We start from the raw sequence: 240,232 nt of genomic DNA on the forward strand, positions 1-240,232 counted from the left end.
TTTGTGACTGAACAAAGAACAGCTTTGTGCTGTGTATAAAATCCTTGAAGGGTAAAAGTCCTGTGAACTACAGTGCTGCTTTCCAATTCAAATAGCAGACGCTAGGAAGCTGAAACAAAGGGAGTTTAAGACATATATACAAATTTAACATTTCACTGGCCAAGGCCTGGGGCTTTGTGTGAGGATAAAGAGGTTTACACTGTTTACGTACAGAAACTTTCAAGGTTTTAGAACTACAAAAAGATACTTGAAGATTTGTTTCCTCAAATGTTCTTGTCTTTACAGCCAACGGGTCAGATAGGCCTCTCAGTGTGCATACAATGGAGTGTGTAGCATGACTTAAATTCAATACACTAGCACATAAAGGACAATTTAGTAGTGAAGACCAGCAATAGGCTATCTATTAACAAAATGTAGTCCATTTAGGCTATTATTAATAATTACGTTATGTGCATATGTGTGCAATTTAGCCTTCATCACATTATCTAAGCAATGACTCTGCCCTGTTGGCCCTGTCATACACAGAGCAGGAACAATGCAAGAAGCCACTTACTATTATATATATATATATATATATATATATATATATATATATATATATATATATATATGAAAATGTAGCTGGTGAAATTAGACCAGAGTAAATGCACGGATTTTTAGACTCAATGTATTTATAGTAGTCATTATCTAGAGTCATTATTCTGATGCATTAGCAGCACAAGTTACAGCGTACATGGAGTGATGACAGAAGGAAATGTGCTGGTGAGGACAGATTATTTCTGCTCAAACAGCATATTAGAGCGCCCTCTGCTGGTCTCTTACGTGTGCTTTCTGTGAGTGGACACAAAGGCAAATAAAGTCAAAAATCGAGAAAGAGGTTGGGTGAAACATCAGACAGGGGAGGATGGACCGACAGACTCCCACGGGCAACACTCCCCAGGGGTGGGGGGTCTTTACTGATTGATACATCAAGGTGGCATTTGATGTGAAACTGTAAACAAGGTCAAAACGATGTCAGTCTGTCTGTGACCAGCAAGGTGGCAGAGAGGCCGACAGTGATTTAACACTCAAGTCAGGTTTAGCCATGGAGCACACAGGTGCATTCAGAAGCTTCATCCAAGTCCTAGTCATTTCCAAGAGTTTAAATCGAGGCAACTAGACTCATATTTGGGGAGTGGCGAAACGTCTTCAAAAAACAATCCTTGAGTCCAGTTGCCTCGATTTAAACTCTTGGAAACAGTGCATGTATTTTTTTTCTGTATAGAAACAATAAACCATCTACTCTTCAATAAGAATTTAATCAAACAAACTGATTGTAATAACAATATTTTACAAGATTATGTGTCTACACAGGACTAATGTTCCTGATATGTTGTTGTTTATCAGGCAAAACTATGTTTAGATACAGATTTTGTCCACATGACTGCAGGTCAGTGAAGTTGAAGGATAGTCAGTTCTCATAAACATGATTGGAGGTGTTGATACACAAAATGGAACATGTGTGGGTCATATCTGACAAACTGTTATCTGCACAGTAGACATTCATGCTAATGTTTGTATACCCAACCATGGTAAGCCTATTCATGTGCTACCATTTATGTTTTAGGCAGCTAAACTGACAACAGGATGGTGTTGACATTGAGACATATTGATCCTCAGGTCACAGCAGTGGTTGCCCCCGAGGCTGAAATGGTAAATTAAGGGGAGGGGAGAGCAAAAGGAAAGTGAGTGAAACAAACAATTGTCTCTCAGAATGTTGCCTGGGGTGAGACGCTTAACGCTGGATGCTGACTGGTCTGGCTGCTTCTCTATTGATTTCAGATTGGGATAGGCAGCAGGCCAGCCAAGGCCTCTGGTACTGACTGTCTGGCAAGGGATTGATTCTTTAATTAATGTAAAATTATCCTCAGTATAATGTAGAGAGCACCAGAGAGACACATATTTACACAGCTGGATTATAAATCTGGGGATTACATGTAGCACAATGAAAGCATTTCTTCGACTGAGTGGAGTTTACTGTGAAAATCTGATGGATAAAACGCACACACACACACACACACACACACACACACACACACACACACACACACACACACACACACACACACACACACACACTCAACAGGGGCCATACATTTTGATGCCTGATATAGTGCACTCTCTATTGCCTATTTCTGGCCTCTAGATGGAGACAGAACACCATGACATTTCAGAAACATCTTACCAGCAGTTTTGTGATTTAAGGATTCAGATTCAAATGAAGGTGTAATATATTACAGGTAGCATATTCCATCTCGGACTGACCAACAGCTGTACACATAGGATGGGAATTCTTGTGTTGTTGTATATATATATATATATATATATATATATATATATACAGGGCTGTCCAGGGTGTACCCCGCCTCTCACCCATAGATAGATAGCTAGGATAGGCTCCAGCCCTCCCATGACCCTGCACTGCAGGACAAAGCAGGTTCAGATAATGGATGGATGGATATATAGGGCTGTAATTTTTTGTACCCGGCCTGTAAACATGTTTATTTCTGCTGTAAAAGTTTGCCAGCTTAACCTGGCAGTCTATGGGGATTGACTTGCTTTTGGAGTCAGCCCCTCATGCGGATGAACATTGGTTGGTTTCCTTTAAATTTTTGCTTAGACCCCTAAGAGACTCTAGCAGTATCCCTAGAAAGTAGAAGGCCTAGGTGAGAAGAAACAGTTTTTACTGTAATACTGAAACTAAATATATTTGAACATATTTGCAATATCAACAAAACATGGAGGGCAATATACAAGCCGACAGAAAAAAAGAATCATCCAGTACTGGGGAGTTGTCAGGTTAGGAACCTGTTAATTTCCAGTGCAGCTCAGTCACACATTCATACATGCAACCTCAGAGAATGTCCAGTGTGCTGTGCATTTGTGTTCTACTCAATGCATCTTTACCCTAGAATGAAATAATCAGACAAAGATAAATATTAATCAAAACCATTTTTATTTGACAAAGAGTTTTTGGATTTTAGCTGACACAGTCATAAAGTATCTATTACAGTACAATAAAAGTAAACCTGTGAAGGACCTTCCCTGCATAAATTAATGCAAAATATGTGATAACAACTGTTTGGTCTAAAAGTACCACATGTTGTTACCATTTATTTCACACAAATGTATGCATGAGAAAATACCACACACAGCTCCTTTTAATCCCAACTTCTTATCCCGTGAAGATATTGCACGTCAGTATTCCCCTTGCCCTTACAGGCCTGAATCTGTCTGTGTGTCCAGTGCTTTAAAGTTTGCATGATTGCACTCTCATACTGTCCTCTGGCCAGCGGTATGAGTCAACAACAAACTCATCATAGTCAGTGCTAAAGCAAAGGGAGTGCACATATGCTTCTTTGTCGGATGGCTCTGGGTGAAATGTGGCCATGTTGTGCATGTAGGCGTACTCCATGATCTGTAACACACACACATTTTTTTTGACATTTAAGCCTTCAGACAACAGGATCCAGACATGATGCGATCCGTCTGTATGCCATGTGTTCTCACCTTTACTGCCAGTTTTAAAGAGACGTCCCTGATAGAGCTAAGAGGAGGATACAGTCTCCCTTCTGCCAGGTCCTTCTCTGTCACCAGGTTAGCAAGAGCCTGTCCAGCAGGGAACAATCATTAAATATCATGATTCTGTGTAACCTGAGTCACATTACTCCCAGCAGAAAGTGGATTTAACTGTATGTGTCAGTGTGTCACCTCTGCTGCCGTAAGGAAGATTTCCTCACTAATATGTCGCAAGGCACAAGCAGTGACGGCCAGACCCACACCGGGGAAGATGTAGGCGTTGTTTCCCTGGCCAGGGAAGAATGTCCTCCCGTCCGGCAGGGTGACAGGATCAAACGGACTGCCACTAGCAAAGATGCCACGACCCTGCAGCACAGAGGGTTTTTTTTTTTTAATGAAGCATATGACTACTGAAATCACTTCACAGACACAGACAGGGAACATCTTCAGCACCTCTGTGAATGTGTAGCACTGCTCAGCAGTACATTCAGCTTTGCTGGTCGGGTTGCTGAGGGCAAAGATGATGGGGCGTTTATTAAAAGAGGCCATATCCTTGATGATCCGCTCAGTGAAGGCTCCAGGAACTGCAGCCACACCTGACAGAGAAGGTCATTAATTAATTAATTTCTCAATATGTTCCCAAATTCTAAACAAAGTGTGCACCACCAAAAAGCTGGTTTTACCAATGATTGCTGTAGGTTTCAGTTCCCGCACTACATCCTCTAAATTCTTCATTTGCGGGTGCTCATGAGCAAACCTCTCCTTCTCTGAAGTCAGATGATCACGACCCTAAGGGTTTAGAGCGATGGCAGTGAAAACATCAGACACTGCTTTGATTGATAAACAATTATATTACATAGGTGCACATGTATATACAACACCTTGACAATGAGACCCTTGGAATCAACCATCCAGATTTTTTTCAAGCTCTCTTCCTTAGTAAGGCCCTCGCTCTCCATGGCCATGGCGATAAGCTCAGCAATCCCCATTGCTGCCTGAGGGGATAGAAAAGAGAGGTATGGTGTGACTACCCACAATATGCCAAGTGTCAGTATAGGAAAAGGTAGGTCTTAAAATACGCAAAGAGGAAATGTCATACTCCAAAAGTGACTTAATGAACACCAAAACACACCGTTGATCAGGTTACTAGTGTTCAATATTTCTTTACATACATTCTAAGTTAAGGAACGCAGCACGTACCTCTCCTGCCCCTTGAAAAACAATGGTATGGTCACACATTTTACTTTTGGTGATCCGCAGGGCTGCCAGGAGTCCAGCTACTGCCACTGCAGCGGTACCTGAGGGTGATGGAGCCACGGAAGCATTTAAATTTACTCATACTTCAACACTAGTGGTTTAAAACATGAGTGTAAATATTGTAAATTGAAGAGTAAATGAAGAAAGAAGGAGGTCAGGCTATATCCTGTGTTCACGGTCTGGCTGTGTCTGGCTGTCAGCTGTGACTGTCACCGCTCTGCTCTACAGAGACATGGGACAGTGTGTGTGTGTGTGGTCACCTTGGATATCGTCGTTGAATGTGCAGTACATGTTGCGGTACTTGCTCAGCAGACGGAAAGCATTAACATTTGCGAAGTCCTCAAATTGAATCAAACAGTTCATCCCATACCTGTAAACAGGAAAGCTGGATTTTAATCCCACCAGTCAAACCACACACACACACACACACACACACAACAAAGAAAAAACAACAGGTTTTTAAAGCACAGCTTACTTAAAATAGAAACATGTTAAAAAATAACAGATCTTTTTGTGTGGCATTTGACAATTCAGCACCTGTCTCTCCTGTTTTACAACACTAAAACTCACAAAGGGATTCAGTGAGGCAACAAAAATTCTCAAACATCTGAAAAAAAAAGAACACAGAGCCCACCCAGCTCCCCAGCAGTGTCCGAGTTTACAAGATCCTACTTCCAATACAGCAACACAAAAGTCCTCACAAGTATACGCTGCTTTAAAAACTTCAACAACAATCAAGCGAGAGAGAGAGAGAGGCGGGGCAGGGAGGCCAAGACATTTTATGTGTAAAAATATATTTAAACAATGAGACTGAGACAGCTCACATGTCTGAGGTCAGAAGCATTAGTCAGTAATGTAATTTGTCACTAGAGCCTGCAGGGACCCACACCTGTGAGTGGTTTTGGGTTTTGTAAAGGGCACAGGTTACAATAAAATAAAAGATAAGAAAATAAAAGCAGCATGTGTCAAAAAGTTCAAAAGATAAACATTATTATTTCCTGTTTTCTAGCCGGACAATGGGAGGAATGGATGAGGTCATCTGAAACCTGTATTAATAACACCAGAGGTCAGTTTTCACTGACAGGCAAAGCAAGCGTTTCATAAAACCCCACCTTGTACCTCATAAGGAAATTGGTTCTTGTTTGTAGTGTTATGGTACAACTCAGTAAAGCTGTTTCCCACTTGTTACAGTGGCTGCTAAACTGATTTTCAGCAAGGAGGAGGGCGAAACGGAGCGGAAGCGAGGCGGTGGAAGAATGCAGGATGAGAAGCAGCAGTCAGCTGTGATAAAACTTAAAGGTGGGTAAGAGTTCAGTCTCCACCTCTGCTCGATGCCATACACGGATACCTAGAACAGAGACTGACAGCATGGCTGACTTACTGCCAAAGCCACAGTAGTGTTAAGGAGAGAAATGTGTTTTCTATCAAGCAGCGAGCAGAAGTGAAGCACTGAGAGAGCTTGTGCAAAGAGGAGGAATAATGAGCCTGAGAAGGGAGCTATAAACATTTCATTGCGTTTGGGCTTCGGGAGACAGAGACAGGCGAGGACAGATCTGGCTTCGCCCATTCGCCAGCGCAGCACCCTCTGGTACAGTGTGGTGCTACTTTCTAGGGAGAGGTCACACAAGTTCACAAAGCTGGTGTTCAAGGAAGCTTTCATCACAAATGGAAGAATAAAAGTCATCAGACAGTCGAGAAACATCCTTTGAGACACATTTAACATTCAATTAATAAACAATGTGTGTGTGTGTGTGTGTGTGTGTGTGTGTTTGCCTTCCTTTGGAAACCTTTTTTTGTCTCCTCTTTCTATTATGCTTGGAAGTCTGTTGTCTCCCCTTGACGACCATCTGAAAAAAATGATGCACCTCTATGCAGGCAGGGTTTGCTTTTGTGTTTACAGAGGGCAGTAACCCAAGCAAGCCCAGGGCACACCCAGAGATGTACAACACACCTATTTCTGAGTGGGCTGTTAAAACGGCCCTGATCTCACAGCTGCAACGGAGGAAGAAACAGAGAGTGCAGCAATATGCATGTGTTTGGTGTAGCTATCATGGGTCTAGCTACTTGGGTTGTGTAGAATTAGAATTAAATAACTGTCTTTAGTTATGTATAATTATCAATTACATACAGGCTATTATTGACCCTCACTCATGCCCTTTTCTTTAACAACAGCAGTGGTGGGGAAACAACCAGACCCACAAAGTGTCTGCACTCTCTATTCAATATACATCTACAAAATACAGCAGATTTATTTTGCATTTTGCATACAATCTCAGCTCAATGAAAACTGTTCACTCTCAAGAGTGACTCAAGAGTCATCTTCAAATCACCCATTTGAAGGTTACATATTAGCGCTAGCTGTATTTATAAGCCAGTCACTATATAAAGGATTAAAGCAGGTGGTTTGATTGATTTCACTTCCAAAACCAGAAACCAACCAGACGGACAACAGCCTAACCATTCCTGTCATGGGGCTGTTAAAGCTATTTGAGCAACTTGAACAACACAGAGCTCCTTTGTGCTTGAAACTTTTATTATTTTGCTGAGATTTATGATTTGCCACAATAATACTGCCGGCAGAAGAACAGACTCTAACCCTTATTGTGTTCTGCCGCCATTCTTGCATGATATTTTGGCCCTTAATTCTAATCTGGTCCATTAGTTTGGAAGTAGATCCCAGTGACATTATTGGTAATGTTTGGTAGTTAATAACAAGGTGTGGCACATGAGACGACAGACACGTTCCTCTGTGGGGAATTATTTGGTGTTATGTCTGTATGGCTGCGGACTTAATGAGTAACCCAGCTCCTCCAGGAAACACAATCTGGATTAATTTGAGACCTGATGAAACCTGAATCTCCAGTCTAGAGGAAGTAGGTGGATGTCATATACACTTCCTGTGCAGAGGAGAAGGTATGAAGTGATTCTTTTTGTTGGAGTGCATTCAAGAGAGCTACGGAGAAGCAGCGAGGACCTCAACAAAGAAGGTCATAGACAAGGGGGCTCTGTCCAAACACAGCTGTCGAACCTGTGTGCATATATGTGTGTTTGTAAAGGCGCACACACAGGCCGCCTCTTACCTCCGTCCCTACGGGGCTTTGTGGCCGAGGCCTTAATAAATCCCCAGCCCTCTTGCACTCTCCAGAGAGCCAGGATCTCTCAGCACACATTATTTCTCAAATCCCAAAGAAAGAAGCCCATTGGTCTTTTCCCATGTTTTCCTTATTATCACAGAGCCAAGACTTTAAAATGGGTGCAGGTCCACTACTGTAGTCCTAGCATGCTGCTCAGGTTGACCCTAGAACCTGTTGAATCATACACTGTCCAATAACTTCTGACATAAAAAGTTCTGACTTCAGATTACAAACTGTTCCTCAGTCAAGACTCTATATCTACTAGCACACTGCAGGTCCAGAGAACTCTGGCTGCAAAAATGGACTTGAGTGACTTTAATTTAGCATGTGTACTCCAAGTAATAATATGACTGATAAGGATAATGTTTTCTAAATGTAAACAACTCTTACATGGCACTCCAGGGCTGAAAAATAAAGCCATCAGAGAAACAGTTTGTGGCACTTGAGGCTGGCTCCCAAAACAGAGTCAATCTCCAAAGACCTGCATGTTAAAAAGCTTCACTTGTGCTCCATCTCCTAGCTGGATTTTGGAGTAAAGTATGCCATCAACATTACTCCTCCCTTTTAGGCTCAACGGTAAACTGTACCCCTAGTCTGGGCTCCTAAGGTACCACTGAACCACACAGGCCCTTCTGCCTGACTAAGCCCAATCCTAGAAGAGTAAATGGCCTGGGAGAAAAAATTGAGGAAGTTGCTCTTTCTCCTACCTGATGCATATAATTAAAAATGTGACATAATTTTGCATGAGCATGTACAGACTTAGCTGTGCCTTAAAGATTTTACATTATGTGTTCATACAGTGGGACTTTGCACACCAGCAAAAAGGCATTTGGGATTAAGGGTGACGATCTGTGACAGAATGGTAAAGAAAACACGGTGCTCAAAGTTTCAAAACCACAACACAGCCTTGGATTATTCTTTTAAAATGCTGTGGGTGTGTACAGCAGCAATGAGTGTTAATGTCTCTCTGAAGACAAAAGGCACTGCTGACTGTACACGAGCAGGATCTTTTCTGTAAATGGGAGGCTGGCCTGAAATCAAACCCTGGGTTGCATCACTAACCAAATCGACTTTGACTAAGAAGTACATTTAAATGGTGGTTTTAAAAATGCTTCAGTCTTCTGTTTATTGATGATGAGTCAGTCTGGAGTATTTTAGTTCATGTTTAGTTTCCTAGAAAACTCAATGTGAATATTACTTAAACGACTGCAGAGCTGTAATCATTCATTGAATCTCTGAGCCCATAATTATTCATTTTCCGCCAATCTGGCTCCTTTGGGGAAAAAGCATCACAGCTCCCTGTAGTTGGGAAGCTACCCGGTCATTAGAGTCATGGCTTCCTATTGCCAGCTGGAGGGGGGCCCAGACCCAGACTTCTCCCTTTGGAGTCCAGTCCCTCTGAGTTAGGATGAGGCTTCACCAGGCCTGTGTGTGCGTGGCTGTGATGGCTCCATGGCAAACAGACACAGGTCAGCATGCATGCAAAACCAAGTCATACAACAGTCTGAACACATAAGGTACCAGTCCTGATGGGAAGCAACGTGTCTCACCTAATTTCAGCAAATGACTTCATGTAAACCAAATAACTGACAATCTGGAACAGTAAAACATTTCAGTGCTCTGTAAGTCCATCTAAGTCAAAGAAGCCAAAGTTAACCGCTAACAAGGTTTAGCATATCCAAGTGACATCACAGCACTGAATTCTATGGCCAGATACAATCCCTGGTCTGCATTACTGAAGTATACACAGAAAAAGGGAACAAAAATCATTGTGGACAATTTCAAAGTGGATGCTGCCGGCTAACTGTATAGTCTAACAGCTTGTTATCTATCCTTACCCTCTCTGTGAAGTAAATTGATCACCAACAATCACTATTCAAAAAGCTAACCGCAGCCTGTAAGCAGTTTTGGTGAATATTTCTTAGCATCCCAAACATCATAGGAGTAGTTCAAAGAACTGGTTCACTGTGTTCCAGACCCCTGAATCATATTGCACTGACCATGCAAAACTGCTTAACATATTTCTTTTAAGAGCACTGTGTGTGCTGCCTGGACCGAAATGACAAAAGCAGGCCGCATTGAGGAAGCTGGCAAATGATGAATGGAAGGTAAATGTGGTTATGCTGTACCTGTCCGATACAGCCTTCATAAATTCATCCAGCAGGTCGTCGTAAGCCTGGCCTCGGACTCTATTATGCCTCAGCCCAATGTAGAGTGGGTCCTTCAGCAGTGCCTGCAGAAACACATGGAGACTGAGGTCAGAGCAATGGGTGAGAGAAAAGCATATAAAACAAGACTGAAAGCAAACAGTTCTGTTTAGACTATACTGTCACCTGTTCTGTACATCTGAAGGAACATTAGGTCAGGCGGTCGTGATAATTTACCTAATTTACCAGGATTGCTTGAATGAACAGTAAGTAATGTTTTTTTGAAGATGTAATTTAATGAAAATACTGAGAAAAACTTGCCCCAACTTGCATGAAGTAAACAAAACTAATTTAAATCCATTTAGATTTCCATGATTGTATGTTTGAGACCTTGTGAGAGATCCTAGATTATATCTGAATAAATCCTTCTTGATGCCCTTCAGAGCGTCAAAAATGTGCATGTGTAAGCTTTGCTATAACATTTGCAGTGAAACCTGACCGTCTACATACAGCAAATATAACCTCAAAGGTCAAAAAAATTCCTTATTTAAAATAATTTCCAATTATCTTGATGCTTTTCATCAAGATTTTCAATAATTTTGCTGCCATTCAGTCAGTATAAAAGAAAGAATGTGTCGTTTATGAATGTGAATGAGAATAAAAAAGTATGAACATGTGAGTATGTGAGCTCCAGTGGACAACAGCTTTCTTTAAAATTCTGTCAAAGAAACCATCTTTCAAAAACAAACTGCAGCCCGAGGAGATGAAGGGGTGACCCTTGACCTTCGCACCACAGTACTTCCAAGCATGACAGGGATTCAGCATTGAAAGAGAAAATTAAGAGCAGAAGTCACTGTGATGGTTTGACAGAGAATCAGAGAACGATGAGGAGAAAGGAGAGTGAAGCTGGTGAATTAGGTGACATAAATGCCACTGAGCAGTGATTGCTTCTGCTTTGACATGGTGCACCTGCACTACACAAACACACAATGTCACAACAACCAAAATATTTTAAACTTAGTGCATGCATGCTGCACTGTGGACCAAGAGAATTGAACTGATCTGCAGCAGCCTTTACTTCTCAAAACGGATAATTAGATGGTGCCAGTAAGATGAGCGTGGCTTGGAAGGAGGAAGGAAGCCACCACAGGGTCAATACATCCAAGAACAGCTCAAAAACTTTATTTAAGGCAATATTTATTTGAAGTGGACAACTCATTTCCTGGATCGCCTTTAAATGGGAAGCGGGTGGCCAAGTTCAACTGTAACCAAAACAAGGAAAACATTTTTCATGTAAACCTACAGGAAAGCAAAATGATAAGTCAGATTTTAATGATAATTCACAATATGATGCAACAGCATGCAAGTAAAAAAGAAGAAGAGAACTGCTCTAAGAATTGAATCAAAGCAGCAATGAGCCGTCATTCGGTCAAAGATTTTACAACAACCACTTGCAACTGCTTGAATGAAAGCTGGTTTTCAGGACATTAATACAAATGTATATTTAACAGCTTTCTTGTGCTTAATGTCAGTAGTTTAACCATCAGCTAGTGATGTAGTCAAGAAGACCCCTTTAACCAAGATGGCGACATAACCAAGACCAGAGTGTACGAAGACTTCAAGGGTTCAAGACCTAGTTTGAGTCAAACACATCCTAATAAAAGCACCAATGCTCAATACAATAAAGTTTCCTCTGACATCATACCATGAAGACAGCGTTGTACTAAAAGTAGATCATCAAATACTCTGGCTTCAAGGTGGTGTCTTTTTCTGCCTGTATACTTTGGCCTCACAATAGATAGAGCTGGAATCCCTTTGTCCACCTGTACATACAGTCTATGAACAAGACTGAGCAAAAAAAGCTTTTGATTTTGAGACCTGAAAAAGAGATCTCCAGGCCGGTTTGAAGATGAAGGCTGATCTCGAGTACTGCAACACAACCCTCATAACCCTAAAACCTGCTTTAAACACAGGGGTTGTCGGGATTCTGCCTGTGAGGCGACCACTGGTTGTGTCAATCGGAACCAAATGAAGCTTAAAACCATCGTCTCTCGAGACGTCTTATTTAAAAATGTTTGTTTTTTTTATTGTTCTTGCTAATCAAAATCCAATAAAAACTAAAAAAAAAAACCAAAACATTTATATTAACCCACCTGGGACACACACAAACAGCACATTGTCCAGGATGACATCACTCTTATATTGTAGAATGAGTCATTGTGTGTGTGTGTTGAGGTTTCCCCTGGAGACATCAAGTCCGTGGATACACACAGACACACAACAGTTCTTTGGAGATAACAGGGGGATGCAGTAAAAACTTAGTCCCAGTGTAAAATGTGTTGACTTTCCTTCATGCTGGGTGTGTTTCTGAATCTCACCCTGCAGGTATCACTGCTGTTTGTGTGAGAAAGAGATAAGAACTGTCCAGGTAGTGAGATTTTATAGCTGGTTCTCCTACGAGATGATAGGTAACACATTCCTCTGCAGAAAAATACGATCCCCAACCACACAGCAGAAGGGTTTGTTCATGACTTTTGAGAAGAGTTTAACACTTTAGAGAATAAAATGTACCTTCTTGCTGCAATGGACTGATAAATAAAGTAAAATCAAAGTTTTAAAATATGAGCTGTAAATGTGCTGGCTGACAGATTTTGATACCTTTGGACAGAAGCTAAGCTGCACTAATGGCTCTGGCTCCATATTTACTGTACAGTGTAAAGTGTGGTATCAATCTTCTCATCGAGGTCTTGGCAAAGCACATAACCCTATGTTCCAAAAATGTTGAGCTATTTGTTTAAAGAAAAAAAAAAGGTATGTCTGGGTCATGGGGTCTGCCTACATGACTGTATGGATATCTGCCTGCCTACCTCTCTCTCTACCCCCACATCCACTCAAGGACAAATATAATCCCATAATAACAGTCATTTTAATAATTAGCTAGCACTACCGCTACATCATACACTCCCACCACCATCTGCTCCACAGTCACGGCTGCAGAGTGAAGCAGGTTACAGAGGGGCAGCAGACAAGCCCACTTCCCACCAGAAGAACCACACATGTACACACACACATACACAGCCGGTCCATTTATCCCATTACATCTCATTTAGCTTGTCATCTCTTTAGAATAATTGAAAAATGGAAAAGTCGGCCACAGCCAGCCAGGCTACAGTAAAATCTCTTCTACAGCTATGTATAGGTTGCATAAAGCTTTGTGTGTGTGTGTGTGTGCAGGAGTGAACCTGAGCTTAATGGCCTTCTTTAAAAAGTATTAAAATTACAGGTATAAGCACATGAAGAACTTTCCAGATATCCAAGCAATGTTGCATGAGGCACCTGGTCAGTCAGTTAGCAGTCAACACCTGGGTCATGCCAACAAATTTCATCATATGTTTTCTTTGTTTGTGTATTTGCAACTATATCAGATGTAAAAAGGTCAATTGTGCAGCTGGTCATCTCCCCATTTTGGATTCATTCATTTTTGGCAGCCTGTATGAAGACAGTCAGGGATAAAAGCAAGCATGGATGAAATGACTCTGATACAGCTTGTTAAAGTTGCATTGTGATGCCTATAAATGTCTAAACCTGCAAAAAAAAAAAAATCTGCAGAACATATTATTGCCCAGACACAAACCCATTCAAACAGAGCAGCAGACCCAAAGTGGAAACTTAGAAGGAAATGAGATGGCAGTACTGGAAGAGGTCGAAAGGTAAAGCCACAGGCAGCAGGCCTGTAAAGGTATAAAAGATGAGGTGGAGGGCTTAGCAGAAAGAGAGATGCTCTTACTCCAGCTCCAATGTCAAGAAGAGGACTAATGTAGCAATGTAATGTCTTTTATGAGTTTTCCCAGAAGACGCCAGTCTTTCTGTTGTTATAATGCACGGGATTACTGCAGAAGCACTTTGATGAGGTGTGTAGACTTCAGGCCAGTGTAGATGCCGTCACTTTTATGACCTGAAAGGTCTGTCTCTGCTTGGTCTCCGTCCAGTCAAAGTTCTGTTACTTAAAAACTCTGTTAAGTTTTATTTGCAAACTCATCTAACCTCTGTATCATCTCTCATCCTTAATCCACTGGAGACGTCCGCCTGGAATGAACTCAAGGAATGAAAGAGTGAGAATGAGTCATCTGAAGAGTGTCTTAGGAAAGAAAAGGATAGCTCCTGACAGACTGAGCTCAGCTGTGTCGGGCACAGAGACAGCCGAGGCGGCCACGCCCTTGGCCAGGCCCACCAGTTGTATAGAGTACACAGACTATTCTTAGTCTGTTTTAGGCTACAGAGACACGTGCTGCCCTGCCCGCAATTTGTCAGAGATGTTGCCATAGTGAACTGGGACCATTGGTGGACGATTCCAACTCGAGCTGGCAGAGGGAAGAGGTGCTTTCCCAACTGGCCTCCATCAATGGAGCTTCTTACCTCACAGTGTAATGGGTGTTTCCTGGTTGTAAAATGCCAGATTTGTTTTCTTTTTCTTGGCTGAGGCCAGACCTACCTGCCTAACTTAGCTCTGGGATATTTTCACAATTTCTAACTGGAAAAAAAAAATCCAAATTCAACCAGTAAAAGTTCCATAACAGGGAGGACAAAATGAGCGTTTGGCTCATTTAACATTTGTATAATTGGCTAATTATAAAGCTTCCACAAGTTGGGGTAGTTTTAAGCTGACGTTTACCGAACAATCTCAGCAGTCATCCCTGGAGAGCGTCCAACCACCCACGCCCTGTTACTGGCTGGTCCACTCTAAGCTAACTTTGCTATATAATCAATATTTTTCTGACTGATGTCATAACAACATCTATATTTAGAGCTCTTACCTCGTTGTCTGTGCCCACATCCAGCATGACGGGCAGGCACTGCTGTGGCGGCATACCTCCACAAGCTGTGTACAGAGCCAGCTTGCCAACTGGAATTCCCATGCCATAACAGCCCAGGTCTCCCAGCCCCAGGATCCTCTCTCCATCCGTCACGCACACAGCCTGTCGATCGATACAACTGTCAGTCATAAAGTACAGTAACCACACCGGCAGTCTTATTCCATTTATTCAAGATGGTTTTACTACACATGAGAGATTAGACTCAATCAGAAAATAAAGAAAGCCTCAGTCCCACTCTGCTTCAGCCCTTTGTCATTAGAACAATCCTGCTACCAAGAAACATGTTTTTTCCACTTGATGTAAGCCAGACACTCCTACTCCCACCTGGCTTTCCACTTGCATACTCACTTTACTTATTAAGCGATAAGTTCCTCCTCGGGGTTGTTTCCAAAATGAAACAAATCAGTTGTGTAACACTTAATATCAGCAACAGAAGAGCTTTTTAAGTAGAGAGTATGTTTTTTTTTCTGTTTCTTTTTTCCACGGCTGCTGTGACGCAGATAACTCTGGCACAAAGATTTACCAGCCTGATTCCTCCCAAAATTTGACAGGTTTAAAGTGTGCCATTAAATTTCCCAGTTGAACGTTTAAAACACTGTATTTCTCATTAATATGGGTGTTGTGGCTCTGTGGGACCATCAGCAAATCTATCCCTTGTTAATACATTTCAGAAGGCTGCTATGGCGAATCAATGGGTGACTAACTTTGCCCTCTCTTCACTAAAATGTCAAAAATGGGGAATATTCTCAGAGTTAATGATAAGACCACCCTGGCAATGAGCCTTGGACTGTCAGGGCTGAGGTAAATGCCCTGCTGTTGACAGCAGGGAGCAGGTGGCTGAGGCTGCAGATATATTTGACATGCCAGGAATGCTTGCCGGTTTCGTCATTCTAAATATGACGAGATTATGACTTGCACATAGCTGGCCTGCACACAAGATTAAAGGCATAGTTCAAGTTTTTGGGGTCTGGCCAATAAAGCAGGTCAGGAGAACACTAACACACATCTTCCAAGTCTCAAACTTGACTTGGAAATTATAAATTCAAGTATTTTACATCCCTCAAGTCATAAAATGAAGTCTTTTGTAAGGCGTTATTCTATTTTTAAACATGTTTCCTGAGGAGCAGGGGTACGTGACAAGGAGAAAAGGCCTAACAGCGACTACTTCATTCAGCCTGTCCTCACCAGGTAAACGTAACAAGAGTTTGATATTTTAGGCCTTGAAACAGACCACATGTGTGTATTTTTCCAGCCACATCTCTAAGTTAATAGGGGTGGAGAGAACTGTGATGGCATCCAAAAACACATGATGATAGGAAATAGTTTTTCTTTTAACATGTGTTTAATGTTATGAATTAGGCTGTTTTAAGATGATCTTTACCTAAAGCTTCCCCTGTTTTAACCAGTGGTTTATCATACTAAATTCAACAATGATTACAAACTCAACCACAGACAGAAAAAAAGACAAAACAGCTCACAATGTCTGGGGGGGATTAACCTTGGACTGCTGAAAGAAAGTCATGTTGCTTGTACCACGCCCTCATCCCTAACTTCTTTATTCAGACTTGAATCCTATCATGGGAATGGCTGTAGCCAAATCACATGTTTTATTAGCATAAATGTAAGCATGTGTTGTGTCTGGCAGATGTGTTAGATGTGTTGACTTTATTATATAAGAATTGGATTAACATGTCAGTTGCTATGCACATACAGTTTATAAGCTCAGCTAGTGTATGGGTTTTTGGGACGTCTGTTGGAATGTAATATCAGGGTCCTGTATGTAGTTTCTGTCAGCCCTAAGTAAACTATAGCTTATCTTTTGACCCATATTTTTCACACCGGGCATACTTTAGTCTACCTTGATGTCCTTCTCTGGCCAGTTCTGGAGTATCGCAGCAATGTGCCCGCGGTCATGAACAGTGATGAACAGGCCTCTGCAACACAGAAAAACAGAAATCAACATCAAACTCTGGAATAAAAATCAATTTGATTTTGAGGAACACAGCTTCAAGCTGTACCACAGTTTAGCTGCTATTCTCTTTGTTCTGACCAACACTTTATTGAAAACTGATGGCACGTTTCATGTTGATCCCTGATCCCAGGGCTTGCAGGGACTTTGTTTTGCACCCCTGAGGCTCCCCATATATTCACTTATCTCAGTATCAGCCCTGCCCGCCCTCACTCTTTTCTTTTTCTCACTCACTGTCCTGCTCCAGGACATTCCCTGGATAAAGAGCCCCCTCAATGTGTGGGGTCCAGCTGCACTGCTTTTACCAACAGACGCATCTGGTTATAGCATGAAAGGGGGGGGCAACACCTCTTCCATGTGCCAGTGACAGTAAAAACATCACTATTTGTAAGAATCTGCTCATAAAGTGGACATGCATCCCAGGGCAATGCTGTTGGAGGAAATGTCAAAGACAAACAGTATGAGACGTTGTTAAATGTAATAAGAAGAGATGAAGACTGACGCATAAAAGTGTCACATAAAAAGGCTTTGATACCTCAGGGATGGATAGGATAGGTCAGTGTCAACACAGGTTTCTGCTTCACATGAATACATCATGACAGGCTTCAAATACAGAGCAACAGTAACATGAGCAAGAGCATGCAAAATAATCTGCTCAATAGCATCATTTACCTTCCTGTAAAACAGGGTAAACTCTCAGGTCAGCTGTGTAAGCAGCTGATGAGTCAGTGTTACAAAAACAAGACTGTTAAATGATACAAGAACACATGGCAACCAGCATCACTGACTCTCAGAGCTTGCGCCAGTTTGCTCTCCTACGTAAACTATGTGTCGTCTTCTAATCTCTAATTGATTATACCGGGCTCAGCTCACACTGCAGGTCCATTTTGAACTTGATGTGTCTCGTCAGTCCTCTTTTAGAGACAAGATGGTGGGACTGCAGCCTCTACCCCTTAAAGCAAGTGGAATGTATGACTAATGAAAGCTGTGTGTGCAGAAAAAACAAAACATTAGGATGATCTAAAAAATAAACCAACAGTTTTTTATATACCAAATTCAGGGGGGCTCCTAAATAAAGTGGGCTGTGAACGTCTGATCGGATGAAATTGGGCATTGCCATCATATGTTCTGTTAACACAAACATAACATAATGTCATATTTTTGGAATGTTATGGTGTGTTGTATCTGGCAATAAGGTGGTGTTGACCAATGCTACACAGCAGCCCTCTTGAGTTTTGGCATGATGAGTGCCAAAAGTTGGCTATATAACAAGAGACAGGTCTTTCCAGGACAGAAAGGACAGTTTGACATTTAAGAAGTTCTGATTAAACATAAAATTAATACACTATATTTTAACAGTAAAGATTGGACTCAGTCATTCAGTGTTTTTCAGCATCTGGTGAGAAATCACCAGATGCTATGTTTCAAGAAGACGATGATCTGATCTGTTGACGCAGAGTGACGGACAGATGGTTCATCTAATCAGTGGCCAAGTATCATTGACCATGCCGGCTCTTTCTAAACAGTTTTCACGGATGGTTCAAGATGTAACAAACCATCGGGAATGTTATGTTACCATTCAGTGACATTGATGAGACTAAATGTTTATTCATAAAAATGAAAAAACTAGAGAACAGCAAAGGGGGAGATGGGGTAGAAGGCAAAGAAATTAAGAGCATGACTATGTGTTTCTCCCAATGCAAAGAGCTCTTCAGGTCACATTAAGGTTACCAGGTCCCAGACATCTGGCTTTCTAAAGACTTTTTTTTGCAATATAATGACGTACACCTGCATAAATCTACACATCTGAAAATGTGTAAGCGCTGTTTGAAATGCACCATGGGTAGATCATTTAGAGAGGGCGTGCAGCTGTGAGAGACTGCAGGGAGCAGGACACACAGGAGGAGGAGGAGGTGAAGGACAAGAAGCAGGAGGAGGAGGAGGAGGAGAAGGAGCAGGAGTAGGAGGAGGAGGAGAAGGAGGAGCAGGAGTAGGAGGAGTAGGAGGAGGAGTAGGAGGAGTAGGAGGAGGAGGAGGAGGAGGTGAAGGACAAGAAGCAGGAGGAGGAGGAGGAGGAGAAGGAACAGCAGGAGTAGGAGGAGGAGGAGAAGGAGGAGCAGGAGTAGGAGTAGTAGGAGGAGGAGGAGGAGAAGGAAGAGGAGGTGAAGGACAAGAAGCAGGAGGAGGAGGAGGAGGAGAAGGAACAGCAGGAGTAGGAGGAGTAGGAGGAGGAGGAGGAGAAGGAAGAGGAGGAGGCCAGGAGCATGGGAGTTGCTGCCAGGTGAACCATGGGGGAGGAATTTAGAGATAAAGAGCATCACTGGAGCTAAAAGGTCAACCCACAATATCACCGGTGGAAATCAACCTCATATGATGGATATGAGCAGACCAGAGGCTGGAAAAAACATTTAAGGTTCACCTTCCCATTGTTCCTCTCCTCACACATATTCTATATTTTCAGGGGAGATGCTGAACTCTTGACCTTTGAACCCACAGTCCTCCTTGGAGCTCAGATTTAGACCAGCAAAGACATTGTGTACAATTTCTCATAATGTCTGCAGTCATGCTGTTTTTAATCCATCATCACTGACTATTCAGATCTTTGCAGAGCAACAGACTGTTGACAGTATACAGCAGCTGTATGATATGAAAGCTTTTCATCCACCATCTACTGAGATCATAAGGTTGTGTGTGTGTGTCCGTGTGTGTGTGTGTGTGTGTGTGTGCGCAAGATGTATTTTAGATATTTATGCGACAACATTGTTGTAAAATGAAGTCATTTCGACTTTTGGAGTATTCAGGTTGAAGGATAAAGGAAAATTCCACCCTCTGATACTTTCATGGTTCTTTAGCCAACATAAAAGCAGACCAGAAAATGTTGTTAAAGGAAATGTTGATATTTCAGCCTTTCCAGACTTCTTTTGTCAGAAGTGTAGCCAATGCCCTGTTGGATGAATTAAAAAAAATCTTTATGGGTACAAAACTTTCAGCTATTTACACAACCCCACACCTGCTGTTGGGCTGTTTTGTGGCACGTCTAGCATGAGACATTGCAAAGGCCTGTTGCCATAATTGTGCTTGTGTTCTGTGTTTTGGTTGCTGCCAGGTTTGTGAATAAAAACCCTGTGCTAGGTAGGTAAATAATTAGTGCATGAATGAGTGAATCAATTTGTCTGCCGCTGATAAAATATCCTCAGTGACTAGCAGAGACCTCATTTTCTAGGTGAGAGGAGGGACACAAAGAGTCGAGCCAGCATGTCTGGCTTCTCCTAAGAGAGTGTGGCGAGAGCACAGAGGACAAAGAAAACAACCTGATGGCCTAGAACAGCACTGACCTGCGGCCGGACACAAAACATACCCCAGGGACTGTGGAGAGGCTGTTGAAGGTTGGCAGAAGTAAAAGCTGCTGTCCACACCATGACCCCAAAACACACTCACAGCCTCCGATCATTGACCCACGTCCACACAGTCGCCATTCTTCACCCTAACCATGTAACCTCAATCCTCACTTTGCTCTATGACCTCAGTTGGCCAGCCACACAGGGTTCAACTGCCACAATGGACACAAATCTCTAAGAAAGTAGTGTGAAAATGATGTTAAAGGTCACAGTCACGCACTGTGAGAACTAATTAAGCTCCAAATCTCCCACGACAGAAATGTTTTTTTTCCCCGGTTCAAATCCCCCCTGAGAGAAGTTTTGACAAGGTTTCTTCATGATTTTCTAAATTAGTTTGAAAAGGCCCTAATGGGGTAAATGAAGCCAGCACCAGGCAGTGCGGCTCTGCCCAGAGGGAGGAAGTAAATGTCAACTAAGGAAAAAGGACAAATTTCTTCTTACTGTGATTAAAAACAAATGATTGGGATTAGGAAAAGAGTGGCAGGCCCTCTCCGGATTAGGGATGAGATGCTCCAAGTGGAGGGGTTTAAGTATCTTGGGGTCCAGCCTGTTCACAGATGAGGGAAGAATGAAAACGTGAAGTAATCCAAAATGTTGGAAGGTGAAACATGTAAAGTTAAACTTTTTATATGAGTCTATATTCATAAATATGGGATAAAAGGAAAAAAATGGATGGATAGACAATGTTTAGTTGCCAGAACATCGTACACAGCCACCTCACAGTTAGCTGTGAAGTGATGTGACAGTCCTCAGACACATCAGCCCTGAACCTGTTCCAGCCATCAACCAGCTGGAGCTGTCACTGGACAGTAAACTGTTACTGTTGGACTAATTACCCTCTCATTTACACAGAGGTGCTTGACGTCGTTGACGTGCTGGATTTTAAGAGTCATGTAATTGTCATGCAAGTTGTGTGCACCTCTCTGACTGTAACTGTACACCAGCAGTCTCAGAACACACACACACATTTCAGTGGGTCACTGTCACTGTGCTATTCTGTTAGCAGTGCATCACACTGAGGTGTCCAAGATACAGTCTGCCTTTGAGAGTTAAAAAAACACATTATTCCAAAGGAGAACTCCCTCATGCAGATTTGTGGCTTTCCAAACAGGTTCAAACGGGAGCACTCCTCCAAAATTAACACAGCGGATCCTGCTGCCAGGCCAGCTGCTGGGATATTCAAGGTATTATTTCATTAAAGCTGCGAAGCTCGCTGGGCCCCAACAGAAACAAAAACACTACGTTTCCAATAACAAGAGATTAATTTGTAGAATTTCATTACAATAGATGAATCATCTGGTCACTTGGTTAGAGTTCAAATGGTCACAAACAGCATGAGGAACTAAAAACACACCACAGATCTGAATGTGGCACAAACACGCGGAACGCCTGTTAAAACAGTGTGAAATGAGATATGGTTCATGCTGTTGCAATGTATATACTTCTAATCCTGTGATGTGGGAAGCCCTTTTTACTGATCAAAAGAAATACATGGATGGAGCTCTTTACTTTTAAATCTGACCTTAGGGCAACATTTGGTCACACTGACTTACAGGCAGACGGCCAAACCAAGACTGGATTCACATCACATCACATCAGAAGGAATGAAATAAGAAAAAAAGGAAAATATCAACCAGCCTGTCAACATGTCAGCCCCATGTCCACATTATGTCAGGCAAATGGTCAGTTGTGGCTATAGCTATATTCACATTACAAACCCCATTGTTTCAGAGTTCGGATTTTTAATGAGTATCAGATTTGCCCATCTTGATGGTTCACATCAACGCTGCATGACCATGAATCTGAGAAATATCCAATTTAGGGCCACATCCTGAAGAGACTCAAGTATGAATCAAAAGTCAGGAGTGATGATCAGACTTGTGTGTCCATACAGACCTGCAAAAAAAACTCTGATCTGTCACATCACCTGGAAAAACCAGATTTGAGTTTCCTTAGCCTTGTAGACTGAAAGTGCCGTCACAGAAACCCGACTGATGATACACAAAGGAGGCTGGAACACTGAGAGTCCTCACAAAGACAAAGCTGACATACTGATATTTAGCAGCTTTACAGTTTACAATTTTATATTAGCTTCAAATGCAAAGTGCTGCTGGAGAGAATCAATGATACACACAGCTTCTCCCGTCTCTTAATCTGAGTTTGCCGTCTTGTGAAACAGTGCGGTTGTACGCACTTAACTCCATGCCCCGCCAACACTTTGATTACACCAACACAGTGACAAGCAAAGACACGAACGGATTCGAAACGTCTCGTCGGACACCATGCACTCTTAGTTACATCACTGCTGTTCAGTCCTGCCAGTGTTATGATATAAACAGTGTTTTTTCCCATGTTCATCAGTTGTCTACCAGAAGCACATTAGTGCACATTAGCTTATAATATGTCTGCCTGTCTGTCATTCTACTGAGGTGAGCACTGCATCCCTTTACACAGACATACAGAACACTCATGAGGAGACAGAGCAAATCCTGTGACTGGATGTGGTATCTGACCACAAGCAGTAAAAAAGGACTGACAGCACAATATTTAAGCAGTGAGACCGCTGGTTTCAGCTTTCCTGCTTCTTTTGCTGAGAGGTATTTAATAAGTTAAGGGCTTTCCATGGAAAGAGAAGATGATTTTATCTCTGTGGACTAGATTAAGTGGATTATATTAGATGGATTATATTTTAAAGCATAGGGCAGATTATACTGCATGACAACACTTTTTGCACTGTATGTACACTGCAAAAAAAAACACAGAACTATGGTTATTTCTAAGTTAATTGAGAGAGTGAAGATTTTGACCTAACAAATAACACTCATGCAGATGAAGGAGCCAAGCAACTGACTAAACCAATGCAGCAAAAATGTAAAACCTCAGTGAGGACAGGCAGTCTCAATAACTGGGTTTCTGCTGCAGCCTGAGCAGACATAAAAAAATTACAATGGAAAAGATGAAACAACAAAGCTCTGGGGAGAGGAAGAAGTTATGTGTAAATACAACAATATGATGTAGAGTAGGATCTATCAGCTCAATAAACAGCTATCCAGCTCATAATCTGTCTCTCCATATCTGTCTAAGCACATGTAATCCTCCTATTTATTGACTGTTCAATCAGAAAGAAACTGAGGGGAGTGTCTGTGTGTATCTGCTAGGAATTCATCGTGGCAGTAAAAGAGCTATACCCAGTAATTTCTGTTCTATACAGCTCTCAACACTTAGAAATGAAACTTGACGGGTAGGAATTCTCTTTCCTTCCCCTTCACTCTCTACATACGGACAATGTACTCTTCTTCTTCTTCATTTTTGGTCGGCCTCCCACCCTCCATGACACACACTCAGACTGACAGAATTCCATCATATTTCACATATTCAACACTCTGCCTGAATCAGCCTCTTTGAACACAAGCGAGAGCCAGTCCCAGTCCCTGGCCTCGGAAAACCATAACCCGCCCCCTCCTCATTCCACTGCAGCCCACTGAAGCCAGCCAGGCCCTTCACACAACAACTAATCTTCCTCTGGTGAAGCGTTTCCAGACTTTCAGAACAGCGGTAAATCTGCAGAAACCAAGATGTAAATGGGCACAGATCAGTCAGTCTGATTGGCCTTTCATCACCTCAAGTAACATGCTGAGGCAAAACATAAAAGGACGTGGAATCTTTTACCCAGACCGACCTGCAAGTGATGAAAATAACAACCAGACGGCGAGGGTGTCTGGGACTGTCGTTTATTGTGGCTGTCCAGGTGAGAGATGAGAGGAACTCAACTGTCCAGACGACGAGTCCGGTTTCTTTTTCAACCAACCTTACATAACACATGGGGCAAGAAACAGCAGGGAGACGCCCGGTCCAGCACAAAGGCACTGCTAAAGGGATCAGATGAACCCAGCTTTTCCATTCGCCTGCCTTTTCACACACGCTCCTGACATTTGAGGCATGCCAATGACGTTTTGGTGTGGGATGCAGAAAATCAAAAGAAATTGGTTTTGCTTCGGCCAGAAACTGTGCAAAGTCTGCTCATACTGTATTATGTTTATTTGCAAATGCTGCTTTAGCAACAGTGGTGAAGACCGCATGTCATGCTGCATGTACAGGAAAATTTAAATCATTAAAATTCAATGAAGACCTGAGGATGGGAGACTGTTGTCACAGAGCGCTGCATGGATGACAAAGATTAATGGCCCATTGTATTCTCTTTGACACTCACAGAAATGTGGATTCCATTTCAGGGATGTCTAAGGGTGGTGGCAGGCTAACTGGTTAGTGTCCTCAATAAAACAGATGGAAAAGAACTTTACGGGTATCCAGTTCTTCATGGCTTATAACTCAGGAGATAAATCATGCAGTATAGAACTCTGTGTGAGAAGTTTAAACCATTCTATTAAACAATAGAACTGAATATAACTGAAGTTAAAAAAAACATTCATTGTATAGAGAAAAGCATGTGGACATACAGCCATTGTTTGTGTATGCTAACCTTTATTTTTGAGGTTTTTTTAATCAATCACATCCATTAAGACTTTGTGAAGTCTTACGGAGAATGATGGGGTCAGGTCAGGTGTTGAGATTTTTGTGCTGACAATCACATCCAAAAACTCAATATATGCTCTAAAGCTGCACATACTAGTCAGTAAATGGAGTTTGGAGCTGCTGTTGAACATTTTCAGGACAATTTTCACAGGTGTGTCAGAATACATTGATTGATTAATCATGGAAAAGTCAATCAACAAAGCACATGGTCATGAGGTGCAGACTTTAAGATCACCTTTATAACTAAAAACATGGTCACATAGCGCACTGTAAGCTGCATTCATGACCCTTTAAGGCTGCAAGAAATTCACATCTTAATGTGTCTATACGTTCTGTGTATTACAGAACAAACCATGAGCACTTTTCAGATTGTATCAGGCGAGAATCTTCAGAATATTAGTGTATACTTGTAAAGAGTGAAGAGGTCAAAGTCAAAGTTAATCTTAATATAAAAACAACTTTTCTGTTTCTTTGAAGATTTGATTTTTTTCATCTGCATATACTCAGTTTAACTGAAGCTTTTAAGCAGTTCTGCCATCCATTATACACAAAGAATGTCTGCCCTTTTACCACGGAGCTACCTCTGAAGGTGACATTCTTCATTTCTCTAACAAGGAAACTGGAGCTGCAGCTGATGCTCTGAATCAAAGTGAATGTCGGCGCTGCCAGGCCAGTCTCCCTTAATGAAAGTGGATCAAAGAGAGGCAAAACCTCATTCACACATGGGTCAGACAGCAGGCTGGAGAGTTAGTCTACATCATCAGCGCAACCAGGAATCTCCCAGTGAGATCATCCATTATATTATATTATAACCGGCAGGTCAAGTAGAGACTGACACCCAACACTTAGAGCCTTAAAAACATCATGTCGTTCACAGTCTGTAGACACATTGAGCAGGACACAGTAATGATGTTCGCATATGATTTATTCTACTTATCGTGTTAGTAATGTAGGCTCTGACCTCCAGCGCACCATGCAATAAGTACGACTCTTTAGTGGTGATAAGTGTGTGGGCACTTTAAATAGATCCAACCACACAACGTTACAAGAATCCAGAGCTCAGAGGCGCTGAATCATCTCCTCACCAGATGATGTGAGATCAGGCTTTCTGTAGCTGCTGATATGTCACATTTGATTTCCCAAGAGCTGCATATCAGGCTGTGTTTATACTGAGAGATTGTACCACGCTCTGCAATAAAAGCTTCAGAGGAGCTAACAAGGACAGTTCATGAATAGAGATTAATGTCTGTGAGTTCTCACCGAGTTTTTCTACTGAGCAAACACACAGCATTCTGATTGTCTGCTGGAATGCTGGAAGTCGAATACCTAAAACTACTCGTGCATTCATTTCTTTATGTTCAGTGCAAGGAAGGAGGTTACAATCTGGAAACCATTTGACCAATTCAACGGCTAATACAGCCTAATGAGTGCAGATGGATATCTTCAAGCTTTTAGTGTCTAACCTCGGCCAAACTTCTGACAGGACTACAAGTGTTCACAGCCAAAAGCTGAGCTGAGATCTGATGGAGCTGTCAAAACAGAAAAATGGGCTTTTAGTGCTTTACTCACCACATCCATTAACTAAGCGGACCAGATTGTTAAAGTGACAAATATGACGTGGAGATATTAGGATCTGACTCTGCAAGGCCTGCATATTGGCAGCTCTATGGTGTTATCTAAGTGCAGATACGATTAATGAGCGATGTGTTGACTTTGCTCTTATCAGTGATAAGGAGTGTCCCACGTCAGCATGTGGCTGAGCCAGTTTTATTATTGAATCATATTGCCCAATATATACTACTTGTCTTGCTCTCCTTTGGTTCAGCTTTGAATAAAAGTTTAGGTTTGATATAGCAAAGGCTAGTGAGTGGAATGATTTAATAGTTTGCTTTCCAGGATAGAACCACTGGGATACGGCTTGCAAGCATTAGGACTGATTAGTTTTTATCAGGAGGAAGCAGCTAGCTTAGCTCAGGTAAGGTTTAAGATAATATCAAGGATTAAAAAGAACTTTTTGATATACTAGCAGTCATAAATAAGACACTGATAATAACCAATAATTTAAGCTTTAAAAGTAAGAGAGCATAAAACCATATAAGTCATTCCAACGGATGTGAACACAAGTAATAAAAACTGAAACTACAGTACATAGTGCATATAAATCAATACATCTGAGTTTGCTTTAGGACATTTCTCAACAGCCCCATTTCATCCTTTTTAATTGTAATTTACCACCACATCAGTGGACATGAAATCCTCTTTTCTGTTTGGCTCTCAGTCCCTGGGTTGTTCTTGGTTACCGAGAAAAAAAAAATAAAGTTGCATCTGTAACTCAAACTGCTACACCTGGAAAAACAGACGTTACTGCGAATCAAACAGGCAGCTGGGCTCAGTGACCACAAACTGTCAGACCTGATCATCTCCACAAATCCTCACAGTCCAAACTGCTCCATCACGTCGTTACTGCAGGAGCGTGTTTGCACCTAATGAGGCTGGAGTTATTTGTATCATTCATTTGGGCCACAGTGTAGGTTTTACACCAGGAGAAGAGCGAAGGAGATCGTCAATGAAAAAGTGCCAATGAAGTTGGACTGTGACTCTGGGAAAGTTTGGGTTGGAGTTTCCATTTAGTCCATGGGGGAAACAAAGCTGGATTCAATAAACTACTCAGGCACTTCTCCATGTGTCATGGCAGTGGTTTGAACGTGCCAGAACTGAGATGTAACACTGACCTGTCCATATTTGACACTTACTTGTACACTCTATGCCTTCTGGATCTATCTTTATCTTCTACTTAAACCTCTAAGGTGTCCGAGGGGAATCCCTGTGTTGGAGTAACTGCTGCTCTTCCTTACTGTGCATACTTCTGGGGGGTATGTTAATGATATTAATGCAGATACTCAGCTTCTTTCCAGGAATCTGTCCACACATGGCCGATATCTGACCTGTGACATGAATTAACGGCTCTCCGGTTCCACAATGTACATATACACAGGTTACATGGATGTACAGCAGCATTACATCACACATAACCATCTGGCAGCTACATGTCACACAGGAATGAGGCAGATCAGTGGTATGAAATGACTCTGCTGAGGCACTGGCAGCTCTCCTACACTAGCTATAGAGAAGCCACCTCCAACATCTGTTTTGGCATCCAAGCATCACACACACACACACACACACACACACACACACACACACACACACACACACACACACACACACACACACACACACACACACACACACACACACACACACACACACACACACACACTTCGGGCTTGATATGTATAATAAAGAAATGATATAGTTTTGTTTCAATTTGCAGAGTTGTGGGTTTATTGGGGCCCTGCTGCAGTAATTCTGGAGAAAAGATAACATTGTTAAAACTTACAAAGTGGTGGAAGTGGCCAACATTTTCAAACATAGAGTTATTCCATAAGGTATCATAGCTCTCCCACTTCTGAGCTTTATAGCCACATTCTCAAGACATGGAAATGGAAACTAGATCCACACAATATGAAGGTATACAGAGTTTTGTCCTCTTGTCTAATAAAATTCACATTTAATCCACTTCAGAGGAAGACATGTGCTGAATGCATTTTTGGCTGCATGCTGTGAGCGCACCTCAGAATGTGTTTTAGGACTACACACCAGACCGAGTGGGATTTCACAGAGAGTATCAGATAAGTTTCATGGAAGTTTCAGGAAGTTGTATTTTCCAGTGTAGGCTGGTGAAATATTACTACAGCGCACCAAACTCTGACCAGCATAGACAGCGTGGGGACAACATCCTCCATACACAACTCTGCTCTATAATTTAGTTCTTAGTGCGGATGGAGAATTTCATGTTAACGCGTCATTTGGCAGCTCCAGTCCTGTCTGACTGGAATCACATTATTAAAAGAAAAAAGGGGGGAAAATATTATAAGTGCATAGTTTTTGTCATCTTTGCATGCCACTGCAAACATTTGATGGATTGCTAGCTGGTAACAGGCTCCTGATGGGCTGCTATGGCCTGCAAGGCCCACAGAGAGACCAGACTGGGCGATGGCTGAATGGATATGGTGCACAAAAAATGAGCTAAATGCATGCAAGAGCTGAGACTTACATTGACTCTGGCCAGCAAACCTTTCCTGAATTTGCTCAGAAAGTCACAAAAAAACAGAAGGCTAATCTAAGTTGACTTTCCAGGACGACTTGATTGGTTGTTCTAAACCAAGTACGACAAATTCACATTAGGATAGAATGCAAAAATATGCTTCCTCACTATCCACTTTCAGTTTTATTCTCAGTTGGACTACCTACAGCTTTTACACAGATAAAACACATTAAAACTCTGCATTCATGTAAAACACTGGCAGCTTCCTATCTGTTATGTCTGGCACTCTGAGGGTTTGCGTAATGCTGCTCAGAGCATTGGCTGAATTTGAATTCTCAACCTGTTTGACAGCAGGTTATTTGACAAAGCTGAGGCTTGACAGCCAGTAAGTTTACACTCTCAGAGAGAGTGTGAATGAGGCCAAACTGTCCAAGGTGAGGTGAGGAGTGCTGGAATAATGCTGCCAGGCGGGACTTTGGGCCAACGGCCATTTAACCCAACCAAAAACCAAAATGAAAATGTTTGCAATGGTTTCATGGCTGTTACTTAGAGACACAACAGGACAAACTGGATTTTCTCCAAAAAAGGACTGAATCCAACCACCTTGTTCTCCAAGCCAGCCATCGTCTCCTCAGTCATGGAAAGTTGTGGCAGCTTGAATTAGCAATGGTCAGTTCAGCCAGGTAGTCTTAGCCTAGTAGACTGGATTACTTTCCATGTTTACAGTCAGTCGTAGCACTTCTGTGGATTTCAGTTGGGCATTAAAGGACTTAAAAGGACATTAAAGGAGTTACTGTAAGGCTACCAGGCACTCAAATATCTTTGCTTTCACTGCCTATACAGTTTCCATGAACCAGAAATCTAAACTGTTATAAAGGTCCTCAGTGTCCACAATAGAATTATTCCCAAATGTTTGAAACATCCTGCATCCCATTCAAATATCCTCAGCTTCTCTCATGGCTTACCAAAGAGTAAAACCTAAACTCACACAATCAGTCAAATCAGGAAACAAATTCCCTCTGGACTTCCGTAATGTGGGGTAAGTAGTCGTTCCTTAAACATAGTTGTAAGTCGGTCATCACAGGTCAGTAACTCTGTGTGGATTAATGATCGGGAAGGAGAGGGTGTTTTCTACTTGCTCAGGATGCTCATCAATCCAAATGAAATATTGAGTCTCACACACTCACAGTGTAACTCTGTGTGTGGGCCTGAACAGTGTGAGATCACAGCTCAAAGGCCCCTAATCTGCGAGGTTGGAACACTTCATCATCCAGGCACGTGTCCCTTCAGAGGTGGCCAAGGCGTCTCCAGCTGATGCCTTTCATTACGTCTTTATAACCTCCTGCAGCACACCTTCTGGTAACAGCCCATTAAGACTATATGCAGCTACTGAAAGGAGTAAAACTGCACTATATCTATCAATGTCACACACCATAATCTGCACTGATTGGACATTTTGAGCTATTAATTGGTCTACTTTCCAGGTTTGTGGTTTTAGAAAAATCAATTCATGGTTCATTTTTACCACAAACTTTCAAACAAAAACATCAGAGTACACTCTGTGCTGACATTTACATTCACTGAAGGCGATGGAATACAGCTGACTGGAAAGTTAAGTATGTGAACATTGAGCTTTGGATTTAAGTTCCCAAATTTAAGAATAAATCTCCAAGCTCAGCTGTCTTTACAAGCTATGCTCACACTGAAGCAAACATGGCAGATGTCCTGGGAAATTGTCATAATTCACTACATTTCTAAAGAAATGTGAAGGAAGAAATGGGCAGGGAATATTAAGTAATGACTTGCTTTGGCTTTTTCTTTCACAGATCATATTTTTCCCCCTTGTTTTTGTAGGTAGCTCTTGATGGATTGCCACCAGATTTTGTACATATATTTATGGTTTCCAGATGATCTGTGTTGACCCCATTAACATACCTCTAGTGTCACGGCATTTTTATAAAACTACACTAAACTATTGGTTTGACTGCAGACATAATACACCACTGCACTTAGGCCCTGCAACTGATTTTAAAACCGTAGCTTTTGTTAAAATAAAAATAATGGACCCTGCTCTCTGCTGGTTAAATATGAAATATTGTTCCTGTTTGAGTGACATTTTCTGGTAAGGTAGCAGCAGGTTGTGTAGGTCTTTAAATGTATTCTCCACTCACACAGGCAGAAAGACCCCTGACGTTTCCCACAGTCAAAGTGGCAAAAGCACAAACCAGCATGTGGTCTTTACTCTGAGCCGACTCAGGGGAGTTTAAAAATGTCTTACTTTCCAGCTCTGAACATACAGCGAGCTGTTGACCCTTCATACTCGAGCAGGAGTCGATCCCTGGGCTTCCATTGCCATCACTAAGATGGATGAGTCCTTGTCACTTACCAGGCCTAAACAGACTTTCACTTTAAAAGAGCATATTACCCGTTTATTTTGACACTCCACTGCAGTGTACCACAGAGGGCACGGAGACACTGGAAGTGACTGAATTACTCCTAATTACTTTCATGCTGTAGTTGGGATCATTTTTCTGCTCCTGACCATTATCATTTATCACAGGTGAGCACTTTCAGCTGTCAGACGATTCACACAACCCACATATACGGTGAAAACAGAAACAAACTGTATGAAGACAGACCTAACTTTCACTGCTCAACACTGTGTCCGCTCATGAGCTTACAAACCAACAAAAGTAAGCATGTACACTAATCTTCTGAGGATGTGAATGTGTTTCTTTCTGTGGCTCTCCTCCTTGGCTCTGCCCTATCCGAAGATCAGTGAATCGGCCTTGTTTTGACACTTAATGGAGCTTGACCTTTGGCCTCTGGTACAGAGCCCGTTGTCGGAGTGTTTAGTCTCCATGAGGCAGATTAACTGGTAGAATCAGGCAAGACGAAGAGAGGCTGCTGCTTCCACACAGAAACTCTTTATACCTGAGAGCAAGTGATTAGAGGCCTAAGCTGCTGCTATGGTGGTCTGGCTGCAAGACACGCATGCAGGAACATACACACACACAGTGGCATCATAATCCAGCATGAGGATTTCTAGAAGATCCAAAAAAAGTACAAATAAATATAGAATAGATAGTATTTTACATGCGGCAGAGATGTGAAACAGACCCGTCATGTTAACAACACATAAGTCAATAGTATGTATTGTATGTCAAAAATATGAAAACATTATGAGAAACACCTGCATCTGCACTACATGTACATGTGTTGTTCATTGCACAGACCTTTGTGTGTGTGTAGCTATCAACGGTGCACACTTTAGCAGATGTCTTGTTGACAAAGTCTTATCTATGAAGCGTATGGGTTATAAGAAAGGCAGGGGCCTGTGTTACATGACTCTGTCCCCCAATCAGCCCTTGTTCCAGGGTGGCTGTGTAGCCTGGAAGGAGGAGGAGGCGGAGGCGAGCAGGTCTCTGTATGCACTAATCAGCAGAAAGACTTCACATTCTTTGCTCTCACCATCATGCTGGCTAAACATTGCAAACGCATTAATTTGTATCACTCTCCTGAGCAACTTGGCTGAAAACCTCAAAACTATTACAGACAGCTTTGTCCCTAAAGTTTTCTGCTAACTGACCTCTGATGCACATTTCCTAGAGGCCCAACTCCAAACCCTGGGGGCTCTGGCAAGCAGGTCCTGGCCCACTGTGCTGAGAGACAGAGGGGAGTGTATAAAACGACTCCTCCAGCCAGGCCAGTGTGAGAAGAGGGGAAGCATGCTAGGAATATTTTCCACATAGTTCTACACGGATGGGGAAATGATTGGGGGGAGCTGTTGGGTAACAAAGTTATGGGAGAAATTTGAATTTTCCAAGAATCTTAAAAGTAGCAAACATAAGCTTTTACAATAAAAATATTTGGACATGAGTATAAGAACTGTGACAGCATCCAGGTAGGCCATATAAATGAATCCATCACTGAACATTCAGCTGGAGGAAAACCAAACATTTTAAAATTGGACAATTTCTTTCTAATGGCACAAAGCATGCTAATTCATTAACACGTTTAGTCAAATGCTTGCTGTTTCCTAACATAGCTCACCGTAAGCTGGCAAGTAGTTTAGTGGATTATAAGTATCCTTTTAGTTCCCTTAAGGAGTCAGTAATTACAGCTGTAACAGCAGTAAGTGAGCTTAAGAGCCCACGAAGGACAGTTAACTCGGGTGGTCTTTGTCCTATCACGCTTATTGGAGTAAAAACAAACCCAACACCTATAACCACCTCAGTGAGGTTAAATGCAAGGAGACAAATCCAAGAAAAACAGAATGTGACCCTGAATGCAGCACACGGAATGAAATCAGCTCAGTATCTTTTAGTAACTGCTCAAGGAGGTTATTTTCTGTCAGATATGGTGAGGGACTTGGACCTGATGAACCTGTCTGAAGGAAAGCAGAGAGGTGTGTGTGTGTGTGTGTTCGCGTGTGTGACAAAGTCAGAGTGAGAGTGTGTTTATAGTAAAGGAGGAGAGGAAACCAGTGAACGTCTGTCTGCCAGGAGCGGTGCCAGATCCACTCAAGGTGAACCCTGAACTGATTTCAACAGCTTACAGCGGTTTGCTACAATGTCTAACCAGACTGCAGCTGAAAAGACTACCACAACCTCCGAGATTTGGTTACATTACAGCATCAAAGCATCCATTTCCTACATATAATACACGTGCTGTAAGTGTCCTTGATCTTTTAGGTCCAAAAGTCTAATAGCGATGGTTTTATGTTATAGAATAATCCAGTAGCTAATGCATGCCATTACTAATCATGCCTCTTTTCTCCACTAGACATTTAAATATGCTGGACATTATCAATATATCAATGTGTTTATGCAATAGGCTGTATGGACACTGGACTCCAACATATGGTATATATATAACTGGTGGAAACATTTCTTTCCATTGTGAGGAAACACTGATGCCACATAGCCAGGACAGCCTAGAACAAAATGTTGGCTGACACCAAGCACTCCAACTAAACCAATACCATAAAACACTTAATAACAGAGTGGTGGGAGAGTGACTAAGGAGAAACAGAGAGGGGAAAACAACATCATCCGTTTCCTGTTGAGGCTTTTCACAGCAGTGGGGAAATAAGTTTTAATGTTAACTAGGATTATTTGCATGGGAATGCAGTATTTCATGGCTCAAGAGGGAGAAGAGTGTGACTCACCTCGGTCTTCTAAATATGAGGCCGTACTGCTGGCAGGCCAGGCCCACAGTGGGGGTGTAAATGATGGGCATAAACCTTTCAACGTCTGACAGTATCACCCGATAGAAGAGCTTCTCGTTGCGGTCCTGAAGCCCCATCAGGAAGACATATCTGGAAGCAACAGGGAGGAGCAGGGAGGAAAATACAGCATGTTAATCTTAAACATCTTGACGACTGATACCTGCTGAACTAAAGAGCTTTTTTATTAAAGTCAGATGTGAAATCTGGGATGTTTTGAGTGAGATGTACCAAGGGGAGAGAGGAGGAAGTGTTTTACCATGACAGTATGTCCATATGGATACTATATTATATGGATACATTACTGTAACAAAGCAAAGGCTTTGAATTTTAGAGAGAGTGGGAAAAGGGGGAAAAAGGTCCAGCTGTTTAATAATTATTTGTAAAGGCATGTTTGCTTATGTTCCAAATGAGTGCAAAAATACACAGAAAAATCAGCTCTCAGATAGCCCCCACACAAGCTCTTTGTTCTGATTGTACAGTAGATTGACTGAGAACTGAAGGTTTGCATATGACCCAAATTAAACAGAGCACGCCAGAAAGGGCTCTATGGCTAATCAGAGAAGTTTCCATAAAGCCAGGAGCACAAGGTGCCTCTTGTTGAGGGGATAAAAAGCATGCACGCCCTCTCTGCTATAGGTTAAGCCACAGCCGCTGCACAATACACCGTGGTGACAGTTGAAGGGAACTGCATATTGGTGAGCCAAATCAGCTTCTGCCAAATGTAATAACATCACAAGAAGCATGTCCGTGTGCAGGATGCTATGAAAGGTATTTTTCTGTTGCTCGTTTTTCTAGACATTAGGTTCACTTTTTATCTGTTTCCACTGGAAGTACTCTGGTTTATGTGAGGAGTGGGACCTGTGTTATCTTGAATATCAGCTGACTTGTGTGCTGATTTGTGAAATCAAAGTGATTCAGGCAGTAATATGTCCAACATAGGAAGTCTGATGTCAGTCTGTATGAGTGGCTTTAAAATAAAACACACAGGAAACACAAACACCTTAATAATATTAGGTCTAACAAATGTATTTCAAATACTGGGCAAATCTAACAAGCACATTAACACATTACATTAACATGCAGAACATATAACACATCTAAGAGTGTTTAGTCAGGTTGTGCGGGCGGCGTGGTGGAGCTGTGGTTAGCACTGTCGCCTCACAGCAAGAAGGTTCCCGGTACTCTGGCTTCCTCCCACATTCTAAAGTACTAAACTAGGCTAATTGGTCACTCTAAATTGCCCGTAGGTGTGAGTGTGAAGGGTCGTCTGTCTGTGTGTTGCCCTTCGATGGACTGGTGAACCCCTGTGTCAAGGGTGTACCCCGCCTCTCACCCAAAGCTAGCAGGGATAGGCTCCAGCCCCCCTACGACCCTGCACTGCAGGACAAAGCGAGTTAATAGAAGATGAATGGATGAAGTCAGTTTGTAAATCTGCAGTTCCCCCTGCAGCCTTTAGGGGCTGTCTCAACAATGAGTCAATCCTTTGCAGCAGTTTACAGCATGATACAGACAACAGGTATATTTATAAGTTCCCTTTTAAACTAAATATACAGGAGTTTAAGTGGAGTATGATGCTAAAAACTGAAAACATCTTGTTTAGAAACCTGTGGGTGTCATCACATGTACATTTAACAGTTTCCAATCTTTAGGTTTAATGAAAACAAATGGCTAGGACTTGATTTTTATTTAGTGCCCAGTGTGAACACACCCTTTAAAAAAACACGTGAGCCATGATGATCTCATCTAGGTTGCTTTTTTGTCTTAGACTTTTGTACAAGAGGAAGACTGAAACCAAGTTGTGACAGGTAAACATATGATATCTTTTTGGAATTGTGTTGACAGCTGTTTTCAGCACATTTTACATTCTAATGACTTCACTTATCATTGTCAGTCATCAAACTAAACTATAATTAAATACCAACATATTCCTGCACTGTGCTTTTGTTTGATTTCATGCTGGCAAACATCTTTCTCCATTCTGAACCTTAAAAGGCATCAACACACACCCAGGAAACAGCCATATTTACAGTACACACAGCTTTATAAAAGCCCCACTGCCTTACTGAGCACTGTCTTTCCTTTAAAGTCAACCTTGTGAGGCAGCCAGGACATCATCCATTTTTTTTAAATCTATTTCAGTGTGAGTGACTGGCTCTGCTCTGTCAGGCTCATTTTAAGCTGCTGTGACTGCTTTCAAACAAGCTCACTGGATGGGAGGTTTTCCTTTAGCTGCGCTGCTTTATGTACAGCAGTATTTTTGTTGGCAAAAACTTTGAACATCCATTTCCTCTGTTGACTGCACAGTCACTGTGAGTACTTAAGTCACTCCATCAACGCAGATCGTTGTTCTTTTTGCCATCATTTGTGACAAAACATTCAAAACCAAGATGAATTCTAGTAAAAATAAAAGAGCCATAGTCTAGATAGCTGATTAAAATAGAATGGGAAGTAAGGAAAAGTTTTGAGTTATGGTCATAAAAAATAAGAAATGACAGCACTTTGCAGTAAATACCAAAGAAGGGTTGAGAATTGGGAAGCAGACTGTGTGTAAACACAGCAGCTTGAGCAATGGCAGACAACGAGCACCCCCAGAGGACCGAAGACCATAGCTGGAAGACTCTCAAGCTCCAGAGACAGACTGTCAGTGACATTGATAGGGCATGGGAATGGCAATGACAGGCTTGTAATGACTGTTTTTAAATGTTGATGCTGTGATGTTGCTATGCTGGAAAAATATGTGTGGTTGTTGACCCTGAGTCCTGTCTCACAAGCAAAACTCACTCATCCTTGACATTAGGAGTGACAGCTGATGGAAAGGTTGACTGAAGGATGGTCATAGAGCCCAAACTGAAACATTACCATGTGGTACGTTCATTGCATAATGCTGAGAGCTCCAACTCTAATGAAGCGTGCAAAGCTGAGGTGAAGTTTTTATTTGGTCAGTGTGGTGGTTATAAAAACAAGATGGAGGAGAGGGAGAAAAAAAAACGTAAAATCTATGGTGTTAGGAGATGGATACAGATCTCAGAGGGCTCATAGCTAATCTGCCTTTGTGTTTTGAAGGCTTCCAGATGTAGCCTTCTCTGCATGCACAGAGGCTTGTGGGGAGTCCTCAGGGGGGGAAATCAGCTGAAACTAAACCCTTCAAAGTGTTGCTGATACCTAAATGTGTGTGCAAGTATCACCTGTCCAGGTCATCCCTCTTCATGTCATAATTCTTGAGCACGCGAAGTAGCTGGACGTCCTGGCTGATGAAGCAAGGAGGCAGCAGGCCGTGGATCCCCAGCTGGAGTCGCTCCTCAAGGGAGAACGCCATGCCCTACAAACACAAAGAGTCCACATCTATTATCCACCACCATTGAAGCAAACACACAAGCGAAAAGTTAATCTCTACGTCACATCAGCCAAGGAGAGAGTTGTCTTCTGACCACCCACTGTGTCTCCAGTATCTCCCCAAGATCTTATCCCACCAAAGAAAACTATATATGAGACAATCTGTAACCATGGAGATATGTTTCCAGATTTATCCGCTCATGCAAGTGTCTTATCTCCAGCCTCTTAAAAGGGAACTCTCATATCTGTGTAAACACAGTCAGTGCAGGCACACACAGGTCTGTTTGAAGGAGTTCTTGGCATCTGACTCCCTATGACTGACAGGTCGATATAACAAAGCTCTGTGGAATTTTTTTAAAGGGCAGTCAGACCAGAGCAGTCTTGCACTTAACCGTCACAATATTTTGTTTACATCTTGCTGATGTGGAGTACATGCTCACACTGCACAAAGACCTAAGAAACTAAGGAAGATGATTCAGTTTTTTTGGTAAAAAGGGAGGTGTCGTTTCCTTCTGTGAAGCTGCACTGATTGTGGTCAGTCATGTTGCTAATCTTGTTAATCAGTTCAAACAGTGAACGAATGCATATTTAGGAAAATATTCACCAATCCTTTCTGTTCAAACATTCCTGAGTGATGAGAGAGGTGGTATGTCAAACATATTCTTGGCTCTGTCGGGGTGTTTGCTCTCAATGGGGCTCCATCTCGGTCAGCCTGTGTTCAGAGAGGCCGCTGCAAGCTCACATTCTGGTGTGACGTCTGCTTTCATCAACGTATATCACACACAGACACACACACTGCAACCTGTTTCACACTGACCTCTGTCTGGCTCACCTCTAACCCCTGAGCGGGAATACTAAAAAACATGCACACGTTTAGAGTCAAGGCTGCAAACCCCAAGAGTCTGACCTCCGACTTCAAAAGAGAGGGGAAGTAACACACCTTTGACTGACAGCAGAAAGGTGCAGGGCTGTTTCTCTGAGTACAAAACACTGAGCATCAAGTTTATATTTAAAAACCAGAACAGCAGTCTCCACTATTCTCTGCAAGTCAGGCATGATACAGTGGCCATTTCCAGTCCTTCCTCTATCCATAAAAGTGCAGCGACCCAGTGAAGCCTCAGCCTCATGATGCCAGCTACTGTTGCTGACTAGTGAGACAGAAGTGAAGCTGGGCAGTAAGCGTCTCCATTTTGGATCCAGTCCACGGATGCTTGGCCGAGGCCAGTACCATTTACAGCCTTTCCAATGCTTCAGCACTTTCTGTGTTTTTGGCTGTGCTTGATCACACGACATGAAAGTAGAGTAGAAAAGCATACAACACGTACTACGTCAGGCGAACAATCAGTGCTGACCACCAACACACTTCCAGATTATAATAGTAGAGTATTTGATGAATGAAAAAGCAGATGGTTTCCAAGCTGTTGATTTTAGATTTAATCTGGAAGGTTCCTAAGAGAGGAAATAAACTTTAGGAAAAACTTCCCGTTTGGCATCACATCTGAAAGAAATCTGTTGTCTTACTGTCTACAAGCAGTAATTATTGTGTGTCATTACATAAGTTAACAGCATGTGAGCATGAGTTAAGACACGCATTATATGCTGCGCAGTCAGTGACAGTAGTAAATCGAGGCATGACTGAAAAAAGAGCATCACCAACACTGAGCCTCAGTGCTGCACTATGTACTTAACGGACCTCAAATAGAAAGAAGCTGCTCTGAATTACAACCTTCCCCAATTATCAAAAAAGATTTTCTATTTTTCAGAGAGCCGGCGGTTTGCATCAGACTCAGAGAAGCAGCTGGCCCACGACGCACTGCTGCTCCACTGTCTACAGCGGAGAGGGATATGAGGGAGAAAAGTCCTAAAATACACGAGGCAATCTGCGCTTAATACGAGGCTATAAAACCAGATTCATTCCTCACGCTGGTCTTTCATTAGCCGAGACACACTCTGCACGGTCACTTTCTCTCTTCATATATTGAAATGTAAAAAAAAAAACAGACAGCACTCTCTCCCATGCCGGGACAAACAGCTCTCTTTGAGCCACTGAACAAATATACACACACAGCTCCATGGTATAGTCAGCCCACACCATTTTGTGCATACATTGTTAATCTTCCTGGCACTTTCTCTGCTCTTCTGTACTAAATTGAATGAAAAATGACTCAAAGCAAACACAACCAGACTTTACAGTTCAATTACATGTCAGGACTGGTGGGGATAAAAGTGTACGTGTGATTGTCTCTGATTAATCAAGGTAAAAATAAAAATAGAGGTCAGCATACACATACATACACATAATAATCAGGGCAACTCAAAGGCTGCCAGTGTCACGTATGAAACAGATACCAGCCATGGAGTCCAATTAACATCCCCAACAAAGGATCAGACAGATTAGCCCTACAGAGCAAAAACCCTCTGTTTGGTGCCTCAAGACACGCCTGGCTGGGTCAGGCAAAGCAGCAAAGTAGAGGCTGGGTGAGGGGGGTGTTTATGGTGAGGAAGATTACGAGTGTACGGAAAAGCGTGGGAACTGCTGACGCCACTTTTGACATCTCTTTGACATATGACTTTGCTTTGCAACACCCCGGTCCTCAGCATATAAATAGAAATGCCTTCAATCTCTTCAGTTCCAAGGTCTGTTTGTCTTCCACTCAATGCATCTACCTTTATCTCAACACAAGCCAGGGTAAACACACTGCAAGAATGGTCATCCAAGATGGTGCAGGGAAGGCTTTCATCTTATGGGATAAGCAGCCTCCCACAGAGAACATTTGATTTAGTGCATTCAAACACTCAGAGTGGTGCGTTCTCTAATTAGTTTAAAAGTTTACAACCTAACTTGTTGCTCACATATAGCTTTGACTCAGTTAAACGTCTTAACAACTCCTGCTTGGCTTGTAATTGGTAGGTGTGAATCTAAATGAGGCCTATGTGCAGAGGATTCTGACGTCTGACTGTATTTTCTTTGCTTTATGTTCTTCAAAACCAAAGTAAATAAATACCACACATTGAAAGCCAAAACACACACACACACACACTCACTCACGTAGCATCCCTGTGTTTGTTTGTCTGAGTACAGGTTTCTGACTGCTCTCAGGAGCGCCTAAACTGGGCTGGGCAGGATAAACCCTAGAAAGCTTCCACATGTCCCAGACCACATCTGAAGTGCCCGCACCCTGTGCCAACACGTGTGATGCCCGCAGCTCCATGTTCCAGAAGCCGCGGTAACAACTTAAACCTGTAATCAAGCTGCTGGGCAGTGCCAGCCCTGAACCTCGGACTGCTGCCATGCCCACCCCAAAGCATTCAGCGGGGAGAGGAAACGGCTAATTAGTCCACCACATGGCCAAACAAGAACGATAAAAGAACGAGCTCTTTGAAACTGATAAGGGAGTTCAAAGGGTGCTTCGACTTTTCAGGGTAAAGAATTAAAAAAACATTCTGTTACCTCAACCTTGTAATTTCCTTCTGCCACAACCACACAGAGCAGACAGTGAAGCCACTCCCTTCATTACAGTTCAAGTTCAGAAATTCCTTCATGCTATTTGAGGAGGGGGCTTCGTTATCACAATAATAATAACACGGCTTACACTTTCTCACACACTGCTCCCCCTTGATACGGATCATATTTCACTTTCTGTGTGAAAAGCATGAAGTAAATCAGATTTCCTCCAGAGTAGTGATATCAGGAGTGGAAAAAGTGACCATGCATGTTCAGTTTTCTTACTGGCCTATGGTAGCAGGTGTCTGGAAATGTTTGAGAAGTGAGAGAGCTGAGCCCAAATGTAAAACTGGAATACAAACAGAAACTTAGCAGAGCCAATAAGTCCACAGACCGTAGGGTTTCTTGTCATCAACTTATTCCAAACAATTGTTAGCATGCCAGGGTACATTTAACTTTCATATTTCCCAGCACCATTGCAAATCATATTTTATTCTTAGTAATAAGTATAGTAGTATAGTAATATTCTTATTACTGAGAACAAATAACTGGTCTAGACTGTCAGTTTTGCCAAAGTGCTGACAAATAGGAACCTGAACCAAAAACTGAAACCCTGAAAAAAAACTCCTGGGAAACGGTCCGAATGACGTAATCTCACACAAAGAAAGCCATGTTTGATTCAGCCTGTGAGATTCTCAGATAAGACAAGAGGAGGTTTCTTTCAATAGCACAGCCATCTACCCGCTAACACACCAAATCCTATCTCTAAATAAAAATCAGTCAAAGAGGTTAATCGTGTGTGTTCTCTGAGATTCAGTGGAAATGCCCTTTTTTGCTCCAGGAGAAACAACTGCTATTGAAAAACGACCTGAGCCGAACACGACAGGGAGGCCTTTCCCCATTGAGCCTCTCTCAACCACAGACAAGGAGACAAAAGGCGTGTAGGCCTTCAACGGGAAGAGGGCTCAAATGTTTGGCACCGAGATACGACCTGGCAGAGATGTGTGTGGCCACAGAGCACTTGTCTATTCAGAACTATGCGGGAGAGGGAGAGCTTTCCTTTCATGAGAGGGCGAGCCGAGGCACTGCACAATACAGCTTTCTTGTACAGCGTGTTTATCAGTTAAAGCACTTGATGAAAGTGTTTACAGTGATAGCCATCTTAACCCTGCTTCCTCTTATGTCCCTTTGCTTCATCTTTTTTCTTTTAAATTCTAAGTTTACAGTATTTATGAGGCATGTCTTTACAAAGTATTGCCAAGTGTTTCATGAGTAGTGAGTCAAAGAGCTCGCACATTAAGGTAACAATGGTTAAACCACATTAGTCACACTGAAAGCTTTAAAAGAAATCAAGAGGTTTAAAAGGTGCTATAAAGTCAACATGATATCAAGGCTGGGAGGCTCATACTCATACAAAGTCATCTGGTGCATTTTGCTGACAAAGGGCAAAAAGTTCTGTGATGATTGCCTGTTTGAAAGAGTTCAAGATGAGGGTATGGATTAAACTTCAGAAAAAATGAAGGTTTTCCTCCATTCCTGAAATTATCAGAATGTTCTGGAAAGCTGTCAAAGCTGCTCTACTTCCAGTGGTGACATGTAACTAAGTATTTGTACTTAGTTACTGTAATTTTTATGTATTACTTTACTTAAGTAAAAATAATAGTGCATACTTTATACTTTTACTCCATTACATTTTGCAGCTATTATCTGTACTTTCTACTCCACTACATTTCTACAATATCTGTAGTTACAAGTACATTTATGAATACAGTTGTGTTCATACAGCTGTGCTGGACTGATGTGAGGTCAGACTCTGCATGGAGGTAGTGTCACGCTGCCAGCTGTGTTTCTATAATGAGCCTCAGTCATGATGCTGGAGCTCTGGCTCAGTTAGCTAACTAGTTAGCTGCTGTCTGCTAACACAGGTCCATCCATTAATGTCTGATTAACATGAATCATAACATGAATCTACAGCAGGAATACTGACACAGTAAAAATGCTCAATGCCTGTTTTTTTTATTAGCAGCCTCTCTGTTCACTTGATGCCCACAGCCTGCCTCATGACACACAGACCTGTCCATAGCTGCTTCTGGACTGAACATGTACATTAACTACACATGGTCCATTTTAATTTTAAGGTGATTTCTTTGATTATTTTAACCTGTTCATATATCCTTTGCAATGGAAATCAATATTATATATATTCGTGCATGAGTAATTTTACTTTTAATACTTTAAGTACATTTGAGTACTTAAGACTTTTACTTAAGTAGGATTGTTGATGTAGCACTTCTACTTTTACTTAAGTATATATTTTGCTGGGTAATTGTACTTTTACTTAAGTAACAAGTCCTTCCTCCACCACTGTCTACTTCTCATCTTAAACACAGTCAGTGTATCATGGGATTATGCTGAAACTTTCTAGCATATCACCCTGACAATAAGAAGAGAAACAAGTAGTTTTACAGCACAGGCCCCATTATCACCTTACAGTACAATAGAAGGTCTCCAGCCACCCTGGTGGCAGGTGGTGCCACACACATAACTTTAATGTCATTTTTAAACCTTAGAACCAGATGGATGCACAGTGCATAAAAGCACTGTTGTTGAACAGAATTGGAAGTTTTATTCACAGCGAGCTAGTTTGAATATCTACAAAAACTTCATGACCTGAACATTCTTACTGTCTAAATACATCTGTGGAAATAGCCTCACGTATCATCAGTATAATCCTCACACAGCTGTGCATCCAGCTCATCCCTCATCACTCTGCAGTTAATTGCACATAAACAATTTACTCCACAGATATGAAACACACATCACAGGACAGAACGCCGTCAGAGTTTAAGGATTACATATTTGTGCACTGATGTTATCATGTTAAGACAAAGAACATTTTTTCTTTATTTATTTTCATACAATATCCCACCATCATGGTTCAGACACTTCCAGATTCCAGAGCACCTCCTCTAGAAAATGATGAGTTTTTTTTGCAGAGATGCATGTAGAAACAGACAAATTTAGGTTTTTCTCCCTAACATAGAGGCTAATATATCAATGTGCATGCATTATCTGCCTGAACCTTGTTTACATTACCATAAGCAGTATATTTTGTATAATTTGACAGCTTGGAGGACAGAGAGGGAAAAAAAACTTTGTGCTGGCAGGACAATGAAGCACGTCTCCACTGGCTGCCAACACAAAAGTTGACTTTGAGTAAACCTGAAATAAATCTGTGGGGGGGCTAACATTTGACAGCACTGTGAGAAAGTCATATACAGCGGTTGAGTTCGCCCACACTGTCATTACGCCACAGAGCGGCGAATCTGGATTCATTTCTACGGGTGATGTCAGAGCTCCTCAGACCAGCAGCTTCTCTGCAGCTGACCAAACAGGGAACACAGAGGTCCTTCCCATAAACACTACCATCCTCAGCACCATCGACTCTACCCTGCTATTACTGCCACGTGTTCTCCCCACACTGGACTGCTGCTGCACGTTAATATGCAGCAGGTACAGAATCAAACAATAAGATGGCGATTTTAACTTGGCTTTAGTGCAAAGGAGTTTCTTGCCTGGAGGACACAGACGTGCCCACGTGAACATCTCTATTCTTAACTTTGAACTCGATATGTGGCCCAGACGTGCAAAGTAAGCCCATTTGAAAACCAAAACACATGCAGGAGGCGGGTAAAGATCGAGAGTCAGCAGAAACCGAATGAGAAACTTGCTATCGCAGGAAGCCTCCTGATGAGTTCACTGGGTTGACCGACTGTGACCCGCACTGGGGGAGACTGTGGCCAACAGCTGGAGGAAAGACTGAGTCATTTGCCTTAATGTCTCCATCACCGCTGCAGTGTTTATAAACACACATATATGTGCATGCTCACAATGCAAAATCAGGAGACGCTAGTGCAGATTTAAGTGAAGTCTTCATAAACACACACACCCATACGCTCGTGCATGAAGACAGATAATTTACACACAGGTACGTGGATGCTTCATAAACACACACACACACACACACACACAAAGCAAACAAAGCCGCCCTCAGTCAGAGTGCAGAAACATAAGCAGCGAGTCTATTTAATCAAGCTGCAGGAGAAGAACCACACTCCACGACGTCCTCATTGTCCAGTAGCACACCGTGCCGTCCTTGTTTTATCAATAGAGGCATGTGTGTCTAGACGCTGTGAAAACAGCTGGTGGGGGTAAGAGAGTGGCCATCCCAGTGGAATGACAGATTTATCCCACAGTTATCATAACTGGGATTAGAAGATGAGAAAAACGGCGGGGCGAAGAGTGACCAAAACAAAGAAAAGAGCGGGAAAGAAACAAAAAGAAAGTGGAAAGCAGGGGCGCAGGCAAAGACAAAGGGATCAGCGCCTGGGTGGACGGCTCAGGCAGGCCCAGTATTCACAGCTCTGTGATCACTCAGCCGACCAGGATCATTATATAAGAGCAGGACTACCAAACTGCCATCTGATGGTGCCACGTAGAGAAAACAAGAGAGCAACACTGCAGAGCTGGACAGTACACAGAGGAATCAGTTCACAGTGGAAGAAAACCTGAGTGAAATAAGAGTAAACTCGACTAAATAGCATGGAACTCATTGAATCAGATATGTGTGTGTATTATATATATATCAGACATCTAATTTTAAAATCCCAGTGAAGTGGTGTAATGAACTAAAGTTAAAATAAAGTCCTGTAAAATTAAAACAAAAGTATGTAGGCATGAGCTGTGGTTTGGGAGCTGAAACCAATGGCCGCTTCATTTACCATAGTGGAAGCCACTAAATAAAATAGCATGTGTTTGCTATTACTCACAAAAACCCTGTGTTGTCATCTGCACCATGAGAGAAGGGGTGAGTGGATTCACAGGCCGACGGGTCGAATGGGTCCAGCCGAAGCTGAAGCTCAGCAGAAGAAGCATCTACTCAGTCCTCCCTCAGTCAATTTTCATGTCAAGAACTTAACCAAATGAATCAGCCAATTCACTATGAACTGAAATAAACTAAGGCGGTAATGAAAACAAGAGTTTGTGTGACGAGTTCATCCTCTTCTTAGAAAAGAACCTCTACAGAGAGACTGAACTGGATGACCTGGATGATCATTATGAAGCACTGAAAGGGGGGAAGGGCAGATACTGACTTGACACCTAAGCATAATAACACCACAATGTGCCTGTGCACACTGGAAGACACGTGTAGTTAATACCATCATGTGTTTGGTGTTGTTCTGTATGTCCAACATGACATGAAGCTGAACAACCAGCATGGTTAATGACACTAAACTAGAGCAAGATGCTGTTTTTGTTTATTGCAGGAGGCTGTTGGAGATTTGGTTTGTTCTAAAATGAGAAAACTACAGCAAATATTCAGATATTTTACTGAATGACACTACCAGAGCGAGGACTGTAAACTGAAAAGGCCCAGAAGAGCTTTACTGGAGACTTGATGGCAACCAGATCCAGCTCTGGCTGTAGGAGTGACAGCTTACAGACTCCCACAAGTGTTTCTACCACAACAGTCAGCTTAGGACTGCATATCATTGTTTTCACCCAGCCACAGCAGGAGGGTTCGACCAGCCCTGTCACACATTACCATAAAACATGGATTTTTTTTTCATCATGGCAGCTTTGGAGAGGTGAAAGGTGACAGGAGCATGGGTGTGAGTGAGAGGAAGGGGCTTAAGAGAGAATGAGAGACAAATGGAGAAAAGATGGAGAACAAAGAAAAGAAAAAAAAAGCTGAGGTCAGTGAACAAAGTGAAACGCAAATTCATAATGACTAAAGAGTCATGTGGTTCACAGAGTAACCACAGAGTCATTGTTTTAGTCACCCTCATTGTTCTGGGAACTGATGTCATCTATCATCAATAAAGTATTTAGTTAAAATAAATTTACCTGAACGTCTGCATCTAAATGGTCTATGTTAAAGTGAAGTTTGCTTAAGTGCAGTTATCTTGGAGCTGTACCACAACAGAAGATCAGCACGTTAGCAAGGTCAGAGCACCACAGTGCTGCAAAATTAACTCTTGACTCTTATGTCACCATCAAGTTTACTAAAATCCAGACCCCATTCACACACTGGGGCAGGACCAGGTCCTCGCATGTGTCACGGTTTCCTTCATTTCATTCGTTCTATAGGTTTTTTTTTTTCAGCCCAAAACGAACAAACTCCTGGCAAAGCTTTCAACAAATGTTTACTTGCGGCTTTTGTACACAGATACTGTCCCGTGAACCAGGAAGTATGAGGTCGCTAGCCAGATAGCTAGCCACATTTGTGTTCAGACCTTTGCCAAATTTAAATCAATACAGCTTTAATCGGATTGCCTCTGTTCATATTGAGAAAAAAAAATCCAACTAGAGTAGGATTCGGGCCATATCCTGCTGAATGATCACACAGGTCTGAACGGGGTCTTATTGTTCTTGACTTCAAGCCTAAATATTAGTTTTGGCCATTAAACATTAATTCTGTGGAAAGACAGAATGAAAGCAGGTGTTAACTCTCTGTGGTGTGGTCTTTAGTGGTTTCCGTTGCACAGTGAAGGCAGCCGACAAACTCACTTGTTTACTCACGTGCTCACTTACATGTTACATTTTACTGTGTGTTGGAAGAGTGATGAAAGGAGAGAAAGCAAAGGGAGGAATAAATGCTTCATTCATACCAGCATGTGTGTGCGCGCACGTGTATGCTCATTATCACTCTCTGAAAAATGTACAGCAACCACAAGAGGAGGCGAGTACTGGTCCAACACAAATATGACCCGCACAGTCAAACTAATGACCTCTGTAATGATATCCAGCCTCCTCAGAAATGCAGATGTTAATAATGCTATGGCTGGCTATGGCTCACAGATCAGGGTCTGTCAGTCATTTTAATAGTACACCCACAAGAAGCCGGTCTGCAAATCCTCTTTAGTTTCAAAGAAGCAGATTCTACAGTTTTCTGGTTGCTGGTAAACCAGCAGCATGTCGGGCCCAGACCTCACAGGAATGCTTTTCCTGAAGCACATCTAATGGCATCACTGCAATCATTGTTCCAACTGGTCATCCTACACTATATACATTCTACAAGCATCAGCAACCAAGTGGAAATAGCAGCAGTTTTAGACAAGCATGTGTCCTGAAGGAGCGTCATGCCGCATGTGGCCACGCAGACCAGCTCCCAGAGAAATGTAACCTAAGCTTGGTCTCAATGCTCAGTGCAGCAGGTGGGACACACGACGCAGGGCCAGCACCTGTTCACTAAAAGTAAATGCCAACCCAAACCCCTGTAAAATGTACCCAGTGGGTCAAAAATATATACAGTATATTACAGTATGCTGTTATGAAAAAACACCTGATGCAACAGTTCCTTAAAGACCACCATGAGAATTATTTAAGAGTTTTTTCTCCCTGAAAGAGTGAATGCTTTCTAAAACTGTCCTAATTGTAAGCAGAGAGGAAAATGAGGGGTTTATTTATGGGCTCTGCTTGTGCTCGCAGGTGCAACACTGATGAATGGAAACCCTGCACAGCCTGGACCAAATTATCTTGAAGCACTCCATTCTCCTCAAGGCCGGCCTACACTGTGTTAAAGAGGGAAGTTCCAACTTTAGTGGAAATTTCACTTCAAATGGCCACAATCCATCTACAATAAGGATTTTCATGGTAACACAAACATTTGACACAACCTCTTTTACCTGAGTGGGAAGAACGATGACAAAAAGGGTGAAGTTAGATTCACTTTTTACTAAGGAAAAACACTCTTAGGAGTCATATTTTTACAAACACGGTAAAAGTTGGGGTTTACTCAACCTGACTACACACACACACACACACACACACACACACATCAGCAGAACCATGAGTTACACTGCAACTTCCCACCTAACAACAAGCACATAAGAATGTGGCTCGTTGGTCTAGGTATGATTCTTGCTTTGGGTGTGAGAGGTCCTGGGTTCAATTCTCAGATGAGCCCAAACATTTAGACTGAGATTTTTCTCAAAGATCAAAAGGTTTGAAAAAGTTATTCTCAGCATCATGTCTGATGGTGTAGAAAATACACGACATTCATACACAGTAAATCTTATGTCCATGCTTGTGCCACCTCTGTGTATTTTCTAACTGGAAGGTTGAATTTATAGTCCTTACCTAATCAGAACATTTGCACTTCATCCATCATTCATAAAAGGAGAACAAAACTTGCAATAATAAACAGAGCATGGATGTCACACATCAACACTAAAATCATGCAGACTATACACAGTCTGGTAAAACAGGTTGAAGACCTTAAATGTGTGTATTCAGTGTGGGCCCTTCCTGTAGCAGGCTTTCCTATTGTGTCCAAATCTCAGCAAAGGCCAGATGCCCCCCTCCATCTGTTTCCTGCTAAAACGGTAGCCATAGCAGGGTTCAAGAGGATTGCCCCCAGAATAAAGCCTTTTAAATCCATCCCTTCCTCTCAGGAGGAAGAGAAAAAGCATACATCAGCTCCAGCATGTCTCCTCTCAGGATCTTAACAACCTGACTAAGCTTTTCCCCATGAATACCTCCCAACAAATGCACTGCGCAAGGCTTGCATGTCCAATTCTTACTAATAAACAAATGTGGTCAGTGAAGCTTTGTTCAGGTGTGTTTTTCTGCAGCAGCTCCTGATCAGGCAGTGGACTGAGGAGTGAAGAAAATATGAATGAAAACTGTGCATATTGTATCAACAAATAACAGAAACAAGTCAAAAAGGTGCAACTAATGATGTAACTAACGACGTACTATGGTCAATGTCATTGTTTTGTTTCTTATGGTTCCATATCTTGACCACATTTGACCCTTTTTACTTGCACTACAGTTCAATTTTAATACATTAGGCAGGGATACGAGTGAAAAAAAGCTATAAAGACAACCAGTGTTTGAAGTTGTGTGCGTCAGTAGCTCCGTAACAGCTTTTAAAATTGATTACAGCAACATATCTCCTGTCCAGATCTGCACTTAGTGAGCAGACAAACTGCCTCTGGTTCCCTCCTTACTTTTATGAGCTCTGATCTCCACACAGCAACACAGTCCTGAGACTAACCAAAAGGGATCGTCTTAAAAAAAAAATCCTCATCTCAAGCAAATATGCAAACGCAGGGCTCCTTAAATCAAGAGGTGTCAACTTGTGAATGTACAGACACACTTGTTGGTCAAACAGCCTTGAAAACGGAGCTGCTGTTGACTTAGGGAGGGCAGCCTTAAAGTGGGTGGAGGTAGCAGTCATGTAGGGCTCTTCAAACACATCTTTTCCCTTGAGGCAGTCCTTTTCATGCTGCACAGTCCAGGTCCCTTAGGAGCCTGAGTGTTGCCAGGAAAGTGTCCAAAAAATCAGCACTCTGTGAAGCTCTGCATCCAGGCACTTCATCCGACTTGTATGTGCTTCTCAGTGAAGTGTCTGCTGGCTGCACTGTCAGGAAATCTCCAATTAATCTCTTTGCAGTCCAATCCAATTTCAGGGGCTGTCTCAAAATAACCGTCTAATTCTGTCATCAATACCCAGAAAGAGCAACAGGGGTATTTTAAAATCAGCATCTGCACTGGCCCTCTCTCTGCACTGTGTCAAGAAGCAGTGACAGTTCATCAGCAGTTACATCATCATTGCTAAAAATCTCTTAGGGGCCCCAGGGGAATGTGTTTTAATGTTGTCACTGCTATTTCTGTGATGACAGAAATGTACGCTGCCCTTCATGGCAGCTGTGAATGTACTGTGACAGTTAAAAGTATGAAAGGAAGGAACTTGTCTCTTTACTGAGCAAACATACATAAAAAGGCTATAACATTGCCTTCAGTAATGTTGGAAGACCTCCCCTCTTAAAAAAGTAATAGTTTGCCATTTTTCTTGACTACCGTCTTTGTGTTAGATGTGTAATTGATGAAAGGTGAGAGAGAAATAGATTTATTTGCCTATTGTCAGATATTGTATAGCCTGCATACACCAAGAGGCCAAAAGTAAATGGACCTGTATGACATTAGTGTAGCGGTGGTGGAAATCTTAATGCTGTCACTGATGATTTTTGCATTGTCAATTAACAGTTCCAGATTTCCAGTAACTGACATTAGGGCTGTAATCTCCCAGTCGACTGGTCGATTTATTAGTCGATGCGTTCTTGCTCAACCAAAATTCTGATTGGTCGACTTTTTGTAGCGGTAATTTTATCAGGAGGAATGTACCAAGTGCTAATGGGGGTGTTTTCAGCACACCCGTTTCACAGGTAACAGTCTAGCTTTGAACACCCCGCTTGTTTTCACTACTTTGGTTTAGCCCGACCCACTAGAGACAGAGAGTACCGGCCCGGTGGTTTGCTGAATATTTATTTAGTTTTGACCGTGTCATTTAAGTCAGTCCTCCTCTATCATCAGGAGACATCTGCAGAGTGGCAGCGTTCCATGGAAAACGGAAAAAAGTTTGCATCCTGTATTTCCCTCGTGGATCAATAAAGTGTCTTACAGCCCTAATTGACATATTGGTGCAGTTTTAGAGCATACAAAGAATATTTAAATGATGAACTGTGACTGTCAGCTTCCTTCTTGTTTGAAGATGGCACAACTAAGTAGAAAAACTTTCCCGTCTTGACCTGAAGGCGACCCGACAATTGACCTAATCGCTGTTCATCAGACTTTGCAATTGTACATTGTCTACAAAAGATACGTAAATATCTCTGCAATCTTTCCCTCCTGCCACTCAGACTATTTTAAGTCTGAAGCCAATACTTGACAAAGAATAAATCCATCAGGTCTGAATGGTTAATTAGAGGACGACAGATTTAATGATCAACCTCTGAGGCTGAAAAATGAAGCAAATACATTCACATGGTGGCCACTAGAGGCTGGCTCTGTAGACATCCGTGTTAAAATGACCATCTGTGTAGCAGAAACAAACAACGAAACCAGCCGGTAAACATCTTTGTTTACCGGCTGGTACCATGACCAGTTTTAGACCGTATGGACTGGTTTTAATCCACTGAAACTTCCTTATGTTGACTGAACTAATTTTCAACAACTCCACCGCTCACTCCTCACTCCACTGTGCTGTCAGTATGCACAGAATCATTCATGCAGATATCCATCTCTCCTAACTCTGGAAAAAAAAACATTTGCACAATCACACACTGTGGAACACTGAAACTAAATACTACCTTTAAATTCTCTCTGATGCATCTTTGTTAAGACATGACAAGACCTCCACCACTCTACTAGAACAGACAAAAGCAGCATTGAGGGGGAGAACAGGGGGCAGGCTGAAAGAAGTGGGATGCTTGAGATGAGCCTCATAGGAAGGTGATGAGTCTCAGACAGTCTCCCCTTTTTCTGTCTGGCACAAACTAATGGCTTCTCCGTTGTACTCACATGAATGAGGTCCCATCTTACAAAGAGTGAGATGAGGAGCTGAATAAACACAACATCAGAGCGTACGCATGTGTGACAGTCTGATCATATTACACTCAGTTTATTTGGGCCAGTACTGAAGAAAACACTGATAAAATGGACCGCCAGTTTACAAAATGTGTGTGTGTGTGTGTGTGTAAAGCTCAGGTTAGCAGGTTAGTCACTGGAGGGGAATGAGGGTGCACTTTCTCTCTGTCTGCCCGATCCACTCCAGCCTATCAGAGGAATGTCTGGTCACCAGCAATGCGTGCAGTCGACCTGAAACACCTGCCCACACCTGGGACAACACACACACACACACATATCCATAGAGCTCTGTACTCCACTTCACAAGGAGGATTGACAAGTACAGCTGCTCTCCATGAACAGAGAAAGGCTTGTCCCAATTTCACCGCTCAGTTAAACGAAGACTTGTAATCTGACTGCCAAACATCATCGATTTCAACCTCACATAACTTCCACCGATAAACAACTTGTACAACACACACACACACACACACACACACTCCCAGCCAGAGCCAGCTGTGAACATTTAGCATTTAGTGAAACTACAAAGAAAATATGAATATTGATACCTCTACTATCTGGATGTTTGGTGTGATACTAGAGCCAGGAATTGATTACATTAGCTTTACATTAGCACAGGTCAGGCTCTGAGGAGATAAACTTGAGCTAGCATGCTAGATACCCAAAGTAGTTATGATTATTACCATCATAACTAATTTGAGCTAATCACTCAGTGCAGCTGAGGTATTTGGGACCAAAAAAAGCAACTACCAGAAAAAGGATAGACGCTTAAACATGTAAGACCAGAGCAACAACTTTTGAAGATGCAGAGGCAGCAAAGTGATGCTATCGTGGCCACATATCTTCTGGACAGGTAGGCTAAACGTGTGTGGGTTTCTGTTTTTACAATATTCTATTATTTTCCATCAGTGCATAGCCAGGCCCATACACCTGACCTGCACCAACCAGTCCCCACCTGCCAGAGGACAGCATGTGATAATAATTTCATATGCTCTTTTATACTCTTTTGTTCTATTGTATATCTGTAAAGTATTTTATTTCATTCCAAAGCCAACATCTGGTTTCCATTATTTTTTCTGCACGTTGACATAACAAATGTAAGACATTGAATGTTTATGCAACAGACCACAATCAGTCACATAGTTGTGATCAACAAAAAAAAAAGAACAGAAGCACCTGACCAAACATGTTAGAACCTGAAGACATAACAGGTCAGTTCTAGGTCTGGGACCCCTTTCTGCTGTACAGGCCAGTGCGTGTCAGCATGGAGATGCACCAGTCACCAGGCTGCCCACAACATTATCGTCCTACATCTGAGGGCATCTGCCCAGAAACACCAGGTGCAGCCAGCCTGTGAATTATCAATTAAATATCAATTATCAATAAACAGGGATTTACTGTCCTTGAACAGGTAGTTGTCTGTGGTGGTGTGAGGGAGTAGATCGAGGCTGCTCTGTCAACAGACAAAATTCACTGAAGATTCATAATAAACATTCAGTGCTAACTGTCTGTGTAGCATGGCTACCCTTATAGATATTAGCATTACAGGAGATCATCAATAACATACACTGTCAGGCAGAGCTGTCTATGTAGGAAAACCGGTGTTGTGCCAAAAAGTGATCGTCAGTCAAAACAGTTCCGTCGCGGGAGCGCGCACAGAGCCGCCTGCAACACCGCGCGAATTAATATGATGAAGCAGTGCTTTTACACCCCAACATGTTTCCCTCTGCAAATCGAATTTGCAAGAATTGCCGTTGTTTATATGCGTCATGACGTTTTCTTACCGGCGAGACTGACGCAGGTTGTTGCGCTTGACATGTGCACGGCGCGACACACAACGCTGGTCTTCAGTGAACAGGTAATGCGCGTTCATGTGATTGGGAGGTGTGGCTTCCGGGTGAGCTCCGACAGCAGGAGGCGTGTGTGTATAATTGAATGGCTGGTTCTTACTGGGTGTTCAAGATCTCCTGCCCCACTCTCAATCCAGCAAGAAAGCAAAAAAAAAACTTTTAGCACAATGTTGAACTTTTTAAAGACTCTCAGGATAAAACACAATATTTGTCAAACTTGGCATCACTAAAGGACGTATTGTTCTTTTTTTTTTTAAATCAAGACAAAATATAGTTTTGCAATTATTTACTTTAAAAGCACTGCTACATCATTATGAACATCAAAGGATTTCCCCTACGATGTGAAATGTTGATAATGTTGATTGCTCAGTGGAAATGAGCCAGGAAAGCTTACAGAGTGATAAAAAAAAATCCCCAGGTCCATGGGAACAGAGCAGAAACAGAACACTGTCAGCACAAAGCTGCTGTAAGTCATGAGTGTGCAGAAAACCAGCTTTGTCTTCGTGGCATGCTGACATGGTGAGTCAGAAGGAACCCAAGTTCCAGACTGCAGCGATTTAAATCAGTGCCAGGTCATCACAATGTTACACTTCTAACAACCTTATCAGGCCTTGAGGTAGTTTATATGTATGACACAAATTACTTACATTTTGGTCTTTGTTTTTATATATTTATTAATAAGTGACTCAGTTTAAAAAATGCAAATCTGGTGGAGAAACAAAACAACTTTTTTTTTTCTGGGAGCTGAGTGAGGCAGACAAACTGGAGTAAATCTAACATAAGAGCCTATAATAACTTCCAGTTGCTACAGAGGGTTATCAGGACCGCTGGTATTAGGCATACCAGCACAACAATGCCTGATCAGATACATTGCTTCTCGATGCTCGCCAGCGGCAGAGATTCCTGACTTCAGTCTTTAATCTGAGGGGTCATCTATGCAATGTCCTCTGTGGAGCCTGTGGTTACAAATGGGGCATCCAGTTGCAGCACTATCTGGATGTGGGCTCTCTTATTTTATTCTGCATTCACAGGCTCAAATGATGCATAATGTTTCTGTGCTAACAGGCAGAAAGTTATTGTGAAACTGTAAACAAACAGCTCTTATTATCTTCCACCTTTTATGAGTGACTGCACTTGTTATAGTGACCTCCACCTACACTGGGGAGCCGGTGAATGGGCATCTGTTCTGGAGTCGATACACCAGCAGCTCAGTTCAGTGTTCGGGGTGAAACAGCATGCCTCATTGGGTGCTAAGAGCGTTTTTTTTTTTTTTTTTAAAGGAGGTTGTTGTTGTTGTTGTTGTTTTTCAAAGCAGCAGCAGGCGGAACCAGCGTCAGAGAGACGTACAGAGGGCCAAGATTCACACAGATGCCTCATTAAGGTGTGATCAAGCAGAGACACAGAGGACTTCTGTGGAGCGTGGCCAGCGCTCTCTTCACTGCCACAGAGAACCCTTTCTACGCCTCGCACCCCACTTCATCTCTTTATTGCACGGCGGCGAGCGCACACAAAACACGCCTATAATATCCGGTTGCACCTCTGGAGGAGGAGGGAGCATTTGACGAAGAGTGAGGTGAAGCTGTGTGTGTGTCCATACATCTGCTGCGCAGGCATATGAGATTAAGGGGAAATCGAAGCCTGTGGATGTGAGGACAGGCGGCTTTCAGCGCTGCGTCCCTCAGCATCAATTAGTAGGTTGTGCTGTGACTGGCTCCTGTTAGAGGTGAAGTGGGCCAGCTGAGGGAGGTAAACACACCTCATCCCCAGGGCTCGCTGAAATCAGATGGAGGCTAACAACGTGCCACTGCCTGAGCCACAGAAGCCTGCCTGTGCCTGGCCACTAACATGCTTTAGCAGTCATTTCCTACCTTCTCCTCCAATTTCCTTGCCCCCAGTTTATATGTACAGGACTGACAGTGGATGGTTCACCTGGCCACGTAAGAAACCTTTCCAAGAAGTCCAGGAGAGTTGAGGACCACTTTAGCCAACTGATGATTGGGTCAATTTAAGGAGAAATGCACTGTTTTTTTAAGTGTTTTCATGGAGTCTGACTGAACAGTTACAGCAGGCTCCACTGATGCTTGCTGCTGAGTTTTTTTACTCACTTAATGAGTCTTAATAAAGCACCCATTCTTCCAAAACAATGTAAAAACATTACAGTTAGCTCATTTAGGCTTACTGACTTTAGTGAGATGCAAAGCCGCCTTGTAAATTGTAGAACAAAGGACTCTGCCCTCGTAAGTCTCAAAAGAAAGGGAACAAGTATGACAGAGCATTAGTTTTAAAGCTGCCGTTTTGTGAAGCTTCAATCCGTCACAGAGGCTTCAGATTTTAAAGTTGTCTCTTGATTAAAACAGACATAATATAGTGTGAGATCCTAAGTGGCAGACCGGTCATGCTTGAACATGAATTTAGGTCAACCTGTTTAAGATCCCTGCTGCACACTGGGTCCATTTAAGGCCATGAGGTGTAAATTGCGATGTAAACAAACAGTTTACAGGGCCAGGTTTTAACACCGGTGCCATAGGCCTCTAGATTGACCCCTACGAATCAAACTGCCATCTGCATAATTTAATCCTCTTAAGTTTGTGAACTTTCATGAAAGAAATCAAAGAATAAGTTTCAAATTTGCATTTAGTTTGTGTTGAGATATCTTAATGTCCATTTTAGGTTGCTGCATCTCTGCATCATTTTATCACTCTGTTGCTTGGGTTATGGTGAAATGAAGTCAGCATGCTACCCAGTAATGCTGATTGCAGTAGCTTAGGAACAGGAAAACTAATGCACTTAGCCTCAAAAATGCAGCAGCATGATGACGTCTGCAGAAATATGTGCCAATGATCACATTTCAGCTGTCCTTGGACACATGTCCAGATCTTTATATTATAGCCACAACATTGGAAGAGCAACATAAGCAACATTTCTAAAGCATCGCAAACAACACCAGAGCTGACATTACCAGTTTGGCAATATTTAACAATGACAGATAAGCTACGCCTTCAATAGTAAAAACTACAAAAACCAGGATCTTTACCGTCCTCTGAAGAGAAAATAGAGAACAACAACATGGAGCTCAGCATGATCACACAACACAGAGGAAGAGGAAAGACTTTTCATGCAAACTTACTCCAGGATGGTGACAAAGACCAATCCTCCTGCATAACAAGTTATGTAACATGTGTTTATATATGATTTTTGCTGATAAACCATCAGGATGTGCAGTTAAATGTGTGCATGGTTGTCCTTCTCTGCCTCCGAGTCAGGGCCACATTTCAAAACCTGCCGTCACAAAGAGGACGTTGCTACATTCGTATTGCAAAACCTCTCTCAAAAGACTCTCTTTGCACTGTTCCAGCTATCTTCCTACTTCCTACTCCTACTGTTGTGGGTGGTGGTGGTGGTGGTGGTGGGTGTTTTCTAAATGAAATCATTCTTTAATTCTGTCATGCACAATAAAGTAGAACACTCATGTCCCTGTGTGGACACACCTACATTACAAAGGCTGCTCTCATTTGTTCTTATTTGTTGCATTGAATCTGCGTGTACACGCGTCACTTCACCCCACCACACTTACACACAGAAAAAACAAACACACACCGGGTTGATGTGCAGCCCGTGCTGCTCCCAGGAGTGGAGTCATTAACCTGCCTAACAAACAGGCCTCTGTGCAGTCGGCTCACCACCCTCAGCCCACAGACAGACACAGGCCTGTTTGAACTCCGCTATCTCGCTTATCAGCCCACAGGCCAACAGCAACTGTGGGGAAAACTGAGTGCAACGTCTATCAGCCCGGGGCAGCTTTTATTTTAAACACATACAGCGGCTTAGGGTGTGTATAGATGAATGAACCGGTTCTGGTTTAAATATTAGTTTTAGATAAATCCATAGTTCTATTAGAGAAACATATCTGGGCAGTAAGAGGACACAAAACAGTTCAGAGGTGGAGAAATGAGCTGAAAATGAGCTTTACATTAGAATGACCCTGAAGTTAGCCAGTTGTTTTGAGGGTCAATCAGCACCATGGACAGAGACCCAGTCTGACCTCTGAGGTCTCCATCCCCCCCACAAAACACACAGGAGAACCCGCTGGAAGGCCTCGAACGCCTCGAACACTGCCTGAGGCTCATTGTTCAGGATGCATTTATGGGAGGTGAGGAAATAAACCCGTCAGGCTAATACAACAACACAACATGTACAGTCATCACACCATGTCTCATGATCCATAAGAGGGAAGCAGTATTATTTATTGCATGGCTAAGCAACTTCCACAGCTTCCTCTTTCCACTTCAATAAAGAAAGTATAAGCTTTAATCCTCAATATTTATGTAACTTCTTTAAAACATGGGCCTGGTTCAGTTAACTAGTGCAACACTGCTGAAGAGTGACAGTGCACTATTAACTCTCTGTGTGACAGCAGCGTTTGGTCTCTTTAAATCTAAATATAACCGCGACTAAAGCTGGTACATAAACCTCCAGGCTAATGCTGCGTTCACGTGCTCCTTCTTTCTCCGGCTATGTAAAGGAAGAAAACTGTTAAAATTATTAAATAAACATATAATATTTCAGATATTTGGTGTGGTTGGTGTTTAGAAGAAGAAGATCTTCACACACCGTGGTGCAATGACTTCAATAATTAATGAGTGAATCGTACTATCAGTGCAGGCAGGTCATTTGAGCCATGACACGGGCTCCTAACGCAACACTTTTAGGGTTTCACACCTCCGGGAAGTGTCTGTTACAAGAAACCGTCGTCCTTCCTCTGAAAAACTTACATTTGAGCACAAATTTGAGCAGAGTTGTTATAATTCCGAAAGTACCTGAACGCACCTGCTAACTCGTCAAGCTTGCTGTTCATTGAAACAAACACAAAACCCCCCACGCATACGCGTGTATCAGCACCGACCTTGTTGAGGTGGGGGCTCCGGGTGACATCGTAGCCCCTCTTCTTGGTGCAAACAAAGTTTGTCTTTTTGTCCTCGGACTTGTGCATCTCGGTTTCCACCGACTCTCTCCTGACCAGCCCGTGTGCCATGTTGTTGCCTCTTTAAATAGAGCTGCTTCGCTGAACTTTTGTGAACTCAACAAGTGGATGCGCAGGTCCAGCCGCAGAGCTCCGGTCTGTCCCGGGGGGGTGGGGTGTGAGAGAGTCGCTGCAGGCTCCTTATCAGTCAGGCGGCTCCACTGAGACCTGCTGAAGGTCCTGATATAAGAAAGCTTCCCGTGCGTGACCTGGCAACAGTTACAGAGAGCAGGAAACACGTTGTTTGAGGCTCTTACACCTTAAAAATGACAAAGAAGGATGAAGGATTCCATTCTAAAATGAGCTTTCTCTGACAACCACATATATACTTTATATTATCATCAATTAGCTTCATTTCAGATTTCATAAGGTCATTAAAATATAAATATCAAGAGGTAGAAGTGACCTTTTTAAAACATACATTACCCTAAAAGATGTCTGGTTAAAATTGCTTGTTGTTTCTTTTTCTTTTTTTTCTTTTTTTTGTATTTATTTATTGATTGATGAGTCTCAAGGCTGTGACAGGACAGAGGACATGTGAAGCTCAGGTCACCCTCCAGCCTTCACTCAGTTACAGCAACAGAGTTATGCAACATTATGGGCAGCAGTGAAGTCAGGAATACTCTGAGAGTATGACATGACTGTCAGCCCATATGTCTCATGTTGATGGGGTGACAGCTCACAGCAGTGGCTGATTTAGTTTTGCTGCTATTTAAGTAATAATTGACACATTGGTTTCTGGTCTGTCCATGCTGTGTGATCATGAGAATGTGTGACACTGAGATAATGAGAGGTTGAACCCTGGGTGTTGCATAAAGGAAGTCAGATTTTATGCTGACGGTTTCACTTGCGCTGAGGCTGTAAAGATCGTCAGACTGATATATGCATAAGTGCCACATGGAAAGGCCCAAAGAAGGAGCAAATGCAGGATCTTAAGAATGTTTTGAGAATGTGAATTCAATAGAGTTGGTATTTTAACCAACTCAAAGCCAAAATATCTTGTATAAAAAGAGAGAAACTTCATATAAGGAAGTCTGCCAGTCCGGAGCAAAGCCCCTGATGTTCATGTAATGTTACAAAGGGGTGTCAATCAGGACTGGCACTCTGAGTCAGTGGTCTCCTTTTCAAGAAGGGCCCAACAATACATGATTTGCGTCTCACTGCTATTAGGGGCGAGATTCATATCTCTGAATAAACTTAAAATTGCATGTTTACAAATAAACTCTGTGCTCTTGAACCTAACTTTTGAATTTTAATTATTATTTTACCGCAGTAATGTTGCTGCGGTAAAACATACCAAGTCTAAATGTTGGCACCTGTCTGCATATAGACGAAAGACGCCAGTAACAACAGGCTGCTGCGGTTCACATGGTGTTTGTACTGTGCGGGTCGCTTTGGGAAAACAGGCGCACTGGCAGATTACTTTGTCCTCAAGGCTCAGAGTCAACATCAGCTGGTAAACGGATCGATCTGGCTGAGCTCTGTGAGACACCTAACACCTGTTTGTAGTATTAAATGTTCATGAATAAATACAAGACAAACAAAGCGTGCAGGGTTTTTAGTCTTATCTGACCGACTGTCATCACATTTAAATCTAAATGAAGCTTAATTCTAATTGGTGCAAAATGAATGTGAATTGCAGAATGAGCTGAAAATGTAAAACACAGTGGTTAGTTAGTTAAAGATCTGTTGACAGTAACATGTTTTTAAACCTCCATGGGCTCATGAACACATTAGGACTTCCTCAACAGCATCCAGTCATTCTGGTGCTGTGATCTCCTGCAGTGCTGCTTCCCAAACACTTATACATTCCTCATGTCATCCCACTGCCAACTGACATCCTGCCTGATCCTCAGAAATAACTTCCAGCTCCTGATACAGATGGCTGATGTTTGTTGTCAAGATAAAATGTATTCCATTTGACCCAGTCTCAATTTGAAGAAATACAGTTTTTCAATTTTATATAAGGGTTGTTTATTTGCTTTTACACAGTTTTTGCTTAAAGAAGTCTGTCAATACAAGCTCATAATTCCAGTTATAAGGCTTCTGAAGGAGCTGGAAATTTGTAAGAACTGCCTTGCTTTGCTTCAGACTATGACGCAACAGGTGTTTGGTAACACTAGGTAGCAAAACTGGGCATTACAGACGCATCTCCTTTACATGCTCATGCATGAGTCTCTCGGCTCATGCTAACATAAGCTTGAATGGAATATTCTTCACTTTGCGGGTAAAATATGATGCTGCTATTTTCATGACAGTCCATCTGATGATCAGGATCTGCATTATGACGGCTGTCCATGTGATAGCAGCTTATATATCTCAGCTGAGCCTGATTCCACCTTGAATAAGTGCAAAGGTTTTATATGAATGATAATCAGTGAAGGCTATCACTGTCAGACTGACATGCTGCACCCACATGGCCTCTGCAGACAATAAAGGACAATGCATTTATTACATAATGACCCTAAATAAGCTGTCCCAACACAGTGATGCTGATTAAATGTGCTACAGCGGTTTACCTTTCATCTCCATTTATCAGATATATGCTATCTATTTTAAAGGAACCTCTTGATATATATTGTGGATCAGCCTTCATCATATGCAGAAGCCCTCCTCCTCTTTCTTTTTTCTCCTTGTGTGTGTGTGTTTTGACTCTTGTTTATCCCTGTGGGGCTTTTCTGGTCAGGAAGAGGAGGAGGCAGCAGACAAAGACAAATACAATTACTGAGAATCAAATCACCCACAAACACATGGTTTTCTCTCGCACCTCCATTTATTCTGCTGCATACTGACAGCAGCACCTGGCCGTACTTCCTGCTGCCTTGTAGCTGATGGTAAAGGATTCACAGACGTAGTCATTAAATGTAATTACAGCCAGACTTTATGGAGTGGGGAAAACCATAGCTCTCCTGATTGCATTCAAACCTGCAGGTATGAACTATAGGAATGAATAGTATAGATACAGTACAAGGCAGACAGTGAGTTAGTAGCTCTTTCAGATAAATAAATAAAAATAATGTAATTTGAAAGTGGTGAATTTCAAACTGGAAATACAGGAATGTTTCCTACTCTCGGTCCTATAAGCTGTGGACTTATGATAACAGGTCAGAACTGTACCAACATTTATGAAAATATAAGCCACAGCACTGATGTTTCTGCATCGTAAAGAAGGAGGTGGAAGGTGAGAGTATAACGCTGATCATGTCAATAGAAATGTGAACTTGGAGTTTAAAGTTTAAAGTTCTGAAAGTGACACCATCGTTTACGTTGTAACTTGTGGTGAAAGGCTCAAAAATCAAAGGTCACAGCCGTACGATAACGTCAGGTGAAACCCCTTCTCACATGTGCCGGCCTTGTCCTCGAAAACATTCTGACCTTTCATCCTCTTTAATTATCTCTACCTTAAACTCTGCCTACAATGAACCCTGTGTGGTTCACGGTCATACAGAACAACCTTTCCCATACTTAAAACCATTCCACAAAAAACCTTTGGCAGCAATCAAGTTTGATCAGAGGAAAATCTGAACCACATTTTCTCGTTTCAGGTGCTTATTAAGCCATAACTGTTGTAGTTTGGACTCTGAACAAGAGCCAGCTCATAGGCGTGAGGCCTGTTGGGTACCCTCAGCACCAGCGGAGGAAATGGGTGGATGTTTTGGAACGGTTCCTGAGGGACGCTGAGCTTCCAAGTCAACTGCCATATATACATACATACATACACGGCTGCCCTCTTTCCTTCATGTTCTCTCTCCTTCCTATGAGTCCATACATGACCTTCTCCCAGCCCCCTAAAATCAATGGGCTCTTTCACTGATCACTCTTCATAATGACCCACTGTTAAAGCCCACGGATATTTGGGAAGGTGGAAAAAAGAAGGGGGCTTTAAGCTGCAGCGTGTCTGTCTTGCATTATTAAAGAAAGCTGAGTTGACATGAGTGTACTGCAAGAAAGGAGCTTGATCATAATAGGCCAAGTTGAGTCAAGGAAACGATGAACATATCCTGACGAAGGTACAGTTGAGCCTTTAAGGTAATGGGGTCATGTTGCCCTCAACACATGGCTGAGAGAGAGAACAGAGGACAAAGCACAGAAAAGTGGAATACTAGGTAAACGTTGACACACTACAAATGATGGATGTGAGGAGGATAAAAGATAAGTAACAGAAGCAGCCTCTATTACTCACACTCAATTATTCCATCAAAAATATGAAGCTTTGGCTCCACTGAAAAGAGAAAAACAGTGGTGAATGAAGGCTTTTCTATAAAACTTTAATATATACTAAAGTTATGCATGGAAACAGAGAAATTTAGAATTTTTTCTCATGTCAAAACATTGACAGATGTCACATCACTGTGGTAACATCCATCCATCCATCTTCTGTTAACCCGCTTGTCCCGCAGTGCAGGGTCATGGGGGGCTGGAGCCTATCCCAGCTAGCTTTGGGTGAGAGGCGGGGTACAACCTGGACGGGTCACCAGTCCATCGCAGGGCAACACACAGACAGACAGACAACCATTCACACTCACACTCACACCTACGGGCAATTTAGAGTGGCCAATTAACCTAGCACGAGTACCCAGAGAGAACCCACGCAGGCACAGGGAGACAGTGCTAACCACTGCACCACCGTGCCGCCCCCACTGTGGTAACAATGTTCAATAAAGTCATAGTTTTGTTGATGTTTTCACTACAGCAGTCGATACTGACCTAAACCTACTGATCAATTCTCTAAGAGTTATCTAAACTACAAAGAATTTTCATCTATGTGAGTGTGTGTGTGTTTCTACCTGAAGTTGTGAAAACGTGGGTGTGTTTTGACATTTTTAATATTGACCGAACTCACAATAGAGGGTGTGCCAGTCAGCTCAGTTTGGCTGCACAGAACTGAGCATGAGTGAGGGAAGATCCAGGCAGAGAGACAGCAGAGCTTCTCCAGTCAAACTAAATGGCATTTGGCAGAATGAGCCAAAGAGGCGTCATCATTGCACTTCAACAAAACCCCCTTTCTTCTGCAGGAAAGAGGACAGAGATTAGTGTGTTAACCTAGTCGCACAGTGTGTTTACGTAACCTTTTTGACCCCCCCTCAGAATATATGAGTCTCTCTGTCTTTCAACATGCAAACACACACAGACTACTTTCCTCGTTTCATCCTTATTGCACAAACGTGTGAGTATTTATTTTAAAGCACACATTTGCACGAGAGCTATGCATTAGTCCTTCCAATTCTTCTGACTAAAAGACCTTATCTGCACCTGCAAATACTTTTTTCTCTCTCTCTCTCTCTCTATCTTCCCTTCTCTGAAATGTCTCATATCCTGGCAGCTTGTTGTGAAACGAAAACAGCTCCTTTGTCCAAATCTCTGCTATAAACATGAGGTCTGTCAGGGGTAAATGTCACATTCGCCTTGTTTGTCTCAGCTTGTCTAAACAGTTTAATCGCAGAGCAGACGCGCTGCATATCTGTTTGCCTCGGCTCAATAACAAGCATGAATTGTTGGTTCCACTTTCCTCTGTGTTGCTCCCAGCATATATAATCTGCAAATCATGGTGTTAAAGCTATAGAGTAAAGGAAAAAGATTTCATGTCAACGTCTTGCGCAAACTTCTGCTCAAAGCTCCGCCTGGTGTGTGTGTACACATTATTATCATGGTAAGAAGTGGGGCTGATGTTTGTTTTTGTTCTTCTTTTCAAGTCCAGACTCCTCAGCTGTGCTCAGTGTTTGTAGCACCAACATGAGGGATGAAAAAAAAAACTGGTTATCTAACCAGAAATGAATTCAAAGCATCCTCAAGTCTTCACATCAGTACTTGGAGGAGCATCAAGGTATAATGCTGACATGCACATATAGCAGCTGCACAAGAAGATCTCTGTCTGTGACAGAGAGGTCAGTGAAAGAGCACTCCTATTTTTAGTTTGGCTTTTTCAAAGGATCTGAAATACCGTTTCCTTTATGGATTTTGGAGCTCCTGAACTAAACATCGCTGCACAAATTACAAGATCAATCACGACTGGAAACCTCAAGTGTCCAAACACGATCCACGGCTATGCAAAAAGCAACAGGCAGTCTGTCTCCTACCTACGGAGGGGATGCAGACGAGTGATGTGGGCTGATATTTTTTATAGTTTTTTATTGCAGGAAGAGATTATGGGCAGTCAGAGTAAACATAAGGCCACACACAGGAAGGCTCATAGATGTAAAGGGAGCATAGATACTGATCTGTTTTAACAGACAGCGAACTGTGAAAATCTGAACAAAAAAAAATCCTATAATCCTATAAGAACATGCTGAAGGTCTGACATACAACTTCTGCCATTAAATAAGCTAGCACTGTGAGCCATCTTATGCAACAACACCTTCTTGTTGGTCTGTTTTTAGTTGCATATTATTGCATATTGATTGACTGTCCATGATTATTCAGTCAATGCACTCTGACAAACCTCCAAAACAACAGTTCCAAACTTTCGTTCATTGACTTTTTGCTGCAGCTGTCCTGACTTAAAGGCAACCTGACCTCATCACCCTTCACCCAGAAAATACCTGAGGTGGTGGATGTCCACATGCGTCTGTCCACACAGTGTAGATAGTTCTTGAAAATGTGATGGAGGGTACATCCTATGGCACATTCTGGTGATGTCCACCTGCTCCCGACACAACGGATGTTTTGGCACATCTGACATGCACACTACATGCATACTGACTTTCTGTTATTGTGATGCTTTTACCAAGCAGGTTATCAGGACTGGTATGTAACCCCAGAGAGTCTGACCTCAGTGGTTTGGATATTACTCAAAGTTTACAATCATAGGTGAAGGCTTTCTACCCTTATGTGTGGGCAAGATCGTGCTAGTCAACCTTTTGCATTCTAAAAATGAGCTCTAGTTCAAATTCTTGTGCAGCATTAACATGAAAAGATAAGGTGGCAGTCCTGTGACCTGTCTTTACAAGTTTGTCTCTGCAGTAGGACTGTGGCTGCCTGTTCATTTGCACATGAGTTTCAAAGGAGCACATGCGACTTGGTCAGCCTTTCATCATGTACAGTGTCGTCTCTGAAAGCTGGCATGCTAACCATGCCCAAATATTTACTATTAAAGAAGGCGATATACTGCATGTCCCTTTAATGTTTATAAATATATATATATATATATATATATTTACTATACTGTATTAATGTTTGTGTGTGTGTGTGTGAGAGAGAGAGGCAGTGGGGCTTAGAATCCAATCAGATCAATGGTGGTCTGTTCAGAGCGCAGCGGCGCTTTAAGAGCATTCACTTGTCAAAATAAAACCAGTGGAAGTGAACTGTGGGTCAGTGCAGACTCTGAGTGGTCTGTACAGAGGAGAGGCTTCAGTCTTCACAGCTTCATCCAAAAAGAACGATTTTCAACAGGAAATAAAGCTTTGTGTCTCTATAAATCACTGCCGAAGACGCCCAGAAGGAAGAAATATATATATATGTATATAAATATATGTCGCCAGAATTTGTGGGAGCTACAGCGATCAAACAGTTTTACTGCTGTAAAGGTTTTGGAGGTCTCATCCACTGCACCAAAACACAACTAATGAAATTCCTTAAACTCAGCCTCCACCAATAAGCATCCATCCACCGGGGCAAAGAGCAAAGGGAGCACTTCCCGTGAGGGTGTGACACCAGCACAAAAGCCCCTCTATATACACCTCACAACCCCAAGCAGAAATATCACTCACTGCTTTTCTATTTGGAATCCATGGAGCAGGGAGCACAGCTCTCTCTCTCTTTCTCTCTCTGTGTTGTCCCACATTTCCTATGTGACCTTTGACCTTGAACTTAACTGAAAACAGAAACATTTTCTGTCTTTCTTTGTCTGCATGTGTTAGGACTGTTATGACAGTGGCTGTGGGTTGCTATGGTGATGAGTTTGACATGTATCCTTAAGTGGCACATATAAGACCTTGGGGGTGGGGGTTGGGGAGTCACCATCTCTTGCGTCAGAGTTTCCAGTATCACAGTTTCTGATACTGGAAAGGCGAAAACAACGACCAGTTACCTCATCAATGGGCTTTTTATCCCTTGTTGTCACTTATGTGTCTGAAACTGCAGCCTTAGTGGCCGGTAGATCTTTGACACGATAATGATCCTGAACACTTCAAGTGTTTATGCTCAGCTGTGCTGATCATCCCGCCTCTGCTCCTCCTCCTCCTCCTCCTCCTCCTTGTTATCTAAATAATTTAGATATTGTGGTTTCAGTCATTTGAGAGGCTTTTTGTGAGCCATGGCCAACTTCAACTTCAAAACGTCCCCTCAGAAAGTCGTGGGAGATGTCACATAACGTTTCCCACGGTCTGCGCGGCTTCATGCTGAGCAAGACAACAGCTTTGTGATTGTGTGTTTATAGTCACAACAGTGTTGTTTTTATTGAACAGCAGGTCTCGAGGTGTAGCTATGGTTCATTAACACGCAGAGTCTGAAGGAGGCCTCTCAGTAAAATACTGTTTTGTAGGTGTGTGACACTGACGCCACATGGAGGAGCATCCATCACGATCATTAGTTAGGTGCCACCCAAGTCTCTCTCTCTCTCTCTCTCTCACACACACACACACACACACACACACACACACACAGTTTTAAGGAACAGGTGCCATTTTATAGGCTGTGAAGCCATCAAAGTGACAAAAGATGATTTCTCAAAGATCAGTTTCTACTCCTGATGACATCCTGTGCTCCTCATTCCATCCTGCGCCAGATGTGTATCATCACACTCCCTCACCCTCTGTCCCTCTCTCTACCTCCCTCCCTCATTACACACATATTTTCCAGGTCTTTTTTTTTGTCTCATGAAACTTCAACTCGTCACTGCAGCATTCCTCTGCCATCAGTAGGAGAGCTCTTATCTTTTGGCCCTAATGCAAAGACTAAACATACAGCATAATGTGAGTGGGCTGTTAGAAAGTCTGAGGTAGCAGGTCACCCTGCCACTCAGAGAAGAGGGAGGTGTTCAGTTACAAATCTGCCAAAAGAGTTTGTGCATTTTGTTGCACTGTATATTCAGTACGGATGTTAAATCTGTGGAGATCTGAGCATAAGGTCACAGTTAAGACAAACTTGGCTGAAACATTTTTGTTGGGGTGAACAAACAGAATAGAAAGATGTTAATATACACAGCACTCTAAAATCCATCTCTGCTCGTGATGTTTGTAAAAAATGAAAAAGAAAGAATCTTTTTTCAGGTGAATAAGAGCAGCATCGTTCATGTTCTCGTCTCAGTGGAGTTGCAGAATTAAAGCCCTGCAGATGTTGTGGCTCACACGGACCACAATGGAAACGCCTCAGAAACTATTGTGGAGCCCAGTGGAACTAATTCCTTCAGAGAGAGTCCCACTGACTGACTGAGGAGCGGTTCATTTGTGCCTCCTCCTCCTCCTCCTCCTCCTCCTGCTGCCTGGCTGCTGCGGGGTTTTATACCAACGCACCTCCTGACTGAATAGACCACTGACTTCACCCCCACCAGATTCAGCCTTTTACTTAGATCGCTCGGCCTGGTCCCACCCATATGTGAACAGCTTTTGTCACAAGTGGAAAAAAAAAGTCCTTTTCAGATTTTTCTTCCCCCCCTCCCTCTCTGTCCACCCTCCCTTCCCTCCCTCCTCAGCATCAAGTGCAGCCTGAGCGGAGCGTCCCGGCTGCGACTTTCTCTCAGCCTCTTTGAAGGAGCAATGAGGAGAAGGCAGCCGGCTGATACCGGGACGTCTGGGATGCACTAACACCCGGTTGTTTTCTGGAGGGATCATATTTGTTCATATCCAGGGGAAAACAAACAATACGTTGCGGATTTGGCATTTCCATCAATCGGATGCGAGCAGGTAGGAAGCCTTGCGTTGTTTTGCAGTTATCACGGTCTGTCGATGGAAACACGCAGAAAATGTGTCTGTTTTTTTTGCTCTGTTTACTTATTTGTATTTTAGGTCATTTAATAATTACACTTTACATTACATACATAAAGCGCATTTACGTTTTTTTTAGCCTGAATATTGCACCATATTCTTCATTTATACATATAATATTACATTTTTCTGAGTACTGCCATCTTTATTATTGTTATGACCTAAAGGTAGTCATTATGTTTTGGTATTTCAATTAACAGACTCTTTTTTTCCAGCTGATGCAGATGCACAATTATCAATATTTATGGCATTCTCTGCTTCATGGATATTTATTGATGGCTGTGATTTGTTGAGACCATAATCTGCACCTACATGAAGATGTTTTGTTATTTAAATCAGACTTTTGGGGTATGATTTCCTCTTTTTCAACCTCTAACAGTGTCTGTCCTGCTGTGTTGTTCTAACTGAGAAGCAGAAGTTTATTTAAAGTTGAGTAAAGAGGTCAAACTGAATGAAATCCACGGTTTTTTTTTATAAACATGCTCTTGAACTAGACAGTGGCTGTCTCCTCTGTCTGAGTTGGACATGGACGGTTGCGCCACAGCGCCCTCCTTTGGTTGCCTTGGTCTCCTGTGTGTGTGTGTGTGTCCTCTGCTGTGACTCTCAGGGATGAAGAGGGCACAGCTTCTTGTTTTAGCTGACGGCAGTGGAAAAATAGTGGAGTTAAAATGAGTGCTTTCTAAGACCAAGAGCCGTCATGGCAGCATATCAGTTTCCACTTCGTGCTGAATAATTGCAGGCTCTCTGCTGGATTTGTGTTGTGTCTGAGTCTGGCGGCGGGGAGTGTGAAGCTGAACAGAGATGAAGGGTCATTTTTGTATTCTCATTTATTCGGGCTGTTTTACAGCTCTGCGGCCTTGTATTTTATTGCCGTCTGTTGCAAGCTGGTTACATGCTGGCTGCTGGGTTTGGATTATTAGACTCTTCAGCTAGAAAGTCCCCTTTTGCAGTCTCAGATGGACGACAATGCACTTACTGATGCACAAATCTGAACTGAAACATGAACTAAACACTGATATGAAGCACTGATGTGGTCCACAGGCGATACTGTACAGACAGTGGTCCCTCTCAGCTGAGGCTCCTGTGAGCTTTGCCAAACCAGGCAGAGTATGTGTCTGTGGTTCATCCTCAGCCTGTGTCAGTCTGTATTTAACCTCCTCAAACATCCAGACTGAAGGTGATCAACTTCGGCTGCATCCAGATCATTTTCTCTCCTGTGTGACCTCATCACCACAGCCACGCTGAGAGAAACTCTGTAGTTAAGTGATGGTCTGCTGAATCTATTAAAACGCACCCAAATCGTAATTTTCTTTATGGGTTTATCAGGATTATTGGCAGCCTCACACTCACAACATGAAGCACTCAGCTGTCTGCAGCCGGCTCTCTCTCTTGATGTCATCCTTGTGCATGCAAGGAGTCCAGTGGAGCTGAGGAAACCAGATATGGTCATTACAGAAAGAGAAGGTTAACCATTGTGGCAAACCTCCAAGCCAATGTCTCAGCTCATTCAGAGGATCCGAGTTCATCCTCTCCTTCTCGCTGCCCGCAGCCTCCAGTGAGACTCAGAGGACTGTAAATCTCCTCTGAACCACAAAAGTGAATGCATCAGATCTGCAGACGCGTTTCAAGAATTAAAGAATACTTTTAACTGAGTGTCATTTGAACCACTTTGGGCAGCATTTTCGGCGACTGTGCACAAGAGACTGTCCACTTGTGTATACTGTGCAGCTCCAAGTCAGCTGAATGACTAAGAATCTGGGTTACATCGCCTCCGTGTGGCTGTAAATGGAACTTTGTGTATATTTGAGGCCTCAACATTACAGCTTCTGCAGAGTGCAGTAAAAGAGGAAGTTACAGTTTAGATGGCAACTTCTCAATCTCAAGAATGGACAGGTTCATTCATTAAAACAAAAAGACTAACAAAGACTAATAAATACAATTCCAATTCATCATTCTTCATTCAAGATGTAAAATAAAGCAAAAGGGTTAAAAGTGCAACACATCTGTAAAACCTACAATTTACCAGTTAGACTGAAGACACCTCCTGTTGGCTTTCGGTCATTCTAAATACCTGCTCATAGCTGATTCAACCAAACCAAATGTTCTAATGATGGGGTAAACCAAATCAGTCATCTAAAGCAACCAATCACATGACCAGGAAAAAAACAGCTGTTACTAGTAGCCTGTGTGTGAGCATGTGGCCTCTAGATGTGTATTCTGTTAATTGGTTTCAGGTGGGACCAGATAAAAGAGGAGGAGGCAGAGATGTCTGTGCACTAGTGCCCCACTTTACAAGCATTATCATACACACTCTTTTTATTCCTATTTCACTGTGATGTTTAGCTACAAGATCAAGGTTATTATGACTCATCATCTGAACCCTGAATGCCACAATGTTTAGATTTTTAGTGAATGCTTACCAGGTGATGGTGCCACATTAAAAGTCAGATGTCATTGTTCTGTGGAAACCATCCAAGAGTAGGTGGTAAGCCCAGTGACGTGTCTTCTGTGGACTATTAAATGTGCACAGAGTCCTAGAATCAAGAGGTGAATCATCAACAGAGAGATTAATGATTTCCATTTTGTTTTTTCCAGAGCCAGGCCCAACTTAATGATGGGCCCTATTCCTCTGTGTGTGCTGCTCCCGGTGACGGTGCTGTCTGTGGTGGTGGCTGTGGCTGCTGAGGAGAAGGCCGTGGATGACCAGTACACCTGGCCGCAGTGGAACTTGCCTCTGGTAAGGAAAAGACGCACTGTGCCTCTCACCAGCCCCAACTTCTCAGCTCAGCCTCAGCCGGAGCTAAGCGGGACCTGTGGGATTGAGTGTCAGCGTCACCTTCCTTCACCTTCTCTGGACGACCTGGAGCAGCTGCTGTCCTATGAGACAGTCTACGATAATGGCACACGCACACTTACCTCAGTTTCAGTGCAGCACCTAAACGAGGCATCTGTCTGGTCCAGAAACACCTCGTCAAGCTCCCGCCACAAACGGGAGGTGTACGGCACGGATACTCGCTTCACCATTACAGATAAGCAGTTCTCTACCAAATACCCCTTCTCCACCTCTGTGAAGATCTCCACGGGATGCTCTGGGGTTCTAGTGTCACCTAAACATGTGCTGACTGCTGCACACTGCATCCATGACGGGAAGGACTATCTAGATGGTGTGCAGAAGCTACGTGTTGGTATTCTGAAGGAGAAGTCCAGGCGAGGCAAAGGAGGCAAAGGGAGAGGGGGGAAAGGAAAGGGCAAAAGACGAAAGGGAGACAAAGCTAAAGAAGAGGTGCAGGAAAAGGAGGAGACCGCTGGCAAAGGAGACCGTAAAGGGAAAGGGAAAAGTCGGAAGAGCCGGAGTCGACGAAGTGCAGAATCGGAGAAACCTTCATTCAAGTGGACCAAGGTCAAACAGACGCAGGTTCCGAAGGGCTGGTTCAAAGGTGTGGCTGATGGACTGGCTGCAGATTATGACTACGCAGTCCTCGAGCTGAAGAAAGCCCCGAAAGTAAAGCACATGGATCTGGGTGTCATACCATCAGTCAAGAAGCTCCCTGCAGGGAGGATCCACTTCTCTGGCTTTGACGATGATCGACCCAGTAATCTGGTGTACCGGTTCTGCTCTGTGTCTGAAGAATCCAATGATTTGTTGTATCAGTACTGCGACGCCAAACCCGGCTCCAGCGGCTCTGGGGTCTACATCCGCCTCAAAGAACCAGGCAAGAAGAAGTGGAAGAGAAAGATCATTGGAGTTTTCTCTGGGCACCAATGGGTGGATGTTAATGGGGACGGGAGTCAGCAGGATTACAACGTGGCGGTCAGGATAACACCCCTCAAATACGCTCAGATCTGCTACTGGATCCACGGGGACTCAAGCGAGTGCCAGGTAGCCTAAAAGTAACCGCCACAGGGCCACCTCCAAAACAACACACTCCCAGCCTGTATTATCCACCATTTATCACAAACCAGGGGCCCAACGACTGCCTCTGCTCCTCACGCCTTGCTCCTGATCAACACACAGCCATACAGACTCAGCGCTGACAACAGGAACCCGTCAGTGCATCCGGAGAACTGTGGCTCTTCAGCTTTTCTAATTTATTTTGACTCTTTCAAAAAAAAAAACATGTTTGTATTATAAGCCCTGTTATACATTTATAGAGAGACTTGCATTTTCAGGCCCTCACCAACACTGTAAAAAAACAGCATTGGCTTTGACAAAAGACCCAGGAAAAATAAATGTAACTTGTACGATATATAGAGATACTTTTTTGTAACACTTTTTATAAACATTCTGATTGAACGAGCTGGTGTTTTGCATTGTGTATATCTAGAAGTTTTTTTTTTTACTACCTTTATAAATAAGACTATTTTTCTGTCTAAATAGAGAAAGGCTCCTCGTGGAACCTGGATAGAAGATTTTTTTTGTGAGTCTCACCATCTTTTCTCTGTTCTCGCAATGCAGTGAAATGTGGTTTCATTGTTGTGCACATAAAGATATCGGTGCTCATCCAGACGACGTGGTGCTAATTTATGGAACTGTAAACTATTTTTTTTTTTTGCTGGGGGGGGGGGGGTACTTCTCAGAATATATGTTGATAGCCTAGTACTGTAACTATGTATTTAATGTGAGGCTACATATTTGGGACTGAACCATTCTGCAATTTACTTGAGCTGTTTATATTTCTCTGATTCTAATTGAGATTACAGAAGCCACAATAATTTTATATGATACAAATTTATTAATTAGGAGTGTAACATTTTGTTTGTTTGTTGTTTTTTTTAAAATTCTATGTTGCTTATATTCCAAAAAAAGTGTCCATGAGTGTCCTTTTAAAATACCAAATAAATGAAATTCATGTTGCAGTTTGAAGACTTCCAACCATTAAACCAAGATTACAATCGTTTCTGAGTATGTCACTGTGTGTGTGTGTGTTTCCTGGTGACAAATAATATTTCTGCCTTTATAAAACTAGTCTATTTTAATTATTACACAGTAAGTCAACACCAACTACTGTAATAATTGCAAAAAGAACAAAAATCTTGGTCTTCTTAAGAGTGAATATTAAAATAGCTCTCCATTCATCACTCCTTCAAATCAATAATATTGACATCGCCTTAGCAAGAGAACCTTCGGATGTCACCACGGGCTCTGCAGGCCAAAGGCCTGCTTCTATAAGTACTAATTTGATCTACATGACAAACAGCAAAACTAGAGTGACGGTGAACTTATGGCCAAAGACCAATGACGATAAGTGATGGAAATGTTTGGGGTTTGTTTGCTTGCCTCCAGAGACTTAGACAGAAAGAGAACTTGAAGACTTTAACCCAATACTGACCCTTAATCCAACACCGAATGACTCAAAAGTAGAAGACATGGAGGTTTACATATGGCCATTTAGATGTAGAAATGCAAGAAAATCCTCAATTTTGTGAACTACATGGCTAAAAATGTAATTTTGTTTGGATACAGTTCAAATATTCCACTTATCTGTAGGCCTAAGGGAAGTACAGATGTTTTTTCTTTTATTACTTAACTCTAAATGTATATTATTCTGTTCTAGATGACTTATACAAAGTAATTGTCCCACACACAATTGCCTTATTGACTTAAAACACTGACATGTCCATGGTTTTGTTACCTTTAAGAATAAGTAATGCAAGTTTCAGTCAACACGACGGCTTCATTTCTCATGCAGAAACCACAACAGTGCTTCTACATCTGAATGTTAGTTCAAGAAAAAGATGGGCAGCTCACTCCGTCATTGAATTTATTGCATCTCAAAGGGCTTACATGCACTGGGGGAAGGGCGCATTGTAAATAAAATAAATTTACAACTAAACAAAAATACAATTTTCATAAGTCAGTCATGAAAAACGGTTTGGAATCTCCCGCTATTTTTCCCTCTGAATCACAATCGATCCTCACAACCAATCCACTAACATGAGGACACAGGAGCCGGTGAACGCTGTCCAAACAACATATCAAACACTGAACGGCAACAGTGGCCTCCACTGCATTGCTCCCATGTGGCCGCTTACGGTCTGACAGAATTCCATTAACTAAAGTGAGCCATCAGGAAAAAAAAGAGCTATGCTCAGACAGCTTTTACATTTTGCCAATCATGGTGTGTTTCTGCAAAAGCAGCGTTGCGACCAGTCCTGATCAATAGCAGAGAAATTAAAGGTACTCTGTGGAGTTTATTAACAAGGAGAGCTATTTTTCTTTTTATAAAATCAAACATTGTTTACTGGATTTCTCTCTTTGGTGAATGTAAACAGAAAAACACAACAGTATACCTTTAATCTGACTTTTTTTGGTGATGGGATTTTAGGCCACAGTAAGAACATCCTCTGCTTTTTTTTTTTTTTTTTTAATTTAAGCTGTCTGAACACAAAGGTAACCAGAATAAATGTTATAAAGGTTACAGTGTGCTGGGGTAAGTTGATGAAAAACTAAAGCGCATTCTCTGTGAGATATGTTCTTTAATAGCAATGCCAGCAAATATGGACAGCAGTCTGGAGGATTATTCTAAAACAAACAAATAACATGAAACAAATAGACAAAAAAAACATAGAAAAATAAGCCACAAGTAAAAAAACAAAAAGGATCACCTGCTGGTGGAGAATGACTCAGAAGCCCATAGAATTTGATTCTAAATATACAGTATGTTAATCACATAGTCATATTCGTTTGGAAATACTTTCAAATGATGACAGGAGATAGAGGGATACTCACACGACTTCGTACAGTTTCATGTCTGATTCACATTTATATTTCTCTTCAACAGACATACAGAATAGAGACGTAATCCTCGCCAGAGAAATATTATGTACATCAAAGAGGACCATCTGTAAACAACACGCAACATGTTTCTGCGAAAATGAAAATAAAAGGTCTACTGGGGCTTAGTTTGCCACTCTCATCCCAGTTAGAGTGGAACAAAGAAGAGCTCCTCCCCCTTTATAAGGAGGCGGAGACAGAGACAGGGCAGTGGGTGGAGATTAGGACACCAAAGCACATCCATCATTCAACTCAGTACAAGAAATAAACCTAAACATACGCTTTCACTTTCTCTCACGTATTTTTTAGATTTTTTTTGGTGTGATTTTGTTTAAACAAAAAGATTAGTCACATCAACATGAGCACACACTTGTATTTTTTTTTTCTCATATATTTCTATATAATCCGCTATGGTTCACTTTCACAGTTTGTGCTACAACATCACACGGGAGAAGGGAGGGGTGGGGTGTGGATGGGTGGGACAGGGGGGGGGGAGAAAAGAGGCTGTTAGACAGTTGAGAAGCTGAGAACACTGCTGGCATCCTGAGATGTTGACAGACACCAGGTAGAAGGTGAGAGGACCCCGATCCAGAGAGGAAAGCAGCTATGCAGAGGGGACAGGATGTGAAGAGCACTTCAAAGTAAGTGTCATGTTCATAGGGCAACATTTCTCCCCCCTAAAAGCTTTTATTTTTCAAGAGTTCATGCACAAAGTCTTTAATAGCACAGACGAGTAGCTAATCGTCAATTTAAGGCCCACTATCATTTTATTCAAATATAATATTGAGTGAGGTCTGAGCTCCTACCTGGGGTGTTATAAGAAGTCCTTGAGGTCGAGTTCTGCCAGAGGGTCCTTAGGCTTCTTGGGGCTCTGGCTTCCAGGTCCTGGAGAAAGCTGCGAAACCACAGATATTCATAAATAGAAAGCATGGAGCAATGAATCCACCGTGTGCTGTCGCATATTAAATGTGTCACCGGTGCTCCTGGTGCAGCGGCTCCGGGTGCAGCTCCAGCCACCCCAGTGAAGGGGGGTCTCATCATGGGCTGTCCCATCATGGGCTGACCCATCATAGGTTGCATCATAGGGGCTCCAGGCCCTCCTGCAGCAGGCTGGTAATGTAAGAAGAGTACATCAGATTGAGGATTACCCACCATGAAGCTACAAGCAGCTCCAAAGTCTGGAGTAATTTACACCACCTAAATCTGAGATCAGTCTGCTCAAAACACTCCAGCCCTCTTTTCTGCTAGCTTTTAAGTGAGGGATTCAATATGAATGAAGTAAAGCTCACCATGCCCATGCCTGGCTGTGCAATCATTGGTGGCACCATAGCGGTGCCAGGTGGAGCTCCTACTGGTGCCCCAGGAGCTCCAGGTGCAGCACCAGCCTAAAAAAATTAGACAGAAGTTACATCAACACAATCACTTATATGATCTGTGAGTATCTGCATGAATGTTTGTTGTTGACAGTTTGATGTTATAGCTGTGTTGGAAGGTTCTAAACACTATTTTCGGATGATGTGTGATTTCATGGTGGGAGACCACGCTGTTCTTACCATAGGGGCTCCTGGTGTACCCCAGCTTGTGGGGGCTACCTGTGGCATCCAGTTGGCTCCTCCTGTCAGTTTCTTCTCACTCTGCGGGTCTCTAAAGGACAATGAAACACAGGAGCCATATTAAATCTATATGTATACATGCAAAAACACAAATATTCACCATATTTAAATTCACTTACTTTTTCTTCATTCCAAGGTCTGAACAAAAATGAGGAAGAAAAGTTATTTCCAAAAAGTTATTTTTGTTTTATTTATGTTATTCTGAACTCCAGGAAAGAAAAAACATGTCACCTCCAACAAGGTTGGCCAGAGAGGAGTCCAGATCCCCTCCGATGGTTTTGGTTGGAGGTGGTGTGGCAGGCGGAGCGCCGATGCTTCCTGCTGTGCTTCCAGCTGTGCTACCCCCAGTGCTCTGGGGCGTTATGGCGGGCATCAGCAAGTCGCCTAATCCACCAAACACTTTGGAGAGAGGATGAGAATGGCGGGACATCAGAGAAACAACACAGGATTACAAACCTGTGAATCTCTAATCCAGCTAATGCAGGCAGAGGGGCAGATGGTGACGGGGGACGATCCAGCTGTGATAGCATCAGCAGTCAGCTGTGCATCACATGCACAATGTCAGACTGTACTGTAGGTATATTTGAGCATTCAAAGAAAAAAAAAAAAAAACGACAGCAATCACATGTCCCAGGATCCCAGGAAGTGCCATCAAGGCCCAATAAATGACACTGCGCAGGCCTTGATGGCAGTCTAAGAGCCACTGTTCGAAAAAGGGCAGCTACAGATGTAATTAAAGATTGTACAGAGATAAACAGCGTGTCTTGGCTCATGCAGGAGACACACGGGGTAATTCTGCAACATGCAAATTAGCAATGCCTCTGAAAAGAAGGGGGGAGCTGTCCATACTGCACATGCTGCAAACCAACTGCAGGGTTCAACTCACCAATTACAGATTAGAAGAAGCAAGCAATGACCCAGCAGAGGGGAAGAGGAAGTGGGTGAGGGGGGGGATGGTTGATGGAAAGAAGGACAGAAAGAAAGAAAGAAAGAAAGAAAGAAAGAAAGAAAGAAAGAAAGAAAGAAAGAAAGAAAGAAAGAAAGAAAGAGGTGTCGCTCATGGAGTGGGGTTGAGAGGGTGCGGTGACCAGGAGGTGAAGAAAGCACAGCATTTGTGAAAGTGCAAGAAGTAAAAGAGAAAAGAGCAAGAGAGAGAAATAAATCATTGCAACAGAGGCAGCAGTGCTGAGGAGAACAGCAGTCAGCAGAAACAACAGTTTTACATCAGGAGGACGGTGACAGCTGCACGTCAGTGTCTCATTCATGCATAAGTCAAGCTGTCAGCAGCAAAAGATAAGTCCACTGTAAAAATAGCTCAGTTTCATTAAAAGCAGACCAGAATTATGCACAGCAAGCAGAAGACCTGCACAAATATGAACAAAGCACTTTTTAAAATGTACATTTCACAACACATGACAGTGAATTCATTACTTTTATATAAAAATCTTCTTTTCAACTTACTTGAAGCATCAAAGCCACCAGGGGGCGCCTGTGTGCTGGATGCAGTCTCTGGTGCTGATGCTGCTGCCACGGCAACAGGTACCGGTGGTGTTGGTGAAGGAAGCGAGCCCAGAGCATCAAAGCCCGACTCAAGGAGGTCATTCTGCACCGGAGCCATGGCTGAAGCCAGAGATGGGGCAGCGGTGGGAGCAAGAGTGGGTGACATCAGGCCTGAAGAAAAAGACAGGCGGGAGTGAGACTGTGAGCACGTATGTAAGAAGGAATAATGCAACAGATGACTCAGAAAGAGGAAAGAAAAATCCTGCTTCTCTCCCATGGCCAAATGCTTTTTAAAGGTATAGTTTCAGTGTGGCTAGAAAGTACACTTGGAATTTAGCAAAGACAGAAGGAAGGTGGACAAAAGCTGGCTATGACATCATTAGGAGACATCAATGGACAGACATTTCCAAATGAGTACTAAGTCATTTTGGAGCTGCTGTGTAATCAATTCCACAAGTCTTGCCAAGCCTTTGTAATTATTAATTTGACAAATGCATCTCCATCTCCATCATTACTAACTGCACGAAGTCTGAATCAGCATGAAACAGTTCTACCAGCCCTTCGCCAGATATCTGAGGACATCTGAGGACATCTCATTACATCCATCTGGTCAAGTCCACCTTTTTAATTTAATCATAATTAACATAAAGAGATAAAATGTAAAAGTCTCACCTCCCAGAAGGTCATCTCCAGGCCCCCCAGGAGCAGAGCTCTGAGTTTCCTCAACGGGATCACTGAAGGAGTCTGCAGGAACATCCGGTTATCCACAAGGCAGCATGAAGGGCAGAAAGGTGTGAGAGGTCAGCCCTGGACCACAAGGTGAAGCGGGGGGATGGGTTAGGAGATAGGTTATCATTATAAAAAGGTAAAAAAGCTCAAATGTGAACATGAACAGTCCATTAACACTTTCGTGAAACTAACACACACCTTGACAAACACACACAGTGTCTGTTACACATCTAGAATCTGCCTGCAGTAAAACTGTATGAAATTATTTTCACACCGACACCTAGACTAAAACAGCATCTAGACAAGCTGTGCTGCTACAAACACTCATCTGAGAACTTACTGTGAAACTGAAGAATGACAAAAAACAGGAGAAAAACATGTTAAAGTATATGATGCGTAAAGTACATTAACACCAAGTTAACCAGTGTCTTGTGTACTAGAGATGACATTTCATGGCAAATACTGGTGAACAGTAAATCATCAAGGCAGCTTCTACATATTTATAGTCTCCCTGTTAGCTGAAAGGACACAGCTGTCTGAGGTAAAGCACCAAACTCAACAACAGTGTGTGTCTTCTCAGAATTCCTAACTCAGATATGTAGTTTCACCTACAGCACACATAGCTGCTTAATCTATACAGATGGATAAATAAATATTTGATTTACAGCACTATAGGCTATGTTTGTGTTTCGTGCTCTGAGGTACGGTACCCAACAGGTCGATGACTGGCTCTGGCTCTGCTTTAGGTGGAGATGGGACTTCTGGGGCCGGAGCAGGAGCTGCTGCAGGAGCTGGAGTTGTAAACGAATCTGGAGAGAAGCAGAAGGACATTAAAAGCAATGACAGTCTGTTATTTCATGTGTTTCCAAGGACAGAATCCTCTGCTGGTGTAGTGTTATTCTGCCTACATTAACGAACTAAAGCAGACATGCAGAAGTAGGAAAAAGAAGCAAGCGTCCCTGCATCTTAACTGGGTATCCACATCCTTTAAGCGTGCACCGTTTTGGAAGTGGAGGTCAAACACCTGGCTGCACGCCTCTTGGAGAGAAGGAAGGGAAACAGTGATGCAGTGAAGGTAAAGCAGCTTAACTCACCCGTCACAATGTCTCCTGCTGGAACCGGCTCGGGCAAAGGAGAGGGCCCGCGTGAAACAGCAGGAAGGTCTAATTTACCAACGCAAGCGAGAGGCAGAACACAAGAAAGAAGGAAACCGTGGAGGTTGGAAAGCAAAGAAAAGCGTTAGCGTGGCAGGTAGAGAGACAAAGCAGCCACAACGACAATCTAATACTTGACGAGTGGGTTGCATGCACAGTTCTCATACCACTATGGGGGGACAAACCAAGACGAGTGTGAGAAAATACAGTTGACAGAAGGAGTGGACATATGGAAACCAGAAGAGATGAAGAGGTTCCAAACACAGAGAGAAATGGATATCAACTCCTGTACCTGCACCAAAAAGGTCTACGCTAGGAGTGGTAGCAGCTTTGGATTCTGTGGTAGGACTTTGCTCAGGCATAGAATCAAACATATCTAAGAACAAGGACACACAATCATATGTACATTCAGAGTTCAAGTCCAGTGCATACAAAATGAGGAGTTCAGAAGAGAGATGAGGGAGAGCAGAGAGAGCACATACTTCGATCATTACATGGGTAAGTTGCTGTGTGTCTATTCAGTGCAATGCAAAATGAAAGTGCAAAAGTTAAAGGGGAATATCGCCAAATTTCAGCATGAAGACAAAACTAGTAATTTATGTGGTTTGTAAGCACCTCACATTAAAGTCTGCTAACATATGAAAGCTTGGTGCAAGTTTATAAAGAGGCTATATTTGGTCCTCATAAGTTAGGAAACCCAGATGTGTTCTTTTGGTTAAATACAGGATTTCAAACCTGAGGTTTACAAGCTTTAATATGACTTGAGCTTCCAAAATGTGCACGAACCTTTACACAGAGGTATAAAAGTTAGTGTGAGCATGCTAACATGCACACAGGTACATTCTGACCATTGATTTTTCCACTTAAAGGTAGGGTAGGAGATTTCATTCTGATGCCCTTTTTGTTAAATTAGTGTAACTTCTCTTTACAATACGATAGCAACCGATTAGTTTGGCAGTTTCGCTTTAAAACGAAGAACATGAATCATCTGTGGAAGCTATAAAAGCTAAAAACATCAGCCAATCCTATGAGGCGCCCCTGCGCGGGGTATTGGCTGGTTGTCACTCTCTTCCTGCTCTGCGTACACGTACGGTACCGTGCATGATGATGGCCGAAGTCACAGAGTGGTTGGGAGGTGTGGCTTTGGGGTGAGCTCCGATAGAAAGGGGCGTGCGTTTACTTTCAAAATCTGGCTGACTCTCACTGAGTTTTCAAAATCTCCTACCCTACCTTTAATAAATCTGCTAATTACACCAAATTTAAATGTTTCCTGGAGAAAAACCAATGGTCGCCAGTTAGTGCCAAGCAAAATAGCTTGGATCAGGACAAAACCAAACAAATGTCATTGTGTCTACAAATTATTTTACTTTTTTTGTCCCCAGTATTTGTGGGAATTGCTTATATAGTAAAAGACTTTCCACATTCACTTAAATAAGTATTTTGGAGCCAATAGTCTTTGGGACAGTCGGAGGGAACAAGAAAATAAATTCAGAAATTAGCAATATCCCCTTTTAACTCGAGTGCATAAGCTACAGTAAAGCATTCTCAGCTGCCAGTGTCTAAAACACAAACAGGAGAAGAAAACACAGTTTCTTCTCTCCAAGTCTGGCAGACTGTTAGTATCTGGTTAATCATCAAAACAAGTTGACCCACCTCTGAGAATTAAAAAGTCTTCAGAGACTGAATTAGCAGTCATTTAGGTTCCCAAACAAGAAATAATTAGAGAATTCTTAATGCAGTGAGTTTTTTTAGTATTTATCAGAGGAGGCCAAAATGCTTGATTCACTCTAAATGATCTCTAACAGAAGGAAAGGTATCATGGAAAATACAAAAATAAATCTGAAATGTAGGGAATGGGTTATTTTCATTGTCACTACCATCATCATCAGTAGCAAGAGCAACACATCCTTATAAAACCATCATCATCATCATCATAATGCAGGGTAATGCAGTGAGAGGCAGAATGAGAGGACTTTACCACCAAAGATATCTAGAGACGGGGCTGCTGCAGACTCTGTGGTGGTGGTGGTTTCGGTGGTAGTTGTGGTAGTAGTAGTAGTGGTTGTGGTGGAAGAAGGGGTGGGGGCAGCGGGAGCAGCAATGGGGGCGATGATGGTCGGAGCCTCGCTAGAGGTGGGAGGGGTGACAGCAGCGGCAGTGGCGGCAGCCCCCGTGTCAGAGGGCCTCATAGCGAACAGGTCCAGCTCTGGAGCAATGTCCGCGCTCCCCTCCGTCGTAGCAAAGGGGTCTTCAGGAAGGGCAGCAGCAATGGGAGGTAGTGTTGAGGGGTTAAAGGTGGGGGTTATGATTTAAGAAGAAGAGGAAGAAGAAGAAGGGAGGAAGGAAGGGGTTGGTGGGTGGATGGGGAAGGGATGGGGAAGGTTTGTTAAAACAACAAACACTGTAAAAAGCCTTTTTATTGGGCAAAATGCCTCTGAAGCTCCAAATCAGTGTTAGATTTTAAAAAAGTAAACCAAGCACACATCACTCATTAACTTCAGTGCTGCATCCACAAGCAGTCAGTACAAAATGTTTCCTCAGTATACTGACTACAGCTGGTCGCGCAGAATAGGAGCTCACACTGTCAGGTGTGGGTGCAGGATAAAGTTAATGCCAAAGCATGCAACAGTTTCAGTGGTTTTCACCCTAAGAGCAAGGGAGGGGCTCTAAAGTATGCATTAATGAGACATTTCTGACCTATCTGAAAAGACATTACTGTAAATGTTGGTAATTTTCCTGCTGCAAGGCCAAAGAGAGCAACTGAATGAGTCATTATAAAAGAAAAGAAAAAGAAAAAAGCTCAGCGATGATTAGTACAATCATCACCACCTGCTGTTATCAAGGTCAGCGGTATAAAATAAAGTGCATTTATTTCTGCAATACAGTATAGCTGCACTGTGCTTTTTACTGCAGTATCACTGGATGAGTGTTAGGAGGAGGACAGTAGTCGAGATGAAGGAAGAAAAGGGGTTAATGACTGTGGCATTAGAGCAGGATTTGGGGGGGAGGAGACAGTAGGCCCTGGGGGGCACATGTTTGTTCTACTGTCTCTTATGGAAGCAGAAGCAGCTTTAATAAAATAGGAATCACACACACACACACATTCATAAGGTCACACTAAAGCTGTTTTGTCACCCACCAGATCCAGCAAATGCATCTGCAGCGGGGCCCGCAGCCACAGCGGCAGGACCGTCTCCTGGGGAAGGTGCAAACGCATCTAGGGTATTGCAGATGAAAAGAGCGGGAACGCAAAAAAGAACACCCGGTGCAGACACACCGACAGACACATGGGATGTAAAAAACAGAAGATGAGTAAACACATAAAATGGACAGAAAACAAAACAAAACAAAAATATGAGAGGTCAGCATCAGGGAAAAAAAGCAGAGAATACAAGAAATATGCAGCCCGGCCACAGCAGGGATTGATCTTATCGTGTCATCAGTCACATGATGAGTTTTGAGGGGCTGCATAGTGCTGCATTCAGTGAGTGCGCTGCCTGTGCAGGCTGGTGAAATGAGGTAGGTTGTCACAAGTTACTTGGACTCTGTGACAAGGAAGGGGGAATGTTAAGTTCAGGGATGGACGGGGTTAAATCTCTCTTTGACAAAAGTAAACAAAAAAAAAACTTGATCAGCTTATTTTTAGTAATCAAATCCAGATTGGACATATGTATGAAACTGTTAGTAAGCTGTAACAATGAGGGAAAAAAAAAACTTAAATTCCCAAAAATATGCATCATAATTAGGAACTCCAGTGGGGTTATTATGCTGCAGCATCACAAAACACCGGCGAGTGTTAACACCTAAACACAACAGTGTTTTGCCACTTGCTTAAATACATCCAGGAAAGCAAGAAGCTCACCACACTGGCTCATATTTTTGGGATGTGCCACACATGGTAACCAGGCGGCTGATTAATATGTCAGCACAGTAGCGTGCGCAGCAGTAACAAAGCAGGATGTAAAACCATTCTGAGTCACAGCGAGGACACTCTGTACAATTTAAAAAGAACTTTACAAATATTTCTTCAGCTAGATGGTAGAAGGAGTCATTAAAGATTAAAGCTGCTGCTAAACATGTTTCTAGGTAGTAGACAATCTGCATTGTTTCAGGTTTCCAGTGAAATAGTCGCTGTCATGTTTATGGACAATAAAATCAAATTAATAAACCTAATATGTAGTTATCTACATATAGCCCATAGCAGACAGGCTGGCATGCTGTGTATTTTAGTCTACACCATCCCCTCCGCCTACACTGACCTCCGAAAAGGTCGATGTCTGTGGTTGCGGTGGTAGCAGGAGCAGAGATGGGCAGTGAGGTGGGTGCTGGTGCTGGTGCAGCGGCAGCGACGGCGGGCGCAGCAGCTGTGGGAGCTGCAGCAGCAGCAGCGGTGGTGGTGGTGGTGGTATCAGCATCAGGGGACTGTCCCTCTGCCAGGAGAGCTTCAGAGGCTCCATCAGTAGCAGCTGGGGTTGCTACGCAGATAAACCCCCGCAATCCAAATGCCAGGACCCAGTCACAACCCCCAGAGAAAGAGAGAATAAGGAGCGAGATGGATGAGAAAAAGTGACTGAAAGTTCAGACTGGGAGTGATTAAGATGAAGATTTGATGGGCCTGCAGGGATTATTAATGTTCAGTCTGTTCTCATACTCACCCTCAGCCAGGAGATCTGCACAACACAAACCAGAAAAGCCAGAGTCAGTGAAGGACTGTGCAAAGGGAAGAGGTGTAACTTTAAAAAAAGTATGGAGATCCTCTTAAGAAATTAAGAAGCCCTTAATTTGAAGGCTGCCGACATCAACAGTACAAGCCAATAAAGCAGACAGGGACCAATTCAACAGAGAGAAAGGGTCTGTAATGTAATTAGGGTTTTGGAAAGGTCTCAGCTGGACAATGGCCCAAGTATCAGAGCAACTTTCTAATGGAAATTTACTGTCATTTTAATCACCAGGGGAACCGCTGCTTAAACTCTGAAGGAGTTGGTTTCATCTGCTGTGTACACTCCACACTGCTGCCAAGCATTTTCTAAAGCGTATCATAAGTTTGAAATTGATTTTCTTCTTCTTGGCAGCACATAGTTTTCATTAATTTGACTGCAGTATTGAAATCACTCTGCAGTGACTTCAACTGTATGCTTTAGAAAATACTCCACTAAATGTAAAGTGAAGCTTTTACAGTTAATGGAATGAAACAACTCTCTGACATTAGGTAGTGTCTCCTCTGTATCAACACAAATCGAGCATTCGCCCAACTCCTCCTTCTACCACAAGCTGTGATTGTTACCTTGTTATATTTCAATATACAGCAGAATGATCTCACCTCCCCATCCAGTCGTGGTAGTTGCTGCGGCACCACCACCTGATGAAGAGGACATGGGGTCTAGATCTAACAGGAAGCCATCATCAAGAGTACTAAAGACAGAGAGAAGGACGGAGAGTGTGTCAAACTATTCCAAAAGCAATATTGACGCAGCTCATTTCAAACACTGTAATATTGTTAAGTGACTCTTACTTGCTAGTGTTGGTGCGGGCTGGAGCGGTGGGAGTGATGGCGGGCGGAGGGGGTTTGGCAGGCGGTCCGGGACGAGCAGGAGGTCCGCCGGCAGGGACTGGAGGTGCAGGTTTGGTTGGTGCTGCCGGAGCAGCAGCGGTGGCGGCGGCAGCAGCCGGCGTGCTGTTGTTGGCTGTCGTGTCCTGAAGAAAGACCCCCGATAGATGGTGACAAACAGGGTTACGTAAGCTGATGTGGTTCAGCAGCTTTTTTAACACATGAATTTACAATGAATCACAACCTGTGTGCAGTACAACCTGTTAGGGGTGAAGACATTTATACTGCTACTCTGCTGCTATAAGACAATACATATAAAACTAGGATTAAATGTAGCTTACCTTCGTGGGCGACCTGCAAAAAACAAAATGATAGAACATAAGATTTCAATAATATATATGATGAAACATGAAGATAAATGTAAATGAATCGCAACAAAGCTTCTCATCATTACAGACAGGGAGCACTAAATGTGTTTGAATGGCAGGCATGTGAAGCTTTGCAAACGTCAGGGCTCACTGAACAGTCGGATGATGATAAAGATGTTGTAATGAAATGAGCTAAAGACAAGACCTGTCAATGATGTGTGTTCATTTAGTCACAACGTGTGGAAACAATTCTATAGAGCTGCATCTTAAAATTCTGCATAAATATGAATATGTGTCTTTGAAGATGCTATTCTATAGAATCACTGAAAAACACCTGTTCTCCTTGACAGAGAGTACTTACTTATCCTCACTGAGTTGTGTAAAGATAAGAGGAAAGAAGTAGTATGAGAGGACTATTCCAACAGGCATTAGCTGCTGGTAAAACATTAAGAAACTCAGAGGAGCTGCAGATATATTCAGCTACTTACGGCTTCTTTCCCTCCAGAGTGTTCAGGTGGGTCTCCAGGGACTGCAGCAGACTTTCTGGGGCCTGAAGGGAAATACAGAAAGAGGGGCTACTATACTGCTATCAGCTGTAATGCAAACACATGCAGCATGTTGGTCTTCGATTATAAACATATACACATATACATACACAGTTTTGTAATATGTTTTATGCAATATTATATTTGGAATTGTTAGAAACATCTGGACTAGACTCTTAATTTTATATTCTCATAACTGTTTTAGATGAAAGCTTGGAATGACGCAGAGCAATGATAACCAAAGCAATGTTTATTTTTATTTTAATATTTTTATATCTTGGAAAAATAAGTCTTTGTTCGTTGTTGCTGTGGAAAGAGGTTTAAAGAAGAATAAGAGAATAAACAGGATACATAAGCAAAAAAAATAAATTAAACAGTAGGTTAATCTTCATGCTAACAGAGAGAACAGCCAGGGCTGCATGCTCCGTCAGGCTGAATGAGACGTGACCGCCTCCCAACATGCAGTCACACAGATACTAACAGCCTTCCTAAGAGGGGTCAAAGCTAATTCACCTTATAAAATATGTCACTCACTCCCTGGGTCTATTCATTTAAAGCTGCTTTGTCTATTATCCCTTAAAACTCAGGACTAACAAGGCAGCCAGGCTGATAATAGTTTGTCTTGGCACTGAGAAGGACGAACAGGCCATTTATCATCCTGGGACTTCTACACGTCTGTCCCCAGCGTCCAGCAGAAACAGGGCCGTACCGCAGACACATATAACAGCTCTATCACTGCAATGCTCAGACACACAGTGGTAATCCTTCCTATGGATGTGACACCACTGTCATTTCTGATGTGAGCAGCAGTGCCATCATTTAAAAAAGGTTATTCTACATCTAGCATGCATGCCTGTGTGTGCCTGTGTGTGTGAGTGAGCGATGACATAACAGCGCAGCCACAAAGTCAGTCAATGGTAAAATGATCCCGTCTCATTTGTTCTGATGTAAGAGCTCCTGGAAGGGAGGAGAGGAGAAATTGGTGGCTGAGACTGAGATGAATGTACTGTAGTTTTGGGGACATGGGGGATCCATACACCCATACACTATGTAAAGACAGGAGTCTTCATAGTCTCTAGGCTGGCCTGAGAACAGTAACCTTTGTATGTTCAGCTGCACTTGTAGTACTAATTTATCCTTTATGTCTTTTTTACACAAGCCCAGTTCTCAGCTCAACTCACTATGTATCCATAACACCGCCAGTAACAGACTATTAATATCTAATGTAAATGCTTCCTCTAGCTTTTATGGGTTATCCTGACTGTGAAATAGTTAAAACACATTTTCCTAAATAAAAAATAAACAATAAAATAAACACTGCTTAAAGTACTAGGGGATGTGAACAGCTATCTGATTGCTAAAGGAAGTGAGGCACTGGATCATCTCTTCCTATTCTCTAGCTTAAGAGGTCTTTTGAGGAATTCTATTCTTAGCCTACTTCTGGCTCGTGCAGACCAGCTGTTTGCTGCATTTCCGAGTCTCATTTAGCAGTTTTTAACTCAGCTCTCAGCTATAAGGAAAAGCACATTTCCCAAAATCCCCAGCCATACTAACATAATCCAGGTGGTTACCACTGGCACAAGCCTGACTTCTACTATGAATTGATGAATCTAGCCAGGTCTGAAGTCTTAACATTCATGTCCTATACAGTTTATTTAATTCACAGGCACAAGACCTGCAGCAATCATACATTTAAAAAGCATCACGGCATGCTTTTCATGCAGGTCTGAAAGCACAAACTTAGTCACAGAATTTCCACAGCAGGACAGAGTTTAAAAGCCAGCGTCTGATTGAGGAACTGAGAGGAAAATTAAGTTTGGATTCCTTATGTTGGGAAGTCAGAATAAGTATACAAAATAATCTCTGTAACTGTCATGGAAACTCTGCAGAATAACGCCGCTTTGTGCTTTATTATAGGTGTTGAACTAAAAACTAAGTTTAGCTCAGAGTCTTTGCAGCTAAAAGAACAGCCGCCTGTTCAGCAGCATCAGTCGCCATGTCGAAGCTTTTATCTTGGCGCCTCATCCAGTCACATCATCCCGCTTTATCAAAGCACCCGGTGTCTGTCTGCTAGGCGCACACGCAAAGAGAGTTCACACTGTGGACCGTCCCTATAGCTGTTTGCTCCCCAAAGCGTGCTCTGTGCACCACTCACTACTCACACTCTCAGCCTGAACGATCATTCTGCATCTCTGGAAGTGAAAAGAGAAGGGGGAAGGCACAAGTGGCCGTCAATCACCACAGAACCATGGCTGATTGGCTGCGTGGAAGAGCTGTTTGTGAGTGATCGTTGTCAAAAGGAAACAATCATGGTGGACACAGCAGAAGGAAAGAAACAGACATTCAAATGACATGCAGGACAGTTAGAACAGTGGCATGCTCTGTTAGTATGAAGACTAAAAAAATATCAACTCATAGTTATCATAAAGAAAAGCTTTGTCAGTCTTACCTGAGTGAGCTCAGGGATGTCATTCTTGTCTATTCCTACTTGCTGTAGAAGAAAACAGTGAAACATCAGAGAAGAGTTACCACAGGAGCACGTCAGTGCCTGTCAGCGCTCGACGGGTTACCTCAGCTATTTTGAAGAATTCAGAAACCCGAGTCATTCGTGTTAGGAATCTCTTGTAGATCTCGAGCCCGTCTTTACACTGGCTTCTCTTCATCTGGAAAAACTTTTCTGCATGAAAGAAGAAACTCTTATAACACTAAATAATCCAAAGAAAACCATCAATCACTAACATCAACACTGCCTGAAACAGTACAACTCAAACAAATGGCCTCAGGTGTCACAGATGTCCTTTAATAAAATAAAAAATAGGCTTAGAGCCAAAGTCTTTTACTGATCTTCAATTAAATTGCAAATGTTCCAGACCTCCTAGGTCATCTTGAACATTGCCTGCCTGTCTGCAAACTCAGACATAAACACCGTACATTTACTGCAACAAAAATCTGGACCAAACTTCCAGGAAACCTCCAGTCTGCCAAAATCATCGATGCTTTCAAATCAAGACGGAACACAGTATGTTTGCCATTTACACTGTATTTATTACAGTGACAATGCATCTTTACCTAGCAGGTTGATGATGCCATCATTGTAACAGGCATATAACTTGATCAGATCTTTGAAGAGTAGGAGAAAGCAGGCGTTTATCACTCCGTTGTTCAGCTCCGGAGGATGCACCTACAGACAGACAGACAAAGCTTAAATGACAGTAAAATCTCAACTCAAATAAACTCAGTTACAAGTATCTAACTGATACATTATTATAAATCTATACGTTCTAGATGATCAGACTATAAAGTGTCTCATTAGCAGATTCTGTAACTGTCCGTATTAGCGAGTGTCACTCACTTCAAAATCCAGAAGTGCATCAATCTGGCTCTGCAGTATAGGCATTCCTTTCAGCAGCTTCTCCACCGCCATGGTCCTCATCGCTCCCTCAGCTCTGAGACACACACAGAGAGAAGCAGAAATAATCTGAGGCTTTTAGAGCCTGTGGAGAAATATTAAAGCTCCTTTAATAATTGGTATCGGCATGGTCTGCTAACCACTGTAATGAATCTGGTCACACACGCCCTGTCACGACCTGTCACACACGCTGCGTCTCATCTCTATTCTGTACTTACTCTATTGTCTGTATTATTCAGTGCCAGTTTATGTAGACGCAGAGACCTTGTGTCTGCCAGCTAAACACAGCATGAGTAATAACCCACTCTGCATTCATCCCTCCACTCAGTACACCAGTGAAGCCGTGCGCTCGGCCTGACGCCGGAGTGTGGGGCAAACTATCTGGAGTCTCTCCCATGTACAAATACAACCCCTGTGGGATGTGTGAAAGACCTGGAAGGCCAGGAGGTCATGTGTATACCCACTTCCCCACACAATGCAAGAGTAATACGGGCAACATAATCCTGGAACAAGGCCGTACCCTTTCTTAACTCGAACAAAGTCGAACGACATCTGTCTGTAAGCGAAGGATTTCTCGTTGAGATAGCGGCTGTAGCGTCTGATAAACGTGGACATGTCGTAGCCTGAGGAGGAAACACACAAGGAGAGTAAACATAAACACAATGCATAGTTTGAAAGAGATGTTAGCTTAGCTTAGAGCGAAGTCACAAAAAAAATACATGTGATCATGGTTCTATTCCACGTAGTGTAGAATTTAAACTGTCTTAAAAATGTACACTTTGGCTTTCTACACTCTGCAGACGACAGGTCCCTGACAACAGGCCATGAACCCCCTAATTATCACCATGGGAGACTGCGCTAATTTCCATGGAGATGGGTTTAATTGAGGGTAGTGAGGATTAGGAGATCTGGAAGTGAGGGGTGGTGAGGCTGTTCTAATGTTGTTTTAACAGCCTAAAAAACTATTATTGAATATTAATAATTGAAATATTAAACTGGGAGAATGAGTGTTGGGAAGATCAGAGTGTGGATAATTTTGGGAAAGCAAGGAGCACGCACCATGGGACCCGGTTTTGTCCAGGAAGTTGCTGAGGTTGAACAAGGTGTTTCTAGATGCCAGGAACTGGATGAATTTCTGCAGGAGAGGACAAACACACAGCGTTACATATTTCATCCTGCAATAAAGAGTTCACCACCTGTTATATCTTTTCAAACCTCTGCAGCTCTAACAGAAACCTGTGATGGCTGTGTGTGGTATTGTTTATGTGAGTGCAGAGGAACCCTGCATTAAAGAAGCAGTACTGAAGCTTTCATGAGTTGGAGCAGACACTGAAGATAAATGGAAATGCTGCAACAAAGATGAACAGGTTGCTCCTGGCTCACTCCTGTTTGTGTTTATATTGGAGGTTATAGCACAAAAATCACTTTATTCACACATAAAGTGAGCTCATTAGTGAAATGTGTGGTGGCTCAGTACCTCATTAAGGCCCATGGCAACACAAGACCACTTGCCCTTTCTCCTTGACACCTGCTGTGTGTGACTACAAAGGTTAATGCTGTTATCTTCCTGTCCCTCAAACCTAATCTGCTCCCTGTCACTGCATGCAGTGGTGGCTAACACCCCCACTCTGTAATAATAAATAGGAAAATCAATAGCTCTCTTTTTCTTTTCTGCCATCTGAAATTCAGTGGCTCCTTCACTGATGGGCAGTACAGGAGCATCTGCTTATCTGTCTGACCGGCCCCCTTGTTGCTCATTCAGAGTCAGCGCCTTTCTTTAGCTGTCAGGGTATCACTAAGGTCACAGGGTCAGGACCAGGCTTGTCCCTCTGTGAATTCAACCAACCATTCTACCACAAAGCTGAAATTTACAACTATGATGCCAGAGTGGAATTCTGAACGGGGTTGCAGTTGCATTGGGTGCCATTTAGTAAAAAGAGTTGCAACTGCAGAGCACAATTAGCAGCTAAATAGCTAATTGTTAACTGTATACTGTTAAGTGATTGGTGGTAAGTGGTATTGTAGTTTATATAATATACAACAGGAGTGAATTTAAGACAAGACAAGAGCTAAAAGACACTAAACTGCTTTATAGAGATTCAACGCAGCTCTTTAAATTTATTATTCAGAATTATTCTTTATATTAAGCATAGGTAGTTCCAGAGTTGTGAATGAGTGAATTTTTTGTGTCACCAAAGTATGATTTCACGTGACGTATCATGACTGCTGCACGTTTGATCCTCAGTGTTAGTATGCTGATTAATTATTTTCACCCTGTTTAACTTGACATGACTCGATGAACAGGGATCAAAGCTGATCCTTGTATTTACATGCATGAATAGTAATGTGTGCTCCTGTTTCAGTGTGTCCATTATACCCTGCACAGGCCTTTGCTGTCTCAGTTTAGGGCTACAGCCACAATATGTTGAAGGAAGAATACACTTTACAGACATTCAAACTTATTCAGGGTATAAGTGTGTGTTATGACCTCACCTCATTGCCTTGCACCATGAGGTGGTGTGTGGTGATCAGGGCTTTAAAAACCACCACCCAGCTGGCGTTGCCGGCCCTCTCCATCAGCGTGTCGGCCATCTGGGGGACGTTCACGTTGGTGTCCTGGGTGGCCTGGATCAGGTCTGGAGAGGCAGAGAGGAAGAAGAAGAACAAGAGGTCAGGTGATGGATGTTAGCAGGGGAGCTATAATACAGACTGAGCTGAAAGCCTTCAGACTGCACAAGCAGGGAGGAGGAAGACAGATGGGTGAGAAATGACGAGGAGGAGTTAAGATACTACATCTGGGCCTTTCTACAGTTCACACTAATTTCTACTTTTCACTTTTAAGCATTACAATGAGTATTGTTTCCTCAAGTACACACAACACCTGTGAAGCAGCTATTTTAAAACGTCTGTAAGACTACTGATGTGCTTATTTCACATATTAATTTTGAAAGGTCCAACACCAGTATCATGTCTTATTTCACCAGTCACAGTCCGTTTATGGACAGAGCAGACACAGGAAGCTTTGCATCTTATCCCACATTATGCCACTACTGCCTGCTGTGAGTCACACTTGCTGTGGTTTTGTTTCATTTGTGAATCCAGTCATTAATACCAGCACAGGCAGGCAGGCCGACAGAGAGAGAGGGAGTGGAATATTCCACAGCAGAGAGAAGCAGTGCAAAGACAATCCAACCTTCTGCACTCTGGCAGCCAACAGAGTGCAGAGATTCAACACAAAAAAAGGCATTGCTTTCCTATTCAAGGTAATATTGAAGTATACTGCAGCAAGTTATGTAAATAAAGCTGGGGGAGTTTAAGGAGCATCAATCAATAATACTACTTATTGAAATATCAAATGACTACATGTAATGTGAGGAGGTTTATTCATGAGGCAGAACTTTCCCTCGGCTCCACTGTGCATTTACTGTCCTCAAGCTGTTCCATGTTGGTTTTTGTGGCTCAAACAAGCAGATGGTGAACAAAGCTGAGCATTCACCAGCCCTTAACCAAAACAGAACAAAAACCAGAGACAAAAACAAGACTTATCAGTAAAACAGCTAGTATTTAAACCACATTGTTACATTTAAAAATGTAATTCTGATAACTTCCTGTTGAAGATAACGTTTTCTTCTATAAAGGCTAAGAGGACAAGCTTGGAATAGCGTTCTTGGTTCCAAGCAGTTGTGTTTCCTTCCTTCTGTTTATCAGGACCTGAGAGATAACCGTGAGGTCTCTGTGAAGAAAAACAGAACAGAACAGAACAGAACAGAAAGGAGAGTGTTCCTCCATGGTCAACCTCTGGGTATATCTCCAGAGATGGCGAGAGGAAGAAGATAAGTAGGTGTGCTGCAGAGTGATGGATGGAGTGGAAGGGAAAACATGACCGGCGTCATTTTTAAAGCCTTGATTCAGCAGAGCAGCAGGGCAGATGTGGATTGACTTCTGTTGAGTCCTGTGATTCATTAAGAGTGTCATATCCATGTCTGCACATTTCCTGCCAGCAGACTGGACGGCAGCTGGGGGTGTCTATTGGATTTTCCTCCCTGGCATAGTATAGGGGGGCCAATGCACCTCACACAGACTGATCTGTCCAGACCAAGTAGTAGTATTTTTATAATAAATGATAAAGCAAATGATTGCTTTGTGGAGTTCTCTCTATCATGACACTGTTTCAAGGTCATTTTAAGAGCAATGCTACAAGTCTGCAGGCTTTTTTGCCTTCATCATGCAGCGATGATGGTGGCACATGCCCTCTTCACTACAAACACATTGATGCACATGCATGGAGTGTGAAGGATAATCCCTTCAGGGCTGATGAGTCAGCAGCCCGCATCATCCTACGCTTTCATTTTTCTGTCTCTGTCTGTCTGTCTGACTATAAACCCATCTCTCTGCATTTCCCTCATCATTTTGTATGACAGCGAAACAAAAGACAAAGCAAATATTCCCTCAGATTTCAGTGAGAAAATCGTGCTGCAGCATCAGGTTAAAGATTATTTTGTCTATTTTTTCCAAAAATATGGGAGCTGAATTAATTTGAAAATATGCAGGAAATATTCAGCATGGATTAGAAGCAAATCCCCATCATCCTAACACAAGCGAAACACAGAGCGGGTTTCAGGTCTGATTGAGATGCTGAGCAACAGTGCAGCAGGAACTCCTGACTCACCATCTCCCCACCTACCTCCTCAATTATTCATGACTGTGAATGTGAGTAAGAAAGAGAGACATAGAGGACCCGGTGTGCACGCAGTTAAGCGCTAGCACACACAGACAGTCATGCCAACTGACAGTTATTTTGCATATTTGCATCCATATTACATTTTTCTGTATGCTGCAATTCACAGCAGATTACATTATTTTGTGTGTTTGCTGTATTGCTGCCTCTCTAAACAGAACATGATTCCACATTACATTACACATTTCCTACAAAACAACTCAGTTATTTTTTATATTGCACCCTATATAGTTAATGCCTGCACATGCTGCACAATCAGGGTCAAGCCCAAGATGCTTGTTTTAGACTGTAGACAGTTTTCACCTAGTAGCAATGTGCAAGTGCCAAAGTCTGTCAGAAACATGTTCACAGCCTGGTACAAAAGCAGGATTTCAGTTGTGATCTGGTCCTTTCAGTCATCACTCAAACTTCACTGCTAGGTGAGGCCAGAGAAACTCAGAGATTTCCATTATGGCTTCTAAACTACCATATGTCGAGCAGCACTCGAAGTGTTGTCAATCTCACGCTCCATCCCTTTATGGGAGAGGCCTCTGATCCAGATCCTAGATTAATGCTGATACTGGCATCAGAGCTGGCCTGAAGAGATCTTTTGGGTGATCGCAGGGAAGTAGCCACATGATGCTAAGCCTGGACAAAAGCCTGATGAGAATGTAGGAACGGTGAGAGCTGCCATGGAGGAGTGGTACACAGAGTAATTGCAGTGTGCTGGTAAAGACTACAATAGTCACATCTACACTTAAACCCTGAGAATCACAGGAGGTCTGCAGTCCAACAGGCTGTAATGCTGGCCGAAGCACATGTTCACACACTAACACCAACAAATGAAGCCTTACTGATAACGGGCTGCAATGCTGAGGCATCTCAATTTTGGTTTCACCCTTTTCTCAGACACACAATACTACACGATCTAAATCTAATGTCGAGCAAAGTCAAACCCTGGGCAGGTTGTATTGATTTAGATCTTTTCCAACTTTGGACTTTGGAATGTGCTCTGCTGACCCACAGTAGTGTCAGATAACTCCCACTGAATTCAATATCACGATGCCTTGCAGCCACACTCAACACACAACTGACAGGACTCCAATTTCAGCTGTGGCACCCTTTAACACATCAATATCTGTAAGTGATATCTGAGCCACAGTGTGCAAGTACAACTGAGCATGCATGCACAAAAATATATGGAAGCTTTCTGTACCAAACATGCAACATCCTGCTCTCTGCTTTCAGATTTTTTTTTACAAATGTACACGCACCACTGGGGACATGCCAAGGTGGTTTCCTAGGCAACAGGCTTTGCAGTGGCATCAAGGATGCACTAGAATTTATTTCAAATCGTTTTCACAGATGCAAACTGACAGTGGTCATCCAGTCAAAGGCAGATGTGTGTAAGACATACCAGCCTTAGCACTGCTGAAACACTGAATACAGCACTGAATTCAGATTAACGATCATTAGTCTTTCATTTAACCTCTATGGGGAGCATGTATATGTTCATATAAAGTGCATCCATATTGGAACAGACTCGTAAGTGCCCTCTATGTGTAAAAATGCAAAGTGTGATACTGGCCATGCTGCATGAGTGATGCCTTGTTGAGCTACACATGAATGGACCATGAAAGCGCAGTTATTTATAGCTCCTCTCACCCTCGAGCAACATACGACAGGGGAGGGGGGGGGGGGGAGTACCCAGAATGCACTGAGCCCCAGCATAGCGTAGCACCAATGTGGTGTGGTAGCCAAACAAAAAGGGAGCCAGTGGGATCCAGACACCGTGGAGGCTAGAAATGACATCTGAGGAACAAGCTGGCATCTCATACAATGCTGCTGCTACTGCTGGTGGACCCAGATAGCAGCGCTGTGCTGGGTAGCAGCGCTTCAGATGGACGCTTTGGCTTTTAGAGACATTAAAGCTTGGTTGTTGGTGGGGTTGTGGTTTGTTTTCTTGGAAAACACAATGATCATATGTTCAATATTTTGTCATGTGAATAGGTGTAAGTAACGTCATCACCGTGGTAACCAAGAAAATGGCAAAAAAACTTGTTGAAGTTTGGCTTGAAAAGGAATTGACAGTGATCTGACTAAGTATTAAACCAGACTTTTATTAAATTAGTTTTCACAGTGAGCCAGTGATTGCCAGCTACAATCAATCTCCCCACAGCTCCCGTGTCTGCAAAATATTGATACTCTCAGAGGCCAAAAATCAAACAAGCAAACAACAAATACCGACACTGCAGCTTTTTGGTCTTGCTACAAGTACATTCATTTCGACCCTCATTGGTCCTCTCATTGGCTGTACACATTCCATTTTGTTGGGATCCAACCCTGTGGTAGTTTCTTGCTCTAAGAGGAAATTTATTAAACAAAGGCACATCTACACTATATGTAAATATTATGTAAAAACTTTTTAAAAAATGTTTTTTTTTTTTTTTACATATTTTCAGCAGTCAGACTGTCCATTCTGAAGCTAAAAAGGTCATTCCTCTTCTCTATTTAATTCATCTCATTACAGGATTAGAGCTTTGGCTAACATCCTAACCTGATCTGGGCCAGCTCTGCCCAATATAAAAAAATGACTCAAAATAAATCAAGCTGACAGTGTACAGAAACATTCAGAACCAAAAAAAGAAGGAACAATCTAAAAGAAATTCCTAGAGCTGCACGGTCAGGTGCACATAAAAAAAACCTGACCTGCAAAACTCCCAGGAGTGTCTGTCTCGTGTTTGCACGAACAACCAAAATATCCAAGAAGTTTAAAAAAAAAATGCAGGTCAACATCTGGGGGTCTGCATGGCTACCAGAGGGCTCTGCTGACAACATAGAGCTGAAAGAAGGAAGGTACTGATTTGTGTTTTCAGGTGGGATGCCCCTCTACATGTTAAACACAAATAAATGAGCTTAATTGTTAATTCATCCAGCAGGCAATGAATGAATCATGTGGTGGGTTGTCGGGTTGCGCTGGCTGTCAGATTAAAACAGGCTAGTGTGTTAATATTGTGCTTGATATGCTTTTTGAAAACTTGGGCACTGCGTGTTTCAGGCTCGCAAAGAGTCGATTTCTAAATTCAACAGCGTCTCAGATTTGTTTGGAATCATTTCAAAGAAAATCTCTGACAGTATGAAACAATCTGAGTCGCTTTAAAGGACAGATCACTGCGTTAGAAACTAAGGGGGCGAGTCCAATTGTCACAAGGGGTTCTTCTGTAACTTTCAAAACTATTCTAAACTGTTTCAAAGCTATCAGAATGTTCCCACAGGGTGCCTTGTATCTGGTGGTAAGTCACTCAGTGGGGAAAGATTTTCTTCTGACACTTGTGGTTTTTTTTACTGCAAAGCGAAGTCCTGAGGCAGAACTCTTCAGTCAGGGAGCAATAAAACAGCAGGAACTGCTATCCTCCCTGCCTTATTGATACAGAGTTGGGATATCGTCATGCCCCTGTAACGTTTGAGCTGCTGTTTACCTGCTTACCAGGACACAAGACAGTACCTGCATCCTGTCCTGGGTACATTCTGCCCATTTAATTACCTGTACAGATACAAGTGGGCTGAATTCATGTTTTATTCTCAGACTAGCAGCCTCAAGGGCATTATGACCTCCAAAGAACATCAGAACAAAAAAGACTCAGAGGTCGGGTAAGAGGTAGGAGGCGGTAGGAAAGGAGAAGCAAATCTATTTGAATGGGCTGCTCAGATAACAGTCTGATAGGTGCATGGGGGATCCTTGACGCAGTTCATTAATCTGGACACACAGTGTTAGGAGGAGAGTCCACCTCCCACACAATGTATGACATCCTGGCTCTTTCAAAGATGCCTGCTGTGAGAGCAGTGCTGCAACACATGCAGATTTCTCAACAAACCTTCTTCTACGTTGCTCTGCCCACCATTAGAGAGCTGATTCAGTGTGCAGGCGAGAGGAAGAAAGAGGAGCAGAGTGGGAGTAAAGACCTGTAACTGCTCAATATAAAAGAGGATATAGCTCTTTAAACACTGTACACAAATGGCACAGAAGGTACAAAAGTAATTGGAAACTTGACTACTGAATGTTATGATGCATCAATAAAATGTACATAGACTCTGCTGGCTCTGATGGCAAAAACATACAAAGGAAGTTAAAACCAGTTGAGGAAAGAAATCAAACTCTATCAAAGTGAATGAAAGAAGTAGCTAGAAAAAAAGGAACGAACAGGAACAGGAGCCAAAGCAGTCTTGGCTCAAGGCTTAGATATGCATGACTGCCAACGGAAACACACATTTATGGAAGATTTCCCTGCAGACAGAAGTCACAGGATGAATAGAGATGTATACAGGAGCAATCTGCGTTACACCAATGCAAACTTCAAAGGGTGGCTCTGAACAGGTGACACATCTTAGCCAATAAGAGCCTGTATCTGGGCTAAAGGTTGAAAAAGCCTGTTGAAGCAGATTATATGGCTAATCTGGAGATGAAGGTTACTCTTTAGAAAGTCCCTTCTTCCAAAGTAAGGTACCAGAGATCCATTTTAGGACCAGTTATTGCATGCTCCTATTCAACCATATTTTTGCAGGTCATCTTTATGCAGATGATACACAACTCTATGTTTGTGCGAAGCTTGGAAATGTGTATAGTCTGATAAAAGCAAGGTGTTCCAGTGGAATTTAATGGAAGTCATCCATCGTTTAAATGAATCTCACTCACTCTGCTCCACAAGCAGCAATCTGTCACGTACGTAGGTGTCACAAAAATCCCAGCGCCACCAGCTGAAACACCAGATTCTATTTCTACCTCTCAAGATTGAAACTGTGAAGCAGCATGAAAATATAAGCAGCAGAAGCAGGCAGCAGTTTCAGTGAGAATATCCACACTGACAGCGACGGGGCAGCAAGTGGAGATGCTTAAAAAGATGTTACTCTGTCAGTTTCACTGACATTTTTATGGGCATGCTTTGCTTCCATTGCTACTTAAAACTTCTTATTCTCTCATTATCCTATTTTGTTTAAGTTGTGCAGCTGCAGTTTGAGTAAGAAAAATAAAACCCATCAAGAGCCCCCTCCCCCGTTCTCCTTCTGAGTCTGCCTCTCAAACGTGGTAACACATTGATGGTGACTCATGTTGTGGTAGCAGCACTATAGCAGCCAGAGGGGACTCAGCATGCTGTTTATGTTTCTCACCGCTTACCCTCATGCTTTCTCCTCCTCACACACACACACAGCAAGTAATAGGTATCCTACATTTTTGCTCTGAGCAGAGCATAATCGCATCTTCTTGTTAAAAAAAACTGTTGATTGAAGGGTCTAGATTTAGATCAGCGGCAGAGCTGGTGATAATAATTGCAGCAAACACCTGAAAGATCATCTACGCTGTATGGGTTGAAACATTAGTGGTTGTAAATACACGTAGCATCGTAGATGTTCTACGACACAGCCTTAAAGCCATAAATTTGTCCTCACACTTAATAGCAGGAGGATGGGGCAACAGATAAAGATGGAAGCTATTAGGCGCAGCAGGAGTGGTGGAGCCTGTCTTTGGAAACAGAGCCATCTTCATTTGGCAGACATTCAAATCATGTTACACTAGTTCTCTAGTTGTTTCCCCTCCAGGCTGCAGATAACCCTGTATGTCCTCTGATCCATGCTCTAAAAAAATATACTGCCTGCCCAAACTAGAAAACTGCTGCAACAGAGTTTTACTCATAATCCCCACAAGGAGCCAGAAAACAATCAGAAATTACTCAACGAAGGCAACAAACTCTAAAACACAATGGCATTTATCTGTTCAGCCAACACTGTATTATTCTAACAGTGCTGTCTGACTCTCAGCCCACACACTTGTGTATCATACAAAGTGTCAGTGAACATGGTTTGCGTGTGCCATTCCTCACTCCATGGTGAACCCCTGAGTGGTGTGCCTGCCAGCACGGCAGATGGTCACACGACTGCAGCAAGACAATTCAGAGGAAAATACTTTACTACAAAGGTAGCCTCTGCTTCTAGAAAATGATTGAGAATCTGTATAATTATAGAACAAATGCCACTGAATGGTGGTGATGGTTTGTGGTGTTATGATGATCTCATATTAAATGTCTCCCATGGAAATGTTTGCACACAGTGTACACAATGGCTGGATAGTCCAAAAGAGGGCCTTTCTGAACCATTTAAAGGTAGGGTAGGAGATTTCATTCTGATGCACTTTTTGTTAAATTAGTGTAACTACTCTTTACAGTCTGATAGCAACCAATTAGTTCAGCAGTTTCGCATTAAAACGAAGAATATGAATCATCTGTGGAAGCTATAAAACGCTAAAAACATCAGCCAATCCTCCGGGTGGACCCTGCACGGAGTATTGGCTGGTTGTCACTCTCTTCCTGCTCTGTGTGCACCAGAGAGGTACGTGCATGATGGCCGAAGTCACAGACCGCAGCTCATTTTCAGGTAATGCGCGTCCATGTGGTTGGGAGGCGTGGCTTCGGGGTGAGCGCCGAGAGAAAGGGGCGTGTGTTTACTTTCGAAATCTGGCTGACACTCACTGAGTTTTCAAAATCTCCTACCCTACCTTTAATGGGGATCCTGATCCATGTGCGATTCACAATGCACACTTCAAAATTACAGTTTGTCAATGGACACAACTGAATAGCTTTGCTCCACCTTTCAAGCTACACTTCTGCTGCATTCACACAAAATCCAGCTTTTCAGCACCCTCCTTGTGCTGGTGTGTGGGTGTGTTTATTTGTCATTTAGAAAGGGAACAGCTGCATCCTGCCATTAACCGTGTTACCTCTGTGGGACCCCTTACCCACTCCTAGTAACAAAACAACACATATTGATTGTACTTTAAGCCCCAAAACAAAAAAGTGGGAACTGTTGTTATTATACATAAGATTAGATGACTAATCTTCTTAAAACTATCTTTGTTCACAACAATAATCTTAATGCCGAGGACACCTGACTCACAGCTACACCTCCTCCTACTGCACAAAAAACAGCCAGTGCACATCTAAGATGTGGAGACCCCCCCTATTATTCCCGCTCAGATCATGTGGGGTGTGGCGCAATCTGTGCCACTGCCTAATCTTTTAAGGGTTTAGAGGACTTCCGGTCTGTTTCACAGTCATCTGTCTCTTGGCTCTCCGAATAAATGAGAACTGTCTCCAGACGTGGAGAGACTTTGACAAATGTGCTATTAGTTTATTCTTATAGCCTTTCTTTGTCTATGAAGTCAGCAGTTTGTGGCTCACACAAAAAGTGAAAAATTGGTTGCAAAACTGCAAGCTTTGAAGACAAGTCTGTTTACGTCTTATAATATCCATTTATAGCATCTTCCGTCTTCAGAAATGCTGCAGCACCTGATTCAGTCCAAATCTTCTCTGACGTCTAATTTTCTCACTTCTTCTCTCTCTCTCTCTCTCTCTCTCTCTCTCTCTCTCTCTCTCTCTCTTTCTCTCTGAGCCTTTAGGATCACAGCGTGAGGAGCTTATTGCCCTGGATGTCACTTGAACCAAACCAGCACACATTTGGCTGTCAGTGGAACAATCCATGAGAGAGAGATATTTTTAGACTGTGGACACAGAGCTATCAACAGGAGCCCCCTTTTACCAGCTTCAATTCGACTTGTAGAGTAAAGTCAGACAAAGGTGAGTTGATATTGTGCTGATATTATCTAACGAAGATCTCATTCAACCAGCAGAGCTCCCTTGGTGAGTGACAGAAGAGCAAGAAGATATCACATATCTTCCAGTCATCTTAATTGATCTGTTACTGTCACGTTTCAGGCAGTCTGAGGAGCAGCCCTTGAGAAAGACACATTCAATAATACTTTCATGTCAGAAGGCATTTTGCTATATCTGCCCAACATCTGGAAATCATTAAAATATGCTAATTGCTTTTCCAAAGGAGAAGAAGATGCCAATGTTTCACACTGCAATGAAAACTGGACACTTTTAAGTAGCCAGTAGCTGCACACTGAATACATGTCAGCTCAGGATGATGATATAATATCAGAGTACTGGAGCCTAAATGAAGGACTAAAATCCACATTTAAAGAAGTGGTGTGTTTATTTGAACAAATCCAAGAGGGCCAAAGGATGTGGCCTCACTAAATGCAGTCAATATGTCAATACTTATTAGTTAAACATCAAGTGAAAGAACTGAACGTGAGAAGAGGCACATGTGGAGACTGTGTGAAGAAAATGTGGAGAACCCGCTGCTCTCACCATGGCGACAAAATGCTGACACAGACCTCAGCTGTGTTTTGCAGTGATTTATTGCCATTCATCATTTATAGTTTGGTCTGGCAAACAGGCGTACCGATTCCTCCCTCCCATTGAATATGCCAACATGAACTCACTGCCCTCAAACACTGGGCTCTACAAAAGAGAGATGTATCATGGCTAATGGCTCTTTTCATGTGGTGTCATCTTCGCTGTGGTCTGTTGTTAGTATAATTATGCAATCTTCTCACCTGACAGGGAGGTCAACCTCCTGCTTCTCCTCTGCTCCTGAGTATAAATTAACTTTACCACTCTGAATTCTTCCCTTCAGAGGTCGTGGCCATTTTTGTTGGTAAACTTATCACTAATTTAAGCTATGGTTTTGCACAGTGCATTAACCTTTTTTGTTTATACATTTCTTTGTTTGTAAATTTAGAGGTTTAGCACTGTTAGTTCAAAGTTACAGCACTAATGTATTTTGTATTATTTGTGTGAGTAATGAGTTTTATACATTGCCACATGGTAAAGACAATGATCTACCTTGCTACCTTATTTTCCTCCAATTCAGAAGATGCTGCATTCAGGTACCATTAAAACAAACCATTGTTTCTTTTTATGGACACCTGCTGGGTATATCTGTGAATAAATCCACATTAAACCTTTCAGGTTCTTACTTGTAACCTTTTTGGAATTGAATTAACTCCCTTTCTCCATAAATTCAACTCTTCTGTTTGGACAAAGCAATAAATCAGCTAAAAAATCTGCTGGCAGTGGCAATGACATAAACACAAAGTCCAAGGCAAAAAAAAAAGACTTGTGTGTTTAGTTATAACAACACTGCGTTTAACCTTTTCAATTATGCATTCAGCAGCAGCATGAGGGACACAGTAAGTATCTGGTTTTTAACTGTGTTGCTTCCCTCTGGCTCTACAATGATGTTTCTTCCTTCCAACACAATGGAGGAAGAAGCCGAAGCTGTAATTAGGTAATATATTTGGTTGATCAGTTAGGGCTTAAATGAAAGTGGCTGTGGGTGCCTGCAGCACTGGTGTGTGTGCATCATACATGTGACTATGGCTGCACACAGTACATTAAAATATATTGGAGGAATGGATTGAGGAAGTGATGAAAGTGGGGGGTGCATGCTTTGGTGCATGGCCTAGTTGGACATGAGCAGGATGGATGTGGGGTCGAAAGGACACAGCAAGATAGATAGATAGATAGATAGATAGATAGATAGATAGATAGATAGATAGATAGATAGATGGAGAGGTGTACTCACATTCCAGGTGTTTTTTCTTTGGAGCCGTCTGTTCATGTGTGGTGGATTTACACACAGCTCGGGAGACCTCGGACCCCGTCAGGCTGTACTGAGCCGCGGCGATGCGGTCCGTCAGCGTCTGCCCCGACATCTTCTCTCCGAGCTCGACTAACACCAAGCGTCCAATATGGTCCTACCCCCCCACGCCGAAAAGAGCGACCAGGCTCAGTAATCCCAGGTGCCCTCGAAAACACCACAGAAACACAATACTAGGAGAGAAATAGTGGGACACACTTTTTGTTTAAAGAACTGCGATTGATTTGAGTTGCATAACAGCTGGAAGTGTCTGATTCCCACTCAGTTCTGTTGGATCTGCATGCGTTTCTGGAACAATCATGAACGGACTTTGATTTCCTGAAGGCCAGTATCCTTCAATACTTATAGTCTATGTACTAAAAGAAGCCAAATCATCCAACAGAACAATCCAGGTTATAATTCTCCTTCTATTTTCGATGGATGTCTTACTGTTCCGTTGTCGTGAGACTGAAGCGTCCTCTCCGGATGATGCTCGTCGCTGCCTCTCCCCCTCCTCCTCCCTGTCTTCCTTCCTTCAGCCTCCTGGATAATCCTCACTACAACCACAACCACATCCACCAGCAGCAGCAGCAGCAGCAGCAGCTCAGTCCTTGTGTGTTAGCGGGGCGTGCAGGGAAACATCAGGCCCTGGAAAGCATCACCACCCCCCACCATCCAGTGAAGCGGTTGTTGTCTCTCCTTCTCCGCCCCAGCTGCTGCGGCCCACCTTCAGCCTGCAAGCCCCGGAGAAAACGCGCTCGAAACCGGGTCTCTGGATGGCGGTGATTTCTGTGGATTTATTATTAATTTATTTATATTACTCACCATGCCCCACCCCCTCCTCCTCCTCTGAGTCATGTGACGCGTTGTTACCAACCCTGATGCTGCCTCTATTATCGCGAGAGCTGAGAAGAAGATGAGAAAAGCGGACAGGGCTGTAGATGCAGAGGGAAATAAAGGGTTAAATACAGCTACTCTACAGCCAAGCTTGATGCTCGTCATGCTGCTATCATACTATGAAGGTCATATGAAGCGTGCAGCTGCAGGGGATCACTGTTTTCTGTGGTCACGTGCTCTTTTATAATAAATAAAAAAAATGGCAGCCAATCAGGGCGCTTTCATGCCCCTGTCCATGGTGCTGATCCCCCCTGCTGTCCGATTACATTTATTCACTGTACTTACTGTAAGCCTAAAGCTGTGACATGGACATTTATTATTGTGCATTTCCCATTGTCCTATTCTTCTCTGATGAGTCCTTTTCTTTTTAACTGGGGCCTCCTTACTCATATTAAATCTATGCTCAACCGATGAATGCACAACGCCTTCGTTTAAATAAATGTCAGTGACTTAATGTAGGTGCTTTTTTAAATTTCCCGGAAAGAGCATCACATTAGAAATCTTTATTAAGTCACCTCGATATGGAATGGCACAGCATCTTTACTTTGTCCTCACCTGAAATGTTAAGTCATCAAAGCTGCTCCATATATACAAATAATTAAAATTAAATACAAGCTTTTGAAAAGTAAAATAATCATTATAAATACAAAAAAAATGTACAAACTATTGTCCCGTTTGTGTTCCCTATTTTTGTTCTATAATGTACATGATGAGGTTTCTCACTAGTGTTGATAAGTCGTGAGTTAATCACATGTGTGTCCCTTTGTGAACCCTCACGTCTTGATGAGACCCTCTAAAAAGTCTTTTTCCACCATCTCCTCAATGTTCTGTCGGGCCCGACTCCAGAAGACTTTCTGGCTCTCTAGTTTGTGGCCCTCTTTATGGCCGGGGAAAGAAGCATCTGTGAGGTTGTGGGAGTAGGCGGTGCCTGAGCGACTGCTGGCCTTGCTGCTGAAGACCTGGCTAAGCAGGTTGAAGAAAGGTAGCAGCTGCTCCATGCTGCGGATAACGTAGAGGGTGAGCATGAGGTGACCTGGCTCCCAGGACAGGGTTCGAGTGGAACAGTCCTCCTCTGGGTTTTTCTATGACAGAAGAGAAGAAAAGTGACAATTTACTGAAATAGAAAATGTATGTGCCACCACGAAACAAGCTAAAACGTAGGTTTTAATGAGTGTCTTCAGAAACATATGACAATATTTTGTCTCCATCATTTAATAACCATGTATAGACGTACTGTACCTTGGCTCGTTTTCTCAGGAGTTTGACCAGTCGGACCACGTAAGGCTTAAACTCTCTCTGATGAGTCCCCTGCCGCCTGACTTCCAACCCTGAATCATCTGAAGCCTCTGGAATGAAGGCCCAGCGGTACCTGTAAAAAGGGAGCACTCACTCAGAAACTCACTTACTCACATGTCTGTTTATATTCACTCTCTAACCTTCTGCTACTACTGCCGCAGTCACCCTTATCAATATATAACGGAACATATATAGAGACACAAATGACCTCCCTTAACAAACTATTGTAATTAATCTCAGTTACCTATTGCACAGTCTGGCTGTACTTACATCTGAAATTGAGGCAGGCTCTCTGGAGGCAAGGCCAGGGCCAGATCCAGGAGCTTGCAGGCAGAGAGATAGAGGTTGAGCCACCGCTGGCTGTTGTAGGAGGTGGAGAAGCCATTTCCTCCAGAGTAGGTGGTCTCCAAACCAGCTACAGATGGCCCTGATGTCCTGGAGATGAAGAGAGAGGATGACTCATTGATGGAAAACAAGAATAAAATGTTAATCATGATAAAATGTCACTGCTGTCATCTAAACCAGTCAGATAACATACCTTGATATGTCCTCATCTGCTGTTAGCTCCTGCTCCATCAGTAGAAACACTTGAACCTAGAAAGTGTTTATGTGGGTGTTAACTAGTGTAATGAAAAAATGACACAAACACGAGTGCCAAGAAAGAGACGACAATAGAAGGAAGCTGCTGTGTAAGCAGTGCTCACCAGCTCAGTGATCATGGTGGGCCACAGTGACGTGAGGTGTTGAGGTGACATGCGCAGCAGCAGCACTCTGAAGAACAGGAACACCTGAGCATGAAGGATGGGCACCTGAGGCAGACGCAGGCTCTCCACCAGACGCTCTGAATACACACACACATAAAATGATGAACTTTTTCAGTGTGCTGTTATTATTATAACATGCAGAGCTCTACTGGGGTGTAGCACCATGTCAATGTGTGTTGAGCACTATGAAATCGCGAATCCCAGGGCATTAATGCCATCTGTGTAGAAATACACATCTTGCAGAACCATAATTTGGTCTGTCTGGCATATTTGGTGGACGTGTATGTGTGTGTTCACCTTGTATGTCTGGCAGGTATTTCTGGTACTGGTCAACTTCACTGCTGTAGATAGTAAAGGCCAGGCGTTTTAGCAGCATGGCCCTCTGCTCCAGCTCAGCGTCTCTGTTGGTGAACAGACTCAGAGAGCTGCTCTGGGCTACAGCCACCCGGGCTACAGAGAAACACACAGTTGTTATTACACACAGTCTTTTACCCTTTAGTATCTATATCACAATAACACTTTTTACAGTTGAGTGGGCTGCAAACTTAATCTGAATGGAATTAAAAGACTTTGGTGGATGCAGGTCTAATTTGGGCTGAGATTATGTATGAAAAGACTCAAGAGCTCATTCAGTGTCAAAAAAAAATAATGTGAGAAATGGTCTGTGAACAAAAACAGAGGTAAAAAGGCTAAACTGCTTCTTAAATGACAATGATGTAGCTTACTCATGAGGTCTCTGAATGTGGTCTTATCATGAGTCATCAAGTGGTCAATGATGGCTCTCCAGCTGAAACGTAAGAAAATTATATAAGAGTGATATCTCATAAACATAAACTGGCAAATTAACAAACACAACCTTCAAATATTTGCTTACAACATAACCCTTTAATAGTTATTTTATTTTCTTCTGTTGTGCAAAAAGCACCTGCAGCTGTTCCTACTTCCTTTTGCAAAACACGTTCCTCCACATACAGTGAAGTTTCTTCTTCTACTTACTGACTGACACAGGAAGAGTCCATCTGGAAGAAGGTGTGGTCCATAAACAGGTCGAAAGCCTCCTTCTTCCAGGCACGGCGGGTGTACTGGTACCCACTAAGACTGCTCAACAGTTGGATACAAGCCCGGTAGCTGGGGGCGTTGTGAGCACTGCCAGGAGAAACAGTACACTTTCTTGTAAAATATGCATACACTCAAGCTTTAGCTCATTTTTATTACGCATCAATTTCTTTATTCTTTTGACATTTTAAAATGGTTCACTTTGATATTTTAAGGTAAAACCATTCCAGAGACACAAAGAGGCTCATCCACACCTGTGGTTGCGGAGGTAGGGCACGACATAGTGCATGATATTAACCAGCAGTGGGATGACCTTCTCCTTCTCGTCACTGTAGAACACCATGTCTAACAGATGAGCCAGCACCTGACAAACAAACCCAGGATTCATTAAGTCAGACTTACATCATGTGGTTTTAGGAAATTTGACAGCAGTATGTCAGAAGTAAAAAAATAGAGATTAATCTTAATCTTAATATCAGGCTTAATACTGTGCTACTGTGACTGGAACACTAGTGCACCAGAAAACAGCTGACAGCCTGTATTGCACCTGATATACAGCCTAATACAAACAAATTAATCTATAAACTGCAACATCAGTGAATCAGCAGCTGCATAATTAGCTAAGTTAGCAGACAAGATGGAAGGAAGTGGCCCGTGCATCCAATTGTCCACTCCCTTCACAGCACAACATACCACAGATGGATTTATTGGTTCTCTAATAATGACAGAGGAGGTGGGGAGGTGGTCGTAAATCAGCTCAGCTGGAGTGTGTTAGTTTACTGCAGGGCTGTGCTTGATAGCAACAGGACTAAACATTGCTGGTAAGGGAGCAGCTTGAGGGATTAATGAAGACAAACAATGAGACTGACTGGGAGAGCCGCAGACCGATGGGCTGAGAAACAACAGCTGAGCAGGTTTATTTCAAACAGTCACACACAGGTGCGTTACCTCGGCCAACAGTGTGAGGGCATGAACACTGTACACTGATGGAGTGAAGCTGGAGGCCTCCATCACTGTGAGCATTAAATCTACAAAACACACAGCACATCACATTAGCAATCACTACATTGCAAATCACTAAAATACAATAATGCTGAAGCATCTGAAATTTATTCCGATTTCACATGCGTTTTTAGAGCAGCTATCTCCATTTGAACAGAGAGATCCAAAGGCTCTGCCTGACCTTTGTTACACCTAGATTTAGTGTGTAATATAAAACAGGACTTTAGCTGGATTACACTAATCTCTGACAATGCTACAATGTTTTGACTGTTAAATGGCCCATGTGGGCATCTGTTAGCCACCAAACATTTTGGCTATTAGGTCTATTTGTGAGTTTGTGAACACAATCTGTTTTCACACATCAGAAACCACTTGTTTCAGATGCACAGCATAAAACAGGGCCAGGCGAGTTAGGTCTAAACACACATTAGTGACAAGCAAGTCTCACACTCTTTATGCAGTAAGTTACCTTCAACATCAGCTTCCAGACTGGTTCCATCTACAACTATCTGAGGTGAAGCCTTCACTTCCAAGTTTCTCCTCAGCCATGTTGTTTGCTCCAAAGAGGATCCTGCAATCGTGCCAATGGCCTCCACCACTTTATGGGTCACATCCTGAGCACACAAGTAAACATAATCTGAGATTGCAGACTATATAGCATATTAATCAAAACACATACATCACATAAACATAATACATAAAAGAAAAAAGTTAGATCTAACTACCTGCAAGTCTCTCTGGTCCTTCTTACTCTCCAGATTGGGGTTCTTCAAAATGAACTCATTCAGAACTCTAAAGCGGAGACCGACAGAAGAGTCATGAAACAATTGAAAAATTCCACTGTGAAGGTGGATAAGGACCTAGTGTCTGTCTATTTTGTGAGGGCAAAAAGACTGCAGGTCAATATCTATCAAGGAAAAGTAACTAACCCCAGTATGAGAAACTGTCCTGGGGCAGGCAGACCTAACTGTACAGAGTCCTTCAGCAGCGCCAGCAGAGACGGCCAGCTGTCAACCAAACTAGAAACTGGTATCCTACAACAAACAGAGGGCATTTAAAGAAAGAAGCAATGCTATCTTTTATCTTAAATAGTATAAGTAATAATTACGTAGCCTAAATTGGCATTTGAAAATGTACTCACCTCTGTACATAAGCGTAGAAGAACTGCAGCATGCAGACCTCCAAAGAGAGGTGCTTCTGTCAACCATTGAAAAAATATATATATCAATGTAGGGAGTTAGGTTGGGCAGAAATGCTCTTGTAACAAAAGAGAAAAAAAGGTACAAAGAAAAAAAGATGAAATCATTTATTTTAATGGACTTAAACGTTCAGCAACACCAACCTTATCCTTTGCAATGGCAGGTGGCTGTTTCAGGACCTCTTTGACTGTCTGCATTACAGTCTCTGTGCGCATGGCGCTCACTGAACGAACTAGCTCAACCAGCAGCAGCTGCTCTTCACTGGCAATGGGAATCACCTGAAAGACAAAGTTTCACTCAATAGGCAAAACACAATTTAAAGAGCACACTCAAAATGACTTCTATTAAAGGTAATGCAATGTCAGTGACACTGTAAACAAAATGTGTTACTCTTAACGCATTTTACTCATTTGTAGAATGACCATGCTCTCCACAGAAGACATCAAGGCAATAACACATCAAAACACTAAAAGTGAGTATGAACTTTTTGGTACCTTATTTCTAACTGGTGTCTTGACCTGCTTCCTCTCATTCCAAACATAGGCAATTGCTGCCATGAAATGAGCCCCGTGGTTCATGGAGATTGGACCTAGCAGTTCCAAGATCTGCTGACGGAGGTTCTGGAGGTCCAAAAATCAGCAAAGAAGTCGTATTGTAACTTTATAACTATATGTGAATATATTGTTTACATTTTGCCTTGTGAAATATTATTTAGCCTTCAGCCTAAACACACTGACTGGCATAGATCACCATTTCATCTCTTATCATATCAAAACCTAATGTACCTTAGTGGAGCCCAGATTAATGTTGGAAGTGGATGCAGCAGAGGCAACAGCTGGCTTGTCAGAGTTGTCAGCTTGATGGAGGACACTCCACAGCAGGGTGACAGAAGACATAATGGTGTGGAGGATAGACAGGATTCCTGAGCGTGCCTCAGCCAAGTGTTTCTGGTCAACACTCACTTGTAACTGAACAGCAGAATAGACACTTAGTGCTGGTGCTGCTTTCTGGTTAAGCAATATTATTATTAGTAAAAAAAGAAATTATATAACATATCATAGGATACAGTATATTATCCTTGGAGCAAAAGCATGTCCACAATGCAACCAATGAGGCAGTCAGAATTGTGTATAATGGCTATGAATGTTCACTGAGATGCAAAATTACAATCTGCTGCAGTCGTTTGCAGCATGATGCCCTCACCTGGTGGTACTGGGAAGTGGGATCCAGCAGGCAGTAATGGATGATGGCTGTCACCCCCTCCAGCACAGTCAGAATCAGGTCAGGAGGAATACAGAGAGCCATCCACTGTGGTCTTGGAGACAGAGAGAAGATATTTTTTAAATACATCAGTTTGAGCTAAAGACGATAAAGAATATCTTCCAATGTGTCACACAAATATGAAATGAAAAAAAAGAAAAGAAAATTATTATTATTTTTTTCACATCAGGTAGAAGAATGCTGCACATCATTACATTTGATGGTCAACGGTGCCATCTTGTGACCAACCCCTGGCATTTCATTTTATTGCACTAATCAGTCAGTATGTGATGTTAATAAGATCTATTGAGAGAATAATACCTGGTGTCAGTTATCCCACTCTCATAGCGGTACTGTTGGAGAAGATTATCCAGGTTCCTGCACAGCTGCAGAGTGACTGAGGCCACCACCCTCCTCAAAACCCGCCCCATGTAAGGCAGAGTGGCTGTGATGAGTCCTATCCACTGAGGATGCATCTTACATGCGTGGTGCTGATGCAAGGCCCTGATCACTGCACACAGGAACATACCCTGTGCTGTGATGGGCTGTCCGTGGAGATACTGTAGTGATGTCATAGGCTGCTGAGGGTTTACATGTTCCACTTCCCCACCAAGGATTTCAAACCCCGTTCCAGCACTGCCTCCTGTCCCTCCACCTCCTGCCCCTCCTCCCACAGTTCCTCCTTCACCTCCTTCATCAGCTGGCACCAGCACCCTGTGCTCAAGTACAACCAAACTCTGCAGCAGTCTGAGCAACTGGGACTGGACTGCGCTACAACTGTCTATCTGATCCTCTGACAAGTTGATAACACTGTCCTCTGAGAGACCTTCCTCCACCGTGGCTATGTTGACCCCTGCCATCCGCTGATCATGCCACTTCTGGGCACTGAATATGGAAGAGAGGAGGCAATGGAGAACGACTTTTTGAACTTTGCACTTTGAAAGGACATCACTGATGAAACTAGCAAAGCCTTTAGCTGAGCCACCTGTGACTTTGGCTAGCTCGCTGAAAAGGAGAGTTAAGACTTCCACACTGGTCAGCTGCATGGCCCGGTTCCCTGCCAAGTCCTGAGAGCCTGCTGCTACATGGGCTGAGTAATAACTTCTTAGGAAATAAAGACAGAGGGAGATGATGATCTCTAGGTACATGGCGCTGCGGAATGAATGGGAGTGGGAGTCCTGGGGAATGGGGCAGTAAAAATCTTTGCCCATGACAGAGATTCTGTGACGTGCCAGGAGGTTTTGAAGCAGTGAGAGCTGTGGGGTGTAGGTGTTGTTGATGCTGGTAGTGGAAATAGCACTTACAAACCCTGAGGGAGCGGCTCTTAGCATTGCTGCAATGGCTGACAGGGCGTGGAGGGCCCGGGAAGAGTCGTACAGCTGGAGGTAGAGTAAGACATGCTGGTAGAGAGGGTGAATGTTGAAACGAGGTGGAGCAGAGGAGGATGTCCGTCCTGTGACACTGACACCCCCAATAGTCACTCCAGAGGCACCACTAGGTGAGCCAGTGTCACTTTCAATCTCTGACACCTCACCTTCCCCACAGCTGTACCAGTTCTCTAGATCCAGGCTGTCCCCGAAGAAAATACTGGGTGGACGAAGTTTATCAGCTTGATTTGCAGCCTTTCTCTGCCTCTCCTCTTCTTTCCTCTTAGTCTTCTTAATCTTGGGCTTTGCCCCTGGAGATTTGTCAGCCAGCTTCTCCATGATCTTCCCTTTAAGGCTGAGCTGGGTGCTGCTATGGCTACGCTTGCGGGCCTGAGGGTCATCCACCTGCAAGTTGTGATCTGGGGTTGCTGGGTCGGAACTGTCTGGTAATGTAACGATTGAAGGTGATGAACTATGGCGGGTGATGCCCTCTTTATGCTGTCCATCTGCTGACCTGTCAGCGGATGTGACAGAGAGGAACTCCAATGTGCCACCAGCTAACATCTCTGGCAGAGTCTGGTGATTGGAGAGCTGAGGAGGGCCTGAGTCCAGACGGGGACCAGTGGAGTTATCAGAAGACGTGCTGTCAGTGTCCGTCTGAGGCCAGTTTTCAGGGGGTGACAAGACTTCAAGGGATCCCTCATCTACTAAATTCAGAACTCTGTCAATGAGCTCTTTTATAACACAGGATACAACATCCTCTAAAGAGTCCTCAGATATGTCATCTGATGAACCAGGTTGACGGTCTGAACCATTTACTGCGCTGCTGACCCCTTCTGGTTCCTCAAAGCTGCCATTTTCCAGGGTAGATGAGTGAGAACCGCTGGACTCTGAGCTGTGGGGCTCCCCCTGTTGGTCAACAGGCTGATATTCACCCACTAACTGCAAGTTCTCACTGCTCAGGCTTAGTATGGACAGACTGTCACTCAAGGGATTGACAGTCAGACAGAAGGGCTCCATATCCCCTATCCCCAGCCCTCTGAGGTGGTCCTGTCCAACTCTTTCACCATGAATCTGACTGAAGTCTAATGAAAGGAAAGAAAGAGGAAAATAGAAATGTTCACATGAAGTGCCAGATCGTTCTGTCAACAAAAAAGGTTAAGTGGATATTGCTCACTGTCTGAGAAGCCAGAGTCTCTGGTGTAGATGTGTTCTGAAGGTTCCTGCTCAGGTGGTTCAGGGACCTGGGTCCAGTGGCGCTGCACCTGTACTCTCTGAATAGAGACTCTGTGCGTCTTCGGGTGAAGCAGAAGGAGAAGAAGAGGTTCCAGAACTCGGGCAATATCATGCCTCTGAAGGACCTGATTCAGCCATGCTCGGCCAACTGCACTGGTACATGGATCCCAATAACTCAGACTGTCCAGCATGATGAAAAGAGATCTGATGGACAAAGTGAGAAGAAATGAAGAGATGTGAGAAGGAGAGTGTGGATAACAGAAAGTTAAAGGGGAAATACAACTTTGAAATTAATCAACACCATTTCAATCTGTTCAACAGATTCAAACCTACCTGTCAAATGTGCGACTAAAAGGAGAAGACTTGGTGATGTTCAAATCCCGGGTTAAATGCCACAGCACAGAGAACTTTACATGTGCCTCCAGTCGAATTCTCTGAAAGAAAAAGGCACTTCAGTAAGGATGTCTCAGGTTGCATTTGTATCTCATTGTGCATCCCATCTACTGACCTTGTCCCTGTGCATGAGTTGCTGACTGATGACATCTTCACATATGCTGGAAGAAGGAACCAGGTTGTGCAGCTGGTAAAAGAGCTCCACACTGCGTTGGTGGTGCTGAGGTGTTCTTTCACACAGTTGGTCCCACAAAATCAGAGCCACACTCTGAGCAAAGGAACAGAGATCAGAAACAGGCTCAAAAGTGTCAAATAATTAGCCCAGCAATATATTCAGCCAACAGCCAAAAAAGAGGCCTCTACCTTAAAGAAATTTGTCTTGTCAGCGATGTACTTTAGGATTCCCTGAGTGAGTGGTGGCCTAATAACCACAGCCACTCGACCCTGGCTGGGACTCATGGGCTGGGTGGACTCAGTGTTGCCACCAGATGCCACACTTTCAGCAGTCACCATGGCTACGGACTGGGTAAGTCCTACTAGGTCCATGACGAGGGAGATGGCAACGCCCTGCAGGCTGAAGTAACTGGCCAGGCAGCAGGCATCCATCAGTCTCTGCAGCCACAATGGCAGCCGGACCTGCTCACTGTCTGTATGTATGCAAAGGAAATATAAAGCATCTTGTATTTAGAACATTTATATAGTATTGAAGTGCATGCAGGTCCACAAACACCCACTATCTGCAAATCATGATTAGGCAGCAATTGTGTACACACAAGCCCTTTGTTAAATAAAAAGATTGTGTGTTTGTTTTGGCACTTACCGAACTGCTCTTCCTGTGTGGGAGAGGACTTCAGGTTGCCCTCTGCTATATAAACAGGGAAACTGGAGCATTCTAAGAAGAGCTGGCAGGCAGCAGTAAAAGCAGCAACACACTCTGAACACAGCTCTGTGTGATCACCATGCTGGAAGCCCTCTGATACCAGGGGCCCTGCATGCATGACCTCACCCCTTTGACCTTCACTTTTATCCATCTGTCCAGGGATGATGTATAATGTGATAAGACGGGAGAGAAACTGCTGAAAGTGCTCCAGGCAACACTGCATAACTGGTTTGTCCAGCGGCTTGGTCTGGCATGGGCCTGAGGAGCGACGGCCTGTTTTGGGAGCAGGGTGGGGATGAGGGGATTGCTCTGTTTCTTTATCATCTCCCTGGTACTGGACAAAGTCTGTGAAGCCACTTTCAGAAGAACGGCTGCTGGAAGGATTCTCCCCATCCTCAAATGCTTCCCCAGTGCATGCTACCTCCAGAGTAGAAGAGTGGATCTATCAAGCCAAGAGTAAAAGACAAAAGGGGGACAAGTTAATCCATACACTGAAAATATATGCAGGCACTATTGTGGTAACTACAGCAATCTTTGGATTGGGACTACAAAAAGGATGCATCATTTACAGGAAGGGCTTGCACTAGACAACAACAATTTATTAATGCTGTGTGCTCCATAGAACTTCTTGCTGTAAATATTTACACCAACACTGCATATGCAGACAATCTGAAATTTAAAAAAATATATAGATATATACAGTATATTTAGATTTTATCCATATCTGTCATGTCCTACGATCATGTCTGTGATGTATCCTGTCTGTACTCTGTCTCTGACCACACACATAATGTCATCACAACACTACACTGATATTTACATAGTTATTCTAAATACATGTGGTCTGGCCTGGGGTACTCTGAAACGTACAGGGTAGTCTATTACTGCAGCCAACTGACAGAAGTAAGTTCTGACAAGTCTTTGTCCCAGTCATCCTTTGGGGTCCTGTGGGCTTTATAGAATTCATTTTGTTTGAGGCAGCATGCACATACTCTAGCCTGGACTCAGATGGTGTTAGTTGTGATGTTCTTATATGCCCCTCGGGGTGGGGGTGGGAGCATTACAGTATTCAGTGGCTGTATGATGTTTTCCACTCAGATGGATGCAGCACACCCTGGAGGCATCTCAGTCTAGCTTACTTCCTCAGAAAAAAAACAAGCTGGGCTCAGCTGTTGGGTAACCATCTTCTATCTTTCTACTTGGACTCTCTTCTGGCCCACAAGGGTCTACCTCAATACATTCTGCCCCTATCCATCTCTGGGCAGAGGACTGACTGAACTTTCAATCATGCCTCACTGAGCTCTTTCCCTTAAACAACCAGGTTTTTGGACTGGGACCAGGAGCACCAGGACAGCCAAATGAAGCATTTGTTCTGAACAAGTCTTCAAATGCCTTGTGTCAGGGGAGTGGAATGGCAGAGCCACCCAGCCAACAGCAGTACAGGCTGGCAGAAAGCAACAAGAGGCCCTGTTCAGGGACCAGGACACACCATCAGAGCATAAACTGATGGAGTTTTGGGCAATAACTTGTAGGGGAAGTGGGTCAAGAAGATCAAACTAGGATTTGATCTCTCCATGGCAGTCAGAGGGCCTATGTTTTTTGAAAGGTTTTAAAGGATCAGAGGCAGATCAAAATGATCAGGTTAGCGTACTGTTCAGGGATAATTAAGTAAATTGAAACACAAACTTATATGTTTCTGATCAAAAACAGAAGTATCATTTTACCCATTTTTAAATATTATCCTCACCTGTCTTTCCTCTGCGTCTCTGCTTTTGTCCCTTGTTGAGTTTGAGGGGTTGCTGGTAGAGTTAGAGAGGTTCTGAGCTTGGGGGCCCGCTGGCAGGGCTAGAGGGGACACCAATGGAGGCTGCACTTTGCTGAGGATCTTGGAGCAGAGACGAAGACAGTGGGTGAGCTCCCCAAGGCCTAGGGTCTGCAGATGACATGTCAGAGCCGCCACCATCCGCAACAACAGCTGAGGGAGATGCTCTGTTTGGATCTCTATGTACGTCTCCTGAAAATGTCGCAAAACAAAATTGAGGAATTACTGGGCATTTTGAAGCAGGTGAAACTGACATAAGGTTGTTACCTAAACCTGATGCTGGGATGCCTTTCTATAACTGATGATGAACAGTGCTTGTCGGTGATCTGTTTTTCAATCTCTTCTACCCCTGGTTGTCAAAGAGAAAATTCTAACCACTAAAAGAATCCATGACTTTTTTTTTCCTCAAGATGATGTTTTCTAGCTCTTTTTGGGCAACTGTGAATGGGCTCATCTGAACTGGTATATTATTTCTGTTCATTATTCATTTAAATATTATATTAATTATACTAGACCTATGGATGGATAGATTACAATGTAATTTAATCAACAAGCATAAGACATTTTTATGGAACAAAGAAAGCAGAAATACATTTTAAAATGATAAAATAAGCATTGAATCATGAAGTAACTTAAAATGGTCATATTTCTTTCAAATATGTGAGCACTGCAGTAGCATATAACTGCATGCATGCTTAGCAAAAACACATACACACTGGGCAGAGATTTCATTTTCACAAGATCCACACCAGACAGCCAAAGTCAGTTTTCACCACGTCCCTGTTAATCCCTTGGGATCATGTTCTTTTTCGGCATTAAAAGATGACAAGTCAGTCATTCTGAAATGATCACTCAAAGCAGGGAAGAAACAAAGATGGCCTGAGGGATGTTGGCAGGACATTGCAGAAATGTTATCGTAGCCTCAGTGAAGCAGAGTGAGGTGAAAAAGCAGGAAAGAGCAGTACTTTACCTGGCAGATTACCCTCATGCTTCTAGTGGGCTTCAGGGAGAAAGAGCAGATAGATTGAACAGACAGGAGCAAGCAGAGCACAGGCCACACAACTTTGTTTGCAGGCACACACACAAGCACACACCCACCCACCCACACACACACAAACACACAAGCCTTTAAACAAGGTAATATAAGAGTGAGGGATTTCCAAACTATTCAGATTGGAAATACAGTCTATACAAGCACATTTCTAAAAAGATGCAAACAATATTTAGGCAGGGAAGACACAGGGTTTTCTAACCTGTGTAGAGACTGTACACATAATAACACACAGAATAGACAGGAGGAACACACACAGACCCTAATGGTGGCCATAACATCCCAGGACTGGACTTAGAAGAAAAGTTGAACGACAATTGTGACAACATGGATGTCAAATTGTATGTTTAAGTGTAAGGTTTTAGGGATGGAACACATTGGATTTGAGAAGGTGGTGTGTGACCCAGAAGGGAGTGAGACTGAAAGCTCAAGCAGGAGTGACAAAGGACTATAAGAGACAGAAGTAAGGGAAACGTGGAAGATAGAAGCAAAACCAAAGAAAAGTTAAACCAAAAAAAAGGAACCCCACAAGGAAACAGATATAAAACAAGATAGAAGTATAGAAAAAAAAGGAGGACCAGCACAGCAGTGATGCCACAAGAAGAGGTAAGTGCTGGAGATACTGGACAATAATAACTACTTTTGAGAGAACAGAGGAGCACTGCTGGCACCCTACACAACTCTCACGTCTCATGTCATCATATATAGCTTTAGCACATAGTGCATTATTATTCAGTAAAATATAAGAGAGTGCACTTATGTGTGTAGCCCTAACTGTTAGTATAGCAGACAGATTTGATATCAACAACAGTGTAATTTCATTGGCACTGGTGCAGACCAATATCCAATTTCTGGCTTGTGACATCCCTGATACAAAAATAGACAAAGACCGGAAATGAAAACTTGTAAAGGACCAAAAACACAGAAAGATAAATGACTGTAGTAAGAACAGTGAGATGGGAAAGGAACAAGTTTAATAGTATAGTGGAGAAAAGACAATGGAATAAAGATGGAAAACATGTAGAGAAAGAGAACAAGGAAAAGGCTGGAAAGAAAGAAAGAAAGAAAGAAAGAAAGAAAGAAAGAAAGAAAGAAAGAAAGAAAGAAAGAAAGACTTACCAAGGACACAATATCGAGAAGAAAATCAACCAGCTGGCAGAATTCCACCAAGGACAGCTCAGGTGGATATAAGCTACCGGCATGCCGTGCTGCCTGTGTGTTGTTGTTCACCGTTCTCCTGCAATGGATAAATATTTAATTGTTGTTCACATACATACATGTTTGGGTATATATTGTGCCTAAAATGTTGCCTTGACTACAAATGTACACAATCATTATAACAGACAGACCTGCAGCACTCCTCAAACCATCGGGCAATGTAGTCCCACATGTAGTATGGCTCAAATGAGTTGAACAGGAGATTAGCTGTTTTGATCAGCTCTGCCGTCTTCTTGTTCTCTCGTAGTTTACTAGGAAAGAGAGCAAAATTACTATTATGATATTCATGTTCCTCAAGCACAATACAGTGGGCCAATAATAACATGTATGTACTCTCATTACATGGTCTGTCTCTCAATATATCTCCAGTTTAAACAGCACAGGAAATGAAATTGTGGATAGGACTGACCTGCTGAGGTGTGTGTGATCCTTGCTGAATGGACTCTGGTTTTGGAGGTCCAACTCTGTTTTGCACTGTGTGTGAAGAGTCCGAAACACCTCAATCAGAACATCCTCTAGAATGGCCGGCCCTAAAGAGACAGAGGATCAATCCACGTTCAGATTAAGTGACGAGTTACTTTGTATGACATAAATGCTGTTACCACCCTGACTGAACTGTCAGCGTCTATATATTGACAAAGTGGTTACCAAGCTCTGGTTTGTCTAGCAGACTGATCAGGATGCGAAATGGCTTGAGGTCGTGCATGAGAACGCTCTCTTCTTCTCCACCTCGGGCCTTTCCTTGCAAGATCCCCACCATTGCCTAAAAAAACACAATAAGAGGCACACAAACACCTCCATTACAGTAAAGAACTACAGCAAACTAGCATATCCACTAACTCGAGTCCCTTTGATAGAGTGAATGTCCATTTATTTGCATTTCATCTTTTTTATTTTATTTTATTTTTTAATATTGGAGGAACCAATTTCATATTTTAATTTGTTTTTCACGCTTCGTTCACCACATAATTGGCTGAACCATGTCACAGACAGTCCCTGTAGTACTAACCTTCTCCCTGTGGAGGGAGCTTCAATAACTACTGTACTGAGCAGATGGCAAAGGTACAAAACAAAAATACTTTCAAAAACAAAACTTTCCCTGCTGGCTGCTCTCTCTGCCCTCTGTTCTAATATCTGTAACCAGAGCGAATCACGTGTCAAATGGAGCTCTTTTGAGTGCGATGGGACATATTACACAAGAATTGAAAACTGTATTCAAAGCACAAGCTGCTGCAAATAGGAGCAGGGTATACAGTATATGCCGGGCCCCAGGGGGGATGGATGAACTGAGTATCGCACAAAAGAGACCAAAGAAAGATCTCCCAAATTTAGGACAAACCCCAACCAACACATACTGCCCCCGCCCCACATGTAGTCATTTCCACTCTCAGGGGACATCATTCAGGGATTATTTTGGAAGCCACACATATATTTTCATTGGTGGCCTGAAAATGCAATTAGCGTGAAAACTCACCTGGACCAACATGTCCTTAGAGAAGGTGTTGAAGTAGTGACTAGCATGCTCCTCCGGGTTGCTCTGCTGAGTGCTGCGGGGGCCTACAATTACCCCGTTGTTGTCAAAGCCTTTAAAAGAACAAACAGATAGTTAGTTTCACACTAACACATTTATATGTATCGTACATCTAGCATGCTCATGCACAAAGAAGACACAAAGCACTGGTCCAGAGTGGAATTGATGATGTTTGACTGATCATAGCTATGGCTTTTTAACTTGTAAAGATTTCAGCTATGCTTCAGTAAAGTACGTCTTCTTTACAGTTTAGAAATCTGATTCAGCTTGACACAGTTAAGGCCCATCTTTTAATCATGCTGATACTTACCATTACGTTCACCCGCAGTGTTGCAAACAAGAGAAAATAATTTAAGACAATACCCAAAGTAAATACAACCCTTGCATATGTAGTTAAAATGGGAAATATTAACAACTGCCAGTGTGTAAGCATATCACAAAACAGTGTGTTTCAAAAGATTGTAGATCATGATTCCTCCTATGATAAAAAGTCTTGTTAGACATAAATCTGGTCAGTAAACTGCTCATGATATAAATACTCTTGCATTCTCTTGTGGAAAAACTATGGAAAGTGGCACAATGTAGCAACCACCTTGCTAACTCTACTAAATTCTACAAATTACATGACGAAGAGAAGATCTTATACATTAGAGTGTCCATTGTGTTCTTGTGTATATTTCGTACCCAGCAGCCAGGCATAGAGTCTGCGATTCAGGGACATGTCTCTTCTCAAAACCACATGTAAAGCTGCTGACAGGATCCGGATCATATCAGGACGAGTTGCCTAAACGAAACAGACAAAATATTTTTAATACAAATAAACATATAGTACATACATATACACATACAGGCAGAGTGGAGCTGTCAGACAGGAGCATTGTCCCAGTTGTGACAATGTGCACAAATGTTTTGAGATGAAGGCTTTAACAAGCACCAGGCTGAGTCATCATCAAGCAGGCTGCCTAGAGGGCCCATCATGAACACACACATGAATATGCAAACACAAAAACACCTACATATCTGAAACAACATAAAAATATACATTAATACTGACTATCGATGTTAGATAGATAGATAGTCAGATGTATTGATTTAAAGACTGAAACACTTGTGCATCACTATCATGCTAATGATACCCAGACTTTCAGCTAATTCAGTTTCCCATACCTGGCTCATATGAAAGGGGAAACAGAAGAGGATCAGGTCCAGGGTGCTCCTCTGTACCAAAACACTGGAGTCCTGGACTGAGGTACTGACTGCCTCCACCTGGTGAGAACAGAATGAGATTATTATAAAGCCAGTCTATGTACCTAAAACATGATTCTGGCAACCTATTCAGACCAATCAAGAGACCCAATTTAAACTCATGCTGGTAGTTGATTTGCCTGGGTCTTCCTATCAATAAACGTGTTTTAGTTGCATGTGTTTTTCTTTTTCTTCTTTTTTTAACTTTGGAATCAATTTGCAGGAAAGGTGCAGTGAATTTTGTGAATATAACTGAAAATATCAGCAACTGGACCTTTGAATGTGTATTCAAAAGACAAGCAATGGTGTCATCCAGTATTTTTAACATGGATAGAGCATAGCGTACCATAAGCTCAATGTCATTTCCCATGACATAGAGTTGGTCCTCCATGGAGAGCTTGCGATTGAGGTGCAGCAGAACAAAGGACACCCCAGGGAGACGCACAGCAGGGCTCGTTAGGATGCTGCCCCACAAGGCACTGTAGAACGCCGACTGTTCCACGGCTGCAGCCACTTTCTCCAACAAAGTGTTGGTTCTATGGGAAACAGATAAGACACAGGCCTAAGGCTTAGTAAACTACAGCACTAAGTGTGCTTGGTGAAGGTAATCTATATAAACATAAACATAGACCAAAAGAAAGAAGCTACTCCTTGTAAAGCGGGGGCTTCTGAGAAATATATTTATTGATTTTTTCTATCCCTTATTTAGCCAGGAAGACATTGAAATATAATATCCCATCTACCAGGGAGCCATCTGAAGGGAAAATACATTGCTGAAGTTTAACATGATCTGAGAGAAACAAAATCTACTGAATGTACAACACCACAACCCAAGTAGTAAAACGTAGTTACCACAAAACTCAAATGTGTATTGCCTGTATTGAATAACATGTGAGACTGCAGCACCCTCTAAGGTCTGCTTCAGGTGGGATGAATAATTTTCCAAACGTTTCAGATAGTCCTTCTCAATATACTGAGGGGATAAATTCAATTTAACACATAATTATAGAACAGTCTGCTTGCTGTTTTCCAGTGGATTTGTTCTTATGTTCATCAAACAAACACAGTGGGTTTGAAAGGTCCAAATAGAAACAGAGGTCTCAGCCCATCTTTGAAATATTAATCTCACACTGAGGCATTTATCTCATGTATCATTCATATAATCTTCAATCAATTCCTTTCCACATTGTGCAATAAAATCCTCTTTCCAAATGGCCTAACCCACTTTATGATGCTTCTAAATGTCCTTTTCCTTCCTTATGACTTTACCTGTCATAGTACTCAGACCCCTCCTCCAGGCCCGGCAGCACACCAGTCAGCAGTCCCTGCAGGCCTGGTTTTAGAGTTTTTCCCAGTGGCAGGTAGTAGGTCTCATAGAGCCCCAGGAGCACAGGCTTCACAGACATGGCAGCATTGGAGAGTAGGGGGAAAAGTCCCGAGCTGCAGTAAAAGAGGAAGACATTGATATTAGGTCTGATATCAGCTGAATTGTTACCAGCTCCGTTTATGCACATTACCTGTAAAGAAAGAGGTCTTTAGCCAGCCTCTTGGGTCCTATGATCTTGAAGATGATCTCATAGGTCTCCAATGCCTTGCGGTGGACCCCACTGGGCAGAGCAGGATGGAGGCACTGGGCCAGCCGTTTGCCTATCGTCAGCTTCTTAGGAACCACCTGGTATTTTGCATTGTTCTGCAGAACCTTAGACCGGATGCAAGAATTTGTTAATAAGTAGTATGAAGACGGTCAGGGTGATAACTACAGCAATAAGAGTAATATAAGCTGTGGCCCACTTGATTCTCACCTTGTTGAGTTTGCCCAGTGCAGAGATAAGGTCGGCCCACTCGCTGGAGTACTCAAAGTTCTTGAGGGCTTTGTCCACAGCTGCCACATAGTTTCTGTACTTGGAGTCACTGAGCAGCTCCACTTCCTCTGCATTCATTCTCCTGGGTGGTTATTACGCTAATGTATGACACTAGCCACGTATATGTACATCACACCTGCAACATAGAGAAAACAGACAGAGATGAGATAATTATTAACAGAGGACTATGATACAAAAACACAGAACCTGGGTGGAGCTGGAGCCATTTTAATAGAGCCAAGTTGCATAATTTAGAAGTAACAAAGTCTGACAGTAGCAGCCATTATCATAATGTACTTTATATGTCTGCAAATAAAGCAAGACAAGTGACACACTGACTTAGACAATAAAAGTTTGGCGAAGAAGAGGAGTCATCTGCTGTCATTCCTACAATGTGACCATTCAGAAAAACAATTCTGAAAGGCACAGTGGCCGAGGAAACAATTTCTGTGGCCAGTGGACAAGAGTGAGTAATAAGCCTGTCTGCCAGTTAACATCACAAGACAGTGAAATAAATAACAGCCTTACAATAAAAAAGGCTCTTGTTGATGGCAGGGGTGTTGCTGCATTCATGCAGGTGAAAAGAGGCTATGCAAGTGCTGCTCCATTATATTATACAGGACATCAAACTGTTATAAACACCATAAACAACACTGAATTTGAATATTCACAGCTACTATGTTTCTAAATAACTCTGATGTCAGGTAGCATCACGCAAAGACTTTTTCACTGACACATGTTGACTTATCAGAGGAGGAGAGCTGGAACTAATGACATTAATGGTGACTCAGTTCCAATTTCAGTGTTTCAGGAAACCACATCAGTGAGCCTCATTACTCAGTACAGCCATTACTAATTAATGCTATCACCTGTGCTTCTTCTGTCATGTCAAAATGTGAAACAGCAGCACACACAGCTAGCTTGTGACAGCTGGTGTTCTGCTCTTTCTTAACATAACAAATGGAAGTATAGCTGTCAGGTGACAACAAAACACACCTGTCTCCTGCACAGGAATGCCATTACAGTATGTATACAAACGCTCTTCGTTTAGTGTAAACACGTTTGTGTAATATTCTGAAAAAATAATCCACACGTTCACATTATTTGTGAAGGCTGGGATGTTAGTATTTCACTAACATACCAGCTAACAGCTTCCTGTCACTAACTAGATGAGGTTATTTTAGCCATTACAGGTTGTATTACCATTGTTGGCGTTAAATTTCAAAAACGTTTAAAAAGCTTACCGTTTTGGGATATAGACAAGTCACTGTCATTCAATCATCAACCCGGTTCGATGATTAAAACCGGCTGACAACGTCAATATTTTAACTAGCTAGCTACTAGCCACTCTTAGTAGCTAGCAGGTTGTTTAAATGATGGGCCCGGCTCCGCTGTCACCAGGTAATACAAGTCAGTTCCCTTCTATAAGAAGGCTTTGGATGCAGACAACAGGAAATTATATTCTACATATTCTTATTTATCCAGGTCACGTCCTATAGTGCGTAAATAAACAACAGTGAGAGCATCAGTAGCTTCCAGTGCCAGAAATACAAAGCGACGCGATTGACAGTTCCCAGACTGCACTGCAGATTCCCTGTACGTCCGACCCAGAGCGTCCAACCCCCGGTCTTCCGCATGGACGTCTTCCGCCTCTCCGCTTTTTGTGACGTTACACCGAACGATCCCGGAAACGAGGTGCTTCGTCTTCAAAATAAAAACAGTTGATAAAAGCAATTTAACATGCCTACTTTAACTGATAATTAATTAATTGTGTTGTATTTTCCTAGAGCTGCTAGTTCCAGAAATGAGTGTACTTATTATCTGCAGCGCTATTATAACGCTTTCATTAAAGGTGCTTTTAGTGTTAATTACAATATAATGTTTTTTCCTTGGATGTCACGGCTTTATTTTGAAATATGTGACCGGAAGTTCTTCCCATGTGTCAACACATTAGCATCATCACACTGCAGAACAGTTTCAACCACACAATTTAACCAGCTACATGAGATATGTTTATGTTTATTGTAGTTTGAATGTTATGTCTGTAACCAGACTCACTCTATCACAGTTTTGATTAGTGTATCATTTATTTTACCGACTTCCTAAATATCCCATTGTGTGAATGGCAGAGGAGATGCCCGCCAGGACACATGGAGTTGGAGTCTTCATAGAGCTGAGGAAACGACTTCAGAGTGGACTACTTATAGTCGGGTGAGTCTCTAATAGATAACCGTAACAGCTCTCAGTTGGCATTGTTGCGGTTCTGTCTAGATTATACTAAATAATAGCTAGCTAACAACATTAGCATACTTAGCTGCATGAATGAAGTGATGCTAAAACTTCACCAGATAGTGGTGTTTAAATAAAAAAATAAAATTGTGGACTCTGATCATAGTGAAACTAAAACTCTGAGCAGGGGCAGAAGTGAAGGGTCTACTTAAAGTTTTCTTTGCTGCCCAACATCTATCTTATAGTAGTTAAATGAAGCATGGCATCAGAGCACTGCTGACTATAAATGCATGTAATACACCTGTAACACCACTAGATGGCGTGAATGTGATTGTGAATGCAGAGAATACAACGTTCTTTACTCTTGTTTTGTAACCAGTTATTACACATACCCACACTGTGTAGCTACTGTAGAATAATGAAAATAGTCAAATGGATAAATAAAGGATTTAATGCTCTTCATAAACTAAAGTCACTCTTCATCATAAAATTAATATTGTTATGTTTAATGTTTAGAGGTTTCTACTCAGAGTACCTGTCATAAAGATGAGTTGATTTTGCTGTGCAGCCAAGCCTGGCTCATTAATTACTGTGATGCATGAGATTAATTACAGATTCTCCAAAATCCATATGCTTTGGCTGAGGAACAAAATCAAATACATTTGTACAGTCTGATTTGAAGTTTGTGGGATGCTGGCTGGTTTGTTCTTTTTTATTTTGTGTTTACGTCAAAAGTAGAGTACAAAAAGATCCGACATTAGTTGGATTAGGTGCCAAAAGATGTAACAGAAATGTTCAGCTGCTTTCTGAGCTAAAATATCAAGAACACAGTGGTTTCACTTACAGCACAGGTACAATATAAAAATTAATTTAGCAGATACAGTATCAACTGTACGTTGCTTGAATGATGTTGGTCCTTAAATGTCCACCAGTGTAAACACTTTGTGTGCAGAACATTTGCATGTAAAGCATCTGCTCCCTCTCTCTGCTCTCTAGGAAGGATGTGGGCAGAAGTCCGGCAGACGTGGTTGTGACAGGTGGAGATTCGTCTCTTCACATCAAGACTTCTGGAGGCCAGCTGAGTCTGACTTTGCCGGCAGGCATCACCTACGAGCAGGGCTCGTGCGTTCCGACACCTGCCGGGGAATCCTGCAGAGAGGAGCTGCATTTCAGGCTGCGTATCGGTGTTGGACGAAGCACAGATGAAGGTAATGTCATCGGTGAATGCTGAGTGGAAACACATCCAGACACGTGCAAACCTCCCCCTGTGCTGCCATATTCCTCTGTGCCAAAACAAGAACAAAGGCTTTTGGTAGCTCTGTGGAGTTGTTCTCAAAATTAATTGGACTGACTCATCAGAGACAGGAAAGGTGTAATTTTTCAGCCCACAAGCAACTCAAGATCAATCGCTATGAGAAAATTCCCTTTACGTTTTGGTTTGAGCTGAAATCAGCTGTTACACAATATCCCCGTGATCCACTGTTTGGCGTTTCCAGAGATTTGTGCCACTGCAAGTGTAAGAGAAAGTTACAGCAAAGGACAGTCGGTGACAGTCCAATCAAAATCAGATGGATTGCCGGCTCCCCAGCCAATCCACCTTTGCCACCCGGTATCTCATTGATTTTGTGCTCAGTAGTAGAAAGTTACCACCTTTTCACCGATTCTGTCTCATTTGTTTGTTTTGCCTTTGGCCTTCACAGAGGCGTCTAACAGTGTGACGGAGACACTCCGGGCAAAAGAGACTTATTGCTTCTACTGCCAGGGCTGCATGACCAGGCTGCTGGAGGACAGGTGAGGAGCAGATGGGGCGAGAAGGGAGCATCAGTGGAAATGGGTTTTTATTTACACCCTCCTCCGCAGGAAGAGGAGCGGCTGTTTATTGATAGTGTGGCGGCCGAGCGGTAGAAGTGATAGTCTGGGAAAGAAAAGTTGATGGATGGAGTCCACAGTTGTCAGCCTGACTGGGTTAGAGTTATAGAGTGTGTGTGACGTAAAGGTCTACGATACCCATTAAAAAACAATTGTGTTTCTTACCCTGAGGTGCTTCGGCTTTGGAGAGTGGTATTGTTCTCAGTGCCTTGTAGCTTTTCCTGGTCAGCAATGTGACATAGTGAAAATTGCTATAGCTGCATTATGGGGGCCTTTGCCCTCTGGCTATATTTCCCAGCAGTAACCCACTAAAAGTTGCCCAAACTTTTTTTTTTTTTTTTTGCTTTGAACAAGGTCTAGCAGAGGTAGAAACATGAGGCGAAGTGTTTGCAGCCTGGAAAAAAAATTCTAATATTATGCCTCATTATGCTCTGTAACAAAATGTTCTGATTTATGTGGCTGCTCTGAAGTAATAATGGCAGCCAACATCACAAAGTCCCCTTTAAAAGACTTATTTGCATCACCTAAACAGTGCAGACTATAAATCTTTACTGGAAATAAAAGTAGTTATTGTTGTGTCACTTTACTGATAATCCACAACAACAATAGGTCACATGACTATATTAATGATGCTAATAGGGATGATCATACAGGAAGTTAGTAGCTAAGAGGTAAACAGTGGACAGAATTTGATCAACTGAACATTGATGTTGCTGCATAGAGTCTGTACAAATGCTACTGTTTTGGGCTTTGCAATGTTTATTAAGAGAACTACAGGACCTTGACCTTTCTCTTCTCACTTTTTTTCTTCTGCATTTCTATTTTTTCTGTCCCTCAGAGAAAACTCTGTGCTGACTGTGCTGATAACGCCTTTTCCTACTACACGAACCAATTAATATTCTTGTTAAATACTTCAGAGTAGTAATAGAAAGTTCTGTAATTGCTTTTTTTTTTTGTTATTGTTTCCACCTCTACAGAGTGTTTAAGCGAGTTCTTCCTCTCCCTAATGGCAACTGGAACGCCATCGTGGATGACTGGTGTTGCCACCCGGATCCGTTCGCTAACAAGAAGTTATTGCCCCGAACAGACGATTGTTTATTGGGTGACACCTTCATCCTTCTTGCCCGAGACGGCAGCTGTGAACAGACTCTGACAGAGGAAGTGAGTCCTGTTGGCTCAGTGGACAGACAAGACCCGAAGGTGAGGGGAGAAGGAAAGTAAAAATAATGGGCAGTTTGTTTTCTGTTCTTAGCAGGCAACCTCTAAGAGTATTTAAGATACCCAGAGTTAAAAAACAAAAATCAAAGATATTTTATAAAATGCAAAAATAAAAAAAATGTTGGAGTGTTGTTACTCACACAGACAATCTCTCCTCAGCTGGCTGCATCACTGAAGTCGAACTTTAGCACTCTGTAGACAGGGATTGATCCCCTAGTTCTTCCATTAGTCATTCTGAACACGAGCAGCACTCTGCATGAGTGAAACAGAGAGAAATAGAAAGAAGGGAGAACAATTTGTCTGCTGTATCCCTTCTGTCCTCCATCCTAGTTATAGTGGCTATTGATTGCAATTTTAATACAGCCAGGTGAAAGAAGGATGCGTATTGTGGTGATCAGTTTCTGTTTTTTTTTTTTTTTGTGCAGAAGCCCTGTCGCCGAATAGCACTCATCTCCTGTGCAAGTTGTTCATCAGTGCTGGGAGAGGCTGTAGCACCAGGTATGCACCAATCTAGCAGATTTTTTTATATAAATAAACACAATCAATTTCCATCTTTAATACAGCATGAGTCTTTCTCCCTTGTGTCTTACAGGGACTCTGAAACTGTACATCACACAGCTGGTGGTGGAGCCCGCACTGGGAGACAGAAAACCAGACGCTTCACCTAGCAGGCAGGTTTCTATCCAAGTTTCTGCTGGTGAAAATTAGAAAAGGTGTCAAAGCACGTTTTCACAGGGAAATGAATGAAAAAAGATCCACACAGTCTTTCTAGGTTAATTATTGCTGTCGTATATTTTTAGCCCTTCACAATAAAATCAGCAGCGGGACTATAAATCAGTTCAGGTTCATTTGTGTGTTTGTCTCAAATATCTGACGCTCTGCTGATTGGATTTCGCTGAAACTTAAGGGGAATGAGGCATATCAGCACTGTGTTCAGGCTTTTTTCAATAATTACAGTGTTGCAAATGTCGGTCTGAATTAAACATTTTAATAACCACATCTCCCACTGCACAATTTGGAATACTTTAACAATCTGCACACGAGCATCTGCCTGTGCTTTATTACCACTTATCTCAGGAAAGCCATTTTCTTTTAACTCTATTCTTTATGTGCTGCATTATTTGAATAATAACAGCTCGCACTAAACACATTTTTTTTTTGTGTGTGTCACCTTGCCAAAAGCCGTAGTGGCCTCCACTCAGTCTGACTGTGAGTGCAAAACCGAGATATTAACTGAAAGTTGGTGCGCTTTGTGTTGTGTCCTGTGGACAGGTCTCTGTTCCTGGAGAGGACAGTAGCAGCCAGGCTGCTGCAGCTGTCCAATTCACTCAGCACCTTCCACTTCTGTGTCCAGACCCCTGATGAGAAAGCCTTCTTATTGGTAAGAACCACCCAACGCAATCAGAGAAATCAGTGACATTTTAGCAAAAATAGAGCACTGGAAAGAGACATGGGGGAAAAAAAAGGTTGATATGATTAGGCTCTTAAAGAGACATGAAGGGCTTGACTGTGATTTGTTTTTAGCCTTTTAACGTCTGTAAATCAGCTGGAAGTGGATTATTATTAAAGGGTAGCCCTTCATGAATAAATACTGCAACACTATAATTTATTTTGTGCAACACAATTAGTCCATTTTTATGGGCTAGTTCACTTAATTAGCACACACCATAAAAGGCTATGGCCATCTTTAGGGTTCAGGGTTATCCATCGTCGATGTGTAAGCCATAGTCACACCCTTAGTTTGGAGAAGCAGACAGGAGTTCTGCTACAGAAGCCAAGCAATGACCTGCAGTGGACGGGGTCAACAGCAAAACATCTTTTTAGACCTACAAGACCCACATAAAAAAGAAATCAATAAGAAAATCAGTTTAAATGTATGCTATATTAAGAATATGACCAGCCTGATGACACAGCCAAGATAAAACAAAAACACTACTTAACTTGTTTCAGTGGAGTCTGGCGGTTTTAATAAGAGTATAGATCCGTGTCAGCATAGACCTCATGTAATAAATGGGAATTCATAAGACCTGTCTGCTCCTCCTGCAGCTGTGGCTCCTGAACAGCGACTCCCTCATAGCGTCGGTTCCAGAGCTGTGTGTCGGGGACGAGAGGTCGAGGAGCAGCTCTTTACACAGTCCATCACCCAGAGCGGCCAGAGCCCTGAAAGTCCTCTACATCGTCTGCTCCAGCGCAAGCATCCAGCAGAGAGAGTAAGCAGGGGGACTTCCTACGTACATCATCACTTACTTACTCGCTCATCATTTTCCTCTTCTTGATCTCATCCTTTCATCTTTCCTCTCAATCACCACCTGTCTCAGCTCACTGCGAGGCATGAAAGCCAGACACAGTTCAGCTCTCAATACACTTTGTGTCCCCTGCTTGTCTTATTTTGCGGATGAGCTTCCCATCAAAAAAACGAAAATAAAAGTCACCTCAAAGGTGTCAGTTGTGTAAGCTGCACTCAGGGCTCTGTTAAACATACAGGGGGTGTTGTTTTGACTAGAGTGAGGTTCTGTGTACCCTGCTGTGGAGCATTAGAGAAGTGTAGGTGGATGTGCTGCATGTGGATCTCCATGTTCAGTACAGCAGCACCCCACTGAAAGAGCCTTCCACCCTCATTATTTTCAACTGAATCAGCACTCAGCAATTTTTTTTCCCTGCCCTTCTTCTTTCTTGTAGCCAGGAGGAGTGACAGCAGCACGGAGTGGTTTTGTTGTTTATATAATTTTGACAAGCCCACTGGCTGACTGGCAGAGAAAACGGCAATTAGAGACAAAACTCATACAAACGGAGGAACACTGCCCTTCTTAGTTAAAGCAGTAAGAGTGCATTTGAATGATATGATGAACATTTTAACAATAGTAACAAGCCTAGTAAAAAAAACTGACAGCAACTCATGAGTGGAGAGTTGCTTCTGTTTTTGTCGATGCTTAATAACACCTGAATCCCAGCTTTCCTGTGATTGCATCAGTCACTATATCTTGTACTGCTGAGGCAGTGTGAAAGTGATTTCTTTAAAATGGAGGTGGTACTTAGTTAATGGTGGTCAACATGCCCCCAGTTTTGAGAAATTGACATGAGTACCAAAATGGAAGCACAGAAGTGACATGCTGCTAGTAATTTTAACCTGCAATCTAGACTTTAGAGCTGACACGGGACCCTGGCCTTTACTGTACATGGACCGAGCTGCTTATATACTGTGACATGTATTCATCACTGATTCAGGAAATAATCTGTAAATACCATGTCTAACCAGTTTCTTATTTGCTGTTCTGATCTTCATCATTTCACTGTTAAAAGAAAATCCTTGCCTGCTTTTCACATTTCTTCTCACTTCTTCTTTTATAATTTCTCCAGTCTCTGACTCCCTTCTAAAGTCTGGCAAATCTAAACGCTGGTGTTACTCACATTTCCATTTCCGTCTACATAATTTACCATTCATCCTTCATCACTCATCTCTGACATTTTTAAATTAAATGTTATGCTTGGGGAGCTGAATTCCCAGGATGGTGGCCTTCTTATTCACGATACAGTTGGTTACATTTGACTGCAGCCAGGGGTTGCAGTATGTGTTGTTAAAACCAGCCAATAATTGACTGGAGAATCAGTGAGCCAGTGCCTAAGTGGATTATGCTTGTCACTAATGGCAGTGACTTGATTGTGAGTTGAGCGAATGTCGCTGGCGCTATCACAGTCCAGTAGAATATGGGGAAACAGGAGGTCCGCAATGTTCTCATATCCTCATATACATGTAATCAAATTCTTTTCCAGATGATATCATCCAACATGTCCAACATTAAGATCGAGCACCTGATTGTAAATGATTTCCCTGGCTGAGGCTTACTGTGAAAGTGATAAAGACAGGCCTTTGCTGCAACAGTAGTGCTTTTGCCATGCGGGGTGTTAAGTAAAACTGCCAAAACTTTGAGAAGTCTTTCCCCTTGCAGGAACTGCACAGATGGCTAATGTCACCCAAACAAACGGAATCAGCACCACAAACTGACAGAGCATCAATCTTTCTTCTCTCAATCACTCTTCCTCTTCTACACTCAGCCATCTATTTGTCTCTCCCTCACACACACACACACTGTCAGGCACATACGTAGTTATGTATCGCTCAACACACTCTCATGGATTAATCCACTTTTTTAATCCACAGTTATCTATTTCAGTTTACAATTTAAAACTGCTTAATTAAAATGACAGAGCAATAGTTTCTACATCAGATTTACAGCACCTAAGTCTGGATATTATCTTGGTTGTGTAAGGCCATTGCAGTCACAATAAATCACGGCTACTGTGTGTGTGCTCAGGATTGTAACCAGCTGGGAGGTCAATGTCATAGGACATCCTGTGGTGCTGCCGCTGACGGTGTGTGAGGAGCTCCTGCAGGTGATAGATGACAGCCACTCTGCACTTCCAGCATCGATGCGTTCCATGAGGTCGTATGAGGTGAGATGTTTGCTATGTGCTGTGAATAAACAGAACATGACACATGAACTGTTGACATAACTACAGGTTTGTTTCTAAAGTGCTGATGCCGTGTAATAGAAGCAAAGAGGTGCAGAAAGCGTTGTAATTCATCTTCATCTTTTTGCAAAAAAAACTGCATTAGCAGCACAGCGCGGCCTGTTTTAGCTGACGGCAATCACTTACTTCACTCACTCTTCACTTACAGCACCTTGTTTTTCCATTATTCACTAGTGCTTGACAGTGTTTTTATCCCGCCCTTAATTAATTTCATGATTCAGAGCTTTCAGTTAACAGCTTCACTTAAGGGATTATATGTGGGTCAAATGTAAGATTTTACTTTTGTCAGCCTAATTCGGGCTTCTGGATACCTGTAATTGAGCAGAATATGTATATTTAGCTCGAGTTGCCAAGGAAAACCCTTTGACTAGAAAATAGGAGGTGTTATCCTCGCTGACGGCTCTATTCTTCTTGGAGTTTTAAACATAGTGACGGGGGTAATTAGCACCATTATCCTCCATTTCCAGCTCACAAAGTTTGGGAGGTGACTCCTACTGCTTAAACAAGTTTTACATCTTCTAAGAAAATACAATAGTTGGATGTGAGCCCTACAGGGATGAAGGAATACTTATAGTTATAAAGCAACACATCCAATTCTATTGTTTCAGTTTTTCGTATAGATTTCTCTATAAATCATAAATAATCCATTCAGTGTGAGAAATAGCAACTTTATATTGTTATCCATCTCTTGTTTGTTTACACTAGTGTTAATCAAAACTAATTATATGTATGTTGTTAAAAAGGTATCATGCCTCAAACGCACAACAAACAAAAATGTAGCATAGCCATGTCTCCACAGTCCCTGAGGATGATGTGTTCTTACACGTTGTTGTGCATTATAACGTAGCATTGTTATTTTCTGAGGTAACGACAGGACAGAGGTGGGTGGAGATGGGAAATTAGGCTCCGCTGAAATGGAGAAGGCTTCAGATAGAACGACCCAGACACAGGACACAGTATCTGTCTGGTGCTGGAAGCGGTTACAGCGGTAAAAAGAGTGTGATAAATCGACACACTTGAACACTTCCTGATAGTAGAAGCCTGTTAGGCTATAGGCGACAGAGGACGGGAAGGGTAATGTGATCATGGGGCCATCTAGAATTACCGGAGATGGTCTGAGAGCGTCTGAGAGTCACTTCAGCGCCCTGAGGATGAGAGAGGCAGCATGGAGAAGTTGCGTCTGTTTGAAAAAGGATGAGAAGGACATTTTACTCATCATCATCAAAAAATTAAATAAATAATAAGAAATCATTTTTTTTTGGGAATGAAATCAGAAAGATATTAAATACCCACCCAGGTGTATCCACTCATTCTGGCTGATTGGATCTCTGCTCAGGTAGAGCAGGAGAGAGGCTGAGGATTGTATCCAGTCACCATGATTATGCAGTAACAGGCCATTTTAACAGCAGGCGGTTTGACAGGTTAAAACTATACATGCACAGCTCTCACTAATAGCAGAAATGTACTTAAGTATTGAGTGTGCTGTGGGATACTTAATGGAAATGTTACCATTAATACTGTTACTAGTTTTGCCATTATTGGCTTGTACTTTGTAAGCAGTGTTGTGTGCAATATGCCTCTTTTTGAGATTTTTGTGTACCAGTCACATCATCCCTGTGACATTGTTTGCAGGTAGCTGTGCTGTACTGGGTGTGTGCTTATGTGTGTGTGTGTGTGTTTTTGTTGAAATTCACTCCCTGTGAGTAGATCAAAGTCTTGCAGCAGCCTGTTATTATGCTGCATGTGGAATGTCTGGGCTGCTGCGTTCCCCGCCCTCCATCTCTGGGCCTGCCAGTGTAATGGTGTGTAAAGTAGATCCAGCTCTGAGTGTCACTCTCAAGCCCAGTGAACAGACAACACAGGCTCCCCCACCTTACTTCATTAATCTCCTTCTCACTCCCAACAAAGACAGAAGAATGTAGGTTAGTCAGACAACAATTCACAAAGTGATCCGGTCTTATACAGGAAAGGAAGGTGTATGGATCATACGATGTCTCAGTCAGGCAGGCCGCACAGCGATACACCAGGAGCGGCTACAGTCTGTCGCAGTAAATTACTTCCCCCAACATTTCGATTCATTGCACATGGAACTATGAATGCGCAGAGGAATTTATCCACAGTGCAGAGGGCTGTGATGCTGTACTGCATCAGTGTTTACGTCAGAATTGGACCAATATCACGCTTGATGATACAAATGAGGCTGTTTGTTCCAAAAACAGTTGAGTCTAAAGCAGTGTGTACTTTCCTGTTTAGTACACTATTAAAGCAGTTTTTAAATTACTCCCTGTCACCAGGCCTATGCCATAGCAGACATATCTTTCACTTGACGATCAGAATAAGCATCGGTGAAGCCAATTTCAGTTTAATTAAGTATAACAGGAGGCCATGACAATGAGCCAGCAAAAACAAAGTCTCCTGAATCTTTTTATCTATGCTATTAGTGTTTCCCTCACTAATGTTGAGCCAAACCTTTCTATGAAAGTATAGCCATATGTCAATGAGACATATCAGGAACACTATGAGGACAGATCACAGTGACCTCACAAAAATGCAAAAAGCAGAAGCCACATTTTCTGACAAACTGCTGGTCAAAGATCGTCTTAAGTTTGGATGATGTCCTTTGGGTGTGTCTCCATCCCACCCAGGGACAACAATCATTTTCGTAGTCAATGGCTTTCCTTAATTAGAGCAGGAATATCATGGTCCAGGGCCATGTTATCTATTAAACTCCTGGACACTCTGCATGTTTCTGTCATCATGTTTCACTTTTCCACACCTCTTCCAGTCTGTTTCCTCATGTGTGAAGAAATGTTCTTCATGCTGCTCGCCAAGTTTGAAGTGTTATGATAACGGCTGGCACACAGCATCAAAGAGTGTGTGTTCCTATACCAGCCTCTTGTCATTGTTTCTGTCTCCTTTAATACCCAGATATTAGCCCCTATTCGGTAAAAACCCTTGAACCTAAAGAGCTGTTGGAAAAAAAATAAAACTACCAAAGCATAACAGCCAGATGTATTACCGCTAAGGCTTTACAGTAAGATTTTATGTTTCACTGAATTCCAATGAGATCAAAGAACTGCAACACCTTTAAGCTTATTACAGTCAAGTGGGCAGACCGTGCTGTCGGCATCTCTACAGACATTCATACAATTTTAACAGTGTGAAATACAAATCTGAACCTTTTGTGCAGCTTCTCATAATATAAACACGCGATTAAAAAAAAAAAAAAAAAAAAATAACATCTACCTAGTGGGAGCAAGTGCATTTGCTTGCTTCCATGATTGGTCTTTTAAGCCCGGCCTTTAAGCAGATGGTATGCAGCTTTGAGCTCACAGTTTGTGCTGGAGAGGAACAACCTCTTCAAGTCCAAAATTGGCCATGCTGGCAGCTTACCTTTGTTATCCACATATGAGCAATTACAGGAAAAACCAGATGACTCATTCAGACTGAACTTAACAGATGTGCTGGATTTGCTTCCTTTCTGTACAGTATAGGTTATAATTATAATCATAAGAACGTATTTATTAGTTTGAAAATGGACATCCTCAATGCACCCTCAATTTTATAGAAATTAATTAAGAATTAATTCCTATTTTCTTCCTTTATTTCTCCACTAACAAAGACAAAAAGGCCAAAACAATAACTTAAAAAAGGACATTATGAAAAAAAGTTATATATATATTTAAAAAATATCAACATCAGTTTTGTGCAAATCCAATCCAAAGTACTACTGTAAATTCCTTGTGGACAGGACAGGCACCTTATTGACCTATCATTCAGTAGCATCATATAGTCGCATATTTATATATATATATATATTTTAAAGGCATTTTTTTGGATCTGCTTCCCTGTTTCAATTAGCTTCTTGCTCTGAGGAATCATCTTCCTCCAGTCACGGGCCCCCCTCTCTGCTCCATTCCTTCACTGCTTTGTCCCACATCACGCTCTGGCTTCTTTCTCTAGGACTCATTGCTGTGTTAGCGGCCGTCCGCCATTTCTTATCATTTGTATGAATTAACACTGATTCGCTTGAGTGGCGAGTAGACATTGGCATGGGGACGGAGAAGACGGGGCCTTGAGTGAGGCAAATGCCCTCATCCATCATCCCAATATAGAGCCCTCAGTGGAGCGCAACCATTGTCTGCAGCAGGCAAACACCCAGCAAAAGCAGATGGAGGAAGAGAGAGAGAGAGAGAGAGAGAGAGAGAGAGACATGGCTGTGCTGATTTGTTTTCTGGGCTTTGTTTATCTGATTGTGTGTTTTTGAAGTTGATTAAATCTCTCCCACCTGTGGTTTTTTTGTTGTTTGAAGACAGTAATTGCAGATAATGTGTTGCTGTTCTGATCAGTAGTCCGTAGAGATCCAGTACTTTAGAGAATCAAAAAAAAAGCCCCATTGCACAGTGCAAACTTGAGATTTATTTTTACTCTCGACATAGATTTTCAAACTTTACTTAACAACTTACTGTTGTTCCTATAGGTGGCGTACCTGAGGCTGTAAGCTCAGAAGCCTGGCGATCACGACTCCACCCCAGGTGGGGAATTCAAGAGCATCCGGAGCAGCTGAGAGGAACCTTTGTGAATATACTGTAATTTCCAATTTATTGGGGGGATAGAAAAGGAAATGCAGAAAGCCTGCTGTAGCTTGTTGAGATCGTCAGGTTGTTGTTTCTGTCAGCGTTTTTTTCTGTGTCATCACCTGTAAACAGATTCATGTTGAAACAAGATCGAAATGTAAACACAGCTAGTAACTGGATCATCCATCACAATGGAGTATGTGTCTAAAGCCTGTATGTGAATGTTAAAGATGATTAAACTTGTGTTTTTTAAGGACGTTGATATGTGGGGCATTGTTCTTGAGTTGGCTCTTGATGAAAGCTTATTATAGAGGCACTCAAGCCCTGGGGTACAGTGGTGCATCCTTCACTTGAGTGTAATTACAGTGTATGGAGGGAGGTAATTTTTGGCTTATCGTGGGTTTATTTGTCAGCGTGCGTCAGCGATTCAATGGTATTACTCTAACATGCAAGGGCCCCCTTTTAAACTCAAATGTCAGACACTCAGCATCTTGAGTTCAGAAGTTTATAGACTCATAGTGCTTTGCTCATATTTGAATATGGGCAAACAGGGATGTCGAGATGGCTTCAGCTGGAGTTCCACACAGAGCTTCAAATTTGCTCTTCAGAAACCATCAAAGAGTGTTCATCTGTCTATTTACAATCTGCAGTTTGAATTAGCCCAAGCTAGCATGCTAACCTTAGATGGTAAACATCATCACGACAGTTATAAATCTATTTGAAGCATTTAGCTGCAGAGCACAGCCAGATGAAAATCATATATATATGATTTTATAATATAATATAACTGCTGGGGCTTAATATGCCCACATGGCTCACGAGCACAGTCTGCATAGGTTATCTCTGACCAGCAGTGCAGCATTATATCTTTATGTCTATTTTTACAATCTCCTAGTAGGCTGAGGACATTTTTTTCTGTTCCTGACTGCATGCCTGGATCTGCTGAATGCTGATGCTGCAAGTGACAATTACTTTTAAAAATACAAAGAAGTATTGTGCCCACTGAGGCGGCAAAGGAGAGAGTGAATTGGCTAATTAAATACATCCAACACTGAACCGTCAAGGGGTTCTCATTTCCTTTCTGCCCTTTCTCCACAAGTGCAAATGAAGTAGGCTCTAAATAACCCATTTGTTTCAAGCCCGCTGAGCAGAAGGAGCTACTCCACATTACTGGCTGCTGCTGCTGCTGCTGCTGTTGTGAACACACCGACAGACACAGTCACCCACAAGCCTTGAGGAGTTGCAGGGACTCTTTGTCTTCCTCCCCTTGATGACAGACAATAGAAGTGTCAAATTAAAAGTTTTTGGCCAGCGCACAGCCATCTGTTGACACCATGCAGCTCATTAGCCTTTTCAGACAGTTATCTCATGAATAATATCAGTCTGAACAAAGGTCTACTACATATTCTGCCTAAGTAATTACTTGTCTGTGGTTGGTAGACAGTTTTTGCTTGCTCTTCTTTTATATGTGCTGCTGATGTGGAAAGGATTTAAGGAAAAACAGAGATGATACCTCACAGCAGATAGCATGAATGGTACTAAACTGACATTTTCTGTAAGCGCAGCATTATTCTGATGCACAGTGCAGCAATAATGCACAAATTCTGTCTTTATAAGTAAACTTCTAACATTTGAAAACTTCATATTTACATTAATTAGCTGCCTGCACATGTATCAGTCTTTCATTGCTCTGTGGGACCTTCCATCCCTTCTATCATAGCCAGGTTTAAAGTAAACTGTGCAAGCTCTCCTGTATGATGAGATCACCTGGGCCAATCTTGCTTCTTGTGTGCCTGAACTTGTAGTCTACAAGACCATCTGTTTTGGAGTAGCCCAAAGTCACTCTGATCCTAATGCTTACCCACTTTTAGCTTTTAAGTTTAGACTTTAGAAAACAGATTGATGTCTACAAAGCAATAGAAGGAAATGCAGGTTTATCAAAGCACTCCCAAGTTTCAAGAACTGGTGTGAGAGGTGTTATTAAGAAGTTCAAAGAGAGCCAAATAGTGCAGAATAAGACTGGCAGAGGTAGGAAGTGAAAACAATCCAAAGGCTTTGGAAAGAAAAGTAGTGAGAGATGTGTCTAAAACAACTGCCAAGACACCAGTGAAGGATTTAGCCAAGTCTGGAATTGAAGTGTCAGAGTAGACAGCCACTAGAGTTCTACACAGGAACGGACTGCCCGGTTACAGACCCAGAAAAACTCCACATCTGAAGGAAAGACAACCTGGAGAAGAATTACACACACTGGAAGTGTGCCATGTGGTCCGATGAAACAAAAGCAGAGCTCTTTGGTCACCGGATGCTGGAGAAAGAAATAAGGCATATAACGCAGAGAACAAGGTTCCAGGTGGCAGTATAATGCTGTGGTGATGTTTCTGTGTGTCTGGAACTGAGAATCTTGATGCTTGAATCTGGTGGCAGAAATAATAAAAAACAAAGACTGAATCTGAATATATTGAAGGAAAACTAAAGCTGTCCACCAGATTTAATAATCAAGATTCTTGATTACGACCTAAAGCATTTGTCTCTTCTAGTCAAGAACCATCTCCAGTAGAACAAAATAAACGTTATTGACTGGCCTGCACAAAGTCCTGACTTAAATCCAACTGAAAATCTGTGGCGTGTACTAAAGACCAGGGTCCATGTCAGTAGACCATCCATCCATTTTCTTAACACACTAAACACGGGGACAGGCTGGAGCCAGCCTTATCCCAGTCGTCAATGGGTGAGAGGTCGGATACAGTCTGGACAGGTTGCCAGTCTTTTGCAGGGCTAAACAGAACAAACAACCATCCAAACTCACACCTATAGTCAATTTAAAATCCCCAAAACATAAATTTATGTGTGTGGTAGGAAGCAGGCACAAGAGAACATGTAAATTCCACACAGACAGGTCCCAGCGATGATGCTAACAGACTAAAACTGTTTTAACCACTAATAGCTCTCACACATACTTTACTTCTACTACTGCATCTGATGGAAAACCTTTCTATCCTCCAGGCCGTGGACTGGTAGTAAACAGTACAACTCTACCCACAGCTCCATCTATGACTTCTCTCCCCTCAGAGATAAATGTCCGGTAAAACCACACATGACATCGCACATACGGAATGATCAAGTCCACCAACACCACAGTATGAATTCCAAATTGGATTTTCCAGCCCTTTGCCTCTCCTAATGTGTTTGATATTATTTTTGGATTAAGTGGGACAGCGAGGTGTGAGATTACAACGTGGCCACTGTAGAAACATAGAGATCCTTTTGGGAGAGGTCAAGCCATGAAGCTTGTCTCATCTCTGAGAGGAAATGAGGCATTAGATTGAGTTCCTGTTTTAGTCACCCGGTCCTAATGGGTCATCTATCCTGAGAATCTTGAAGTTCTCCAGCGAAAATGGAAGATCACAGAATCTTTGCTACTTCCTTCTGTTCCTGAGTCACTCTGAAGATGAAAAATAAAACATTTTACTCATCTGTTAGTCATAATAGATGGTATGTACAAGGTGCTTATGTACAGTATGTGAAGTGTTTCTTACGACTGATTGTTTGCATTATTAATGTATAATCACACAGCATAGCGTCAGTCTATCAGGCCTGAGTAGCACTGTGCTTTATTTCAGTGTTATGGCGCGATATGTCAATTACAGTACAACATGTGCAAATCCAAAAATAGCAAATTTGTGGTGTTCATAGCTTCAACTATATAGTGCAGATGTTCTACTGTTGGTTTGTGTGACAGAGATAATTCTGAACACCCGGCACATAATTATCTGACAGCATTACATCCAAGTAGTGTCTGTAATCTTTCAACAGCTGTCCTCCTTTATCCTCTAGTGAGTCTTCTAGCGAACAGTACATGGTGAGCGAGTGAACCAAGCACACAGTCTGAACACAGCCTTAAAACACATTCTTATATTAATGCTTCTTTTTGAAATCCAAAAGTAATTCTGTCGTTCCCTGTGGTCACCCCAACAACCACTCCACCCTTACTATGGCTCCTTCTTGACCAAGAACATGGGGCATATCTTTGATCCATTTTGGGGTTCATTAGTTTTTCCATTGGACTCAACGGAACCTTGAAGCAAACCCATGCTGGTCCTTCAAGCAGGCACAGGCCATCACAGTCCACCTGCTCCAGGGGAAGAGTGACACAGCTGAAGCACTAAACAGACATCCAGAAAGCACTTTTTACAAAATGTAAGGCTGCAGTGACAGACCGAGAACTGTCACAAGGAGCTGGTCCATTGTGAGAATACAGTAGTAAGAATAAAAGAATGCATCAGCACTATTTCAGTTCCAGAATACAGATCAATTTATGATTCTCACCCTTGAAAACACCTAGCTTTGTAAAGAAAGTGCAGTGGTAGGTAGGCAGACAGGGTTTGAGTTGAAAGCTCTGGTCTGACAGGCAGGAGACATTTTGAGCTGACAGCTGACAGAGGAGATGGAAGCCCCGCTGGAAGTGGGGGGTTAGGATGCTGTATCTGCCGCGGCTGCAGCTTGATATCTACTCCAGCCTGAGGGAAGAATGAATCGGCTGCTGCCTCTCAGTCTGGAGACAGAGGAGCTTCACTGCCTCACTGTCAGGAAGGCAATATGCTTATCAGCAGTTGTGTTCACAATGTGTTATGGACAAATAAGCAGTTGCTGTTGCCAATAATTTGCACTCATGGGATGTGATTTAAACAACAACATGCTTGTTTTACAAGAGAAACCGCAAAAAATGAGTGGACTAAGAAATACAATGTGATGTTTGTAGGGTAATCGGTGCTGCAGCAGATCACATCTAGCACAAAACTCAGAACTTTTGAGTGTTTTAAAAAAAAAAAGATCATTCAGGTGTGTTCCATGAATGAGATGATAGCTATATATACTGCTGTATAGGCTGCTGCAGGGAATGAGGGATGGATAGAATTGGGAAGAGGAAGAGACAGAGAGGGGGGGACGTGTACGACAGGGCGATCTGTCAGCACTCATGGCTAAGACGAATGGTCCAATCTACACAGATTCAAGTCTTCTCTGCATGCCTTATGGGTGAAGGCACTGCAGCTGTGCTGTGGCAATTGCTGTTTTGGACCTTAATATAAAGAGTGAATCATCACCTTATCTTGTGTTAATTCAGACAGCAGATAGGTGGTGTATACTACTAGAGATAGAAAGGGCTTGATAAAGGCTGACTGAATGATACTCTTAATGCTTTTTACCACATTACAATGACTCATGATTGAGCACATGATAAGTATCTGCAGCAGTGTCTTGGTGCCCTCTCCTTTCTCCTTTCAATGATGCTAACCTACTAATGTTTTCATGCCAGGGTTTAGTACCTTGACAGTGTCACATGCTTGTATACAGTCTGTTGATAAAGGGCAACATAAACGTGAACTGGAAGAATTTAAATAGAAAAAACGAGTTAAGTTACACAACAAAAGTTCAGACTTTTCCTGCAGGGAGACAAGAAATTCACAGCTTGTCTTCGTTCCAAATCTGAAGGGGATTATTGCCACATACATTACACAAACTAGGGATCTGTGGAAGAGATACGCCATCTAACACACTACCATGTGCCATTTTGTTTCAGCATTGTTTTGGGATGCAATCAGCCTATTCTGTTTCCTATGAGGACATGGAAATTTATGATGAAATTTACAAGGGTGTTTATCATCATGTTAATGGAAGCCCTTCCAATAGTTCTTGAAATATTCCACTCTAATGTCAGCCTTGGGAATCAGCACAACAGCATGATTCATGGGCTAAGGCGAGAAATGTACATAATATCATGGTAATCCATTCAGAAGATATTTCTGTCACAAATACGGACATTTTTCCTCTCTGTAAAAAAACTGTTGACAAAATTAAGGCGTTCATCTTTCTAGCATTTCTAGGACACAATAAAACTGTATCCAGAGAGTGAAGAAGAGAACAGGGCAGCCACAAAATTGCAATATTGCTCAGCACATTTCTCTGCTGTCCTCCCCCTCTCCTTCTGCAGGAGTTTGAACTGATTGCAGCCTCAGGATAAAGAGGCCTTCTGTTTGTGTAGCAGACCTGACCTCTGGAACCCTACAGCAACACATTCTTCACATGATAAACCCAAGAAAAGTGGAAACCTGGAACCAAAACAAATAATAGGCAGAGACACACATTCCCACTGGCCAACCAGGACCGTCTCCACGGTTTCTATTTGTGCATCTGTGCCAGTTTGTGTGTTACCCATTGCCTCATGCCAAGGAGAGGCCTTTTGTCTGTTCCAATATATTTTCATGAATCTATCTTTAGATGAGATGCAGCAGGATGAGTCCAGTTTTCTGAATGGTTCTAGGACCGCGTACATTATGAATCTCTTGGGGCGTTGACATTTTGAGGTTCCATTTCTTGGAGCTTTTCCCAAATTATAGTCCCCAGGTGTCCTACGGAGCTGCTACGTTAGACAGAAGCCTTTATTCTGTGGAGTGAGGCAGAACAAAGATCCTCTCTATCCCACAGAGGAGACAGGTGGAAGGAAGGACAATTTGACAAGTTGAGAGAACCATCACATCTACTTCATCAAAGTGTCCCTTTTCCCTGTCTTTTTACAGAGATGAGTGGAGTATTTTGTTCTTTGTTTTGTCTTTTTAGCTACAAAACTGAAGTAATGGTTGAAAATGGAAGTTTTCAGCCACCACCATGAAACATTTTCTGAAATAAAGCCCACCCACCACGTGCCTAGATATCAGGTCTTTGAGATTCACCTTCTTGAAGTAGTTCCTCAGTCATAATAGAATTCATTCCTGACACATTTTTTGTATCTGGGCTTTGTTTTCATGCAGTTTCAGGAGTTAAAAACCCAAACGTTGGACCTGCTCGTTTCTGCTGCTTCTCATCTACAAGTAAACCCATCCTCACAACGCCTTTAGCTGCAGATCTGGCAAAACATTGTGTCGACTTTAATAGCTTCTGTAACAAAGTTAAGACGTGATTCACTTCAATTTGCTGAAGGCTACGCAAGCTTCTCTGTGCTCTGCTGTATGTGGAGAATGAATCATGGTCACGATATGCAGCACTCAATGTAATTTTTTTTTTTTTGTCGGGGAAAGAGGGAGGCTGTTTTTATTCCTGCTTTAATTGCAATGTCTGTTATTATCTGCAGGGACATTTTCACCAGTGATGTCTTTGTAATTACCAGACAGTAATTTTGATTGTCACCCTTAGTGGCACCATACTGTGTGTGTGGCCTTTTATAAAATGATCACTTTAGCTCACTAATATAAATCAGTGGGTGGATTTGACGCTAAGCTAGTAGAGATTTACTTTTAGCCAGATTTTAAACATGAATGTTGTTTTATCCAAACAATTTATCACGTCTTACATGTGTCATTGGGTTTGCTGTGTTAACCTGTGTGGCCACTTGAGGCTGCTGAGTCAGTCCCCACAGACCACCATGTTAAAATTTCCAACTTTATAGCCTTACTGTATATGATGTGTTCAGTTACTGTGTGACATGCCAACGTGTAATGTCACCATGATTGGGAATCATAAGACATAAAGTGTCTGAATGAGTCACACCATGACGTACTTTATTGTGTAAGTGAACCATGACAGTTAATCATTTTACAGGCAGATTTTGTAGACTTGTAGTTGTTGTCGAGGCAACCTAACAAACAACTTTTTATGCAAATAACCAGTAAGCAAAATAAGCGTAACCAGAAAACAAAATAATGAGAACTCTTTGAACTTTACAGAGCAATATTAAATTGCTGGAACAGCCCTTTAACCATTTATAGTGGTTATAGGACTTTATGCTATTTTTGTCCAATAAGACGGTCAATGTGTGAGGAGGATGACTTGAGTAGGAAGGGTGCAAACTACATGGGCAAAGCTGCCCTCAGCAGCTGAGCCCCCCGGGTTGACTCCTGCCCTCTTGGACCTTTGTGCATGTCATTCCTCTGCTCTCTTTTCCACAATTACTGTCTCTCTCTTCTGCAACAATCCAACTCTTCTTTTTAACTAGCCCGTGCACAGAGCATACATTACCCCAGTGTGTTGTACCTATAATCAGCTGTTCTGTTGTTAAATTTCTGCCCCTCATTTCAGAAGAGCAAGCTGAAATCAAGCTTAATGTGGAGCTTTTGTCTGTGAGCCATACAGCGCTCTGTTGTTTTCATACAACTAAATGATGCCTCTCAGGGCTGTCAGCGTCTCAAGCTGGGGGTGTTATTAGAGCAGCCTTTTTCTTCTGATCATCCTCCATCTCTGCTTGTTATCCAATAGCTCTTTTATCACTTGAACAACTCCATCATAGCACTACAGAGGAGATCATCAGACCATGAAGCCTGGGCTTGTGTCATTAATACGTGTGTGCACTGAAAGGGCTCAGTATGTACACCTCATCAACACTCGTTGTAGGAACGCAGCTCCTTCTGAAGTAGGGTGACTAACTGGCCAGTAGGGACAATGATGTGATTACAGTGTGTGTGCATGCACAGGCAATCTGTTGTCATTAACATTTTACACTCCTCTTTGTAACATCAGTGTAGCACAGCGTTATTGCCCGTGGCCTTGGCCTGCCTGCAACCCTGCCAGTCCCGTTCAGGATCACTGCTGATGAGACCAGGATGTTTGAAAACTCGCTTAATGGGAACAACTACGAGGAAGCGTTTCATTTTTCCACAACAGCTGTCTGTTTGACTTCATACACCCTCAAACACACACACTACACACACACACACACACACACACACACATCCACACCTCTGTAGTCTCTCCCTCACTAATTAAAGTTGGAGTTTACCTGACGTCTGTGGAGGTAAATTAGCTCACAATCTGCAGTACTTGACTTTCAAAGGGGTTATATCTGAGGCATGCGTGCGGATGCACGTGCATGGAAACACCATCATTATGAGACATAAAACACCTTTTACTTGTTATAGTAGCTTTTTAATGAGAGTCTCAAGATTAAGAAGAAGCTCTAAGATATCTAATAATGTGTATTATAAAATGATAAGCGATTTGTGAAGTGATTTCACTACTATAGAGTGGTCAAAGACATATCATATAATTAAATTAAAAATAATAGGCTTATCATTTTTGGTCCTATCTTTCAGTTTTTACTGGCTTCAGGTTTCTGCAGTCATGTATAATCTAAATGTTGGCACCAGGTTCCAATCTGGATGGAGCCTTTCTGTGGAGTTTGCATGTTCTCCCTTTGCCTGTCTGCATTGGTATTCTGGTACTCCAGCTTCCTCTCACATACCAAAGAGTGCATGTTAGGTTAACTGGGGATTCCAAATTGGCCGTAGGTGTGAGTGTGATGGCTTGTTTGTCTCTCTATGTTAGCCCAGTAATAAACTAGACCCCCCCACAACCCTAAAATAAAGGTAGGTCTATTGTACAGTGGGTTCAGGTTTTTGTTTTTGTTGAAAATAACCTCCTGTTTGAGCCACAGTAGGGGAGAATGGACTAAACCTAATGAGCTGAAACTGGCTCTGTAAAGCCAGGCAAAGCTTTAAATTGAGCTGAAGTCTTCCCCCTAGTTGCATTGTATCAAAGTAATTATATTCTATTCGAGAAAAGTACATGATGATGTCAAAATAACAGATGAACACACTTGATTGACCAAGTGTGTTTACACTGTGACTTCAATGCATGCAAAAAAAATCAAAGCCAATGAATAAAATAGGGTTTGGGGCTGCCAGGAGATCTTTATCAGATGACTGCAGATCAGTTGGGTCATTCCCTAAACTGAACGTTGGAACGCAGCAGAGTAAAAATGGACGCTAACAGAGCTGGCCTCATTCCTTATGAGCCACATATTCTCCATCAAATCACAATGATATTTGTGGAGTAACTACGCCCCACAGACATCTTCTTTGGCTGCAATCCAGAAATGTCTGATTTACAAGAATTCAGCATCTTAGATGAAATGGTTTCTCTGCGGGGCAGAGGCAAAAAAATAAAATAAAAAATAGTGGAAGTATCAGGAGAAATGGCACATTTAGTTTCGGTTCATCCGTTCTAAAGAATGCAGTGACACCACTGAAGTGGCACCTATTTCCCACTCGTGGACACCATAAACCAAGACCAAGACCAGTTGTCAGCCTAGGTTTTCTCTTCATGTTTATCCCCACATTGTTAAAGGGATTTGTGGGAGAGCATGATAGATTAATCCTTTTTGAGCTTTGCTTTTTGTATACTCCAGTGAACTGCAAGAATTTTGGTTTTATCAGGAGAGATTGAGATTCCAACTCAAAATGCAGTGAGAAGTCTTAACCGGGCATTTGATCCTACAAGGAAGTATGGAATATGTGAGCTGGTACGTCGAGTGCCCAGCACTTCACAAAAGCTAATTGGGTTTTTATCCTCATCTCGGATTGGCTCACATACAGAGGGGTAACCGGAGAGATCTTAATTGCCCAAAGCATTGGCTTGCGGACAGTAATGGTGGTATCGTCAAGTACTATCTGATATCTACATATGAAGCTCATGTTACACAGCACTTTAAGAATACAGCGTGTCATCTGTCGAGGTATAGGGGTGTGGGGTGGGGGGGCTGTCTGAGCCTGTATCTGAAGCCCGTTTCATTATTCTTCAGCTCCACTGTCAGACGGCTTTGCTGGCATGGAGACTCATCTCATTTCATACAGAGAATAGAAAATGACTCGGAGTGCAAAGGGGTGGAACCATCCACTTGACAACTGGGAGCCGAGATTGTAACTAGAGAAATGTGAACGTGAGTATTTCCACATTTACTGAAGCTCCTGGGAGAAACAGTTTGGATATTGTGCAAAGTCCAAATTATAACCGAATACATCATTCTAGCAGAATAAAGAACTTTCCTCACCACTGACTGAAATGGATCAGATTTTCTATCCTGTTTCTTCTTATGAAACCCTGTCAGTGTGGCCTGAAGTGGAACAGTCCATATGACTATAGGTAGGTTGCCTGAAAGTACTAATAGTAAACACATGAAACATGAAAACTAGAAGTACATCAGTCATATGGATGGCCAGTGTTAGTCAACAGGCATCGTGGTTTGGAGAGTCTAGTTGTTCAGGTGGAATTAAATGTAGACACAAAACCCAACAAGTCCAAACAAACATGAGTTTTATTCAAAATATACAATATATATAAATGTCAAAATGTACATCAAAATACAAACTAAGCACGAAACTAAAGGGAAAAGGAACCAAAACATGAACAACCCATAAACTCAGGAGTCCCAGGAAGAGACGTGGGGTTGTTACCCAGGAATCACACAGGATGACACAGCACAGACTGACAAGGACAAAGGAGATCACAACAAGACACAGCTGAAACACATTAGGGCAGGGCCGCTAATCAACAATGGAGGGAAACACAAAAGGAAGCAAAACATATGGGAATACGAAGGGACAACAAGACTTTCAGAATAAAACAGGAAGTAGATTAAAAACCAGGCAAATAACCCTAAGACCTACAACAGAAAACTCAGCAGCAACTGCAGGTCCACAGATCATAACATAGTTACTGCTTCCAGTTTTATGTTACTAGACTACTTTCTTTGCTTTTGTTTTATGGTTTGCTTTACTTTCTATTTGTTTTTTGCCTATAAACCTTTTCTGCATTCCTTGATAACGGCATTGGAATTAGCAAGTTACTGATTTTTTTCCGAGGGGAAAAAAAAATCAAACCAGAATTTAGACTTCCCTGCAACACTTTTGCGATTCCAACTTTGCAATCAATGAAAAACTGTAATAATAGATTTTATAGAGAAATCTACAAATAAAGCTCATTTATGTTTTGAGCAAATTCACAAAAGCACGAAATTGCAATCATTAAGGAAGCATTAAGCTAGCTAACTAATGCTATAAATTAACAGATAGATGGGTGTGTGGGGTGGGGGTGGGAGGTTATTTTATCTTGTGTAAAGAGGCATGAAACAAAATCTGATTATTTTAGGCAGCATAGCAATTTCCTGTTTTCTCTGTGAGCACTGCAGCTGGAGGAGTTGGGGCACTATGCGCTCGTGTGGCGCTTCGCCTCTTGCAGCGACAGATTAATGGCTGGAGCACAGCTTCTATATTCTGTGTGGGTCTTGTTACACTACTTCTTCAAGGCCTGTTGAGCATTTTAATTTGGAGGAAAAGGAAAGAACATGTTTTTAAACTGGGGTGTTTGCACCACATGACCTTGTGAAAATGTTGCAGGATGTCGTGATGGAGCTCCTCCTGGCTGTCTCTGCTCACGCACTGCCTTGCTGAGGTCATTACTCACTGTGACACCCTCCAGTGATCTACATCATATTACCAAGCGTTTAATATTGTTCCCTGCTGACCGCGTGGCCTCGCAAAAACCACCACCAAGAGGGCTGCTTGGCAGTACTAAATACATCATCAGGATAGCTGAAGTGCTTCCTCAGCAAATCCTTCCCACTGAGACGCTGCCTCACTTCATCTGCAAAATATTATCATTTTTGTTCTGCACCCTACTAGTCTTACATTGTAGTTGATTATTGTTGGTTACATTTCAGAAGAAAGTACACACACTAGCAATTAAAATGTTTTTATACATTTACTTCCAAAGGTATAAGCGGCTCAGAGCTCAGCGTGACAAAAGAATCATACATTCTACCACTTTTTCAAGTTTTCCTCACACTTCTCTACACAAACTTATTTTCTATTACAGAAAAAGAAAACAGCCCATTTATTAGGAGTCATATTTAAAGCATGTTTTTGTATCTCATTCAACCTACACTAAGTAATTGAAACATCTGTTTCAATAGCAGGTGTTTGGTCTCATCATATGACCTTCAGCAGACTCAGTTTGTGTCGGTGTTCTGGAACTGCAGATACTGTTTCCAAAGAATTTTGTCTATGGGCCCTGTAGTGGGGTTATTTTTTTCCCCAGCTGCTGCTTTTCCAAAGAAAGGGAAGGAATGAACTTTAAAGTGCATTTAGAACTGTATTTAGTGAGTTACAGTTGAAATAGGTGGCAATCAGAATGCACATTCTTTCATCCAATTAGATTATACTGTCTATAAATTGTTCACATATCGTGTATTTAGTGAACATTTGTTGGTCAAACTGGTACCTTGTGAGAAACACTAGCTTAGTACAAGACAACTGCAGGTCAGCTTGTTAAATCTTTGTTGGCTGCGTAGTTCTAGTTAACAATGAAACAAAGAGAATGTGTTTATTTTTATTGGCAATCTCTGTCTCCAAGGCCAAAGAAAAACTCTATTACCCTTTTTTCCAGACTAAACATCACCATCAGAATGACTTCTGGGTGAACTAATTGTAAATTAATTGGCACAATTACATGGATACACTGGCTTTCACTCAGTGAGTTATGTGAATACCGATACCTACTGTAACATTAGAGATTAATTAAAATAACTGGCAGTGTAATTAAATAAAATATGTTGAACATCAGAATAAATGCATTATTGTACATCACCAGTCCTAACTAATGTATTGAGCAGCATTTTCTATGATTGTGATCAGTGCACCTCAGAGTTGTGTGGATGTGTTTGTGAGTCAGTATAAACACCTGCTCAGTACAGCACCGTGTTTCCATGAGCTCAGGCCTGAAGGTGTTATCTGGTCCAGATCAAGTTTCCAGACTGTCCAAATCCAAACAGATGGCGGCAATTAATCTGGCAATTTAAAGGTAGTTCTCCTTCTTTTCCACCACGTCGTTGTCTCTGCGCAAACATAATCAATTTATCTAACTCTGTGGCTCAAGTGGTAGTTTAAACACAAAGTATGTACACAGCAGTAAATTATCTGATGTCTCATTTATAAAAGAAAAACAAAGAAGAACAGCTGATCGTCTCACTTCCAGTTTGAGAGCACTTGATAGTCGAGGTCAGCATTAAATGTCCACACATAAATCACTATCTAGTCGCTTTAAAAGGTGATGGATCCCTCGTGTTACAGACACAAGGAGAAGCAGACCGGGTTTCAACTTTAACTTGGAAGAAAAGAAACTCCTGTTGAGACTGACCCATTGATCAGCCTTGCTATTGAGCACTGAGAAATCAACACAAGAATCACCCGTGTGTGTCTGATTGACTGTTAGCTGCTGTGGCAACACTTTCACTGGACTGAGAGAAGACTTTGAAGTCACAAAACACTCCCTAATCTGTCAAAATACCTGTGTTCATTAAACTATGAAATATGTACAGCTCTGATTTAGCTAATGGGATCAATACTGTGATCACCAGATTACCAGAGGGTTTCTACTTTTTTTTTTAAATCTTGCTAGATGTGAAATTTGTGATTATTACATCTATTCTCTGAAGTGTTTCTGGAGTAAAAGGTCACACAAGAAAGGTCAGTATATTATTAACATTTTACATCCTGAACAATGCTGTTACTCAACATTCTGTAAAAACAAACCTCACATGACCCTATAAAGGTCATTCTGAGTATGTATTTTGATGTTGAGGTGCAAGTTATTCGAGCTGCACTCCCCTCCTTGTCTCACCCATCTTCTGCATTCCCCCTGCTTCTGTCCCTCAAGCAGATGTGGCAGATGCTGCGCGGTCAAGCTCGCTCAGAGAGGCCGCAGCGCTGTCAGCTCAGATCTGTCTTCGTTTATAAGGGCGCATGTTCATTAAGTCCAGCATGGCTCAACAGGAGGCGGGCTTCAACAACACGCTCCCCATAAATCCACGTTAGAGAAGAACAAGGATATCTTTCATGGAAGGGAGGCTGTAGTGCAGTCCAGGTCATCAAAGCCAAAACATACACATGAAGGATCAGCAGTGATTTCTGGTGCCTTGATAAAATCTTTATCTACAAAGCGTCCCCCCCCCCAAATGACTGCAGTTTATGTAGTCTGATTTTTTTCACAGGGAAAGGTCAGTGTCAGGGGCAGTTTGCCAGGTGTTTGTGGAGCAGTAGACCAGTGCAGCACAGTGAATGTAATTACGGCACTCTGGCAATCCGATAACCTGCCAGTCTGTCTCTCAACACTAGGAAAGCGCACTGGCATATTAAATGTGGCCCAACCAGCACGGCTGTGAGCAGAGAACACTGCCTGGGGTGATCCGATTTCAGCATTTGATGTTTTTAAAATTTGACAAATTTCATCTGGGAGATTTATGGGTTGTTGTAGTTTTATTATTTTACATCATGGGTTAATGTTCTGGTTGTTTTTTGGTACTTCTGATGTGTATATGGACTCCTCTGCAAAGCTTGTGGGTTGATGACAGGTAGGGAAGAGAGATTTGTTCCTTAAGTTTTTCCTGAAGACAGAGAGGGTGCACCTATTTTTTTTCTTAACAGTTAAAGTCTAGGGAACGAAAGTCTCCTGTACTGTGAGCAGATTACATGACAGACTGTGACATAATTGGCTGCTGGAGCTAAGATGAGGCTTCAGCTGCCCAAGTTAGCCAAAATAAAATGATCTTCAAAAGGTATGGGTGCAAAAATTCCCTTTAAATTTACAAGGGCTTGCTGAGCTTTAGAAAAGGGAGACAACAAATGCAACACTCTTCTGGAATACATATGGCAATGTAGGCATTGTGAATTAGTGATAACAGCAGTCACATTCATGCATACGCAATTCTTCATCTCTTAAATATAGGCCAGTTAATAACAAATGTTGTTAGACTAAGATCAGAACTGGAGGTGCTGCTGCATGTTAGATGCATATAATCATCTGCTATCTGCATCATGACCTTTGTTTACCAACCAGAACAAACATCAGTCCTGCTCCCTGTCTGGTGCCTTACACGACAACCCTACCAGACAGCAGGAGGGAGTCCGGGGAGCTGCCGGAGACACATTGCCTCCTCTCTGGACCTGAGCTGACACCATAAGTCAACGAATGGCTATTTAGACATCCAAGCTGTTCTGAGACCAGCGCTAACAAGCACAAAGGGTTGAGCGGGCGAGCCAGAGAAGATGTCACTGTGCTTAGAGAGCAAAGAGTACTCCCCATGCTCATCTATTTTCTTCTTCCCCTTCAGCCATTCACTTTCTTTTTTCATTTTTTTTTCACACTGTAATTACACCTGCTCTGCCAAGCATAGCTCGAGGCGTGGCTGGGCAAAATCACTCGTTAATATGAATCTGCAGTGTGCATGAGCAGAAACGGAGGTCTACCCTGACTGTCTCTGTGGAAACATTAGGCTGTAAGCAACCCGCACCTGTATGTTCCTCCTGGGACAAAGAGGTAAGGAAGCCTCACTTTGGGGATTAATGTGAGTGTGTAAAGTGGGACTATCAGTTTTCAAAATGAACCTGCAACAATTACAAGGAAACAAGGGCTTGTAGTGATAATTGTCTTTAAATTATAACCTGCAAAGCTGTACAAAGGCATCAGAGAGCCAGAAAGGAAGACAATCAAACAGCAGACTTCTTGCCTGTGTGACTGACAGTGCTGTTTCTGAACAAACGTCCCCCAAAGATCTGCGGGCGGGAAGTGTGAAACTGAAGGTGTGACGACACGTCTTCAGCTCAGCAGCTGCTGTGTTTGTCAAGACACACACATAGCATTAAACTCAGCCAAAGCACCAGACCAGACAGTGTTACACATGGGTTCCCTTTCTGATATCAAGCAACCCTTGTCACACATGTCCACACACAATTATCGTAGCTGCTGACGACAAAAAAAAACCCCTTGTGGAACACACAGATATGACTCCTAGATGCAAGCCAGGCTGGCTGCGAGGGAAATCTGTGCACGGACCACGCCGCAAATTACATGCAGCTGCAGGGTACATGAGGCCAGTTGTTAGAGATGTTGTGTGTTTGTGAGGGAGAGATGGAGAACCGTGGTGGTGGTGGGGGGTGCTTAGGGGGATTATTATCTCTAGGTTCTGTTGATAAAAGGCCAAGGAAGTTCACAGTCATCCATGTGAGCAGACACAACAAACATTTTCATTAATTTAGAGTGCTACATAACAACGTGCATGGTATACCCTTCAGAGGAATACCAAACATTAATTATTAATTCATACTACGCTGGACAGTATGGAAAACAGACAGAGGTATAAACACTAATGGCCTTTTTTCCTTCTTAAAACAGGGTTACATGAAAAGCAAAGCTGCTTGAGCTTATTTCCATAATACCTCTGTGTGCACCATGAGAAATCTTGGGTTCAGTTCACCTTCATTTGCATTTGCCACAGGACAGCAAACAGAAATTTTTTTTGTCTTCTGGTTTTTGCAGCTGAAGCATATTGAAGCGCTTACAGTACACGCTGGGGGAGCTGGACGTGAAACGTGCTCAGGAATTTCACAGCAGAGCTGAGGATTTTTTTTATCAGGTTCACAGCAGGAAGCAAATTGGAGGGGAGATAACAGTTGGCTACTCTCATCACCTACAGACCCACAGACAGAAGCTCATTTAAAGTCAGGCAGTATGTCCTTCACTTAACTTGTGAATGTGAATGTGGAGAGTGTGCAGCATGGCAAGACTTAACACGATGCAGAACTTGTTAACAGTTGGAGGCAGAATCTCACACACCCGTCAATGCCTTTTGATCATATTCTTCAGTCTTTATATTAAAAGGCCTTCAGTCGAGAAAGATACCAGCAATCCAGAGGCATTTTATTTAGCTGAATATCTTCACAGAAAAAAGAGCAATCACATCCACCTATAAACTATGCAATGTGCACTATAATCATTCAAAAAAGGCATACTGTATATAACACATTTTCACATGTTAAAAATCAAGCAGTATAACATTTCTCTGCAGCAGAGGCATAATGAGAAAGATGCAATGACCAGTAGTATGGTTTTTCTTTCATTTAAAGTCAATGGAATCCATAGTAATAAAACTTAAATGGAACATTTCACACTTTGAGACTCTCCTTTGCCAGGATTCACTGTCCATACGAGGTTACATGGAGAGAAAAAACCGTTAACATCACAGCTGCCAGGTACATGTACTGTACAGGACATGCAGCAGTGGTAAAATCATGAGAGGGGAGGACAGGTGTAATCTGAATATGTTGGGGAAAAAGGGGAAGGGAAGGAAGACTTTCATGCACATTTTAACAGTGTGAAGTTGTTTAATATCTCACTGTGGAGTCCTAGACAGTGTCCCATCCTCCCTCACACATCCGAATTGATGCTCAGGTTGGCCAAGCGTGGGTCAGAGTTTATCTCATATCTGTAATGGTACCCCTCCATGTGGTCCCTACAAGCGTCCCGGATGTTGTAAATCCACCGCTTGATGCCCTTTCTGTTCAAGTAGAGCACGAGCAGGAATATGACGCCGATCAGGGCCAGCACCAGTCCCAGGAAAACATAAGAGGTCTCCAACACACCCTCCATATCGCTCGGACACTTCAGCTGTGACTGATCCACCTGCAGGAGCGGTCGGCCCCTCAGCGCCTCTGGGTCTGTGCATGTCAGGTTCCGCATGTCAATGACCTCCGTGGCGTTTTTCAGCCACATCAGCATGTCGTCAAAGAAGCAGTCGCAGCGCCAGGGGTTCCCCGCCAGCTGGATGCGGAGGCCAGGCTTGAGGCTGAACTCCGCTCGGGTAGTAGGGGGCAGATCCCTCAGGCTGTTGTTCCTCAGGTCTAGGTCACGGAGCGGGGGCACCTTCAGGGTGCCATTCTGGATGGTGATTATGGAGCTGTTCTGAAGGCTGAGGCTGACCAGGCTGGAGAGACCACTGAGAAGGCCATCTGGGAGAATCACAAGGTCATTGTTGGACAGGTCCAAGGCTGTGAGCTGGTTGAGGTTTTCACCGCGTAGGAAATCCAGGATCCCACCCACGGTGGAGTGATTGTGAAAGCACCTACTGAGGTTTAGGAGCTGCAGTTTGTTATCATCAGGGAAAGCTCTTTCACTGAAACTCTCAATTCTGTTGTTGCTCAGGTCCAGCCGAACCAGGTTTGGCAAACTGTCAAATGCCATCGCATCCACATACTCCAGCTCATTCCCACTGAGATAGAGATCTGTTAACAGTTCCAGGCGGTTTGGGAAAGAGGCCTCACTAATTTGGGAAATGTTGTTTCCAGTCACGAACAGGTATTTGGTATTGGTCGGTATGGAATGCGGAATAGCATCCAAGTCCTGGTTTTGGCATTTCACCGTTTGTGAGATGCACGAGCATTTGTCCGGGCAGCCGTGACAGGACAGGACCACGGCGAGAAGGAAAAGTAAATGCATCACAGCGGACTTGTGTAATCTGTCTCGGATATCTCCGCGGTTACAGCCGCACGACGTGCCCAACAGGAGTATCTTGGATTTTTTTTTGACAAATCTGTGTGCGCAGACCGTGCGTAAAGGCTGCTTTAAAACAATCCACACCAGTCACCGCCTCGTTCTTCCGCAGGGAAGAAAGGGAAAGTTTTTTAAGCGTGTCTCCCACCTTTTCCTTTTACACAACCGTTCCCAGATAAACTCCATAAACTACCTCCACAACATTCTGGTTCAGGATGAGTCTACATTTCCACGTGAAGCTCGCAAACTTCTGTGATCCACTTCGCTTGTTTTTCGAACCGACACAACAGGAAAAGCCAGACGGGTTTTTTTTTTACCCCCCAGTCCCAGAGGAACATGAAAGTCCGAACAGAATGCTGGAACGGGCTTCAAACTTACTCTTTTAACCACCGGCTCCCAAACAGAAAATGCTCCTTTCTTCCCAGCGGTGCCAGATATTACATACGCACACCCAGCTGCCGCTCAAAACGTCGGGAGTCAAGTGGGAAAAACCAAACGGAGCTGCACAGTGGAGCTCAGTGCAAGGAGGGAGCATACCATTATTCAACCAAAGGGGGGTGAGCAAGTGTAACTCAGGGCATAGGTACATTCAAAAGCTTAAATCATGTTGAGAAAAAAAGTCAAACGTGAGTTATCTATATAGTTATGGAAAGTTTCGTGTGTGTGTGTGTGTGATATCCAGTGTTTAACTAAACATCAGACATCAACAAAAAGCTGTTTGTTGGTATTTATAAATACCAATATGAACAGTTTTAAACTACCCTCGTAGCATATGATATGGTTAAACAGATTTAAGAAAGGTGACACCAGTGTTAGGTAAACTGAGCAAGTAGCTACAAGCCAGTTGTTGTACCATGATGTTGTTTAGCATGAAAACAGCTTTGTTTTGGGTGTGTCCTGCTGAGCTAACCAGCTTGATATATGCAGTACAGTGCAACAAAAAGCTCCCATATGATAAGCCATAAAGGATGTAAGAAGCCACATGAAATGTAGTCATTTGATCTGCTGCTAATAGATTGCTAAACCCATATTCACTGCTGTTTATTTAGAAAGTACACCATCCACTCTTACATTCTTGTATCTTTTGAAACATATGCTGTTCAGATGCTATGGTATAACTCTAATTTTAGAATATATAAATGTAATAGTAATTGTTTTATGTAAAAACCATTGCTGTAACAGTAATCATTCTATCCAATTATTTCCAAAAACAAAGAGTGGGTCATTATTAATAAGTATGTTTCCACATCTCTTTTAGAGAGGTGACTTGAGTGGGTGACCTTAGAGTGGATGCATTGTCTGCTGGATTATGCAGGATTATACTACTGAGAAGACAATCTGTGGATGTGTTCATGCTTGAATGGCGAGGGCAGGCGTGCTCATCAATATGTCATATTTGGAAGCCCCTGGTGTGGATCCCAGCGTAACCCTAGCTTCACCCTCTTTTGAGCCCCCCTCCTATTCTTAGCCTGGGTCAATGTGACAATCATCTGAGTAATTCCATGAAACCTGGATTGTAAGTGAAATCAATACTCACCCAAACATCTGTTGATTATGAAACTAATGTGTGCTGTGTATACAAACTCTTCAAACTATTATTGTTGTTATCTAATAATAATGCTCATTACTATGTTTTAATTATTGTTTATAACGCAGTAATAATGTAATATCATTCCAAAATAAGAGACATTTCTTCAACGCATCTATCATACAGTAACAGGGCAATCAACTATCGTGTGTAAAAATCAACCAATAGGATTTTACAATGCACATACCTTAGCCAATCATAAGTCTCGACACTACCAGGGTTTTATTCCTAACCTGCAGGCGTTTAGGGCTTCAGTCCTGACAAAACTGGCACCAGCGAAAAAAAAAACGCACGCGTTTCTCATTTGTAGTAATGACACAGTGGATGTACGTCGTTATTGCAGCTTTCTCAATGCCCTCTTTTTTCTTTAACTAGCGGCAGGTAAGAAATGATACGATGTTATTTCTCCCCCTAGCCTAACAGCATGCTATCGCTAGCTAGCGATGATGTGTCAAGTTAAGCTAGCTGTCAAAATAGAACTAGCTGACAGATGTTAACCAACAGGACTAGAAAAAAACAAAACAAATCAGACATATCATGCAATTTGGGCAGACGAGGTCTGCAGTTCACGTACATATTTGAAATTATATTAATAATTATAATACATAATTTTGTGACGCTAATGCTATTAGTGGCTGAAGCTAACGTTAGCTTGTGCCTGTGCATAGCTGGCTGCTGCAATAAGTTACAAGAGCAACAAGGAAAATGCGACAACCTATTAGTCTATTTAAGAGCTTACTCGCTTTAACATTAAGTTTCTGTTATGCTTTACAAATTAAGGATCGGGGGAGGCTAATATGTACAACTGACAAGCTGGTACTATTCGGCTAACTTGGCCTGTTACATAATCCTGATGTTAACCTCTCTTACGTTAGTTAGCTGGCTAGCAACACCTCAGCTGATCGGAACCCGTATTTAGACCAGACTTGATGTAACCTTTGCACTTACAGTTGTTGAATGTAGCACACAAAATGGTTTGCATGTAAACAAAAGTAATTGTTGCTTATTATTGTTGGCTCATGTTCTTTTACAGGTGCACTCTACAATTATGGAGTTTTGAAAAAGAAAGTGAGAATTTTGGGGGGAAAGGGGGCCTTTCCCCTCAAGTTTGATGGTTGGACTGCAGGACGAGAAGGTCAGAGGGTTGTTGAAATTGTTGCCTTGTCTGTAAATAATTAGATAAAAACAAATATTTTTGCATACTTTGAAATGCACTTTTTTGTATACAATATTTAAGAAGTTTTGTATTTATTGAATCTTGATGCCATTGCACGCTGCAAGCACCTTAGTTTGTATTCGATTTTTGGTCGAGATGGTGGACTGAAACAGGTCTCACTAAGGCTCTGGGGTCGCTAGGGTGCGGTGGAACCTCAACACAAGCACAATTCTAGCACTCCAACCATCTCGACTTATTGTTGATCTTTTTTTTTCCTTTGGAGCATATCTTTGTTAGAGTGTTATTGGTTTGTTACAACATATCAGATTTTTGAGTTTGTTTGCAATTGTGGGTGGTGGGCTGTCAGAAGAACTTTGTAACACGAAAGAGGGAGAAAAGGTCACTACGAAGATTTGACGGAGGTCAGGATGAGTCTGACATCACCGGACTGCACTCCCAAATGCCGCTCGCAGCAGCATGCAGACCAGGTGGTAGCAGCAATAACTGGTGGCTCTGATGGGCAGCTCCGGGCATTCCTGAATTCACACTGCCACAATGCAGCCACCCTGCGGGATGCCTTTGGTCGTACAGCCCTTCATCTGGCAGCCTCACTGGGAAAGAAAGCCCTGCTGGAGTGGCTGCTGGAGAATAAAAGTGCTGACCTGATGGTGAAGGACAAGGAATCTGGCTGGACCGCTCTGCACCGCAGCGCCTTCTATGGACAGATTCACTGTCTTATATCTCTGGTCAAGGTATATGTTTTACAATGGATTATCAGAAACTGTCTTGTCCATTAGAAAATCTTGACCTACATTTGAATTACTTTTGTTTCAGCATGGTGGGCTCCTCTCCACCCAGGACAAGGAGGGTCTCTCTGTCCTGGATCTGACAATGAAGGACCGACCAACACACGTTGTGTTTAAAAACACTGGTAAGAAGCACCCAATGATGCAACTTTTAACATCCCAGGTTAGGTTTTGGGATATGTCACAAGGGTTGTTAGCTTCATTGGTACAAGTGTGTATAAAAGCAAATCAGTGGATATATTCAGCCTCAGGTAAACACTGTGTTGTTGCTTTGCCTGTAATAGTATTTTCTTCCCTACTACAGACCCAAGTGAAGCATACACATGGGGAAACAATACCAATTTCAGTCTCGGCCATGGCAATCAAGAGAGCCGACATCACCCCGAGCTTGTGGATGTGTTTGCCAGGATTGGAGTTTATATCAAGCAGGTAGGACAACAACACAGTGTTGTTGTGCCATCTCTCAAGAGAGTGGGAAAGTGTTTTCCTGCAGCTCAGGGTTTCCCACCTTAAAGACCTCTCTCACATATGTTGCTATCATACAAATAGTTTCCAAGTGTTTCAACTCGCTGAAAAACTGCATTACATCAAATATAAAAAGCAATACACTTGGGTTCTCCAGATAAGATGTATCACTTGGGTAAAACTAGCAAAACACGCTCTTCCCTAGGGTCCTGTATTACACAACCTTTTCCTCAGGGTGCATCAGGATATGTATCTTGTAATAATAATGTTTTGAAGTTTTAGGATAAATGGTACATAAAAAAAACAAGCTATATAGAGAATTATTGTTCATATAATTGTTAATTTGGGGGGATGGGGGGGGGGTCTGTAATGTTATTTGAATTTAATACAGGGCATTGTTGATGTGTCAGGTGTGGACTGTCCTCTCTCTTGTATGATCTTCATTTGTGAGTTAGTGGAGCTGGTTTGGCACATTGTTAACCCATGCAGGCAGACTGTGCCAACCAGGCTACAGTTTCATCTGTTTGTCATGTGCATGCTCTTAGTGTGATTAATATAGCTCCTGGCACCAGCGCAGCTACCCCCAGTGGTGCGTGTACACTCTAGGTTCCAGTTATAGTAGATTATGTAATGTGGAATGACTGTGTTTGATATGTTGTAATTTCTCTTCTTAATTAATTTGTTCTTGGGTAGCATAATGTGTGTGTGTCTGTTTGACCTGCAGGACTTGTCATGCAGAGTAATTTCATAAAGCTAGTGGGGGGGCAGGTAGATCTTCTTTCATGACCACACAATGACCCAGTGGTACTGAGCATAGTCTTTGTCCTTCTAACCCAATCCAGCAGGTGCCAGAGGTTAAATATTAATTCCACAATGACATGTTTTTAATTAAATGAGCTACACTAGTGTGTATGTAAGTGTGTGAATGTCCACATTAATGTGATACTTGGGGAAACATCCCTGTGCTCTATTGAAGGTTTGAGGGGAGCCATGTATTAGTAATGATGTTTGCTTTTCCACTTGTGCCCTGGCCTTTTATTGGCACAGTGTTTTACTAGCACTACAAGAGAGTTTGGCTAAGGGATGTGGAAAGTGATACACCGTAGCCTCTGCTATGAGGTCAAAATTATAATGACAAGAGCTTTAATCAGCACAACTCGGTACATCAGAAGTTCCCTACAATAGGACATTTATTAAAACTAAAGCAAGAGGGACAAATCACAGCTATGTTTCTTTCTTCTTCCTGTAGGTGGTCCTGTGTAAGTTCCACTCAGTCTTCCTGTCTCAGAAAGGCCAGGTCTTCACCTGTGGCCATGGACAGGGAGGAAGACTTGGCCATGGAGATGAGCAGACATATATGGTGAGATATATTTCTTATGTTTAGCTGTAGGTTCATTTGTAAAAAGGAAATCACTTATTCCTAATGTCCCATCTTATTGCTTAATGTGATTAAATGCTCTACAGTGAATTGGAAAAGCTCATTAACATTCCTGCATACTTGGCTTATTTTGTCCTTCTTCCTCATTTGTTCAGGTTCCCCGAATGGTGGAGGGTCTGATGTCCCACCACTGCTCCCAGGTGGCAGCAGCTAAAGACCACACAGTGGTGCTGACAGAGGAAGGCTATGTTTATACTTTTGGCCTCAACCCCTTCCACCAGTTGGGCCTGTCTCCTCCTCCTGCCTCAGCACATGTTCCTAAACAGGTAGGCAATAGAAAGAAGGAAAGCTGTGGTAATTTATTGATCATTTTTTACAGTACACCTTTAAATGTATCTGTAACATGCTTTGAATATAGGTGTTTTCCAAGACACTGAAAGGCAGGACAGTGATTGGAGTTGCAGCAGGGAAGTTCCACACCGTGCTTTGGACCAGGGAGGCTGTTTATACAATGGGACTCAATGGGGGCCAGCTGGGTAAGATTCCAAACCAGGGGCATTTTCAAACACACATTGTTACTGCAGAGTAAAAGCCACAACATGCGCAACATGAAAGTGTGACTGTCCTGAGTACAAAGTAGCTAAATATTTAGCACACAGCCTTCTATAATCTCTTTGCTGTAGTAGGATGGTATAATTTTTACCTCTGCTGTAGAGAGGTGTGGGGATTTTAAGAAAAGTGTTACACACACTGTATATGGATAACTCTAGTCATGTCAATTTGTTTATTTTGTTCATCTCTAGGTTACTTGCTGGATCCTAATGGAGAAAAGTGTGTGACATCACCTCGGCAAGTGTCAGCCCTGCACCACAAGGATGTTACCATAGCCATGGCAGCAGCTAGTGATGGAGCAACAGTAGTTGTCACTGAGAAGGGAGATGTTTACCTGTTGGCTGACTACCAATGCAAGAAAATGGCTTCAAGGTGAATGGAACAGTAGGAGCCTGGCCACCCTGTTGTCCACACTGCATTGATGGGGGATAGAAGGGCATGTACTTATCACTAAATGTTCGACCCTGAGCCAGGGAACATACCAACTGGGACTTTTATGTATTGTTAAATCACTACCTCATTTTTTAGAGCTAGTTTTCTTCACTGTCCATTGTGGGGTTAATGGGAAAATTACTTAATGCACTCAATTTTGAATCATGTTTTTTGTCACAGTGGTAAATTAAAGTTCTATATCCATGTCAACTTGTCTCTTTTTAGGCAGCTTAACATCAAGAAGGTCCTGGTCAGCGGCGGCAGTCTGGACCACCGAGTAGCCCCACAGATCTTGCACGAGGGAGGGGGGGAAAAGGTGTCCATCTTGGCATTGGATGAAGCCGGGAGGGTAAGTATTGTGCTTTTAAAGTTTTCTTTTAAAGTGTTTTTCAAACTTCATAGTTTGGTCTTAAGTTCACATCTGTCTCACTTCCTAAAAGCAGAATGGTTACTTTTAGCATCACCTTTTTGTCCTGTATTATCTAACCTACATGGTAAATGGTTATATAATCCAAAATCAACATCACCTATATATATATATATATATATATATATATATATATATATATTGTCTGTGTAACTTTCTTAAATTCTTCCGTCTGCATTTGTCCTGCCTCTGTCAGGTGTTTTGCTGGCGTTCCTCTGGCAGCTCAGTGAGACAGTGCCGGTGGGCGTATGCACGTCAGGTTTTCATGTCAGACATCGCTCTCAGCAAGAACAGTATGATGTTTGTGACTCAGGACGGGGAGGGTTTCAGTGGTGTGTGGGCTGGAGAATATAAGAAATACGGGGAGAAGAAAGGTGAGGACTGAGAGAACATGGTGTGTTGAATCACTAAGTTGGTAAATGTTTTTTTAGTTTGTTAAACAAGCAATATAAAAGTAGGATTATGTTATGAATTTGTACGTCTATAATTTTACAGAGGTCAGTGTGGAGGTTTGTGGTCACTCGGATGTGGGCACAATGTATGAACGTATCCGTCTGGAAAAAGTCCCCCATGTCCACAGAGCTGTCAGCATCACTATGGACTCAAAAGGACGGAATTTTGGGGTGCTTCAGGCTGACCCAAAAACGAGGTAGGACATCATGTGAAGCATAGAAATGTTGCTTGTAACTAGGCTTAGTTGTCACTTAATTAAACACACCTTAAGAAAACTAATCCAACCTTATACAACAGTCCTGTGAACGATCCCACCATAATACAGACTGGAACACTTGGTTGTTGTTCAAGTCTTTTGAGAGAGGTGCTTGTGTTCAACTAAGTGGTCACTGTGGGAGATTGGGAAGGTGTTTTTATTGTGTGTTTTTCTTTTTTTTTTTGCACCTCCATTATGTTAGCTGCAATAACAAACCTCTCTGTTTGGTTTTCACAACATTGACCTTTACAACTTTGCAGTTGCTGAACTGCATTCATTTTATTTAATTTATAACTCTAAAAGTCCTACTAAGTGTCCTTACATGGAGGATCGTGATTAGTAGTAACTGGACTCATCAGTTTGCAATGCCACACTACTATTAAATCATGATTTTACCCACAGTAAAGTAAAGGCTGCAACTGAAATGCTGCCATCTAGAGGTGATAGACTGTTTTTTGCATCTAGGAAAAAATAAACATATATAAAAACACACACACAGTATTGGTTCTTCTGTTCAGGTAGCATACCTAACACCTAATATTATTAATATAATTGCTATTTAAGCCCTGTGGCTCATTTACATGTATGTTTTCTGTTATTAAAGATGAATTCCTCAATCCCTTTTTAAAACAAAATCCAATGTATTCTTTTAGGTTGCCAGTTCCATATTCTTAGTAATGAAAATTAACTTATTTATTGCTTCTTTTTCTTCTTTCTTCTTTTTTTAAATGTATACTAGCTTGTTTGAGGTTCCCAGCATTTCTCAATCCACCTTCTCCAAAGACTTTCGGAGCCTTTTGGATGAAGCCGACGAAATGGACAGCATCCACGATGTGACGCTTCAGGCCGGTGATCGCACCTTTCCCACTCACAAGTACATTTTGTCCATGAGGTCCGAATTCTTCCGGAAACAGTTCATGTCTGAGCGCTGTGGGATTGAGGAGGAGGAGGAAGTAAAGAAGAGCGAAGATGCTGTGGGCTGCGATTTACTCATTTTGGAGAAAATCCCTGCAGACATGCTGGAACATGTTCTGCACTTCATCTACACAGACTCCTGTGAGCTGCTGGTGCATGGTGCACGACCAAGAGTATCTGGGACTGTGATTGGACAAAACCAGGTGAGGGGGGAAATCACTATTTTTTTTTAACCTGAGTTTTAGCTACATCAGTGTAAAGTTGTTTAAAAAAAACAAGTTTTGCTTAACCTTGAAAAACAGTTAGCTGTGACACAGATGTACTGTGTTATTTCAGGATGACTGTGTCCACTGTCTCCCTTGCCTTGGCCAGGATTCAGAGCAGGAGAGGCTTATCAGCAGCCTGCAGGACTTGGGTCTGAGAGGCCGTTCAGCCGTGGAGGTGTATCGTTCCCTTCCTCCTGCTACCAAAGGTGACAGTGACAAAGCCAAGAGCAAGGGTTCTAAATCTGGCAAAAAGGGGAAAGGAGGCAAGGGTGACAAGGCTGGAGTCAAAGAGGGAGGGGCCAACCCAGTAAAAACCTTACAGGGTGTCGCCAAAAAGCTCGGCCTGGGCAGTCTGTCTGCACGGTAAGAGGTTGAGTGTGTCCTAGATCCTTTGGCAAATCAGACTTAATGTCATGTGGTCTAATTGTGTTTTTTTCTGCTTTCTTCCTGTAGATTGGATGGTGTCAAATATGAAAATGGAAAAATTAACATTATAAACAAGAAAACTGGCAACAAACCCAAATTCTACCAGAAGAAATGGTGCGTATTTGTGTGTAGTAGCTCTGGATTAGATTATTATTATTATTTTATAATATTAGCTTTTTTTTTTACTTGGGCAGCTCCTACCTTTGTGATGTTACTCTCAAATCTGAAGATGGGAAAGAGTTTCCCTGTCATAAAAGTGTCCTGTGTGCCAGACTAGGTAAGATGGATCAGTCAGTATGTCACTGACAAACACATTTGTCAACTCTGGTTGTTTCTATACTATGTGAATAATAAATTGACATTTGACTAAGCAAAATTAACACATCAACAAAAACCATAACTGCAATAAATACTACCTGTAGACATTTTTAGCATTACTTTGATAAATAAGTTTAAGTTTTCTTGTTCTTTGACTGCTTTTTCAAATTTACTTGAGTCAGAAAAATAAAAATCAAAAATAAATTGTGTCCACCTTTTCTACAGAATATTTCAACAGTATGCTTGGAAACCCCTGGATTGAGGTATGCTTACGTAGCATATTTGATTCTGCTGCATTTTTAAACCAGACACTGGTGTGACCTTCACACCCATGATAATATTGTCGTCTCGCACCCTACAGGCTACATCATGCTGTGCACTGGAGATGCCTACTAGCGCAGAAATACTGCAGGTCATTCTTGAGTATATTTACACAGATGAGTCTCCCACCATTAAAGGTAGGCTCTCGGGTTTCACATTAACCGCAGGAAAATGATAACGTGCTGATTTATAAATTCAAAATTGTGATAATCATTAACCATTTGCCCCAACAGAGTCTCTGAATGTAGAGTTTGTCTGCAACGTACTGGTTGTGGCTGACCAGCTGCTCATCACACGTCTGAAGGAGATGTGTGAGGTTGTCATCACAGAAAACTGTATGTATCTTCCCAAACCCGTTGTTCTTTGCCTCTACCTTTTACCTGCCCCCCATCTTTTTCATGAATGTATACATCTGTACATCATCATGTTACCCTAAAAATGAAAACTTCATATATTTAACGTGATTGTTTTATCATTAAAAGATACTGCAGTGAAACACATGCTGTAACGTTTATGCACTTTTTTTTCAAGGCATTGTCAAAGCCTTTCTATCTCCTCATATGTGAATACAAAATATTCTTTTAAAAGAAGGTATGATATATTTCAAAGCTCTTATTGAATTTATTTTTTCTCTCCTCAGTGACTCTGAAGAATGCTGCAGAGCTGCTGGAGTTTGCTGCCATGTACAATGCAGAACAGCTGAAACTATCCTGCCTCCAGTTTATTGTACTCAACATGGCTGCCCTGCTGGAGTCAAAGTAAGAAGCAAAATGAATTATATATTCAGGATCATGGCTGATTGATAGCATTTCATATTTTTGTTGGCAGTAAGCAAGTCTTATTTAAAACTAATTAAAGACAATGTTACAAAAATTACAGTCCGATTGTATATCTGGTAATCTGGTAATCGTGTGCATGGAATATTTATCATATACACATTTGGAGAAAAGTGAAAACTTTCGTCTCATCAATGTGTTTGTACATCTGTGTTTCCATCAGAGCTCTGGATATACTTAGTGATGAAGTGGTTGTGGAGCTTGCTGCAGCATACAGGCGGATGGTGAGTCAGCTTCCAAAACTAAAATCATTCGGTCTGCATCATACTTTCAATTCAATTCAATTCAATTCAGTTTTATTTATATAGCGCATATTACAATCAGACATTGTCTCAAAGCGCTTCACAGGAACCCCCCTAAGAGCACTGTGGCAAGGAAAAACTCCCTTTAAGAGGAAGAAACCTTGAGCAGGACCCGTCAACTTAAGGGGGAACCAGTCCTGCTGCTAGTCAGAGAGGATGAGGGAGAGAGAGAGAGAGAGAGAGAGAGAGGATGAAGGAGAAAGAGAGAGAGGGAGAGAGGAGCAAACATGATACAAACATGATACAGTACAGAGCAAACATGACAGCAAGATGAAACAGTGATATATTGTAATAGATATCTATATATATCGTCGGTCCATAAGTAGGAATAGTAATTTGATAGTAAAGATGAGCAGCAGGGGCTAGTGAAGTCGATGAGCACAGGAGAGACTGCAGGTCAGTATGCAGGTCTTGAGACCTGCAAAGAGAGAGAGCGAGAGCGAGGCACAGAACTACAAGGAAGACAGTTAACACAGATTATGAGACGATATTACCCAGTATGATCCAGACTAAGGAGAGTGGAGGAGAGGTCAGAGGGTGCTCAGAGGATCGTGTTTGTGCCCCCCGACAACGTAGAGCAAGAGAGACTTCACGGGCCGGACTGCAGGTCATCATCCAGGTCTTGAGACCAGTGTGAGCCAGACTAAGGAGAGAAAAGGAGAGGTTAGAGGGTGAGAGGGAAACTGCTCAGTGGATCATGTTTGTGCCCCCCGACAACGTAGGCCTAGAGCAGCATAGCTGTGCTACACACTAGGTCTAAGGCTAACTGTACGCCTTACTAAACAGAAAAGTTTTAAGTCTAGTCTTAAAGGTGGAGGCAGTGTCTGCCTCTCGGACCCAGATTGGTAACTGGTTCCATAATAGCGGTGCCTGATAGCTGAAAGCTCGTCCTCCCATTCTACTTCTATGAATCCTAGGAACTACTAGTAAACCTGCACTCAGAGATCTGAGTGTCCTATTAGGAACATATGGTACAATCAGGTCCTGCAGATACAATGGAGCAAGTCCATGAAGAGCCTTGTAGGTTAGAAGAAGGATCTTGAAGTGTATTCGTGAGTCCACTGGGAGCCAGTGAAGAGACGCTAGGACAGGAGAGATATGATCCCTTTGGCTGCTTCCTGTCAGAACTCTAGCTGCTGCGTTCTGGATCAGCTGCAGACTGTTGATGGAGTAATGTGGACATCCTGACAATAAAGAGTTGCAGTAGTCCAGTCTTGAAGTGACAAAAGCATGGATGAGCTTTTCAGCATCACTCTGAGAGAGGATGCTCCTGATCTTAGTAATATTACGCAGGTGAAAGAAAGCGGTCCTGGAGACCTGCTTAATATGAGAGACAAACGACATGTCTTGATCAAAGATAACTCCAAGGTTCCTCACAGTCGTACTGGAGGCCAGAGTAATTCCATCCAGGGAGAAAGTATTATCTGATAAACTAGTTCTGAGATGTTTCGGTCCAAAAACAATGACCTCAGTCTTGTCCGAGTTTAATAGTAAAAAGTTGGAGGACATCCAGTCCTTTATGTCCTTTAGACACGCCTGTAGTCTGACTAGCGGCTCCGTTTCTTCAGGCTTCATGGATAAATACAGCTGGGTATCATCAGCATAACAATGAAAGTTTATGCCGTGCTTCTGGATGATGTATCCTAGAGGGAGCATGTAGAGGGTGAACAGGATCGGTCCGAGCACAGAACCCTGTGGAACACCGTGGTTAACCCTTGTACCTGTGGAAGACACATCGTTAGTGTGAACAAAATGAAATCTGTCAGATAAATATGATTTAAACCAGCGCAGTGCTGTTCCTGTAATCCTGATCTCGTGTTCCAATCTGTGTAGCAGGATGCGATGGTCTACGGTGTCGAAGGCAGCACTGAGATCCAGTAGAACGAGTACAGAGACGAGACCCCGGTCCGATGCCATGAGGAGGTCATTGGTGACTTTAAGCAGTGCTGTTTCTGTGCTGTGATGGGCTCTGAAACCAGACTGGAAAGCATCAAACAGACTGTTACTACACAGGTGGTCGTTTAGCTGACTTACAACAGCTCTTTCAAGTAGTTTGGAGATAAAGGTGAGGTTGGAGATCGGTCTGTAGTTTCCTAGGACGTCCGGGTCCAGTGAAGGTTTTTTAAGTATCGGAATGATCACAGCAGTTTTAAAAGCCTGTGGTACATATCCTGTTTCCAGAGACAAGTTGATCTGTCCTAATATAGAGTCTCCGATCAGAGGAATAGCATCCTTGAGGAGCTGTGAAGGGATCGGATCCAGAAGACAGGTAGTAGGTTTAGACTTGCTGATGCTGGTGGTCAGCTCAGGGAGGCCGATGGGCGCGAAGCAGTCCAGAGTTAGATCAGGATCCGTTTCCAGAAGTGGCGGTGTATCCTCAGCGGTCACAGAGAGATTGTGGTTGATTTGTCCTCTAATAGTGGTGATTTTATCAGTGAAGAAGCTCATGAAGTCTTCACTACTAAGAGCTGCAGGAATGCGAGGCTCCACAGAGCTGTGGCTCTTTGTCAGCCTGGCCACGGCGTTAAAGAGAAAGCGCGGGTTGTTCTTGTTTTCTTCTATTAGTGATGAATAGTAGGCTGTCCTGGCTTTACGAAGGGCCTTCTTATACGTCAGCAGACTGTCTCTCCAGATCCTCCGGGAGTCATCTGATTTAGAGGACTGCCACATCCTCTCCATCCTACGTGTAATCCGTTTCAGTGATCGGATGTTTGAGTTGTACCACGGAGCTAGCCTCTTCTGGTTTGTAGTTTTCTTCTTCTTCAGTGGAGCAATCCTGTTTAAGACTGAGTGTAGTGTGTCTGCAGTGTTGTTGACAAAGCGGTCCAGCTCTGCAGGAGTAACATTTAAGTTGGTACCCCCATCAGTACTTGGGACTGTGGGGAGTACTGGTAGGATTGCTGTCCTAAACTGCTTTACGGCGTCTTCAGACAGACATCTGCTGTAGTAGACCTTTTCCTTAGGTGCTGGTAGGTCTGAAAGAGAGAAGTCAAAAGTTATTAATGAGTGATCTGAAAGAACAGGATTTTGAGACCACACTAGCAGGTTCTCAGCTTCCAGGCCGTAGGTGAGAACCAGGTCGAGGGTGTGACTGTGACAGTGTGTGGGTTCATTTACTAACTGAGAGAACCCAACTGAATCCAAGAGTGAGTTGAAGGCAATCTTCAGACTGTCGGAGTCGACGTCCATATGAATGTTAAAGTCACCCACTATGATGACTTTATCTGTGCTAAGCACTAAACTTGATAAGAAGTCTGAAAACTCCAGCAGGAACTCTGAATAAGCAGCAGCAGGTGGACGATACACTACGACGAGTAAAACAAATTCTGACTTCTTCCAGCTTCCGTGAGACAGGCTGAGAGTGAGACTCTCAAAAGAAGTATGAGTAGACTTAGGTTTAGGATTCATCTGAAGACTGGAGCGGTAGATTGCTGCCACTCCTCCTCCGCGACCTGTAACTCTAGGAACATGACAGTTAGTATAACAGGACGGAGTCTTTCCATGATTTCCACCAGTGATTCATTATTTTGTTTTCAACAAAGTAACATATAAATTGCCTCTTCAAAAAAAAAACCCTAACGTATCAAACACCAGTAAGCATTTCAAGGTTCACATTGCCCTGACAACGACGGAGAAAGAAATTATTAGAGAATTATTAGAGAAAAAAGTAAAATTAGTTTCAGTTTGTGCTTCTACTAGAATGCAGAAACGTAATGGCTTGAATACTTGGTGATGTATCTTGATGCATCCCTTATGGGGATTCAATTCAATTTATATGTATATAAAATTGCAGTAAACATCAAACATTATAAAGGACAAACATGACAGGTTATTGATGTTGTCAAGCTAGCTGAAACCATTTTGTTTATATTATAGCAGATGTATAAGTCACAAGTTAAATTAAAACAGATTGAGGATTGTCTATCACAGTGTTTAACTCCTAACTGTTTAGCTCCCAGCAATGCAGAGGCGTGTTATCACCCCATACCCTGGTGCCCCAGACCTTAGTATGTATGAGGATGACGACTTGGAGTCAGCATTCACCCCCAAACCTGATGCAGAACTGGATCACTCTTGCAGGTACACAAACGGGAATAATAAAATCTGTTAGTAAGATGTTGTAATTTGTACTTAAAAGGCAGTGAATCTGTAAGTCATTGCAGAACTATTTATCTATCTTGAAAGTGTTCCCCTCCCCTCAAGAAAATTGCTTATATTTGCATTCTCAGGGAAATCCTGTTAAAGAAGGCCAAGATGAAGGCTAAAAAGAAACCACGGAGACGCTCCGACAGCTCGGGAGGCTATACGCTCTCTGATATCATTCAAAGCCCTCCTGCTGCAGGTATACATTCCATACATCATAACAAACAAGTGCCTTTCACAGCTGTTGATAGGTGGTCAGAATTTTGACTAACACTCACTCTTTTTGCTCAGTGGTGTCTCCATGCCTGGTGAAATCGGGCAAGGCTAACTCAACAGAGTCCCTGCAGGAGCTCCTTACATCTGACTCAGAAGGCAGCTACATGGGGGTGGGCAGTCCCAGAGACATGCAGTCACCTGTCTTCAATGACAAAACTGAGGTGAATTTTAGATCCATAACAAGTACTATATGTTTAGAGCCATAGGGGAGACCTGATTAGATAATGGTGAAATAGGAAACAAAGGCCACAATATTAAGCTTGCACAGCTGGCTACAGGCTGCTGTTAGGGAAACCACTGAATGTGCATACAAGTGAAGTTTTATTTGCAGGATGAGAAGGCTTTAAGTCAAAGGCTGGCGACCCCACCAAGAACCCCAATGTCTTTGAAGAATGGCCTACCAACCCCTCCCTACTCCGCTCCACAAACCATCCCCAAGGTCCCTCATTGGTAAGACTTGGCCAGAAACGTCAGTAGGTGTCTGTAACTGTTTAGCTTTTCTTCTTTTAGTTAGTTATTATAGTTAGTATATTGAGCTGTATAGCTTACATTGTTTATTTAACTGTGTTTTTACAATCTACAGTCCTCCTCGTGCACCTCCAGTCTTGGATCTAAGAACTATCATGGACATGGAAGCCAACTCTGTACAGACTCTTGGAGCAACTCCTAAAAGCCCAGGAATGTGAGTGCCGATCTGCTGTCTTTATTTTAGCCGAGGGAATCATTTTCAGGCAAAGGATTTATGGTGACTGCTTACTAATGTCAATAGGAGGCAGTGATGATCCTCCATTAGTGATCGATAGACCTGCACTACATGTGTATGCGTATAAATAAATATTACTACTGAGCACATTTTTTTGGCTACTTGCAGCGTCAGCACAACCATGAAGCACTCCCCTGTTTCCACAAAACTGTCCCAGAAGCAGAGGAAGATGTTGTCCATGGCCAGCAAGGAGGCCAGTTTGGAGTCCACACCACCCAAAGCAACCCCTACAGTCACCCCATCCAAAAGCAGCGGGAAGGCCTGGTTAGTGAAGACCATTCAAAACTGTCATTAGATATCTCCCTGGGTCCCTCTGATGTGTTTAGAGCCTCTAACTGGTATGGCTGGATCAAGTTGACAGTCAGAGGAGGTCTGTATGTATTTGCACAGTATACTGTAAGTGAATGGTGTAGTTACATTTTTCCTGTATGAAACTATACCATTCATTTACTGAGGTATACCGCACAAAGACACACAGACCTCTTCTGTTCGTCAAGGACACCACCTACTGGGTTAGTAGGGGTGAAAATATTTGACGTAGAAAACATTTGTCATTATAGGTGGACCCTCCATTCTACCCCCTCTCTACTTTTGCATTACAAAAGATCCCTTCTAAAAGAAAATAAAAGTAAGCGTACAGTATAAACATGCAGTGGTTGTTTCTCTTCATAGTAAATCCACCCCACCTACTCACCAATTCAAATTGCAGATTTTAAGTGAGGTCTGGGGAACATATCGAGGGGGACATGCTTTTTTTAATGCCTCCCCACTGGAGACAGTCATGGCCAGAGGCATCATAATGTCAGGTTGTCTGTCTGTCTTTCCCATTCTTGTTAACACAATATCTCAAGGAGGCCTTAAGGGAATAAAAAAAAGTACCTTTGAGAGTCAAAAGTTACTGTAAGTATTTATGTTCGGATGACAAGCTTACAGGTGTGCTTCTAATCCTCTCATTGGCTGCATGTGATGATCTCTTTCTATTCTCCTTTATACATTTTTTACCAATGGAAATTATTTATTGTAATCAAATGTCAATATAGTGATGCCTCTTTTTGTTACCAAAAATGAGTTAAATACCTTTTTAAATCCTCTAATACAATACAAGTTTACTACCCCTATACATTAGGAGTCTTGTCAAACATAGGCATAAACTCTTTAACAACATTAGTAGTATTTTGCTTTTATTGTCAATGTATGAATCATACATATTTTTCTTTCGTTGTGCTATTACAGGGCAACAGCTGTCCAGTCCCCACCCTCCACATGTTCGTTTCGAGCCCTACTGGAGGAAGAGGAAAACTGTTTAATCAGAGTGGGTCAAATGGGGGCACAGAGGGGACAGGCTACCCAAGGATCACCAGTCACTCCCACACCTGCTGCCAGGAGGGTCACATTCAAATGTAACAACAGTGAGGCAGAAAGACCGACTGGGTAAGCAAAACACTTACAAACGGCAGTCATTCTTACATTTTGTGAAATTTTCTGAATCATTGGCTTTAAATGCAGGCAATGGCTGCAAACATTCACAAAATGTCCTGGTAGAAAACACATGACAGGTTACTGCTACAACATTGACTACTTCAGGCCTGTACTGCTAACTTCCACTTGGAGGCACTGTTGATGTGTTGTCATAAAACTGCTGTCCGGTTCACAATCTGCATTGCATACGTTTTCAAGATACATCACTCAGTACAATACTTACCATTTATATTTTATAATAGCTAGAATTTACAAGTTTCAGTTTGGAGATTAAGACAGTAATATAGTGCAAATTAATCTTAAAAACACAGATTTTGAGATTAAGAAATGAAAGAGGAAGTAACTATGGTTTTCTGATTGCTTGAGTGTTTTGTGGCAGCAAAACAAAAGCTCTCATAATACTTTTAACCAGACAACTTGTAATTGCTGGGGCACTATCAGCTGGGGCATCTCCCCTGCTTAGACAGCATGAGAGAGGCATGATGCCCTGGTCTGAGAGAGGTGACCCAATACAGCTGGGCTGACCTGCCTGCACACAGAGTCATCCTGACCTTTACAACATCCCCCTGACAGCTGGATAAACACAGTGTACACAGACAGTATTCCTGCTGTTGTATTAGTATGCTTTGCTGTTTATATGATGCCTGTTTCTGAAAGTAAAGCAGTAGAGTGTAAGTGTTCAACCACGTCTGCAGTTTTGCCTTCAAGCCTTTTGTAAGTGCGTCTCTGTCATCTGACATCATACTTTGTCTGCTGTATGTTTGCACATACGTCATGCTGCAGAGTTAAGAGTAGACTTCTAGATATTAAAACAGCTGTGTGAGTCACTCTAGTGAAGCCAGTGATGTTAATCAGAATTGATAAGGGCAGCCCTCATGTCACAGCGGATCACACAGAACAGGGAGCAGGTTTCAGATTCTCCTTGGTATTTGGATGAGCAGAGACGGACGAGTTCAAGGCTCAGGAAGCAACAGAAGTAGTCTCGTACATTCTCATGCTTTCCCTTCTGGGACACAGTTTCCAAATCTCAATCTCCGTTTAATAGAGATGCCTTTATAATATTTGTTTTGATTGAACATCAGACATTTTTTCCTCTGCTAGCTCTGCTACAAATATTTCCAGAGGTATCTCTGGCCATTTGAAGACAGAAACGCACTCCCCGCATGACATACACATGCATCATGATGAGTGATTGAGAATGTTTTGGCTTCTTTTATAACAAACTATGATATAAATGAACTATCACTTAAATGCACACAAATCAGACTGCAGGGAGCAGTGTCATCTGTAAGACATTTCCTACTTTATATTTCATGTTGACTAGATGTCTAGGATCTTTTCTGCAGTCAGATGTACTTATTAGCCTCATTACAGATTAGATGCGCATATATATATATATATATATATATGGGGGACATACAAAGATGCTGTTTAAAAGTGAGCTTCCATGCATTCAGGGGCCCTGCTACGATGAATTTCATGAGTAATAGGAGCTGCCACCGTATTGTGGAGTCTAGACTGTGCAATAGAGATATATTTTAATGTCAGTCCAGTTATGCAATCATACAAGAGGTTTGTGAAAGCCAGGTGGACAGGCGGCCCATTCACACGCAGGAGCTTGTCAGTAGCGGTTGACTCAACCTAGTCCACTTATTTAGACTCTCATTGCTTTCACTGCTTTTACAGCACAGTCACTGAAACCTGTCTCTTCCCTCAGGCCCTGGGTGCTGGGTGCAGTGGGCAGCCCTCCCCTCTCCTCTATGGTGACCTTTGCTTCCATCGTGGAGGAGGAAAAGCAGCAGGAAGCCGCGCTGATCCGTAGCCGAGAGAAGCCGCTGGCGCTCATCCAGGTAATGCGCCTTGTCTGTGTGTGTTAGTCCTTTCTCACTCACACACACACACTCCTGCCTTAACTGAATGTATAGCTCTTCAGCAGCATCCAAGTAGAAAACATAGTGATAACTCTTCAGGCCGGTATGTCTGCTGCTTGCGTCTGCTGTCGTTTCCTATCTGGCTGAAGTTGAGCTGATGAGCATCACATTATGTAAAGTGCTGGTTAGAAAATGAGGTGCCTCCAGTTTTGTCTTCTGACGGTCCTCTCTGCTCCTCTCCAGCTGTTGCCAGACTTCCTTCATTGCCTTCACAAAACATTTTTTCCCCCTTTGTGGTTTTCTGGTTGCCATTATGTCGAACACTCTTATTACCATTAAGCTTTCAGTGTCAGCATTTTCTTTTACCCTCAAATAAAGAGTGGTTTTTGTTGCCCACAATTTCCTTAGTTCTATCTCTTTTCTTCATGTCTTTTTCTGTCCTCATAGATCGAAGAGAGGGCCATCCAGGACCTTCTGTTCCATTATAAGGCGCGTGACAACCCAGATGAGTTGATAGTGGTAGAGAGGTCTTCCAGAGGTCCCATTGCAACCCCAACTTGGAACAAACACTGATGTTTAATAGCACAATTCCTACATACCATCAAAGTGAGAACATCTCATTCAGTTGTCATTCTGTATTGTTGGCATCATCCATCCAGACCCCCCTGTCAGATCCATCAGTCCATGTTGAGATGAACCTCAGACTCACCTAAAGATGAGTCTGAAGCAAAACTATGCTTCTCTCTGCAGTGTTACTTTATCCTCGTTTATTGCTGCTGCTGTGTGTGAGAGAGAGAGAATGATTGCTTTCCATCACTGAATGTGGTACTTGGTGAGAAGTTTTACAGTCTTGGGATTACTTGTGCATGTTTTCTTTCTTTTTGGTAGAACTATATTATTACACAGCAAAACAATAGCATAAAAACTTTTCCAAATAAATATTGTTAATGATGTGAAGTTGCCAAAGAAATGAAAATATATTGAGAGCTTCAAACCACAAAAAAGGGTCCAAAATACATCAACACAAGGGCTGCAAGTGAAAGTCGAAGCTCTTAGTGCGATTAAGAGTGCCAATTATCAACTGTGGCAATACATGAGCAAGCTGTTTACCAAGGTGAAGGGTTCTTCGGTTGTCATTTTTTCCTTCATCCATAACCATTTTGTTTCTGCTGACTTGCAGTGACATAATATTACAAGAAGTAGTAAATGTGTAGTTTAAAGATGAATATAATGCATTTTTGTTGAGTTAAAATACAATTGATGCAGTTACAGTGAAGGATAGAGCCAGACTATACTCAGTAGAGTTGATTGTGTGGATCTGGTTAGCCTGGTGTGCCTTTGTTCAAAAAAATTATTTAATGACTTACATATACATAACAGCAAGTAGAGATCTTTAGCTTCACAGTTATTTCATTTCTTGATCAGAATCAGACTAAGCTAAGTACTTCAGATCTGGATAATGTTTTCTCATCTTCAGATGCCATGTCTGTATGTGTATGTGTAAAACTTAAGGTTATGAAGAGAAAGTGGCATGCAATAATAAAATATCTCACCTGTGCAATGAATCTGTTTTTTTTATTTAGATTTGAGTGGACAAACTGAAAATAGAATAGGTTTAATTTTTCTGAATTTGCTGCTTTATTTTCCTATTATTATAGAAAGTGTGCTGTTTATTGAATAGTGTGGCTCTCATAGCAGCTAATAAAAATAACATTTAATCTCCCTATCTTTGATATGTCATCTGCTCTGCATGAACAAAAGGCCATTATCAAGTCTCAACCCATGATTAACTGTGATGACCCTGATCTGAATGGAGAGTGTGGTGATTGAGGGATTTTATTGGCAGTAATTACAGGTAGAGCATCACATCGGAAGTCAGGGAGAGACGACTTGTGGGGAGAATGTTAATTACAGATTAGGATCTATTAGCTGGTGCAGCAATGACACATGAATCAAAGCCTTGGAGGAAAAGTCTCCTGATATCTCTACCAGGTCGACCTGGAAACCAATAAGGTTTTTTTTTTTTTCCAAAAGGACTGCTCAACCTGTGCATCTGTGTTCTGAATAAAAAGTGGTGATTTAGTGCCACATGACGTTTTTTTTAGACTCTAGCACAATGAAGAAGCGTATAATGTACTGGTGCATAGTGTTCCACTTCACTTTAGCACCTGTTGTTCCAAATATATTGTCTTGTTTTTAATGGTAATATAAGCATGGTTTGTTAAAATATGTTGGTACAATTGAGCAAGAATTTTACACTTCAAAGCCAAATTTCATCCAATACTTTATCCTATGCAACCTTAGCATAGCAAACACAATGATAAATCATAAGCAAATACAATTGCAACAAAACTTCTCTTTCCATCCTTGTGTGAGCTCAGTAGTGGAAAACACTACATCTAATCTACACCTAGGCGTTGATCCAATGATGATCTCATAGTGGTGACACAAGCCACAAGAGTACTGCATGAGTTAGGTTTTCATTTTGTACATTAAACCTTAATTGATAAGTCTCACCCTCACTTATTGGCCGAACTGCCAAACAGCTGCCCAGTTCATTAACGTATGTTACTTCATGTTTGCAGTTGGGGAACTGCGGCTCCCCTTTGTCACTTTGAAAATGTGACTGAGTAAATGATAGCAAACAACCACAAGAGAGAATGTTCATGTCTTACTAGACACACATGAAATATTACAGAGATACAGTTCAGTATAACACTTCACATGCAGAATGTGGTCCAATCCTTCCATCCATTGGCAGTGTCAGGTCCATCTCTAACTATTACAAAAGGTTTCCCCAAACATTACAGACCAGTATAATCATTAATATAACACCTGCTACATTTATATTTTAATAGTTAATATTCGCTTATGTTTTGAATAAAGGGGAGAGACTGCATTGTGCTGTAATTTTCAGTACAGCCTGTAAAGTGTTATCAGCCAAAAAAATGCCGAAATTACTGCCCATACAGTGTGCTCCTGAGGTTAGCTCTGTCTCCAAATGACTTGGAATTCAATTTTGGTTATCACATAAGAAATTCAACCAACCCCTTTATACCCATGAAGACCCCTTTAAAAAAGTAAACCTCAGAATTTGCCATTTTCCACCTGCCAAAAAGTGATTGTGCCCCCCCCAGTGAGCCCATGGGCTCATTTCTGCCTCAAAATTTCTTGAATTCATGATGTTTAAAAGATTATCATCCACCCAGCCCATGTGATTAAGGCCTCTACAGAGTGCCAAAGTGGTTATTTGAGGCATAAATAACCACTCCGGTACTCTGTAGAGGCCACAATACAACTGATGTGTGGCAATGTATGATAACCCCAACCCCCGAGGTACTTCCTGTTTGAAGAACTTTGATCTTTATCAAATATGTCACACTGGATGGATAAAAGCAGTAAATCTCCAAATGGAGCTCCAACTTCTTCTAGATCTCAAAAATAAAATTCGGCTCCAAAATGAAACCATAAGGCCACAATTTAAATGATCCAAGAGAAGAAATAATACTCTAAAAAAAGTGTCATTTGATTTATTCTGGGCCCAGGACTTGGACTCTTGCTTACAGTCATGTTCATGAAACATTTCAAGGATTCACAAAAACTCTGAATCGTCTAAACATTTTTATACATTACATTTAAAAGTTAAGAGATTTATTAACATATCATTTATTTATAAAAATCTTGAAAGTCTTACTACAAATCTAGCAGCATGAAAGCAACTTCTGACTTTTAAATAGTTCTGTAAATCAATAAGCTGATGAAATAGGTCCTTTTTTTATTATTTGGTGCCTTCAGGATTGATTCTGAGAAGAAATCTGCAAGATTGTTGTTGTAAAATTGTAATGCACTCTACTAATTAATGTGTCTGCAGGAATGGATGCAAATTTACAAAAACAAATATTTACATTATTTATGGCCTATGCCCAGTCAGTGTGTGAATAGTTTTAAAGTTTGTAGTTGTAAACCTGAACATACAAAACAAAGGCGACTATGATTTTGACAGTAGCTAAATAAAAGTATAATGTACAAACCTCAGAATGAACAAGCCGCCTCTTCCTGGTTGTGCACATTGAAGACACAGTAGCAGCCAAACAGGGCAGCTAATATGCTTTCTTCCATATTCAGCATCTGTGTTTTTGTTTGGAGGACCAACTCACCTGTAACAGTGAATGACAAAGAAGCTATTAGTAAAAGTACAGACTGCTACAATCTCAATACACCACACTACAAAACAGAACAGAACGTCATCCTTATAAAAAAAGAGGCAGGCATACTTTTATAAAACCCAATATGACTAATTAAACAATTAGCTGTGGGATGCTGGGCACAGGGCGACTGGCAATTACAAATGCCCAATGTTGCAGTGACCTAAGTGCAGCATTGTAGGAGGCAACCATATACAATAGCATTACACTTACCCTGATAAATCCCTGCAGCAGTCTGAGCAGGTCGTGTAATGTCTGAAAAACAAAGAAAAGGAAGAACATACAAACACATTAGGTTTATCTGGCCAACTTGTACATTGGGTAATTTAGCTGTTAGCTTACATCAAGGAAGCTGAATAACATCAAGGAAAGCTTTCAGGAGATCCCCGCAACATCCAGACATCATGGCCACGATTTTGACTCTGACAAAAGATGCAAAGGTTACCAGCTGCCAGGCACTTTAAACTGGAGGTAACACATTAAAGAAAACATATAGATACAAACCTTTTTGTTTAGCCATCTTCTCTTCTTCATGGCTTCACACCACTTATAAAAAATGGTTAAGAAATGTTTAAAATGAAATATCACATCAAATTCATCCAGTAAAATTTGTCAAAGACTGAATATCAGCATTCTTTAAAACTAGTTAGTGGCACAATCACTTCAGGGAGACGAACGGCATGGCAGCCATGTAAAAACCAAAGTAAAACCTTCGTCTTACCTTTTGTAGATTTCCCTAGGAGGAACACATTTTATTGCAATAACACTGATCAAAGCCGATGTGTGTGGCAATATATGATGAGTCAATGTGGATGTGAGAAAGGACGTGTGCCAACAGAGGGAGCACGTTTAAGGGTCTGTCAGTGGAGTTTTTTGTGCAGCTATCAATGACAACCAATTTGTGTAGTTTAGGTTTCATAGAAAGTTAAACTACACAACATGGCACTCTCAGAGACAGCTTTACAAGGTTTGTGTGTGCAAGCAGAAAAAAAACAAGGAAAGACAAAGTCAGAGTCCATCAGAGAGACTGAGGACAGCAAGGGATCCAGGGCCCGTTTCATTAAGGAGGTTCAGAAAACTGTATTCATGTTGACTCTGGCAAGGTGAGAAGTAGTGAGGGAGTGTTTTCGCCTGAAGTGAGGACGCCCAGTAATTATTCATAAGTATGGGTGAAATATTGAACATATCGAAGAAGAAAAAAAAAACAGTCTCATGTAGGCCACTGGACATGCTTTGTGAAATGGGCCCCCACTAACACATTATTGACCAACATTTACACATTTACAGATCTTTACCTTTTAAATGATTTGATGGACTAATGGACGGGAGAGGAAGAGATAGTGACAGAGCGAAAAGCACAGCAGCTGAAAGCAAATTTGTCTTATTGTTTAATTAATTGTTTGTTTGTAGATCAGACTAAAAAACAAAAGGAATGTAAATAAATAAATGCAGCATTAAATGTGGAAATAAAATGCTTATTTATTTGCAAATGTACCTATTTATTTAGGTCTAACGCAGCTTTCCATGACTCAATATCAGCCCTGCTAGTAAAGCGGCCGTAGGATCTCTATACCAAAAGGTGGAAAACTAATCCTTAACTAGTGAATCAGAACTTCAGTGTTTAACTCAATTAATCAAAACATTGCATTATATAATGGTACAAAAGTCAGAAACAGGCCATTTATTGCCCACGGTTAAAATTAGCCTAACAAGCTAACACACCTGACAACAATTAAGCAACGCTGATTAGCATTAGCGGCTAACGTAGTTTGCAACTAATCACTAACCTTTATGGAAGAGTTTGGGCCGAGTCACTGTGCTGCGTCCAAACGTCCCACACACACCGTGGAGCACCCACTGATGTCCTCACCTGTGGTTGAGAGAAACCCGGCAAAGGTGTGTGAAACTCATGGAAGCTAAAACTTCCTCCTACTAATTAAATGTAAAACGTCACCGAATCTTACCTTGTACATCAGAGATGTTGCAGCTCCACTTAAAGAAGCCACTAACGTACGAACTGACAGTCATGACCTGAACTGTTTGCAATCGCAGCGCCCGTGAGGGAGGAGCGCGGCTGCTGCTAATTACTGATTAGCATCAGACCAGCACAAAACGTATGCTACGCGATGACGTCACATACGTTAAAAAAATACGCACAATTTCCGGGACTGAAAGGAGAACGGAAATAAAATAAAAACGATAAACAAATCATTCGATACTGATCCCACCATCAGGTGAAATGTGCATGAAAATAATATATATTATAGTTTAAAGATAAAAGATAAAAAATACATTAAATTAAATTAAGTGCTTTATTTTAGCGGCAGAGGGCGCTGCAGTGATATTTGTTACTGTGTTTTTGCTAAAGTGGCAACTTAAACCTCACTTTTACACTAATTATGATATTTGTGGCTTGTACTTAAGCCATTAGCTAGTTTTGGTTGTATTTTTAATTACTATTATTATAAAATGATGTGATATACTGTAGCCTCTCTGTGTATCCCCGGCAATAGCTATATTTACCCTGGTTGGGAATCACTTCTGTAGAGTTTGGCAGGGAAAAGTATGACAGAGCAGCACACCATATTTGAGGAAGGTTCTCTCTTCCTCTGAAAAAGGCATCCAGCCTTCCTGCCAGGCAGATGGGAAAGCCATAGCGCTGTCCTCCAGATGCTGAGAATAACTCCAGGATTAATTTGTTTATAAAGAAAAAGGGATGTTCTAAACGCCCCATGGAATGGCTCCTACATTCCCAATCTGCCCGGATAGCGCCAGGTTAAAGTTAAAGAGTCAAAGACAGGAAGGCCAAGCCCCCCTCATTTATATCCAGCCAATTTAATCACTCATCAGAATGCTTCTCAATGTCATCTCTCCAAGTGCAATGATTGTAAATGACTTTATAGTAGGTCTCCAGATTCTTTTATGTTAAGGATATTCCTGGGAACAGGTTGGAAATATCAAGCTAAATATGGAGGCTCTTTTTTGGTATTAAAGGAATAAAACAAATGTGAGGAAATTAAAACTTTACCCTGTAGAGTCATCTGTACAGCTATAATTAGAAGCAGGATGTGCATACGTGTTTAATACTGTCAAAATAATGCTTTTAGATTTAATGTGACTCCACTGACAAGACACTGCAATCCTCAATCATATCATATTGTATATGTAGTTCAAAATAAACTTCTTAAAGGCAGAATAATGTTTGAACTGCAGTAATACCCAACGAGTCGCTTAAGAGATATTTATACTCTTCTTTAGCTTGAATGCCGACCAGTGGCTCAAAAGTCTTCCGGCTTTAGTTTCTCTTCATGGCTTCAGTCAGCGAGAGGAGTAAAGGTTAGAATCCTATTTAGCAGACATGTAGCCAGTTAGCACTGGATTATCTGACCTCTCCACGGCCGTCACTCTGCTGGCAGCTTTACAAAGATCATTAGGGTCTCAGGAAGTGTTTTACTCTATGAGTGCAGCCAGAACGTGCAGCCTTACCTGCTGTCTGGCTGTCATTCAGGTGAAGTCCTCCTGGCTTCAGTCTGACAGCCTCTGAGCCACTTGTCTCCTGGAAAAGGCCACGGTCTTATGACGTCTCTGAGGCTTTTGTCGCAAAGCCAGACCAAAGGAAGTAATGGCTGTTGTTGTGAATGCATGTGGGAATGTTAACGAGATATTTCTACCATCAGGAGTTAAAAGCTCCATTATACTGGATCATGTATTTGTTGCATGCATTTTAACCTTTTGCATAACATTTAACAGCACAAAATGACAGGCCAACGGTAAGATTTTGGATTAAGGATAGATCAAGACATTGTGTTACTTAAACATTACACATGATGAGCTGCTGCTGCTGTTGTTTGTCTTTAATTGCAGACGAGCTACAAGTTTTCTTGTTGCTTCTTGCCACATAGCATTATCGCACTGGCAGCATGCCCTCAACTGCAGCAGTAGTTCCTGCTATCCTCGCTCTGTTCAAAACTGAAAATCTTTTCAGTTGTCTTTGCCTCCTCTGCACAAAGCTGATCATTGAAGAAGTGATGACAACAAGACAGGAGGAATTTACTACATCTGGCCAAGAAAACGTCCTTCACAAATCTCTGCTATGAAGCTCATAACAGTGATGTTTTCTTCCAATTAACTCCTGGCAACAAGAGAAAGACGAGTGTTCAAAATGTCCGTTTTTAAAATTTAATTCTAGAAACCATAAAGCTCAGAGAACTGTTACTCTACTTCGTAAACATTAAGAAATCCCAATCTGCATTTCACACATTTTTGTAATAAAATAAAGAGAATAAAGATAATTCCCTATAATAATAAAATATTTCTTATGTGGTCTAATAGGCTATACACAGCATTGTTCAAAGGAGTTATAGATCCAGCTATATTTTACTTCATCCCTCAAATGACAGCGAAGATATGTGGTTATAAGACACACCCAAGATGCAGAGTGCAGGCAGACATGCTATTTCAATGACACAGATTAGGAAAGCACATTTAAATGCCCTGGAGTTAAAGGTGTGGTTGTTTGATGTGGCGATCTTCCAGCATGGCTTCAGCATGGTTTGAGCATCCAGGTGGAGGAGTTGCTGTCACACCACTAACAGCGGATCCAGCGACTACAAATTTGCCAGAGACAAGCACATACAGTATCAGGATCACTGCGAGTCTGCAGCATCTATTAGTCGCTGAAGCATTTTAGCAGCTGCCTGTCCGTGGTGCTGCTGCAGGTTGTGGGATCCCAAAGACCCTATAATGAGGAAAATTAGGTGAGATAGGCCTCTCTATCTCCATGTTTAAACTGCCAGAATAACTCAAAACCAAACACGCCGCACATCCACACATTCATCTGTGATCCCACAGGGATCAAACAGAGATGAAATAATGGGATCCTCTGTGCACAAGTGGCTGCTGCTGCTGCCACTGCTTCTCCACTCCACAGACCCCACATAACCTCATGCTCCTTTTCCTTCATGGCGGAGTGATTCTCCAGCTCTTTGTGTCACAGGGGGGTCACAGGCAGTCTGACTGAAAAGAGTTGGAAATCCCATTTCTGTTCTTGTGCCTCTGATCCACCACCAAAACTAACTGTGCTGTCAGCGGAGGGAATATCTCTCCGACAGCTGGGACAAACTAATGCGACCCTGCTGGAAATCCAGTTATCTGTATGGAGGACGAGGGATGGAGGAGGAGTGGGCTGAAGACAATGAGTGGATCTTTGTTTTCTAGATATGTCAGAGCTCACATTTTCTATATGTGAGACCATCACAGCACAAAGGTTTCAGATCAAATGTGACACTCAGTTATTCCATCTTTGTCTCCTTTTTATGGTTAAAAAACTATTCCCACTTTTTCCACAGCTTGAAAATAAAAAATTCTGTTAAGTCTGTTAATGTGTCACTGCATTAAAATCCTGTGGTCTGCACACCGGGCCCTTTTTCTTTCTTTTTTTAACACCTTGCTTGCTTTTTTTTCACTCATTACCGTCCTGTTGGCTTGTTTTCCTATTTGGGCACGACATCATTAGCATCTCTGCTGAATAGGAGGTTGGAAGAAGGTCATCAAGTTTTTCTTGGATTTCTCCTAATGAGACAGAAATCCTAATAATTACACTGCAGGAACTTGAATCTCAGCATCTCCACTGGATGACAGAGCAGTACTTTATATGCTACATTTCTGTAGGCAAGGCTGTACATGCAGACAGCTGATATGTCAAACTCTTTTCATCACTTCCTTTGTAAAGTTAACTAATACTGTAACTTTGAATCGTTTATTAATGCAGCTATTGGTAATTCCAGCAATTAGCTAAGTGTTAGCTTGTAGGCTAAGAGCTTCTGCTCCCTGTCAGGCAACCAAAACAGTCAATGAAGTATAAAGCATCTGCCACTTTGCACTTTGGTGTGTTTTTATTGCTATATCTTACAAATGATGTATTTATGTAATGTTTTTGGAGCTCCATATTTAAATGTATGATTCCTGATTGTAATAAACATGTGAATTCAATACTCACACTTACACTGGGTCTGATAATGATTTGTCTAATCCTATAAATATCCTGCATTAGTTTAGATATGATGTAAAACACAATAAAAGCTGTTGATTAAATTTAATGAAACACTTGACTATGATGCTGAACATGATCAAAGCTACAGAAGGAGGTCAGATGTGTACTTCTGCACACAATTCTGACAAGTTAAAAAAAGAAGAAAGAAGGCGATGTTGCACTTGATGGCAGATAAATCCATCTCAGTCAGATAAACGATGCTGGAAAAAACTAAATGGGCCTCCTTTCACTCTTCTTCCTTTTATTAGGCTAAACTGTCCAGAAAATGTTTCATAGACCCCAGAGGCAGTTTGTATACTTTATGAGGAACTGCAGAAGTCTCTTCCACATACATTGAGCCAGCGGATAAAAACTGGAAACTTTGGACAAAATAAAAACAAACTCAGATGACACGGAAAGACATCAACATCACCAGAGGGAAAAGGTGTATGTTGTTGTTTGAATACATGCACCCATTTAATTTTTGACACCATAATCTCATTCCTGTCTTTCAATAATCTCCAGCGAATGAATCATCCAGGAGTAATGAGGTGCCAGGTTGTGTTTATACATCAGCAGGCCCTGTGTTGTACTGTATGTGAATACCTGCTGTGCCTCTGACAGTGACTTTGATTTAGCTTTGAGGAGAGTGGCTGCACTGTGCACGGCAGCGGGACCACATCCAGGCCCGTAGCAACCGTGTCTCCACACCTGGGAAACGCATTGACTTAAGGCTGCTTTCAGCCTGTTGCAACTGACTAGTAGTTCCATATACATTTCCAGATGTGGGGATTCAATTTCAGAGACCTGCGCACAACCTGTCTGATGTGCGCCAAAGCAAAGTATGAAAACAAAACAAAAATGAACTTCAAAAAGGTTTCGCTGCTGTATTTACATTAAAAGTTGCAGTATGTGACTGTGTGTGTGTGTGTGTCCTGTCCTACTGTGGGAGTGACACTGTGCAGGGGCTGAGCTCCTGTGTGGGCTCCGAGTTAAGACGAGTGCAATAGAGTAAATGGGATAATCAGGGTTTACAGATCTGGGTGGCTGCAGTGACGCAGGGCTTTACACTGCCTAATGGAGCGTCCGTGACTGTAGCTCCACCTCAAAATGATCCCTCCGGGCCCAAGGCCTTTCCTCCGCTTTCATCTGACCCCTGACCCTCTCACATGCTGCCTGAACCACGGGCTCGTTTGAGCAACAGCAAGGACTTCAGGGTGGATTTTCCAGGAAGTTTCCGGCAGAACCTGATTAAAAGCAATGTTACAATGATTCTTCAAGGGACATATAACAGGCAGAATTGTGACTCGTTAAATCCATCTAAGGAGCAGTTTTTGCAGACCCTGACCTGAATCTGTTCCTATAGCATCACAGCAGAGTAACTTTCTTTTTTTTATGACAGAAAATGATTCCTAAATATTTTTTTAAAGGTATTACAAATATTAATCCATACTCAGGTGCATTCATTTGACGGTACAAGGCCCTGTATTGCTTTATTCAATACTTAAATTAGCCAACAGGGGGCGATATGGCGACGTAAATTGAGCTGTCCATGCACTTTTGCATAATAGCACTTTTTTAATTTGCAGAAACCAAAATAACCTTTTATGTTTGTTGTTTATAATAGAATGTCTCTTTTTAATAATTTTTCTTTGATGTAATCAACACATACATCAGCCAGTCAGGAAGTAAGTTTAAGCAGAAGTAATCATATAAAGTAGCAGCAAGATAAAAAGCATTACACACGTCAGGTGAAGGTAGAAGAGGAGTCGCTTCATGGAGTCTTACAGTATTACCGCGCTGAGCAGTGTTAGCAGCGAGTCTGTCAGAGGGGGGCGGGGTGAAGTAAGGCTGACATCTTCAGACTACAGACCTGACTCCTGCAGAAGGACGCTGCATGTCAAGTGGGCAGGTAACAGTTAACTTCTCAACAAGTAGGGGGGAAAATATGTGTTGAAGTTAACAGACTCGATGAAAGCAAACTGGATTTCCTGAGCGCATACAAGTTTGGTTAACGGGGATTTTATTCTTGGCTGTGAGAGGATAAAAATTAAAATTATGTCGGAGCTGTGCGTAAAAATCCACAAGAGGGGTTGATCGACGCAAGGGAAGACCGCCGTGCCAAAACGCCACTTCACCAGCAGCGTATTCATGCAAATTCATAAAATCATAGGCGTGCCTTTGGGCGATGGAGTCACAGCCGGAAAAGCAAACCCCCTCCTGGATCATCAGCGACCTTCAAAGACTGTGATGCGCGGCGCTCGGACGCATTGACAGCAGCACCGTTGCAAATGTTTTAAAGGCACAGAGAGAAAGAGAGAAGGGAGAGAAAGTTCTTCTGCGCGCTGGTGTTGACTGGCAGCGATTCTTCCTCAACTCCGACTGCTGCGCCACTTCTCCGCAGGATCTACAACCAAAGGCTTATCGCGCAAACTGCACTCTTGATATTAGTCCTGTGTATTTAATTTTTTTTATTCCTATTATTTTGCAAGTTTTAGTCAATTCGGACCCTTTCAAATATTGAGAGAACTGATGCGGATGAAGTTGCTGCCTCCCTTCTTGACAGAGTCCGTGCGTAAAGACGCGACCACTGATTTATTGCTGTTTTGAGAAAAGCTTTTTTTTTACATTTTTCATTTCTATTGAAACTGCTGAGGATTTGCTTTTGTCACCATGTTAGACGACGACAGTAGCTCCACAACCAGCTGTATGTCTGACACAGAAGGCAGCAACGTTAGTGTGCTCAGCTGGGAGCAAGTGCAGCGCCTTGACGCCATTCTGACGGAGACCATCCCGATCCACGGCCGGGGAAACTTCCCCACTCTGGAGATGCAGCCGCGGCAGATCGTTAAGGTGGTGCGGAGTCGGATGGAGGAGAAACAGATCCACGTCCGGGACGTTCGGTTAAACGGCTCCGCAGCCAGCCACATTCTGCACGGAGACAGCGGACTTGGCTATAAGGACCTTGATCTGATATTTTGTGCAGATATGAAAGGTGAAAGTGATTTCCAGACTGTGAAGGACATAGTTTTGGACTGTCTCCTGGATTTTTTACCCGACTGTGTGAATAAAGAGAAAATTACTCCATTAACGTTAAAGGTACATTCACCCGGAAAACTCCACACACACATTTTCCACATTTGTTTACTTTTATATATATCTGATAAGGTTTAATTGCATTTGTGCCAAATTGGCTCAAGGACCATTACGCGCAGCTTAATGTGCAATTAGATTAGTTTAGTGATAGTAAAATGTTGGTTTTCTGTAGTTAAGAGGATTGAGTTAAACCAATTTGGAAAGGATCCTGAGCTCAGCCACCCAGGTCCCCTATAAGTACATTCTATGGTCTCTAATATTAAGGTCAGTATCATTGATTAACAGCAAACATTCAGCTATGAGATGCAATTAATAAAACATAAAATAAACATTTCGAAAACGTGGCTGCACAGTGCAAAGTTAGACCTGACTGTACATGGCTGCACCTTTGAGCTGTTAACTCAGTATTGTGTTTTTTCTCCCCCCCTTTTCCTCTTCCCCTCTCTGTCTTTCTCAAACACCCACATACAGGAAGCCTATGTGCAAAAGATGGTGAAAGTCTGCAATGACTCAGACCGCTGGAGTCTCATCTCCCTCTCCAACAACCGAGGGAAGAATGTGGAGCTGAAGTTTGTGGACTCCCTTCGGCGGCAGTTTGAGTTCAGTGTGGACTCCTTTCAGATCAAACTGGACTCCCTGCTGCTGTTCTACGAGTGCTCAGAGAACCCCATGGCTGAGACCTTCCACCCCACCATCATGGGTGAGAGTGTCTATGGGGACTTCAGCGAGGCCCTGGACCACCTGCGTCACAAGATCATCTGCACCCGGAACCCAGAGGAGATCCGAGGCGGAGGTCTCCTAAAGTACTGTCACCTGCTGGTGAGGGGCTTCCGGGCTGCATCAGAGTCAGAGATGAAGTCCCTGCAGCGCTACATGTGCTCACGTTTTTTCATTGACTTCCCTGATATTGGTGAGCAGCAGCGCAAGCTGGAGTCCTACCTACAAAACCACTTTGTGGGCCTGGAAGACCGCAAGTACGACTACCTGATGACCCTCCACGGAGTGGTCAACGAGAGCACGGTGTGTCTGATGGGACACGAGAGGCGGCAGACCCTCGGGCTTATAGCCATGCTGGCGGTGCGTGTGCTTGCCGAGCAAAATGTCATCCCTAACGTGGCTAATGTTACCTGTTACTACCAACCTGCTCCTTATGTGGCAGATGGCAACTTCAGTAACTACTACGTAGCACAGGTTCAGCCAGTGTTTGCTTGCCAGCAGCCTGCATACTCCACCTGGCTGCCATGTAACTGAGTCAGAAAAAAAGGAGGAGGGGAAAAAGCCTGATTTTTTTTTTCTTTTTGTGAAGAGGAGCGGAGCAGCAAGCTCGCACATCTGCCCAGTGCTTAACAGCCGACAGAAAAAGGAGTCCTCTGTTTAATGTTTTGCATCAAAGCTTCTGTCTTTGTTCATACGTTGAGTATGAATGACACACCGAGAACAGTTGGCTTTCTCTTTTAAATACATATTGCAGTGTCATGTCTTGAAATGCCAACGTCTCCTCACCCTGCCCAGGCCAGCCAGGTTCAGAAATAAAAAGAGACTATAATTTGGCGAGTATGGCTGAATGCAAAATGTGAGGTGGCCTTGAACGTGAGCAGCAGAACTGTCATCCAGACTGATTGAATCTGTCACAAACTGATTATCCAGCATGTTCCAGCAGCACACCAAACAGCTGCATCAGTGTCCTGAAGTTGACAGCTTCTCCAGCCCAGCCCACACACACACACACACACACACTGAAATTGATGTGCGTGTGCAGGGGCTCCCAAAACAAGCACCCTCAGACTGTGCTAACCCGAGTGGAGACGCTGTCATCTCCTTCTTGTATTTGGATATAAAATCTGGTTGTTTACAGACCAAAGATGTTTTTTTTTGGATCATTTCTAACATTGAACCCATTTTTTTAATGGGGATAAAAAAAATAAATAAATATGAAGCTATTGTAATGTCTATTTGTATATGTGAACATATGTGTGTTTATAAGTGCCTATTGCCTCCCAAGCAGGCAGAGAAAAGAATGAGCAGGCCATATTATAATGCCACTCTGTTTATAGTCAGTTCAAGTCAGTAGCACCCCAGAGGCTTGTGAATGTATATGTGAAATCATGCACAGTCAGTGTTTGTGTACATTTGGATTAAAAAAAAAAAAAAGTGGATGTTGCAGTGGAGCTGTCAAATGAACTGATGGGTTTTTTGCTGGGTTCACATTTTTGGAAACTTGTCAAACTTGTCAAGTTGTTACGACAGAGGTCAATTTCAGATCATCAGCAACAAATGTTTCCTGTATATTTTGTACAGTGGTGCTTCTTTTTGTAATCTGAGAAAAAAAACTATAGATAAGAGACAGAAAAAGGAAAGGCTGCATTCAGATGGCTGATGTGTGTGTGTGTGAGTGTGTGTGTGTGTTCCCCATGCTCCATCCTACAGTAGACGGATATTTGCAGAGACAGCTCAGATGATGAGACACTGTTTGCTGTAGCACCCTGGCAGGGAATTCCTCAGCTGCTGCTGAAGAGCTTGAACTTAGCTGGGGTTGGGTCTGCAGGCACTCTGTTCAGGGTTCAGATAACGTAGTGCCAAACAGCTCTAAAAGTTTAATGAGGCCAATCGCTGATTTAGATACTGTGGTGATATACTGTGGAAGACAGATAGAGGCAGAACAGAGTTTAAATATATATATATGTGAAAGAATAACAAGGAAGGAAAAAGTAGTGGTAAAAATCCAGAGTGAGTGAGGAGTCAGGCTGGAGAGATGGGTGCAGCTGGTGATGGGGTTTATCTCTCTTGGGCTAACCATGCTTTACTGTACAAACTGTCTCTGCTAAGGTCAGATTACAACTTGATGGATCTTGCTGTAGCTTTTCAGAGAGACCAAAGCATTCAGTTATCAGCATTTTGATCGTCTGATTAGAGTGGAAACTGAGGAATACTGCCCGGCTTCAGGAGACTTAATGTTGCACCTTATTTTTTTTAATTTGTGGGGTTGCTTTTCTGATGCTTATTCATGTTTTTTTTTTGTAATGCTTCATTCCACAATCAATTTTGAAGAATTGTAAATATATATAAATACGATAACATACTTCAGCTTTGACACATAATTCTTTCAAACTGTACTGCGGCTTTTCCTGCAAAAAGAAAAATGGTGATTTTTTTTTTATAAGCATACAGATGCAGGTTCGGCCTCAACAAAGAGAAGTTCTCTGTCTAAAAAAAAAAAAAAAAAAATTCTTTCATCCCGTCTCACATTGTTTCTTCTCGATGATTGTCCACGTCGATGGTGATGCAGGCAGTGTATTGTCATTTTATACTCAGTGAAGTCCTAACAGCTGACTAGCTATAGCTCCAGTCTGCCTGTCGATTAGTGATTGTGCCTATCGGTTTAGAGATTGTGGGTAACTGCGCCGTCTCGTATTCGTCGTATCTGTTTCTGTTTATGCAGTCTTTTACAAATCACACTTTGAAAACAAAAGAAAAAGATCCTTGTCATAAATGTATATTTTTTATTGATTGTTATTTTTATAAATGTATCACACACTGCAAAGTGTTGCAGTGCTTTTGAATCTGTGATCGGGCTTCAAAGGATATGTTCTCAATAGCTTTTTTGCTATATTATATTATGTGTCAAATGGGTCAAAAGGTTAAAGATGTTTTCTTGAATAAAATATCTGAAAACCAGATTTTGTGATGACTCTTATTTATCTGTCTTGAGTCTAAATCATGTTTATGGGCAGTGGTTTGGTCCAGACACAAAAACTCTTTCCAAACAAGAGAAATTTGCTCATTTGTCGGTTAACTTCAGATTTATTTTCACTGACGTTAGCCATTCAGCGTTTTTTTTTTTTTTTTTTTTTAGATGGGTTCCCCTTACAAATCCCTGCCATGGCCTGTCGGGCCCAACAGGCCCAGCCAGAAACCCGTCCAGAACTGGTGCGCCGCTGCCAGAAAGAGCTGTTGTTGAATGTGAGGGGATTTGCATCCACCCAAAAAAGAGACTTTAATGCTTTTGTAGAGTGAATATCTTTGCCTGCTCATCAGATTCTCTTTGTTAGCAGCAGCACCCCCCCTCCACTCCCCACCCCCTCACAACACCACAAACCAGCCACAGCGAGTGTGATCAATGCTGAGGCCTGCCTGCTGTGACCAACTGTCTCATGGCTGAAAAGAAAAAAAAAACGCCGCACCACAACAGAGCTGACTGACACAAACAGGTCACATGACAAACTGTCCTAGATACAGAGGGGATATGGAGAAGAAAACACACAATGAGTAAGAGATGACACAGTCCTATTTATAGCTCACAATGATAAGGACATTATTGCTTTCACTTAAGCGCATTTGGAGCTCATTAATCTGAGCCATTAAAGAGCTGATTGACAGGTCGAGGCTGAGTGGAGATGCACGTAGACACACGTACACAAACAACAATCCTGGTGTGTGTGTGTTCTGTTTGTCTCTTATCTTTAAGCAAACTGTGTTTCAGGAAGAATGGTTATTGCCACTAGTAAATCCTTTGGTTAACATAGGGGGCATGTGAGTGTTGTTGTACAGCAATAATCTGAAGTGCTACACAGCCCTGGCTTAAGTGTGTCCAGTAACCCTGCAGGTTGGCGGTTCGATCCCTGTCCCTGGCTGCAGGCTAATTTACACTGTGTCTGTGTGTATGTGTGCATTGCCATTTTTTAGCAACAAATATTCATTCTGAATCATTACTGTCATCTTCAGCAAGGTGCAATCTGCACTATTGATTGCTATCTGCCCAGAAATAAACCACATTTGTTAGCATGGGAGCTGTAAATGCACATGATGATCAGATGACCAGGACACACAGCTCCAACATGTTGGTCGAGAGGTGTGAATAATATGAAGTATTCACCATTTCAATTGTACATACTGATAACATGTGAGTGTTGTGTTCACAGCTTGTTGCGCTGACCCTAAATGGTGGGTTTAAAATGCCATGATGGTTCAATCTGTTGATCCACCCATGACTGTGATAGAGTGTTTAGTGCAGAGTTCATTAAAACTACATTTTTAGTCTGAGAGACAGTGAGCATAAAAGTCTCACCACCGGAGGCTAAATATCATCCACTTTACTGCACAGCCTAAAATCACTGAAGGTATCAGACATCAAAGTTGAGCAGCATCACTCTCATCATGTTGTCCTTCAAACCAGCAGCCAGAAGGAATATTTATTTGCTCACTGTCAAAGTCTCATGCCTTCTGTTGCTGCTATAGTCTCAGTCTTAATTTCAAGCATGACTTTACTTAATCCCCTTCTAAGAACTCGTCTCATTTGTGGTTTTGCTGCGAAGATTGATGCAACGGCGCCAAAGGATCTCAGGTCCTTAATTTGAGATGCAGCATCAGAAGAAGTGGCTCTCTTAATTTAAGGGGAGCTACGATTTGAAGTTGTGAAAGATTCTTACCGCAGTAGCTAAAGTGGAGTCAATTCACACAGTGTGCGCCGTCTTCATAATACACTGTTTACCTTTAAATAAAAGCTTAGACACTTGTCATTCATCCTGCCGTTGCTCATCCCTCCTGGTCATCTGAGCGCTCATCTGTTCTTCTCTAATGGCTTTTCCACTGCAGAGATTGGAGAGCGGCTGGCTTCATGGGATTTCTCTCCACTTTTTCCTTAGCTTTTTCTGTGAAGAATTTTTTCCAGATGAAAGTTTTTTATGGAGAACAGTTTGGACGACGGCTTCACCAAACTCGGCCCAGTTCAGACTCCTCTCCAGTCCGCTGGTGAGGAGCGACAACGGAGGCCAAGCTGACATGCTGTTCCAATTTACAATGCGGCTTGGTCTCAGAAATCCCAGTAACAAGAACATTTCACCATTTGTGGTTATTTTAATTTTTTCTTTTTTGTTAAAGTGTGGCATAACATCGAGCAGACGGCATGAAGATCCCCTCCCCCCTTTCTCTTCTCTTCCAAAACCCACACAAATACACACATCAAGGAGGACTTGTAAACAAATTCCAGTAGAGTGACTTTGTACAAGCAGTCAGGAAACATCCATCATGCATGTTAACAGGCATGGAGGGAGATAAGGACTCAGAAAATCATCTGCAGGTTAGATACAGGTGGACTGAAAAACAACATTACGCTTGAAACACACCTGAGAAGACACACATCACACACAAACATTCTCAGGCTCTGCTGTGAGTCCCACACATCACACCAGTGTGGTTCTACATTCACTGTCCCATGATGTAACTTTGCTGCTTCAGTAGCTTTTCTCATCGCGCATGAAATTCCCATAAGTCAACCTAATAATAAGCCTGTCAAGCTAAATTGCTGGGTATGGTTAACGTAATGCTGGCCTTGTTTCAGGCTTTAAATTCAATTTATGCAGCTGTCACCTGCTTTAACATAGGATCATTTCCCTTCAGACTGTGGAATCAAAGCAGGATAAGAAGGATCTGCATAATTAAAGCTGCACTATGTCAAGAATGGGTCAAAATACTACATGAAAAGGGGTCAATGGTTGTGATAAAAACAGTTTTTTTGCAGTTTCAGCTCAGTGTCACATATTTCACGAGCCGCACTTCAACTGTAGAACTGTGTCAACATGCTCTCACACATACAGACGGAATAGGTAGAATAAAAAAAAAGAAATCACTCATTTTTTATTTTTAAATGTATAAAATAAGGTCCTTTTCCTTGGTTACCATGGAGATAAATCCATCACAACACCCTTGTTTTTTTGAGTATATACATTCACTGCTACCACAGCTTCTATGTGCTGTGCTTAAGTTAGTAATGTGATATCACTTCAGGGGAGACTAAAACAGTTTAATAATAATGTACATATTATATTTCATATTCATTATGGGGTCAAGTTGTGACAGCATTATTTTTTTTTTTTAGACAATTCGGAGCAAACATGAGCCAAGCTGGGAGAGTTTTCATAGCAATAGTTGTGTCAAAGATACAACAACAACAACTTCACTGCTGAGCTGCAGTCAACCACTCACTGGAAACACAAAAGAAACCAGACACCAAAAAAAGAGAGATACACGGGCAAAGAGGTCAAGAGCTCTGGGGGAGCTGATGGATGTTGTTGCTGATATTTGAAGATTTATTGACTTCAGACAGCAGGAAAACATGATGCTGATATGAATAAATGGAGCTGAATGCTTAATGGATCCTGGATTACAGGTTACAGGTGTGGTTGGAGGAAGCAAGGGCAGGAATAAGTTGAAAAAGGAAAAAATGACAGAAGAAGTAGATGAATATGAAAGAGGGGCTTGTGTGTGTGTGTGTGTGTGTGTAGAAAGAGATAGAAGGTGAGAGAGTGCAGGGAGGGAAGGTGATCCTCTCGTCTCAGAGATTAGTGTCATTGAGGTTAGCAGGTTTATCTTATATAAGTCTCAGGACAGATGAGCGTCCTTGCTCACAGAGAGAAAGAGCCCTCTGTCCATCTTATTAAACCATGTCAGGTAAAATTCATTTTGCACACATCTGATGAGCCATACATACACACAGCGCTCCGGGAACTGGAAAGGACAATTTGGATCTGAGAGCATCACCTGCACTCATCAGAAAGAAAATAATTTTTCTGCACAAACACCAACATATGAGCAACTGTTACTGTGTGTGACATAAATGAAGACACACAAAAATCGAATCGAGTGTGTGAGCAATGACCAGAAGCTGGAAAAAGAGTTTCATTTTAAGCATTTTTAAAATAATCTTTGCCTGAAAATAAGCTTTAAAAAGTGTTAGCATGCATGAATCAATTGTGTAATTAAAGGAATACATTCATAATAGAAGCAGTTTACTAAATAATAATGTTACCAACAAATCAGTTCGGCCTGTGATGGTGCATGTTGTAAGTACATGACACCAATGTGTTTTGTGTGTGTTGTGGTTGCTGAAGCACAACACACATCCATCATGCGACGCCTGCACGTGTGGGGGCGGCCTATGTTAACCAGTGTTGACAAGTGAGAAATGTCTCGCTGTTGAACAGCCAGAATAAACAACATCCCACCCGTATCTGCACAATTCATAGTGGTTATGGATGGAGGGGTGTGCATCGGTGCGTGGCCGTCATGTTTGTGTGTTTGTGTGGAAGATTATTAAGCAGAGAGGAGAAGGAGGGCGGTGCAGGGTTTAAAGCATAGATTTTTTTTTTGGTCATATAAAAAGGAAGCCGATGAGTTTGCAGCCTCATATGATTTTCACAACCTCCCAACCGATATCAGTAGGTATACAAAAAGTGACATGGAGAGATGTTATGTGTGATTTGTGGTGTTAGAAGATGCCCTGCTGGAAGGAAGCTGACTGCTGTCTACAGAAATAAGATGTGGTGGTTACAAAGCTGCCCAAATGGAGGGGTGAAGAGGGGTGGGATGATGGGATGAGAGCAGAGGGAACCAGGAGTGTGTGAAGAGGAGGAAGAGGAGTGCTTAAGCTGTGGAACCCAGGAGGACAGACTCTGGGAGGGGGTATGTCTCTGCAGCTCGAGATTGAGGCCCCTTGGTGTTCCTGTAGAGAAGGATGGCAGGAGAGAAGAGAGAAGGAAAAACAAAGCGGGTTGTGGGGGGGCATTGGGTTAGGACTGTAAGTCCTATAAGAGCTTGTAGCCCACTAGCACTTTGACTACAAGGGATCATTATCCATATTTAGCCTGTTAGCACTTTGGCATATGAACGTAGCACTAATTAAAGATGTGAACTGGTCAAAAGCAAACATATTTCGCACTGATCATAACACCTGAACAGGAGCTAAACATTTTATGTTAACCTCATGGTGGCGCTAACAGAGGGATCTGAGACTGTGCGTGCACAATTTTTTCCGGTTATAAATAGCTGCTGATATTTCATTCTGAACCAAAGTGGTGGACCAACATTCCCATCCAAGGAGCCGTGACACATGCAAAGCTAAAAGCAGAGTCTGAGGCCTTGAACTGAAATGGCTGCTGCTCATGTGATGGTGCAGCTGAGGAGTTTCCTACATTTTACTGCCATTATTCTTTCATGGTTCCTGTGGGCACTTAACAAAAAGCCAGAAGAAGTCGTTTTTTTTGACTAGCTGTCATGTATCATCCTGCATGTTGCTGTGGCCCTTTGACCCCCCCTTTGTAACTGTCTGTTCTTTGAAACAGATGACATCTTTGGCTCTGGTGCAACCCACCATTGCTTTGAATGCAGCAGCTGCTTTATATGAAAATGAATTTTTCAGACCACTAATACTAGCTTTAAAACTGTATATTTATACACTAGACTGCAAGCTCCAAATACTGAGATAAAACATGACAAATTCTCCCTATAAGCCATGATGATGGTGACTTTAAGGGGGAATTTAGAGATCTGGTCTGGTTCAATTTGGCTTTCTTTATGATTTCTACAATCAATGCTGCTGTGAAAATAGCTTCATATTTACAGCAGGTGGAAAATACAACCGAATAGGATACAAGCAATTTGGAGCGCCCGTATAACAAACATCACCTTTTGCTGGGTAAACCACAGTATTCTTCCCTCAGAAACAAATGAAACCATTTTAGACCGACTCATTTTAGTTGCTGAGGTAATAGGACCCAGATGGTAGTGCTGATATAAAAGCCAGGTAATTTCATACAAGGGCACTGTGAAAGGACCAGACACTTCTTGTTTGAATTGGAGCAGACTCCCTGTCCTCGTGTAAAAACTAAACCGAGATAAGGCTATCCTGTGTCTCTCCAATGAAATAACGCTCGTAAACTTGTATCATTTCCTTAAAAAGAAATTTCATTACTTTCCAATTAAATCCAGTTGTTAGGACGGGAGCGTTGCGGTGCGAGGAGAAACGCAGAGAAACCCCCCTCCGCCTCACAGGAGAGATTGATTTTCTAGATGAGGCTGGCTGAGATGAAGTGCTGATTTGATTATTACTGTTAAATGCAATTCTCACACGCAAATCCAAGAACACACACAGGACGAGAGGGAGGTTTGTATATACAAAACACAAGATGGAAGGAAGGCATTCTTCTTACTGTCACACAGTAAAGTACATCCCATGGAAATCATTAACATATCTGAACAATCCCTTTTCAAAGAGTGCCTGGTAACGAGGACGATGCAGTGGAATAAATGACACATAGAGTTAACATTAACATTTATGGTCATTTTTATCATTTAGAATTTTGACACTGATGGTCTAAAGTTCTTTTTTTTTGTTGCAATGTGCGGAGTCATTGCGCCAAGATCTAAAGAAGGCCTTCAAATAAAATGTTGTGAATGCCTACGAGTCTGGCAACTGTGTGGAAAGTCCCTGCCAGACTCAGGCGAGATCTCCAAATTATTTGAAATAAATCACTCCTCTGTGGGGAGAAAAAAAATGGTGCAGTTTTCAAAAAGACTGCCAATACAGTTTAAGATCTGATCCTTTGATGCACTAAGAAGAAGAAGAAGAAGAAGAAGTCTCCAACAACTTAACAGAAAGTCCTCACATCAGCTGCACCACGGAATTCCTCCCAGAGAGGTCAGTTCTGGCATCTGCAATACACAGATTGTTTCCACTGTAGACGTAGTTTTTAGAACTATATTTTTTGTCAAATAAATTTCTAACGAAAAGGTGAAGAAGCTTTCGACATCTGTCAGGCAGATAATTTACTTCAAATAATTCACAAAACTTCACAGAAGAATTTGAAATGCTGGCTAGGCTGCTAGTCACCAAGTTTCGTCAGCTTCAGTACGCAGCCAGACACATTTAAAACTCTCCACTCAAACTCCTGTACGCACTTCTTCTTCTTCTTCTTCTTCCTCTTCTTCTTTGTCTCCGTCATTCAGTCACACTCATGTCTGAGACTGAGGCAGCGTAGAACTCTCGGGTCGCTCTAAGGAGCCGCCTGCTGAGTTCACAGGGGTCAGTCTGAGGATATACTCTGTTTGCACTGTAAAGTTACACTCTGCAGCCAGACGCAGTCTTTTAGAGCCATCACCAAAAAAAAAAGAAAAAAAAAAGAACAGCATTTTTGGAAAGCCTGAGCTTCTTTTCTTACTTTAGAATTTCGCTGTAACATGCTGGTGCTTATGCAGGAGGTCAGTTGAGTTTTTGATGGATTTGCTCAGAAGAGTCTGACGTATTTATGTTAGAGGTTCAGTTCAGATAAAAAAACAAAAGCAGTAAAACCTGTAGGTTTTACCTATCGTGAACTAACATACTATACATACATATAAATGTGCACGTGAGAGAGAGAGAGTGTGTGCTTGTTGTGTGTGGTTTTTTGACAGACTCCCAGCTTCCTCATCCATTCCTCAGGAAAGCACAGTAATTCATTGTCTGACAGCTGTTTTCTTTTCTGTGAGCCTGCCCCGCTTGGATCCTGGGGTGTAATTCCACACACAGAGCCAGCTGGAGGCTTTCCTGAAAGAAAAAAAAAAGACTCAGAGACTCAGAGCTCAGTGCTGACACATTCACCAGCAAATAGCACCAACAGAGCATCAGAAATCAACACGCCTCCTGTCCACCTGTTCCATGTCCAAAGTACATACAACCAAAACTCCAATGGATTCCTAATTCAATTTGACTTTTAATCTAATTATTTAAGAGAATCTGTGTTTGTTTTTACAATTTTTTTGGACGTCTTTATAAACACCTGCTTCATCTTAATAATGGTTATTCTACATTACAAGAACATTTGTATTAGCCATGGATGTGTGTCCTAGCCTCACACATTAATACAGATGAGGCCACACTTTGCATGTCTGGCCAATGGATGTTAAGTGTAGTAGGTTGTCTTTTCTCAGAACAACAAGGCATAAAAATCATGACACTTCTCAAACTGCATACTGACAGCATACAACAGGATTCAGGTGGGGTCCTACTCACAACCAGCACACTGCATGGAGACTCATTCAGAGGCTTAATCAGCATCGATCGGACTCCAGTTCAGCCCCATGTGGTTATCTCTGAAAGCGAGGCAGTCCCACAGTCATCTATGTTAAACGTCAGCAATGTTTACAGCCTGCACACCTTTGGATTAGTTGTGAATTAGATTGAGTCATGCTCTTCTGTAACCTATGGGCGATGCCATGTTGGATTTATCCATGTTTATGAACAATTCATGTATTTTTCTGTTAGAAACAGACTCCTGATGTTCAATCTGGCAGCTTCTGAAATCTACAATCACCCCCTGAGTAGAACTGCACAGATGTTTATAGGTATCAGAGAACCATAATTCCAGTAAAATGTAATAAGACTGCTAAAAACAGTGCTTTGCACCCACAGTGTTATTACTGTTATAAATGTAATATCCATGTGCTCTCTCTACCTTGTGTTTTCACACAAACAAGCAGCACAATTTGAACCGTATAAAATGCAGAACTTTCACATTTCACACGTAAACATCTTGTAACTTATGACTGGATTGATGTGATGGCACTGCTTGATAGTCCAGGTCAGAACAAGCTGAGCGATGAGCTCCAGGCTGCTCCGCTCTGAGTGCCAGGTCTCCTGATGACTCATGAGCAGAACCCGTTTTACAACCATTTTCCCTTTCATTTCCTGTCTGCATGACCCAAACCTCTCTGGAGGGTAGCTTGTAACATAGCCCTGACTCAGTTTGGACACCAACTCTGCCCTTAATTTGTAGACAGGATGTTTGACTGGACTGCCTGCAGAGGTCATGCTGGGGAGGTGGGGGGGGGGGGGGGGTGATCTTCCCCAGATGGTGCAGCATCAGTGCATTCGCCACTGTGTTGATCATTAATGCTGTTATATTTAAAAACCTCATAAAACCAACCAATTTAGGTGATTTTCATGGTTTCGCTGCAGCTGAAGGATTACATGATCCTCTGTGGGTCTAACAAATTTCTGGCCTCTTAGCCTCATGAAACGCTGATCTGATCTACCAAGGGAGCAGAAAAGTATTAAAAACTGCTGTTTATCTCAGCGACTGGAAAAGTCATGTTTTGGAGATGTGAGGGTTCAGCCAGCAGCGACTTTTAGCCAGGACATCAGCAACCGTAAACATCAAGGTCCATGAGTGGATAAACCTTTACATTGACAGTTAAGGGTTAATTGGATGATTTAGCAGTGCTCTGAGCGATAGATCGACAGAAAATGATACTTTTAGGAGATTTCTTCTGACCGGCTCCACATGATGTTTGATTCTATTTGCAGTCTTGCACCTCCTCTTCCATCTGTAACATATTTCAGTTCTCCATCTTATGATCTAAGCAGTATGCACTAAATGACAGGCATGTTTGAGGGTGTAAATGTTCAATTGCTGGACAGCACTGCCACCCACAATTCTGCTCTGTACATGTGCAGCCACCACAGTGAAGGAATTACACTTAAAGAGCGACGATGGATACTTTGAAAGATAAGGGTTGCCAGGAGCTTCGTTTTAATGTTTTATTGGCAGAGAGTACCAATTTCAACATACCTCTCTCCTGAAGTGCTCATTAAAGCTAAAATTACACCAGTTAAAGGCTTATAAACCGCTGTATCGCAGCAGCCTGATGGTGAAAGCGCAGCTCCTGACAGCCATTCCTGTTTCCCCCCGGACAAGCCGTATATGCTCCAGCGACTTTGCTGAGCCACAGCTATACTTACCTGGGATAAAGATAACAGTAATTATCAGGTTTTCCATCGTCATACCTGTACTCGCAGAATCCCTACCACACTGTACACACCTGCGCTGGCACAGGTAAGTATAACTGTCCTGCTGTGGAACAAACCTTCAGCTCAAATGACAGATGCTTCCATTCCACAAATGAGTGAGGAAATAGACAACCACACTTGCAGTGTGTAGAGTTTCCATCCTGCTGTTACAGCTGGCCTGGGCCTACAGTAGCATAGGATAAAAAAATAAGTGTGTTACATAACAATGGAATTAAATAAAAATAATAATGTAGTGTGGTGTTTAACAGAGACATATCTATTCATATTAGCATGCTAACCAGCTAGCCCCAGCCTGTATCACTGCTAATATAGCACTTTAAAGATAGTGTAGGAGATTTCATTCTGATGCACTTTTTGTTAAATTAGTGTAACTTCTCTTTACAATCCGATAGCAACCAATTGGAAGCTATAAAACGCTAAAAACTTCAGCCAATCCTCCGGGTGGACCCTGCGCAGAGTATTGGCTGGTTGTCACTCTCTTCCTCTATCTGGCTGAGTTTTTAAAATCTCCTACCCTACCTTTAAGAAGAAAAAATGTACAAATTTGCACTTGCTCTGTGTCTGACCACTCTAGTCATATAAAACATAAGTTATTCGGGGTAGTACACCTCTATGTATTTGAGCCTCAGCTCATGCTTCATCCAGTCTCTGCTCTGTGCTCTAAGTTGGTTGTCTTGCCTGAAAACAGGCCTTCCCCCCGGTGCTTCATGAGGTCATTGTATCTGAGTTACAGTCCTGCTCTGGGTCAGAGGCCGGTCCTGTTCCCGCTGAGGCCCTCATGTGACTGCAGCCTGTTGTTCAGGGATCCAGCCGCGTTGGTCCTCGAGTGCTCAAATGTTGACAACTCCAGAGAAAAATCTGGAAATATGGGGAGTGGGAGGGAGACACAGAGATTACTGCATGAAAAGAGAAAAGAGAGGGAAGAGAAAGAGAGGGAGCACCAGCACCACATCCAAACCGTGTCTGGCAGAATTTAGAGTGCCAAGTTCTTAACAAGCATTATATCTGTTTCTGGGGTCCACGTTTATTTTGATGTGAATTTTTGCCTCATAAATCACTGCGTGATTCTGTGAAAAGGGTTACAGCGTATGGAGCATCTGCTGGCTCAGAATGAAAGCCATGGTTCTGAGAATGACCTCAACATACCGGTACATACTCTGTGATGTTAACACCGTTTTCCAATGAACTAAAATGTTATGCAAAAGACAATATTCGGTCTTTTGGGGTATTAGTCTTTTTCTTTGGAACAGATGATTTTGGCTGCACCGCGCCTTCAGTTCAGCGACTCATCTGACACGTATTTTGATATGGCACTGCTGGACACTGGTTCTCCTGCTCTAACCACTATGGAGTGAGAACAGGCGTGGACCGACTGCCTCCTCGTGCAATAACCACAGACACATAAAACTGACACAGGATGGGATGCTGCACTGTATTCATGTCTCCTGACATGTGTAACCACACAGTTCACCTCTTCTATGATACAATACAGCTATAATTGTAGACACTTAGCCCCACCGCAGAGCTTTTGTCTGGCTGTAGACAATCCTCAGCTGAAACAATAAAGGGATCGATGCCTTGCTTTTCTTCTCCTCTTCATGCCAATATTTGTACCGACCTGTTTTATTTTATCATTCCCAGCATCCTCTTCTTCCTCCTCCTCCGCTGTTGTATGACTCCTTTGTGTGCTCGGTCTCCAGACATGAGAGGAATCTAATTCTGCTTCTTATTAGGCATGACCGCAACGACCCTGCTCTGTGATCGAGCCAGCGCGTCCCTTCCCACAACAGGAAACACCATCACCTACAATTAGCCAACTAATACAGAATCTCTGGCTCCGTTCGCAAACCTTCAGCCTCACAGATCGAATTCTGTTAAACATGGCAGCAGTTTCGAGGATGGACCCGAGGAGACACAACACAAAGCTCGGGGACTTGGTTTGTAACACTGTGTACCCCTTTGACAAGACGAATCTGATTTTGCGATGGAGCCAACAGGAGACTTCCAAACCTAAGAACGTTATTATTCACTATCGGTCAATGGAGACAGTTTCTTGGTTTTCTGTCACATTCAGACTGTACAATTGTACAATGCAAATCCTGGAACCAATAAAACAGAAGCTTTGAAATGTATCAGAGCACTCCAGCACTGCAGCGAGCTGAGGTTTCATGGGAAAGCCACCCACTCCATCGACTGTTGTGTTTCTGACGAATTCGCACTGACAATGTCATGAAAGAAGTTCAGAATTCAATCCATGTGATCCATAGTTCCCTCAGCCCCTCTGTGTGATTAGTTGTTTTGTTTTTTTTTGTTATATCCACATTTTTCTTTACTTGGATCACGCATCCAGTCAGTGATATTTCCCAGAAGAGCCTCAGCAGAAGTAATACCTTTTCATCTGTGAGCACTTTAATTCTAAAAGCTGTCTAAGTGCATTGTGCTGTTGAGGCTACTGTCAGTAAAGAGATATGTTCTGTTGTAATTGTTACACATGAGATGTTCAACATGGTCCTTTTGGAGACCTTGTCTTGCCTTTTCAGTAAATGATCATGAGAGAACCATTGTAGATTTTAATGTTCAGCAATTATAATTCTGCAAACCTCTTTAGCTCATTGGTTTGGTTTGATTGTTTGGGTTACAGTCTTGCAGATGTGCAGCTATTCTCAACAACAGCAACAACAACAACAGCACAACAAATACACAAAGGATATCAGTAACCAACAATGTGGAGGATAGCTAGGAACAAAGTTAGCTGTAACTTAATTCTTTCGCAGCTTCCTCTAGTGTTTGGACAATAACACATGACATCAGACACTGTGGTTCCAAGGCTGGATGTTGCCCCGAACAACCACATGGAGTGTTAATGGTGCTACAAATGGAAAGAAGAAGAAAACATTCTTATTAAATTAATGTTATTTGTTCATACCCCATTTAGGTCGACTAATTTGTACCGATAGATGAAGCAAAATGTTATGACATAACAACCCGTCAGGTGTGTGTCTTGTAGAAAACTGATTACAGTACATGGCTAACAGGTTAGGTAGAGCAGGCTCATTGCAGGATTTTGCTGAGGTCACCCATAGAGGTCTGGGCAGCCTCTGTGCCCTCTGGCCTGTAGTTGGGTCGTGAGCATTAACAGTAAAAACTATGGACAGAGCTTCCGTGACGTCACCCGTTTGTTTCTGAAGAGTCGATTCGAGGCTCAAGACGGGAAGCTATCATTTTAAACCAGAATGGTTTTTTGTACCAGGTTGTAAACAAGTTCACTTCTGCTGTGAAGTCGGCCATTTTAACATGGGAGTCTATGGGAAATGACTCGCTTTTGGAGCCAACCCCCAGCAGTTGGGCTTCAAGTTTGAGCCCCGAAGGTTGCCGCTTGGTCGTGACATAAGAAGGTTGGCTGTGCATCACTGTTTGTAATATGTAGGTTTTACAAGGGCAGTTCAGATTCTGTTTCTTATTTATTTATCACTAGCACACGTCTCCACAGTACATCACATACATGTAATGCAGGAATGTGGCAAAACAAAGCAAGTAAAAGGCCTTCAGATATACTCTCATTATCTACTCACATGCATGAGTAGCTCTTATTTGGATGGTGATCATGCAAACCATGGTGGCTACAGTCCTCCACATACCATGTGTGAATTCTTTCAGAGATCACGTGACACCTTCCAGTAGCACTGGCTAAAACAAACACAACTTACAAGATGAATCATCTCATTTCTTCCATGGTGTAATCACACTTAACCTTCGTGCTGGTCGACTGAGATGATAGAGTAGGTGAGGGAAGAAGAACATTAGCACACACCACCCCAAAAGCCTCTGGACACCAGGAAAACACAGCAACATGCTAACTCAGTAAGGTCACTCCCTAAGTTTAAGGAGAGCTAGCTGGGCCGACAGATTTCCAAGTGGCTGCTGCCAGAAAGAAAGATGGATGAAGAAGGTTGTTCCGGCCAAAGGTGCTCGACTGGCCATGCATCCTCTCGAAACATCCCCTCAGACACAAAAGTAGCTAACTTTCCAGCAGCTGGAGTTCTGTTGGAGAAGATAGGAAGTGAGCGTTTGTCTTCTGAAAAGTATTTATTTATGGGCTGTAAAGCTGAACTGATCATGCAGACGTCACTTCGTCATCTTTTGACCCCCTTTTTTTGTCAGTGTTGGCTCACTTGATCTCTGTGTACTTGCTTCGCCACCTGTCCCTTGTGTGCCATTTGGGTTATAGTCATGAAAGGTCACTGCGTTTACTGTCACATAAGCTCACATAAACCTTCCCTCCATTCATGTGTGCTGCACACAATAAGAAATTCAGCCCAGAGTTAAATTGCTGAATGATTTTTTTTTCCTAAATTAAATGATGCCAGTCGTCTGCTGTTTTATGTCGCGCATAATGAAATGAGACAGCATGCCGTGTTTTCCAAAAATGAAAACTGTGGAAGATTAAAACATTTAAGATGCCATCATACAGATGTACTTAGGTTTGTGTGCTGAGGGAATACACTGTAAAAAGCTCAGAGTTAGCATTATGTAAAACATGCATCTGATATGTTCCTTTTTTTAAGGAAAAGGCAGACAAACCCTGTCAAAGCTTTTCATAAGAAGACAAATTATTTGCTATTAGACAAAAACCTGGCACAGAGCAGTGAGAAAGAGCAGAGCTACTGAGGGAGAGCTCTGGGAATGGAGGATCAAATGGATGTCCAGGAAAAAAGCTAATGAGCGAGAGACTCAAAGATACACATGCTGCTGATACAAACCTTGGTACAGCATCAAATAGACAAAAATAATAAATGAATGAATAAATGAATAAAATGCAGAAAGTATGTGTCTGCTTGTATCAACAAGGCTAAAGAATAATATGCTCTATGTATATGTCAGGCGCACGGCAGATGTCTGCAGTCAGGATTAATGTCACTGTCATTTACCTCACACTCCCACTGTACAGAGGGTACAGACGGATGAATGGAATATTTATTAGTATTTGTAAACCACAGAGGCCAGAGTATAAAACCAACTGGCTAAGGTGATCACCAGATTTATTTATTTATATATTTTATGGCACTAATATGTTGAAATGTGTGGTTTGTGTGGTTTAAATTCTCCACTCTTGTATTACCACATTGTTAAAAAGTAAACATTGCACACTAAAAGCTTTAGGTAAATATGCTATTCTAATGAGGACAATGCAGATTAATAAAACAAATTCATAAATGTGAGAAATGAAAGTTATTTTTTAAGATGAATATAATTTAATTCTATTTTTATTATATTATTATTATATTATTTAGCGCTTATAGCTTACAGAACCCTGGGGGGGGGGGGGGGGGTCCTCCTGCTGATAGCTTGCTGGGAGGAGAGAAGAGGAGGACAGAGAGGATAAGAGAGAGGGGATAATATAAAAATTAAAGGTTTAGGCAATGTATCCTCACATTTGTAATGCTGATGATAATAATAATAATCTGTTAAAAGGTAGGCTACACTATGAGTAACATAAAGTGATGAATTGGAATTGCTGCTGTTTGGTGCTGATGCAGGATGGTAAACATGCAGGCTTATTACTATAAGCAGCAACATTATGTACATAACAGTGTGCATTATCATTGGGTGGAGAGTAAAATCCTGGCACTGATTTCACATGCTTTTTTTTTCTATGCTTACTTTCCCAGAAGCTGACTGATGAGGTGATGGTTAGAGTGTGGACCCATTAGCAACTCAGCTGACTGGCTCTGTGGGCTCTGAGGAAGCCGCATTAATAGTGCAGCTGCGGACTACGCCTGACAGATGGATCTGCCTCCATTCTGCCGTGGTTTAGGCCAAAGTTTTGACCAAGTAGCCAAATCCTTTGCAGCAAACCTACAGTTGTACTCTCTGCCAGATACATCTTCATAATTTAAAACCAATTGCTCAATAGATGTGAATAATTCGTCTGACTTGGACCGGTGGCTTATTTGAAAGCACGAATGCTGAAATTCTTGGCTGAAGGATTTACTAAATTTGATTTATTTGTTTGATTCTGATTGAATGTGCCCTTAGGAGGTCTAGGAAAAACTCTGAGTAGTGTATTGAACAGTATTAAAGTCGTCTCAGAAACAGCAACAGTCCCCGCTGGATCGGAAGGATTGTTGATATAAAGATGTGAAACACCTGTGGAGGATGTATTACTACAGATAATAGAAATGCATTAGCTGTATGTCAGCCTGCTGTGTGAGCTTGTCTAGCCTCTGGGGGAGCTCAGTGCTTCTTTGGATGTAGGTATAGTCTTAAATTATACAGTATACAGAAATATCCAGGTGCAGACCACGCTGTCCTCACATGAGGCTACAGAGAGTCGTTACTAAGCCATCAGAGCAGCATGGAAACCCCTCTGGGCACCACGCCAGTCAACAGGAAGAGAGAGTTTCCCAGGATTCCTCACACTCTCCAGCCTCTCTCTCTCTCTCTCTCTCTCTGTGTCTCTCTGTGTGTGTCTGTGTGTGTGTGTGTTTAGTCTGGGTAACGCTTGGAGCATGAAGACGGAATCACTTGTGACTCACTGGCGAAGTTTAGTTCCCTCTGTCTGATTGGCAACAATTAATCCACTCTGAGGGTGTGATTCATCAGTCCCCCGTGGACAGAGAGGCAGCAGCAGCCGCAGCTCACTTCTTAATGGATGATTGATAATAAATGGGAGGGTGGGAGCACACAGAGGTACTCAGTTAACAATAACGTATGTGTTTTTGGATGCAGTATGTATACTGACCATCACAGTTTCAGAAGCCAGACTGACATTGTTATGGCTCCCAAAACTGAACAAACAACCATAAAACTGTGTAGTAAGACTTAAACGGTGCGTGGATTACAGTGTCTCTGCCAGTGATGCATTCACTGCATGCCGGCAGAAAGATGTATAAACTTAGAAAGGCCAAAGAGTCCAGCATCCACAGAATTTCTCTATATGGATCCGGTAAAGACCACAAACCAAGCCATGGCAAACCCCAAACTTAATTCAATTCAATTCAATTCAGTTTTATTTATATAGCGCATATTACAATCAGACATTGTCTCAAAGCGCTTCACAGGAACCCCCCTAAGAGCACTGTGGCAAGGAAAAACTCCCTTTAAGAGGAAGAAACCTTGAGCAGGACCCGTCAACTTAAGGGGGAACCAGTCCTGCTGCTAGTCAGAGAGGATGAGGGAGAGAGAGAGAGAGAGAGAGAGAGAGGATGAAGGAGAAAGAGAGAGAGGGAGAGAGGAGCAAACATGATACAAACATGATACAGTACAGAGCAAACATGACAGCAAGATGAAACAGTGATTATATTGTAATAGATATCTATATATATCGTCGGTCCATAAGTAGGAATAGTAATTTGATAGTAAAGATGAGCAGCAGGGGCTAGTGAAGTCGATGAGCACAGGAGAGACTGCAGGTCAGTATGCAGGTCTTGAGACCTGCAAAGAGAGAGAGCGAGAGCGAGGCACAGAACTACAAGGAAGACAGTTAACACAGATTATGAGACGATATTACCCAGTATGATCCAGACTAAGGAGAGTGGAGAAGAGGTCAGAGGGTGTTCAGAGGATCTTACTTTTAAAAGAATCTTTAGGAGACTCAGGAAAATACATTCAGGATGGGAGCCTTTTGTGCCTCTGTCATTAGTGCTTTTTATCAACAAATCTGGGACATAGAGATATCAGAAGCAATGAGTACAAACTGTAGATTTTCCAAAGAACCTATTGGCACCTGACGCTGGCTTTAGCTTTGCTGCAGGGACACAGTGTAAATTGCTTTGGTTTGTTCCTTTGTTTACCGCCTGTAGGTCGCTGAAGAAAAGAGCTGTCACTTTTTATAGCCTGACAATCGATGTATTTCGCAGTCTCTCCGGTGATGTCACCTGAGGGAACCCAACAGGAACAAGAGAGCAGAGATCTACAGTATGATTTCCAAACAAATCTACAATAAAGTTCCCCCTGTCACACAGCTGGCCATCAATAATGTAACACAACGGAGAGCTTCTCCTAATAATCTGCACACAAACAGTGCCGTGATGGTAATTGGATGTTTATGTCTAGCACTCCAGCTGGATGTGTGAAATACAAAGGAGTGTGTGTGTGTTTCTATTTCTGTCCCCTTGTATGTGAGTCACTGTAACACCCTACAAGGCTGCTGGTGGTGGCGGTGGTGGTGTGCGTTTTACTCGCCTGGCATGTTGGCGTGGCTTCGCACACACACACACACACACACAGCAGCATTTTCCAGACTCGTTGGCTGCATCACTGTTACCCAGAACAGACACTTCACATAGCGGTAAACACATCAAGACCCAAGGTTAGCTGCTTGACGTCATCCTCCGCTCTGCGTCTCAGCTGCTTGGAAACACAGCCACACAAACACATTACATGTATGCAAATCACACTTGGGTCGTCTGTGTGTACACACATACAGTGAAGATGCTGTCCAGTGCTCCCTGTGTTTTCCTTTCTTTCCCTCTCACATATAAACACATTAGCCGCCCCTCTTTATGCATATGATGAATGCCATTGTTCTGTCTGTTGTCCATATTTGATGTGAGAGAGCCAGGTTGCCATAGAAATCAATAGGCGCCTTTCATAGATTAACCAGAGACAAACCAGAAGGATGAATCAGAGCCATGAATTATAGTGAAACTGCAGACAATCAGAACATGGAACTGATTCCAGTGATAGGAAATGGATTTTACTTGAACTGCATTGACTGATGTTAAGGGAATGCTACATTAATTTTAAGATTTATTGCAGATTCTAAATTGAATTATTGTTTCAGTCCAGATGCTGATACTTCACAGGCTGTTGTGATGTAGAGTTGTAACTCAACACTTTCCTTGGTAGGTTTTCAAATGGGGTACAGTGGGGGGAAAAAGCAGCAGCAGAAGTACCTCATCTCAGAAAATGTAATAAATTATACAAAATATAAATAAATGTAAAGATGATTGTTTTGTTTTTCTTTTAAAAAGGGGCTTACATTAATAATTCAATATCCTTTGTGTGTTGTTCTGTTAACATGATGCTACGTCTCAATTGGCTATCCTCCAATAAATTCTATAAATACAGCTAAGCTAACCTGTTCTTCAAAGGGTGGCTGGGCACTCCCTTAAGAGATAGGGTGAGGAGCTCCGTCACCCGAGAGGAGCTCAGAGTAGACCCACTGCTCCTCCACAAAGGGAAGTCTGGGTGTCCCTGCTTAGACTGCTGCCCCTGCAACCCGGCCCCGGATAAGCGGTTGAAGATGGATGGATGAATAACCTGTAGTAGTATTAAGCAGAAGTCAGTGTCAACGAGGTTCTCTAACTATCTTTAAAGTGAATTTTAGACACCCAGCAGTCCTGACATTTTTGGTTGGTTGGTTTCACTCTCCAGCCAACATTTGGATCATGATTTCATGAACAAACTGTGCTCTCTTCAACATCAGGTTGACACTACACAGGATTGCAACTTCATTGTATGGAAAAACCCAGTGAGGACTTAAAAGGTGGCTTTAAAATGTTTACGATGGAGGGCTGTTGCTGCATCAACCTGGACTACATTAACCCAGTTTTCACAGTAAAAGCTCAAAAACTCATCCACTGTCCATTCATTAGTTCACTGTCCCACTGTGTCCCACATGCATTTTCAAATATGACTAAATTCCCAAATTCTTTGACTGCTGTTTGTCAAAAATGTGAAAATCGTACACACTAAGCTCATGATCATGTCAATTCACCGTGTCGAAATTTTAGATCTGCATCTTACATTGTGAATTAACTCTTTAGTGTATGACCTGACCCAGCTGGAGCCAACATGTCTGGCTCAGCAAACCATTTCAAATTTCTTCCCACGGTGCGACATGCAAATCTGTCCTGATGTGTGTGTGTGTGTCTTTGTGTTGACAGGATGAGATTACACAAAAAAGCATGCATGTTTTTATCAATACATTTCTTCCATAAAAATGTTTCAATGTACAGCTTTATGTCATATTATCAACACTCTCTATATTTAATTAGATGTAAGAGATATATTTACAACCGAAATGTGCAGCAGCAGTTCACAGAAGCTGTTGTGATCGTGCAGCGTGAACAAACACATCATCTCCAGTAAAATAAAGAGAATCTCAAATGTAACTGGAAACAGTCTTCATAAAGTTATAATAATGCTGAACACTAGTGAGGTCTGTATTTGTTTCATTCCATCTGGAGTTCCATCATCTGTGCACCACATACTCCAACCGCTCTCAATCTATGAATATTTCAACACAACTGCTGGAATGAGACCGAACAATCTAGCGATATTTGCTTGGTACATAAACACAAGATTTAAGATTGCAGGCTCCTAATCCTAATCATTGTCAGACTCCGTCAGATGTTATGTAAGTGATCTCTGCAGCAGGATCCTTCAGTTCAGTCGTTTCTCTGCAGCCCTGAGCGGCGTGTTCTTCCTTAGCTCTGTTGTTTGTTGGTCTTAGCTTTTGGCTCATAATGGTGTGGAAAAAATGCAAAGTGGTAATATGCAAAAAATAGCATTTGTAGTGGCAAATAACATCCTCCGAGTCCAGGGCGGTAATTGGTGGAAACAGTTCAAAGTCATTGTGCTTGCTGACAAACTTGCCCTTGTTTCTTTGCTGGCTCTCCAAGAGACATGGGAACCAGATGAGCGGCTGTGCTGCTGCCATTTTAATCCCAGAATTCATCTGTGTGGCATCCATGTCCACTGATTCACCCCGGCTCACTGTTCTGCATTCAAAAACACACACACACACAAACACAAACAGGCAGTAAATCACTGACTTTGTGCTCATGCTGCTGAGATGCTGTAGCGCAGAAGTTACCTGTATGTATCCATGCTCATGAAAAGTCATTGGTGCTTCAGTTAGGTGTCTGCTGAGAGTGCTGATGAGATCTGGCAGCATTCAATCCGCCAAAACACAAACGCAAACATTTCTTCTACTGGCTTATACCAAATGAAACTGTTATAAACAGCGACCCCAGCTCTCCTACCATTCCCTCATCCCAAAAACAAAACAAGATGCTGAAGCGGCAGAAACACTTCCCAGATGCCTGTCATGAAGTGTTAGTATGACCGCTCTGCTGCTACAAGCATCATAAAAACCAGTGTGTAATCCTCATTGGCTTCTGATGACTCTGTTTTGAATGTCTCATGTACGAAACAAAATGATTACACACTCATCACGGCATTTTGTTGGGTTCCATTCATCTGAGTAATGTACAGACAACCCCAATGTACATGCTAAATGACTTAGCTGATACAAATGATTTCCATGTGCACACAATTTTCACTCTTACAAGGGCATTATTTGAGGGCATGCATTATGTTGCAGCCTGTTTTAAATGTGTTTAGGGAACAAACACTGGCAGACATACGTTTTTAAAATGATGCTGACATGTAACACAACGTCTATGACGATAGCAGGAGGCCTGAGGGTCACACTGGTTTCCAGTCTCCATCCCTGCAAAGACCTGTCATCATGTGGAGAAAATGACATGATGTGCTGCACATCATGTAACACTGTTTCCAGGTAGCCAATGTTCAGACTGTCACTCTCTCACAGCCGAATGCTGATGCTCAGCAGGGTCTGGAGTGTGGACGTCATGAGGCATCTACAAGACCTTGAGGTTTTTTTTTTTACTATATTGGCCTCTTGTTGCTGTGTGCTGGCTGTGCAGGAAGAGACTAAATCCTGTGAGACAAATTAATATTTAGGCACACGGGGATGTGAGGACAGCTGCTGAAAAGCCGCTTTGACTGTTAGTCCTGCCAAGGAAAACAAAACGACCAACTGCAGTGTCCCATATGCAATAAGAGGAGAGTCAGATGTTGTTGTTAGGTGCTTTTATGAAATATGATCTGCTGACCATCAGTTCATTTTATGTAGTGGAGGAAAATAAAGAGTTTATTTCCCTGCTAAAGATGTGATGTAAACAACTTCACCACACGTGTCCTCTGTTACCAGCTTATCATCAGCTCTGCATATCATTTTATAAGAGTACGTTCTGTGTCATCGCCCTTTGCAGGGGTCAACAGAGGACCCTGGGAACTCAGAAACATTATTTTAAACCAGTAAACATGGGTATTTTTGTGTTTCTTGCAAGAACAACAACAACAACAATAACATCCACAGGCCTCTTATGTTTGTTGTTTTAATATCTTTATTATCTAATACTCTCAAAGAAGAGAAGCAGGGTGTTGGCTTTTAAACATCCATCCTTCCATTTTCTTAACCTGCTTAGTCCTGTAATACAGGGTTACAGGGGCCTGAAGCCCCAGCCAGATTGACACTAAACCTTCTCGCTGTGAGGCGACAGTGCTAACCACTGTTTCACCTTGGGTTTTAACCAATCAGTGGTCAATACCCTACCCTATAATAATGTGCTCATTATTGTCAGTATGTTCACATTACTCCATTACTAGCCTGCAGCTAGAACACAGAAGCTAGAGTTCTGACAGGAATCAGCCAAAGGGATCATATCTCTTCTGTTTGAGCTTCTCTTCACTGGCTCCCAGGGGGCTCAAGATTAAACTTGAAAGTCCTTCTCCTTACCTATAAGGCTCCATTATATCTGCAGGACCTGATAGAACCATATGTTCCTAATAGAACACTCCGATCTCAGAGTGCAGGTTTACTTGTAATTCCTAGAATTCATAAAAGTAGAGTGGGAGGACGATCAGGCGCTGCTACTATGGATCCAGCTTCAAACTTGGGTTCTGGAGGCAGACACCACCTCCACCTGTTTGTATAGTAAAGCTTAGTGTGCTGAGAAGTTAGTCACTTGTATGACTTCACAGGTAGCCAATTCCTAAATAACTTTTAGCATAGCTATGCTGCCATAGGCCTACACTGTCTGTGGATACAACCATGAGCAGCTCCTTGTCCATCTCAACCCCTCTCACTCATCAGCCCGGTTCATACTTGTGATTCATGTCATTAGCTGTGTTTGCTGTTTTCCTCATAGCCTCTCTCCCTCTCTCTCTCTCTCTCTGCAGGTCTCTCTGCCTCCAGACCTGCATGCTGACCTGCAGTCCGGCCTCTGATCATTCCAATGCTTATTGTTCATCTTTGTTTTAATTACTGTTATTTATTAACTGACTATATATACATGCACTATAATATAAACACAATAGTATCAGCTTGCTTGACAACATCAACAACCTGTCATGTTTGTTCTCCGTAATATATGATGTGAAAAAATGCTAAAAGGAACTGAGAAGAGCCGGTGTATGTTTATGCTGAACACACACACACACACACACACACACCCTAACTAAACAAACAAAACAAACTAAACTGTGTATCACATTTATCAAGGTAACTTCAACCAACACTGACATTAACTGGGCTGGTTTGAACTCTCTTTATGTGACAGTAGGAACTCTTTCACTGCAGGGTTTTGAATTGATTAACAGGGTTCAATGGCTAAAATGTGGCATAACTGAAAGCATATTTTCTTGCTTTATACACAGCACAGCTTGCTACCCTTTGAAGCACAGCTGTGAACCAAGATTTTTAAAGGCAGAGGAGGAGGAGGAGGAGGAGACGGAGGAGGAGATGGAGGAGGAAGGTTCGCCTTGAGCCATGAGGTCTATCCCAGAGTTCCATGTTTAGTGTACAGGATATGCCCTGTGATATAGAGCTTACAGTATGTTTACCATATGGCTGCTTGAAGATGTTAAGTGAATATATCATCCCCCATTTTTAGACCATATACACATACACAGCGAGGAGCAGGTGTGTGTAGTCTCACACACATTCTTGTATACACACGCTCGTCGATAAACTAACATTTCGGTCGAACAGCAACAGTCGGGTCTCTGTATTTAGGTGCAGGCTTAACAGATCGCTTCTTGTGACCCGAACATCAAACATTCCCATAAAGGCAGAATCTGGGGAATGCTCCACAGAACATCAGCAGCACATTTCCAAGTCTGTTGGAGCTTGCCTGCGGTGGGGAGAGGATGACAGGATGCAGGTTTTGCAGGGCTGGGTCAAAGCCTGAGGTTTTCTGTAAACTTTATATGAGTGTGTGTGTGTGTGTGTGTGTGTGTGTGTGTGTGCGCACGCATGCTGCAAGGTGTGTGACACTAATACGCACTTTAGCCACAAATGTTTTTCGAGGCATTCTGTGAGGCAGCCTGAAAGCATCTCCAGCATAATTACACAGTCTGTCAAAGCTTAAGTGGAGGATCCCTATGAGACCAGGGGTGGCTGGTCAGTGTAAAGACTGGAAACCAGCCTGCCAAAAAAGGGAAGTCATTGACTAAACATCTCTCTCTCTCTCTCTCTCTCTGTGCGCTGGCATGTGTGCAAGTGTTTTTTTTTTTAATAAGCAGGTAATGGTTAGTCAGTGGGGATGCTGGCTGATGACTGATGAGCTGACGGCAGTATTTGAATTCTGCTGGTTTTGGATCAAAGATGTGGATCCTGCTAAAATTGTGTGACTTTTCTGTATTTGTGATTCAGAACTAACACACAGCATTGTTGAACAAACGGTGTCAATGATCTCACACTTTTACAGTTTCATTGATGTTTTGTTTAAGACGTCTTCATTCATTATTATATGGTTCATTTTTTTGTTGGCACTGTTGTACATTCTTCTTCTGTTATTGTATCATATAACTTCAGGCTGTTACAGACTGTTATAACCACACACCTGTACTTGGGGCTACCTTTGGGAAAAACCACTTTAATTTTAACTACTCTGTGAGCTTTGGCAACAGTCCACCAGTTCATCCCCCCCTAAAGTGACATTTAATAAAACGTTGATGCAGATTGTGTAGACGAGCCCTCTGCTTCGACAGAGCGTATCTGGATACTGTTAATCCCTGCAGGCATTTTGTGGGCATTACAAAGGTGAAATGAGAAAATGTACTCATCACATTAAACACACTGACTCATTGTTGTCTTTGTCTTTACCTGACATGTTCAATAAAGCAGTGATGAGCAGTATGTCAATAAAACTTCAGCTTGCTGCTTTGCTACATTCTTCATTGCCAAACTGAGGGGCCTTTAAGAAATGTTTTCACTTGGTTCAGTTTCATGGTTAGTATGGATCTGGGATACTGCATCAATGTTTTTCTGACTAAGCAGTGACAATGGCCACAAGAGAGGCAGGACAAATAGCATGTTACTGTGATTTCACACTTAATGGTAGGGTAGGAGATTTCATTCTGATACACTTTTTGTTAAATTAGTGTAACTTCTCTTTACAATCCGATAGCAACCAATTAGTTCGGCAGTTTCGCATTAAAACGAAGAATATGAATCATCTGTGGAAACTATAAAACGCTAAAAACATCAGCCAACATCAGAGTATTGGCTGGTTGTCACTCTCTTCCTGCTCTGCGCACACCAGAGAGGTACGTGCATGATGGCCGAAGTCACAGACCGCAGCTCGTCTTCAGGTAATGCACGTCCATGTGGTTGGAGGCGTGGCTTCGTGGTGAGCTCCGAGAGAAAGGGGCGTGTGTTTACTTTCAAAATCTGGCTGAATCTTACTGAGTTTTCAAAATCTCCAACCCTACCTTCAAGGAACACTATGAACCCATTCACAGTGTCCGGCTCGCGTACAAAAGCTGTATGTAAGCAACCGTCGAACTACTACAGCTTTCCCCTGAGTTAATTTTCAACAGGGCTACGAAGGAATAAACTGCTTTTTGAACCAGAAAAAAAAACGAAAGAACGAGCGACGCGGGTGAAAAAAACGCACGACGCATGCGTGCAGGCGGTCCTACCGCGGCCTGAACGGACTCTGTATATTACGAGGCTCCACCTAGCAGTTTGGAGGACTTCAAACAAGCCAGGTTAAGCTGGATTGAGCACAGACACGCATGTGTAATTGAAAATAGGTCTCAACGTACCCAGCTTAAAGGCTATCCAGATTCAATTCTACTCTAGCCAGATTGACTTTCTCCAGTGTGAACAGGGCCTTTGTGCCTTATGCAGCTCTCTCCAGGTTGTTTTATCATCTTTCAGCTTTTGGTTCAAGCAGCATCAGCGTTGCTGGTTTATATTGTAAATCATTGCTGATCAGCTAATCAGGTATTTTACTGAGGAAGTCTTTCATTTTTTTTCTTACGTTATGCATTCGGTTAATATTAAACACTTGAGATTCACACAGTGACCTGAATGAAGCAAATTAAAGGTGAGTGTGATTATCTCTGTGTAAGGTGTGTCCATCATCCATCATATTTCAGTAAACCTGAAAATATGTATTTTCTTTAATGGGAAACTGTGTGAGACTATTGTCTGCATTCTGCATGCCCAGCAGCCATAACAGAAGCACCAACATGTCTGTCAGACTCACATCTGTGCTTCTGTTCCTGAGATCATCTGTTTTCCAAAGCGCTGTTTGTGCATCTCTGTGAACTGATACGTCTGTTGAATGCAGTTATTTCATGTCACTGTATGCAACACGACAGTATTGCAGGGATGAGTCAGACTTTAATTACTTAAATATTAACCAATCATTATCAGTTTGATGCTCCACTGAGCCTTAGCAGTGATAGTGTATAATGTGCACAGCACCTTGAGCAGCAGAAACATGTGATGATTAATACATTTCTATATTTGACATATTGAATGCCATGACAAAGAAAGCTTTTTTTATACATATTACAGTAAGATATTGGAAGCAGGACATAAAATCCTGCCTTCACAATGTTTCTCTTTTAGAGATACAAAGGGTTATTTCAAAGCTGAGGATGAACAGGGTGGTTTCAAATGTATATCAGATTAACATCTTTACCCCTGACAATGCAGGGAGGCACTCCTTTATTATCTTTTCAATAAGCCTTTTCATGGAAGTCATCCTTGTCACGAAGAGCAGTGTTTAACACAAAAAAAAAAAAATATCCAGGAGCCACTTGTTGCCATTCTTTCAGGGTCCTGACATTGTCAGTACTGTCTCCCAGATTAGAGCTGCAGAGCAGATGGCCCAGAAAGAGAGCTGGCTCATGCTATCAATAAAATTTGGGTCGTAATGACAATGGAAGTCATTTCTGGCGCCCCAAACAAGGCAACGCACGTACAAAATAACAATAAAAAAAACACAGATGTGTTATATAATGTGTATGCCATCCAAAAATACTCGTTCAAGAAGCACCTTGGTTTTGCTAGAAATGTCAAAGAGCCAAATACTCTGTAGCACCTGTTAGCAGATGTTTTAGCTGCCCAGCTAAATCTCAAACGAAACAGAACACACACAACACATTAGAGCTGCTTCACACTAAAAACACACTGAATTGCACGCTGAACAGCTATCTTCCACGCTGGTGTTTCAAATCAAGCAAGCTTGCACCATCTGAGGTCTTTACAGACTCAGGATTCATTTCTTTTCACAGAAAATAGTTTTGCCAAGAAAACGTGAGCCAACATTGAGGCAGAATTATTTGCTCTCATCCCATAAAATAAGTAAGACTGATGAGCCGTCTCCTCCGCAGTCCCCCTTTCCTATAGCCTAGAGGTTAGGTGATCCACCGTGTTATAGGCCATGAGCTACACCACATAGTGTACGAGCTTGTGTGTTAGACCACGCTTCTGAAAGTACACCACATCACCAAGGGGGGAAACAGAAGTCTGACAACTTTATTGTCTAGTTATCCTGCCAGGCTGCAGGCTCCTGTGGGCGGGCACAGCTGCACTCAGACTGAGGGAATATCAGGAAGTTGCTTAAGTTGGCAATTTGGCCAGAACTGGGTTTAAGACAAGCAATCAAAATCTGGTTGCTTTTATTCTATCCCTTCAGATTCCATTGATTTCTGATTGTAGGGTGCCTGCTTCAGGATTTGTTGATTTAATCTATTAATATTGTGTAAGTTTTTTGTGCCATCATGTACACTGCTGTGTAAGATTTGTGGGATTGGTCAGTCTTTGTTGGTGAATAAGAACTTTTCTATACTATGTTGTTTGTTTTTTATGAGACCTTCGTTTCTGCTTAGGGAGCAGATCCACTCTGTCATGCTGTGCCAGTGCTGCTTAACTAGATAAAGAAACTAAACGCTGTTGCAGGAAGGCAGAATTAGCTGCTATTGACATCCCTTTGAGGTGACTGCAAGTCTGTACGAATGAAGGGTATTCAGATAAAAAACAATATGCAACCTCACCACCTGATGCTTCCAACTTCTACACATCAGTCTCTAAAAAGTACAGTTGGAGAATCTCTATGAAACATGGACCCGCTATGAGCCGTTAATCTTTTATGGATATTTATGATGCACAATCTGCAGTCATTTTAATGTTACTTATATTTTGAGCGGTATTGATGATTATTGAGCACCCGCTCATCTCTCAGCTCTACTCTCACATCTTAAAGGGGAGGTACTGTGATGGTTTCACTGGACTTTGACGGTTCACTTCCTCCCTTTGTTTAGTTTCCTGTCATGTCTGTGGCTGACTCACTTCTGTTCAATGCGTGCAGTCTTATACTTATACCCAGATGCTGTATTAAAGACTTTAAAATGAATGTCTTTCGTTGTCTTAACATGATCAACTGCATGATAAGATGTTACGGTATTGGGCTTCCCTCCATTGTACGGATCAACCCCCACTAAATGTAAGTAGTGCCAGATGATAATATTTGATCCAAACTCTCCCATTGCTCCTTTTACCCTAAACCTGACGTCAGCCTCTTTGCTCTGTATGGTCTCATGTAGTGAAACTGTTATATGAATCCATCACCACCAGGCGTGCTGTTGGGTTAGGAAGAATAACTACCGGCATTTTGGATCAAAGGAGCATTGGACTGAGCCTTTAAGTTCAGAGTCAAACAATATGTGCTCCATATGTTAAAAAAGTCCAGTCTGCTTTGACTTAAATTGTGTGTGTGAAACACACAAGCCCGCTCTGCTTATCACCGTCAGGTCCTAAAATTGCTGTTGCTGATCTGCTGTCAGTGAACTATGCCAACGTTGAGATCTTTAGGTAAGAACATAGGCCTGATCTTTCTTTTTCCTCCCTGTTGTATTGTCTGTTCCACCACTCGGGGCTTTGTGGATGCGTTCTCTTGTAAACTGCCGCTTTTATTGCTGCTCCTCTGAACTTGATTATCTCCTTGGAGACAGAGTGGAGAGATGAGCAATTTTATTGTTGTATTGCGAGCATTGCGACTGCAGTCGACTCTTCACGGCTCTGTCTTCAAGGGGGGACACACGCCGGTCAGAATCTAACCAGAACAGGCTGTTTTCCATCGCCTCTGCCCAGGCCAAGCACATCATTATTTTGTTTGGATGCTGGCCCTGTCACATGTGTGTCACACTCACTGGCTGGATGTTTCATCTCTGCTGCAGCCGCACTTTTTTTTGTTTCCACTACAGAGAGGGAGAGTTCTTTATTTATGATTGAGCTCTCCCATTAGACAAAGGAGGTCATTAGGTGTATGAATAACAACATATAACATGTGATCACTGAGCCACTGAGCGCTGTGAGTATTGAGGTGGTGGAGCTGGCGCACACACAGCAGGTCTGAAAGGCATAATGTCATCTGACATCAGCTTTAAGACATTTAAACAGACAGAATTCCATATTATGACACTGTAGGAGCATCACTATTGACTTAACCTATAATAATCTACACGAGGCGAAGGCCAGGCCAGAGCATAAAAGAAACACAGTATTACCTTAAAGGCATTAAAGACGGCACATCAGAGGAACAGTCGGCTGTGGAGCAGGGTGAAGTGGTTACAACAACACAGGATTGTTTGGTTTAGTGTGGAGTATGAGATCCATGTGGGCAAAACCAAGACCATGTGAAAGCATATGGATCAATGCAGTGGAAACTTTTATATCTTCTTAGTCAAACAATGTGCTGACATCAGGTTGTAATCAGGCGGAAATCTTATCATGCTTAGATTTAATGGATAATAACGAGGTAATTGCATGCACTGAACATTTTAGGATAAGGCAAGTCCGGATTAAATGTAGAATAAGTCTGTCCTCCTGTTAAAATAAATCATTAACGTGCGGATGAGGAACATCCATGTTCCCTTTAATACAGCAGCATCTGCTTATCTCTGGATCCACAGTGCTTGTCTTTGCATGTCACAAGTGGCTAAATGTCCCTGCGCCTGTGACTCACTGAGCACATCAGTCAACACCCGAGCACTGCCGGAGACACAAGACGTCACTCATAGAGTCAAAGGTCAAGGGGACAGGAATTAATAAGTCCTCTGCTCGTACCAGAGACAAGCAGGCCACAGGTCATCACCGTCAGCTAAAGATCTGACGTCTGTTTATGGGCATGAATCACAGCACAGGGGCGTATGACACATTCAAAAGTCTAAAACTGTCAGGGAACCTGAGGAGAACAGATCATGTCATTGCATGCAGATGTTGGTGGATTGAAGTCGCAATAAAGTCATTGTACAGGGAATGAGTTTAGGCTGTTATGGACTGGATAGATTATTGGTGGAATCTGGTGAAGATCCAACCCAGGAATGTGGGAGTTACAGTTAAAGAGAATGGCTGTCCAAAGGCAAAACGTTCCAGGCTGCATTTTGTTTTTATTCATATATGACTTGTTTTGTTGGGATTTTATTTGTTGCTTCATATGGATGTGTTTTGACAGATAGAAACCAATGTTTTGTTGTGCATCTTAAAAGTGGTGTTAAATAAAAACTTTGTTCTGTTTTTGCTCTATTTTGGTCTCTCTGAGGGAAATACTGGAATGCTGGTAAATTCTTGACTGTGAATTTTTTTTTTAATAAATCAGCTACATCTGCTGCAATGGAAAACAAGGTTGCTGAGAACTGTGAAAAACAAAGCAAAGCAGTGGGCTATAAAACCAAAACAACAACCTAAAAGACACTAAAACTTCAGTACAGAGGGGAAATGGTGGATACGTCTTTATGTGTTTCTATTAGTTAAACATTTCTCATTACACATGGTTGTTTGTTGTGAAATGTAAAATGTTATCATTAGTTTTAGAAATTGTGTGGACAAAACTCTGTATTAGACTCATATCGTTCACAAAATTCCATTTCATACCCTCCACATATACTGTCCATCTGTGAAGTCTGCATTGCGACGACACTCTGGTCGGAACCCATGGAAAAACATCAATTGTAATTAGGGGTTACATCAGCATGGGGTGGATGTTTTTTTCCTTCACATGGGAACCCAATTTATGGTCAAATTCTGAGGTTGAAATCACAGAGAAAGTGAAGGCGCAGCTGTCAGTGTGCTGGGACAACATGGATGAAACCAGGAACACACTGGGTGGTAACGCACTTGAGGTTTTCTGATAGAGAGGGCTGAGCAGTGTGTGTGTGTGTGTGTGTGTGTGTGTGTGTGTGTGTGTGTGTGTGTGTGTGTGTGTGTGTACCGTCCAGGTCAGTCGAGGGTAGGCTTTAGACTTGTTGGTCCTGCATGCTTCAGAGAACAAGTATAATATACAGAGGATGTAGCACATGGTTGTTACATATGGTGCAATGCAAAAACAGGAAAGACAGATATATATGGTTTTATATGATATAATCTTGGGGATCTCAGTAATGGGGTTAAATGATAGGGTGCACTCCGCTACAGAGGAGGCAAGATGACACCAAAACCTCTCACAATATAATGCCTTGATGTTCCCACTCATCCAGCCATGCAGCCAAAAGACTTTTGGATGTGTCTTCTCCTGTCCTGCTGAGGTAAATGCAGAGTGGGCAGAGTGGGCATGGCAGGTCAGTGTCCACACTGAATGTTTCACATGGCAAAAAAAAATAAGGAGGATAAAAAAACAACAGTGGTGTAATTACACAACTTTTGAAGCCCTATCACCCAGAGTGAGATCACTTAAGGACGTGCACTATACAGCACTAAAAGTAATCTCACAGCATGGTGCTATTCTAGGTTAAGTAGTGGGAAACTCGATAATTTTACAATCCACACAGGGAAAAACTGTTTGGAGGTAATGTCTGAACATCTGTGAATTAACAGCCCGGAGCTACACTGCAACATCTTGTAAAGTAACAGCAAAATGAAATACTGGCTTCATATTTGTCTTCAATTGATCTCAGGACACAAAGGCTGCTGTAAGGGCACAAATGTAGAGAACAATAATGTGTCTCGTGGGCTGTCTGGTGAGTAACAGCAGAGTGAATCGGGGTGCAAATGTATTCGCCTCCTGTTTTTTTGTGTTAAACAGAGTTGGAGAAGTGGTTCATGGCTGCACAACACTCCAACGTGGTACAAAAAAATGTAAAAATGTGATTGATTTTCCCGTCAACAAGGGCATAAGGATCATCTAGAGGGATCAGCGTACCCAACAATTTGTAGCATGGGCATCATGCTGTGCATGTGCCGGACAACTGTCTCAACCGCCGATGCAGAGGCTGTGTGAGGTCCTCCGCCGCCTGCAACCATGCAATTTGTCTTTAAAAGAAATTAAAGACAAGCAAACCTGCAGCGTGGACTGTACCATCCTGTAGGCTAACCGCTACGCCACATATTAAAAGCAGAACTCCACACAGACTTTAAAGGAATATAAAAGAAACACCTACGTGTCCTTCTGTGAAGGTCCGTAAGGGAGCAGAAATCAGACATTTGGCATCAGATCTCAGGTTTATCACCTTCCTAAGACTTCCTAAGAAACTGTTGGTGAGTTTTTCCTGAGCTGATACTGTACACTCCTCTGCAATTCCAGCATGGAAGAATTTATATCCCGAGCCAAATCTCAGCTAAACGTTCTCACAAACCTTCAGCTTTGGATTATTTCCTGCCTCTTACCTTTACTCTTCACTGAAACGTTTCAGCTAGGCAGGTACACACACAAATCTATGGGAAGTTCAAGAGGCTAAAAATATAAAACTAAATCATACAGTACATTCACAAATATTTTCATATTATCCTCTGGCAAAGAGGGAGCTCTGAGAGTATTTGAAGGCTGTATTTTTCTTTCCTGCTTCAATGAATAAAGTATTTTGGGATATCAGGTTATGTGAAAAGGTTTAGATTATTGCTGGGAAAGTACTGATATCATCATTCAGACTGGATGTACAAGTTCATTTTCAGCATGTGTGTGTGTGTGGCCACTGAGTATGTACAATATTTAAATTCAGCTGAGGAGAAACATTCAAGTCATTTAATTTGCTTTGATCATCGTCAGTCCTGAAAGACAAGAAACACCAAGAAAGGAAGTTTAAAGACAAGCAGAGGACAGGGGAGAGAGGTGGAACTGGGTTAAAATGCAGAGTGGCTCAGCTGTATTTAGCAGTGTGTCAAACAGGGTACGCTGAGATGAGAAACAGCTTTCGGTGTGAGTAACCGTTGTGAGAGGACGAATAAACAGAGAGTCAGATAGGGAAAAAAAATGGATGGGATTACGGAGTTAAGGGGGCCTTAATTATTGTGAGTAAACACTAAATTATTAAGCAAAGGAGAACTTCCTGAAAGTCCTGCAACCCTCTGTGAATACACACTGATGTATAGATGTAGAATGTGTTATAATGATTAAAATATGTTAACAATGCATCGGATAATTAAACCTGAATTATTGCCTACGCACTGGAACGTTATGCATCTTTTTAAACCTACATGCAATCTTCACAGTTTAAAGCCAAATATCAGCCATCAGCCATCACATGTATGAGGAGTCTGAGCTAAACTGAGTAACATATTGTAAATCATATGTTCTCATCCAGTCCGGCCAGCATATGTCAACACCACCAGCTCTCCCCAAAATGCTGGAAACCTTTCAACTTCAAATCTGGGCTGTCCTGACCAAAGCTGACCTGCTACATGTTCGAGGTATAAAGATTACAAATGAGCTCTGTGTGTGAGTGTGTTCCTCTGTCAGATTATTGTCAGATTGCTTTCCAGTAGGGCTTTGTTGATAAAGTGATGATGTGGCTTGGCTCTCGTCATCAGTACCAGCTCTGCTTATATGGCTCTGTGCGGCATCACAAGCACATTATAACCACATCATGAGTGTGTAATATAAATAAGGTGTCTTGTCTTGCAGAGCACAATCCCTTTTTAGGGCTCATGAGTTCACATTTGCAAATTCCCATCTGCTCCGTCTTTCAGTCTGTCAACACCACTTTTCTTGGAACTGCCTATCGTCCACTGTAGAATCCTAAATAAGCAGATCTTAGTGGTTAATTTCACTCAGTCCAGACCAATGTAGGCTTCTATGGCAGCTTGTGATTATTGGATGTGATTATTAGATGCTCCCTTAGGCACCATAATCCCTATACTGAGGAGCTGGTCACAGTATTTGTGTTATGTGCAATGAATGTCAGGCATGACTACCCCATCCTCACCAGGGCCGAACTTTCAGATAGCTTAGCAACCTGTCCACATTGCACCTCTCACCTGTTGACAGCTGGGACAGCACGAAGCAGGGTCAGAAAGTAGATGGATGGATACAATGACCACTGTTATAGCTACATGCCCTCTTGTGGTCTCCCGCTTGGGATGACAATTATCCCCATTCAATTGATCTTCCAACTAGGGATGTCCCAATCCGTTTTTTTTTGCTCTCAAGTCTGAGTCCGAGTGATTAGATTTTGAGTATCTGTTGATACAGAGTCCCGATTTTTTAGGGTTCTCTACAAAGGCAAATAGCAGGCAAACTGCCTGCAACGCATTACCACAAACTATAGACAGCTGCACAGACAAGACCTCATCAAGGTCTCCAACCCAGGACCTCTTGCACCAAAAGCAACTATCATACCCCAACACTACAAGCCAGAAAGCTACCCTGCGCAGGAGCCGCTAACTTTGACAGCCCCAATAAATATATGTCCATTTCCGATCGAGTCTGAAACCACGTAATTGGGCCCGATTTCCGATCACGTGATCGGATCGGGACATCTCTACTTCCAGCATCAACATGTGAGGTTTTGCTGGACCCGAATAATAATAATAAAGCTAATCATCTTAGCATGTCAGAAAGGTTGATACCAACATGCTGTTTACTATTAGGGATGCACTGATCTGACTTTTTCACTCCTGATACCTATGCCTTGCATATCACCTGATACTTGAAGGTTAAAAGTAGCAAGTGTGAAACACAACTGGGTCTTTGGCTCGCTCAATGCTGTCAGCAGAGCTCATGCTGCTGGTGCACACACAGACTTGAAGTGAAATGATCAGCCCCATGAATCAGCCCCATTATTATATTAATATCAGATCAGTGCATCTCTGGGTCACAGCACATTTAAATAGCCTTCACATCAACTTCCAAATTGTCTCTGAGACAGGGAAAGATGACTAATGAGAGCGCCAGTAGTAAGAGATTTAGAGCAAAAAAGAACCAGACACCGAGTCAAATACATTTACAATGTTATGAGAATATCACTATTCTTACACTTCTAAATAGTAGCCATTAATTGTAAAAAGTGGGAAAATTCAAATATAATATAAAAAGTGCTTAAATGCCACATTTATCATAGGACACATTGCATTTTATTTTGAGTGTGTAATAGATATATTGTGACATTCACCATGAAAGGATTATTAATGAAAAGAACTCACAGCAGTGTGTGTGTGTTTATAAAGCTGGGTTCATTGCTATTTACCCAAATATTTGCCTTGGGTGTAGGGCCGGTCAGTGGCTGTGGCCTGGAGTTGAGAGACTGGGTGCGTCTGCAGCCAGGCAGTGGAGATCAGAGAGAACTCTGGCCTAATCACCAGAATGTTTACACCTACACATCTGGACCACGCTGTGGTCTGCTGAGTGATCAGTTGATAAGAATACTTTGCTTTGAATTTGAATAACAGTTGGGTTATTTATCGAGGAAATGCCGCAGCTTTTGTTTTAAAAACCAGATGCTGAATCAAAATAATTTGGCTTTGATTGTATCGGAAATATTTTAGATCTGGTGCTCAGATCACAATGGACTGATATTGATATTCTGTTGCATATTGACCCCCTAAGTTTGAACAATAACTGAGAAATACAGCTACAAGTATCTTCCTAAAAAGTGTTGCCGTGTTTAGAAATGAAGAATCGGAGTCACCTTCACGTTGTGTCGTCACAATGAGACTCTTTTATTTCAGGGTGAAATCTAAGCCCTTGTTCGGGTTATCATTTACGTTGCGGCTTCTTCACAGATTCAGAAAAGTTCAAATTGATGTGAATTAATTCAAATTAAAGTGCAGCAGCAGTCGAGCCTCTGGCTGCTTACTCATTTGTAGAACCCGCAGACGAGCGAATGTGTAGAGGCTTTGATTCCAGTTTCACGTCTCAGCGGGGGTAGCCGAGGGAAAAAAAAGTCTGCTGGCCTCACCCACACTTCCTGTCACAGCCTGTCTCCATGGAGGACACAAACCCCAAACAGCTATCAGTATTAAAACACAGCTTCCTCTTATCAACACTGCCGCAGGAAGATTTAAACAGTTTGTTCCCAAAATGTCTATTATTATGTCTTAAATCACCCGTGTCACCCATGATTAGGGGGGAACAAACACTTGTCTTAATTACAAGCAGCCACAATATTCATCATTTAAGCTATAATTCATTATTATTTATGCAACGACTGTGCCAAAAACATTTGCTTAAACTAAATCCTTACCAGACAGCACCGCCGTCGTACTGTGTGTAAAAAAAAAAATGTGCGACACAACAGTCGACTCCACGGTCACCGGAGGATATAAACCGGTGAGCAGGCTGTGTTACAGTATCTGGATTTGAACTGGACTGGCACACTGAAGAGCTGTACACTGACTCAGTGCAGTGAAGCCCTCGCCTGCAGCAGGGCAGCCATTGTTTCCTCCATTGTTCTCCCTGGTGACTTAAATAAAGAGAGTCTCCAAAGCCACACAGCTCTAAATATGTATTTCTGCTGTGCTAATTAGAGACTGTCTGTCGAGCGGGCACTGAGCCCAGGATGAGGGATGGCTAAATATACCAAAACAAAAACAAAGCTTCCAAACGGAAAATTATAAACATTTAGACAGAAAGTCATGGACAGAATTGAAACTATAACTGGCGAGGTGACTGTGTGTGTGTGTGTTTGTTTTACTGAAGGGAGACACACAGCAGTGACAGGAGTTTGGTTTGGTCACACACTTTAACACTGTGGAACTATTAGTGATTTTAAAATGCAGGTCACACTGAGAGAAATTACACACAAGAAAACACAATGGAAGCTGATTGGAAAACTAGTAAGTAAATCCAAAAACAACATATGCGATCAACACATCTTCATAAAAAAACACCATATTCGGATGGTAAAACATCCACCAAATAAAACCATTCCCTTCCCTGGTCGCCATTTTTAAAGTCCCCTTGCACTATGAAGATGTAGAGATGCAGCTGACGACTAAATTATCGACCTCATTGTAGCAGCTGTCACTGTGAGTCAGTTATACTAAATTTCTGACACCACTAGAATTTTATCTCAGCTTGTCTTTGATCGCAAGACGGCCGTCGTGGAACCTGTCTCACAATGCGATGTAAGACCACCGATTTAGAGCCACGACCAAAGATATCTCCATGATTCTCCTACGATGCTTGTCTTTCGTCTGCGACAGCCCAAAGTCGCACAGTGTAAACTGGGTATTACACAGAGCCCAGAAACTGGGATGAAGAGTGTGATATGAATAAAAATATTCATATTTATCTACAGTTTGCTTAGATTTAGTGACTGTGGTAAGTGTTTTTATAACAGACCTCAAACTCATGCTATCAGGCCAACATCTTACATCTGCCACAAGCTTCTCCATCATTTTTCTGGACTACCAAAGTAACGGATCACATTTTACACTTACCCATGGGACCACAGGAGAGCGCTGACTACATGAGGACTGACCATCTAAATCAACAAGTGAGCTTTTTGGTGCGGTTTAAAAACCAAAACCTACATCAGAAAAATTCAAACTGTGTGGCGGCCACTAATGACATATACTTACTTGTTCACATCATGATTTATTGTTAATTTACAGTGTGCAGCTTTAAAGGCCATTTGTGACTGCACAAGATTAATAATATGTTTTTTGTTGTGTTAGAATATATTCCCACTAAAAAGTTCAGACTCTTTTGTGTATTCTGAGGCATCAGATCGGTAAATTACAATGAAAATTCCGTTATATTGGATGTATCCTTGCAAAGCAGCGCCAGATTCAAATTTATATGACATGCGTCTCAGGGAAAGTTGGCGCTGCATGATAAAGACATTCTTAGCAGGAGCATACCAAAGTCTGTCAGGGTCTAGACTTCTGTGCAATTTAATGGTATCTCCAAACCCCAAACTCCAAAATCCAAACTCCTGGGCATGCCTGAGATTTCTACAGTATCTCTGTATCAAATATTTGGATGTGCTCCCACTCACACAGCAGCTGATATAAGATATATTGCAGTATGGCTGCACAACACCTAAAAAAATACAGCAATAATTCTCAGGCCGTCAGTTAGGTCTGTGTGGTATTTTTCCTCCAAGAGGATCTTCGTATTTTGGTCTTTGAGTGGTGGCAGAAGGGTTAATAATCTAATTTACTCCTCCAGTTTGATCTCAGCAGTGTTGTGGGTCAGTCGATTGCAGTCACTTTAACTGTCATTTCACCAGTCGCCCTCCCCCCCACTCTCCCAGCTACAGATAGAAGTGCTCTGACTCAGCCACCAGGAAGGTGAAATGTTTAACTGCTCACACATTTCCCCCCCTCGCTGACCTCAGATGACACCTCTCCCTCCCTCCCTGCAAAATAAACGTTCCTTGAGATCCTTCAGCACCGCTGCTCGATGGCACATCTTGACACATCTGGGGAGCAACGGTGGATTAAGTGCTCTGTATCTATAAGTGTTTTTTTTTTTTTTTTGAAAAAGTGAGAGTGTGTGCGTCATGGGGCTGACGAATGGAAGCCATACCCCGAGCCCTGACTGGCATGTTCAAACTGTGGAAATATGCAACCAGAAAGAAATTTTAAAGCATGACAGCATTTTTAGAAGCTTGGGCTGAAGCCTGGCATGTTGAAACTGTGGAAATATGCGACTGCCAGAAATGTAAAAAGGATATTTATGAGTCGTGTTGATATCAGGCTGTGTTAATGGTTTGGTAAAGCTACCATCAAAAGCTACTGACTGACTGTTATTATTGCAAACTGTAATCATAAATTTGGTCATAAAAAAAAATCGCAGTTTTGAGAACACTCAGCTGCAACAACTGCACTAATACAGAATACTAATGTAGAGTAAACTCTGCGTCTTCCTCTTGTGTAGATGTCTGAGCTCAAACTAGACACTCCAAAACTGGAGAGCATCCCAGCGGAAACTCTCTATCTTCTGGAATGCAAAAATATGCAGCTTTTATATAAATCTTGGACATGCAACTAAACTCATAACACTGTTTTCTTTTGAGCGATACAAGTGGTTTACACTTGTCATTCTCGAGAGTGTATATGGATATCAAAGTGCTGGATGGAGAAGAAGCACGGCAGACATGGCAGACCGAGCATATCCACCGTCTTTTATCATTCTTGTTCCTACGACCAGCTGCTGAGCACAAGCCGATTACACAGCAGATAGTTTTCTGGATGGAACTGTATACACAAAAATAAAAGATAAACAATCAAAGCTGGCAGAGATTCATTCACAGACTCTCTAACCCAAGCATAAATCCACTTTTTTGTTTATTCACATAGGTCTGGGATAGCCCTATTCCAATTAATCACTCAAAGCTGAAACGTCTGCACTGGGTGTTCTGGTGGAACCATTATGTGTCCATTAAAAACTGAAGGAAGTCGCCAGCAAGATGGAAAACCAAAAAAAAGGGGGGGCTTGTGACAGTTTTACATTTGCTGCCAGATTTATTTGTAGAATACGAAATATTTAGAGTCAGTCCAGTAGAAGAAGAAGAAGAAGACGAAGAAAAAAGGGATCGGGTCTGAGATGGTGAAAAATCAGTCAGGATATTTAGAAAGAAAAATCAGTTTCTCTTGCAACACATTTGAAATACTTCAATCATGCAATACAACTGTCTAGATCCCCTCCTGAAGTCTGAAAACAAACCAACGTGTGAGTGATACATGTGTGACTGTTTTGCTCATATCCACTACAAAAACAGACAGAAACAGGAAAGTAAACATAAAAAAATATGATTATTTATTCGATGTTTGCAAAAGAAGGGGGCACAGGTGGTGCAGTGGTTAGCTTTGTTGCTCCACAGCTAGAAGGTTTCTGGTTCAAACCGGGCTGGGGGCCTTTCTCTGTGGAGCGTGCATGCTCTCCCTGTGCTGGTGTGGGTTTCCTCCAGGTACTCTGGCCTCCTCCCACATTCCAAAGAAGCTGCCATCTAGTTTTACAGGTAAGTCTTTTGGCTAGGTTTTAAAATAAAAATGTATATTCCATCAAAAAACTAAAACTACTTCGTTCCCCCTCTAAATGCACGTGCGTACACTTTCTGCCAGCTCAGGGTTTTAATTACGTAACCCAACCCAAATAAAAAGCTAAATCTGTGTCTGCCTTGATGACACAATCTCACCAATAACTATGTTTTCTTCACCAAAACCCCTTTTGTTTCAAACATCATGTTCCCTCAGGAGTCAGACTTAGGCAGATGGTATGCATTTGTGTGGTATCAGCTTTCACCGACAGTAATGTGTTGTTTCCACCGAGCCGGAGAATAGAAACGCTGCCCTCGTTGAATGAGCAACGACTTAAGAGGACAGAATCCCTGTTTGCCACGGACAGCGTGAGCGTGTGAGCCTGACATGCAACACTCCCTCAATTAAGGCTGGAAATTATTTCGTTGCCACACAAATTAGCACCACTTACGTCAGATGAGACTGAACGACCCTCTGTGTCTAACAGGATGTCATCGGTACATAAAACACCCCGTCAAGCCAACAGCCAGGCAAAATTGCCTCTGTTGTTTTGTCTCCCCTCGCCACCTCTCTCTAGCCATAGCAACCACCCATCATACCCAACGACCAGAATTAAACCCAACCTTTTTCTATTTTTTTTTTTTGAAGAAATGCCGATGAAGGAAGAGAAATTCATAATAATACCCAGCCCATTAGTGTGAGAGGGGAAGGTCTGACGGATGTACATGTGTTTTCTGTTTCTACGCTGTTGTGAGTGCTCTGTTTGGTTTTAAAGAGGCAGCACACCACAGCCTGGAAACCCAAACAGTGTGTGCTAAGCAGTCTTTCGTGGCATCGGTGAACTAATGTACAGTACATGCTTTATGTGTGTATGTGTGTGTGTGTGTGAACTCGTGGCTGCACTCTCCATTTAGGTAAATGTTTGATTGGGTAATGAAGCTTTGAATAGATGGAACAAAAACACTCCATGTTCTCCGTCAGTCCCTCCTGATTCCTGTGGGCAAACACTAGAGCCTGTGTTTTTAAAGGTAGCTGAGCTGTGGTTTATAGGCAGTAAATTATGGAATTGACTGATCATTCAATGTGATACAGTATTCTCAGAGGTTTCCTTTCTGACCTTAGGGGTCACAGTTAGAAGGAACTCAACTTCTCTTTATCATAGTCCAACAAAGGCTTAGTATCATATCTCCACAACACCAGGAAGCAATAAAATATACTGGCATGCTAATTTAAAACAACTAAAATATGTTAAGCATTAGTACGCCTCAGGTCTGTGTTCCATAAACCTCTAAGAAGCACAAGAATCCAACATGTTAGCCACAAGTCTCTCTGGAAGGATGGATAGCACAGTCTTGACATTGCCAGTAGCTTCCTTTCACTCTGAGACCAGAGGGACGGTATATTTAGGATGACATTAGGGTTGTGAGGACACTGCAGGGGTCTGTACAGTGGAAACGAAGCCGTGTGCCTCTGCAGTGGCTGGGACTTGTAAAACAGTATCATGTGTACATGTGTCTTTGTAAAGCCAATGGAAAATAGGTTCTAGGCAACACTATGTAGAATCACTGCTTAATCCAACTTGTTGTTGTCTTGTACACTACCATTCAAATGTTTGGAGTCATCTGGAAATGTCTTTATTTAAAAACGAAAAAATGAGGATAACATTAAAGTAATCAGACATACAGTCTAGACTCTAGACATTGTTAATGTGGTAATAACTATTCTAGTTAGAAAAGGCTGATTTTAATGGAATATATACAAAGGTATACAGAGATACTTTTCCAGCAACCATTACTCCTGTGTTCTAATGGTACATTGTGTTAGCTAATCATGCTAAAAATGCTAATTGATGATTAGAAAACTGTGAAATGATGTTAGCACAGCTGAACTGTTATGCTGATCAGAGAAGCTGTAGAACTGGCCTGGTGACCCCAAACTTTTGAACGGTAGTGTGTGTCATTTGTGTAATTAGAATCTTTACATCAACAAAATGTCTCAAGTCACAACCGTATAATGTTCCTTTCTCTTTACAAGAACATGAGATGGGCCTTCAATTTTATGTTATGTTATTAAAATTGGCTATATCGACTTGACATGACAGCACAAATACATTGTTGGCTACTATAAGAAATGAACAAAAATATGCTTGGTTACTTGACTTGAATGCTTTGTTTGACATGTATTAACAAGCTGACTAATGTTTTGTAATTGTTCCAACTGCACCATACTTCCACCTGCTGTCAGTGGATGGAAATGTGTGTTGATACACAAAGTTTATGGAATATAAATCTTCGTATTCTGCACAGCTCACACTGGAAGGCTTCTGACTGACAGAGGCATTAGCGGCAGTTATGTTCAACACAACCTTGCTTGTGAAGATATGGACGGTCACGACACGACGAAGTGCTTTTTTTTTAATATGTTTGGCTTATCAGCCAACGTGAACATGTTTCTCTGGAATGAGTTCCTGATTCAATTTGAGCAACCATGTTAGAAAAAAGGCAAACAAACCTCATGGTGCTGAACTGAAATGAACTGATTCTCTACCAAACAGGCATTTTTCTGTCCACTACACATCATTTATTTCACCAACATTATCATCATCATTTTCCACATTAACCACAGGACAAACTATCACAGGCTTCACATATTATAATTAACCATCAAAATAAAACTGCCAATACAATCATAGCAATCTCATGGACGCTGTAAAACATGCCTCCGCGACCATTAAAATGCACGACAGGCCACATTACAGGCGGAGCGGTTCTATAATCTAGTAATCTCTGGTTGTATGGCCCGACATGCATCAGGGCATCTTCACCCCCCGTGGCTTCACGTCGTGACCTGCCACCCTGCCTTTTTTTGCGTTTCATGTAAATATAGTGTGTAATGACACACTGTCAGAGCGGAGATGCTATTATGGCCTTCCTACCAAGCAGAGGTCATTTTGCCACCCCGCCCAAAGGTGGGGCCCGCCTCACCACCATGGTTAAAGGGCCCTGCTTTCACCCAGACCAAAATGACATACAGGATTTTATCTTTACATTTGGACCAGGGTTTGTGGTGAGAGTGCTGAGAATCCTATCTGAAACTTCACAAGGATTTAAGAGATACTTGCGGATTAGTGGAGTTGTCTTCGTTTTTTTTTTTTCTACATTTGATACAAAAACCATCTGAATTTGTGCTCCATTTTGCCTGATTGACAGCTGAGTCCACATGCTGTGTCACACTGGCAAGACAGAAAGGGAGTCCTGGATATCTGAACGGCCATAAGAAACATGGAGAAAGCATCGGGATGGAAAGGCTTCAAGCCCTAATCTAAAACACTGTACATGCTGCAAACTGGTAACATGCAGCAGGCTGTATTCCTTAGAAACCCCAAAAAACATTAGCGATGCAGTTTTCTTCAAATCCGTTACCATCACTTTCACAAATTGTTTACGAAGTGACATATTGGAAGCAGTTGCTCCAACAAAGAAGCGGCAAGTGGAGCGTAGTGCAGCACACATCTTGATCTCTATTAGTCCAAAAATATTTCCAAATAATACAAAGAAATAGCCAAACCTGCACAGTGAGTAATGTTCAGAAGATTTTCCAGATGGCTGTTTTACATTAAAACCATGAGACTCTCTCTGGTGTGCAGATTTGAAGCTAAGCCATCCTGTCAAGACATTTGTGCCATATCCACCTTTGTTTAAAAAGCCCAGTGGGTGCCATAGGAAGGCACTTTGAAGTTGTTCTCACCTTTCTCCAAATTCTCCACTGATGGGTTGAGTTCAGCAGTTTAGGCGCAAATTAAAAGCAAAAGCCTTGAGGCACATCTGGTCCATCTTACTGTACATGATTCATTAGCAGCCTGATTATTCTTTCCCCACAGTGTGAGGAGCTGAAAAGACCCTCCGGCTGCAATACTATACATGGTGAGGGAAAGCACTCAGAATGCCACATCGACAAGGACTAGAATGCTTGTTGGTGGACTGTAAACTGCACATTACCTCACATATTCAGTTTTATCTGTTATAGCGTCTGCTGGCGCTTTACGGAAACTCGAAGCTTGACCCCTGAGCAAGCAGGTATGGCAACAATGGAAAGGAAAAACTCCCTTTTTATGGAAAGGAACCTTGAGCACATCCTGGCTCATAAGATGGGACCCCACTGTTAAAGGTCAGCCAGGTGGGGGGAGGGAGAGGAGGAGGGGATGGAAGAGAGACACAGAGAAGAAGTCACGCAGCAGACATCATACATTACAGAGGACAAGTTATTGTTGCAATTAGACAAGCTGGAAAAAACGATTGTATTGATTTATATTACAGCTGTTACAGTGTTGGATAAGTATTTGAAAGATAGACAGGTGTAGGCAGTAAACACTGTGGAGGTCAGAAGACTGGACTGCAGGTCAAACAGCCCTGGAAGCAGAGAAACCTGCAGAAAGACAGAGACATGTATAGAACTACAGAGGAGAGAGGACAACTAACAGACATGAAACACTGGATTATAGACATTTGAGTCAGTCTAAAGAGAGGAGCGGAGAGGGCGGGAGTGAGTAGAGGGGTGGGATTATCATCCCAGCAGCATAGACCATAGCTATGATAAAAGCTGAGGTAGCCATACCTACAAAGAAACTCTAGCTATAAGAGCATCCTATAGGACCTCCCTCCTGGCACACTTTGTTAAACAGGAAGGTTTTGAGTTAAAACCTTAAAGGTGGAGGCGGTGTCTGCCTCATGAACCCCAACAGGAAGCTGGTTCCCACAAGAGTGGTGCCCGATGTGGTGTACCTCTCAC

The 240,232-nt window shown here is 42.3% G+C and overlaps 8 protein-coding genes across 16 annotated transcripts; 4 read left to right on the forward strand and 4 right to left on the reverse strand.

Moving 5' to 3' along the window:
- Positions 1–2,974: 2,974 nt before the first annotated feature.
- me1 (malic enzyme 1, NADP(+)-dependent, cytosolic) lies at positions 2,975–59,818 on the reverse strand. The gene is made up of 15 exons (XM_028425203.1): positions 59,716–59,818; positions 59,173–59,498; positions 37,394–37,527; positions 34,149–34,298; positions 16,829–16,904; positions 14,911–15,072; positions 10,079–10,182; positions 5,076–5,185; positions 4,759–4,856; positions 4,440–4,553; positions 4,242–4,347; positions 4,012–4,154; positions 3,751–3,924; positions 3,550–3,648; positions 2,975–3,457 (listed from the first exon to the last, which is right to left on the reverse strand). Exons 2-15 carry the CDS (start codon positions 59,299–59,301, stop codon positions 3,290–3,292), a joined length of 1,767 nt encoding a protein of 588 aa, XP_028281004.1. The 5' UTR covers positions 59,302–59,498; positions 59,716–59,818; the 3' UTR covers positions 2,975–3,289.
- Positions 59,819–68,751: 8,933 nt separating this feature from the next.
- On the forward strand, positions 68,752–74,075 carry prss35 (serine protease 35). The gene is made up of 2 exons (XM_028426589.1): positions 68,752–69,128; positions 71,805–74,075. The coding sequence occupies exon 2, from the start codon at positions 71,821–71,823 to the stop codon at positions 73,096–73,098; it is 1,278 nt and encodes a 425-aa protein (XP_028282390.1). The 5' UTR covers positions 68,752–69,128; positions 71,805–71,820; the 3' UTR covers positions 73,099–74,075.
- An 879-nt stretch (positions 74,076–74,954) lies between these two features.
- Positions 74,955–105,681, reverse strand: snap91a (synaptosome associated protein 91a). Of its 5 annotated transcripts, XM_028424667.1 has the most exons (30): positions 105,555–105,681; positions 105,051–105,272; positions 93,344–93,486; positions 91,910–91,985; positions 91,371–91,473; positions 90,794–90,887; positions 90,511–90,622; positions 90,012–90,118; positions 89,891–89,932; positions 87,385–87,446; positions 87,258–87,266; positions 86,870–86,882; positions 86,493–86,674; positions 86,301–86,392; positions 85,636–85,650; positions 85,240–85,455; positions 84,120–84,197; positions 82,959–83,228; positions 81,273–81,356; positions 80,921–80,989; positions 80,537–80,635; positions 79,770–79,841; positions 79,059–79,268; positions 77,829–77,996; positions 77,717–77,735; positions 77,538–77,628; positions 77,274–77,369; positions 76,960–77,094; positions 76,791–76,879; positions 74,955–76,588 (listed from the first exon to the last, which is right to left on the reverse strand). In XM_028424667.1, the coding sequence occupies exons 2-29, from the start codon at positions 105,178–105,180 to the stop codon at positions 76,799–76,801; spliced, it is 2,868 nt and encodes a 955-aa protein (XP_028280468.1). In that variant the 5' UTR covers positions 105,181–105,272; positions 105,555–105,681; the 3' UTR covers positions 74,955–76,588; positions 76,791–76,798. The 5 variants fall into 5 exon arrangements, with proteins under 5 accessions (XP_028280468.1, XP_028280469.1, XP_028280471.1 ...); XM_028424668.1 differs by lacking the exons at positions 87,258–87,266; positions 105,555–105,681 and having other exon boundaries at positions 105,051–105,436; XM_028424670.1 differs by lacking the exons at positions 81,273–81,356; positions 105,555–105,681 and having other exon boundaries at positions 105,051–105,436.
- Positions 105,682–105,789: 108 nt separating this feature from the next.
- On the reverse strand, positions 105,790–126,803 carry dop1a (DOP1 leucine zipper like protein A). 2 transcript variants are annotated; one of them, XM_028424665.1, is made up of 39 exons: positions 126,428–126,803; positions 125,124–125,319; positions 124,839–125,020; positions 124,591–124,761; positions 123,668–123,857; positions 123,244–123,342; positions 122,761–122,860; positions 122,020–122,129; positions 121,194–121,308; positions 120,955–121,075; positions 120,677–120,796; positions 120,447–120,564; positions 118,202–118,468; positions 116,395–116,896; positions 115,938–116,221; positions 115,690–115,842; positions 115,515–115,615; positions 115,123–115,385; positions 112,900–115,030; positions 112,522–112,633; positions 112,104–112,286; positions 111,813–111,938; positions 111,462–111,596; positions 111,261–111,316; positions 111,049–111,153; positions 110,845–110,911; positions 110,589–110,733; positions 110,066–110,145; positions 109,372–109,481; positions 109,058–109,207; positions 108,787–108,848; positions 108,359–108,511; positions 108,002–108,138; positions 107,836–107,891; positions 107,568–107,732; positions 107,241–107,370; positions 106,779–107,083; positions 105,930–106,009; positions 105,790–105,838 (listed from the first exon to the last, which is right to left on the reverse strand). In XM_028424665.1, the coding sequence occupies exons 2-39, from the start codon at positions 125,259–125,261 to the stop codon at positions 105,834–105,836; spliced, it is 7,527 nt and encodes a 2,508-aa protein (XP_028280466.1). In that variant the 5' UTR covers positions 125,262–125,319; positions 126,428–126,803; the 3' UTR covers positions 105,790–105,833. The 2 variants fall into 2 exon arrangements, with proteins under 2 accessions (XP_028280466.1, XP_028280467.1); XM_028424666.1 differs by lacking the exons at positions 105,790–105,838; positions 105,930–106,009 and having other exon boundaries at positions 106,490–107,083.
- A 329-nt stretch (positions 126,804–127,132) lies between these two features.
- ube3d (ubiquitin protein ligase E3D) lies at positions 127,133–139,721 on the forward strand. The gene is made up of 10 exons (XM_028426028.1): positions 127,133–127,394; positions 128,409–128,620; positions 129,113–129,203; positions 130,259–130,481; positions 130,925–130,997; positions 131,092–131,170; positions 131,772–131,880; positions 132,546–132,709; positions 134,813–134,951; positions 139,510–139,721. Exons 1-10 carry the CDS (start codon positions 127,306–127,308, stop codon positions 139,528–139,530), a joined length of 1,200 nt encoding a protein of 399 aa, XP_028281829.1. The 5' UTR covers positions 127,133–127,305; the 3' UTR covers positions 139,531–139,721.
- Positions 139,722–157,112: 17,391 nt separating this feature from the next.
- Positions 157,113–159,230, reverse strand: tpbg (trophoblast glycoprotein). Its single transcript, XM_028425567.1, has one exon. The coding sequence runs from the start codon at positions 158,696–158,698 to the stop codon at positions 157,631–157,633; it is 1,068 nt and encodes a 355-aa protein (XP_028281368.1). The 5' UTR covers positions 158,699–159,230; the 3' UTR covers positions 157,113–157,630.
- Positions 159,231–160,552: 1,322 nt separating this feature from the next.
- ibtk (inhibitor of Bruton agammaglobulinemia tyrosine kinase) lies at positions 160,553–179,806 on the forward strand. 4 transcript variants are annotated; one of them, XM_028425445.1, is made up of 29 exons: positions 160,553–160,721; positions 161,374–162,248; positions 162,331–162,427; positions 162,607–162,731; positions 164,017–164,127; positions 164,301–164,471; positions 164,564–164,681; positions 164,949–165,129; positions 165,415–165,538; positions 165,813–165,990; positions 166,112–166,265; positions 167,065–167,443; positions 167,577–167,869; positions 167,960–168,046; positions 168,127–168,209; positions 168,476–168,513; positions 168,612–168,708; positions 168,805–168,906; positions 169,212–169,329; positions 169,571–169,631; positions 173,662–173,789; positions 173,939–174,051; positions 174,144–174,289; positions 174,460–174,578; positions 174,712–174,810; positions 175,000–175,155; positions 176,125–176,322; positions 178,088–178,220; positions 178,689–179,806. In XM_028425445.1, the coding sequence occupies exons 2-29, from the start codon at positions 161,925–161,927 to the stop codon at positions 178,812–178,814; spliced, it is 4,059 nt and encodes a 1,352-aa protein (XP_028281246.1). In that variant the 5' UTR covers positions 160,553–160,721; positions 161,374–161,924; the 3' UTR covers positions 178,815–179,806. The 4 variants fall into 4 exon arrangements, with proteins under 4 accessions (XP_028281246.1, XP_028281247.1, XP_028281249.1 ...); XM_028425446.1 differs by having other exon boundaries at positions 175,006–175,155; XM_028425448.1 differs by having other exon boundaries at positions 167,613–167,869.
- Positions 179,807–190,356: 10,550 nt separating this feature from the next.
- tent5aa (terminal nucleotidyltransferase 5Aa) lies at positions 190,357–195,197 on the forward strand. Its single transcript, XM_028426470.1, has 2 exons — positions 190,357–191,576; positions 192,045–195,197. The coding sequence occupies exons 1-2, from the start codon at positions 191,151–191,153 to the stop codon at positions 192,822–192,824; spliced, it is 1,206 nt and encodes a 401-aa protein (XP_028282271.1). The 5' UTR covers positions 190,357–191,150; the 3' UTR covers positions 192,825–195,197.
- Positions 195,198–240,232: the final 45,035 nt, after the last annotated feature.

The sequence above is a fragment of the Parambassis ranga genome, chromosome 16, assembly GCF_900634625.1.
Source record: "Parambassis ranga chromosome 16, fParRan2.1, whole genome shotgun sequence".
Taxonomy (NCBI): domain Eukaryota; kingdom Metazoa; phylum Chordata; class Actinopteri; family Ambassidae; genus Parambassis; species Parambassis ranga.

Coding starts and splice junctions, on each gene's coding strand:
- me1 (XM_028425203.1), bottom strand. CDS start 59,301: ATGGCACACGGGCTGGTCAGGAGAGAGTCGGTGGAAACCGAGATGCAC. Junction 5,186..10,078: donor ATGAAGGCTGTATCGGACAG/GTACAGCATAAC, acceptor TCCTGTTTACAG/GTATGGGATGAACTGTTTGA. Junction 4,155..4,241: donor GAAACCTACAGCAATCATTG/GTAAAACCAGCT, acceptor CTTCTCTGTCAG/GTGTGGCTGCAGTTCCTGGA.
- prss35 (XM_028426589.1), top strand. CDS start 71,821: ATGATGGGCCCTATTCCTCTGTGTGTGCTGCTCCCGGTGACGGTGCTG.
- snap91a (XM_028424667.1), bottom strand. CDS start 105,180: ATGTCGGGGCAGACGCTGACGGACCGCATCGCCGCGGCTCAGTACAGC. Junction 80,636..80,920: donor AGCAGGAGACATTGTGACGG/GTGAGTTAAGCT, acceptor GCTTCTCTCCAG/ATTCGTTTACAACTCCAGCT. Junction 79,842..80,536: donor GCCAGTCATCGACCTGTTGG/GTACCGTACCTC, acceptor ATGTTCCTGCAG/ACTCCTTCAGTGATCCCGTT.
- dop1a (XM_028424665.1), bottom strand. CDS start 125,261: ATGAATGCAGAGGAAGTGGAGCTGCTCAGTGACTCCAAGTACAGAAAC. Junction 109,482..110,065: donor CCCTCACACTGTTGGCCGAG/GTAACGCACCTG, acceptor TTTGTTTGTCAG/GTGCTGGCTCATCTGTTAGA. Junction 107,084..107,240: donor TCCTGAGAAAACGAGCCAAG/GTACAGTACGTC, acceptor CTTCTGTCATAG/AAAAACCCAGAGGAGGACTG.
- ube3d (XM_028426028.1), top strand. CDS start 127,306: ATGGCAGAGGAGATGCCCGCCAGGACACATGGAGTTGGAGTCTTCATA. Junction 129,204..130,258: donor ACCAGGCTGCTGGAGGACAG/GTGAGGAGCAGA, acceptor CCACCTCTACAG/AGTGTTTAAGCGAGTTCTTC. Junction 131,171..131,771: donor CCAGACGCTTCACCTAGCAG/GCAGGTTTCTAT, acceptor TCCTGTGGACAG/GTCTCTGTTCCTGGAGAGGA.
- tpbg (XM_028425567.1), bottom strand. CDS start 158,698: ATGCATTTACTTTTCCTTCTCGCCGTGGTCCTGTCCTGTCACGGCTGC.
- ibtk (XM_028425445.1), top strand. CDS start 161,925: ATGAGTCTGACATCACCGGACTGCACTCCCAAATGCCGCTCGCAGCAG. Junction 165,539..165,812: donor CATTGGATGAAGCCGGGAGG/GTAAGTATTGTG, acceptor TGCCTCTGTCAG/GTGTTTTGCTGGCGTTCCTC. Junction 175,156..176,124: donor AAAAGCAGCGGGAAGGCCTG/GTTAGTGAAGAC, acceptor GTGCTATTACAG/GGCAACAGCTGTCCAGTCCC.
- tent5aa (XM_028426470.1), top strand. CDS start 191,151: ATGTTAGACGACGACAGTAGCTCCACAACCAGCTGTATGTCTGACACA. Junction 191,577..192,044: donor TTACTCCATTAACGTTAAAG/GTACATTCACCC, acceptor ACCCACATACAG/GAAGCCTATGTGCAAAAGAT.